This window comes from Macaca thibetana, chromosome 6, assembly GCF_024542745.1.
Source record: "Macaca thibetana thibetana isolate TM-01 chromosome 6, ASM2454274v1, whole genome shotgun sequence".
NCBI lineage: Eukaryota > Metazoa > Chordata > Mammalia > Primates > Cercopithecidae > Macaca > Macaca thibetana.
In genome coordinates, this window is record NC_065583.1 from 4,531,971 (window position 1) to 4,752,681 (window position 220,711).

General features: G+C 45.7%; 3 protein-coding genes across 14 annotated transcripts; 1 reads left to right on the forward strand and 2 right to left on the reverse strand.

Moving 5' to 3' along the window:
- Positions 1-15,766: 15,766 nt before the first annotated feature.
- On the reverse strand, positions 15,767-28,725 carry FGFR4 (fibroblast growth factor receptor 4). 3 transcript variants are annotated; one of them, XM_050793177.1, is made up of 18 exons: positions 28,597-28,725; positions 26,261-26,404; positions 25,319-25,582; positions 25,151-25,231; positions 24,873-25,039; positions 23,840-23,963; positions 23,144-23,334; positions 22,879-23,017; positions 22,340-22,533; positions 22,120-22,265; positions 21,895-22,016; positions 20,149-20,259; positions 19,866-20,056; positions 19,386-19,508; positions 19,208-19,278; positions 18,824-18,961; positions 16,601-16,706; positions 15,767-16,470 (listed from the first exon to the last, which is right to left on the reverse strand). In XM_050793177.1, the coding sequence occupies exons 2-18, from the start codon at positions 26,349-26,351 to the stop codon at positions 16,321-16,323; spliced, it is 2,409 nt and encodes an 802-aa protein (XP_050649134.1). In that variant the 5' UTR covers positions 26,352-26,404; positions 28,597-28,725; the 3' UTR covers positions 15,767-16,320. The 3 variants fall into 3 exon arrangements, with proteins under 3 accessions (XP_050649134.1, XP_050649136.1, XP_050649135.1); XM_050793179.1 differs by lacking the exon at positions 28,597-28,725 and having other exon boundaries at positions 22,170-22,265; positions 22,494-22,533; positions 26,261-28,329; XM_050793178.1 differs by lacking the exons at positions 15,767-16,470; positions 16,601-16,706; positions 26,261-26,404; positions 28,597-28,725 and adding an exon at positions 16,478-16,552 and having other exon boundaries at positions 25,319-26,204.
- A 24,182-nt stretch (positions 28,726-52,907) lies between these two features.
- On the reverse strand, positions 52,908-140,549 carry ZNF346 (zinc finger protein 346). The gene is made up of 8 exons (XM_050793260.1): positions 140,540-140,549; positions 99,622-99,839; positions 77,863-77,966; positions 77,222-77,314; positions 74,529-74,673; positions 67,734-67,967; positions 57,028-57,121; positions 52,908-54,360 (listed from the first exon to the last, which is right to left on the reverse strand). Exons 2-8 carry the CDS (start codon positions 99,794-99,796, stop codon positions 54,273-54,275), a joined length of 933 nt encoding a protein of 310 aa, XP_050649217.1. The 5' UTR covers positions 99,797-99,839; positions 140,540-140,549; the 3' UTR covers positions 52,908-54,272.
- Positions 99,884-218,318, forward strand: UIMC1 (ubiquitin interaction motif containing 1). Of its 10 annotated transcripts, none has more exons than XM_050793185.1 (17): positions 99,909-100,059; positions 133,866-133,995; positions 137,950-138,104; positions 145,057-145,141; positions 151,723-151,847; positions 152,865-152,970; positions 153,281-154,014; positions 162,830-162,891; positions 165,275-165,351; positions 169,753-169,856; positions 177,212-177,365; positions 186,823-186,918; positions 211,879-211,957; positions 214,378-214,549; positions 216,203-216,266; positions 217,331-217,367; positions 217,872-218,318. In XM_050793185.1, exons 3-17 carry the CDS (start codon positions 137,958-137,960, stop codon positions 218,080-218,082), a joined length of 2,253 nt encoding a protein of 750 aa, XP_050649142.1. In that variant the 5' UTR covers positions 99,909-100,059; positions 133,866-133,995; positions 137,950-137,957; the 3' UTR covers positions 218,083-218,318. The 10 variants fall into 10 exon arrangements, with proteins under 10 accessions (XP_050649137.1, XP_050649142.1, XP_050649141.1 ...); XM_050793183.1 differs by lacking the exon at positions 99,909-100,059 and adding an exon at positions 117,234-117,423; XM_050793180.1 differs by lacking the exon at positions 133,866-133,995 and having other exon boundaries at positions 99,884-100,059.
- The last annotated feature ends 2,393 nt before the right edge of the window (positions 218,319-220,711 follow it).

The window sequence follows — 220,711 nt, forward strand, 5'->3', positions numbered from 1 at the left end:
TGCTCTGTGCTTGGAACTCAGAGTGACTTAGCCCAGACCTGCCCCGAGCCATTCTCCCTACTTTATCCTCCCTTCTCGGTCCTCCTGGAGCTCCTTTTGTTTTCTCCCTGACTCAGGAGCGTGAAGCGCATTTCCCCGGCGAGCGTGTTCAGTTCCCGAGAGAGTATTCATGTAAAAAGCAACCATTTATGAGTGCCTGCTGTGTGCACGGTGCTGTGCGGCAGCCTTGTGGGGATTCATTCTACCTACTCTTCACAAACCTCACTGGGCCGATTACTACGATTGTCCCTGTTTTGCAGAAGAGTACAATGAGGCCGAGAAAGGTAAAGCTGTCCACCCAAAGTCATATAGTCACTGGATGTGACAGAGCCCTGCCTGTAACTGTTAGGCCGCCTAGTATGGTGGGGAGGGCAGACAGATCCAGGTTCAAATCCCCTCCCTACCCCTCTCAGCTTACTTCCCAACTGTGAGGCTAAGCTTCCTCCTCCATAGAATGGGAGGGCAGCTCCCACAGGCCAGAGGGGCTGGCTCAGTGAGGCAGGCATGTGGGTGCCTAACACAAGAGTATAAGAAGTATGCATGTGTGGCCGGGGTATCAGAGGAGGCAGCCAGAGCCGGTGTGGAGCACACCAGGGTACGCTAGGGTCTCCTCAGGGAGGTTGGGCAGAGGAATTAGGCTGGCACCTTGCAGGGCTGCCCCTGTGTAGCCCAGAAAGGCTGGAGACAGGACTGGGAGCCCCTGCTCTGGACCCAGCCAGCAGGAAGTGGGGGGCTCAAGGATCCCAGCCCCCATCATCTCTCTCCTATGCAGCCCCAACCTATTCCCCCCAAACCCACTTTTGCCTTGTCAGTGCCTTTTGCACTTGGCAGCCTTACGTGGGCCTTCCAAACACATATCTGACCATGTCTGCTGCCACTGAAAACCCTGACCTGCCACTGTTCACCAGGGACTCAGCCCATCACCCAGGACCATGGTACCTGTTGCCACAGCCCTGCCAACTCCGTCACCCTCTCAGGCCTTTGGCCCTCTTCCATCCCCTTGAAGCATCTTGGGCCTTTGCACATGCTGTTCCCATGGCTTGAGATGCTCCTCCTCCCTGCTTAATGTGGAGTTGCTGGCAGCTCTCTTCCAGGGAGGTGGGGGATTGGAGACCTGAAAGAGGAGGAGGAGTTTGGAAAACCGGAAGCGGGGAGACTGCTCTAGGAAGAGAGGGCAGGTGCAAAGGGTCCATGCACTGGGGAAAAGGCACTGAAACTAGTAAGAATAAGGTGCTGTGCCTGAGGCCAAGGCCAGATCCTGAAGGTCTCCTATGCATGTTAAGGAGCTCGGACCACCGCCTGAGGGTGGGGAAGGGTTTGAGCAGGGGCAATTATGGTTTTGTCCATCAGGGATTCCCCTGAGGAAGGTGGAGAGTGGCTTATCAGCATCGTTCTGAAAAACACAGCGCCTAGAGCCACAGGGTCCTTCAGGAATCACTTGATCACCACCAGCAGGGGAAGACTCTGGGCTAGACGGGGGCAGCCCTGCAAGGTCCCCAGCTCAGGCCTGCATCACGCACCAGGCTGAAGCGGAGTATGCACTTCCTGTGGCTGCCAGCAGGTGGCAACAACACCCCACCATGTCCCCTCCAACTCTTCCTTCTGTTTGGAGACCCCTCACAGGGCAGAGAGACCAGAGAGAAAAAAAGAGATGGAAGAGGAAAGGAGAGGACAAGACCAAGGGATGGTTGGGGAAGGGGCTTGGAAGAGTTGGGGTGAAAGGCACAAGGATGGTGAAATTGGGATGCTGCTGGCTTCCTGTTGTTTGTTTCACAGTCAAGCACAGTTTGTTGGTCTGACGACATTTTCATCATCACCTGCCCTGTCCACCCCACTGTGGTCCCTCCTCAAGCCCCTGAAACACACTGAGTCCACCTGTTCACTCAGCTCTCCGTCCTTTCCCATCTCCACGTTCTCCATCACCTCCTTCACTCTCTCGCCCCCATCAGCTAGTCCCCTTTTATTATTTATTTATTTATTTTATGGTTTTTTTTTTTCTTTTGAGATGGAGTTTTGCTCTCTCACCCAGGATGGAGTGTAGTGGTGCAATCTCAGCTCACTGCAACCTCTGCCTCCCAAGTTCAAGCAATTCTCTGCCTCAGCCTCCCAAGTAGCTGGGACTACAGGCACCCACCACCACACCCGGCTAATTTTTTGTATTTTTAGTAGAGATGGGGTTTCACCATTTTGTCCAGGCTGGTCTTTAACTCCTGACCTTGTGATCCACCCATCTCAGTCTCCCAAAGTGCTGGGATTACAGGTGTAAGCCACCGTGCCCGGCCCCCTTTTATTATTTTTATTTTTATTTTGTTTTTGAGACGGAATCTTGCTCTGTCACCCAAGCTGGAGTACAGTGGTATGATCTCGGCTCACTGCAACCTCCACCTCCTGGGCTCAAGCAATTCTCCTGCCTCAGCCTCCCTAGTAGCTGGAGTTACAGGCGCCCGCCACCACGCCTGGCTAATTTTTGTATTTTTAGTAGAAATAGGGTTTCATCATGTTAGCCAGAATGGTGTTGATCGCCTGACCTTGTGATCCGCCTGCCTTGGCCTCCCAAAGTGCTGGGATTACAGGCATGAGCCACTACGCCAGGCCACATTCTCCGTTCTTATCACCCTGCCCCCCGGACAGTCATGCTGTTTTGTGTGTGCGTTCTTGGAAAATGTGTGTTTTCTGTGTCATCATTTCATGCAAATGGCTTTGTGCTTTAGATTCCATTTCATTTTTTTTTTTTTTTTTTTTTTTTTGAGACGGAGTCTCGCTCTGTCGCCCAGGCTGGAGTGCAGTGGCCGGATCTCAGCTCACTGCAAGCTCCGCCTCCTGGGCTTATGCCATTCTCCTGCCTCAGCCTCCCGAGCAGCTGGGACTACAGGGGCCCGCCACCTCGCCCGGCTAGTTTTTTGTATTTTTTAGTAGAGACGGGGTTTCACCGTGTTAGCCAGGATGGTCTTGATCTCCTGACCTCGTGATCCGCCCGTCTCGGCCTCCCAAAGTGCTGGGATTACAGGCTTGAGCCACCGCCCCTGGCCTAGATCTCATTCCATTTCTTACTCTTGCCTCTCAGCACGAGATTTCTAAGTTCCCCGCATGTGACTCTGTGTCCATCAGTTCCTCCACACATTTTGCTGATTCACCTTCCAGTGAGGAACCCCAGGTTGCATCCAACCCCTCCTCCTGCCTTCCCCACATGGTCATGTGGGAGGGTGTGTGTGTGTGTGTGTGTGTGTGTGTGTGTGTGTGTGTGTGTAGGGGGCAGTTATATGTTCAGGGCAACATTTCCAGGTCATAGGGCATGTGTGTATATACTTAGCTGAATGCTCCTAGACTTTGCTGGGACACCTTCAGCCCCCAGTCCAGGAGAGCCTCTCATCTCCTTGCCAGCACCTGGAGTTCTCCAGCATTTTTTTTTTTTTTTTTTTTTGAGACGGAGTCTCGCTCTGTCGCCCAGGCTGGAGTGCGGTGACGCGATCTAGGCTCACTGCAAACTCCACCTCCTGGGTTCACGCCATTCTCCTGCCTCAGCCTCCCGAATAGCTGGGACTACAGGCGCCCGCCACCACACCCGGCTAGTTTTTTATATTTTTAGTAGAGACGGGGTTTCACCGTGTTAGCCAGGATGGTCTCAATCTCCTGACCTTGTGATCCACCCGCCTCGGCCTCCCAAAGTGCTGGGATTACAGGCGTGAGCCACTGCGCCCGGGCTTTTTTTTTTTTTTTTTTTTTTTTTTGAGACAGAGTCTTGCTCTGTCACCAGGCTGGAGTGCAGTGGTGTGATCTCAGCTCACTAAAAGCTCCGCCTCCTGGGTTCAAGCGATTCTCCTGCCTCAGCCTCCTGAGTATCTGGGACTACAGGTGCCCGCCACCATGCCTGGCTAATTTTTTGTATTTTTAGTAGAGACGGGGTTTCACCATGTTAGCCAGGATGGTCTTGATCTCCTGACCTCGTGATCTACCTGCCTCGGCCTCCCCAAGGTGCCGGGATGACAGGCGTGAGCTGCCGCGCCCAGCCCATTCTCTGGCTTTCTCACTTGCCGGTCTGGTGGGTAGGAAGTGAGAGCATACCTAAGATTATTCTTGAGTTTCCAGATCTCCTCCAGTGCTTCTTAGCCTCTGAGGGTCTCCTCCTCAGTCAGTTACCTGGTTGCACACTGTCCTCATTTGTGTTTTGAGGTATTCGTCTTGTTTTGGATTTGCAGGAGTTCCTTAGATGTTGGTCGCTTGTCTCCCACGCTGTCCCCCACACAGTGTTGGAGACTCCTGGTTTATAAGCACACATCCCCAGCCTGGAGGTCCCTCAAGGGCAGTAACAGTCCTGAGCCGTCCCTGCGTCCCAACCCTGACATCAGGGCTGGGTCCCCAGGTCAGAGGATGAGAAGGGGTTGCCGGACCCCCTACAGACACTCTGGGGCTCATGGTTGCAGTTCCCCGAGGAGGCAACATGGATATTTTGGGAGCATTGTCTGGGGTCCTGAGAGGTTTTTGGAGCCTCTCTGAGATCAGCTCACCAGCCTGGGATTTGAATTCTCAATTTGAGAAATTCATTCAACATGTCTTTTTTCCATGAACATCTATGGAGCACAGACTATTAGGCAGATGCCGCTGTAGACACTGGTGGCGCAGCCCTTGGCTTCTCAGAGCTCACCTTTTTGTGGCAGCCAGTAAAGAGTGAACAAATAAGATCATCGCAAAGAACAAACAAGGGGCTAAAATATGGAATAACAGAGACAGGACTTTAGCCAGGGTGATCGGGAGAGGCCAGTCTTAGGAGCTGACCTTTGTTTTGACAGTCAGAAGACCAGGTGAAGAGAGTGACCAGTGCAAAGGCCCTGGGTTGCTAGTGGGCTTGGGACGAGAGAAACACAGAAAGGTTGTGGGGCTGGAGGCTAGGCGGGGGAGGCGCACGTGAGGAGCTTGGGAGTGGCCCATTCCGGCTGCGTCAGGTGGTTCTCCATTCTGACCTGGGCTGCTGTGTGACCTGGGCAGGAGGATGATTTGGCCTGAATGTGACTGCCTAGGAGGGTACTGGGCTCTGGAGTTTGTGAACTGGCTCTGGGGTGGCTGAAGCTTTGGGCCAGGCAACTCTGGCAACAGCGTGTACCCAGAGGGAATACTTTTCTTCCTTAATGTTTTTTTCTTTTCATTTCTCTCTCTCTTTTTTTTTTTTTGAGACGGAGTCTCGCTCTGTCGCCCAGGCTGGAGTGCGGTGGCGCGATCTCGGCTCACTGCAAGCTCCGCCTCCCGGGTTCACTCCATTCTCCTGCCTCAGCCTCCAGAGTAGCTGGGACCACAGACGCCGCCACCACGCCCGGCTAATTTTTTGTATTTTTAGTAGAGACGGGGTTTCACCGTGTTAGCCGGGATGGTCTCGATTTCCTGGCCTTGTGGATCCACCCGCCTCGGCCTCCCAAAGTGCTGGGATTACAGGCGTGAGCCACTGTGTCCGGGCTTTTTTTTTTTTTTTTTTTTTTTTTTTTTGAGAGACAGAGTCTTGCTCTGTCACCAGGCTGGAGTGCAGTGGTGTGATCTCAGCTCACTAAAAGCTCCGCCTCCTGGGTTCAAGCGATTCTCCTGCCTCAGCCTCCTGAGTAGCTGAGATTATAGGCACGTGCCACCACACCCATGTAATTTTTGTATTTTTAGTATAGACGGGGTTTCACCATGTTGGCCAACATGGTCTCCATCTCCTGACCTCGTGATCTGCCCGCCTTGGCCTCCCAAAGTGCTGGGATTACAGGTGTAAGCCACTGCGCCTGGCCTCTTTTCATTTCTCTTTTTGGAAACATTTTTCCTCTTTGTGATAGGTAATACATGTACCAGGTACAAAAATCAAAGAAAACAAAGGCATACACAGTGTAAGGTCTTTTCCTCCCCTTACCCCAGCCACCTACTTCCCCTCCTGGGAAGGGAACCAACTCTTGTGCCTGCCTGCCATCCCCAAGCTGTTGCATTTCTGCAAACTCAGGTTCACAGTTCACACCAATGCAGGCACACGCCACACACTGCCCGTGCCTCGAATTTTCCACTCAGCAGTGTAAGGCAGAGACAGTTCCCCATGAGTGCACTTAGGAGTCCTGAGGGGCTCCAGGGCGGCCTGGAGGCTCCAGACCTGCAAGGAGCCCACAGCCCTATGCCTTAGGCCAGGTGGTGAGGTCAATAGGGCCATGTCAGGCTGCATCCCCGAGTACCAGCACGAGAACGTGCGGCTGGCACTGGGGGCCCTGGAAAGGGCTGGCGCTGTGGAATGTGAGCAGTGGCAGGGCCGGAGAGGATGTGGGGAAAGCTGGGTGAGTTCAGCTGTTGGCAATTTCACGCCGCCTCTTCAGCCACTTCTCAGGGACAGGCCCCAGCCGTGGGGCCCAGGTGCCGATGAAGGTCAAATTTCGATAGCAACAGAGTAAAAAGGAGATTTCCTGCAGAGGGGAGCCCTCTCCCCCAAGAGGGAGCTGCAGCTGCCCCACACTCATACTCCAGGATTAGGCCAAATCCTACAGCAGGTGGAGGGGTGGCGGGGGGCCGGTTAGGGTCCAGGGAGTGTGGGAAGGGGTGGGCAGTGTGGGGCAGAGTATACACACCTGACTGTGCCTGTACCTGGGAATGGGTCTCCTTCTTCTCTTCATTCAACAAACACTTTGGCCGGGTGCGGTGGCTCAAGCCTGTAATCCCAGCACTTTGGGAGGCCGAGACGGGCGGATCACGAGGTCAGGAGATCGAGACCATCCTGGCTACCACGGTGAAACCCCTCTCTACTAAAAAATACAAAAAAGTAGGCGGGTGAGGTGGCGGGCGCCTGTAGTCCCAGCTACTCGGGAGGCTGAGGCAGGAGAATGGCGTAAACCTGGGAGGCGGAGCTTGCAGGGAGCTGAGATCCGGCCACTGCACCCCAGCCTGGGCGGCAGAGCAAGACTCCATCTCAAAAAAAACAAAAAACAAAAAACAAAAAACAAAAAAACACTTTGCTGCACCCCATTTCTGCCAGACGTTGACCTGGGTGGGGATTTTGCAGGGAGGAGCAAGACTGGTAACAGCTGAACTGGATTGAGGGCCACAGAGCATGTGATGGGGGCCGTGCAAGGAGACTCTGGAAATGATGGCGGTTTCTGCTGGGGAGGGAGATAGTGGGAGCAGGGCGTGGGGGGGTTGCTTTCCATTGAAAACCTTTCTGTACCCTTCTAATTGTTTTTTAATTGTTGAAACCATATACGTGTATTGACTCTTTAAAACTATGGTTCTCGGCCGGGCGAGGTGGCTCATGCCTGTAATCCCAGCACTTTGGGAGGCTGAGGGGGGCGGATCACCTGAGGTCAGGAGTTCGAGACCAGCCTGGCCAACATGTTGAAACCCCATCACTACTAAAAATACAAAATTTGGCCAGGCACGGTGGCTCACGCCTGTAATCCCAGCACTTTGGGAGGCCGAGGCGGGTGGATCACGAGGTCAGGAGATTCAGACCATCCTGGCTAACATGGTGAAACCCCTGTCTCTACTAAAAATGCAAAAAATTAGCCATGCATGGTGGCAGGAGCCTGTAATCCCAGCTACTCGGGAGGCTGAGGCAAGAGAATCGCTTGAACCTGGGAGGCGGAGGTTGCAGTGGGCCAAGACTGGGCCACTGCACTCCAGCCTGGGCGACAGAGGGAGACTCTGTCTCAAAAAAAAAAAAAAAAAAAAAAAAATTAGCCAGACATGGTGGCACACACCTGTAATCCCAGCTACTTGGGTGGCTGAGGCAGGAGAATTGCTTGAAACCAGGAGGCGGAGGTTTCAGTGAGCTGAGATTACACCACTGCACTCCAGCCTAGGCAACAAGAGACTCTGTCTCAAAACAAAACAAAACTAAGGCTGAGGCAGGCAGATTACTTGAGGACAGGAGTTCTAGACCAGCCTGGCCAACATGGTGAAGCCCTGTCTCTACTAAAAATACAAAAATTATCTGGGCATGATAGTGCACGCCTGTAATCCCAGCTACTCAGGAGGCTGAGGCGAGAGAATCTGAGACTCTATCTCAAAAAACAAAACTAGGCCGGGCGCGTTGGCTCACACCTGTAATCCCAGCACTTTGGGAGGCTGAGGTGGGCGGATCACGAGGTCAGGAGATCGAGACCCTCCTGGCTAACACGGTGAAACCTCGTCTCTACTAAAAATAACAAAAAATTAGCCGGGCATGGTGGCGGGCGCCTGTAGTCCCAGCTGCTCAAGAGGCAGAGGCTGGAGAATGGCGTGAACCCGGGAGGCGGAGCTAGAAGTGAGCCGAGATTGAGCCACTGCACTCCAGCCTGGGCGACAGAGCGAAACTCGCGGCGAGACTCTGTCCCAAAAAACAAAACAAAACAAAACTAAACTAAACTATGGTTCTCAAAGCGTGACCCTGACTCCCTCCCCAGACCCCCTCCCCAGACCAGCAGCATCTGGGTAGCAATGCAAATTCCCAGGCTCCACCCCAGACCCACTAAATACAAAATTCCTGGGGGGAGGGTGTCCAGCATGCAAGCCCACTAGATAACTCTGACATACGCTACAGCTTTGGAGCTACTGATTTAAAAAATGCAACCAAGCCCGGCATGGTGGCTCACGCCTGTAATCTCAGCACTTTGGGAGATTGAGATGGGCAGATCACCTGAGATTGTGAGTTTGAGACCAGCCTCACCAATGTGAAGAAACGCTGTCTCTCAGGCATGGTGGTGCACGCCTGTAGTCCCAGCTACTCGGGAGGCTGGGCAGGAGAATCGCTTGAACCCAGGAGGTGGAGGTTGCAGTGAGCCGAGATCGCACCATTGCACTCCAGCCTGGGTGACAAGAGCGAAACTCTGTCTCCAAAAACACAAACACAAACACAAACAAAACACAACCAAAGCAGAGCTTGCATCGTGGTGCTCACAGTCTGGGGAAAGGAGACTGTTCAGAGCATCCCTCTGCTACAGACAGCCGCCAGAGCCTGGGAATGGGGCCAGGCCTGGAAGCCGGCCTGGAATGGAGGACCTGAGGAGGCTGCCCAAGAATTGAGGCTTGAGTGACATCTGAAGGGCAAGTGGGTCTCGGCCACGTGGGAGGTGGTAGGAAGAGTGTCCCCAGGAAGGAGTGGCCTGTGGGAGGGCCCTGAAGGGGCAGGCACTGAATGCCATGGGGCTGGAGGCAGGAGCACTGAGACAGGCACCTCTGTGCTTGGGTGTGGTGACTGTCCATCCACCCCTGTGTGCACATCTCAGTCACAGACATCCCCTGCTTCGTGAACACCCAGAGCCTCTCCTGATCCTCGCAGCTGCTGGGCTGACTAGGGTGTGGGAGTGGGCTCTGCAGTGGGACAGGCAGGGCGCCTGGCCCTGAGCACCGACTTTCTCACTTTCCCCCGTGTGACCCTGGGCCAGTCACTTCCACCTTCAGAGCCTCAGTGTCCACATCTGGAAAATGGGGCAAGAAAGCCTTTGTGGAAGGGCTGCCAGGAGAAGGAAATGAGATCATGGCACCCACACAGTAACCCACCCCTGGAAGCCATTCCCCCTGGAAGCCATTCCCCCTGGAAGCCATTCTTTCCTCACCTCTGTGCAGCGACAGCTGTTGTTTACAGAGCACTTAGAAACCACGCTCTGAGGTGGGTGTCATCATTCCTATGTGACTGGTTGGAAAAACGAGGCTCAGAGAGGGTAACTTTGGTCCTACAGGTTGAGCAACCCTAATTCAAAAATCTGAAACCTCAAATGGTCCAAAATCTGAAATTTTTTGAGCACTGACATGATGCCACAGTGGAAAATTCCACACCTGACATATTTGCTTTTTGTTTCTTTTATTTTTTGAGACAGTCTTGTTCTGTTGCCCAGGCTGGAGTGCAGTGGAGCAATCATAGCTCACTGCAGCCTCGAACTCCTAGGCTCAAGTGATCCTTCTGCCTCGGCCTCCCAAGTAGCTGAGACTACAAGTGTGCACCACCACACCCGGCTACTTTTTAATTTTTTGTGGAGATGGGGTTTTGCCACGTTGCCCAGGCTGGTCTCGAACTCCTGGGCTCAAGCAATCCTCCCGTCTCAGCCTCCCAAAGTGCTGGGATCATAGGCATGAGCTACGGCACCTGGCTTTTTTTTTTTTTTTTTTGAGACAAGGTCTCATTCTGTCACCCAGGCTGAGTGCAGTGGCACAATCTTGGCTCACTGCAACCTCCTGGCTCAAGCAATTTTCCTGCCTCAGCCTCCCAAGTAGCTGGAATTACAGGCAACTACCACCACGCTTGGCTAATTTTTGTTTTTGTTTTTGTTTTGTTTTGTTTTGTTTTTGAGATGCAGTCTCTGTCACCCAGGCTGGAGTGCAATGGTGTGATCTCTGCTCACTGCAGCCTCCACCTCCTGGGTTTAAGCAATTCTTCCACCTCAGCCTCCAAAGTAGCTGGGATTACAGGGACGTGCCACCATGGCCAGCTAATTTTTGTATTTTTAGTAGAGATGGGGTTTCTTTTTTTTTTTTTTTTTTTTTTTTTTTTTTTTTGAGACGGAGTCTCGCTGTGTCTCCCAGGCTGGAGTGCAGTGGCGTGATCTCGGCTCACTGCAAGCTCCGCCTCCCGGGTTCACGCCATTCTCATGCCTCAGCCTCCCAAGTAGCTGAGACTACAGGCACCCGCCACCACGCCCGGCTAATTTTTTGTATTTTTAGTAGAGACGGGGTTTCACCATGTTAGCTAGGATAGTCTTGATCTCCTGACCTTGTGATCCACCCGCCTCGGCCTCCCAAAGTGCTGGGATTACAGGCTTGAGCCACCGCGCCCGGCCGAGATGGGGTTTCACCATGTTGGCTGAGTTGGTCTCGAACTCCTGACCGCAGGTGATTCACCCGCCTCGGCCTACCAAAGTGCTGGGATTACAGGCGTGAGCCACTGTGCCTGGCTGGCCAATTTTTGTATTTTTTGTAGAGATGGGGTTTCACCATTTTGCTCAGGCTGGTCTCGAACCCCTGAGTTCAGGTGATTCATTCACCTGCTTTGGCCTCCCAAAGTGCTGGGATTACAGGTGTGAGCCGCCACGCCCAGCCCCCTACTTTGCTGATGGTTCAGTGTACACGACTTTGTTTCATGCTCAATATTATTTAAAATATTGTATAAAATTACCTTTAGGCTATGTATACAAGGTATATGTGAGACATAAATTTTGAATTTGAAACATTTTGTATGTGAAACATGAATTTTGTGCTTAGATATAGGTCCCGTTTCTAAGACATCTCATTGTGTATATGCAAATATTACAAACTCTGAAAAAATCTGAAATCTGAAACACTTCTGGTCCCAAGCATTTCAAATGGAGGCTACTCAGCCTGCAGCCCCTCCCCTCCACCGTGTGCCTCCCCCTCCCTCCCAGGTGCTGATTCCTCAGCCAGCAGCCTCCGTCCCGCGGCTAGGGCTTCCCAAGTCAGAGTCACTGTCTTGCTGCCACCAGCCTTATGCACACAGCCAGCAAAAGGCAGAGTCCGGAGGTGGGCTCAGTGCTTTTTCTTTTCTTTTTCTTTTTCTTTTTTTTTTTTGAGACAGAGTTTTGCTGTGTAGCCCAGGCTGGAGTGCAGTGGCTCGATCTCAGCTCACTGCAACCTCTGCCTCCCGGATTCAAGCCGTTCTCCTGCTTCAGCCTCTCAAGTAGCTGAGATTACAGGCGCCCGCCACCACACCCAGCTAATTTTTTGTATTTTTAGTAGAGATAGGGTTTCACCGTGTTGGGCAGGCTGGTCTTGAACTCTTGACCTTAGGTGATCCGCCTGGCTTGGCCTCCCAAAGTGCTGGGATTACAAGCATGAGCCACCTTGCCCGGCCTTCTTTTTTTGAGACGGTGTCTCACTTTGTTGCCCAGGCTGGAGTGCAGTGGTGCAATCTTGGGTCACTGCAACCTCCACCTCCCAGGTTCAAGCAATTCTCCTGCCTCAGCCACCCAAGTAGCTGGGACTACAGGTGCTTGCCACCACGCCCTGCTAATTTTTGTATTTTCAGTAGAGTCAGGGTTTCACCATGTCGGCCAGGCTGGTCTCGAACTCTTGACCTCAGGTGATCCGTCCTCCTCAGCCTCCCAAAGTGTTGAGATTTCAAGGGTAAGCCACCGTGCCTGGCCTCAGTGCTTTTTCTTTCTTTCTTTCTTTTTTTTTTTTTGAGATGGAGTCTCTCTCTGTCATTCAGGCTGGAGTGAAGTGGCCCGATCTCTGCTCACTGCAACCTCCGCCTCCTGGATTCAAGCAATTCTCCTGTGTCAGCCTCCCAAGTAGCTGGGATTACAGGTGTGTGTGCCACCATGCCTGGCTAATTTTTTTGTATTTTTTTTTTTTTTTTTGAGACGGAGTCTCGCTGTGTCGCCCGGGCTGGAGTGCAGTGGCCGGATCTCAGCTCACTGCAAGCTCCGCCTCCCGGGTTCCCGCCATTCTCCTGCCTCAGCCTCCCGAGTAGCTGGGACTACAGGCGCCCGCCATCTCGCCCGGCTAGTTTTTTGTATTTTTTAGTAGAGACGGGGTTTCACGGTGTTCGCCAGGATGGTCTCGATCTCCTGACCTCGTGATCCACCCATCTCGGCCTCCCAAAGTGCTGGGATTACAGGCTTGAGCCACCGCGCCCGGCCTTTTTTGCATTTTTTAGTAGAGACAGGGTTTCACCATGTTGGGCAGGCTCATCTTGTACGCTTGACCTTAGGTGATCCGCCCGGTTCGGCCTCCCAAAGTGCTGAGATTACAGGCATGAGCCACCTCGCCCCGCCTTCTTTTTTTTGAGACCGAATCTTGCTCTGTCGCCCAGGCTGGAGTGCAGTGGCATGATCTCTGCTCACTGCAAGCTCTGCCTCCCGGGTTCACGCCATTCTCCTGCCTCAGCCTCCTCAGTAGCTGGGACTACAGGCGCCCACCACCATGCCTGGCAAATTTTTGTGTTTTTAGTAGAGACGGGGTTTCACCATGTTAGACAGGCTAGTCTTGATCTCCTGACCTCGTGATCCGCCCGCCTCGGCCTCCCAAAGTGCTGGGATTACAGGTATGAGCCACCGTGCCCGGCCCGGCCTCAGTGCTTTTTCTATCAGACCCTGTCACTGGCTAGAACCCAGGTAGACGAGGGAGGCCAAGCCCCAGCTGCTGCCATGCTGCCTGGAGCAGGAAGGGGAGGGCAGAAAGCTGGAGCATCAGAGCTCGAATCGGGGAATTAGCAGTATCTGTCTCATTCTGACATGGGACATCAGGAATGTGGAATGGCCCCAGAAAGCGTATGCCTGCCAGGGACGCTGGCAGGGAGGGGGTGCAGGGTGGGCAGCTGAGCCCCTCCCAGTCCCCAGGACCCACCAGGCAGCAGCTGCTCCTGTCACTCTGAGTGACCTGGGTCTGGTCTCCAATGTGCATATGGCCTTCTGGGAACCTGGGGTTCAGCCTAGCCTGGAGCCCCATTCTTGTGACCCTGGGCATCAGTTTCTCCACCGTTAAATGGGAAGAACCATCTTGATTTGGCAAGGCTGTGGCGGGGGAGCGCATGGCTGCTTGAGCCTGGCACTGCAGCAGGCTCATGCTGGGAAATTGGAAAATGGGGCTGTTGTTCCACATCCCCTTAGAATAGTGTCCTCACACACGATTCTAACCTCCCAATCCTCTCCTTCCCAAGGTCAAGTCCAAGGGATCTGCTTCTCCTGTGATTGGCTGGACAGGTGGACACAGTCAGTGGACAGTGACCCCCAATGGGAGGCTATACATTGTAGAGTGAGGCTCAGTCAGAATGTCCGGGGTTTGGGAGCTTTGGGAGGCCAAGGTGGGAGGATTGCTTGAGGCCAGGAGTTTGAGACCAGCTTGGACAACATAGCAAAACCCCATCTCTACAAAAAATAAAAAATAATTATCCATGTGTGGTGGCATGCACCTGTAGTCCTATGCACTTGGCAGGCTGAGGTGGGAGGATTGCTTGAGCCCAGGAGTTTGAGGCAGCAGAGCCATGATCATGGCGTCACTGCACTCCAATCTGGTCAACAGATCAAGACCTTGTCTCAAAAAAAAAAGAAAGAAAGAAAGAAGGAAAGAAATAAAGAAGAGAGAGAGAGAAAGAGAGGAAGGAAGGAAGGAAGGAAGGAAAAGAGAAAGAGAGAAAGAGAAAGAAAAAGAAGAGAGAGCGAAAGAGAGAGAAAGAGAAAGAAAAAGAACAAACGAATGAAAGAACGAAAGAACAAAAGACAGAAAGAAAGGGAGGGAGGGAAGAAGGGAGGGAGGGAGGGAGGGAAGGAAGGAGGAAGGAAGGAAAAAGAAAGTCAGTCTGGGGGCTTTCAGGAGTTAGAGGGGGTCTTTGCGAGCAGTCCGCCTTTGGAAGCTGCCTCTGGAGCCACCTGCAGGGGAGGGAGCAAAAGTAGGGTACGCCCTCCCCCAAGCCTATGTGCATCTGCACTGTGCTTCGCTTCGTCCTAAACCCTAAGCCCCAGGAGGCAGGCGGGACAGGCGCACCCTACTCATGGGCAAGGACAGTGATCATCAGAGAGGTGGCAGTGCTGGCCTCAGGAGCCACGGCTGGACCCTGGAAGCACTTTAGGGAATAGGGTTCTTTTTTTTTTTTTTTTGAGACAGAGCCTTGCTCCTTAGCCCAGGCTGGCGCAATCTCGGTTCACTGCAACCCTCGCCTCCCGGATTCAAGTGATTCTCCTGCCTCAGCCTCCTGAGTAGCTGGGACTACAGTGCAGCCCACTACACCAGGCTAATTTTTGTATTTTTAGTAGAGACAGGGCTTCACCATGTTGTCCAGGCTGGTCTCGAATTCCTAACCTCAGGTGATGCGTCCTCCTCGGCCTTCCAAACTGCTGGGATTACAGGCGTGAGCCGCCGTGCCCGGCCTGGAACGAGGTTCTTGAGGGAAGTGGTCAGGTAACTCCCCGGAGCCTGCCCTGGAGGAGGCACCGCTCTGGGGGGAGGATGAGTTCTGTGTGGGAGACTGTCAGCCGGAGAGGCTATGTGGAGAGTTTTCAGCCACCACTCCCTGGGGGCAGATGGGGGCAATCCCAGTGGCCTCCATAAAGGCTGTCCTGGTTGGGCAGTTCTGTCCCAGCCTGAGGCCTGTAGGAAAAGGCAGGAGAGTGCCAAGCGCTGTGTCAGACACCATGCCTAGGCCCCCCATGGCCCACTCAGGGGCTGGGGAGTAGCAGTACATGCCAGGATGGGGCCAGGGAAGGCTCCAGGCTCAGAGCCCTGAGAAGCTGCTCCCTCTGAGGGGCTCTGGGTACAGGGCTGTGACGGGTCCCCAGTGGAAGACCAGGCAGGCAGGGACAGCTGCAGCCCAGGCGGGCGGCAACCAGCTGCTGCCTGGGAGATTGGCCAGGGTGGGGCGGGCATGGCCCCCACAAGCCCCCAGCCTGAGCAGGCAGAGCGTGGGAGCAGGCCGTGGCCTAAGGCTGGCTTTCAGATTTTCATGCTGTGTTAACGGTCAGCTTGGTTAATGCTGAGCAGATGGGGGAGGGGGCTGCCTGCTCCCCCGGGGACAGCTGCAGGGCACACACGCACACACACATGTGCAGAGGGCACAGGAGTCCCACTGTAGATGGTGCAATGCGGACTCAGCCCATTAACACTCATTCACACTGTCACAGACACAAGATGGTGCTGGTGGGACCGGCGGACCAAGACAGGCACACCCTGGCTCCCGGGGCAGGGGAGGTGGCAGAGCCCACGGCCCGGTCCAGCGCCCTCAGTCCGTGTCCTGCAGGCAGAACTCTCTCCTGGGGGGATCCCTCCATCCCACTCCCCTCCATGTTGCTCAGGGAAGACCTAGGCACACAGAGCTTTATTTCAAAAAAATAATTTATAGAACGCCATTTGCTCCTGTTTTTGGCGGGCTTCCAGCTTCTCTGGGCTCGGGGGCCGACGCTCCCATCAAGACGCTGGGGCAAGCAGCAGGGGGAGGTGTGGGGAAAGGGGGTTCAGAGGCCCTGAACCCCCTGCTGGTATTGGGAGGCAGGAGATTTAGCATAGCAGCTCTCCAGCCAGGCTCAGCCAAACCTGAGGTGGGGGCTGAGCGCCAAGGTCCAAGGGCCGAGCAGAACCCTGACGTTTGGCCCATCAGGACACAGGCACTGCAGCGCCAAGGGCAAGGGCACGGCCTTGAGATTTGAGTTGAGCTGTAAGTTGGGAACCCAAGGCCAGAGCAGGAAGCCTTTACGAACTCCAGGACCAAGAAGGGACCTACCCAAAGCAGAACCAGAGACCTGGGACAGCACTCTGGGCCAGGGACCCCGTGCTGCCAAGGTCAAGCACTGTGCCAGGCTGTGGCTGAGCCCCAAGGCCCAAGGCCACCAGTCTATGTGCCTGCACAGCCTTGAGCCTTACTCATGTCTGCACCCCAGACCCAAAGGGGAAGGAGCTGGATCCCAGTGGCAGGGGGTCGTGGCTGAAGACGGAGTCACTGGAGGAGCAGGTGCTGCTGGTGTCCCCACCAGCAGGGGAATAGGGTCCGAAGGTCAGGCGGAGGTCGAGGTACTGTGGGGAACAGAGCCGGTCAGCCTCTGCAGTGCCCAGGATGGGACGGGGCGCATGTCCACGCGGTCAGGCCAGACGAGGCCTGGAGGGGAGCAGGCAGAGGGAGGTGGTGGGTGGGAGGGGGCTGTACCTCCTCAGAGACGGCTAGTAAGACCTTGTCCAGCGCCTCCACCAGCTGCTTGAAGGTGGGCCTCTGGGAGGGTGCCGCATGCCAGCACTCACGCATCAGCCCGTACCTGGGAGAGGTGGGCCAGAAGGTCATAGGGAGCCTCAGGCCTTCAGGAGGAAGGGGAGGACCGGGGGTTCTCTGAGTGGGGAGTTTGATGAGGGATAGGCGGGGTCATCAGTGGAAGCCAGGCCAGGACGATCCACTAGGCTGAGGAGCAGGAAGAGGAAGAGGAGGAGGAGAAGGAGGAGAAAGAGGAGGAGGAGGAGAGGAGGAGGAGGAGGAAGAGGAGAGGAGAGGAGGAGGAGGAGGAGGAGGAGGAGAGGAAGAGGAGGAGGAGAGGAGGAGGAGAGGAGGAGGAGAGAAGGAGGAAGATGAGGAGAGGAAGAGGAGGAGGAAGAGGAGGAGGAGGAGAGAAGGAGGAAGATGAGGAGAGGAGGAGGAGGAGGAGAGGAGAGGGAGGAGGAGGAGGAGGAGGAGGAGAGGAGGAGGAGAAAAGGAGGAGGAGAGGAGGAGGAGGAGGAGGAGGAGGAGGAGGAGGAGGAGGGAGGAGGAGGAGGAGGAGGAGGAGATGAGGAGAGAGGAGGAGGAGAGGAGGAGGAGGAGGAGGAGAGAAGAGGAGGAGGGAGGAGGAGGAGGAGGAGGAGGAGGAGGAGGAGGGAGGAGGAGGAGGAGGAGGAGGAGGAGGAGGAGGAGGAGGAGGAGGAGGGAGGAGGAGGAGGAGGAGGAGGAGGAGGAGGAGAGAGAGGAGGAGGAGGAGGAGGAGAGAGGAGGAGGAGGAGGAGGAGAGGAGGAGGAGAGGAGGAGGAGAGGAGGAGGAGGAAGAGGAGGAGGAAGAGGAGGAGGAAGAGGAGGAGGAGGAGGAGGAGGAGGAGAGGAGGAGAAGAGGAGGAGGAGGAGGAGGAGGAGGAGGAAGAGGAGGAGGAGGAGAGGAGGAGAGGAGGAGAGGAGAGGAGGAGGAGGAAGAGGGAGGAGGAGGAGGAGGAGGAGGAGGAGGAGGAGAGGAGGAGAGGGAGGAGGAGGAGGAGAGGAGGAGGAGGAGGAGGAGGAGAGAGGAGAGGAGAGGAGGAGGAGAGGAGGAGGAGGAGGAGGAGGAGGAGGAGGAGAGAGAGAGAGGAGAGAGAGGAGGAGAGGAGGAGGAGAGGAGGAGGAGGAGAGAGAGGAGGAGGAGGAGGAGGAGAGAGGAGGAGGAGGAGAGGAGAGGAGGGAGGAGGAGGAGGAGGAGAGAGGAGGAGGAGGAGGAGAGAGAGGAGGAGGAGGAGGAGGAGGAGGAGGAGGAGGAGAGGAGGAGAGGAGAGGAGGAGGAGGAGAGGAGGAGGAGGAGGAGGAGGAGGAGGAGGAGGAGGAGGAGGAGGAGGGAGGAGGAGAAGAGGAGGAGGAGGAGGGGAGGAGGAGGGGAGGAGGAGGAAGAGGAGGAGAGAGGAGGAGGAGGAGAGGAGAGGAGGAGGAAGAGGAGGAGGAGAGGAGGAGGAGGAGGAGAGGAGGAGGAGAGGAGGAAGAGGAGAGGAGGAGGAGGAAGAGGAGAAGAGGAGGAGGGGAGGAGGAGGGGAGGAGGAGGAAGATGAGGAGAGAAGGAGGAGGAGAGGAGGAGGAGGAAGAGGAGGAGGAGAGGAGGAGGAGAAGGAGGAGGAGGAGGAGGGAGGAGGAGGAGGAGGAGGAGGAGGAGAGGAGGAGGAGGAGGAGGAGGAGGAGAGGAGGAGGAGGAGAAGAGGAGAGGAGGAGGAGGAGGAGGAGGAGGAGAGGAGGAGGAGATGAGGAGAGGAGGAGGAGAGGAGGAGAGGAAGAGGAGGAGGAAGAGGAGGAGGAGAGGAGGAGGAAGATGAGGAGAGGAGGAGGAGAGGAGGAGAGGAAGAGGAGGAGGAGGAGAGGAGGAGGAGGAGACGAGGAGGAGAGGAAGAGGGAGAGGAAGAGGGAGAGGAAGAGGAGGAGGAAGAGAAGGAGGAGAGGAGGAGGAAGATGAGAGGAGGAGGAGAGGAGGAGGAAGATGAGAGGAGGAGGAGAGGAGGAGGAGGAAGAGGAGAGGAGGAGAGGAAGATGAGGAGGAGGAGGAGGAGGAGAGGAGGAGGAGGAAGAGGAGGAGGAGTTGTTGTTAGTGTTGTCCTTCTGGCCGGCACAAACCCTGAGGCCAAGGTCAGGGCAGAGGAGGAGGACTGGAAAGTGGGGGTCGAGGGCAGGATGAGGCCTCACAGCTCTGGGGGGCAGTGTGGGGGTCGGTCCATCCGATGTCCCTCCCGCAGCAGTGAGAACAGCTCCTCCACCGGGATGCCAGGATACGGGGAGCCCCCGAGGGTGAAGATCTCCCACAGCAGGACCCCAAAAGACCACCTGGAGGCAGGGCCAGGGCTCAGTGTGGCCCAGCGCCCTCCCTAAGACCAGGGCTAGGACGGGGGACCCCACAGGCATGACCCACCCCAGCTGGTGGGGAGTGGGCTCCTCCTGGAGCGTGGTCCCACTCGGATCCCAGAACAAATCTGAGGGAGCCCTGGAGCGCAGGCCTCCTGGGGCCATGTGACTTTGGGCAGTGCCTTGCCCTTTTTGTGGGGTAGGACAGTGACCGCTGGCAGGACTCACACGTCACTCTGGTGTGTGTACACTCGGTCAAACAAGGCCTCGGGCGCCATCCACTTGACAGGCAGGCGGCCCTGGAGGGGAGGGAGGGCCTCAGTGCAGAGTCCCACGAGTTCCCATGCCTGCCACCCCAGGCCCAGCCCCCCTCCACTCCCATCCAGTTCTGCCCCGTCTCCCTCACGTTGCTGGTTTTCTTATAGTAGTCAATGTGGTGGATGCCACGGGCCAGCCCAAAGTCAGCTATCTTCATCACATTGTCCTCCGTCACCAGCACATTGCGGGCAGCCAGGTCCCGGTGGATACACTGCAGGGAGTGGGGGCTTGGGTGCATCAGGACACCTGACCTTGAGCTGAGCACACACCACCCCCCAGCAGGCCCAGGGGCAGGGGCCCTCCACCCACTTTACAGAGGAGGTGGTCAAGGTTTAGAAATGGGGAACGCCCTCTCCTGTGTCCCCTCTCCCCTCTCCCCTCTCCCCTCTCCCTTCTAGGGAAGTGTGAGGAACAAGTGGGGAAGGCAGGAAAGCATGAATGCCTGGGGACACTGGGGTGGGGTCATGAAAAAGAGCAGAAAGGAAGAAGTTGGGGACATTTAATGCCACAGGCCTGAGAGAGTGGAGCTGGAGAGGTCCAGAGGGGCCCAGAGCCCTACCGCCTGTACCTTCCGGGACTCCAGATACTGCATGCCTCGGGCCACCTGGTAGGCGCAGGAGACCAGGACTGGGAAGGAGAGTGGCCCCTCACTGCTCTGAGGACCGTCCGGGCTGAGGTCAGGGCCCGGGGGGCGCCGGGCCCGCAGGAACTCCCGAAGGTTTCCCTTGGCAGCGCACTCCACGATTACATACAGGGGCCCTACAGAGGGAGTGGAGGGAGCTCGGAGAGACTGCCACAGCTTTGGCTCTGTACCCTAACGGCCCATGCAGCCGGCCCCGCCTTGGCCCCACCTTCCTGGGTGCAGACACCCAGCAGGTTGATGATGTTCTTGTGTCGGCCAATCAGCTTCATCACCTCCATCTCCGAGACCAGGTCAGCCAGGTCCTTGTCAGAGGCGTTGTCTGTAAGGGCAGCAGATGGGGTGAAGAGGCTGCTCTCCAACTACATGAGGGAACAGGCAGAGGCAGGGGGAGGGCGAGGCAGAGGCAGGGGCAGGGCGAGGCAGAGGCAGGGGCAGGGCGAGGCAGAGGCAGGGGCAGGGCGAGGAGCACTGGACCAGGGCTACGTAGGTCTAGGGCTGAATCCTTGCTAGTCTGTGTGGCCTTGAAAAAGTCTCCTAGTGTCTCTGAACCTCAGGGTCGTCTTATGGGAAACAGAGCAGTGGGTCACACCCTACCTGTCACAGCAGTTGCAAGGATGCAACTATATCAAGGATCTGAGAGGCAGGCCTTCCAGTGGGCAGGTCCAGGAAACAGGAGAGAGGGGAAGAGCTCGGAGCAGGAAGGAAGCTGCCTCTGGAGGGGTTAGCGGTAGTCCCTACATGGGGTCAGAGCTTCTGGGAGCGGAAAGCAGGCTGGCACCCTGGGGTCTGTTTGACCAGGGCCTGGCGTCCAACTGGCCTGGGAATTCAGGGAGCCGGCGGCAGGCAGGGCGCAGCCAGGGAGCTTGGGAAGAAGGCTGCTCTGGCTTCTCTGGCTGGGCCCCTGGGGCTGACCTGTGGCCCTGGGCCAGTGATGTAACACTCCCCACCCACACACGGCAATGTCACAATGCACATTTCTCAATCCCTGCCTCCCAGGGAGCACCAGGTGGCCCCAGCTGTGTAGAGAGGAGGGGAGGAGCAGAAGAGCAGTTGAGGCCATTCTTGCAGGGGGCGCTGGGGAACTGCAACGAGAGGACCTGATGGGCGGGGTACGGGAGTGCCTGGCAAGAGCACCCTCGGGGCTGGGACTGGGTGCAAGCAGAAGGGCTGTCCTCCTAGAGCAGTGGACGCGGGATGGACCTAGGGAGGGTCCCAGGGAGGCTGAGGGTGTGTCTGGGGGGAACCACAGGGAAGGCGGGGGAGGGCCTGTGAGGCTGAGAAGAGGTGAAGTCAAGGCTGACACAGACTGACGCTGACAGAGGATATCAAGCCTGTCACACCAAATCCTTCTCATCATCGTCACCCCAATGGTGACGATTTGTTGAGGGCTGACTATGAGCCAGGCACTTTCCACAGTCCCTGGGCTGGGAGTAGGGACTGTTATTTACCCCATATGACACGAGGGAAAACTGAGGCTCAGAAGTCACTTGCCAGGGTCAGGAGCAGAGCTGAACTGCAGGTTTAAAGGTGGGATCCCACAGCCTCTCCCAGCTCCAGGGCTCACCCGGTAGCACTGTGATCCCCTTCTATTAGTCCCAATGCCATAGCACCTCCTCCAGGCTGCCACATTCACCTTTTACTTTTATTTCTTTTTTTTTTTTCAGATAGGGTTTCACTCTGTTGCCCAAGTTGGAATACAGTGGCGTGATCATGGCTCACTGCAACCTCCAACTCCTGGGTTCAAGGGATCCTCCTGCCTCAGCCTTCCTAGTAACTGGGACTAAAGGCACACACCACCACACCCAACTAATTTTCTTATTTTTTTTTGTAGAGATGAAGTCTCGCCATGTTGCCCAGGTTGGCCTCGAACTCCTGGATTCAAGTGATCCTCCCACCTCGGTCTCCCAAAGTGCTGGCATTACAGGTGTGAGCCACCACGCTGGGTCACACTCACCTTTGAGCATCTTGACAGCCACAGTACTGGCTTGGTCAGGCCGGGCAGGGTCCATGCCAAAGGCCTCTGCACGTACTACCTGTCCAAAGCAGCCCTCGCCCAGGGGCTTCCCAAGCACCAGCCTGGAGATGGAGAAAGTCCATGCCTCAGACCTCCGAGTCACTCCTGCTGAGGGCAGGCTGCAACCTGGCGCCTGTGTCCCTGCCCCCACACAGCTCAGCGCACCTGTCCCGGGGGAACTCCCACAGTGGGTCGAGAGGTAGGTCTAGACTCACGAGGCCGGCGAGCAAGGCGGGGCCGCTGGAGGAGAGACGCACGCCTCGCACCAGGGATGAGCTTGACTTGCCGGAAGAGCCTGACTCCAGGGAGAACTGCAAAGTGGGAGACTTGGTTCTGCCTGCTGGAGTCAGGCTGCCACATGCGAGGTGGGGGATGCGCCCAGTACCTGTCGGGCCAGAGGGAAGCGGGAGAGCTTCTGCACGGTGGCGGGTGGGCGGGGGTGCCGGCCGTGGAGCGCCTGCCCTCGATACAGCCCGGCCAGCAGCAGGAGCACAGCCAAGGCCAGGGAGCCCGACGCGTACAGGATGACGTCCGTATACCTGGCCTCGGGCGTTGCTGCGGTCCATGTGAGGTCCTCCTCTGCCCTCGCACATGAACATACACAGACAGACCAACTGGTCAGTGGTAAGACTGGCCTCCCCATGTGCCCTAACTCAGTCCCTCCCAGCTCCCAGCATATGTGGGGACACACACGGAGGAAGCTGTAGTTATGCCCAGTCCCATAGCTCAGCAGAGGGTCACATGGACAGCCACACGTGGACAGGCACAGAGGGGCTGCCATACAGCTCAAACTCACAAATCCACACACTGCCCCCGAGGGCAGACCCCACAAGCCAACAGAGACTGACCACCCAACAGACCACAGCCCCCACTGCTGGCCCAGAGGGGCATCTCGCAGCATATTCTGGCCCTGCAGGTGCTTACCTGGCAGCACCGTGAGCCAGGCAGACTGGTAGGAGAGGCCGATGGAATTGCCTGCAAGGCAGGTGTACTCGCCTGCGTCCTCGGCTGACACGTTCCGCAGGTACAGGACCTCCACCTCTGAGCTATTGATGTCTGCAGTCTGGGGAGGGGGACATACTCTGGGGTCACAGCAGGGCCTGGGGCCACACTGTGATCAACAGGGAAGCTGGGGAGCCCCCAATCCTGGGTGGGAGAAGAGTGGGGCCCAGGCTGGAGCACGGTGCACCTTCAGGACTTGCACATAGGGGAAGCCGTCGGCCCCGAAGCTGCTGCCGTTGATGACGATGTGCTTCAGCCACTGGATGTGGGGCTGGGCATCGCTGTACACCTTGCACAGCAGCTCCACGTCACTGCCCACCACGGCTGTGGTGTTGGCCGGGAGCCCAGCCTGCAGGATGGGCCGGTGCGGGGACCGCTCTGGGGACCAGGCAAGGTAGTCAACCCTCCTCACTGGCACCCATAGAAGCACCTGTTTGCCTCCCTCCAGCCTTCCTCAGGTTCAAGGGAAGGACTTTTCTGCAGCTTCTTGTCCGTCTCCTGCTTACCCTGTTTCAACCTTCCCTGGCTCCTCACTGCTTCGGGTCAAGGACGTTTCAGCCTAGCACTCAAAACCCTCCACCACCTGGCTCCCCATATAAAAGCCACATCTCCGAATACGCTGGCCTGCAAGTGCACGGCATTCGTTATACTCAGGCCTGCAGCTCAGGCTGCGCCCTTTGCCTGGCTGTCCTTCTTGTTTTTCCTCTTGGCAGAGCCCTGCTCCTCCAGCCCCACACTAACCCCTGTGCTTTCCCCTGACCGCCTGGTCACCGAGCTGCTTGACTCATCTGAGTCCATCCTGCCCGCCAGACTAGACCCCACCGGAGGGCACGACTGAGCCCAGGATGGGTCAGGCCTCCCCCGTTTCCGGCCCCGCACTCACCCAGCACATCCAGCAGGTAGTTATAGCGGATGCTGCCCACAGCGTTCTCCACCAGGCAAGTGTATGTGCCGCGGTCCGAGGGCACCACGCTCTCCATCACGAGACTCCAGTGCTGGTGGCGCAGCTGCAGGCAGAGGGAGTGTCCAGGACCACCAGACCATGTCCACCAAGGGGGCCAGAGGACCAGGGGGCTAGATCCTCATCCTGCCCACAGGACTCTTCTCAAGCTCTCTAGGCCCCGAGAACATCAGGGCCAGGCCAAGGACTATGGGACAAAGGAGAAGGCTCCCCAGAGTGCTTAAGCCTTGGGTTTGAGCCTTTTGAATTTTAGCTCTCCCTCTCCCTGGCTGTGCCACTCTGAGCCAGCCCTTGCCTTCTCTGAGACTCAGTTGCCTTATGACAGCATGGAGCCGACTCTGCAGGGTCTCATCAAGATGATGAGATGCTAAGGCTTACTGAGACCAACCAGTCCGTGATTCTTCTCACTTTACAAATGGAGTTGCTAAGGCTGTGAGGTTAAGTCACTTGCCAGAGGCCGGGCGCGGTGGCTCAAGCCTGTAATCCCAGCACTTTGGGAGGCCGAGACAGGCGGATCACGAGGTCAGAAGATCGAGACCATCCTGGCTAACACGGTGAAACCCCGTCTCTACTAAAAAATATACAAAAAAATAGCCGGGCGCGGTGGCGGGCGCCTGTAGTTCCAGCTACTCGGGAGGCTGAGACAGGAGAATGGCGTAAACCCGGGAGGCGGAGCTTGCAGTGAGCTGAGATCCGGCCACTGCACTCCAGCCGGGCCCCAGAGCGAGACTCCGTCTCAAAAAAAAAAAAAAAAAAAAAAAAAAAAAAAAAGTCACTTGCCAGAGAGTAGCAGAAGAGGAACCAGAGCTGCCCAGGTCCACAGTCCAGGGCTCCTTCTGGGACCCCGCAATTGCTTTCCTCATTCAATGGATGTATAGGTGTGCTTGTAGGCATGAGGGGACTGAGGAAGGAATGAGAATGAGGCAGCAGACGGTCTTGGAACCCAGAGACTCACCCGAATGCCTCCAATGCGGTTCTCCCCATGAAAGGCCTGTCCATCCTTAAGCCAGCGGATGGTGGGCGTGGGGTTGCCTGCAGCCGGACAGCGGAACTTGACGGTGTTCCCAGCCGGTACTGCATGCAGTTTCTTCTCCATGCGCTGGGGGTGTGTCCAGTAGGGTGCTGGAGGGGAGAGGAAGGCCCTTAGAATGACCGTGTGTTCCCACACAGACCTCTTCTTCTCAGTGATTAAATGAGCAGCGGGGACACAAGTCCTTGAAGACTTATACTCACCTTGCTGGGGGTGAATGTGCCCATTCGAGGAGTCCCTATGGGACTGGGGGTCCTCATCATCGTTGCTGGAGGTCAAGGAGTCTACATCAAGGACAGAGGGAGGCATCTGAGGTCCGGGAGGGGCAGGTCTCTCTCCCCAGGCATCCCTTAACTGCTAGAGTCTCTTACCATCTATAGTCAAGGTGAGATTTTGCAGGACGATCATGGAGGCTCGGGCCAGGCAGAGGTAGCGGCCAGCATCCTCAGGTAGGAAGCTGGCAATCTCTAGGCGGCCCCTCCAGCCCCGTACACGGCCAGCAGGTGCCAGGCGACTGCCCTCCTTGTACCAGTGGCCACCACGCTCAGCCCGCCCACAGCACAGCCGCACAGGCTGCCCAAGGGCTACTGTCAGCTCCTGCTCTTGCTGCTCCATGCTGGGAGCCAGGCAGGGCTCTGTGGGCAGAGGGCAGAGGTCAGCAGACCCCGCAGCCCCATCTGAGGCAGCCTCCTGCGTACAGAGAACACGCCACACATGCAGGGCACAAGCACCTCGCGACGCATGCTGGAGGAGCCACCGCTCCTTGACACCCGCACAGCCACATGCTGCGGATGCCACACCCAGGGCAAATGCCACACTCTTGGGGCATGTCACGCACACAGCATTTAGTGCACATGACACTGGCCAAGACACACACACACACACACACGGACACACACACACACGGCACATGCTATCGGTGCCATATACAGGGTCATGCTGCACTGGGGCATATCACCCTCATAATGCATACACCACACATGCTGCCTGGACCTCCTAGGTCACGCATCCAGTGCACAGAACACACACACACACGCGCGCGCACACACCCAGGCAAGGAGCTCACCACCAGCTCTGCGGCCCAGCTTAGGGCCCTGCACCCTGCGAGGCCAGTCCTCTCTCGCAGACACAGAGATACATGGATGCTTGCTGGAAGCCAGGCACTGACTGAGTCTCAGTGGTTGAGCCCTGCCCTGCTGCCACTTTCTCAGGGCCTGGGCAAGGATCCTTTCCAGCTTTGCTCAGCCCAGCAGCCCCCTCCTGGTGCCCACTCTTCCCACCCCTGCCACCCTCTCCCCCCTCAGAAGCCATACCCAGCTCCACTTCCTCCGAGGCCTCCAGGGACAAGACTGGAGGCCCAGGCACACTCAGCAGGACCCCCAAGAGGGCCGACAGCAGCCACATCTCCTTCCCGCAGCTCTCAGGGGCCCAGGCTGGACTTCCCACCAACTGCCTTCCTAGAATAGGGGGGGAAAAGAGCTCCTGCTCCACATGCACCTTTGCGGGGGCTTTCCCTTATTTTGCAGATGAGGAAACGGAGACAGGAAGTGGCCAGTAGATGTGTCCAAGTCCCTGGCCAGGCTGTGGCAGTGCAGACTGGAACCAGCTCTGCTGTAGCCAGAGCCTGACGCCTTCCTACAGTAGGTTGTGCAAGGGGTCTGGGCTGGGCTTCCTGCTCTCCTTGAGTCCTGCTGGGACCCTGGCACACGTTCACAGAAAGCAGTTTTGGGATTCTTTTCTTGGAGGGAAGCAGAGAACGGAGACTATCTTCTGCATGCTCTTGGCACACGTAATTTATTTTTTGCTGAATAAATGAATTGATTGCCGAAGAGCCAAAAAACAAAGTGAAAAATGATACAAGGCCAAACTTCAGCATCTGGATGTTATCTGATCCAATCCCCACTCCTTATAGCATTACTGACATTTCCAGAGCTGGGCGCCCACCACTGACAAGGCAGCTCCTTCCGTGGCAAGCAGGACCGCATCCCTGAATACCTCTGCTTGTCATGCACCAACTCCATCCGAGGTACACACGGTTTTGTAAAGAATACAGACCCTAATTATCCATCCACCAGAGCCAAGTTCAAATCCCGACTCTCATCAACTTGTAATTCCTTGTCTCTGTCTCTCTCTGGGTTACTATCCTCATAGGACTGTTTTGAGGATAAAAGAGACAACGTGCATCGGCACTGGGCACACAGAGTGTTGGAATGTTCTTCTCCCTGTGCCCGGCCCTAGAACTGTTCACCTGTTGCCCTGGGTCTGCCCTCAGCCAGTCACCTCTGGTTCGGGTGCTGTTACTGTCAGGCTGTGATGTACACACACCCCAGCTGGCTATCCTCTTCCAAATGCTACCAAGGACACCTCTGTTCCCCAAAACAGAACACTCAGAACCGAGTCTCAGCTGGGACAAAGGAATACTGTGATCACTGCAGTCCTAGGGGCCTATGGGTGGCACTGGTGTCTCTGGATCTACCCTGTGTGGGAAGCCTATCACACCTCCTTACCCTTGGTCACTGCCACTCCACTTCCAGTCCATCTGGCTTCCCCTGCCCTGACTCAGGGCAGGTCATGGCCGTCTCTTGCATGGGCCTTTGGAAACATCCTCTCCCTGGGCTCTTCAACCTTCATCTTCCAGCAGAGTTTTAAAAAACTACAAGTCTGCCATGTCATGCCCCCAGCTTGCAAGCCCTTAATGGTTACCTGTGCCCAGCAGGATTCAGCTCAGCATCCTAGGGCTCCCTCTCTTCCGCTGCCTATCTCTTTGGTCACACCGTCTGTCCCTTCAGGAGCGCTGAAGCCATTGGCTTTCAAAACTGGTCACATATGCTCTCTTGCCCATCCCTCTGTGCCCCCCATTCCTCTTCTCTACTTGACTCAGATACTGCTGTCTCTGAGGCCACTTCAACTCTCAAATCCAGTTGGATCCTCCTTGGTAAAACCCCCTACCAAGCTCGGCTTGGCAGGGAGGGCAGCTCTTTGAGTACACAGCTTGGGCTGGGATTGGCTGGGGAGGTCCGGGGATTTTATTCCTACCCCAGGCTGCCCTGATATCAGAGTCCGTGGAAAAGTCACCCGTGGCTGCTGACCGCTGACCGACCACCCCACACGTGGGAACAGAGGGCCTGCCTTAGGCATCAGACAGTCCTGGGTTCCCCTCCAGCCTCCCGCACTCGCGGTGGAGGCCCCCGGGCGCTAAGTGACTGAAACTTTCGGGGCCTCAGCTCCCTCATCTCTGCCGCCGGCGCGAAGACAGCCGCAGGGACAAGCTTATCCTCCCCCACCCTTGCCGGGCCAGCCTGGGGGGAGGTGCGAATCAATGGGTCCCGAGGGTAGCTGCACAGGGCCAGCCTGCCCCCGCCTCGGTGGGCAATGAGTAACCAGCTCCGCGGCCAGGGTGCTCTTTGGACGGAGCGGGACAAAAGGCCCTGTGTGCACTGCGGGTTACTGATTTACCGCCCCCTCCACCCCCTGCCGCCCGGCGGACGCCCAGGTCCCCTGCGCCGGGAGGGGCAGTCCCTGCAGCCCCGCCGCCGCTCGCCCCCTGGCGGCTGGGAGCGCAGCCCGGGCCCGCAAGGGTTCCGGCTCACCTCGAGCCTGCGTGACTCCGCGCCCTGCACAGGGTCCTGGTCGCCTGCCTCCTACTCACCTGGCTCCTCTGCCGCCTCACTCCCAGCTCCAGCCGGCCGCGACCCCTGCACCCGGCGGGGTCCGCAGACAGCCCAAGCGCTCCTCAGCCGGGAGCAAGGAATGTACCCGCGACGGCGGCGTGGCCGCGGGCGGCCCACCTCCTGGCCCGCCCCTCCTGCTCGGGCCCGCCCGCCTCCTGCCACGCCCCCTCGGGCCCACCCCTCCTGGCCCAGCTCGAGCCGGAGAGAGGTGTGGCCGGCGGGGGAGGTGGCCAAGAGCCCCGCCCACCTGGAGACCCGCCGCCGACCCAGTCAGCCCACTCCAGGGACCCCGCCCCAGCCTATACACACACCCCTACGCACACCCCCTATACACACCCCATTCAGGCTCCTCCTCTTTCGCCCCACCCAGGCTCCAGGCCAGGCTTCTAAGTTCTAGTCCACTACCCAGCTCTACTGCTTGCTTTTCACCCCTCAGGGAATGCCTGGCTCCCCTGTCTTCTGCGCAGTACCGTGCAGTGGATAGGAGAACCCCTTCCTTCGGCTCCCTCATTTGTTCTCTGCGCAACCTGGGGAGTGATACTTACAACACAAATCTGACTGTGTCAGCCACTCCCTTAAATTTTCCTATAGCTTCCCATAGCTCTTTATACATAGATTATTGCCATGACCCACGCCTCCTGGCTCCCTGCTACTCCTGGGCAGTTTCAGGTACCATTCCCTCTTCCTGGAATGCCCTTTGGTCTGGTTAATTTTATATTATTCTCAGCTCACTTCCTCCAGGAAGCCCTCCGGACTTGCAAGCTCCTCTTAGATGACTTCTCTGTTGTGAGGATGGAGAAAGAAACAGAGTGAAGTGGTTCAGAGCACAGACTACAGGGCTGGACGTCATAGGCCCAGCTCTCAGCACCATCACACAAGGCCTCGGTCTTCACTGTCTTTTCAGTGAAACAGGCAAATGATAGTCTCACCCTCAAGAGGTTGTTGCAAAAAGTAGACATGTGGCTGGGCGCGGTGGCTCAAGCCTGTAATCCCAGCACTTTGGGAGGCCAAGACGGGCGGATCACGAGGTCAGGAGATCAAGACCATCCTGGCTAACCCGGTGAAACCCCGTCTCTACTAAAAAATACAAAAAACTAGCCGGGCGAGGTGGCGGGCGCCTGTGGTCCCAGCTACTCGGGAGGCTGAGGCAGGAGAATGGCGTGAACCCGGGAGGCAGAGCTTGCAGTGAGCCGAGATCGGCCACTGCACTCCAGCCTGGGCGACAGAGCGAGACTCCATCTCAAAAAAACAAAAAGTAGACATGTTAGCAGTATATGTAAGCCTGGCATGCAGCGCTTGCTTTGTAATACTAGCTGTAATTTAATTATTTAGGACCTGTTATTTCTTCAGCACACTTACCAGAACTGTAACTGAACAGTTAATTATGTAAATAGCTGTGGAATGGCCGGGCACAATGACAGGTGCCTGTAGTTCTAGCTACTAGGAGAGTGAGGCAGGAGGATCGCTTGAATTCAGGAGTTTGAGGCCAGCCCTGGCAACACAGTTGCTCTGTCTCTATTTTTCAATAGAGGAACTGTGCCCGCAGACCTCACCATTAGAGTTCAAGTGTCTGGCATACAGTAGGTGCTCCCTGATAGCTCCGTGCTCACCTGGCTCATGTTTGCCTCACCTTTAAGCCCTTCTCTCCTAAGCATCTAGACTGTGGCCAAACTAGGAGGCCAGGCAGCCTCTGATCTCTGCCCATCCCTCATCTGAATCTCAAGCCCTCTGCTTCTCGTAAGGCACCTTGAGAGGAAAGGAAATGGGCTGGGTGCACCTGTGGTCCCAGCCACTCGGGAGGCTGAGGCCAGAAGATTGCCTGAGCCCAGGAAGTTGAGGCAGCAGTGAGCCATGATCACTCCACTGCACTGCAGCCTGGGCGACAGGCTACTGAGCGAGACTCTGTCTGAGGCTCAGGTCCTGGTTGTCCCCTCTAGCTAGTGTAGACCCTGCCTTAAGAAGAAGCTTCCTTTCTCATTGTTATGCAGACAAGTCTAGTTCTTTCCACTCTCACTCCCAAAGGGATAGTGGCATATCTTTGCATAACTCTAAGGCCCATTAAAGCGACTTAAAATTGTTTTTTTCTTTTTCTTCTTAAGCGAAAGAATGGTCTCCTCCCAAAGATAAATCAGAAAATAGTTGGGGCCAGCCATGGTGGCTCATGCCTATAATCCCAGCACTGTGGAAGGCTGAGTCGAGAGGATCGCTTGAACTCAGGAGTTTGAGGCCAGCCTGGGCAACATAGCGAGATCTCGTCTCCATTAAAATATATGTATTAGACCGGGCACAGCGGCTCACGCTTGTAATCTCAGCACTTTGGGAGGCCGAGGTGGCTGGATCACGAGGTCAGGAGTTCAAGACCAACCTGGCGAGATGGTGAAATCCCGTCTCTACTAAAAATACAAAAAAATTAGCCAGGCATGGTGGTGCGCGCCTGTAATCCCAGCTACTAGGGAGGCTGAGGCAGAGAATTGCTTGAACCCAGGAGGTGGAGGTTGCAGTGAGTCAAGATCGTGCCATTGCACTCCAGCCTGGGCGACAGAGTGAGACTCCGTCTCAAAAAATTAAAAAAAAAAAAAAAAAAAATATATATATATATATACACACACACACATATGTATAATGTTTTTTAAAAAATTGGTTTTTTGAAAAGAGTTTGTCCCGGTTCTCTTCTCTAGAGACCTGCCTTGCTGGGGCTCCCAGCATAGATGAGGCTCCTTGCTCTGGGAGCTGCCTGTCCAGAGGGGACCTTGCCAGACCTCCCGGACTGCAGGAGGGGTTCAGCTCCCTGCCTCGGGCCCTCTGCTGGCTCCCCTTGTGAATGTGGTTGTGGGCGGGGGGAGCAGGGTGAACCGCCAGCTGGAGCTGGACCCCATATGACTTTCATTCACCTTCCCGGGCATTTCCTGAGTTTACCGGAGCCAAAGGCAAACTAAAAGTTTTCATAGCTCAGGTCATGCAACCTCCTTGTCTCTTGAGATGTGCAAATCCCTCAGACCGGCAACCCTCTGATGTCCCTAGGATATGTTCCCCATATCCCTTGTCTGCCTCCTCTCACGCACTCATAATCTTTCACACTGACCCTCGGCAGAGGCTGACACTCCCTCACAAAGTCATTCACTCATTTGCTCATTCATTTGAATGATTATTTATTGAAGGTTCATTATGTGGCATCCACTGTTTTAAATCCTGGGGATAAAGCCCCGAATTGGACCTTTATTTGTTTATTTATTTATTTATTTTCTTTTTGAGACAGAGTCTTGCTCTGTTGCCCAGGCTGGAGTGCAGTGGTGAGATCTCAGCTCACTGCAACCTCTGCCTCCTGGGTTTCAGTGATTCTCCTGCCTCAGCCTCCTGAGTAGCTGGGATTACAAATGTGCGCTACTACACCTGGCTAATTTTTATATTTTTAGTAGAGACAGGTTTCACCATATTGGCCAGGCTAGTCTCAAACTCCTGACCTCAAGTGATCTGCCCATCTCAGTCTCCCCAAATGCTGGGATTACAGATGTGAGCCACCTCACCTGGCCTGGGCCCTACGTCTACCCTTCAAGGGGCTGCTGATATTGTGGTGGGGACAGACAGATAAGTAATCAGTTACAGCCTGGGAGATAAACTGAGTCAGTCAGGCAGAGCACCTAAGCCTTTCACACTGTCTCACTCTCTTGCTGACATGCAATCCTTCACCAGTCACATTTGCAGTCTCTTTCTCTTTTTTTTTTTTTTTTTTTTTGAGACGGAGTCTCGCTCTGCCGCCCAGGCTGGAGTGCAGTGGCCGGATCTCAGCTCACTGCAGGCTCCGCCTCCCGGGTTCACGCAATTCTCCTGCCTCAGCCTCCCCAGTAGCTGGGACTACAGGCGCCCGCCACCTCGCCCGGCTAGTTTTTTGTATTTTTTAGTAGAGACGGGGTTTCACCGTGTTAGCCAGGATGGTCTCGATCTCCTGACCTCGTGATCCGCCCGCCTCGGCCTCCCAAAGTGCTGGGATTACAGGCTTGAGCCACCGCGCCCGGCCTGCAGTCTCTTTCTCAAAGACATTCAGATACGACTGGGCGCAGTGGCTCACTCCTGTAATCCCAGCACTTTGGGAGGCCGAGGCGGGCAGCTCACTTGAGGTCAGGAGTTCGAGACCAGCCTGGCCAATATGGTAAAACCCCATCTCTACTAAAAATACAAAAATTGGCCAGGCCTGGTGGCCCATGCCTGTAATTCCAGCTCCTGGGGAGGCTGAGGCAGGAGAATCGCTTGAACCCGGGAGGCGGAGGTTGCAGTGAGCTGAGATTGCGCCACTGCACTCTAGCCTGGGAAACAGAGCAAGACTCCATCTCAAAAACAAAAAACAAAAACCAAAAACAACCATTCAGACACACATACACACACACACACACACACGCCTGCTTAGCAGAGGCAAGAGCCTGCCATCCTAAGATCCTGCTAACTTGCCTCTGCCTCAGTTTCTCCACCCAGAAAACAGTCATGCTCCATCTTCTTCTTCTGTTGCCCAGGCTGGAGTGCAGTGGCGTGATCTCGGCTCACTGCAACCTCTGCATCCCAGGCTCAAGCAATTCTTCTGCGTCTCCTGCCTCAGCCTCCCTAGTAGCCAGGACTACAGGCACCTGCCACCATACCCTGCTAATTTTTGTATTTTTGGTTGAGATGAGGTTTCATCATGTTGGCCAGGCTGGTCTCAATCTCCTGACCTCAGGTGATCCACCCGTCTTGGCCTCCCAAAGTGCTGGGATTACAGGCGTGAGCAACGGCTCCCGGCTACTCCAGCTTCTTTCTTCCTGGGAGTGTTGGGGGAAATGAACGCGTTCCTGTTCCTGAGTTCCTGACTCTTGAGCTCCCGTTACGTGCCAGGCACCATGCCTGTTGTACAGGCATTATATCCTTTAATTCTTCCACCAAGCCAAATGGCATAGGAATCCTTAGCTCTGACTTGTAGGTGAAGAAACAAGCTCAGGGAGATGGAATTACTTTTTTGAGGTCATCTAGCAAGTGAACTGCGGAACTTGAACCCCTGTGTTTGGGGGCAAAGATGGAGCGCTCGGGATAATTCTCCAGAATGGGATCATTGATGCTACCTCATCAAATGCTTTCTGCTTCCATCCTTAACTGTGGCCCGGGAAGGTGCAGATTCACCTGAAGGTGAGTGTGTGGTGGAGGGAGGTGTGGGGGCTGGGACTGGGCACTGCACTCCTTGACCTTTTAGCCAGCAGTCCTGAGAAGACATGCGGCCCCAGGCAGGGGTTTGCAGACTCTGTGCTTCTAGAATGCTGGGCTGGGCCAGGAGGGTCTCCTGAGGCCAGGTCCTACCCCCCACCTGCCTGGGGGCAGAGTCGTCGGGGGGTAGAGGGCAGACGTTGCCTGGTGCCAACGATGTTGCTCTTGGATGGCAGCCGGGCCCAGGGAACACTGGAGCTCTTGTGCAGAAGGGCTGCCACTAAAGCCGGCCCGGCCCCTGCCCAGGCCCCACCCCAGCCTGGGCCTGGCCCCAACTCTGGGCCCAGTCTTGTTCTTTTTTTTTTTTCCCCCCAAGATGGAGTCTTGCTCTGTCACCCAGGATGGAGTGCAGTGGTGCAGTCTTGGCTCACTGCAACTTCCGCCTGCCGAGTTCAAGCAATTCTCCTGCCTCAGCCTCCCAAGTAGCTGGACATGCATCACAATGCCTGGTTGATTTTTGTATTTTTTAGTAAAGACAAAAATCACCACCTTGGCCAGACTGGGCTCGAACTCCTGACCTCAGGTGATCTGCCCACTTTGGCTTCCCAAAGTGCTGGGATTACAGGCATGAGCCACTGTGCCCCACCCATTCTTGTTCTTTCTTCATTTTTTTTACATTATTATTATTTTTTGTGTGTGTGATTAAGTTTTGCTCCTGTTGCCCCAGCTGGAGTGCAGTGGCAAAATCTCAGCTCACTACAACCTCTGCCTCCTGGGTTCAAATGATTCTCCTGCCTCAGCCTCCCGAGTAGCTGGGATTATGGGCACGCACCACCACACCTCGATAATTTTTGTATTTTTAGTTGAGACAGGGTTTCATCATGTTGCCCAGGCTGGTCTCAAACTCCTGACCTCAGGTGATCCACCCACCTCGGTCTCCCAAAGTGCTGGGATTACAGCCGTGAGCCATCCCACCTGGCCTCTTTCTTCATTTATTCTCCTTCCTTCCTCCCTCCCTCCTCCTCTTCTTCCTCCCCCTCCCCCTCCTCTTCTTTCCTCTTCCTTACCTCTTCCTCTTTTTCCTCCTCATCTTCTTTGTCCTCTTCTTTTTTTTTTGAAACAGGTTTTATTTTGAGAACATTTTAAAATACAGAAAAAGTACACAGGGTCATACCATACCCGGCTGCTCAGAATTGACAATTGTTCATTACCATTTTTTTTTTTAAGTTGAAACAGGGTCTCACTATGTTGCCCAGGCTGGTCTCGAACTCCTGGGCTCAAGCAATCTGCCTGTCTTTTTTTTTTTTTTTTTTTTTTTTTTTTTGAGACGGAGTCTCGCTGTGTCGCCCAGGCTGGAGTGCAGTGGCCGGATCTCAGCTCACTGCAAGCTCTGCCTCCCGGGTTTTTACGCCATTCTCCTGCCTCAGCCTCCCGAGTAGCCGGGACTACAGGCGCCCGCCACCTCGCCCGGCTAGTTTTTTGTATTTTTTAGTAGAGACGGGGTTTCACCGTGTTAGCCAGGATGGTCTCGAACTCCTGACCTCGTGATCCGCCCGTCTCGGCCTCCCAAAGTGCTGGGATTACAGGCTTGAGCCACCGCGCCCGGCCAATCTGCCTGTCTTGACCTCCAAAAGTGCTGCGATTACAGGGGTGAGCCACCACACCTGGCCTATTTTACCATTCTTTTCCAACCCTTTTCTACCTTGGCTTCTCCACAGGCTCCAGGGAGGTCTGGCTTGGCTGGTCAAAACGGAGGTGACATTGACAACAGCGAATGATTAAAGGTTGGGTGTCAGAGTCAGACAGATCTGGGTTTTTTTTGGAGACAGAGTCTTACTCTGTCACTCAGGCTGGAATGTAGTGGCACGATCTAGGCTCACTGCAATCACCACCTCCTGGGTTCAAGCAATTCTCCTGCCTCAGTCACCTGAGTAGCTGGGATTACAGGCGCGTGCCACCACGCCCAGCTAATTTTTGTATTTTTAGTAGAGATGTCGTTTTGCCATGTTGGCCAGGCTTGAACTCCTGGCCACAAGAGATGCACCGGTCTCAGTCTCCCAAAGGGCTGGGATTGCAGGAGTGAGCCACCTTGCCCAGTGACAGATCTGGGTTTGAGTCCTGAAAACTCTTTGTGGTCACGGACAAATCGCTTAACCACAAGCCTCAGTTTCATTTTCTGTGAAATGGGAATAATACATCTTCCGTGAGGACTCAGTGTGATGATGCATGTCCAGCACAATGCCAATGCCTGGCACATACCCTTGCTCACTAAAGAGCAGCCAATATGAATATTTGCAGCTATGGGCCTGGGACCCACCCAAAAGCATGGGCAACACCCTCCTGTGACCGAGAGGGAGGGACTGAGAATGACCCCTCCTCAGCCCTCATTTCTCCTCATTTCCCACCCATCCTCAATTCTGGGCACATCTGTCTCCAGTTGATACTCTGAGGACAGCAGGGCTGTGAGTTGCAGGTTGCCCAGGGCATTTTTGTGGAGGCAGAGTTTACAGCGGACGGCAGCCTGGGAGAGCTCCGGGGAGGCTTCCAAACCAAGGTGGAGGGAGGGGAACGGGGGAGGAGCGATCTGCGTGAGGTTATCAGTTCTAACTACCCTGGGCTAGTCCTGGGGCTTCTGAGTCTCAGTAGCACCCCCGGTCCCCTTATTCACTGGTCCCAGATACTACAGACCTGTGGCCTGGCTTGCTGGGACAGGGGCTTTCAGGGTTTGCCAGACTCCGCTCTCTCTAGACTTGGGCCTACAAGCCTCACACCCACTGGGTGTTGGCATGCACATTTGTTTGGAGGAGGGCCGACAGCTGGGAAGTGGCAGAGGCTGGTCTGGAAGAGTGAGAGGGTTGGTGGTCTCCAGGGAAGCAGGAAATAAACTCGTACCCTTCTCTACTTTGCCTGGTGCCCTCCTGGACCATGTAGGGTTTTGTTGGGGTGTGAATAACAGAAAACCTAAGTGACCAGGGCTTAAATGAAACAGTGTATCCATCTCTCACTTAGCCCCCACGCCTAGAGGTGGGTGTAGGTTGGTCTGAAGTCAGGGCTGAGGACACATCTGTTCTCCAGGTTTTTCTCTCATGGTCGCAAGATGGTGGCCTCAGCTGCTGCCATCACATTTGTGGGGAGGCAGGAGGAAGGAAGAAGTTCCAGAGAGTTGAGTTTCCACACAGCAACTCCCAATTTCCTTTCCTTGGCCAGACTGTGACACGGCCACCCCTAGCTGCAAAGGAAGCCAGGAAGTATATTCATTTTGCTGGACACCTTGCTTCCCCTAACCCCTCACAAAACCAGGGGCTATCAAAAAGAAGTGGTGACTGGTTGCCAAAATGACTTTTTTTTTTTTTTTTTTTTGAGTCTCACTCTGTCGTCCAGGCTGGAGTGCAGTGGCACGATCTGGGCTCACTGCAGCCTCCGCCTCCCAGGTTCAAACACATCTGCTGCCTCAGCCTCCTGAGTAGCTGAGATTACAGGTGTGCACCACCATGGCTGGGTAATTTTTTGTATTTTCAGTAGAGACAAGAGTTTCACCATGTTGGCCAGACGGGTCTCAAACTCCTGACCTCAGGTGATACACCTGCCTCAGCCTCCCAAAGTACTGGGATTACAGGCGTGAGCCACTGTGCCTGGCCCCAAAATGACTTCTTTAAACTACGGATCTAACCAAGTCACTCCTCAGCTTTTATTTTTTTTTTTAAATCATTTATTTATTTATTTGAGACAGAGCCTCACACTGTCGCCCAGGCAGGAGTATAGTGGCGCAATCTAGGCTCACTGCAATCTGTTTCCTGGGCTCAAACGATTCTCCTGCCTCAGCTTTCCAAGTATCTGGGATTACAGGCGTGCACCACCACACCTGGTTAATTTTTCTATTTTCAGTAGAGATGGGTTTCACCATGTTGGCCAGGCTAGTCTCCAACTCCTGGTCTCAAGTGATCCACCTGCCTTGGCCTCCCCAAGTGCTACAGACTTTGGGATTGCAGGCATGAGCCACTATGCCCGGCCAGCTTATTTTTATTAGAGACGGGGTCTTGTTACATTGTCAGATGGGATTTCAACTGCTAGGCTCACAGGATCCTCCTGCCTCAGCCTCCCCCTTAGCTGGGGCTCCAGGCATGTGCCACTGTGCTGCTACTCCTCAGCTTTAACTACTCTCCCTGCACCACTCACTGGCACCCCCAGCTCCGCAGCCTGACATTCAGGGCCCTCTAGGACTGACCTCTGCTGCTCTCTTCTGTCCCAGCTCCAGTCTCCCCCAAGACACCTGCTCTGTTTTGCAGCTGCAGTGAGCTCCAGGTAGAGCTCCAGGTAGAACGTGCCTGACTGGTGACTGGCTCACACCGTGGCGTTGTTGCTCACACTGCCTTTGTTGCTGAGTGTTCTTCCTCTGTCCTGCCTATCTATCCTCCCTGCTTTCCAGCCATTGTACCAGATACCTGCCATTCAGCTTTCTGAACTCCTCTCAGGCATTCCCTTTTCTTTTCTTTTTTTTTTTTTTTGAGATGGAGTCTCGCTCTGTTGCCCAGGCTGGAGTGCAGTGGCACAATCTCGGCTCACTGCAACCTCCACCTCCTGGGTTCAAGCGATTCTCCAGCCTCAGCCTCCCAAGTAGCTGGGATTACAGGCGCTTATCACCACGCCCAGCTAATTTTTGTATTTTTAGTAGAGATGGAGTTTCACTATGTTGGCTAGGATGGTCTCAAACTCCTGACCTCAAATGATCCTCCCACCTCAGCCTCCCAAACTGCTGGGATAACAGGCATGAGCCACCACGCCCGGCTAAAGGATAATTAAAGCACAGTAAAGAAGACTTTATTCAGGACCACTGAGATAGTCACAGGGACCACTGCAATGGGATCTTGCAGAGGGGGAGAGAGATTGGGCTCCATTCTGAACACAGCATAGGCGAGTGGGAATTCTGAGCCAAGGAGCAGAGTGGGGAGCAGTGAATGGAAAATGACTAAGAGGAAACATTGGGCATAAGGGGATTCTGTCTAAACTGACCCAACAGGATTCTTGCTGAAGACAGGTCCATCAGCCATCACCTGGGGGATGGTGGAGGAGGAGGAACCTGATCAGATATCGAGGATGGGCGGCAGTTCTTGCTAAACTAGACTTAGCAGGTTCTTTGCTAAAACTGGATTTTACAGGGAAGTGCACAGATGGACCTAGGTGAAGGCTCAGAAGCCTGAGTAAAATTTGTTCAACCAAAGAATCTTGCCATTGGTAGAAGACCTACATTCCTCTCAACAAGAGCCTCTTGATAGGGTTGCTTGAGTGTTCCCACAACACGTTAGCTGGTTTCCCTCAGAGCTGGTGATCCAAGAGAGAAATACTGAAGCTGCAATGTCATGTATAACTTACCCTCGGAGGTCAGATTCTGGTCACTTCTGCCTTATTCTATTAGTTAAGAGTGAGTCACAGCCAGGCACAGTGGTTCACGCCTATAATCCCAGCACTTCAGTAGGCCGAGCGAGGAGGATTCCTTGAGCCTAGGAGTTTGAGACCAGCCTGGGCAACAGAGTGAGACCCTCATAAAAAATATTAGCCAGCCGGGCGTGGTGGCTCATGCCTGTAATCCCAGCACTTTGGGAGGCTGAGGCGGGTGGATTGCCCGAGGTCAGGAGTTCGAGATCAGCCTGGTCAACCTGGTGAAACCCTGTATCTACTAAAAATACAAAAATTAGCTGGGCGTAGTGGCGGGTGCCTGTAATTCCAGCTAATCGGGAGGCTGAGGCAGGAGAATCGTTTGAACCCGGGAGGCAGAGTTTGCAGTGAGTCGAGATTGCACCACTGCACTCTAGCCTGGGCGACAAGAACGAAACTCCATCTCAAAAAAAAAAAAAAAAAAAAAAATCAGCCAGGCATGGTGGGGCATGCCTGTAGTTCCAGCTACTTGGGAGGCTGAGGTGGGCGGACTGCTTGAGCCCAGGAGATCGAGGCTGCAGTGACCTATTATTGTGCCATGCACTCCAGCCTGGGGGACAGAGCAAGACCTTGAATCAATCAATCAATCAATCAATCAATCAATCAATCAGTAAGTACAGAGAGTTGCTACTTACAGCCCGTATTAGGGGATGCAGGGTAGAAATTAAACTTGACCTCTTGAAGGGAGGGGTATTATAAAATGTAGATGTATTTTATTTTTATTAAAAAAAATTTTTTAAGACAACGTCTTACTCTGTCACCCAAGCTGGAGTGCAGTGGCACAACCATAGCTCCCTACAGACTTGATTCCTGGGTTCAAGCAATCTTTTTGCCTCCCAGGTAGCTAGGACCACCTAGGGATGCATCACCATGCCCGACTAATTTTTTAAAGTTTTTAGTAGAGATGGAGGTTTCACAGTATTGCCTGCGCTGGTCTTAAACTCGTGGCCTCAAGCAGTTCTCCCATCTTGGTTACCCAAAGTGCTGGGATTACAGGTGTAAGCCATTGTACCTGGCCTTATTTTTATTTTTTAGAGACAGGGTCTCACTATGTGCCCAGGCTAGACTTGAACTCCTGGGCCTACGTGATCCTTCTGCTTCAGCCTCCTGAGTAGGGTGCACGTCACTGTGCCCGGCTTTTGTGGACATCTTTTACAACTGCTGTAAGACTTAAAACATCCTGTAGAGGAAATATTTATCATCTGAACCTTTAGTTTCTTTCTTTTTTTTTTTGAGACGGAGTTTCACTCTTGTGGCCTGGGCTGGAGTGCAGTGGAACGATCTCAGCTCACCGCGACCTCCGCCTCCTGGGTTCAAGCAATTCTCCTGCCTCAGTAGCTGGGATTACAGGCATGTGCCACCACATCCAGCCAATTTTGTATTTTTAGTAAAGACAAGGTTTCTCCATGTTGGTCAGGCTGGTCTCGAACTCCCGACCTCAGGTGATCGCCCGCCTCGGCCTCCCAAAGTGCTGGGATTATAGGCATGAGCCACCGCGCCCGGCCTAGTTTCTAGTTTTGAGGAGTACTCCCATGTGGCAGAGCTCACCTCTCATAGTAGAAGCTGAAAATGCTGTAACTACTACTGCAGTTTTTCTTCCAGCTAAAGCCCAGGTTCTGCCAGTTAATAGCATCCACTTCAGAGAGTCAGTGATGCCCAGGAGTGACTTGGGAGGCTTGAGAGGCTTGGGAGGCCTAGGAGAAATGTTCCCTGGTGGGGGCTGCAGTAACAAGAATGAGCTCCTGGGGCTGGGCGCGGTGGCTCACGCCTGTAATTCCAGCACTTTGGGAGGCTGAGGCGGGTGGATCACCTGAGGTCAGGAATTTGCGACCAGCCTGGCCAACAGGGTGAAACCCCATCTCTACTACAAATACAAAAATTAGCTGGGCATGGTGGCATGTGCTTGTAATCCCAGCTACTAGGGGGGCTGAGGCAGGAGAATCGCTTGAACCTGGGAGGTGGAGTTTGCAGTGAGCTGAGATTGTGCCATTGCACTCCAGCCTGGGCGACAGAGCAAGACTTTGTCTCAAAAAAAAAAAAAAAAAAAAAAAATGAACTTCTGGGGTACAGAGCAGTGGTACTGGGCACCCTTATGCATGTCTGGACTGACTGGGCTAAGGGCACAGGCAGGAGTTTTCAGGGCTTAGTGTTGGTGGGGACAACGGTATCCTTCTTACACTTACTCTGTGGTATGATACAGGCAGGATCCTGCTCATGTAGCCTGAGCTCACTTTTATATATTTTTTGCTTCTTAAAATCTTTAAAATGTTTTCTCCATGTATAAGGTTTTTTTTTTTTTTTTGAGACAAAGTCTCACTCTCACCCAGGCTGGAGTGCACTGGTGCAATCTCGGCTCACTGCAACTTCTGTCTCCTGGGTTCAAGTGATTCTTCTGCCTCAGCCTCCTGAGTAGCTGGAATTACAGGCGTGCACCACCACTCCCGCCTAATTTTTGTAGTTTTAGTCGAGACACAGTTTCGCCATATTGGCCAGGCTGATCTTGAACCTCTGACCTCAGGTGATCCACCCGCCTCAGCCTCCCAAAGTGCTAGAATTATAGGCATGAGCCACTGCGCCCACCTCCGTATTTAAGTTTTTTTGTTGTTGTTGTTGAGACAGAGTATCGCTCTGTCACCCAGGCTGGAGTGCAGTGGTGTGATCTTGGCTCACTGCAAGCTCTGCCTCCCCGGTTTATACCATTCTCCTGCCTCAGCCTCCCGAGTAGCTGGGACTACAGGCGCCTGCCACCATGCCCTGCTAGTTTTTTGTAATTTTTTTAGTAGAGACGGGGTTTCTCTGTGTTAGCCAGGATGGTCTCGATCTCCTGACCTCGTGATCCGCCCGTCTCGGCCTCCCAAAGTGCTGGGATTACAGGCTTGAGCCACGGTGCCCGGCCAAGTTTTTTTTTTAGATGGAGTCTCACTCTGTTGTCCAGGCTGGAGTGCAGTGGCACAATCGCAGCTCACTGCAACTTCTGCCTCCCAGGTTCAAGCGATTCTCCTGCCTCAGCCTCCCGAGTAGCTGGGATTATAGGTGTGCACCACCATGGCCAGCTAATTTTTGTATTTTCAGTAAAGACAGTGTTTCACCATGTTAGCCAGGCTGATCTCAACCTCCTGACCTCAGGCGATCCACCTCCTCAGCCTTCCAAAGTGCTGGTATTATAGGCATGAGCCACCGTGCCTGGCCCATCTATAAGTATTAATATAAGTATTAAGCATAAAAAAAAATCTGTAAGTATTAAGCCAACTTCTTTAATGCTTCTGGTAGTTCTATGTACTTAAACTAGCTGGCTTGTTTCCGTTGCTTACTGCTGAAAATCTTGGCTGATATGTTTTGAGGGCCCTGGTCTTGCAGTCTCTCTCCTTACCTTGTAGCACATTCTCCCTCCTTTGGGTTGACAAGCATCTTCCTCCTCAGAGCCTTGGCACATGCTGTTCCCTCTGCCTGGAACATTCCTTACCCCCACCTTCCCACCCACCACTCACTCACAGGCGGATCACTCAGTTTAAATGTCATGTCCTCAGGGAGACCTTCCCTGGCCCACCCGCAGTCCGGGCTTTGGCCTCCTGCTACACACTCTGGCTGCACTGCTGTTTTCCTTTGTAGCCCTTTGTTACAACTGCTACAGGTCATTTGTACACAGGAGTCCTCTAGGGAAAGTGTGTCTCAGTCCAGGGTCCTGGCATATAGTTGAGGCTGAGGAAAAATCAGTTATGTTTCCCTCACTCTCTAGGGAATCCCTTCTCTTTTTTTTTTTTTTTTTGAGACGGAGTCTTGCTCTGTCGCCCAGGCTGGAGTGCGGTGGCGCAATCTGTTTGCTGCAAGCTCCGCCTCCCAGGTTCATGCCATTCTTCCGCCTCAGCCTCCCGAGTAGCTGGGACTGCACGCGCCCACCACCTCACCTGGCTAATTTTTTTTGTATTTTTTAGTGGAGACGGAGTTTCACCATGTTAGCCAGGATGGTCTCGATCTCCTGACCTCGTGATCTGCCCACCTCGGCCTCCCAAAGTGCTGGGATTACAGGCATGAGCCACCGTGCCCGGCCGGGAATCCCTCCTCTGTCTGACCCTAACTGCCCTCTGCCCTGGAGCTGCTCAGCCCCTATCAATTTTTCTGACTCTCAGGGAACATTTTCGTTCGGTTGCAAGACACAGATACTCAAAAATCAAATCTGCTTACAAAAATAGTAAATGTACTGGCTCATGCACTTTTGTTTTTTTTTTTTTTTTTTTTTTTTTTTTTTTTTTTTTTGAGACGGAGTCTCGCTCTGTCGCCCGGGCTGGAGTGCAGTGGCGCGATCTCGGCTCACTGCAAGCTCCGCCTCCCGGGTTCACGCCATTCTCCTGCCTCAGCCTCCCGAGTAGCTGGGACTACAGGCGCCCGCCGCCTCGCCCGGCTAATTTTTTGCATTTTTAGTAGAGACGGGGTTTCACCGTGTTAGCCAGGATGGTCTCGATCTCCTGACCTCGTGATCCGCCCGCCTTGGCCTCCCAAAGTGCTGGGATTACAGGCGTGAGCCACCGCGCCCGGCCGCACTTTTGTTTTTAAAGAGATGAGGTCTTGTTGTGTTGCCCAGGCTGGATTTGAACTCCTGGGCCTAAGAAATCCTCCTGCCTCCATCTCCTGAGTAGCTAGGGCTCCAGGAGCATGACTCTAAGTCCTGGTATGAATCAGGCTTCAGAAACAGCTTGATCCTGGTTCCCAATAGTATGGGCAAAACTCAGTCTCTCTTCTGTCTTCTTCTCTATGGCAGGTGCTCCCTAAGAAGTGACAAAGAAGGCCACGAACAGCTCTGGGCTCAAGACATTCCCACTTGGCAGCTTCTCAATTGTTCTGGCAAAAGCCAGGAGAGTGGAGGTCTTCCCCACCTAGACTACATAAGCTGAGGGTGGGGTTCTTCAAAGAAAAGCTTCTTATAGGAAGAAGGCTAAACAGACACTAGGAAGCTTCCGATTATTATACCTAGTGATTCTGTGAGTGAAACTGTTCCCAAACTTAATTATTTAAAACAATGTATTATTTCTCACAATCCTGTGATTAGCTGGGCTCGGGTGGCAGTTCTGATTACGCTGTGGATTGGCTATGCTAGAGGGTCTGGGATGTCCTCCCTCACATGCATGGAGCTTGCTGTTGGCATCTGGTCTGTGGTCGCCACACGATCTAGCCCAAACTTCCTCTCACAGTGTCAGGAAGCTGCACAGGCACTTAAGTCCTAACGTTGGAAGTCGTACAGTCATGTCACTGAATTCTCTAATCAAAGTAACTCACAAGACTAGTTCAGATTCAAGAGACTGGGAAATGGACTCCCCCACCCATCTTGACGGAAGCAATGATAAAGTCACATTGCAAAAGGACACAGGCACAGGGAGGCAATGATCCATGAGAGGCCATGATTGAAAGAATCAACTATGCGCCACAACTCGCCTCTTCTAGTTCCTTTCACTAACCCTCCTCTCACCCCAGCAACCTGGCTACTTTGACCTTCATGACCACTAGAGGATCATCTCCCTCAATAAGTCTTTCTGGCCAGGTGTGGTGGCTCATGTCTGCAATCCCAGAACTCTGGTAGGCCGAGATGGGAAGATCGTTTGAGCTCTGGAGTTCAAGACCAGCCTGGGCAACACAGTGGGACCCTGTGTCTACAAAAAATAAGATAATTAGCTGGGTGTGGTTGTGTGCACCTGTAGTCCCATCTACTCGGGAGGCTGAGGTGGGAGGATCACTTGAGTCAGGGAGGTCGAGGCTGCAATGAGCTGTGTTTGCATCTGCATTCCAGCCTGTGTGACATAGTGAGACTCTGTTTCAAAAAACAAACAAAATAAATGTCTTTCCTGTGAAATCCCAGCAATGGTCCCGACCAGACCATACCCATTTTTATTCATTTATTCATTAACGTATTCAATCACCAAGCAGTTATTAAAACATAACCACAGTCCTATGCTAGGGACCAGTATCATAAGACCCAATTCCTGCCCTCAAGCAATTTCTAGACCCAGTTCCTGCCCTCAAGCAGCCTCTAGTCTAAAAGAAGAGACAGGGAATTAGATTGCCATAACACAGCATATTAAGGGCTATGCTAGAGGGGAACACAGGGCATCTGGGAGCACAAAGGGCAGCCAACTTGGCCTTGGGGGCCAGTGATCTCTGGATGAATGGAGGTCCCTAGGTTGACAAGGCGAGTTGGAGCAAGTATTAGGCAGAAATCTTGGTCACAAGTGATAGAAACTCAACTCCAGCTGACTTAAGGAAAAGTCAAAACTAGAAAGTCCTGGGGGATATTAGCTTCGGGCATAGCTGGATCCAGATAGTCATCAGAAATGAGTCTCCTCATCTGGAGTGCAGTGGCGCGATCTCAGCTCACTGCAACCTCTGCCTCTTGGGTTCAAGCGATACTCCTGCCTCAGCCTCCTGAGTAGCTGGAACTACAGACATACGCCACCATGCCTGACTAATTTTTGTATTTGTAGTAGAGACTGGGTTTCACCATGTTGGCCAGGCTGGTCTTGAACTCCTGGCTTCAAGTAATCTGCCTGCCTTGGCTTCCCAAATGCTGGGGTTACAGGTGGGAGCCACCGAGCTCGGCCTCCTCTGTGTTGGCTTAGTTCTGAAGCAGGCTGTCCTTACATGCTGGACACTAACAGCTGAAGACTATGACTGTGATTACTCAGGTGGGTCACAGGCTCACTCCTGGAATCAGTCCCTCGGAACCACAGGGTCTGAGAATGGAGCAGGTTTGTCACCCAGAGGAGAAAAGGAAAAGAAGGGCTGTGGCGCTGGCCTGACATCAGGTGTACTCCTAGACAGGTGACTAAGTTACAGCCCTCAAACAGAGAGGGCCTCTGAGGGAAATGTCCTGAGGGAACCAGAAATCGGCCTTGGGAATGAGCAGATGTGCTAAGATCAAATCTCTCTCCAAGGCTACTTCTTGGTTGTATAAGCTCTGCAAGACTTTGTCCCTGACTTTCCCCTGTGAAATAAAGTCTTCTCCAGTTGTCCTGAGGGTTCACTGAAATAGGAAATACAGGGGCTCTTGAAGTCACCATGTTCTCTTCCCATTAAATCAAACAGTAAAGTCCCAGGGCGGGTCTACCTTGCCAGAAAAAAGAAGCGGACTCCACCTAGTGGCTAATGGGGTCATTGTGCTGTGGAGTTGACCATTTACAGAACTGGAAGGTTTCTTCAGCGTTTTGATACTCCTAGACAGAGGAAGCAGCATATATGAACAGTAAGCTTGGGAGAGCCAGGCCAGGGACGGGTCTGCCCTGTCTCTGTAATAGGGCTTTTCAAAGGGCAGAAAGGGCCGGGCGCGGTGGCTCACGCCTGTAATCCCAGCACTTTGGGAGGCCGAGATGGGCGGATCACGAGGTCAGGAGATCGAGACCATCCTGGCTAACACGGTGAAACCCCGTCTCTACTAAAAATACAAAAATTAGCTGGGCGCGGTGGCGGGCGCCTGTAGTCCCAGCCACACGGGAGGCTGAGGCAGGAGAATGGCGTGAACCCGGGAGGCGGAGCTTGCAGTGAGTGGAGATTGCGCCACTGCACTCCAGCCTGGGCGACAGAGCGAGACTCCGTCTCAAAAAAAAAAAAAAAAAAAAAATCAAAGGGCAGAAAGGTGAGGTTAGGTGGATGGATGGTCAGAGGGAGAAAATGTTCTTCCTATTGTATTTTACACTAGTGACTGCTCATCAGAGCATCTGGTCTGGGGGTGGGGACAGCTCATGTGGCAGGGACTGCTGTAAGGGAAGGGCTTTCTTCTTTTTTTTTAAGAGGCTCCCACTATGTTGTCCAGGCTGGACTTGAACTCCTGGGCTCAAGTGATCCTCCTGCCTCCGCCTCCTGAGCAGCTGGGATTACAGGCACATGCATCACACCTGGCTTAGGGCTCTGGGAGGAAACTCTACCTGTTCATTGCTACTTCTTTAGGATTTGAACTGGGAACTATGATTTCTTCTAACTTCCACTTCACAAGACAGTATCAAGGCCTCGGGTCACATATATCTGGTGGCAGTGCTCAGACCAACACTTAGGGCCCCTGAATCCAAGGCCATTGTCCCTTATGCCATCCCTCATTGGCGGCTATATAGGTACATGTCTAGATGTGTCTGCACTGGTGGGTTGTTATATTCAAACAGCTGCTTTGCATCTAGCTCTGGGCTAAGAGCATGATTCCACTTCCTCTTGTTTCCATTTCATGCATGATTCCATTTCTTCCCCTCAGGTGTGACACCTGAGTAGTGTCACTGGCCAAAGAGCCCTGGGCCTGGGATAAGCAGGGGCTCCCCAGTAGTGGAGGGTGACTTTTCGCTGGACCCCAGTAAAGAATCACTTGTAGCCACTCTGCTAGTTTTCCCCCCGCCTCAGTCAGATCGAATTAGGATTCCGGCATTTCATAAATCACTGAATCGTATTACATGGGGCTATGCCAGATGCCATCTGCTTGTGGCCTTATCCCCACTCCAGGGGCACTCAGGGCTTACTTCAGGTCAACAACAGAAAGAGCAGCAGTTACCATTTATATAGCATTTATCATGTGTAAGGCACTATTAATTATTTCATATCTATCTATTCTTTTAATTCTCACCATAACCCTATGAGGTAGGTACTAATGTTCCACCCTGAGGCAGCTTTGTGATGGCAGAGCTGGGATCCGAACCTTAGCTGCTTGCTTCCCAGAACCTGAGTTTTCGCCACTACACTAGACTACCTCTCCAGAGCTGATGCCTCTCTGAGACCGTCCCTAGGCACTAGAGCCACGAGCAGAGGCTCCCTCTCATGCTTGCCTGCTGTATACACCAGAATGGCCAATATTAAAAAAACTGACAACACCAAGTGCTAACCAAGACGTGGAGCTGCTGGAGCTCCCACACACCGCCGGTGAGGATGTAAGTCAATAGAGCCACTTTGGAAAACGGTCTGGCAGTGTCTAGACAAGCTAAACGCATGCCTACTCTATGATCCCATGCCTAAGTCAATGAGTGAACATGTGTACCAAGCAACATGTACAAAATCCTTCATAGCAGTTTTATGATGCCCCCAAACCAGGAACAACCCAATTGTCCCTCAACAGGATGGCTGGGCCAGGCGTGGTGGCTCACGCTTGTAATCCCAGTACTTTGGGAGGCTGAGGCGGGTGGATCGCTTGAGCCCAGGAGTTTGAGACCAGCCTGGGCAACACAGTGAGACCCCATCTCTAAAAAATCATGAGGCCGGGCGCGGTGGCTCAAGCCTGTAATCCCAGCACTTTGGGAGGCCGAGACGGGTGGATCACGAGGTCAGGAGATCGAGACCATCCTGGGTAACACAGTGAAACCCCGTCTCTACTAAAAATACAAAAACTTAGCCGGGCGAGGTGGCAGGCGCCTGTAGTCCCAGCTACTCGGGAGGCTGAGGCAGGAGAATGGCGTGAACCCGGGAGGCGGAGCTTGCAGTGAGCTGAGATCCGGCCACTGCACTCCAGCCTGGGTGACAGAGCGAGACTCCGTCTCAAAAAAAAAATAAAATAAAATAAAAAAATAAAAAAATAAAAAAATAAAAAATCATGAAAAACTAGCAGGCATGGTGGCATGTGCCTGTAGTCCCAGCTACTTGGGGGGCTGAGGTGGGAGGATCACTTGAGCCCAGGAATTCAAGACCAGCCTGGGTAACAGAGTGAGACTCCACCTCTACAAAAAATAGAAAAAATTAGCTGGTGTGGTGGCATGTGCCTGTAGTCTCAGCTCCGTGGGAGGCTGAGGTGCAAGGATCACTTGAGCCCAGGAGGTTGAGGCTGCAGTGAGTCTTGATGGCACCACTGCATTCCAGCCTGGGTGACAGAGTGAGAACGTCTCAAAAACAAAAACAAAAAAGTAGGATGGCTAAATTGTGCTATATTCAAATAAAGGACCACTACACAGCATGAAAAAACTCAGCTTTTTTTTTTTTGAGACAGAGTCTTATTACGTCACCTAGGCTGGAGTGCAGTGGCGTGATCTCAGCTCACTTGCAACCTCTGCCTCTCGGGTTCAAGTGATTCTCCTGCCTCAGCCTCCGAGCAGCTGGGATTACAGGCATGCGCCACCACCATGACCGGCTAATTTTTTTATTTTTAGTAGAGACAGGATTTCACCATGTTGGCTAGGCTGGTCTCGAACTCCTGACCTCAAGTGATGTACCCACCTTGGCCTCCCAAAGTGCTGGGATTACAGGCATGAGCCACTGTGCCTGGCTGAAAAAAAAACTGAACTTCTGAGACATACAGTAACGTGGGTGAATTCCACAAACTAATATTGTGCAAAATGTATGATTCCATTTTTATAAAACTCAAGAGCAAGCAAAACTAATCTACAATGATAGAGGTCAAAATAGTGGTTACTTCGGGGGACACTGACTAGGAGGGGAAATAAGGGAATGTTTTGGGGACCTGGCAATGTTCTGTATCTTGATATGGAGGGTGACTGCCCCAATGTATACATATAAGTGAGGACTCATCAAATTGAAGCCTAAAATTGGTGCACATTACTGAATGTGTGGTGTACCTAAAAAAGTTCGGAAAAAAAAGGAAACAGTTAAACAATTTCTGGGTATGGTGCACAGTTATTTTTGCCCCCTCTTCCCCCTGCATCCATTCCCCCTCAATCTGGAAAGAGCCCCTACAACTTTCTTCTTTTGGGGCTGAGTCACTCCCTCTCTCAATATGTTTTAGGTGGAGGTGACTCAGCTTTAGGCACATGACCCAGGCCCCAAATCAGAGTGCCTTTTCTCCTAGCCACAGGGATTAATTCAGGGATGAGAACAGGACTAAAGCAGTTGAGGCAATCCCAGATATTTTGTTGGAACTAGTGGAGAAAGGTGTTCTTTTCACTGTTGTTACTAATGTATCAGGATAGAAGCCTGGGGCTGCTGGTGGCCACCTTGGCACCTCTTGGAGAGAGCTTGCCTGAGAGAGGGCACACAGAGGAAAGCAGAAGGACAGAAAATTCTTCCTGATGAGACCATCTCCGAGTATGGGTCCAGCTATCACTGTATGTGGATTTTTCATTAAGTGAATCAAAACATTCACTTTTGTAGCTAATCGTTTTGGTTTGGCTTTTTTTTTTGAGACAGAATCTCCCTCTGTCGCCCAGGCTGGAGTGCAGTGGCGTGACCTCGGCTCACTGCAAGCTCTGCCTCCTGGGTTCACGCCATTCTCCCACCTCAGCCTCCCAAGTAGCTGGGACTATAGGCACCCGCCACCACGCCCGGCTAATTTTTCTGCATTTTTAGTAGAGACGGGATTTCACTGGGTTAGCCAGGATGGTCTCGATCTCCTGACCTTGTGATCCGCCCGCCTTGGCCTCCCAAAGTGCTGGGATTACAGGCGTGAGCCACCGCGCCTGGCCTGATTTGGGTTTCCAACAGTTTAATAATTAGAATCTAATACATTGGGAATGGACAAAATTATGAGAAAAATGGAGAGACTTGGAATATAAACATTGAGTCTTGTCTCATCTGTTTCGTGGGTGCTGCCCCTTCCCTGAGTGACTGCTCACCCTGTGAGACCATGGCACTGTTAGGAGATGGGTGAGGCAGGCTGCAGGGGCCATGTGGGAGAGACTCTGGTCCTCACTTGTAAAGGGTTCCAGAGCAAGTCTAGAGAACTGGATTCTACTCTCCATTTTGTCACTTCTTAGAGGCAAGACCTTGGGCAAATCATGACACCTCTTTCAGCCTTGTTCCTTCTCTCCATGGTTTTTATTTATTTTATTTTTTATTTTTTGTAGAAATAGGATTTCACCATGTTAGCCAGAATGGTCTTGAACTCCTGGCTCAAGTGATCCACCCGCCTCGGCTTCCCAAAGTGCTGGGATTACAGGTGTGAGCCACCCTGCCTGGCCTCCTTCTCTATATGGAATATCAACTCTTAGCTCAAAGGTTGTTACGCAGATCAAATGCTAGTTTCCCAATCTCTCCAGCTTTTTCATACCCTTGGCTGAGTCAGTTCCTCATCCTGGGCTTTCTTATCATTGTCATCATGATCTTTGACCGTGTGTGAACCCCCAAGGGCAAGAAAGTGTTAATCTCTAGGTCCCCTTACCAACAGGGCTGGCCACACAGCCGGCAGGGACTACAAAGTGGTCTTGCAGGCCGGAGGCTCACGGTATGATAGCCCATTGACCCCCTGCCCTTCATTTCCTTGCTTGGTAGCTGGGGCTGAATCCGACATACTAGGTGGCTTAGAAGGACCCTGGGGAATTGCTGGAGCAGTCTGATCTTGGGAAGCTGAGAACCTCCCCTGGGGCTGTGTAGAGCCTTTCACAGCAGACGAGGAGCAGGGGCTGAGTGGTGCTGAATGGGAGCTGAGGCTGCCTGGGCCCCTTCCTCAAACCTGGCTGTCTACAGTAAAGGATGGACAAAGAGCTCCTGAGGCCATAACACCCCTTTCTTTTTTTAAATTTTAAAAATTATTCTTTTTAGAGACAGGGTCTTTCTTGCTCTGTTGTCCAGACTGGAGTACGGTGGCAAAATCATAGCTCACTGCTGCCTTGAACTCATGATTAAAGCAATCCTCCTGCCTCACCCTTCCAGGTAGCTAGGACTATAGGCATGCACCACCACACCCAGCTATCTTCTTTTAAAATTTATTATTTATTTATTTTTTTGGAGACAGGAGTCCTGCTCTGTCACCTAGGCTGGAGTGCAGTGGCACGATCTCGGCTCACTGCAACCCTCCGCCTCCCGTGTTCAAGCGATTCTCCTGCCTCAGCCTCCCGAGTAGCTGGGACTACAGATGCGTGCCACCATGCCCAGCTGATTTTTCCATTTTTTATAGAGACAGGGTTTTGCCATGTTGGCCAGGCTGGTCTCGAACTCCTGACCTCAGGTAATCCACCTGCCTTGGCCTCCCAAAGTGCCTGGATTACAGGCATGAGCCATGGCACCTGGCCTTAACATTTATTTTTATACTTTTTTTTTTTTTGGAGATAGAGTCTTGTTATGTTACCCTGGCTGGAGTGCAGTGGTTATTCACAGGCATGATCATAGCATACTACAGGCTGGAACTCCTGGGTTTGAATGGTCTTTCTGCCTTGGCCTCCTGAGCAGCTGGGACTATAGGTGCATGCCACCACAGCTGGCCATAACACTCCTCAGCTCATTTTTGAGTCATGGAAAATGCTCTTTCAAGAATCACCAGGCCTATGATAAGTCCCATGGAACAAACCTATCACTGTGTAAGAGCTGAGCAGGAAAAAACCATCTCTTCTCATACACCTCATTCATTCATTCATTCAATAAAACTTCATGATTGGACATCAGGAAGTAGAGACGAATAAGGCTGGGTCTCTGCCCTAAGTGATTGGCCTGGAAAGCCATACTGGACACAGTTTCCATACTGGCCTCCTTGTCTCCTTTCCTGCCCCTCCCTGCATTCCTTTACACAACAGCCAGAATTCTCTCAAACATAAAGCAGATCCCCAGCTTAAACCCTTTAAAGACCTTCACGAGGCCCTATGTGACAGGAGAAGCAGAACGTGGATGAGAAGATGAGGCTGTATTGAGTTCAGGGCAACTGAACTCAAGGGAGACTTTCACAGGGTGCTTGACTCTGTCCCAACTCCTAAAATGACTACTGGGGACTACTGAGGTCTGAATGGGGTGGGGGTGAGGGGTCAAGACAGACATACTAGATCCAGTGGCAATATGGCTCAAAACCCTAGGTCTGTTAAGTTGCAGTCTGGCTCATGGGGGAAATTCTTTATTTGGATGCTTCAGTGACCAAGAGACAGAGCATTAGACACACACATAAGCACACACATACACACAAACACACACACACACACACCCACACGATATGCAAAGCAAAGGCATTTCACAGGTGAAGGGATAGGGAGTGGGGGAAGGAGGCCACGAGAGCAGCTAGGGGCTTCTCTGACACAATGAGGAGAAGCCTCTGATGGTGACACTCCTTGGAATTCTTGCCTCAAAGCTACAAGGAAAACTCTATCCCTGTGGACTCAGTCCCAGGCCACAAAACAGTAAAGACAGAGAAATCTGGGTGTGGGGCCCGGGGGACACCTGCTCCTCACTGTAGAAACCTGCATCAGCTCTCTATTTCTTTCCCTGGGACCCAGAAATCGCCTGGTGGATGACGGGGAAGGCTAGCACCACAGCAACCTGGGCAAGGTGGTCTGCTGCACAAGGGGGAAGAGAGGGCGAGTAGGGCCGAGGGTAGCAATGAACCTCACAGCTGGCTGGCATGAGGCAGTTTGCCTTTAGGGGCAGAACCCTCAGGGAGACTTGCATGTGGGGCACTTTCCCATGTGACCTTGGGTCAGAGCACCTCTGATGGAGGAGGGGAAAGGTCCCATCCCCACTGGAGTGTCCTATAATCCCAGTGGACATGGAGGCCGCCCCCAGCCCCAGCTCGTTGCTAACTGCTGCAGATCCTTAGCACCATTCAGGAACCGTGGAGAGGGCAGCGCGGGGAGCAATGCTCCGCCAAGACTGTGTCACCGCTCCAGGAGGAGACTTCACAGTTGGCAGAAACCTGCGCAACTGGCCATATCTGGTCTAAGGCTCAGGAAAGCCTGCACCTTCTGGGGGAAGGCAGAGTGTTGTATTAGCTCCAAGCTTCCATGTTGCAGCCATTTCCTCTGTTTCCTGCCTCAGCCCAGGTTTGGCATGAAAGTTCCAGGTTTCACTGGAAATGTCTAGGGCCCAGGGAGATCTCTGTTCTTTAGTTGCAGGAACTGGCCCAAAACTGACCTTTAGAGGAAAGACAGGTGGCTGGGGCCTCAGCACCTATGGCCCAGAGGGGCTGGGGAAGGGGGAAAGCCACCCTCCAAACTGCCACCGGTGAGACCCCAGGTCTCTCAATACCCTTGCCTCCCCTGTCATGACCTACAGGACTCCTGCCAAAGGGGAGCAGCAGGAGTGAATTAGCCTGGACCAACCAGAGGCTGTCTGTGGCCCAATGCTGCCTCAGGCCTGTGTACTTTCCTGGTGAGAACAAGGAGTGAGAGGGAGCCAAGGGCTGAGCAGTCACGGGAAGCTGGCTCACGGCTGGCCCAACATGGGATGCTGGGCAGAATCACCTCTAGTCTTCCAAGGTGGTTGCATCTTTCTGAATGGGTTGCCTTTGCATTGGAATCTGGCCCAGGGATGATGCCACTGTTTTTGGTGACCTGTATTTGAGAAGGAACAAAGGAACAGGGTCAGTGTGTGGCAGCTGTATTGGCTTATTGCAATGATAGCACTGCCCTGTTAGGGCCTTGGAGTAATAGGCAGGGCACCTTTCCTTCACTGAGGTCCACTGTGGGCTGGCAGAATGCTGGATGCTTAGCTTCCATCATTCCATCCTCATGGCAATTCTAGCAAGGTGAGAAGCAGCATCCTCATTTTACATACAAGGAAAGTAAAGTTCAGAAAGTTTAAGTGGCTGGCCCATAGTATATTTTTTTTTTTTTTTCTGAGATGAAGTCTCGCTCTTGTCGCTCAGACAGGAGTGCAGTGGCGCGATCTCTGCTCACTACAACGTCTGCCTCCCAGGTTCAAGCGATTCTCCTTACTCAGCCTCCCAAGGAGCTGGGATTATAGGCGCCCGCAACCACGCCCGGCTGATACCTGTACTTTTAGTAGAGACAAGGTTTCTCCAGGTTGGCCAGGCTGGTCTCCAACTCCCTACCTCAGGTGATCCACCCGCCTCGGCCTCCCAAAGTGCTGGGATTACAGGCGTGAGCCACCGCACCCGGCCGCAAAGTATGTCTGTAAGTGGTAGGTTCAGGACTGTAGCCAATGCCTTTTCACTATACCAAACCACTGCCTACAGGGCCCTATACAAACTCATTCCATTTGGTAGTGGCAGAGTAAAATGAATGGGCTTCGAAGTCAAACAGGCTTGAATCCTAGGTCTAACTCCAAGTAACCAAGTGAACTTGGGCAAGTCAATTAACCTATCTGATAATTAGGCTTTCTTTGGTTGTAAAAGGCAGGGGTGGGGGGATATCCTAATTTCAGATCTTTTGTTGAGAATTTAATGAGACTGAAATCAGGTGTTCAACAAATTATAGCTTTATCCTTACAGAATTAGAGGCTTTTTAAAAATTTTGAGACAGGATCTCACTCAGGCACCCAGGCTGGAGTACAGTGGTGCCATCATAGCTCACTGCAACTCAAAGCTCACTCCACCTCCTGGGCTCAAGCTATTGTCTCATTTCAGCCTCTCAAGTCGTTGGGACTACAGGTGTGCATCGCCACACCTGGCTAACTTTATTTTTTGTAGTCGGGGTCTTACTACATTGTCCATATTGGGAGAATTAGAGACTTACTGACTTGCCCAAGGTCACAATGCTGGAAGGTTTAGCAAGAGAACAGTGAACAACACTAGCACTTTCAGGTATGGGTAGCCCCACGGCACGGCTCTGGTTGGCTTCAGGTTGTCTGTTGTAACTGCCATCATCCAAGCTGCAAGGGAGGTATGTATGCTGAAACACTGTGGGACTGAGTTGCTGGGGCTTGTCTCAAGTCTATACCTAAGAGTACCCCCAAAGTAAAAAACATATCCACAGGTAAAGAGGATGATCTGCTACAGTATGAGAGAGAAGACTCCAGGCAGAGTAGAGAGAACTAAGGACATTTTTTACACCAATACTCTGTGTTTCCACCACCTTTAAATCATTCAGCTCAATGAGCAAAGCAAAATCAATGACCAAAGTCAAACAAACATTTCAGCAGCTTGCCCGCCTGAAACTCAGTTTCCTTGTCTGTAAAACGGGAATTCTGCTACCCATCTCAGAAGGTTATGCTGGGGCCAGGTGCAGTGGCTCACACCTGTAATCCCAACACTTTGGGAGGCCGAGGCAGGCGGATCACTCCAGCTCAGGAGTTTGAGACCAGCCTGGCCAACGTGGTGAAACCCCATCTCTACTAAAAAAAAAAAAAAAGGTTATGTTGTGGCACACTGCTCATACCACACATTTCCCTTCAGAGAGGAAGGGACAGAACCACGTAGGCCCTCCAGACCAGGCCCTATCCTCTTTATATCAATGGTGCCATAACCTACTTCTGAGCCTGACGCCTTGGGAGGAGCATGCTGTGGGCCAGATAGGCTTCAATTTGAATCAAGACCGTGCTTCATTCACATCACCACTTTGAATGCTGGTTGTCTATATGTGTAAAATGGGAATAATTATCTTTCCTCTCAGGATTGGAAGGATTACCTGAGAAAATATGCTTGACATACGGCCTGCAACAGAAGAGGGGCTCAAGGAATGTTAGTCACTTCCAAGATTACCATGAACAGGTAACTCTCCGTTCACCTGGTTCCTTCAAAACCCTTATCACAATCTGTGATTATTGGTTGTTTACTTGCTTAGTCTGTTTCCTCCCACCAGGCTGTAAGGTCATGAGAGCAGAGGCTGGGTCTGTCTTGGCCACCATTCAGAAGATGCTCAATATATATTTGATTAATCAATGAGAGGGCCTGGTCATATTTGATAAAAACCTATAGAGGGAACTCCTGCCAGCAAAGGATAGGGTCTCCAGGCCAGTGGAAGAACACTTCCCCAGAGTGCTACAGACCAGGAAAGCCAGGTGTTCTTAGGGTTCCACCAAGAAAATCATGTATGCTTCTCTATTAAAACCTTCAGCCCAACAGCTCCAAAGACTGGGCAGAAGCCGGTAGAGAAATACATATAGAGGAGACACTTGTTCCTGTTAAATGATTTATCTTCTGTTCACTGAAAAAAGGCTGCCAGGATTCCACTTCGGCCCAGAACTACCTGGCTTTGTTCTGACGCAGAAGTCCTGGGCTCCTGCTATGGATCCTAGAATTTCAAAAAATGGTTACTTACTGGTTCTTGTGTTTGAAGCCGCTGACATGAGCTTGGTACTGTTCTATGGAGTTCAGCACTATCTTACATGTTTTGCAGGGGTAGCCCTTTCCAGCTGAAACACATCAAAATCAAGATCTTAGTTATCCAGTAAGAAGTAACCTAAAGACTGTTGCTTTTCAGAGTGTACAAATGCCCTTCTAAGGACTGACAGGTGAGGCGAGGTGAGGTTGCTGGCCCTGATGAGAACCCAGAGGCCACAGTGCTCAGGAGGCACAGACTGCGTGCCTGTGTGCTTCCTGGGGTTGGGAACATCCTCATTCCTGTGTCCCCCGTCCCAGCATAGAGCCCGGCCCAGACTAGCTGAGTGATAAAAGAATGACAGAACAAAGAAGTGACATTTGGTGTCTCTTCTAACTTAACTGTGCTAACTGGCCTCATTAAGGATGCCCTTCACTGAGAGATCTCTGGGAAGGTGCCACTCTCCGAGGGCTTGCAGTAACAGTAATTAATGAGAATGCTGGTTATGAAAATCAATCTGTCTTTCTACCCTGGGAATCACAGACTGTATCTCACTTTACCAGGGCTGCTCCCATGACAAAGTGGCTTTTCCCACATGGTCTGGTAGTGAGTGAGGAGCCAGGAGAGGGAATTGAACTGCTGGTTCTGCTTTCATGTGACCTTAGCTAGATTCCTTCCTTTCTGAGCTTTTTCTTTTTATTTTGAGCTCTGTGGCCAGGCTGGAGTGCAGTGGCACGATCTCGGCTCACTGCAACCTCTGCCTCTTCAAGGGATTCTCCTGCCTCAGCCTCCTGAGTAGCTGGGACTACAGGTGTGTGCCACCATGCCCAGCTAATTTTTGTATTTTTGGTAGAGACGGGGTTTTATCATGTCGGCCAGGATGGTCTCGCTCTCTTGACCTGGCAATCCACCTGCCTCGGCCTCCCAAAATGCTGGGATTACAGGTGTGAGCCACTGTGCCCGGCATGATCCTTAGCTTTTCTTAACCTCAAACCAATTATACCACAACTTATTTTTTTGAGACAGAGTCTCATTCTGTCGCCCAGGCTGGAGTGCAGTGGCACGATCTCGGCTCACTGCAAGCTCCGCCTCCCGGGTTCACGCCATTCTCCTGCCTCAGCCTCCTGAGTAGCTGGGACTACAGGCGCCCACCACCACGCCCGGCTAATTTTTTGTATTTTTTAGTAGAGACGGGGTTTCACCGTGTTAGCCAGGATGGTCTCGATCTCCTGACCTCATGATCCGCCTGCCTCGGCCTCCCAAAGTGCTGGGATTACAGGAGTGAGCCACTGCACCCGGCCCACCACTTATTTATTTAGAGACAGAGTTTTGCTCTTGTTCCCAGGCTGGAGTGCAATGGCGTTATCTCCACTCCCTGCAACCTCTGCCTCCAGGGTTCAAGCGATTCTCCTGCCTCAGCCTCCCAAGTAGCTGGGGCTACAGGTGTGTGCCACCATGCCTGGTTAATTTTTTGTATTTTTAGTAGAGACAGGGTTTCACCATGTTGGCCAGGCTGGTTTCAAACTCCTGACCACAGATGATCTGCTTGCCTTGGTCTCCTCCCAAAGTGCTGGGTTTGGGATTATAGGTGTTGAGCCACCGTGCCCAGCCCCACAACTTATTTTTGATTTTTTTGAGACAGAGTCTCATCCTATCGCCCTGGCTGGAGTGCAGTGGAGGCACCTCCGTCTCCTGGGTTCAAGCGATTCTCCTGCCTCAGCCTCCCGAGTAGCTGGGATTACAGGCGTGCACCACCATGCCCAGGTAATTTTTGTATTTTTAGTAGAGATGGGGTTTCACCATGTTGGCCAGGCTGGTCTTGAACTCCTGTCCTCGTGATCCACCCACCTCGACCTCCCGAAGTGCTGGGATTACAGGCGTGAGCCACCGCGCCCGGCCACACCTGGGTAATTTTTGTATTTTCTTTTTTTTGTAGAGATGGCGTTTTGCCATGTTGCCCAGGCTCCAAACCTCTTCACATTGGAACCAGGATGATCTGCCCATAAAACTCAAACTGGCAACGGCTTCCCAGGGCTCTTAGGGTAAAGGCCCACCTCCCTAACATGACCCACAAAGTCATGCGTGAACACCTGCTCATTTCCTCCACATCACTATGTCCCACACTATCCTACTTGCCCTCTGGGGGGCCTTTCTTGATCCCTGCTCCCCCATCTTATCTCCCCTCATTTTATTCCCACAGTCTTGCATTTGTCTTTTTTTCTAAAGTTTGTCACAGTTGTAACTATTTGCTCAATGCCTGTATTCTCTGCTAGACTGTAAGCTCCATAAGGACATAGACAATACCTGTCTTGTTTACTACATATATACCACCATACCTGGCACATATTAGGTAAAAGTCCAATAAATACTTATTGACTATCTATGAATTTAGTAAGACTTGAAAACTTGTCCTGTATAAAAAGCTGAAGAAACTGGGGGACCAGCATGGGGCTCAGAAACCAGCTCTACTGAGTGGGAGACAAGACCCTAATTAGGGAGAGTAAGTGATGGGGTGAAGCAGAGGATTTCAGTAACCTGGAGGGGACATTCAATGCTCTGGGGGCAAGAAGGATTTGCCTGAATGCTATGTAGGTTTTAGTTCTGGCCTTCTCTGGTAAATATGAGAGAAACGCAAGCCTGGAGTATAAAACCACTCTAAGCCTTATTTGATCTGCTTGGTAGATGATGCATTTGCCCAGGTGGGATTTGGATACCCTAGGTCATTTTACAGTAGATCCATACTTGCCATGAGACACTTGTCAGGGACCCTCAGGAACTAGTCTCTGGATCCAACACAGAACTACATTGGGTTTCAATGTGGGCTCAGGCTCTGCCACTCTTTAGTGTGGAACCTGTGGCAAATCACTTCATCTTTCTGGTTTTAATATCCTCATCTGTAAAATGGTGATAATCAAAGTTGTTCAACAGAGTTATCGTCAGGATTATATCAGGTAATGAAATGTGAGAGCACCGAGCCCAAGCCCTGGGCCATAGCTCCTATCAGTAAGTGTTAGATGACTTGACTAAATGAATGAACTAAATGAATGAGTGGCTTTGAACGAAGCCAGCAGGGAGAAGTCAAGCTGTTAACAAACCTAAATAGGCCGGGCTCATGCCTGTAATCCCAGCACTTTGGGAGGGCAAGGTGGGTGGATCACTTAAGGCCAGGAGTTCCAGACCAGCCTAGCCAACATGGTGGAACCATCTCTACAAAAACAAAAACACCTGAATTCTTTGCTAAGGTAGAATCCTTGTCAGTTGAAGTCATTGCCTGCATATTCTAGGTCAACAGCCTACCTCTGTAAGTAAGAAGGGGGATAGAGTGGGGCTCAGTGCCTCTGCTAGACATTCTATACTTGGAAAGCCTCCTGCCAAGTATGCTCAGAGCTGGAGGCAGGTGGAAGGAGTGTAAGGTTTGGAGCCACACAGAGCTAAAGACCCAAAGTGATATCAACACGGGGATTATTAATATCAAGGTCCTATCAGCTGTATGAGCTCAAACCATTCACTCTGGGTCTCAACCTCTTTGTGAAGTGGTCGAAATTATATCTGTTTATAGGAATGTGTGGAAATTAAAATTATAATGTATATATTCCTATCAAAAGGGGATCTAATACCCCTGCCTCTCTATTTTTTTTTTTAAATAAAAAAGTATCGATTTTCTTCAAATCCAAGTCCTCTTGAAAATCTATGATCTCAGGCTGGGCACGGTGACTCACACCTGTAATCCCAGCACTTTGGGAGGCCGAGGCGGCTACATCACCTGAGGTCAGGAGTCTGAGACCAGCATGGCTGACATGGTGAAACCCCGTCTCTACTAAAAATACAAAATTAGCCAGCTGTGGTGGCGCATGCCTGTAATCCCAGCTACTTGGGAGGCTGAGGCAGGAGAATTGCTTGAACCCAGGAGGCGGAGGCTGCGGTAAGCCGAGATCACGCCATTGCACTCCAGCCTGGGCAACAAGAGCAAAATTCTGTCTCAAAAAACACAACAACAACAACAAAAAACCTGATTTTTCTTTTTATTTTTTTGAGACAGGGTCTCACCCTGTCGCCCAGACTGCAGTGCAGCGGCACAATCTTGGCTCACCACAACCTCCGCCTCCCAGGCTCAAGCGATTCTCCTGCCTCAGCATCCTGAGAAGCTGGGATTACAGGTGCACGCCAACACGCCTGGTTAATGTTTTTGCATTTTTAGGAGACACAGGGTTTCGCCACGTTGACCAGGCTGGTGTTCAACTCCTGACCTCAAATGATCCACCCACCTCGGCCTCCCAAAGTGCTGGGATTACAGGTGTGAGCCACTGCGCCCGGCCAAGAACACGGGATTTTAAAGTTATGTTATTTGGCTTGATTGCCACCTGCATCTCTAATTGATAATATACAACTTAGTTTTAGAGTCTTTATTTGTTCTCCATAAGGACCAAAAAAAAGAGAAAAAACAAAACTTAAAGAGACACAGGTCGTTTTTTTTTTTTTTTTTTTGAGATAGAGTTTCATTCTTGTCACCCAGGGTGGAGTGCAATGGTGCGATCTCGGCTCACTGCAACCTCTGCCTCCCGGGTTCAAGTGATTCTCCTGCTAGGATTACAGGCACCCGCCACCACACCCGGCTCATTTTTTGTGTTTTTAGTGGAGACGGGGTTTCACCAGGTTGCCCAGGCTGGTCTCTAACTCCTGACCTCAGGTGATCCACCCGCCTCGGCCTCCCAAAGTGCTGAGATTACAGGCGTGAGCCACCACACCCAGCCACAGACAGAGGTCTTTCTATAATACGTTCCTCTATGTATTTAAGAACTTGAAATAACTAGCATAAAATGAATATTCCATTCAGTAATAATTTTTTATTTATTTTATTATACTTTAAGTTCTAGGGTACATGTGCAGGTTTGTTACATATGTATACATGTGCCATGTTGGTGTGCTGCACTCATTAACTTGTCATTTACATTAGGTATATCTCCTAATGCTATCCCTCCCCCCTCCCCCCACCCCACAACAGGTCCCAGTGTGTGATGTACCCTACCCTGTGTCCAAGTGTTTTCATTGTTCAATTCCCACCTATGAGTGAGAACATGCGGTGTCTGGTTTTCTGTCCTTGCGATAGTCTGCTCAGAATGATGGTTTCCAGCTTCATCCATGTCCCTACAAAGGACATGAACTCATCCTTTTTTATGGCTGCATAGTATTCCATGGTGTATATGTGCCACATTTTCTTAATCCAGTCTATCATTGATGGACATTTGGGTTGGTTCCAAGTCTTTGCTATTGTGAATAGTGCCGCAATAAACATACGTGTGCATGTGTCTTTATAGCAGCATGATTTATAATCCCTTGGGTATATGCCCGGTAATGGGATGGCTGGGTCAAATGGTATTTCTAGTTCTAGATCCTTGAGGAATCGCCACGCTGTCTTCCACAATGGTTGAACTAGTTTACAGTCCCACCAACAGTGTAATGTGTTCCTATTTCTCCACATCCTCTCCAGCACCTGTTTCCTGACTTTTTAGATTTTTTTTTTTTTTTTTTTGAGATGGAGTCTCGCTCTGTCGTCCAGGTTGGAATGCAGTGGTGTCATCTCAGCTCACTGCAACTGGGTTCAAGAGATTCTCCTGACTCAGACTCCTAAGTAGCTGGTATTACAAGCACATGTCACCACGCCCAGCTAATATATTTTTTTTTTTTTTTTTGAGACGGAGTCTGGCTTTTTTGCCCAGGCTGGAGTTCAGTGGCATGATCTCGGCTCACTGCAACCTCCTCCTCCTGGGTTCAAACGATTCGCATGCCTCAGCCTCCAGAGTAGCTGGGATTACTGGCGTATGCCACCATGCCTGGTTAATTTTTGTATTTTTAATAGAGATGGGGTTTCTCCATGTTGGTCAGACTGGTCTTGAGCTCCCAACCTCAGGTGATCTGCCTGCCTTGGCCTCCCAAAGTGCTGGGATTACAGGTGTGAGCCACCGCACCCGGCCAATTTTTGTATTTTTAGTAGAGACAGGGTTTTGCCATCTTGGCCAGGCTGGTCTCGAACTCCTGACCTCAAGTGATCCACCTACCTTGGCCTCCTAAAGTGTTGGAATTACAGCGTGAGCCACTGTGCCTGGCCCTAGTTTTCGATTTTAATCAGTAAGTTATTCCTGAGGCAGCGGGAGATACTTTGCTGGTTCAAATTAAAAAGGACTCAACAAGGCCAAATTTATGTTAAGAAAACCTTTGGAAAAGCCTAATATTTTTCTCCTACCAAGTCTTTCTAGACTGGACACCAGGATGTTGAAAACACTGACATTACCCCTTTATTACCAAAGATATGGAGTCAATTTCCAGTTTCCACACATTTATGAAGTAACTTTCTCAAATTCTCTTAGTGCCCACAGTTTCAGGGATAGCTATATGAAGTCTCAAAAAAATCGACATATTAGGGCTGCGTGTGGTGGGTTCGCGCCTGTAATTCCAGCACGTTGGGAGGTCCAGGCAGGTGAATCACCTGAGGTCAGGAGTTTGAGATCAGCCTGGCCAACATGATGAAACCCTGTCTCTACTAAAAATACAAAAATTAGCCTGGTGTGGTGGCAGGCGTCTATAATCCCAGCTAGTTAGGAGGCTGAGGCAGGAGAATCGCTTGAACCCAGGAGGTGGAGGTTGCAGTGAGCCGAGATAGAACCAGTGCACTCTAGCCTGGGTGACAGAGCGAGACTCTGTCTTAAAAAAAAAAAAACAAAACTACATACTTGTAAATGTAATATATAATAGTAATATGTAGCAAAATCTATATATTAGTAAAATTTCAATACAATTGTGTACTTTTCAGAAAAGTATCTTTACCATAAAGAAGCTACTATTTCTTAATTTATAGAACCAGTTTTTACTCAGAAATCTACCAGTTTTTACTCAGAAATCTAAGTTAATCAAATTAGTGATGTTCACTTGAGATCTTTCTGTTCTGGAGTAATAGATTATACTATGCAATTATTACAGTAGCCCCGCCACCACACCCCACTCACCATCCGCAGATTTGCTTTCTATGGTTTCAGTTATCTGTGGTCTACTGCAGTCCAAAAATATGAAATAAAAAATGCTGGCCAGGTAAGGTGGCTCATGCCTGTAATCCCAGCACTTTGCGAGGCCGAGCTGTGTGGATCACAAGGTCAGGAGTTCAAGACCAGCCTGGCTAACATGGTGAAACCCTATCTCTACTAAAAATAAAAAAAAATTAGCTGGGCGTGGTGGTAGGCACCTGTAATCCCAGCTACTTGGGAGGCTGAGGCAGGAGAATCGCTTGAAACTGGAAGGTGGAGGTTGCAGTGAGCCGAGATGGCACCACTATACTCCAGCCTGGGCAACAAGAGCAAAAGTACGTCTCAAAAAAGAAAAAAAAAAAAAAAAAGGCAGATCTGGCATGGTGGCTCATGTCTGTAATCCCAGCACTTTGGGAGGCCAAGGTGGGTAGATCACTTGAGCCCAGGAGTTCAAGACCAGCCTGGGCAACATGGCGAGACTCTGACTCTACAAAAAACAAAAAAGTAGCCAGGTGGGGTGGCGCACACCTGTGGTTAAGCAATTTGGGAGGCTGAGGTGGGAGGAATGCTTGAGTCTGGGAGCTCCTGACTGCAGTGAGCCATAATTGAGCACTGTGCTCCAGCCTGTGGGACAGAGAAGACCCTATCCAAAAAAAAAAGGAAAAATCCAGAAATGAACAATTCATAAGTTTTTTAAAGTGCTGGCTATTCTGAGTAGCGTGATGAAACCCCAAGCTATCCCATTGTACTCTGTTCAGAATGTGAATCATCTCTTTGTTCGCCACACTGTATATGCTATCTGCTCATTAGTGCCTTAGCCATGTTGGTTCTCAGAGAGAAAAACACAGTATATAGAAGGTTTGGTATTATCCACCATTTCAGGCATCTATGGGGGGTTTTGAAATGTATCCCCTATGGACTAGGCGTGGACTAGTATATTCTAAAAACGTGTATGTCACAAAATGTTAAAATATACATCGACTTTGAAATGTTTTAAGAATATAATTGGAATGTACAGTAAAAAGGCAACAAATATTTTCTCCCAATGAATTCACAGCAAACAAGAACACATGTAAGAAAAACTATCATCAAGATGGATATTTTTTTCCCTCTCTTAACCGTATAATATTCATGAAAACTGAATTTCTTCCAGGTCTTTTTAAATTACCCTTAATGTATAAGAAATGGTCCCTACATTCTAATTTTTCCCGTAAGTGTGAAGTTGGTGATTTTATAAAAAGACCCTGATGAGTTACAATATATTTAAAGTTACACGTTAAAAAATTAGGGCCAGGCGCAGTGGCTCACGCCTGTAATCCCAGCACTTTGGGAGGCCGAGGCGGGCAGATCACGAGGTCAGGAGATCGAGACCATCCTGGCTAACAGGATGAAACCCCGTCTCTACTAAAAATACAAAAAATTAGCCGGGTGTAGTGGCAGGCGTCTGTAGTCCCAGTTACTCGGGAGGCTGAGGCAGGAGAATGGCATGAACCCGGGAGGTGGAGCTTGCAGTGAGCCGAGATCACGCCACTGCACTCCAGCCTGGGCGACAGAGCAAGACTCCGTCTCAAAAAAAAAAAAAAAAAAAAAAAAAAAACTTAGGTAATCCCAGAACTTTGGGAGGCCAAAGTGGGCGCATCACCTGAAGTCAGAAGTTGGAAACCAGCCTGGCAAACATGGTGAAACCCTGTCTCTACTAAAAATACAAAATTTAGCTGGGCATGGTGGCATGTGCCTGTAGTCTCAGCTAGTTGGGAGGCTGAGGCAGGAGAATCGCTCGAACCCGAGAGGTGGAGGTTGCAATGAGCCGAGATCATACTACTGTACTCCAGCCTGGGTGACAGAGGGAGACTCAGTCTCAAAATAAGGAAGACCACCTTTCCAGTCAACTTTAAGGAATGTTCATTTTAAAACAGCATTAAAAGTACCAAAATACACAAATACTTTGGGCAAGACTTAAATGCATACTTGATAAAAGCAGGCTGCATGTAATGGCTCATGCCTGTAATCACAGCACTTTGGGCGGCCAAGGTAGGAGGATCACTAGAGTCCAAGAGTTCATGACCAGCTCAGGCAACAAACAGAGACCCTGTTTTTTTTTTTTTTTTTTTTGAGATGTAGTCTTGCTCTGTTGCTAGGCTGGAGTGCAGTAGCACGATCTTGGCTTACTGCAACCTCCACCTCCCGGGTTCAAGCGATTCTCCTGCCTCAGCCTCCCAAGTAGCTGGGACCATAGGTCCGTGCCACTACACTCAGCTAATTTTTGTATTTTTAGTAGAGATGGGGTTTCACCATATCAGCCAGGATGGTCTCGCTCTCTTGACCTCATGATCCACCCGCCTTAGCCTCCTGAAGTATTGCGATTATAGGCGTGAGCCACTGCACCCGGCAAGAGACCCTCTTAAAAAAAAAAAAAAAAAGGACGGACGCGGTGGCTTGAGACTCCCGTCTCAAAAACAAAAACAAAAACAAAAATAAAAACAGACGGATTTCTATATAAATCTGGCTTTCCAGAGTCTTTGGAAAACCTGAAAGAGGGACGGGCACAGTGGCTCATGCCTGTAATCCCAGCACTTTGGGAGGCTGAGGCGGGTGGATCACGAGGTCAGGAGATCGAGACTATCCTGGCTAACACGGTGAAACCCCTGTCTCTACTAAAAATACAAAAAAATTGGCCGGGCGCGGTGGCTCAAGCCTGTAATCCCAGCACTTTGGGAGGCCGAGACGGGCGGATCACGAGGTCAGGAGATCGAGACCATCCTGGCTAACACGGTAAAACCCCGTCTCTACTAAAAATACAAAAAACTAGCCGGGCGAGGTGGTGGGCGCCTGTAGTCCCAGCTACTCAGGAGGCTGAGGCAGGAGAATGGCGCAAACCCGGGAGGCGGAGCTTGCAGTGAGCTGAGATCCGGCCACTGCACTCCAGCCCGGGCTACAGAGCAAGACTCCGTCTCAAAAAAAAAAAAAAAAAAAAAAATTAGCTGGGCGAGGTGGCAGGCGCCTGTAGTCCCAGCAACTTGGGAGGCTGAGGGAGGAGAATGGCGTGAACCTGGGAGGCGGAGCTTGCAGTGGGCTGAGATCGTGTTACTGCACTCCAGCACTCCAGCCTGGGTGACAGAGCAAGACTCCGTCTCAAAAAAGAGAAAAAAAAAAAAAAAGGCCGGGCGCAGTGGCTCAAGCCTGTAATCCCAGCACTTTGGGAGGCCGAGACGGGCGGATCACGAGGTCAGGAGATCAAGACCATCCTGGCTAACATGGTGAAACCCCGTCTCTACTAAAAAATACAAAAAACTAGCCGGGCGAGGTGGCGGGCGCCTGGGTCGCAGCTACTCGGAAGGCTGAGGCAGGAGAATGGCCTAAACCCGGGAGGCGGAGCTTGCAGTGAGCTGAGATCCGGCCACTGTACTCCAGCCTGGGCGACAGAGCGAGACTCCGTCTCAAAAAAAAAAAAAGAAAAGAAAGAAAACCTGAAATATATGGTAACAGCTGAGTAGGAGTGGCATTCACTCTTCAGCTGACCATATCCCCTTCCTGGCTCTCATTTTAATTTCTCATCTGGCTTCTGTAGGTATCTGAGTTTGCAAACCCTACTTACAAGACCTAAGGAGGAAAAGCACAACGTCGGCTGGTCCAGGGAGCCCCAGTGGCTAAGCCCTGGTCCAGCTCTGGGTGTGAGCTAGGCCCCCTCACCTGGAAAGTCAGTGACAGCAGGGTCCGCCAGCCGCCCATAGCGTGCCATTAGTTTGAGCTTGGTCTCCTGTTTTCTGTGTTTCTTGCCCACATAATGTTGTTGAGCCATGACAGGGTCGTTGAAAGTCGCATGGCAGAGGCTGCAGAACTTGTCTGGGTCTATCATCTCTCTATTCTGGTGCAAGGCTAAGGTGGAGGCCACAAGGAAAGGATTTGTAAGGTGTTTCGACAGAGCTGCGGTGAGAGAGTTCAAACAGAAACAATGAAAAAACCCAGAAGGTGCCAGGCTTTTGAGTATGCTGAATAGAAAGGGCTGTGACACCAGTTAATCCCACTTGCAGATGTGGCACTGCCTGTGTGAATCACACACGTGAATGCATTCTCTAATTGGGAAACCTGCGAAGATTTGAGGGAGCCCAAAGACTGGCTATTTCATTCAGCAACTTTAACTACTGTAAGCCCACAAATCCTGATTTTTCTCATATTCTTAGGAGGCTCTGAACTTCTGCTATCAAGTTGTCAAATTACAATAGACTCGAGATGCATACTTGCACTCTTGCAGGGATACCTCAGCATTTCCCAGAACTTCACAGCAAGTGGGACACAAAGTTTGGGAGTTTTATTCTCATCCTTGAAGTAATACAGTTGCAGAGCTGGGAACCAATGCACAGATACAGAAATTGAGGCTTGAGTTCCTAGAGCTCATACAGGGTCATTTAGAAAAGGTAACCATACTAGGGATGCCTTTTAGGCTACATTGCATATTAACAGGCTGAGCAGAGAGAAAAGAGGACCATTAACATTTAGTTATGTGTTTTGCTCATGCCTGTAATTCCAGGGCTTTGGGAGGCCAAGGCGGGCGGATCACGAGGTCAAGAGATTGAGACCATCCTGGCCAACATGGTGAAACCCCATCTCTCCAAAAAATAAAAAAATTAGCTGGGCATGGTGGCATGTGCCTGTAATCCCAGCTACTCGGGAGGCTGAAGTAGGAGAATCACTTCAACCAGGGAGGCGGAGGTTGCAGCGAGCTGAGATCGTGCCATTGTACTCCAGCCTGGGTGACAAGAGTGAAACTCCGTCTCAAGAAAAAAAAAAAAAATTAGTCATGTGTATTGTATATGTATTTTCTCCTTTGGTCCTCAGAACAACCCCAATGAGGTAGGTATCACTTTGCCACATTATTCTGAAAAACTGAGGCTCAGACGAGTGAAGTGGCTTGCCCAAGGTGACCCAGCTAGTGAGTGAAGCCAGGTCTGTGACCCTAAAGCCTATGCTCTCTTTGCTACGCCAGGCTGCCAGAGTGTGGCAAGAAGACCTGAAGGCTATAGCTCTTACTTTCACCTTCAGAAAACATCCCTGATTCTGGCCAATGAATTCAGTTAATCAGAACCTGGTGTAGGCATACCTGTGAGCCTCTTGTGCATCAACATATGGCTAGATGTTGACTGCAGGCTGTGCTGCTGCCTCATAAAGTGGATGCCACAACTCACTAACAAGTCCATGTGGCTGAAATGGTGTCAACCTAGCAACTACTGCTTTAAAAATGTGGGGCCCAGAAGCCCCCACCAGTGGTGGAGGACGGATGGGGCTCAGCAGGACTGAGATGAGATGTCTCAGATGCTCTTCCATACCTTTATCACTTCAACTGGGGAAGTTTTGAGGATTTTGGGCAAGCCAGAAGAAATTTTCTGGCCTTTCCCACAATGGTTTTCCAGTAGAGATGGAATCTCAATTTCTCTGCTTGTTGATTTTGTTTCAGCAAGTCATTAAAAAAGTAATGTACATGTTGTAGAATATCTTATAATATGAGAAAATATTCTGTTTGTGGTGTTAGAGTGTAAAAAAATCAAGTTACAGGCCAGGCGCAATGGCTCGTGCCTGTAATCCCAGCACTTTGGGAGGCTGAGGCAGGCAGATGATCTGACTCAGGAGTTCTGAGACCAGCCTGGCTGATCTTGGCGCACTGCAACCACTGCCTCCGAGGTTCAAGCGATTCTCCTGCCTCAGCCTCCCAAGTGGCTGGGATTACAGGCATGCGCCACCATGCCCAGCTAATTTTGTATTTTTAGTAGAGACGGGGTTTCTCCATATTGGTCAGGCTGGTCTCAAAACTCCTGACCTCAGGTGATCCACCCGCCTCAGCCTCCCAAAGTGCTGGAATTACAGGCGTGAGCCACTGCACCCGGCCTACTATCTTCCAACTTTTCTGTAATGAATGTAGATTTTTAACATCAGAAAAGAGATATATAATGGTTGTAAGAGAGAACGGTCATTCTTTGAGATACTGAAGAGAAGCATCAGAGGTGAAAGCGTAAGTTAAGTTTAGAAGAACCATTTAATGTGCATCCAATAAAACGAGGGATATAGAGTCTGTTCCCAGAAAATAAACTGAAATATAATAAAGTGTTCTACAGAGATGTTCACTGTAGTGTTATTTGTAACACTAAAAAGTGGGGGGTGGGGAGATTAAATGTTCAGCATTAGAGGAATGTTAAATGTGGTATGATGCACTCACTAAAAATGCTTATAAAGAATTTTTTAATAACATGGGGAAATACAAATGTCATATTAAATAAAAAACGTATAGAAGGCAATTGTATGGCCAGGTGCAGTAGCTCACACCTGTAATCCTAGCACTTTGGGAGGCAGAGGCAGGTGAATCACCTGAGATCGGGAGTTAGAGATCTGGCTGGCCAACATGATGAAACCCCATCGCTACTAATACAAAAATTAGGCAGGGCATGGTGGCTCACGCCTGTAATCCCAGGACTTTGGGAGGCTGAGGCGGGTGGATTACCTGAGATCAGGAGTTTGAGACCAGCCTGACCAACATGGTGAAATTCCATCTCTACTAAAAATACAAAACTGGCCGGGCATGGTGGCTCACATCTGTAATCCCAGCATTTTGGGAGGCCGAGGTGGGTGGTTCACCTGAGGTCAGAAGTTCAAGACCAGCCTGCCCAATATAGGGAAACCCCGTCTCCATTAAAAATGCAAAAATTAGCCAGGCGTTGTGGTGGGCGCCTGTAGTCCCAGCTACTCAGGAGGCTGAGTCAAGAGAATTGCTTGAACCCAGAGGGTGGAGGCTGCAGTGAGTCAAGGTTGCACCACTGCACTCCAGCCTGGGCGACAGCAAGACTCTGTCTCAAAAAAAACACAAAAACAACATTAGCCGGGCATGGTGGTGAGCACCTGTAATCCCAGCTACTCGGGAGGCTGAGGCAGGAGAATCGCTTGAACCCGGGGGGCAGAGGTTGCAGTGAGCTGAGATCGCGCCACTTCACTCCAGCCTGGGTAGAAGAGGGAGACTCCATCTCAAAAAAAACACAAAAAACATAAAAGAAGGCAATTATACACACCATACGGTAAGATCACTGAGGCCAGGAGTTCAAGAGTAGCCTGAGCAACACAGTGAAACCCCGTCTCTACTAAAAATACAAACATTGGCCAGGCGTGGTGGCATGCGCCTGTAGTCCCAGCTACTTGGGAGGCTGAGGCAGAATCGCTTGAACCCAGGAGGCAGAGGTTGCACTAAGCCGAGATCGTGCCACTGCACTCCAGCCTGGGTGACAGAGTGAGACACCATCTCAAAATAAATAAATAAATAAATAAAAATAAATTAAAAAAAAAAATTAAAAACCCCACATGTGTAATCCATATGTGTATACTGGTTATTTTGAAACATCACCAACATATTAACAGTATTTCTCTCTTGGTGGTAGGATTTGGGTGACATTTTAGTTTCTTCTTTGTATCTTTTGCAATTGCTTGAAGTGGAATTATTCATAATGAGTATGCATTGTTTTTATAAAAACATTAAAGTTATTTAAAGTAGTCTATGTTTATATGCACATATACACGGAGCTAACCTAGATATACATAAAACAAATATACACACAGACATACACAGATACACATAACAATAAGATTATAGGAGAAACAGATTATAGGAGAAACCAAAATGTTAACAGTGTTTATCTGTGAATGGTAAAATTATGGGTAACTTTTCTTTCCATTTATCCATGTTTTCCTTATCTCTCACAACATGCTTATATTACTTTTACATTAAAAAGTGTTTAATCTCAGAAATATAGTTATAAAGTCGTGTAATAACATGGAAATGTGCGTAAGCTGTAAAATTAAATGAAAAGTAAGAGCAGGATATAAAGGGTACATGCATTACAATCACAACTATATAAAAACAAAGTATGTGGCAAAAGCTGAACATGAATATGGAAAATAATCTCTTGAGTATGAAATTTCAGGGACCAGGCATAATGCAGAGAATTTTCCCATTTGTGGAAAAATAAGTCTGTGACCTTATAAATTTTTTTTTCTTTTTTTCTTTTTTTTTTGAGACAGGGTCTTGCTCTGTCCCCCAGGCTGGTATATAATGGCGCGATCTCGACTCACTGCAACCTCTGGCTCCTGGGTTCAAGCGATTCTCCTGCCTCAGCCTCCCAAGAAGCTGGGACTACAGGTTCGTGCCACCACGCCCAGCTAATTTTTGTTATTTTTAGTAGAGATAGGGTTTCACCATGTTGACCACGCTGGTCTCGAACTCCTGACCTCAAGTGATCCGCCCACCTTGGCCTCCCAAAGTGCTAGGATTACAACAGGCATGAGCCACCACGCCCGGCCTATGTCCTGTGTTTTTAATACACATTATTGTATCCTCACAACCGATGAAGTAGATAGTATTATTATCATTGTATAGGTTAGGCAGTTCAGACACAAAAAACTCATATAAACAGTAACAGTGCCAGGCTTTTAAACCTGGGACTCTGTGACTTCAAAGTCCACATTCTGCTGTTTCATACCATGACGTGGGTGTGATCAAAAGGTGTAATTATGAGTGGCCAGGTGTGGTGGCTCATGCCTGTAATCCCAGCATTCTGGGAGGCCGAGATGGGAGGATCACTTAAGGCCAGGAGTTCAAGCCCAGCCTGAGCAATATAGTGAGAAGCCATCTCTATTTAAAAAAAAAAAAAAGGTTTTGGCCAGTGTGGTGGCTTACGCCTATAATCCTAACATTTTGGGAGGCCGAGGCGGGTGGATCACGAGGTCAGGAGATTGAGACCATCCTGGCTAACATGCTGAAACCCCGTTTCTACTAAAAAATACAAAAAAATTAGCCGGGCATAGTGGTGGGTGCCTATAGTCCCAGCTACCAGGAAGGCTGAGGCAGGAGAATGGCACGAACCTGGGCAATGAGCCGAGATCACGCCACTGCACTTCAACCTGGGCAACAGAGCGAGACTCTGTCTCAAAAAAAAAAAAAAAAAATTATGAGTGATTTTTCACACTACCTTCAAAGCCTTCCAAAACACTGTTGTCAGTAAACACATAAAGGATAATACTATTACTAATAGTGTAGTCTACTTCTTGGTCCAAAATAGAGAAGCAAAAATTATCAAGGAAACAATGAAATAAACATCAAAGAACTTTCACTCTTGACTAATTGCAATTAGCAGAGGTTAAAACCCCAGAAAGTCAGGAGTTAATGAGATGAAAGTGAGGGCTGGGCCGGGCGCGGTGGCTCAAGCCTGTAATCCCAGCACTTTGGGAGGCCGAGACGGGCGGATCACGAGGTCAGGAGATCGAGACCATCCTGGCTAACACGGTGAAACCCCGTCTCTAGGCCGGGCGCGGTGGCTCAAGCCTGTAATCCCAGCACTTTGGGAGGCCGAGGTGGGTGGATCACAAGGTCAGGAGATCGAGACTATCCTGGCTAACATGGTGAAACCCCGTCTCTACTAAAAATACAAAAAACTAGCCGGGCGTGGTGGCGGGCGCCTGTAGTCTCAGCTACTTGGGAGGCTGAGGCGGGAGAATGGCGTGAACCCGGGAGGCGGAGCTTGCAGTGAGCCGAGATCACGCCACTGCACTCCAGCCTGGGAGACACAGCGAGACTCCGTCTCAAAAAAAAAAAAAAAAAAAAAAAAAAAAAAAAAAAAAAAAAAAAAAAAAAAAAAAAAAAAGAAACCCCGTCTCTACTAAAAAATACAAAAAAAAAACTAGCCGGGCGAGGTGGCGGGCGCCTGTAGTCCCAGCTACTCGGGAGGCTGAGGCAGGAGAATGGCGTGAACCCGGGAGGCGGAGCTTGCAGTGAGCTGAGATCCGGCCACTGCACTCCAGCCTGGGCGGCAGAGCGAGACTCCGTCTCAAAAAAAAAAAAAAAAAAAAAAAAAGAAAGTGAGGGCTGAGCCTTAGTCATGACAAGATAAAGGGGGCTATTTCAGAAGTCACTGTACTGGGAATGAATTCATGGCAGTTACAGATTGCGGGGCAGTAGTAGCAGCACTGAAGTATTCAGCTTTGAAAGACAAGTCCCTGTCTTGAGGAGAACAGGCAGCTTTTGAGGATTAAAGTGAGTAGGCCATAACCTGAGCATGTGAAAAAGACAAGGATTTAGCTTTCAACTTGGAACATGCAGTAATAAGGGCAGGTGGATGCTGGGATGGAAAAATCTAAGTGAGAGAGGTAGGAGATAGAATGCTCTCATGGTATGCATGGCCTGGAGGACTTTGGCACTCCTGAGTTATAATTATTAGTCAGGACAAAAGCTCAGGCTATAGAGAAAAATCTATAACCAAAGAAAGGGAGGTTAGGTGAGCATAATTCTGAGATTGCATTTCAATGAAACTGGGTCTAGTTGGAGATTTTTAAGGGTTCTCAAAAGGAATTCAACCTCAAGTCTGTGGCCCCAGTGAGGATCTCTGTGAGTCCCTGGCAATGGTGCCCTGAGGACAGGAGGGGTCCCACTACAGCACTACTCAGGAAAACCAGTACCTTCCACCTTAGTGGATTGCTGCTTCAGCTTTAAGTTCTTTGCGTGGGTCTTCCCCAGGTAGTGCGACTGGGCCACGACAGGGGAGGAAAAGGTCATGTTACAGATGGGGCAGCACTGGTTCTTGTCTTTGCTTCTGCTGCTCTTCTGGTTGGAAGAAAGAACACAGGTCTGATCATACCACTGCCCCGCCAGAAAACCTTTAATGGTTCCCCACTGCCCATAATAGAATAGGCATTTACGGCCCCCCTCACACATTAACCCCAACCTACTTTCTAGATTCTTCTCCAGCTACTTCGTCCCAGGCTCTACTCACCATCCCCCACTTTATTCTCTGATGCTTCCTTGCTTTGCTTTGGCCATTCCTGCTGTCTAAAATGCTCTTCCTTCCTTTCCTGCTTGGCAGCGTGTCTGCTTAGCCTTGAAGACCCAATTTAAATAAAAGCTTTTCTTCTGGGGGACTTTCTCTCAAAAAAAAAAAAAAAATCATTCAGTAAACAACTATCAAGTCCCTTTGTCTGTGTATTCCAGGAAGAATAATTAACCCTGCTCCTCTTCTGTACTCCGAGAGTACATGAAATAGACCTCTGTCCTACCACTTGCCACCCTAAACTGACAGTGTGTCATAGCTTAGGAGACTTTTCTGTGAACTCAAGTGTAACACTGGAACAGGCACTATTTGACTCATTTTTGTTTCCTATCCTTCACACCCCGCTGGAGTCTGGCACACAGTAGATGCTCAGAGTTTGCTGAACAAGTGGACCATTAGGTTGTGGTTTTTTTTTTTTTTTTTGAGACAGGGTCTCACTCTATTGCCCAGACTAGAGTGCCATGGCACGATCTCGGCTCACTGGAACCTCCACCTCCAGGGCTCAAGCAATTCTCCCACCTCACCCCATCAAGTAGCTGGACTACAGGAACACACCACCACACCTGGCTAATTTTTGTATTTTTTGTAGAAATGGGGTTTTACCATGTTGCCTAGGGTGGTCTCAAACTCCTGAGTTCAAGCAATCTGCCCGCCTCAGCCACCTAAATTCCTAGGATTACAGGCATGAGCCACTGCACCCAGCCTCCCACTGCATTCTAGTTGCTGATTATGATTAGGCTAGAAAACCGCATATTTCAAGACTACATAAAGGGATCCCAACATCTCTCTCAGAAAGCCTGATCTCTGAATAGGGTGCAAAGATGTAAAATAAGTTGCCCAGGGTCATAGAGTTGATCTTGCCTTTCTGAATTATAAATTATAAGAAAAGGGCCAGGTGTAGTGGTTCAGACCTGTAATCCTGGTACTTTGGGAGCCTGAGGCAGGAAGATCGCTTGAGACCAGGAATTTGAGACCAGCTTGGGCAACAAAGCGAAACCCTGTCTCTATGAAAAAATTTTAAAAAACTCAGCCAAGTGTCTGGGCGCAGTGGCTCACACTTGTAATCCCAGCACTTTTGGAGGTTGAGGCAGGCAGATCACTTGAGGTCAGGGATTTGAGACCAGCCTGGCCAACCTGGTGAAACCCCATCTCTACTAAAAATACAAAAATTAGCTAGGCGTGGTGGCGCATGCCTGTAGTCCCAGCTACTTGGGAGGCTGAGACAGGAGAATCGCTTGAACCAAGGAGGTGGAGGTTGCAGTGAGCTGAGATCGTGCCACTGCGCTCCAGTTAGCCAGGCATGGTGGTGTGTGCCTGCAGTCCTAGCTACTTGGGAGGCTGAAATGGAAAGATCACTTGAGCTTGGGAGGCTGAGGCTGCAGTGAGCCACGATTGTACCACTGCACTCCAGCCTGGGTGACAGAGCCAGGTCCTGTCTCATAAAGAGACAGATAGAGAAATAGATAGAAAGGAGGGAATCCAGGGATAAATAAATAAATAATAAGAAGGGAAACCAGGGGATGAGTCCAGTGAATTTTGAGAAGAGATAAACAAGGACCTTCCTAACCTGTGGCTACTATAATAGGAGGTAGCAGTTTATAGAGTAAACTCTTATTTTTGAGCATCTACCGGGAATTGAAAATTTTACCTCACAATACCTTAAGAAGTAGGAATTATCTTTACTTTATGGGTGAAGTTCGCAGAGGTTAAGTGACTTGGCCAGGTCACCCGACCAGTAAGACACACAGCCAGCTTTGAGCCCTAGTCTGCTCAATTTCTTTTCCCATGATGAGATGGTGGTACTCCTGAGGGGTTGGGTGTTGCTTCAGCATAATGCTCATAATATTTCTGAGCCAAAAAGCACATGTGATCACCTCTAAATCAGAGCAGACATTTGGAAAGGAGTTACTTCTGCTTATTTATTCAAAACATTCAAGTGCTGAACTTAGTTCTTTTCCCTGGCTCTCGAGAAAGCAAGCAGCCTGGCTTCTTTCCACTTTCTCTTGTCTGGCTCCAATAAACCACTAGGTGGTAATATGTAATATCGGCTCCATTACTGAGTCCCTACTATGTGCCAGGCTCTGAATTGGGTGCTTTTTATAAACCTGCCCTCAATTTTAGTTTCGAAAAATCCTGAAAGGTAGTTGGTATTACCATCTTCATTTTTATACAGGAAGAAACCAAGGCTTTGTGAAGTAATAGACTTGCCCAAGTCACACAACAGGGCCAGGATTTGAAGCCAAGACAGTCTGACTTGCTCACCACACCAACCTGCTGGCTGGCGTCATCAGGAAGCAAGCGGGCTCAATATGGCAGTTGTATTACCTGATCTGAGTCTAGCTTCTTCGTTTCCCCCTTTAATGTCTCCATTCCATGGATTGCTAGGTATCTCTTCACTTTGTTGGCATGTTTTTTGCTCTGCAAAAACCCAGGGAAAAGATCAAAGATAGCCAAATGCTACTTCATACTTAAGGCACTCAAAAACACTTACTAGATTTTCATCTGATTCATCCTCACAAAAAGTTTTGAGGAGGAGGTGAGGGAAGTTTGAGTTCCTGCTCTGTGCAAGGCATTTTACAGCTATCAAATTTAATCTTCACAATCTATGAGAAAATTATGACCATTTCTATTTTATGGATGAGGAAACGATGTCTAGAAATGATGAAGTTTCTTGCTCAAGATGAGTAGCAGAGTTTTGATTCAAACTCAGATCTATTTAATACCAAAGCTCATACTTTATGCTATGCCAAGCTGCAAGGGAAGATACACATATAATGATCCTGATTTAGATAGGGGAGATGAGACTCAGGGAAATTAAGTCAATCTTCAAGTCACAAGCCAACATGCATGGAGGCAACATCTGGGTGGCTAAGCAGCAATTACACTTCACCATGCAAGCCAGGGAGAATTAGGGGTTTGGCATCAGGTCTGAAAAGAAACACAGCTCTAAAAGTATGACGGCATACCTGGTAATGTGCCAGCTTCTGGGACTCAGAAATAAGCAAGGCGCAGCAAACCTTACACTGGGTGTTGGTGAAGAGACATTGGTTCTTCTGGATCATGTGCTCCACTACAGAGGGGAAAACAAGAAATCACTGAGTTGACAAACACCACCTCAACAGCATTGTCTTTCAACTCTGCCTCAAACACAGGCACTGAATGATGGGATGCCATACTAGGACACTGGCAGACCTCAGCCAGCCTTTCCTACTGCTGCTGTGACTCATGCTGTGTTCTCACGCCACCTACACTATTACTTATTTTATAATTTTATGTATGCCAGCTTTCTTTACTTAGGAACTTCTTTTAAAAAGGAATCTTTAGATCATAAACTTAAGTAGATACCAATAAAAATAAATATGATAAAAATGAGGCTTGGAGCATTCCCCAGGAAGAAGAGAACAGCAACTGTGCTGAGAGGTTTTAAGATAAGGTAGTACCCAACTGAAACTTCTTCCCAGATAGAATCAGGAGGACTGAAAGACTCGAAAAGGGAATACTTTTCTCATTGTTCTCGATCTGACTTTGAAACATTTAAAATCACGTAACAGAGCAGGGCGTGGTGGCTCACGCCTGTAATCCTAGCACTTTGGGAGGCCGAGGTGGGCAGATCACCTGAGGTCAGGAATTTGAGACCAGCCTGGCCAACATGGTGAAACCCTGTCTCTACTAAAAATACAAAAATTAGCCAGGCGTGGTGGCAGGCGCCTATAATCCCAGCTACTCAGGAGGCTGAGGCAGGAGAATTGTCTGAACCCTGGAGGCAGAGGTTGTAGTGAGCTGAGGTCGTGCCACTAACTCCAACTTGGGTGACAGAGCTAGACTCCATCTCTAAATAAATAAATAAAATAAAATCATATAACATATTACATAAGTGCCACACTGTATGAAACATGGCCTGGAGAACAGTCTTACCTTTTTGAGGAGAGGTAAAATCTCTCTCCCAAGGCATGAGTTGCATTTTTTTTTTTTTTTTTTGAGATGGAGTCTTGCTCTGTCGCCCAGGCTGGAGTGCAGTGGCGCAATCTTGGCTCACCGCAAGCTCCGCCTCCCGGGTTCACGCCATTCTCCTGCCTCAGCCTCCTGTGTAGCTGGGACTACAGGTGCCCGCCACCGCACCCGGCTAATTTTTTGTATTTTTAGTAGAGACGGGGTTTCACTGTGTTAGCCAGGATGGTCTCGATCTCCTGACCTCGTGATCCTCCCATCTCGGCCTCCCAAAGTGCTGGGATTACAGGCGTGAGCCACCGTGCCCAGCCCCTTTTTTTTTTTTTTTGAGACGGGAGTCTCGCTCTGTCGCCCAAGCTGGAGTGCAGTGGAACATTCTCGGCCGACTGCAAGCTCCGCCTCCTGGGTTCATGCCATTCTCCTGCCTCAGTCTCCTGAGTAGCTGGGATTACAGGCGCCCGCCACCACGCCCGACTAATTTTTTTGTATTTTTAGTAGAGACAGGGTTTCACCGTGTTAGCCAGGATGGTCTCTATCTCCTGACCTTGTGATCCGCCCGCCTTGGCCTTCCAAAGTGCTGGGATTACAGGCGTGAGGCACTGCACCTGGCCAAAGCATGAGTTCTATCATGGCACTGGCAATGTGAGGCAGAGGCAAAGTCTAAAACTGGGAGAGGAGGGCAAGACCACATTTTTAATCTCCTGGTCTCAGCCAAAAAGTGGTCAAGACCAGGCACAGTGGCTCACGCCTGTAATCCCAGCATTTTGGGAGGCTGAGGTGGGAGGATGGATTGAGCCCAGGAGCTTGAGACCAGCCTGGGCAAGATGTGAGACTCTGTCTCTACATAGAAACAAACAAACCAACAAACCAAAAACTAGCTGGGGGTGGTGGCACATGCCTGTGGTCCCAGCTTCATGGGAGGTTGAGGCTGAGACAGAGACAGAAGGATTGCTTGAGCTCAGGAGGTCAAGGCTACGGCAAGCAATGTTAGTGCCACTGTACTCCAGCCTGGATAACAGAGCAAGCCCCTGTCTTAAAAAAAAAAAAAAGGTCGATGCCCTGGCAGAGGTTCCTGGTGGGGAGCTTTTAAGATGCCTCTCCCTAATCCACAAAATCTAAAGCTTATCTATGTCAGCCCTTTTAGGCAGAAGGGCTGTATTTCTGTCCCTAATGATCTCTTTTTGTATCTGCATTTTTCTCTTACAATGGTAAATTTTTGTCAAAGACCTTGCCTGCCTTAGCTATGCTCTGAAAAACCAAGAGAAGTGACTCTATAAACAGAATTGGCCCAGGGCTTTTAAAAGAGGGTCAGAGGCGGCCGGGCACGATGGCTAATGCCTGTAATCCCAGCACTTTGGGAGGCCAAGGTGGGTGGATCATCTGAGATTAGGAGCTCGAGGCCAGCCTGGCAAACATGGTAAAACCCTATCTCTACTAAAAATACAAAATTAGCCGGGTGTGGTGACGCATGCCTGTAATCCCTACTACTTGGGAGACTGAGGCAGGAGAATCACTTGAACCTTGGAGGTGGTGGCTGTAGTAAGCCGAGATTGTGCCATCGCACTCCAGCCTGGGCAACAGCAAAACTCGGACACACACACACACACACACACACACACACACACACACACACACACACAGAAGAAGAAAAAAAAAAAAAAAAAAAGAGGGTCAGAGGCTTCTCAGAATCAGAAACCCACATGGAGAAGGTAATACCCCGAGGTCAGAGTTCAGTCATCACTTCCTCACCTGGAGATTGTGGATTTTGTTTTGTTCAAGAGATGAGGTTTCAAGCATATTCACAATCAGACTCCTAAACCCACAGCAGGGGTAGGCAAGTACCTGCTAAATAAATGTACCTCTCTGCTGGAATGCACTCTCTGGCCTTAGAGAGCACATTCACATAGTCCACACACATACATTTATAGTACCTGCTTTGTGCCAACACTGCACTTAGTGCTGGGGGCCACACCAACAAATAAGACAGGGTATAAAGTAAAAAATAAGCAAGATAATGACAGAGAATTAGAAATGCCATGAAAACAAGCAGAGTACGTGGTAGAGAATGACGGGGCAGGAGAGTTAGTAAAGCCCATCACAGGGCCAGTTGTGGTAGCTCACACCTATAATCCCAGCAACTCGAGAGGCTGAGGCAAGAGGACTGCTTCAGGCCAGAAGTTTGAGACTGTCCTGGGCAACACAGGGAGAGTCACATCTCTACAAAAATAATAATTAAAAAAACCCCAAAACGTAGTTGGGTATGGTGGCACATGCCTGTAGTCCTAGCTACTCAGGAGGCTGAGGTGGGAGAATACCTTGAGCCTAGAAGTTTGATGCTGCAGTGAGCCGTGATTGTGCCACTGCACTCCAGCGTAGGCAATAGAGAGAGACCTCGACTCTGAAAATTAAAAAAAAAAAAAGAAAAAAAGATCATCATGAAGAAGTGTCAGCCACAAGGCTTACAGGAAAAGAGTGTTCCAGCCTGAAACAGTATTAAGTCTGTGAGGCAGGGATGAGTTTGGCATATTCCATGTTCAAAGAATGGAGAGAAGCCCAGTATGCCTGGAATATGGTGAATGAGAGAAGAATGGTAGGAAATTAAGTTGGAGAGATAGCATGAGGCCTAGAAGATCATGTTGAATTAATATAAAGCTCCATAAGCCACAGTATGAACTAAGGATTTTATTGTTAGTGTAATGAGAGGTGACAATATCTGGTTTGCCCTTGAAAAGATTACTCTGACAGTTGTTGTCAACAGAATGTATGGGGACAAGAATGGAAGCAGAAAGAACAAGGAAGAGGCTGCTGTAGTCTTCAGAGAATAGATGGAAGCTTGGACTAGGCAGATTGTCCGTGGAGACGGAGAAAAGTGAATGAATTTGGAATTATGTTCCGGCAGTAGGTTTGACATCTGATTTCTTAGACTGGATGTGGGGGTGGGAGTGAAGGAAGGAAAGGAGTCAAGGATAATTCCTAGGTTTTGAACTTGAACAAGTGAATAGATTAGAACTAGGGGAAGATAGCCTTGGAGGAAAAATTAAAGACTTTTTGTTATGTGAGTGTGAGTAGTCTATCAGATATATAGGTGGAGATGAGTTGGAGATTCAGATCTGTCAGTCACTTGAAGTTCAAGGGGGAGATCAGAGTTGGAGACATAAATGGGGAATCATTACTGTATCAATCATATTTAACGCTGTGGGGTTGGAAGAAAATGCCTAGCATTGATGAAGAAGGAAAGGTTCAGAGACTGAGCCTTGGGACCCTCCCAATTTTGAAGTTAGGCAGAGGAAGCGAAGTTGAATATAAAACAAGGTGAGTACAGGGTGGAACTTCTGGCCGAGGCAGAGCGAGGAAATCTCCTGCAGAAGCAACAATAAAACAGGACAAAACTGACAAAACCAACCACTTCAGCACTCTGGAAGTTAACCAAAGGGACTTAACAATCTGAGCAACTTTATGCTTGCAAAACTGCTGAACTTCAGGTAAGAATAGTAGGAATCAGTGGCTTTTTTTTTTTTCCCCCAAATGGGGGAAAAACGAACAAGCAAACAAACAAAAATTCAGGGTTGCCCAGGCTACACGCTGGACTGCAGTGGCATAATGTCAGCTCACTGTAGCCTCAACTTCACAGGCTCAGGTGAGGCTGCTCTCAGCCCCTCCTGCACTCGGTGTAGAAACTCTGGCAAGAAGGTGCTGGCCATGAAAACAAATAGCTTCCATACAGACGGGAGGAAATCACTTGATTTCCCTTGCATGTTTTCTATATTGTTGATGGAAGTGATGATCTCCAAGGCAGTAAGCAGGAAGAGTCAAAGGCTCCACTGGCCGGAGGTTTGGTCATGGTTGGGGCAAGTGTGTTCCTGGCTGAGACTGTGTGACAGCGCAGACCTGAGAGGGCCCAAGTTAGCCACATACTCATGGCCCACCCTGAGGCTGCATACACACATGTAAGAGATACAAAAGGACCTCGTGGGAAGGGTAGATCTCAAAATGACTTGAACTTTGAATATGCTTCCCTACCAACACACAGATCCAACAGTAGAAAATCAAGGCCTTATAGGTTCCAGGTGTTCAGAACAAGATCTTGTTGAATCACTAGTTAATCTGACCACTAAGCAACATAAACATACTAAAGTAAAAATTATACAAAGGAACCAAATTGGGAATGCTTGCTTTTAAAGTCTTTGGCCACTATGTAAGCAGTCTGACTGCTCTGAGGCCACCAAGCTATGAGGAAGCCCAGACTATTTCATGCATCAAGACCACATGGAGAGTTTCTAACACCACATGAAAAGAGAGAGATGTCTGGCCAGCCCCCGGAGGCTCCACTCCGCTGTTGTTTCAGCTCTAGCTCCCAGATGCTCCATTTCCCTGCTGTTTCAACTTGAGCCACCATCTGACTGCAACTGCATAAGAGACCCTAAATCAGAACTATCTAGCCAAGCCTTTCCCAAATTCCTGACCCACAAAAACTGAGAGGTGTATGAGGTTGGAGGAAGCTAAGGCCCACAGAGGGGGAAAAAAAAAAAAACTTAGATAAAATTGTCAATTAGGCTGGGCGCAGTGGCTCACGCCTGTAATACCAGCACTTTGGGAGGCAGAGACAGGCGGATCACGAGGTCAGGAGTTCAAGACCAGCCTGGCCAACATAGTGAAACCCTGTCTCTACTAAAAATACAAAAAAGTTTAGCTGGGCATGGTGGCAGGTGCCTGTAGTCCCAGCTACTTGGGAGGCTGAGGCAGGAGAATCGCTTTAACCCAGGAGGCGGAGGTTGCAGTGAGCCAAGATCATGCCACTGCACTCCAGCCTGGGTGACACAGTGAGATTCTGTCTCAAAAAAAAAAAAAAAAAAAAAAAAAAAAAAAAAGCCAATTAGCTGGGTGTGGTGGCAGGCACCTGTAATAATCCCAGTTACTCAGGAGGCTGAGACAGGAGAATCACTTGAACCCGGGAGGCGGAGGTTGCGGTCAGCCAAGATCGCACCATTGCACTCCAGCCCAGGCAACAGGAGCAAAACTCTGTCTCAAAAAAAAAATAATAATTGTCAAAATTCTGAGATGGCAGCCTGACTACACATCCTTTTTCCCATGATATCTGCACACAACTTTAATCCAACTACCAACTATCTCTCCAGAGTGCAAAAGATTTGACATGGAAAATGAGGTGCTTTTCATTTATTCACTGGAGAGGCAGGGCGTGGCGGCTCAGCCTGTAATCCCAACACTTGGGAAGGCCAAGGCAGGCAGATTGCTTGAGGCCAGGAGTTTGTGACTAGCCTTGCCAACATGGTGAAACCCCATATCTACCAAAAATACAAAAATTAGGCAGGCAGGGTGGTGTGTGTATGTAATCCCAGCTACTTGGGAGGCTGAGGCACAAAGAGCACTTGAACCCAGGAGGCGGAGGTTGCAGTGAGTAAAGATGGTGCCACTACACTTGAGCCTGGGCGACAGAGTGAGACTCCATCTCAAAAAAAAAAAAAAAAGAAAAAGAAAGAAAAAAGAAGAAAATCACTAGAGAGGTTGAAAGTATGGTACTAGGTTGGGCCTCCAGAAACATCTCCAGGAATAGTGCATATATGTTCCAATAGGTGACTTACAGTCTCTGAGGCTTCCTTCACAGCTCTGCTGGAAGCAAGATGCTTTGACTGTAACAACTTCTCTCTCAACCTATGAAGCCGGACAATGGATGCTGGAAAACTGATGTAGTTCCATGACCTTTTTTGACAGCAACAATAGCCAAGAGGAACAGAAGTATGGTCTTTACTGCATTCTACATCCTATGAGATGTTATGTATTCACAGGATTTAATTTATATCCACATGATAGCCAAGTAAAAGATGTATGGTGCAGAGGCTGAGAGATGCAATCTACAGTGTGAAGCACAGGACTACTTTTCACAGGGTCGATGAAGTAGGGACACAGAACTTCTGTGGGGCAGCAAGATAATTAATAAACTTAACACGTTTAAGGGTTGGGTGTGATGGTTCATGCCTATAATCCCAGCACTTTGGGAGGCTGAGATGGGAGGACCACTTGAGCCCAGGAGTTCAAGAACCAGCCTGAGCAATATAGTGGGACCCTATCTTCACAAAAAAACAAAAAAGATTAGCTGAGTGTAGTGGTGCACACCTGTAGTCCCAGCTACTTGGTAGGCTGAGGTGGGAGGATTGTCTGAACTTGAGCCCAGGAGGTCAAGGCTGCAGTGAAGTAAGCTGTGATCACACCACTGCACTCCAGCCTCCATCCTGGGTGACACAGCAAGACTCTGTCTCAAAAAAAAAAAAAAAAAGAAAGAAAGAAAGGAAATTAGGAAATTTAAGCCAGGTGTGGTGGCCTGCATGCACCCGTAGTCTCAGCTATTCAGGAGGCTGAGGTGGGAGGATCATTTGAGCCAGGAGTTTAAGACCAGCCTGGACAACATGATGAAACCCCATCTCTATAAAAAACTACAAAAAAATTGGCTGAGTGTGGTGGTGCACACTTGTTATCCCTGCTACTCAAGTGGCTGAGGTGGGAGGATCACCTGAGTTTGGGAGGTCGGGGCTACAGTGAGCCAGGATTGTACTGCTGTACTGCAGCCTTGGTGAGGGAGTGAGACCCTATCTCAAAAATGACTTGCTATTCCTTAGGCCTACATGCTCAATCTACAACTGAGCTCTATATACATTCATCAACTGGGCCGGGCACGGTGGCTCAAGCCTGTAATCCCAGAACTTTGGGAGGCCGAGGCGGGCGGATCATGAGGTCAGGAGACCGAGACCATCCTGGCTAATACGGTGAAATCCCATCTCTACTAAAAATACAAAAAATCACCTGGGCGTGGTGGTGGGTGCCTGTAGTCCCAGCTACTTGGGAGGCTGAGGCAGGAGAATGGCGTGAACCCAGGAGGCGGAGCTTGCAGTGAGCGGAGATCATGCCACTGCACCCCAGCCTGGGTGACAGAGTGACACTCCGTCTCAAAACAAAAACAAAAACAAAACAAAACAAAAACAAAACAAAACAAAAAAATTCATCAACTAACTGAAGGTGATCCTTAAGAAGATGAAACCTATTTACTACCCAGCTTATTAGGAGGCAAAGGGTTTTTAGGTACAGCTATTGTTAGAAAGCAGCAAATAAAAGATCCTAGGGCTAGGTCAGTGGCCCACGCCTGTAATCCTGACACTTTGGGAGGCTGAGGCTAGAGGACTGTTTGATGCCAGGAGTTTGAGACCAACACAGGCAGCAACATGAGACCACATCTTTACAAAAAAATTTCAAATTATCCAGGTGTGGTGGCACATGCCTGTAGTGCTGGTTACTAGGGAAACTGACATGGGGGGAAATCACTTGAGTCTAGCAGTTTGAGGCTGTGGTGAGCCATAATTGAGCGACTGCACTTCTGCTGGGTGACAGAGCAAGATCCCCCATCTCAAAAGCAAAAAACCCCTCAAACAATCATAAGAAATGGAGGTTGGGTATAATCTACCCATGGGTGAGAATGGTTAGACAATGTAGTTTTTTTGTTTTTTTTTTTTAGACAGAGTCTGGCTCTGTCACCCAGGCTGGAGTGCAGTGGTGCATCTTGGCTCACTGCAAGCTCCGCCTCCTGGGTTCACGTCATTCTCCTGCCTCAGCCTCTTGAGTAGCTGGGAATACAGGCACCCATCACCATGCTCGGCTAATTTTTTGTATTTTTAGTAGAGACGGGGTTTCACCGTGTTAGCCAGGATGGTCTGGATCTCCTGACCTCGTGACTAAAAATACAAACAATTAGCTGGGCGTGGTAGTGCATGCCTATAATCCCAGCTACTTGGGAGGCTGAGGCAGGAGAATTGCTTGAACCTGGAGGCAGAGGTTGCAGTGAGCTGAGATTGCGCCATTGCACTCCAGCCTGGGCAACAAGAGTGAAACTACGTCTCAAAAAAAAAAAAAAAAAGGAAAAGAAAAGAAAAAAGAAAAGGGCATGAAGAAAGCAAATATAAGGGTACTGATGATCTGTTACTAATAAAACAAACAAATGGAAACTCTGCAGTTCAAGTTAAAATAAATAAAATAAATTTGCTGAAGGAGTTCCACAGCAAGTTCAAAATGGCAGAAGAATCAGTGAACTTGAAGATACAGCCATAGAAATAGCTGATCTGAAGAATAAAGAGAAATAACATTGAAGAATAAAGAACAAAGCTTCAGAGATTATGGGAACACTTCAAGCATACTAACATGTGTAAGGAGAACCTCAGAAGAAGAGAGAAGAGAGACAAAGAGTAGAAAAAAATATTTGAAGAAAATGTCTGAAAACCTCCCATACTTGATGAAAAACATTAATCTACACATTCCAAAATCTCAAGGAACCCAAAGTAGGAAAAATATGAAGACAGCTACACCTAGACACATCTCAAACTGTTGAAAGGCAAAGACAGAAAATCTTGAAAGCAGTGAGAAACAGAGAAAAATGACTCATCATGTACAGTGAAATAATTCAATTAATGACAATTTCTTATTTGAAAACAATTAAGGCCAGAAGGTAGTGGAATGACATATTCAAAGTGGTGAAAAAGAATAAAAATGTCAGCTAAGAACTCTATATCCAGCCAAATGATCCTGCAAACATTACACTAAGTGGCTGGGCACAGTGGCTCATGTCCGTAATCCCAGCACTTTGGATACCAAGACAGCAGATCACCTGAGGTCGGGAGTTTGGAGACCAGCCTTGCCAACATGGAGAAACCCCATCTGTACCAAAAATACAAAATTAGCTGGGTGTGGTGGCACATGCCTCTAATCCCAGCTACTCGGGAGGCTAGGGCAGGAGAATGGTGTGAACCCGGGAGGCGGGGCTTGCAGTGAGCCGAGATAGCGCCACTGCACTCCAGCCTGGGAGACACAGCGAGACTCCGTCTCAAAACAAAACAAAACAAAACAAAACAAAAAAAAGAGAATCACTTGAACCCCACAGGCGGAGGGTGCAGTGAGCCCAGATCATGCCACTGCACTCCAGCCTGGGCAACAAGAGCAAAATGCCATCTCAAAAACAAAAACAAAAAATTTACACTAAGTGAAAGAAGCCAGTCACAAAAAGGCCACATATTTATATAATTCTATTTACATGAAGTGTCCAAAATAGTTGTTGCCAGGGATGACTGCTCCTAGGTACAGGGTTTCTTTATTGGGGTGATGAAAATGTTCTAAAATTAGACAGAGGTGAAGGTTGCAGAACTCTGTAAATACACTAAAACCCACAGAATTGTACATTTCAAACAGGTGAATTTTATGGAGTGTGAAATTTATGTCAATAAAGCTGTTATTTAAAAATAAAATAGCCAAGTGTGGTGGCTCACACCTGTAATACCAGCACTTTGGGAGGCCGAGGCGGGCGGATCATGAGGTCAGGAGATCGAGACCATCCTGGCTAATAAAGTGAAACCCTGTCTCTACTAAAAGTACAAAAAATTAGCCGGGCATGGTGGCGGGCGCCTGTAGTCGCAGCTACTTGGGAGGCTGAGGCAGGAGAATGGCATGAACTTGGGAGGTGGAGCTTGCAGTGAGCAGAGATCATGCCATGCACTCCAGCCTGGGTCACAGCAAGACTCTGTCTCAAAAATAAATAAAATAAAATACAACACAACTGTCACTCAAGAATGAGGACAACACATAGACATTTTCAGAAAAAGATTAAAGAATTCATTGCTAACTGGTCTGCTTTGTAAGAAATACTAAAGGAAGCCCTTCAGGCTGAAAGGAAGTGACACCAGATGGTAACTTGAGTCCAGAGGAGGAAATAAAGAACACCAGAAATGGTAAATATGTGGGTTGATATAAAATATTCTATATTTTTTCTCATTTATTCTCTTAACTTCTTTAGAGAACATAATACTATATAAAGCAATAATTATGACACTGAATCATTAGGTTTATAACATACATACATATAATATATATGACAAAAATAGGACAAAGAAGGGGGAATAGAGCTGTATTAGAGAAATATTTTTGTATTTTACCAGAATTAAGTTAGTATTAATTTAAAGTAGACTGTGATGAGTTAAGATGCATACTGTAATCCCTAGAACACCACCAGGAAACTTAAAAAAAACCAAGAGGAATTAAAATGGTACACTAAAAATACTTAACATAAAGGAATTTAATAAAGGAGGAACAGAAGGATAAAACAGAAAGGAAATCAACAGCACAATGGAAAATGTAATTTTCATATCAGTAAATAAAATAGGAATAGTCTAAACAGTACACTCAAAAGGCAGAGACTATAAGACTGGATAAAAAAGCAAGCTCCCACTATATGTTATCTATAAGAGATACAAAGAGGTTGAGATAAAAGAATAGAAAAAAATACACTATGCAAAAGTAACCACAGAAGAGCTAGAATGGCTCTATCACTGACAAATTGACTTTAGTATAAAAAATATTAGAGGCAAAAAAGAACATGACATAATGATAAAGGGTTGATACATCAAGAAAACACAAAAAAGGAAAAAAATTGATAATTTAAAAAATAGACAAACTAGTAACAATAATTGGAAATTTCAATATGTAAACTGAAAAAATCCTAAGCTCCCCAACCAACTAAACAGAATCCCTCTTGGCCAAGGCGACTCCAGAGAAACCTGAAAAATTGTGTTCCTGGCATGACAGGACAAGAGGTTAGACATGATGTCTCATTATTAAACTTCCTTTTGGAGTTTTTTTTTTTTTTTGAGACGGAATCTTGCTCTGTTGCCCAGGCTGGAGTACAGTGGCACGATCTCAGCTCACTGCAACCTCCACCTCCCAGGTTCAAGTGATTCTTCTTTCCTCAGCCTCCCGAGTAGCTGGGACTACAGGCATGTGCCACCATGCCTGGCTAATTTTTGTATTTTTAGTACAGATGAGGTTTCACCATATTGGTCAGGCTGGTCTCGAACTCCTGACCTTGTGATCCACCCACCTTGGCCTTCCAAAAGTGCTGGGATTACCGGTGTGACCCACCATTCCCGACCTTTTTTTTTTTTTTTTTTTTTTTTTTAAGATACAGGGTCCTGCTCTGTTGCCTAGGCTGGAATACAATGTCACGATCCTAGCTCACTATGGCCTCAAACTTGTGGGCTCAAGCCATCCTCTTGCCACAGCCTCTTGAATAGCTAAAACTACAGGTGTGTGCCACCATGCCTGGCTAATTTTTAAATTTTACGTTGACATGGGATCTTACTGTGTTGCCCAGGCTCCTTTTGGGGTTTAGACGCAACTGACCAGCATTAATGCTAAAATAGAGATCATAAGACTAACAAAATGGACTCTGTGGTAATAAGATACCAAATTACAAACAGGACCAAAGGCCATGCTAGACAAAGATTAAGTCACATACCCCTACGGGTCACTCTGACCTGGTATACTGGTTAACAGACTTCCTTATATTAAATTAAAACATTATGGCCAGGCACTGTGGCTCACGCCTGTAATCCCAGAACTTTGGGAGGCCTAGGCAGGCAGATCACCTGAGGTCAAGAGTTCGGGACCAGCCTGGCCAAGATGGTGAAACCCCATCTCTACTAAAAATACAAAAAATTAGCGGGTGTGGTGGCAGGTGCCTGTAATCCCAGATACTCGGAAGGCTGAGGCAGAAGAATTGGTTGAACCCGGGAAGCAGAGGCTATAGTGAGCCGAGACTGTGCCATTGCACTCCAGCCTGGGCAACAAGAGCGAAACTCTGAGTCAAAAAAAAAAAAACAAACCCAAAAAACAAAAAACCCAAAACAAAACACTCCTTTGTGCTGACTCCAAAATTTTAGACAAAGCTTTACTCCTTTAACCGCAAACTAAAGAATCTCTGAAGCCACCTATGACCTGTCAGCCCCTTGCTTCAAGATATCCTGCCTTTTTGGGCCAAATCAATGTATAATCGCCATGTATTGATTTATGACTTTGTCTGCAACTTCTACTTCCCTAAAATGTATAGAACAGAGTTGTGACCTAACTGCCTCAGGACCACTTACTCAAGGCTTCTTGGGTTTGTGTTTTTCCCCACCCATGGTCACTCATATTAGCTCACAATAAACCTCTTTAGAATGTTTTACAGTGTCATTTGAGCGCCATTTGGTTTTTCTATTAACAAATATCTTGCTTTCAATAACTCACAGAACTTGTTAGAAAATCAGTAAGGGTTTAGAATAATGTTATAATCAATTTGATCCAACTGGCACATAGAATACTCCACCAACTGTAGAATATAAATTGTTTTCTAATACACACTGAACATTCTCCAGGGTAGAACATATGCCAGTTTCACTTCACTCATTCATTCATTCATTCATTTATTTGAGAGGGAGTCTTGCTGTGTCATCCAGGCTGGAGTGCAGTGCACGATCTTGGCTCACTGCAACCTCTGCCTCCTGGGTTCAAGCAGTTCTCCTGCCTCAGCCTCCCGAGTAGCTGGGATTACAGGCATCACCATGCCTGGCTAATTTTTGTATTTTAGTAGAGATGGGGTTTCACCATATTGGCCAGGTTGGTCTTGAACTCCTGACCTCAAATGATCCACCTGCCTCGGCCTCCCAGTGCTGGGATTACAGGCGTGAGCCACCGCCCCCAGCCCAGTTTCACTACATTTAAAAGGACTGAACTCATCTGGAATTTAATCAGAAATCAATAATAGGAAGAAATCCGGGAAATCCTCAAATATTTGGAAACTGAATAACATGTATCAAAGGAGAAATTACAAGGGAAATTAGAAATTATTTTGAACTGATTTAAATGAAAATAAAACATTCAAAATTTGAGTTGCAACTAAAGCAGTGCTCGGGAGGGAAAAAAACTCAGTTTATCCTACTTCACTTTTACAATACAGAATGCAAGACCCAGCAAGCACGCCAATGTGTAAGATCCCAAGTCAAAGGTCAAACTGCATACTTGTCTCTCTCAAGTTGCCCTCTTGGCCCTCTTCCAAGTATACTTTACTTCTTTTCATTGCAGCCCTAAAACTTTTTAATAAACTTTCACTCCTGCTCTAAGAGTTGCCTTGGTCTCTCACTTTGCCTTATGCCCCTTTGGTCCAATTCTTTCTTCTGAGGAGGCAGAGACTGAGATTCAGGGCCACTAACACTCCTGCCTTGGCCTCTCAAAGTTTTGGAATTACAGGCAGGAGCCACTGTGTCAGAACAACCTAAAAGATATGTTAAAGGATACAAATAGATAAAGAGATACACAGGTCTGGAAGGGTCTAATGTGTAGGAGCTTCCATCCCAATGGAATTGGGGTGTGCCACACTTCCAGCACATGAATGTGTTCTTGTTCACCTTCCTGGAAGCCCCTAACCTCAGTCCTTTGGGTTTTTATGAAGGCTTCATTATGTAGCCATGGTTGATTAAATCATTGGCTATCGGTGATCAACTCGACCTTCAGCTTCTTTCTATCCCCTAGAGATGGGGGGCTGTAACTTCCAACCCTCTGAGCACATGGCTGGTTCCCATGGCAACCAGCCAACCAGAATGTGGTAAACTAGGGACTTCCCAAAAATCACCCTATTAACAAGTACCAAGGTGTAGCTGAAAGGGGTTTGTTATATGGCCGGGCGCAGTGGCTCACGACTGTAATCCCAGCACTTTGGGAGGCCGAGGTGGGCGGATCACGAGGTCAGGAGATCCAGACCATCCTGGCTAACACGGTGAAACCCCGTCTCTACTAAAAATACAAAAAATTAGCCAGGCGTGGTGGCGGGCGCCTGTAGTCCCAGCTACTCGGGAGGCTGAGGCAGGAGAATGGCATGAACCCGGGGGGCGGAGCTTGCAGTGAGCCGAGAGATTGTGTCACTGCACTCCAGCCTGGGCAACAGAGACTCCGTCTCAAAAAAAAAAAAAAAAAAAGAAAGGGGCTTGTTATAAATAACAAAAGTTTGCTTTTCACCTTTCTTGCTCTGGAGCAGTTCCAGAGGTGTTTCAGGAACCAAGGACAAAAGGCCAAATATTTTAAGAGAAGATACTCTTACTGCTTTAGTCACTGAAGAAATTATAAGGGTTATAGAAGCTGTGAGCCAAACTATGGAGGGAAACATATATATATATAAACATTTATATATATATAAAAATAATATATCTTATAACGTCACAAGTGCTTAAGAGAGAAACTTATAATTTTAAACATCTACATCAGAAAAGAATGGTCTCAAATCAGTAACATAAGATCTCACCTTAAAACTAGAAAAGATCAAGAAAATGACAAATTCTTAGCTAGACTAACCAAGAAAATAATCAGGGGCCTCACGCCTGTAATCCCAGTACTTTGGGAAGCAGAGGCGGACAGATCACTTTAGAGTTGAGGAGTTCAAGACCACCCTGGCCAACAGAGCGAAACCCTGTCTCTACTGAAAATACAAAAAAATTAGCCAGGGGGCACATGTACTCCTTAGACCAGGAGTGAAAGTTTATTAAAAATCCCAGCTACTCAGGAGGCTGAGGCAGGAGAATTGCTTGAACCTGGGAGGCAAAGGCTGCAGTGATTTTTACTGCACTCCAGCCTGGCAAGACCCTGTCTCAAAAGAAAAAAAAAAAAAAAAGACACAAGGAGAAACACAAAATTCTGTGTACACTTAAAACAAGTAAAGAAACTGAATTAATAATTAAATATCTTTCCACAAAGAAAAGCCCAAGCCAGCTGATTGCCATGGCCCATGTCTATAATCCCAACCCTTTGGGAGGCTAAGGCAGGAGGATCACTTGAGGCCAGGAGTTTCAGACAAGCCTGGGCAACAGAGCAAGACCCTCTATGAAAAAAACACAAAAATTAGCTGGTCATGGTGGTATGCCCTTGCAGTCCTAGCTTTGAGTTTGAGGGAGTTTGAGCCTGCAGTGAGCTATGATTGTGCCACTGTACTCTAGCCTGGGCATAGCCTGGGCAACAGAGACCCTGTCTCTAAATAAATAGAGAATCAAAAAAAAAAAAAAAAAAGGAAAGGAAGAAAAGCTTAGGCCCAGGTAGCTTCACTGGTGATAACTTTTTTTTTTTTTTTTTTGAGACAGAGTCTCAATTGTGCTGCCCAGGCTGGAGTGCAGGGGCACGATCTTGGCTCGCTGCAACCTCAGCCTCCTGGGTTCAAGTGATTCTTGTGCCTCAGCCACCTGAGTAGCTGGGATTACAAGTGAGTCACCACACCTAGCTAATTTTTGTATTTTTACAAAAATACACAGTTTACAAAAATTTATAGGTTTTCTCCATGTTGCCCAGGCAGGTCAGAAAATAACTTTTATCGGCTGGGCGCAGTGGCTCACCCCTATAATCCCAGCACTTTGGAAGGCCGAAGCAGATCACCTGAGGTCAGGAGTTTGAGACCAGCCTGACCAACATGGCAAAACTCCATCTCTACTAAAAATACAAAAATTAGCTGGGCGTGCTGGCAGGCGCCTGTAATCGCAGCTACCTGGAGGCTGAGGCACGAGAATCACTTGAACCTGGGAGGCAAAGGTAACAGTGGGCCAAGATCGCACTATTACACTCCAGTCTGGGCGGCAAAGTGAGACTCTGTCTCAAAAAAAAAAAAAAAAAAGAAAGAAAAAAGAAAACTTTTTTTTTTTTTTTTTTTGAGACAGAGTCTTGCTCTGCCGCTGGGGCTGGAGTGCAGTGGCCGGATCTCAGCTCACTGCAAGCTCTGCCTCCCGGGTTTACACCATTCTCCTGCCTCAGCCTCCCGAGTAGCTGGGACTACAGGCGCCCGCCACCTCGCCCGGCTAGTTTTTTGTATTTTTAGTAGAGACGGGGTTTCACTGTGTTAGCCAGGATGGTCTCGATCTCCTGACCTCGTGATCCGCCCGTCTCAGCCTCCCAAAGTGCTGGGATTACAGGCTTGAGCCACCGCGCCCGGCCAAAAAAAGAAAACTTTTATCTCCAAGTTCTGCCCAGTGCGGTGGCTCACGCCTGTAATCCCAGCACTCTGGGAAGCCGAAGCGGGTGGATCACAAGGTCAGGAGATCGAGACCATCCTGGCTAACAGGCGTGGCGGCAGGCGCCTGTAGTCCCAGCTAATCGGGAGGCTGAGGCAGGAGAATGCCATGAACCCGGGAGGCGGAGCTTGCACGAGCTGAGATGGCGCCACCGCACTCCAGCCTGGGCGACAGAGCAAGACTCCGTCTCAAAAAAAAAAAAGAATCTGGCCAGGCGCGGTGGCTCAAGCCTGTAATCCCAGCACTTTGGGAGGCTGAGACGGGTGGATCACGAGGTCAGGAGATCGAGACCATCCTGGCTAACACGGTGAAACCCCATCTCTACTAAAAAATACAAAAAACTAGCCGGGCGAGGTGGCGGGCGCCTGTAGTCCCAGCTACTCAGGAGGCTGAGGCAGGAGAATGGCGTAAACCCGGGAGGCGGAGCTTGCAGTGAGCTGAGATCCGGCCACTGCACCCCAGCCTGGGCGACAGAGCAAGACTCCGTCTCAAAAAAAAAAAAAAAAAAAAAAAAAAGAATCCAAGTTCTTTTAAATGATCAGGGCCCAATGAGATATTAAAATAAGATCGTAATCACTTCCTACTCCCCCTTTTTGAGCTATGACTCATCTATCAAAACTGCTTGCTATTGCCACAAGTGGGTAAGGATTAATCTAATAATGCCCTACCTGACGCTATATCCTACATCCTATAGCTTAACAATGTACAGCCAATCACTAACCAATGTTATTTCTGTAAATCAATGAGAATTCTTTTTTTTTTTTGAGACGGAGTCTCGCCCTGTAGCTGAGGCTGGAGTGCAGTGGCGCCACCTCGGCTCACTGCAAGCTCCGCCCCCCGGGTTCACGCCATTCTCCTGCCTCAGCCTCCTGAGTAGCTGGGACTACAGGCGCCCGCCACCGCGCCCGGCTAGCTTTTTGTATTTTTAGTAGAGACGGGGTTTCACTGTGTTAGCCAGGATGGTCTCGATCTCCTGACCTTGTGATCCGCCCGCCTCGGCCTCCCAAAGTGCTGGGATTACAGGCGTGAGCCACCGCGCCCGGCCGAGAATTCTTGATAAACGACTTTGTATGAGTCCCACTCCCTGTCCACATTTTTTGCCTTTAAAAATCAAGTAAACTCTTTAAATCATATTTTGTGTGTTAGCCTCTTCCTTGTAGATCAACACTTCTATAAAATACTGTAAAAAGAAATATTACCAACTGGGTGTGGTGGCTCACACCTGGAATCCCAACACTTTGGGAGGCCGAGGCTGGTGGATCACCTGAGGTCAGGAGTTCAAAACCAGCCTGGCCAACACGGTGAAACTCTGTCTCTACTGAAAATACAAAAAAATTAGCTGGGTATGGAAGCTCCCTCCTGTAATCACAGCTACTTAGGAGGCTGAGGCTCGAGAATCACTTGAATCTGGGACAGGGAGGCTGCAGTGAGCTGAGATCATGCCACCACACTCTAGCATGGGCGACAGAGTGGGATTCCGTCTGCACTCCAGCCTGGGTAACGGTGAGACTGCGTCTCAAAAAAAAAAAAAAAAAAAAAAAAAAAAAAAAAAAAAAAAATTAAGAAGATCTACAAGAGAAAATTTCCCAAATCTTGGGTTAAGATAAAGAGTTATTAGATATCGGCCGGGCGCGGTGGCTCACGCCTGTAATCCCAGCACTTTGGGAGGCCGAGACGGGCGGATCACGAGGTCAGGAGATCGAGACCATCCTGGCTAACACGGTGAAACCCCGTCTCTACTAAAAAATACAAAAAACTAGCCGGGCGAGGTGGCGGGCGCCTATAGTCCCAGCTACTCGGGAGGCTGAGGCAGGAGAATGGCGTGAACCCGGGAGGCGGAGCTTGCAGTGAGCTGAGATCCGGCCACTGCACTCCAGCCTGGGTGACAGAGCGAGACTCCGTCTCAAAAAAAAAAAAAAAAAAGCGTTATTAGATATGACACTACAAGCACAATACATAGGATAAAAAACTGATAAATTTAATTTCATCAAAACTTAAAACTTTTGTGCTTCAAAAGGCACTGTTTAGAAAATGAAAACACAAGTCAGTCGGGGGGAATCTTTGGAAACCATATCTATAATAAAAGACTTGTACCCAGAACACACAGACAACTCTTACAACTCAGTAGAAGACAAACAGCCCAATTACAAAATAGGCAAATGATATCAATAGATATTTCACCAAAGATCTACAAATGGGTAGTTAGCCCATGAAAAGGTGCTCAGTATTATCAGTCTTTAGGAAACCACAATGAGATATCACTACATGCCCACTAGAATGCCTATAATCAAAAAAGACAAGTGTTGTCAAGGTTATAGAAAAAGCAAAACCCTCATACATTGAAGGCAGAAATATAAAAGGTGAAGCCATTTTGGAAAAGTTTGGCAGTTCTTCAAAATGTTAGAGTTACGATATGACCCAGCAATTCCATTCTTAGGGATATACTCAAGAAATGAAACGTATGTTCACACAAAAACTTGGGCATGAATGTTCGCAGCAGCACTATTCACAAAAACTCCAAACTGGAAACAATCCAAATGTCTAGAAATAATGAACAGATTAATAGAATGTGTTATATTCATTCAATGGAATTCTATTTAGCAATAAAAATGAAGTACTAATACACACCATGACTTGGCTGACCTTCAAAAACATGCTGAGAGAAGCCAAACTCAAAAGACTACCCAAGACAGAAAACAGATCACTGGTTGCCTAGGGCAGGAGGTGGGAGTGGGGATTTAATATAAGTAAGCTCAAAGGAACTAATTGGGGTGATGGAAATGTTCTAAAACTGGACTGTGGTAATGGCTATACAACTGTACATTGGCTAACAATCATTGGCGATATGCTTACAACGGGCGACTTGTATGGTATATAAACTGTAACTCAATGAAGGTGCTAAGAGAAGAAAAAGAGTGAGTAGAACTTAATGTTGCAGGTGTCTACTTAGATTTCATATAAATGTGCGAGAAGTGAGGAGAACAGGGAAATGAAATGGGTCGTAACAGTGCCACTGTACACTCACATACACATAGCAGACAGTTCACTTTTTAGAGCACAGTGGTTTTCTGCTTCAAGATCTAGGGCAAAGGTCACCTTTTGTGCACCTCCAACTCTTAAAACATTCCTCAGCACTGAATCCTTTACATTACACTGGAACTGTTTTAGTGTCTGCTTCCTGGACTAGACTGCAAGCCTTTCCAGGGAAAGGGCAATATCTTTCTCTGATACTCCAGCTCTGAAGCTCAACCAATTCTGGGTCGAGAGCAGACATCTGTGAATGTTTGTCAAATTAATGAAAGGAAAATTGGGATAGAGCAAGGAAACTACCAAACAAGTTTGAAAGTAGGAGAGCCGGGTGTGGAGGCTCATGCCTGTGATCCCAGCACTTTGGGAGGTCAAGGAGGGCAGATCACTTGAGGTCAGGAGTTCGAGAACAGCCTGGCCAACATGGTCAAACCCCATCTCTACTAAAAATACAAAAATCAGCTGAGCATGATGGTGGTCGCCTGTAATCCCAGCTACTCCGGGGGCTGGGGCAGCATAGAACTGCTTGAACCTGGGAGGCAGAGGTTGTGGTGGGATTGTGCCACTGCACTCCAACCTGGGTGACAGAGGGAGACTCTCTCAAAAAAAAAAAAAAAAAGAAAAAGAAAAAGGAGAGAGGGTCCCAGAAATGGTATGTGTGTATATATTTATATATACACATATATGTAAATATACACACACATATACACATACACACACATACCATTTCTGGGGCCCTGCCTTTCTTTTTAATATATATATAAAAACTTAGGAGACAGGCTAGACTTGTTTTTAAATTGGAGAGTTATATACCAGGGTATAGGTCTGTGTATCACCCCTAATTTAAACATATCTTCCTTAGATATGGTCCAAATTTCAATTTTATCCAGGGCAGTCAGTTGACAAATAGCATATTAAACTTTCCATGACAAGTCTGCTCAGCAAGCAAACAAATCACTGGAGAAATCTGATTTCCCTCCAGATACCTGACAGGGTTAGCAGAGAAGCCCAGATAGAGTTCTTGGACACTTGGGTTAGCATTAAGCAGCTGGCTCTGTAAAGGACGGTGAAGGGAGTCACACAAGTAGGTCAGAACAGCTCTTTCCCATCCTTCTCTTTCTTTCATCCCATCTTACCCAGTCTCAGGTCAAGTGCGCAGCAAGCTGGCACACTTCGGCCCAGAAGTGACCCCTGACGTGGCTTTGCTTATACTGTTCTCAGCAACTTTGGGTCAAGTGTATAACACAAAGAAGCTGGAGTCAAAGCGAACCCAGACCAGTTTCTCAGGCTCCTTGTCCCCACCTTAGAATAAGGAACCCAGCAAGTAGAAGCCAGAGAGCTAAAAACGGGTAAGCCACGGCTCAGTCACCAAGACCAGGAGGAACCCGGGGGTAAGGAGAAGGCCTTCCAGAGCCCTCGGAAGTGTGAGGCCTGACAGAAGGGAGGCAAGAGGCTCTACGAGGAAATCTGGAGATTGGGACGATGAGGAGTCAAGGAGTGGCGAGGAGCACTCGGCCTGAATTACGGGGATGGCAAAGACTGTGGGTCTCCGACAAGCATAGGGATGACAATCTTCGAATTTGGGAAAAACTGCGCTGTGGTGACTGATGAAGGAGGAGGGGAAAAGCTCTGGGCCTGAGCGTGAGCGGCCGTGATCACCCTCAGCGCGCTGGGGGCCCGATTCTTGGGGTGCCCGCGCCTGAATGGGGAGCACAAGTCTGGGGGTCCCGGAGCGCAGCACGCAAGGAGGCGGGCCAGGGGGGTGTGACCGCAGGCGCTTCCGCAGCTCCCCGCGAGCCGCGCAGGCGGGTGAGGGGCTTCCTGCCTCCAAAGCCCCCGACTCACCTTCCTCCCTACCCACCGGCTGGGCACCGGACACGGCTTCCCACAGGCGGCGCGCCCTCTCGCGGTCAAAGCGCACCCCATCCGGCTCCTGGCCCTCTAGCTCCTCCGAGCTGTTGTAACGCCCGGCCCCTCCGCCGTCTGCGGCCTCCACTGTGGCCGGCGCGGGATACGCCATCTTCCCCGCAAACCCTCGCCGGTGGAGAGCCGCTCAGGCGCCTAAGTATCGCGAGATTGGGGGAGTGGTACTTGGTCCGGGCAACAAATCTCGCGAGGTTTGGGCGCTGCCGTGCGGTACCTGGCGCTTATTTTGCTTTGCTACCTCTGGTACCCCACAGCGTGTGGTGTGGATTCGGAAACCTGTCGCTGATTCCGCAGCAGTGACACCCCCTCCCGGAGAGGCTAGTGCGGTTTTGGCTCAGGACTCTCACCTTCCTCACGGTCAGCCCTTGATACTTTTCATTTCGTTCTCAAGGTTCCGTTATGTGGGAGTGTTTTCGCCATTTCATTTACAGGGAAACTGAGGCCCAGAACCTAGAAATGGTTAACTCAACAGTTCGCTGCTAGTAAGTAGTAGTACAGCTGAGGTTCCGTATTACTAATAATAGATTCTACTTGTTGAGTTCCAAGTGCCGGCTCCCAGCTCTGATTTTCCCTGAGACTCCGGACCTGTACACATCCAGTTGCCTCTTCCACAGTTCACTCGAATGGCTAATAGGCTTCTCCAATGTAGCTGTCAGACCCCAAATTTTATCTTCCAACCCCAGAGCTGCTCCTTCCCGTGTCTTTGGGAGCCATCATCTCTTGCCTAGGTTATTGTAGTAGCCACCTCATTGGTATTCACAGCACAGCAGTCCCAGGGATCCTCTTATGACAAGTCAGATCATGACACTTAGGTTCGCAAATCCTCCAACAGCTTCCCATCTCACTGTTAGTAAAAGCCAAAGTCCTTACTTTGACCAACAAGGCCCTGTACAATCTGACTTCACTTAACCTTCCTGATCCTGATGTATCACTCAGTCTCCAACTCCTTAATTCCTGTCCCGGTTACACAGGCCTCCTGGGGTGCATTTCTCCCATATATCTTCATGGCTCAGTCTCCCACTTCCTTCTCTGGCTACTGTATCTAAAATACCTTCTCTGGCTATCATCTAAAATGTTACTTTTCCACACATACTTCATGTCCTCCTTTCCTGCTTTATTTCATATATATTTTACTTTTTATCTTGTTTATTGTCTGTCTACCTACTAGAAGGCAAGCCCCAGGAAGGCAGGGATTTCTGTCTATTTTCTTTTCTTTTTCTTTTTTCTTTTTTTTTTTTGAGACGGAGTTTTGCTCTGTCGCCACGTTGGAGTGCAGTGATGCGATCTCGGCTCACTGCAACTTCCGCCTCCCGGGTTCAAGCAATTCTCCTGCTTCAGCCTCCCGTGTAGCTGGGATTACAGGTACATGCCACTGCATCCAGCTTATTTTTGTATTTTTGGTAAAGACAGGGTTTCACTATGTTAGCTAGGCTGATCTCGAACTCCTGACCTCGTAATCGTCCCACCTCAGCCTCCCGAAGTGCTGGGATTACAGGCACATGTCACCGCGCCCAGCCTTTTGTCTCTTTTCATTGTACCTGAATCTCCAGCACTTTGAAATAGAACCTGGACCCTCCTAGGTACATACAAAATATTTGTTTAATGAATGAAGTTTTTAATATTACTAGCTTATTTCAACCTTATTTGTTCAAATACGGAGAATTTACTATGAGCTAGATGATATTTTGAGCATGGAAATATAGTAGTGAACAAGACAGGGAAGCTCTAGTATTTTTTATTGTAGTGGAGGAGACTACAATAAAAAAGTTAACAGTAGGCCAGGCGCGGTGGCTCACGCCTGTAATCCCAGCACTTTGGGAGGCCAAGGCAGGCGGATCATGAGGTCAGGAGATCGAGACCATCCTGGCTAACACGGTGAAACCTTATCCTTACTAAAAATACAGAAAAATTAGCCAGGCGTGGTGGCAGGCGCCTGTAGTCCCAGCTACTCGGGAGGCTGAGGGAGGAAAATGGCATGAACCCGCGAGGTGGAGCTTGCAGTGAGCCGAGATCGCACCACTGCACTCCATCCTGGGCAACAGAGTGAGACTCTGTCTCAAAAAAAGAAAAAAAAAAAAGGTTAACAGTAATAAGTGCTAAGGAGAAGATAAAACAGGATTGCATCTCAGGTGAATGATGTGTTAGGAACATTAGTCAGGGTGGTGTCAGGGGAAGCCTCTGGGAAAATGACATTTGAGCTAAGACCTGATTAATGAGAAGGGGTAGCCATGCAAAAAGCTGGGCAAGAGTGTTCTAGCAGAGAGAACAGCAGGTGCAAAGGCCCTGAGGCAGGAGAGAGCTTGATGTGTTGGAGGAACAGGAAAAAGGAAAGCATGGCTGGAGCCCAGTGAACAAGGGGGAAAGTAGTATCAGACGAGGCCAAAGAGAGACAGATATGAATTATTTTTGCTTGAGATCATATAGCTCATTGGTGTAATTTAGTCATTTATACTACAAGTATTTCCTTATTCATTCTACAAATACTGAGCACCAGCTCTATATCAGGCCTCAGGTCTCAGAGCTTCCAATTTTCCAATACAGTACGTGACTGATGTTTGGCCAATGCTTTACAACTTTTTTGTTTTGTTTTGTTTTATAGATAGAGTCTCTGTTGCCCAGGCTGGAGTGCAGTGGCACGATCACAGTTCACTGCAACCTCCACCTCCTGGGTTCAAGCGATTCTCCTGCCTCAGCCTCCTGAGTAGCTGGGATTACAGGCATCCATCACCATACCCGGCTATTTTTTGTATTTTTAGTAGAGACGGGGTTTCACCTTGTTGGCCAGGCTGGTTGTGAACTCCTGGCCTCAGGTGATCCGCCTGCGTCGACCTCCTGAAGTGCTGGGAATACAGGCATGAGCTACCACACCCAGCCTGCAATTTTTTTTTTTTTTTTTGAGACAGGGTTTCACTAGTGCAGTGGTATGATCATAGCTCACTGTAACCTTGAACTCCCACCCTCAAGTATTCCTCAGCCTCCTGAGTAGCAAGGACTACAGGTGGACACCACCTTGCCCAGAATTAAAAATTTTTTTTTTTTTTTTTTGTAGAGACAGGGGTTTCCCTATATTGCCTAGGATGGTCTCAAACTCCTGAGCTCAAGTGATCCTCCTGCCTCAGCCTCCCAAAGTGCTGGGATTCCTGGTGTTAACCACACACTTAGCCCAGGGCAGTGCTTTACAGTTTGCAAAGCGCCTACATTATAGCATTTAATCCTCAGCGTGGTTTCTGTTAGGGATTTCTTCGTACGTGATGATAAAGAAACAGACTAGGAAAGGTAAAGGTTTTGTCAAGATCACACAGCTAGTTAGGTACAGAGCCCATGCTCGAACACTAGTCCTTAGATTGCAAATCTATGTCCTTTTGCCAACACCAGATGACCAGCCTAAAAGCCAGTGACTGCACATTACTTATTCTCTTTTTATTTATTTATTTGCTTTTAGAGACAGGGTTTCACTATGTTAGCCAGGGTGGTCACAAACTACTCATTTATCTTAAAGAAGAGTTCTGGTTACTCATACTTGCATAGCATAAGTTATTCAGGGATAATCCAAGGGATAGAGGGGATTTTTGTTGAAGTGGCAGAACCCACAAGGATATTTTTGAATACTATGTAACAAATCCTGGGAGTGGAGTATATAAGTTGCTTTGCATATTATTGGAAAACAACCCCTCCACCCCCACCACTCCCAATCCAATTACATGCTCAAAATAATGTCCATTTATTCTCCAATGAGTGCTGTCAGGGTTCATCCCCTGTGCCATAGAGGCAGAGTCCTGAGCTACCCTGCTGAGGGTCTGAACAGCCCTCATTGTCACCAGTTTTCTATTTTGTCTTTGTGTGAGTGCTTCTAAGAACGGCCCAGGCCTGGACTCCTTGCTGGGACCTGGCAGTGCAGGTGATGCCTTATATTTGTTGGGCTGGCTTTTTATTTCCTCCTTGTGGAAAATGAGAACTATTTTCCAACACATCCTACTGTGTATTGTTGCCATGGGAGATGAACAATCCCAGGGAAATGGCTTTGCTAAGGGACAGGAACTGGCTACAGTTCAGCATACATTTCAGTTGCTTAAATACTGACTCTGTGTGTGCATGTGCAAACTAAACTATAGGGCTTAAGATATAGTTCTTACTCTCAAAGAGATTAAACTATAGTTTTTCTTTCTTTTCTTTTCTTTTTTTTTTTTTGAGATAGAGTCTCACTCTTGTCACCCAGGCTGGAGTGCAATGGTGTGATCTCGGCTCACTGCAACCTCCGCTTCCCAGGATAAAAAAATTCTCCTGCCTCAGCCTCCCAAGTAGTTAGGACTACAGGCATGCACCACCACGCCAAGCTAATTTTTGTCTGTTTATTAGAGACGGGGTTTTACCGTGTTGGCCAGGCTGATCTCAAACTCCTGATCTCATGTGATCTGCCCACCTTGGCCTCCCAAAGTGCTGGGATTACCGGTGTGAGCCACCACGCCCGGCCTCAAACTCTAGTTTTTCTAACTCTAGTATGTCTAATCTAGTGATAGACATAAAAGTATCTACTGAGTATGTAATATCAGAGAGTATGTTTTAACTGCTATAACAGAGATAGAGATTAGGCTGGGCATGGTGGCTCATACCTGTAATCCCAGCACTTTGGAAGGCTGAGGTGGGAGGACTGCTTGACCCCAGGAGTTCAAGACCATGATGGGCAATGTGGCAAGACCCTATCTCTACAAAATTAAAAAAATTAGCTGGGTATGGTGGTGTGTGCCTTTGGTCCCAGCTACTCAGGAGGCTGAGGTGAGAGGATTGCTTGAGACTGCAGTGAGCTGTTGTACCACTACACTACTGCCTGGGTGACACAGCAAGATTCTGTCTCCGAAAAAAGAAAAAAAAAGGCCAGTGCGGTGGCTCATGCCTGTAATCATAGCACTTTGGGAGGCCAAGTGGGTGGATCACCTGAGGACAGGAGTTCAAATAGTGAAACCCGATCTCTACTAAAAAATAAAAAAATTAGCTAGGCATGGTGGCAGGAGCCTGTAATCCCAGCTACACAGGAGGCTGAGGCAGGAGAATTGCTTGAACCCAGGAGACGGAGGTTGCAGTGAACCGTGATCGCGCCACTGTACTCCAGCCTGGGCAAGAAGAGCAAGACTCCATCTCAAAAAAATAAAAAAAGAGAGATGACAGTCAAGGCTAGTTGGCTAGTGTGGATGGGGTGGGACAATGAATTCACCATGTGGGGATCAGAATGGTATCTGGGTTACCTCCTAATAGTCTTTTTATTTCTCATCTCTAAGAATATATCTCAAACTATTAGAGGTGGCCACAGATTAGCTTTTACTAACAGGATGTAAAGAAGTGTTGTTTGAATCAGAACCTGAGATTGGTCCAGAACAGAAGGGGCGCTCTTGAGGAGAACGGCGGAAATACCATGCCCAGCAGGGACCCGGGGCACATCTTTGCTGCAATCCTAGTCCACTTCTCAGGCTGGGTAATTTTATTTTATTTATTTTTTTGAGACAGAGTTTCACACTTCTCACCCAGGGTGGAGTGCAATGGCACCATCTCAGCTCACTGCAACCTCCGCCTGCTGGGTTCAAGTGATTCTTCTGCCTCAGCCTCCTGAGTAGCTGGAATTACAGGCACCTGCCACCACGCCTGGCTATTTTTTGTATTTTCAGTAGAGACGGGGTTTCCATGTTGGCCAGGGTGGTCTTGAACTCCTGACCTCAAGTGATCCACCTGCCTCAGCCTCCCAAAGTGCTGGGATTACAGGCATGAGCCACCGCGCCCGGCCTGCTGGATAATTTTCTTTTTTGAGACAGAGCCTCGCTCTGGCCAGGCTGGAGTGCAGTGGCGTGAGTGCAGTGGTGAGATCTTGGTTCACTGCAACCTCGGCTGAATGCGACCTCTGCCTCCCAGGTTCAAGCAATTCTCCTGCCTCAGCCTCCTGAGGAGGTGGGACTACAGGAGCGCGCCACCACACCCGGCCAATTTTTTTGTATTTTTAGTAGAGGGGGGTTTAGTAGAGGGGGGTTTCACCACGTTGGCCAGGATGGTCTCGATCTTTTGACCTCGTGATCCGCCCGCCTTGGCCTCCCAAAAGTGTTGGGGTTACAGGCGTGAACCACCATGCCCAGTCTTTCTTACCTGTAGTAATTGAATGGCTTCCTGTTGCTTACTGGATAAAGTTAAAATGTCACGTGGTATAAGAGACCCAGCATATTGTACTTCCTTTTCCGCCCACTTCCGATACTCTCTCAAGCACCAAGCCCCGCTGGATGAACTTTAGCACTGTGGTAGGTTCTCCAACTGGGGCATCCTTTCACACCACTTTGCCTTTATTCATTCTATTCCCATTGCCTTTATTTATTTATTTATTGAGATGGAGTTACGTTCTCTCACCCAGGCTGGAGTGAAGTGGTGTGATTTCGCCTCACTGCAACCTCCGCCCTCCTGGGTTCAAGCAATTCTCCTGCCTTAGCCTCCCAACATTACCTTTAATGTCCTTCTACCATCTCCTGTTGTCCATTTGACAAACTCATTCAACTTCCACCCCAAGTTTCAGCCACAGCATTACATATTGTGCAGAAAATAATTAACATAGTAGGTTTGAGACTACAGTAGCTCTTTGAAAGGTCTGCTCTCAAGTTTGGCTTTTGGTTGGCATCTGGGAACTTGGGATTTCAGAAGTGTTTCCAAATTCCACATAAAAGTGGTTCACTGCGGCTGGGCGCAGTGGCTCATGCCTGTAATCCCAGCACTTTGGGAGGCCTAGGTGGGTAGATCGCCTGAGATCAGGAGTTTGAGACCAGCCGCGCCAACATAGTGAAACCCTGTCTCTACTAAAAGTACAAAAAATCAGCCGGGCATGGTGTCGTCCGCCTGTAATCCCAGCTACCTGGGAGGCTGAGGCAGGAGAATCACTTGAACCCAGGAGGTGGAGGTTGCAGTGAGCTTAGATCGCACTCTAGCCTGGGCAACAAGAGCAAAACTCTGTCTCAAAAAAAAAACAAAAGTAGCTCAGTGAGTCTAAACTGTTTGTGCAAACAATATAGTTTATGCTGAACATCTGCTTTCCTTCTGGGAGTGTGAAATTTTGGTTTGCACCAGGCAGAGTGGTAAAGAAGGCAGCCTATGTAACTGACCCCTGATAAAACCCTGGATTCCTAGGCTCAGGCAAGCTTCCCTGGTAGATACCACTTCACAAGTGTTGTCACAATTAGATGCTGGAGGAATTAAGTGACTCCACTGGGAAGGTACTCTTGAAACTTGTGCCCAGTTTCCTTTGGACTTCATCCCAGGTGCTGATTTTGCTTTGTATCCTTTGGCTGTAATAAATTACAGTGTAAGTGCTGTAGTTTGAGAAGCATTGGTTGCTTTTTTTCCTCGTGGTTTTTAGCTTGTATCTCTATTGGCTGTGTTTCCTCTAACTGAAAGTTATATCTAAACACTTGGTGTATTTAAGTTAAACATTCTGGCTAGAATACATCTTTGGAGATGTTGCATGATTCGTGTTGTGTAGCATCTGAAGAACATAACAACATCATATCTGATTAATTCGCCAAGTGAAGCTAAATTGACCACTGGATTAGGGTAATGGTAGTTTAAACCTTCCATTACGTAAATAAGTTTCCTCCCTTATGATCAGAAAGTGTGTGTGTGTGTGTGTGTGTGTTTTGGATGGAGTCTCACTCTGTTGTCTAGGCTAGAGTGCTGTGGCATGATCTCAGCTCACTGCAACCTCTGCCTCCTGGGTTCAAGCGATTCTCCTGCCTCAGCCTTCCAAATAGTCTCAGCCTTCCAAGTAGCTGGGATTACAGACGTGCACCACCAAGCCTGGCTAATTTTTGTATTTTTAGTAGAGCCACGTTGGCCAGGCTGGTCTCAAACTCCTGACCTCAGCTGATCCACCCAGCCTCCCAAAGTGCTAGGATTATATGCATGAACCACTGTGCCTGGCCACCCCCCTCTTTTTTTTCTGATACAAGATCTCCCTCTGTCACCCAGGCTGGAGTGCAGTAGTGCAGCCTTAAACTCCATGGCTCAAGCAATCCTCCTGCCTGAGCCTCCGAAGTAGCTAGGACTATAGGCACATACTACCAAGCCTGGCTAGTTTTATTATTAATGTTTTGTAGAGATGGGGGTCTCACTATGTTGCCCAGGCTGGTCTGGAACTCCTGGCCATAAGTAATCCTCCTGCCTTACCGATTTTTAAGAGCCTGTTTAAACGTCTACTTTGAATGGGCACAAATGAGTTTTTACTTTTTTAAATATCATTATGGAATAATTGATTTTTTTCATTGATTCAGTGTGTTTTCTTTTTGTGTGCTTTTTGGGTTCTTTTTTTTAGATGGGGTCTAGCTCTGTCACTCAGGCTGGAGTGCAGTGGCACAATCACATCTCATTGCAACCTCCACCTCCTGGGTTCAAGTGATTCTCTTGCCTCAGTCTCCTGAGTAGTTGGGATCACAGGTGCCTGCCACCATGCCCGGCTAATTTTCGTTTTTTTTTTTTTTTTTTTTTTGAGACGGAGTCTCGCTCTGTTGCCCAGGCTGGAGTGCAGTGGCCGAATATCAGCTCACTGCAAGCTCCACCTCCCGGGTTTACGCCATTCTCCTGCCTCAGCCTCCCGAGTAGCTGGGACTATAGGCGCCTGCCACCTCACCCGGCTATTTTTTTGTATTTTTTAGTAGAGACGGGGTTTCATTGTGTTAGCCAGGATGGTCTCGATCTCCTGACCTCGTGATCCTCCCGTCTCAGCCTCCCAAAGTGCTGGGATTACAGGCTTGAGCCACCGCGCCCGGCCAATTTTCGTATTTTTAGTAGATACAATGTCTCCATGTTGGCCAGGCTGGTCACGAATTCCTGGCCTCAAGGGATCCACCCGGCCTCCCAAAGCGCTGGGATTACAGGCGTGAGACACTGCACCTGGCCCTGAAGTCAGGTTCGAAGTCAGTAAGACTCCATGACCCATTGAATGTGTGGCGAGAGGGGCTTTGTGGTGGTCTAGGAGGCTTATAGCTTGAGGAAAAGAGTGGATAGTAATGTAACTAAGAGAGACAAATAATGTGTTAAATATACAGATTTCGAGGGAGAGATAATAAATTTGGTTGTGAATGTTCTGAGTTTTAACTTTACGTGGGACATACAGGTGGAAAAGTCAAGTAGGCAATTGAGATTCGATGCTAGGAACCAGAACAGGAAAAACAGATTTGGACGTCAGTCACCAGGATGTAGAAAATCTCCCTAAACAGAGCACTGGGAATCCCAGACGTGCAGTGGTTGGCCTGAAATCACTGTGACCATCTAGCTTGAACCTTCAGTCATTTCCTGATGTTTTGAAAAATAGTGTGATCAGCTTCAGGAGGTTGGAGGACATGAGTGAAGTGACAGTTGTCTCTTTGCTGCTTTTGTCGCTTTTTTTTTTTTTTTTTTCTGAGATGGAGTCTCGTTCTGTCGCCCAGGCTGGAGTGCAGTGGCACGATCTCGGCTCACTGCAACCTCCACCTCCTGGGTTCATGCCATTCTCCTGCCTCAGCCTCCCGAGTAGCTGAGATTACAGGCGCACACCAGCACACCCAGCTAATTTTTTGTATTTTTAGTAGAGACGGGGTTTCACTATGTTGGCCAGACTGGTCTCGAACTCCTGACCTAATGATCTGTCTGCTTCGGCCTCCCAAAGTGCTGAGATTACAGGTGTGAGCCACCGAGCCTGGCTGCTTTTGTCTCTTGGGCTTTGGGTTGCCCTATTTAATGTAAAGTACCATGCAAAAAACCAAAAAAACCAAAAAAGATAGGATATTGATAAATTTAGAGAACAGGTGATGTGAAAGCTTAGTTCCAAAGAATGTTTTGTTTATTACACAAAATTGTTTTTACTTTTCTCTTTTGAGAAGGGTCTTACTCTATTGCCCAGACTGGAGTGCAGTAGGATGATCACAGCTCACTGTACCCTCGACCTCCCAGGCTCCAATGATCCTCCCACCTCAGCCTCACCAGTAGCTGGGACTACAGGCGGGCACCACTACACCCAGCTAATTTTTGTATTTTTCGTAGAGATGGGGTTTTGCCATGCTGCTTAGGCTTGTCTCGAACTCCTGGGCTCAAGAGATCTGCCCCACTTGGACTCCCAAAGTGCTGGGACTACAGGCATGAGCCACTGTGCCCAGCCTATTACACACAATTCTTGGACGTCCCTTATCTTGTGAGAGAGACCTATTTATTTATTTTTTATTTTTTACATTTATTTATTTATTTTTGTAGAGATGAGTCTCACTATGTTGCCCACACTGATCTTGAACTCCTGGGCTTAAGTGATCGTCCTGCCTCTGTCCCCAAAGTGCTGGGATTACAGGCATGAGCCGCAGTGCCCCGCCAAGGCAAGATCTATTTTTTTTTCTTTCGAGATGGAGTTTCACTCCTATTGCCCAGGCTGGAGTGCAATGGTGTGATCTTGGCTCACTGCGACCTCTGCCTCCCGGATTCAAGAGATTCTCCTGCCTCACAGCCTCCTGAGTAGCTGGGATTACAGGTGCCCGCCGCCACGCCCAGCTAATTTTTGTATTTTTAGTAGAGATAGGGTTTCACCATCTTGGCCAGACTGGTTTTACACTCCTGACCTCAGGTGATCCACCCGCCTCGGCCTCCCAAAGTGTTGGGATTACAGGTGTGAGCCACCGTACCTGGCTAAGAAGATCTATTTTTAAATTAAGAGTGTCAGTTACAAATGACTGAAACCTAACTTGAACTAGCTTAAGCAAAAAAAAAAATAAAACAAAAAAAAATAAATAAATAAAAATACTGGCTCATGTAACTCAACCACAGGAAGGGCAAGAGTAGTTGGAGTAATGGCTCCCCAAGATGTCCAAGTCCTAATCCCCAGAACCTGTGAATGTTACTTTGGCAGAGGGGACTCTGTAGATGTGATTAAGTTTAGGGTCTTGAGATGGGGAGATTATCTGTGTGGGCAGGATGTAATCACAGTCCTTATAAGAGGGATGCAGGAGGAGTCAGTCAGAAAGAGAAGAGGATGTAATGATGGAAGCAAAAATTGGATTATTGCACTTTGGAGATGGAGGAAGGGGCCACAAGACCAAGAATGAAGGTAGCCATCAGAAGATGAGTAAGGTAAGGAAATGGATTTTCCCCGGAGAGCCTCCAGAAAGTAGCAGCTCCGCCAACACCTTGACTTTCAGCCCAGCGAAACTGACTTCAAACTTCTAACATTCAGAACTGTAAGAATAAATCTGTGAGGCTGCACGTGTTGGCTCACACTTGTAATCCTAGCACTTTGGGAGGTTGAGGCGGCTAGATCACTTGAGCCCAGGAGTTCAAGACCAGCCTGGGCAACATGGCAAAATTCTGTCTACAAAAACAAAAATTAGCTGGATGTGGTGGCAAGTGCCTGTAATCCCAGCTACTAGGGAGGCTGGGGTGGAAGGATCACTTGAGCCTGGGAGTTTGAGACCGCAGTGAGCCATGACCGTGCCACTGCATTCCAGCCTGGGCAACAGAGACTCTGTCTCAAAAAAAAAAAAAAAAAAAAAAAGTGTTTTAAACCACTAAATTTGAGGAAATCTGTTGTAGCAGCCATAGAAAGCTAATATGAATACATTGCCTCCCTAGGCTTTGGCTTTCTTTTTATTAATTATATATTTTAATCAAATGAACAAAATACCTGTAAACTAAAAATTTTGAGCCCCCAACCGATGGAACGGACCTCCTCTTGGCCAAGGGGAACCCAAAGAAACCTTAAAGAAACCGAGTTCCAGCCGGGCGCAGTGACTCTCGCCTGTAATCCCAGCACTTTGGGAGGCCGAGGCGGGCGGATCACGAGGTCAGGAGATTGAGACCATCCTGGCTAACACAGTGAAACTCCGTCTCTACTAAAAATACGAAAAATTAGCCAGGCGTGGTGGTGGGTACCTGTAGTCCCAGCTACTGGGGAGACTGAGGCAGGAGAATGGCGTGAACCTGGGAAAAGGAGCTTGTAGTGAGCCGAGATTACACCACTGCACTCCAGCCTGGGCAACAGAGCGAGACTCCGTCTGAGTGGGGGAAAGAAACCAAGTTCCCAGCCATATAGGATGGGAGGTCAGACACGCCTCATTGTACCCCCTCCCTTTTGTTGTTTAGACACAACGGACCAGTATTAACATTTAAATAGAGATCAGAAGACTGAACAGACTCTGCGTGGCAATAAGATACCAAATTGTAGATAAGACTTAAGGCTATGCCAGGCAAGGGTTAAGTCATACACCTGAACAGCTTAGTTCTTCTCCAGTGTCTCTTCTTGGAGTTGTACATTATTTTATTTTATTTTAGAGACAGAGTCTTGCTCTATCACCCAGGCTAGACTGCAGTGGCGGGATCTCGGCTCACCCGCCTCTCGGGTTCAAGCAATTCTCCTGTCTCAGCTTCCTGAGTAGCTGAGATTACAGATTCCTGACACCATGCCCGGCTAATTTTTGTATTTTTAGTAGAGATGGGGGTTTCACCATGTTGGCCAGGCTAGTCTCGAACTCCTGACCTCAAGTGATCTACCCACCTCAGCTTCCCAAAGTGCTGGGAGTAGAGGCGTGAGCCACAGCACCCAGCTGTAAATGATTTTATTACCAGTTTTCATGTGAATCCACTGGGGAGTGGGCAAAATTTGCTTTTGTTTATTGGTCAGGAATTGCTTGATCCTGAAAATCTTGTGAAAAGACATGGCAAGGTTTGGAGTCAACCTCCATAGACTACGATGGCGGACAAAGGGAGAAAGAGCTCATGGTAGTTTTGATATGACTAATGATATTATGTATCTTTTCATGTAGTTATTGGACATTTGAATACATTATTTGGAGAGATGTCCATTTAAGACCTTTGTGGCCAGGCACAGGGGCTCTTGCCTGTAATCCCAGCACTTTCGGAGGTTGAGACAAGAGGATAGTTGCCTATGCTTTTTTCCCAGTTGTTTTTTTGTTATGGTAAAATACACATAACATAAAACTTACCGCTGTAACCATTTTAAGTGGCCAGTTCAACAGTATTAAATACATTCATAATGTCGTATAGCTATCACCACCATCCATCTCCAGAACTCTTCATCGTGTTGCCTGTGCTTTTGATGTCATATTCAAGATATTATTGCCAAATCTAAGGTCATGCAGATTTTCCCATATGTTTTCTTCTAAGAGTTTTTTTTTTTTTTTTTTTTTTAATTATTATTACTTTTTTAAAGACAGGGTCTCACTCTATTGCCTAGGCTGGAGTACAGTGGCTCAATCATAGCTCACTGCAGCCTGGAACTCCTAGGCTCAAGGGATCCTCCCATGTTAGCCTTCTTAGTAGCTGGGATTACAGGTGCACACCACTATACCCAGCTAAGTTTTAAATTTTTTTGTAGAGATGGAGTCTCACTACGTTGCCAGGCTGGAGTACAGTGGCTATTCACAGGCATGATTATAGTGTACTACATCCTTGAACTCCTGGGCTCAAGTAATCCTCTTACCTCAGTTCCTGAGTAGCTGGGACTACTGGTATGTATTACTGTGCCCAGCTTATAGTGTATTCATTTTAAATTACACAGTAGAATTACACAGTAGTGGTTCTTTTTTTTTCTTTTCTTCCCACCTCAGCCTCCCAAGTAGCTGGGACTACAGGTGCAAGCCACCAAGTCCAGCTAATTTTTGCATTTTTTGTAGAGATAGGGTTTTGCCATTTTGCCCAGAATGGTCTCGAACTCCTGAGCTCAAGTGATCTCCCCATGTTTGCCTCCCAAAGTGCAGGGATTACAGGCATAACCCACCACACTTGGTCCAGTAGTGGTTCTTAAAATAAAATTAGAACATTACAGATATATTAAGGTTCCTTTTGTCCACTCCCAATTTTGTACCTCTAGCTCCCTTTTCAAAAGTATCCTCTGGCCGGGCCTGGTTGCTCACTTTGGGAGGCCGAGGCAGGCAGATTACCTGAGGTCAGGAGTTTAAGACCAGCTTGGCCAACATGGTGAAACTAAAAATACAAAAAATTAGCCAGGTGCAGTGGTGCACGCCCGTAATCCCGGCTACTCAGGAGGCTGAGGCAGGAGAATCGCTTGAACCCGGGAGGCAGATCATGCCACTGCACTCCAGCCTGGGTGACAGAGTGAGATTTCGTCTCAAAAAAAAAAAAAGTATCCTCTATTATGTGTTTATTACATATCCCTGTATCTTCCTAGGCCTATGGAAATACTTTTAGATATATTTACTACCTTCAAAAACATATGGTATTATTTGCGTAAGAATATGTGTTTATGCAAATGGAATCATAATGAGCATATCATTCATTCTACTTTACTCTGTGCTAGGCATTGTTCTAACTTTGACGATACAGCAATACACCAAATAAAGTTTCTATTCTCATGGACATTACATTATCCTGCCACTTGTTTCTTAAAATTCATATAATGTATTGAGATCTATGCATGATGATACATGTAGATCTGTTTCATTTCTTTTTTCTGAGACAAGGTCTCGCTCTGTCACCCAGTTTAAAGTGCAGTGGTGCGATCATAGCTCACTGCAACCTGGAACTCCTGGGCTCAACAGGTCTTCCTGCCTTGGCCTCTCGCGTAGCTGGGATTATAGACACACACCACCACATGTGGCTAATTGTTTGTTCATTTATTTAATTTTTTTCTGGCCACACGGCATCTGTATAATTTTTTATTTTTTATTTTTATTTTTATTTTTTTTGAGACTTTGAGATGGAGTCTCGCTTTGTCGCCCAGGCTGGAGTGCAGTGGCACGATCTCGGCTCACTGCAAGCTCCGTCTCCCGGGTTCACGCCATTCTCCTGCCTCAGCATCCAAGTAGCTGGGACTACAGGCGCGCACCACCACGCCCAGCTAATTTTTTGTATTTTTAGTAGAGACGGGGTTTCACCGTGTTAGCCAGGATGGTCTCGATCTCCTGACCTCGTGATCCGCCCACCTCGGCCTCCCAAAGTGCTGGGATTACAGGCGTGAGCCACCGCGCCCGGCCTCATTTTTTATTTTTTAATTTAATTTTATTTTTTGAGACAGAGTCTCGCTCTGTTGCCCAGGCTGGAGTTCAAGCAATTCTCCTGCCTCAGCCTCTCAGGTAGCTGGGACTTACTGGCATGTGCCACCATGCCCGGCTGATTTTTGTATTTTTAGTAGAGACGGGGTTTCACCATGTTGACCAGGCTGGTCTCGAACTCCTGACCTCAGGTGATCCACCCGCTTCGGCCTCCCAAAGTGCTAGGATTACAGGTGTGAGTCACCATGCCAGACCTATTTTTATTTTTAATAGAGACAAAGTCTCAATGTGTTGCCAAGGCTGATCTTGAACTCCTGGGCTCAAGTGATCCACCCACCTCAGCCTCCCAAAGAAGTTTCATTTCTTTTCTTTTCTTTTTTCATTTAATTGTTGTATGTTATTCTATGAATATACTATACTATGTAATACATCATTCTCTTATGATGGACATTTAGTTTTATATCAGTTAGGATGTTTTCTACTTCAGGTAACAGAAAAACATGACTCATAATGGTGTAAATATTAAGGAAACTAATTATCTCACATCATAGAAAACCCAGAAGTTGAATGGTTGCCAGGTATATATGCTTAGGGTCCTAACTGTGCTATTTTCTGCTTTTTTGCTTTCCTCTCTTCTAAGCTCTGAAATAATTGTATGTTGTTATATAACAAATTACCCCAAAACTTAGTGGCTTAAAACATAGGCCAGGTGCAGTGGCTTATGCCTGTAATTCCAGCACTTTGGGAGACTGAGGCGGAAGGATCACTTGTGCCCAGGAGTTTGAGACCAGCCTGGGCACATAGTGAGACTCCATCTTCACAAAAAACAACAAAAAAATAGCTAGCCATGGTGGCATACACCTGTAGTCCCAGCTACTTGGGAAGCTGAGGTGGGAGGACAGCTTGAGCTCAGGAGTTTGAAGCTGCAGTGAGCTGTGATGACACCACAGAACTCCAGTATGGGCGATAGAGTGAGACCTTTTTTTAAAAAAAGAAAACAAAAAACAACAACCAAAAAACCATAAACATAGTTTTCATAGGTCATGAGTTGGGACACAGCTTAGACAGGTCTTTGGCTTAAGGTCTCTCCGAAGATGTGATCAAGCTGTTGCCCTGTGAGTCTTTCCATATGGCTATTTCTCACAGCACAGCATTTGGCCTGAGTGAGCAAATGAAGAACTTGAGATAGTACCCAAGAAGGAAGCCACAGAGTTTCTATAACCCAATCTTGGAAAAGACGTGCCATCATTTCTGCCTTATTCTATTGTTTAGAAGTGAGTTATTAAGCATAGCCCACACTCAAGAAGGGAGATTACACAAGAGTGTGGTTGCCAGCCCGTGGGATCATTAAGGGCCATCTTACAGGCTGCCTGTGATAGGCTGTCTGTCCTCAGGTTTGCAGAATGGCTGCCAACAACAATGCATTAATAGTCTTCCCTGAAGTAAGATGCCCTAAAGGGATCTTTTTGGCCCTGCACTGAAACCTTTTCTGATCTCCCCACTCCTCAATATTTAATCAACATTTATTGAGTATTTGCTTTAGGACAGGCCTATTGCTACTTGTGAGGATTACATGGATCATGTCTTCACAGAGCTCACAAGTCTTATTGAAGAGATACAGACTCATACAGCAAAGAATTGTAGTATATTGTGGGAGATCGAATGTCCCAGAAGCTGAGGAAGGATGCAGGAGAAAAGAACTGAGGTTAGAGGAAGCAGTGGAAGAAATGGTTCAGGAGGGTTTTGGAGGATCAGTTGGAGGTAGGTGGCATGGGGGAGATAGGGCAAAGGCATTCCAGAATGTAAATGTTACAGAAAAGTACTAAGAATAATGCACCTGTAGTTCCACGTTCGATTACCCCACCGTTAACATTTTCTTATGTTTATTTTTAGGTCTTTTTTTTTTTTTTGAGACAGAGTCTCACTCTGTCACCCAGGCTGGGATGCAGTGGCTTGATCTGGGCTCACTGCATCTTCCGCCTCCCGTATTCAAGCGATTCTCTTGCCTCAGCATAACCCAAGTAGATGTTATTACAGGCGTGCGCCACCACGCCTGGCTAATTTTTGTATTTTAGTACAGAAGGGGTTTCCCTATGTTGACCAGGCTTGTCTCGAACTCCCGACCTCAGGTGATCCGCCCGCCTCGGTCTCCCAAAACGCTGGGATTACAGGCGTGAGCCATCGCACTCGGCATTTCCACATTTTTCTAGATGTGAAATAGCTGGGTCATAAAATGGACATTTTAAATTTCACCACACGGAATTGTCCTCAAAAGTGGCCGTTCTATACATTTTACGCCACAGCTATCTCTGAGTTTGTTGTTACTCCTGGCTTTCCCTCAAACCGCAAGCAACTGAGATCGCGCCAGGCGTGAGCCGGGTCCCGGGCGGCCAGCGCCTCCCGCGCAGTTGGTACGTCCCGGGTGGCTCCCCCGCGGCGGGGGTTGGTTCAGTCTCCGCGCGCCGCGCCTGCGCCCGCCCCGAGAGCACGTCTCTGGCATCGGACGCGCGCGCCCCTCCCCCTCCCCTCCCCCCCGCGCTCCCAACGTGTGTCGGCTCGCGACCCCCGGTAACCTGGGGAAGGTCGGCGGAGCGGCCCGCGCCAGCGAGTGAGTACCTGCCGACTGTGCACAGCTCCGCCCACCCCTCCCTGCCTCCTTCTCTTCCTCAGCGGGTCCGCGGCCCACTCCTCTCCGGGAGGGGTGCCTTCCGACGCCGAGGTAGGCCTCTCCCGACGGCGGGGCGGCCCTTCCTGATGCCTGGGTGGGTCCTTCGCGACGCGGGGGTGGGCTCCGGACGCCGGGGCGGGCCTTGCCGAAGTCGGAGGTGGGTCCCTCCGGACGCCGAAGTGGGCTCGGGATGCGGGGTTGGGACCCTCCCGATTCCAGGACGGATTCCGGACGCCGGGACGGGCCATTCCTGGTGCTGGGTTGGGCTTCTCCCGATGCTCGGGCTGGGTCCCTCCCGACGCTCGGGTGGGCTCGGGACACGGTGAGTCCCTCCGGACGTTGAGGTGGGCTCGGGACGCGGGTTGGGTTTCTCCTGACGCCACGCAGGGCCCCTCGGAACGCCAGGTTGGGCTTTGCACCCTCGGTTGCCGGGCGGGTCCCTTTCACACCTGGGGGGCGGCCTGCATCCTCCGGGGCGTCGGGCGAGCGCCGAGCTCCCTCGGCCGTGGTCCGCGCCGCCTCACGCTTCGGGGCGCCCGGCCTGCGCTCCTTCCCGCGCTGGGTTACTATTTTGTTGTGTGATCCTCGTTTTCTCTAATTATTTGCCCCGAAAAAACCCCCAACGCTCTCTTTGGAGATCCTTATCGTCCTAGACGCTTTCGCCCCCGCAGGGCCGGCGCGTTTCCAGGTGCTCTCAGGCAGCTCCGCAGACTTCTCAGCGCCGCAGCAGGCGGGCTGGTGCCCTGCCGCTCCGTTAACCGGGCGCGCGTCCTGGGCAGTAGTGGAGCTGGATTTGAATCCCGGGAGCTGGACTCCAGTGTTCTTTCATTTGATCACTACATCGCACTGACATATAGAAAAGACACCCGGAGAAAGCGAAAAGTTTATGCTTCTGTCTTTATTGTTTTCCTATCGAGGGAGGAAGTGCCTTGTAGTCAAATGAAAGTCTGTTTTTGGAATCAGATAGATTGAGCTTCAGTTCTTAGCCCTTTACCAATTTATCAGCTGTTTGCATAAGTTTCCTCACGTGGAAAATCGTGATGTGAATATCTACTACGTAGAGTTGTTGTGAAACTAGATACTAAAGTCGTGTTCGGATTGTATTGTTATACACTTGTCCTAAACTGAGGCTGTATATAAACTGAAAAATGGAAAATAAAGTATCAGGGATGTATGCGTGTGTATGTATGCATTTACCTTTTTACAAAAATTACAGAAATAAGTTCATCGTATTTAGTTATTAAAGCGCTTGGCTGCCGGGCGTGGTGGCTCACTTCTATAATCCCAGCACTTTGAGGCTGAGGCAGAAAAATCACTTGAGTCCAGGAGCATCAAGACTGGCCTGGGTAACATAGGAGACTCTGTCTCTACAAAAAGTAAAAAAAATTATCAGAGTATGGTGGCGCCTGCCTGTAGTCCCAGCTACTCAGGTGGCTGAGGCAGGAGGCTCCCGTGAGCCCAGGAGGTGGAGGCTGCAGTGAGCTATGATCGTGACACTGCCCTTCAGCATGGGGAAGAGTGAGACCTTGTCTCTTAAAACCCTCAAAATAAAAAAAATTAGCTGGGTGTGGTGGCACGTGCCTGTGGTTCCCAGCTTCTCGGGAAACTGAGGTGGGAGGGTTGCTTGACCTTTGGAGGTCAAGGCTGATTGCCCTACTGCACTCCAGCCTGGGTGACAGAGCAGGACCTTGTCTCCAAATAAAGAAAGTGCTAGGTACCTATTTAGGGCTAAGAGTCAATCATTTATAAAGGATTGTTCTTAAGGTCCCTATGCCCCCAAGCTTTCAAAGCAATTTTGACAAGTTTGGTACCTGGACTGTCAAGATTTTAAATTACCTTGTCAGTAATTTTTCTTCAGATAGATCAAGACGATGGATGTGCTGAAAGAAAATGACAAATAATATCTGAAATTGAGAATTTTCAAGGACACTTCCCAAAATGTTACCTGTGAAATAAGTCTCATTACTGGGGCACCTGTCCTGCTTCTGCATCTTTCTGGAGACATTTTGTTCCTTAATGTCATGATTAAGAAGCTGCATCCAGACTTGATTCCTCCTTCATAGGCAGTCGGTGGTAATTCATTTTAGCTTCAGTTCAATAAGTGAAGATAGACCATTATTTTAGTGAGTTCTTCATCTTGAAGGGTAGTAACTTAAAAAATAGTAGTTGAACTGTATGCTGGCTGGCTTGTTTAAATGAACTCATCAGGGACCTCTCTTTACGTTTTTAGAATTACTGTGGAAAACAGTAATTTACTGTGGCTAAATCTCATGAAGCACTGGAAATTTTGGAATTTGTGTCTGTAGGGAGCCTTTACTTAATGCTTCTTATTTATCCTTCATCTGCTGTGATTCTTTTTTTTTTTTGAGATGGAGTCTCGCTCTGCCGCCCAGGCTGGAGTGCAGTGGCCGGATCTCAGCTCACTGTAAGCTCCGCCTCCCGGGTTCCCGCCATTCTCCTGCCTCAGCCTGCCGAGTAGCTGGGACTACAGGCGCCCGCCACCTCGCCTGGCTAGTTTTCTGTATTTTTTAGTAGAGACGGGGTTTCACCGTGTCGGCCAGGATGGTCTCGATCTCCTGACCTCGTGATCCGCCCGTCTCGGCCTCCCAAAGTGCTGGGATTACAGGCTTGAGCCACCGCGCCCGGCTGCTGTGATTCTTTGAATACCCACCTTGAGCCTGCAGTGGTTCTATGCTGGGTTTTTATTTATTTACATGCCTTTTAGAAATTACATATATTTTGCGGTGTAGCTTCCCTTGCTATCAAATTTGAGCATATTGATTTAAATATATGGTACATGTAATCCCAGCACTTTGGGAGGCTGAGATGGGCAATTACTTGCACCCAGGAGGTCAAGACCAGCTTGGGTAACATGGTGAAACCCAGCCTCTACAGAAAATACAAAAAATTAGCTGGGCTTGTTGGCACATGGCTCTGGTGGGAGAATTGCCTGATCCTGGGAAGTTGAGGCTGCGGTGAGCTATGATCATGCCATTGCACTCCATGACAGAGTGAGGCCTTGTCTCAAAAACAATACACATGCACACACATGGTACAGGAAACAATTAACTTTATGTTCCTTGTTCACTCAGCAAATATTTATAGGTGCATATCCTGTATCAAGCAGCAGTTTTAGTTAGAGGAGATACAAGTCATGGAAATTGGAGTCCAGTTTTCATGTCAGGAGACAAAAGTACAAGTACCTGCTGTGTTTGGTCAAGTTACTTTTCTGAACCTGTGTTTCCTCATAATGATATATTCGGGTTTCTTAGGATTGATTGAAATATTCACTCATCAAATATTTATTAGTACTATTATTTTTTTTTGAGACGGAGTCTCACTGTCCTGAGCTGGAGTGCAGTGGTGCGATTTCGGCTCACTGCAAGCTCTGCCTCCTGGGTTCACACCATTCTCCTGCCTCAGCCTCCCAAGTAGCTGGGACTACAGGTGCGTGCCACCAAGCCAGGCTGATTCTTTGTGTTTTTAGTAGAGATGGGGTTTCACCGTGTTAGCCAGGATGGTTTCGATCTCCTGACCTCATGATCCACCCACCTCAGCCTCCCAAAGTGCTGAGATTACAGGTGTGAGCCACCGCACCCAGCCGTGTTTATTATTTTTAAAAACTTTGTATTAAGGTATCATTTATATACAGTAGAGTGAACCAATCTTAATTGTACAGTTCAGTGTGTACACTCATGTAAGTACCACCAAGGTATGGAACATTTTCAGAAGGCTCTCTTGTGTCTTTCCCAGTCACTACTCTCCAGAGGTAACCAGAGGTTAATTGTTTTATTTTTTATTTTTATTTTTTTTGGGAAAGAGTCTCACTGTCACCAGTCTGGAGTCCAGTGGTGCAATCGTAGCTCACCACAACCTCAAACTCCTGGGCTCAAGATCCCTTCTCCTCAGCCTCCTGAGCAGCTAGGACTACAGGCGCACGCCACTATGCCTAGCTAATTTAAAAATTTTTTTGTGGGGTTGTTTTTTTTTTTTTTTTTTTGAGACAGTCTCACTGTTGCCCAGGCTGGAATGCAGTGGTGTGATCTCGGCTCACTGCAGCCTCTCCCTTCTGGGTTCAAGCCTTTCTCGTGTCTCAGCCTCCCAAGTAGCTGGGATTACAGGTATGTGCCACCATGTCTGGCTGATTTTGTTTTTTTGGGCGGAGTCTCGCCCAGGCTGGAGTGCAGTGGCGTAATCTCAGCTCACTGCAAGCTCCACCTCCTGGGTTGATGCCATTCTCCTGCCTTAGCCTCCCAAGTAGCTGGGACTACCTTGCCTCGCTAATTTTTTTGTTTTTTTTTTTTAGTAGAGATGGTTTTCACCATGTTAGCCAGGATGGTCTCGATCTCCTGACCATATGATCCGCCTGCCTCAGCCTCCCAAAGTGCTGGGATTACAGGCGTGAGCCACGGCACCCTGCCCTCACTTTATTCTTTGTCAAGATTGTTTAAGCTGTTCTGGGGCCCATGCATTTCCATATACATTTAGAATAAGCTTGTCTGTGTCTATAAAAAGTCTTAGTGGAATTTTTATAGGAATTTCATTAAACCTAAGATAATGTTCTGTGCTCCCAAAGGTTGAATTAAAAAAAAAAAACCTAGGATCAGTTTGGGGAGAATTGATACGTTTACTATGTTGAGACTTCCAACCCGTGGGATGGTGTGTCTCTAGTTTAGTTCTTTGATTTCTTTCACTAGTTATTCAAAAAATAAAACCCCATAAAACAACTTATGTGTAAATCTATCCACACACCTGCAGTGAACTCATTTTCCTCAAAGTTGCCAAGAACATACACTGGGGAAAAGACAATCTCTTCAATAGATAGTGCTTAGAAAACTGGATATCTACATGCAGAAGAATGAAACTAGGCCTCCATCTCTTGCCATATACAAAAATCAAATAAAAATGTATTAAATGTATTAAATCTGAGACCTCAAACTATGAAATTAGTGCAAGAAAACTTTGGGGAAACTCTCTAGGATATTGGTCTGGGCAAAAACTTCTTGAGTAATATCCCATAACCACAGGCAACCAAAGCAAAAATGGACAAATGGGATCACATGAAGTTAAAAAGCTTCTGCACAGCAAAGGAAACAATAAAGTGAAGAGATAACCCACAGAATAGGAGAAAATATTTGCAAACTACCCATCTGACAAAGGATTAATAACCAGAATATATAAGGAACTGAACTCTATAGGAAAAAAAATCTAATAATCCAATTTTAAAAATGGGCAAAAGAGGCCGGGCGCGGTGGCTCAAGCCTGTAATCCCAGCACTTTGGGAGGCCGAGACGGGTGGATCACGAGGTCAGGAGATCGAGACCATCCTGGATAACACGGTGAAACCCCGTCTCTACTAAGAAATACAAAAAACTAGCCGGGCGAGGTGGCGGGTGCCTGTAGTCCCAGCTACTCGGGAGGCTGAGGCCGGAGAATGGCGGGAACCCGGGAGGCAGAGCTTACAGTGAGCTGAGATCCGGCCACTGCACTCCAGCCTGGGCTACAGAGCGAGACTCCGTCTCAAAAAAAAAAAAAAAAAAAAAAAAAAAAAAAAAAAAAATGGGCAAAAGATTTGAATAGACATTACTTCAAAGAAGACATGCAGGCCAGGCACGGTAGCTCATGCCTGTAATCCCAGCACTTTGGGAGTCCGAGGCAGGTGGATCACCTGAGGTTGCGAGTTCGAGACTAGCCTGACCAACATGGAGAAACCCCATCTCTACTGAAAATATAAAATTAGCTGGGAGTGGTGGTGCCTGCCTGTAATCCCAGCTACTCAGGAGGCTGAGGCAGGAGAATCACTTGAACCTGGGAGGCAGAGGTTGCAGTGAGCCGCGATTGTGCCACTGCACTCCAGCCTGGGCAATAAGAATGAAACTCTGTCTCAAAAACAAACAAACAAAAAAACTTGCAAGTGGAAAACAGGCATATGAAAAGGCGCTCAACATCATTGGTCATCAGAGAAATGGAAGTCACAGCTACAGTGAAATATCTCACCCCAGTTCAAATGGCTTATATCCAAAAACAGGTAGTGGGAAATGCTGGCAAGGATGTGGGGTAGAGGGAACCCTTGTACACTGTTGGTGGGAATGTAAACTAGTACTACCACTATGGAGAACAGTTTGGAGGTTCCTCAAAAAACTAAAAGTAGACCGGGCACGGTGGCTCATGCCTGTAATCCCAGCACTTTGGGAGGCCGAGGTGGGCAGATGATGGGGTCAGGAGATGGAGACCATCCTGACTAACACAGTGAAACCCTGTCTCTACTAAAAATGTAAAAAATTAGCCAGGCATGGTGGTGGCCGCCTGTATCCCAGCTACTCGGCAGGCTGAGGCAGGAGAATGGCATGAACCTGGGAGGTGGAGCTTGCAGTGAGCCAAGATCACACCACTGCACTCCAGCCTGGGCTACAGAACGAGACTCCATCTCAAAAAACAAAACAAAACAAAAAAGTAAAAGTAGAGTTACTGTATGATCCAGCAGTCCCACTGCTGGGTATGTATCCAAAAGAAAGGAAATCACTGTATTGAAGAGGTATCTGCACTCCCAGGTTTGTTGTAGCACTATTTATAATAGCCAAGATATGGAATCAACTAAGTGTCCATCAGCAGATGAATAGATAAAGAAAATATGGTACTTATACATAATGGAGTACTATTCAGCCATAAAAATGAATGAGATCCTGTCATTTGTAACAACATGGATGAAACTAGAGGTCATGATGTTAAGTGAAATAAGCCAGGCACAGAAAGACAAACATTGCGTGTTCTCACTTATTTGTGGGATCTAAAAATCAAAACAGTTGAGCTAATGGAGATAAAGGGTAGAAGGATGGTCACTAGAGACTGGGAAGGGTAGTGGTGGATGATAGAGAGGTGGGGATGGTTAGTGGGTACCAGAAAAAAAAATGGAATCAATAAGACCCAGTATTTGATAGCACAATAGGATGACTATAGTCAATAATAATGTAATTGTACTTTTTTTTTTTATGAGACGGAGTCTCACGCTTTTGCCCAAGCTGGAGTGCAGTGGTGCTGTCTCCGCTCACTGCAAGCTCCGCTTCCCAGGTTCACGCCATTCTGCCTCAGCCTTCCACGTAGCTGAGACTACAGGCACCCGCCACCGCGCCCGGTTAATTTTTTTTGTATTTTTAGTAGAGACGGCGTTTCACCACGTTAACCAGGATGGTCTCAATCTCCCAACCTCGTGATCTGCGCACCTCGACCTCCCAAAGTGTTGGGATTACAGGTGTGAGCCACTGCACCCGACCTGTAATTGTACATTTTAAAATAAAAGAGTATAATTGGATTGTTTGTAACACAAAGGGTAAATGCTTCAGGGAATGGATACCCTATTTTTTATGATCTGATTATTACATATTGCATACCTGTATCAAAGCATCTCGTGTATCCCATAAATATATACACCTGTGTACCCACAAACATTAAATTTAATAAAATGTATAAGACATATATGCTAAAAACTAAAATACATCCTAGAAAACAAAAATGCTGCAAGTTTTTTTGAGGATTATTATTATTTTTTTTTCTGAGACAGGATCTCGCTCTGTCACCCAGTCTAGAGTGCAGTAGCACAATCACACTCACTGCAGCCTTGATCTCCCACGCACAAGTTATCCTCCCACTTCAGCCTCCTGAGTAGCTGAGAAAAGGTATGCAACCCCATGCCTGACTGATTTTTAATTATTTTTTGTAGAGATGGGGTCTGGCCAGGTTGCCCAGGCTAGTCTCAAACCCCCAGCTCAAATAGTCCTCCTGCCTTGGCCGCCCGAAGTGCTGGAATTACAGGCGTGAGACATTGCACCCAGCCTGAGCATTATTTTTAAATTATAAAATGAGTACAGACTTGTAGGAATTTTAAATAAAGGAGGAAAATATATATAAATTCACCACACTAAATTATTCTAAGGTTTATATAATTAAGTTTTTTGTTTGTTTGTTTTCTTTTTTTTTGAGATGGAGTTTCACTCTTGTTGCCCAGGCCAGAGTGCAATGGCATGATCTTGGCTCACCACAACCTCTGCCTCCTGGGTTCAAGTGATTCTCCTGCCTCAGCCTCCTGAGTAGCTGGGATTACAGACATGTACCACCATGTCTGGCTAATTTTGTATTTTTAGTAGAGATGTTGGTCAGGCTGGTCTTGAACTCTCGACCTTAGGTGATCTGCCTGCCTTGGCCTCCCAAAGTGCTAGGATTACAGGCGTGAGCCACCGTGCCTGACCTTTTTTTTTTTTTTTGAGACAGAGTCTTTTTCTGTTGCCCAGGCTGGAGTGCAGTGGTGCGATCTCAGCTCCTGAGTTTAAGCAATTCTCCTACCTCAGCCTCCTGAGTAACTGGGATTACAGGTGCGTGTCACCACGCCCAGCTAATTTTTGTATTTTTGGTAAAGACGGGGTTTCACTGTGTTGGTCAGACTGGTCTCAAATCCTTGTCCTCAAGCATTCTGCCCACTTCGGCCTCCCAAAGTGCTGGGATTACAAGTGTGAGCCACCGTGCCCAGCCCACAAGTTGTCGTTTCATCTGTTGATGATATTTGGGTTGTCTTTGGTGTTTGACATTATGGAAAGAGCTGTTGTGAACATATACAAGTTCTTGGGTGGTGATGTTTTCATTTCTACTGGGTAGTCAATAGTAGTGGAATTGAAGCAGAAGTTAAAAAGAGAAAAACAAGTTTTCCTGTACTTGGCTGACTCACTCCAAGGCCAGCAATAGTCTGGGCCTTGACAGAGCCTTGATAACACTATCTGAAAAGCCAGAGCCCAAAGGAATGAGCTTCAGAGACTCTCCCAACACACTGTGCTGCCCCCCGCCACCCTGGAGCAAAGATAAGAAAAGAAAAACACAAATTCCTTTCTCATAATTATTTCTACAAACACCTGTGTTTCACAAGTTTTGTAAGTTCCTGTTTTCCCTACAGTGCGGCTGCAAGATCACAAGCTATGCCTGGGTTGTGAGAGCTGTCACAATTTAATTAACTACCTTTGTTCTGCTTCTGTAAGCCTGCTTGCCTGCCCCATGAGTTTTGCGCTGTCATTTTCCCACCACACCATTCAAACTAGCCAACTCCCTTTCAGAGAAGTGTGTGTAAAAAGTCAAGCCCTGTCTTTGTTCTGGGCTCAGCCTTTAGATGTTAATCTGCTGGGCTAGTGGCCACCTAAATAAAATCCTCCTGTTCCACCCATTGGTCTCTCCAGTCTCCTGATTCCCGCAACAGAATGACTGGCTTACATGATAGTTATACTTTTTTTTTTTTTAAAGAAACTGCCAGTTTTCCAAAGTGGTTATGCCATTTTACATTCCCATTAGCAATATATGAGAGGTTCATTATACTCTGCATTCCTGCCCACTTTTGTATTGTCACTATTTTCGTGTTTTTTTTTTTTTTTGAGATGGAGTCTCGCTGTGTCTCCCAGGCTGGAGTGCAGTGGCGTGATCTCGGCTCACTGCAAGCTCCGCCTCCCGGGTTCACGCCATTCTCCCGCCTCAGCCTCCCAAGTAGCTGAGACTACAGGCGCCCGCCACCACGCCCGGCTAGTTTTTTGTATTTTTAGTAGAGACGGGGTTTCACCATGTTAGCCAGGATAGTCTCGATCTCCTGACCTCGTGATCCACCCGCCTCAGCCTCCCAAAGTGCTGGGATTACAGGCTTGAGCCACCGCGCCCGGCCCACTATTTTCAATTTTAGCCATTCTAATGGATATGCAGTGTTAAATCATTGTGAATTTAATTTGTAATTTCTTGATGACTAATGATATTGAACATCTGTTTGTTTTTCCTTATTGACCTTTAGTATATCTGCTTTTGTGAAGTTTGTTAATATCTCTTGTTTCTTTTAAAAATTAGTTTGTCTTTTTTTATTTTTTCTTTTGAGATAGGGTCTCTGTGTTGTTCGGGCTGGAGTGTAATTTTTGGAATCCACTTAGAGATGTAAAGTGACATAGCCAGCCTCCCAGTGTTTATCATGTTTATGCTGCATTACCCAGGTGTTTTTTACTATTTCATCCCTTTTACACTTTGATTTTTGTATGCTTTCTTTTTTTTGAGATTGAGTTTCACTCTTGTCACCCAGGCTGGACTACAGTGGTGTGATCTCGGCTCACTGCAACTTCCACTTCCTGGGTGCAAGCAGTTTCTCCTGCCTCAGCCTCCCAAGTAGCTGGGACTACAAGTGCCTGCCACCATGCTCGGCTAATTTTTGTATTTTTAGTAGAGATGGGGTTTCACCATGTTGACCAGGCTGGTGTCAAACTCCTGTCCCCCTGCCTCAGCCTCCCAATGTGCTGGGATTACAGGCATGAGCCACCATGCCTGGCAGATTTTTGTATGTTTTCCAGTATATAAAATACATACATTAGTATTCATATAGTTAAAAAATAAATATACATGTATTGTGGTTGTGCTTTAAAAATTATCAGTAGAGTTTTTTTTTTTTTTTTTTTTTTGAGACGGAGTCTCGCTTTGTGGCCCAGGCTGGAGTGCAGTGGCGGGATCTCGGCTCACTGCAAGCTCTGCCTCCTGGGTTCACGCCGTTCTCCTGCCTCAGCCTCCGAGTAGCTGGGACCACAGGCATGCACCACCACGCCCGGCTAATTTTTTGTATTTTTTAGTAGAGACGGGGTTTCACTGTGTTAGCCAGGATGGTCTCGATCTCCTGACTTTGTGATCCGCCCGCCTTGGCCTCCCAAAGTGCTGGCATTACAGGCGTGAGCCACCACACCCATCCTAGATATGTTTTTAAAAGGTAAGAAAATATTTGTGCCTGGACGTGGTGGCTCACACCTGTAATCCCAGCACTTTGGGAGACCAAGGTGGGAGGATCACTTGAGCCCAGGAATTCGAGACCAGTCTGGGCAATATAGTGAGACCTTGTCTCTACAAAAAATAAAAAGTAAATTAGCTGGGTGTGGTGGCACATGCCTGTGGTCCTAGCTACTTGGGAGGTTGAGATGGAAGAATTGCTTAAGTCCAGGAGGTTGAGATTGTGGTGAGTCGTGTTGGCCTCATAAAGTGCTGGGATTACAGGCATGAGCTACTGCACCTGGCCAATAATTTTTTTTTTTTTGAGATGGAATCTTGCTCTGTTGCCCAGGCGGGAGTGCAGTGGCACAATCTTGGCTCAACCTCTGTCTCCTGGGTTCAAGTGATTCTCATGCCTCAGCCTCCCCAGTAGCTGGGATTATAGGTGCATACCACCATGCCCAGCTGACTTTTGTATTTTTAGTAGAGATGGGGTTTTGCCATGTTGGCTAGGCTCGTCTCGAACTCCTGACCTCATGTGATCCACCTGCCTCAGCCTCCCAAAGTGCTGAGATTACAGGCGTGGGCCACCATGTCTGGCCCAAGAATTCTTTATATATTCTGGATATAAGTCTTTTGCAAGATAAATGTATTGCACGTATTTTCTTCCATTCTATGGCAGCTTTTTGTTTTCTTTTTTGATACGGGGTCTTACTCTGTTGCCTAGGCTGGAGTGCAGTAGCGTGACCACATCTCATTGCAGCTTTGACCTCCCTGGCTCAGGAGATCCTTCTACTTCAGCCTTCTGAGTAGTTGAAACTACAAGTGTGTGCCACCATAGCTAATTAAAAAAAATTTTTTTATAGAGACAAAGCATTGCTATTTTGCCCAGACTGTCATTCTGTGGCTTCTTAATGGTCTTTTTTTTTTTTTTTTTTAAAGAGCAGAAGTTTTAAGTTTCAGTGATGTCAAATTTATCAAATTAAAAATTTTCTTTATGTCCTAAGAAAGCTTTACTCAGGCTGGGCACGGTGACTCATGCCTGCAATCCCAGCACTTTGGGAGGCCGAGGTGGGTGGATCATGAGGTCAGGAGATCGAGACAATCCTGGCTAACATGGTGAAACCCTGTCTCTGCTAAAAAAAAATACAACAAAAATTAGCTGGGCGTGGTGGTGTGCGCCTGTAGTCCCAGCTAATCGGTAGGCTGAGGCAGGAGAATGGCATGAACCTGGGAGATGGAGCTTGTAGTGAGCTGAGATTGTGCCACTGCACTTCAGCCTGGGCGACAGAGTGAGACTCCGTCTCAAAAAAAAAAAAAAAAAAAAAAAAAAGCTTTATTTACTCAAAGTCACTTTTTTTTTTTTTTTTTTTTTTTTTTAAATTGAGACAGGGTCTCACTGTGTTGCTGAGGCTTATCTTGAATGCTTGAGTTCAAGTGATCCTTCTGCCTCGGCCCCTCAAAGTGCTGGGATTACAGGCATGCACCACTACTCCTGGCCAAATCTTGGTAGTTCTACACTCTTTTGGGTCTTTAGCTCCTTTGAGAATTCAATAAAAATTATAAAAATTTTTCCAAGGAAGATACAGAAAAAACCAATTTTACACACAATTTTAGTTAATCCCCTGAAGCCAATCTATAGATTCTTTAAGGGCTTTGGGATTGACAGGTTAAGAACTCCCGGCTGGCAGTTCTCTAAATATTAATCTAAGATCTATCTTTTCTTTTGAGATGAGATCTCACTCTGTTGCCCAGGCTAGAGTGCAGTGGCACCATCATGGCTCAGTGCAGCCTCCACTTCCCTAGGCTCAGGTGATCATTGCACCTCAGCCTCTTAAGAGTAGCTGGGACTATAGGCATGCATCACTATACCCGGCTAATTTTTAAAAGTTTTTGGAGAGATGGGGTCGTTCTTTTTTTTTTTTTTTTTGAGACAGAGTTTCACTCTTGTTGCCCAGGCTGGAATGCAGTGGCACCACCATGCCTGGCTAATTTTGTATTTTTAGTAGAGGTGGGATTTCTCCATGTTGGTCAGGCTGGTCTTGAACCGCTGACCTCAGGTGATTGAGAGGCGGTCTTTCTATGTTGCCCAGGCTGGTCAGATCTGTCTTCTCAATTTGCCAGGTTTCATATTCTTTCCCCTCAGTTGTCTTTGCTGTTTCTCCCCAAAGAGATTTGTTCTTTGGGTAGTGTTCATTATGATAGTAACAGACCTGAATCTAAAAAGGTAGAGTAAGGTGAATTTTTTTTTTTTTTTTTTTTGAGGCGGAGTCTCGCTCTGTCTCCCCGGCTGGAGTGCAGTGGCGCGATATTGGCTCACTGCAAGCTCCGCCTCCCGCGTTCACGCCATTCTCCTGCCTCAGCCTCCCGAGTAGCTGGGACTATAGGCACCCGCCACCTCGCCCGGCATTTTTTTGTATTTTTAGTAGAGACGGGGTTTCACCGTGTTAGCCAGGATGGTCTCGATCTCCTGACCTTGTGATCCGCCCGCCTCGGCCTCCCAAAGTGCTGCGATTACAGGCATGAGCCACCGCGCCCGGCTGGTGAATTGTTAAAACTGAGGACTTGATCAGTCATGATGGCTCATGCCTATAATCCTAGCATTTTGGGAGGCCAAGGCAGGAGGATCGTTTGAGGCCAGGAGTTCAAGACCAGCCTGGGCAACATAGCAAGACCCCCATCTCTTTAAAAAAAAATTAGCTGAGTGTGATAGTGTACTCTTGTAGTCCTACCTTCCTGGGAAGCTGGGGCAGAAGGATTGCTTGAACCTAAGAGTTAGAGGTTGCAGCAAGCTGTGATCATACACACTGCACTCAAGCCAAGGCAACAGAGCAAGACCCTATCTCAAAAAACAAAAACATAAATATAAAACCTGTTTTTATTAGAAATATGGCAACGTTTGTACAAAGTTGTATTTGTGTTTTTTCCATTTCTCTTATAGTTTGGAGTTTAGAAAATTCACTTCTTGCAAATTAATATAAAAATTAATTTTTTTTTAGGAAGTACAAATATGTCATCTTATTTGTGTTTTAATTTATGTAATGGTAACTTGATAGGTTTTTAGTCTTTTCCTGCTGCTGTAACAGAATATCTTCCACTGGGTAATTTATAAACAATGTAATTTTTTTGCTCACAGTTCTGAAGTCTGGTAAATCTAAGATCAAGGTGCTTGATGAGGGCTTGCTCTCTGCTTAAAAGATGGGACCTTCTTGCTGCATCCTCACATGGCAGAAGGGTAAAAGGGGCAAACAAGCTCTCTTAGGCCTCTCTTATAAGGGCACTAGTCCCTTTCATGAGTGCTGTGTCTTCATGACCTAGTCACTTCCCTAGGGCCCCATTTGTTTGTTTGTTTTTTTTGAAACGGAGTCTCGCTCTGTTGCCCAGGCTGGAGTGCAGTGGCGTGATCTCCACTCACTGCAAGGTCCACCTCCCGGGTTCACGCCATTCTTCTGCCCAACTAGCTGGGACTACAGGCGCCCGCCACCATGCCTGGCTAATATTTTTGTATTTTTAGTAGAGACGGGGTTTCACCGTGTTAGCCAGGATGGTCTCGATCTCCTGACCTTATGATCTGCCTGCCTCGGCCTCCCAAAGTGCTGGGATTACAGGCGTGAGCCACCGTGCCCGGCCCCAGGCCCCATTTCTTACCAACACATTGGGGATTAGATGTCAGCATATGAATTTTGGAAGGACACAAACATTTGGACCATAGTGGATAGCTCATATCCAGTTATCTAGTGAGATGTTACTGCTTTAGTATGAATTTATATGTACTTAAATAATAACTAGCTAGTTCTGCGTTGCATATGCAGTAAATATTCTGTTAACTATATTTAAATACAAAAGTTAAAAATGTATATTTATTTCTTTTTTTTTTTTTTGAGACAGGGTCTTGGTCTGTTGACTGGCTGGAGTGCAGTGGTGTGATCTCGCTTCACTGCAACCTCCATCCCCTGGGTTCAAGCAATCCTCCTGCCTCAGCCTCTCCAGTAGCTGGAACTGCAGGCATGCACCTCCATACCCAGCTAATTTTTGTATTTTTAATAGAGGTGGGGTTTCACCATGTTGTCCAGGCTGATCTCAAACTCTTGTCTTCAGATGATCCTCTCACCTTGGCCTCCCAAAGTACTGAGATTACATACTTGAGCCACTGCCCCTGGCTAATTTTTTGATTTTTGTAATTTCTTGTTCTTTAGTCATTAAAAATATGCATTAAGCACAGAAAAAGACGTTTGTGTGTCTAGTTTTATGAAGGGGAATGATTTTGTAAATTGTAAGCATCTGGGTATGTACGTTGTCACTATCCCTTAATTTAGAATTTTTTATCCCTTAAGTGTTTTTTTAGAAAAACCTTAATGCTCGTATTGTGCAGACTACTTCTGATAATAAGGTAAAACAGCTCCCTTAGGAGTAATTGAATGGTTTGAGAAGTTTGTAACAAAGTTAAGGTGGCTTTATTTAAATCTGTGATTGAGTCAGTGATTCTCTGCTCTGGCTGTAAAATAAAATCATCTGGGGCTCCCCTTTTTTAAAAATTGAGGTGAAATTCACCTAACAGGCCGGAGGTGCGGTGGCTCAGCCTGTAATCTCAGCACTTTGGGAGGCCAAGGCAGGTGGATCACGAGGTCAAGAGATCCGTACCATCTTGGCCAACATGGTGAAACCCCATGTCTACTAAAAATACAAAAATTAGTGGGGCGTGGTGGCGCATGCCTGTAGCCCCAGCTACTTGGGAGGCTGAGGCAGGAGAATTGCTTGAACCCGGGAGGTGGAGGCTTTGGTGAACTGAGATGGTGCCACTGCACTCCAGCCTGGCAACAGAGTGAGACTCTGTCTCAAAAAAAAAAAAAAAAAAAAAAAATCACCTAACAAAATCTACCATTTCAATCATTTTAAGTGTATAATTTAGTGGTTTTTAGTAAATTCACAGTGTTGTACAATTATCACCACTTTCTAATTCCAAAACATTTCTATCACCCCCAAAATAAACCTTATATCCGTTAAGCAGTCATTGTACATTTTCCCCAACTCCATCTTCTGGTAATCACTAATCTGCTTTCTGCCTATGGATTTGCTTATTCTAGATGTTTCATATAAATAGAATCACACAGTATGTGCCTTTTATGTCTGGCTTCTTTCGCTTGGCATGTTTTCTTTTTTTTTTTTTTGAGACAGAGTCTCGCTCTGTAGCCCAGGCTGGAGTGCAGTGGCCAGATCTCAGCTCACTGCAAGCTCTGCCTCCCGGGTTTACGCCATTCTCCTGCCTCAGCCTCCCGAGTAGCTGGGACTACAGGCACCCGCCACCTCGCCCGGCTAGTTTTTTTTTTTTTTTGTATTTCTTAGTAGAGACGGGGTTTCACTGTGTTAGCCAGGATGGTCTCGATCTCCTGACCTCATGATCCGCCCGTCTCAGCCTCCCAAAGTGCTGGGATTACAGGCTTGAGCCACCGCGCCCGGCCTCGCTTGGCATGTTTTCAAGGTTCATCCATGTTGTAGCATATATTAATACTTCATTCCTTTTGTTTCCCCATAGTGGCTACACCATTTTACATTCGTATCAATAATACGATGTACTAGAGTTCCAGTTTCTCCAGCATCCTCACCAACACTAGTTATTTTCCATTATTTTTAAAATAGCCAGCCATCAGAGTGGGTATAAAGTGGTATTTCATTGTGGTTTTGATTTGTGTTTCCCTCATGACTAATGATTTGAGTATTTTTTTATATTTTTTTAGACAGGGGCTTAGTCTGTCACCCAGGCTGGAGTACTGTGGCGTGGATCTTGGTTCACTGCAGCCTTGACACCCTGGGCTCAATTGATCCTCCATCCTCCCACCTAAGCCTCCCAACTAGCTGGGACTACAGGTACGCCACCACATCTGGCTAAATTTTGTATTTTTTTGTATAGGGTTTTGCCATGTTTTCTGGGCTCGTCTCAGACTCCCAGGCTCAAGTGATCCACCAGTCTCGGCCTCTCAGAGTGTTGGGATTACAGACTGGGATTATAGTCCACTGTGACTCAAGTGATCCACCAGTCTCGGCCTCTTAGAGTGTTGGGATTACAGCCCACTGTGCCGGGTTACTTTTGCATTTGATGTCTTTTTCTTTTTTTTTCGAAACAGGGCCTTGCTCTGTTGCCCAGGCTGGAGTGCAATGGTGTGATCATAGCTTACTGCAGCCTCAACCTTCTTTTTTTTTTTTTTTTTTTTGAGACGGAGTCTCACTGTGTCGCCCAGGTTGGAGTGCAGTGGCGCGATCTCGGCTCACTGCAAGCTCCACCTCCCGGGTTCACGCCATTCTCCTGCCTCAGCCTCCCGAGTAGCTGGGACTACAGGCGCCCGCCACGATGCCCGGCTAATTTTTTGTATTTTTCAGTAGAGATGGGGTTTCACCGTGTTAGCCAGGATGGTCTTGATTTCCTGAACTCGTGATCCGCCTGCCTCGGCCTCCGAAAGTGCTGGGATTACAGACGTAAGCCACCGCACCCGGCCTGCAGCCTCAACCTTCTGGGCTTAGGCGATCCCTCCTCCTTAGCCTGCCAAGTAGCTGGGACTGCAGGCATTAGCTGCTATGCCTGGCTAATTTTTATTTTTATTTTATTATTATTTTTTGAGACAGGGTCTCGCTCTGTCACCCAGGCTGGAGGGCAGTGGTGTGATCTTGGCTCACTGCAACCATGTTGGCCAGGCTGGTCTTGAGCTCCTCACCTCAGGTGATACACCCACCTCAGCCTCCTAAAGTGCTGGGATTATAGACATGAGCCACTGTGCCTGGCCAGAAATAACATTTTTTAAATTTCAGTTTTGATTGTTTAGGGCTAGCATATAGGAATGCAATTGATTTTTGTGTGTTGACTTGTTTCCTGCATTGATACAAGGCAAGATGAACCTTGATGAACTGTTGATTAGTTATAATAGTTTTTTTGTTGTTGTTGTTTTGAGATGGAGTTTCACTCTTGTTGCCCAGGCTGGAGTGCCTAATAGCACGATCTTGGGTCACTGCAACCTTCACCTCCCGGGTTTAAGCAATTCTTCTGCCTCAGCCTCCCAAGTAGCTGGGATTACAGGTACCTGCCACCACGCCTGGCTAATTTTTGTATTTTTTTTTTTTTTTTTGAGACAGAGTCTCACTCTGTTGCCCAGGCTGGAGTGCAGTGGCACCATCTTAGCTCACTGCAAGCTCCGCCTCCCATATTCATGCCGTTCTCCTGCCTCAGCCTCCTGAGTAGCTGGGACTACAGGTGCCTGCCACCACGCCCGGCTAATTTTTTATATTTTTAGTAGAGACGGGGTTTCACCGTATGGGCCAGGCTAGTCTCAAACTCCTGATCTCAAGTGATCCGCCTGCCTCAGCCTCCCGAAGTGCTGGGATTACAAGTGTGAGTCACTGCACCTGGCCTGTAATAGTTTTTTAATGTGTTTCTTAGTGTTTTTTTTTTTTTTTTGAACACAGGTCATGTCATCTGCAAATCATAATAGTTTTACTTCTTTCTAAGTTGAATATCTTTTATTTCTCTTTGCTTAATTGTTCTGCCTAGAACCCTAAGTATAATGTTCAATGATGAAAGCAGACATTGTTTTTTTTGAGACAACCTCGCCCTGTTGCCCAGGCTGCAGTGACTGGGACCACAGGCTTGCCACCATTGTTCAGCTAATTCTTTTATTTTTTGTAGAGACAGGGTCTTGCTATGTTGATGAGGCTGGTATCTTAACTTGTGGGCTCAAGCCATCCTCCCGCCTTGGCCTCCCAAAGTACTGGGATTATAGGGGTGAGCCACTGTGCCCAGCCTCTTTTTTTCTTTTTGAGACAGGGTCTTGCTCTGTTGCCCAGTTGCCTAGGCTGAAGTTCATTGGCATGATCATAGCTCATGGCAGTTTCAGACACACTCAAGCTGTCGTCCTGCCTCAGCCTCTTGAGTAGCTGGGACTGTAGGTGCTCAACACTGTGCCTTGCTAACTTTTTTTTTTTTTTTTGAGATGAAGTCTCACTCTGGCACCCAGGCTGGAGTGCAGTGGCACAATCTCAGCTCACTGCAACCTCCGCCTCCTGAGTTCAAGTGATTCTCCTGCCTGAGCCTCTGGAGTAGCTGGGATTACAGTCGCACGCCACCACACCCAGCTAATTTTTGTATTTTTAGTAGAGATGGGGTTTTACCATGTTGGCCAGGCTGGGCTTGAACTCCTGACCTCAGGTGATCAGCCCACCTCGGCCTTCCATCCTGTAGAGACAGGATGCCGTGTCTTGTCTCTACAAAAAAAAAAAAAAAAAAAAAAAAAACATTGCATAGGATGGTCTCAAATTCCTTGACCTCAAGTGATCCTCCTGCCTTGGCCTCCCAAAGTGTTGGGATTACAGGGGTGAGCCACTGTGCCCAGCTGAAAGGAAACTTTCTTGTCTTGCTCCTTGTTGAAAGGAGAAAGCATTTAGTCTTTTACCTTTAAATATGACGTTAGCTTATTAGTTACGGGATTTTTGTAGATGTTATCAGGTTGAGGCATTTGATATTTAAAAAATCTTAACCTAGGTAACATAGTGAGATCCTATCTTATAAGGAATAAAAAGTAAACTAACCAGATATGCTGGCACACCCTTGTGGCCCCAGCTGCACAGGAAGCTGAGGTGTGGGAGGGTTGCTTGAGCCAAGGAGGACGAGGCGATCGTGCGTTACGATCATGCACTCTAGCCTGGCCAACAGAGCGAGACCTCGTCTCAAAAAAGAAGAAAAACTTAAGTAAATTATAATATGTAGTCAAGGAAAGCAGTTATCTAAATTGATGTTTAAAGAACTAGGATACATTTCTATATTATTGATACTGAAATTTCACCATGGAGAATGAGATTTGTATATTTATATAGTTTTTTTGTTTGTTTGTTTTTGAGACAGAATTTCCCTCTTGTCGCCCAGGCTGGAATGCAGTGGCATGATCTCTGCTCACTGCAGCCTCTGCCTCCTGGGTTCAAGTGATTCTCCTGCCTCAGTCTCCTTAGTAGAGTAGCTGGAATTACAGGCACACGCTACCATGCCCGGCCAATTTTTGTATTTTTAGTAGAGACACGGTTTCCCCATGTTGGCCAGGCTGGTCTCTTAACTCCTCACGTCAAATGATCCACCCGCCTCAGCTTCCCAAAGTGCTGGGATTACAGGCGTGAGCCACCGTGCCTGGTCTGTGTTTCCCTCTATAGAAAAAAAACATTTTTTCCTATATTTTTCTAAAAAAAATTCCTCTATATTTTTAATAAGTAGTAGACTAGTTAAGAAATCCAAGTTTTACTTCTGTTAGATAGGGTTATCTTTTCCTTTTACAAGATTAAATTGAGGCTGGGCACGGTGGCTCACTCCTGTAACCCCAACACTTTGGGAGGCCAAGGTGGGCAGATCACCTGAGGTCAGGAGTTCAATACCAGCCTGACCAACATGGTGAAACCCCTTCTCTACAAAAATACAAAAATTAGGCTGGGTGTGGTGGCTCATGTCTGTAATCCCAGCACTATGGGAGGCTGAGGCGGTGGATCACCTGAGGTCAGGAGTTTGAGACCAGCCTGGCCAACATGGTGAAACCCTATCTGTACTAAAAATACAAAAATTAACCAGTGTGGTGGCACGTGCCTGTAGTCCAGCTACTCGGGAAGCTGAGGCAGGAGGATTGCTTGAATTGAGAGGCAGCGGTTGCAGTGAGCCAAGATCGTGCCACTGCACTCCACCCTGGGCAACAAAGCGATACCGTCACAAATAAAAGACTAAGTTGAATAGCTTCTAGAAAACTTTAAGTAAATTTTGATCTTTTTATTCTCGACAAAATTATTGTCCTTTTATTCTAGACAAGAGGATGCCACGGAGAAAGAAAAAAGTTAAAGAAGTCTCCGAATCTCGGAACCTGGAGAAGAAGGATGTGGAAACTACCAGTTCTTTTAGTGTGAAGAGGAAGCGTAGACTTGAGGATGCATTCATTGTGATATCTGATAGTGATGGAGAGGTAAGTAAAGTAGAGCTGAAAAGTAGAGCTGTAGCTCTCAAACTATGCTTCTTTAACCATGGGGAGTATGTTTCGTGACTGACGTCACCTTAATGCCAGCTCACCAAAACCATGAAATTTTTACTCAACTTTGTTTTACTTTGTAAATGGAGTTAAGAATTACTTAAGGAAGTAATCCTGTTGCTTAGTTGAGGATGGATCATAGTTCTTCAGTTTTGTGATATAGTAATCCAAAGTGGCATTTTGGAACTATTTGAATAATCTAAATCAATTGAAAATCTTAGTTTTGATATGTCTAGAAAGTGAGAGGAAAAACATGTGAATGTTTTTAAATCTTTTGATATGTTCTAGATATAATAGCACCTAGTCACCTATAGCTGTTTAAAAATAACTGAAATTAAAAATCAACTTCTCTGTTGCACTAGTCACATTTCAAGTGATTAAAGACACATAAGGCTAGTGTCAATTGTATTAGACAGCAGAGCTATACGACATTTTTAGCATTTTAGAAAGCTTTATTCTCCAGAATAAAGATTGTAACCTTTTTCCTTTATCCTGTATTTCCATTTGTTTATTGGAGTTTTCTACCTGCCTTCAGGTCTCATCTCAAAGGCAGTGAATTAACTCATTGTTTTTTCCTTCAGATTTTCTTATCTTTCTCTTGTACTTTTTTTTTTTTTTTTTTTTTTCTGGAGCCAGGTTCTCCCTCTGGTCATGTAGGCTGGAGTTTGGTGTTAGCTCAGCTCACTCCAGCTTCCTTCTCCTGGTCCCACCTCAGCCCCCATGTAGCTGGGACTACAGGTGCGAGCCATTACGCCTGGCTAATTTTTGTATTTTTTTTGTAGAGATGGGATTTCGCCATGTTGCCCAGGATGGTTTCGAACTCCCAGCCTCAAGCAATCCTGCCTCGGCCTCCTGAAGTGCTGGGTTTACAGGTGTGAGCCACTGCATCTGGCCAAAAAATGACATATTTTTGGTTAGCAAGATTGAGCATTTCTTTACATCTTTATTGGTTTTTAAAAAACGTTTCGTGGCTCAGTGTGGCAGCTCATGCCTATAATCCCAGCACTTTGGGAGGCTGAGGCGAGCGTATCACAAAGTCAGGAGATTGAGACCATCCTGGCTAACCTGGTCAAAGCCCGTCTCTACTAAAAATACCAAAAATTAGCCGGGTGTGGTGGAACGTGCCTGTAGTCCCAGCCACTCAGGAGGCTGAGGCAGGAGAATTGCTTGAATCCCGGAGGCGGAGGTTGCAGTGAGCTGAGATCGCACCACTGCACTCCAGCCTGGGTGACAGAGGGAGACTCTGTCTCAAAAACAAAACAAAACAAAACCACGTTCCTTATAGTTTAGTTTTTAATTAGGACTTTTGTCTATATAGTTCATCTTAAGTGCATAAAAGTATAGAGAAGAAAACAAGGGCTAGGTACATCCCTGGTGACTCATGCCTATAATCCCAGTGCTTCGGGAAGCTGAGACAGGAGGATTGCTTGAGGCCAGGCATTTGAGACCAGCCTGAGCAACACAGAAAGACCCTGTCTCTACAAAAAGTACAAAACTTAGCTGGGCATGGTGGCATGCGCCTGTAATCCCAGATACCTGGGAAGCTGAGGCAGGTGGGAGAATTGCTTGAGCCTAGGAGTTCAAGGAATTTGAGACTGCAGTGAGCTATGATTGTACCATTGCACTCCATCTGAAAAAGAAAGAAAACAAAACAGTTGTATTACTTGGATATCATCTTAATATTAACAAAAATAAAAATATTAAATACACAAATAGATACGGATATGTTTAAAAAGTTGTATACATAGATGTTTAAAAAAAAAACCAAGCCATAACAAAACAGTTTAGAAAGGTATGAAATGAAAATGTATACTACAGACATTTAACCATAAGAAATAATTTCTTTTTCATTTTTAAAATAATTTCTTGATGTCATCCGTGTGATCCGAAGGCAATAATTTCTTCTGTGTCCTTGGAAAAAATTTTTTACGTATACAGTATCAGTAGAGATTTTTACAGGAAACAAATCATACTGTAGAAACTGTTTTGCTTTTTTTCCACTTAATGTCTGTGTTAGGTCCTCCAGAGACATAGAACCAATAGGATGGGCAGATGGATGGATGGATGGATGGATGGATGGATGGATGGATGGACGGACGGAATTTATTAGGGGAATTGGCTCATGTAATTATGGAGAATGAAAACTCCCCACAATAGGCTGTTTGCAAGCTGGATACCCTGGGATGCCAGTAGTGTGGCTCAGTGCAAGTCTGAAGGCCTGAGAACAAGGGGTAAGGGGTGCTGAGTGTAAGGCCTGAAATCCAAGGCCTGGAGAGCCTGGAGTTCTGATGTCCAAGGGTAGGAGAAGAATAATGTGTCCCAGCTCCAGGAGAGAGATAAATTTGCCTTTCCTATGTTTTTATTCTATTTAGCCCCCCAGCCAGTTGAGTGGTGTTCACCCACATTGAGAGCAGATCTTCCCCACTTAGTCACTGAGACTCACACTCCAATCTCCTCTGCAAACACCCGCACAGACACACCAGAAAATAATACTTTACTAGTTCTCTGGGTATTTCTTACTCCAGTCAAACTGATACCTAAAATTAACCATTACAGTATTTCCTGGAGACCTTTCTATAGCAGCACATATGTATGTCATATGTCGTATATGTTATACATACAGAAATGTACATAAAATATAAATGCATAGTTTTAAAAATTAATGTGAACACTTGTAGTTACCACCTGAGAATCCCTCTTCTCTTAGTGTGTCCCTCCCCAAATACATTGTTTTCCAACTTACTTTTGTTTTTTTTTTGAGATGGAGTCCTGCTCTGTCGCCCAGGCTGGAGTGTAGTGGCACGATCTCAGCTCACTGCAACCTCCGCCTCCCAGGCTCAAGCAATTCTCCTTCCTCAGCCTCCTGAGTAGCTGGGATTACAGGCATGCGCCACCACGCCTCACTAATTTTTGTATTTTTAGTAGAGATGAGGTTTCACCATGTTGGCCAGGCTGGTCTCGAACTCCTGACCTCAGGTGATCCGTCCGCCTTGGCCTCCCGAAGTAGTGGGATTACAGGCGTGAGCCACCTCACCCAGCTCTTTTTTACCTTTCTGAAGGTAACCACTGTTTGTTTTATCTTCCCATATTTCTTCTTACAGTTTTACCACATTTGCATGTATCCCTAAACAGCATACATATATTTTGAAAAACTAAGTACTGGTGATTAGACATGTCTACCAGTATTTTCCAGTAATCTCTCAATTCCCCAGATATTTGAAATTTTCCCTTTATCATAAACTAAAATCTTGTTTATAAATGGGTGTGTCTCTGGATTTTTTTCTTCCATTAATCTGTCACATATTTTTATAATTGTTCAGTTGATTGTCTTGGGTATTTTAGGTAGGCATTTATCTCTGCTGATAACGACCATTTTTTTCTCTTTCTTTCTAGCACTTATACCTTTTTCTGTTTTGTTTTCATTGCTTTAGCTGTGGCTTCCAGAATAATGTTGATTGATACTAGCAATAGAGCACATCTTTTATTTCTGATGTTTTGCTATTTGTTTCATATTTCTGTTTTTATGTTAAGGAACTATCCTTTAATTGCTTATTTACTAGTAGTAGTTTTAGGAATTATGTTTAATCAAATACCCTTTATTTAGCAAGATGATGGAGTAGTTTTTCTCCTTTAATCAACTAATATTATATATTGGATTAATATTTTCTAATGTTGGAACATCTTTGCATTTCTGGAATAAATCATGCTTGGTCATGATGTGTTATGTTAATATAATATTGATTTTTTTTCTCAATATATTATTTAGGAGTTTTTCGTCTGTACTCCTAGTGCCATTGGCTTTATAAAGTTTTTGGGGGGGGCTATGGCCTTCATCAGATGTTAATATTAGGGTTATGGTATAAAAGAGAAGGAAAGCTTATTATTTTTTTCTATGTCCTACCACAATTTAAATAGTATAGGAATTATTTGTTTTACAGGGTTTCCTAAAAATCTCCCGTAAAACTGGGCTACCAACTGATTTTTTTTTTTTTTTTGAGATGGAGTCTCGCTCTGTCGCCCAGGCTGGAGTCTCCCTCTGTTGCCCAGGCTGGAGTGCAGTGGCGTGATCTCTGCTCATTGCAAACTCCACTTCCTGGGTTCACGCCATTCTCCTGCCTCAGCCTCCTGAGTAGCTGGGACTACCGGCGTCCATTACCACGCCCGGCTAATTTTTTTTTTAATTTTTAGTAGAGATGGGGTTTCACCATGTTAGCCAGGATGGTCTCGATCTCCTGACCTTGTGACCCGCCTGCCTCAGCCTCCCAAAGTGCTGGGATTACAGGCGTGAGCCACTGCGCCCGGCCTACTAACTGATTTTTAATACGTATTTCATATTCTTGTAGTGTCTTGGTATTGTTGTATATGGAAAAAAGTCTTTTTTTCTGCTTTAGAATAGAAAACAGTTGGAATCATCTTAGGAACACATTTGTTTGTTTTTTGTTTTGTTATTTATTTTTATTTTTTTAATATGTATTTTTTTGAGATGGAGTCTTGCTTTGTTGCCCAAGCTGGAGTGCAATGGCATGATAGTGGCTCACTGCAACCTCCGCCTCCTGGTTCAAGTGATTCTGCCTGCCTCAGCCTGCGGAGTAACTGGGATTAAAGGTGCCTGCCACCACACCTGTGTAATTTTTGTATTTTTAGTAGAGGAGGGGTTTTACCATGTTGGCCAGGCTGGTCTCGAACTCCTGACCTCAGATGATCTGCCCACCTTGGCCTTCTAAAGTGTTGGGATTACAGGCGTGAGCCACTGCACCTGGCCTTTGTTTTTTTTTTTTTTTTTTTTTTTTTTTTTTTTTGAGACAGAGTCTTGCTTTGTCATCCAGGCTGGAGTGCAGTGGCACAGTGATGTGATCTTGGCTCACTGCAGTCTCCATTAATAGTATGTACTTTATATGATTTTCATCATTTTTAAACTTAGTCAAACTTGTTTTATGGCCCAGAATATTCTGTGTGTACTACAGAAGAATGCACATTTTGGATAGTGATTTCTGTAAATATCAATCTGATAAAGTTTGATGATAGTGTTGTTCAAATCTACTTTATATTTATTGGTTTTCTGTCTGTTCTACAAATATTTTGAGGCTATTGAAGTCTTTGACCATAATTGTGAATTTGTCTTACTTCTCTTTTTTTTTTTTTTTTTTTTTGAGACAGTCTTACTCTGTTGCCTTAGGCTGTAGTGTAGTGGTACGATCTTGGCTCACTGCAACCTCTGCCTCCTGGGTTCAATTGATTCTCATGCCTCAGCCTCCTGAGTAGCTGGGATTCCAGGCATATGCCACCATGCCTGGCTAATTTTTGTATTTTTAGTAGAGATTGGGTTTCACCATATTAGCCAGGCTGGTCTCGAACTTCTGACCTCAGGTGATCCGCCCACCTGGGCCTCCCAAAGTGCTGGGATTACAGGTGTGAGCCACTGCACCTGGCCCACAGTTAATTTTAGAACATTTTCCACCCTCCATGGCCACTGCCCTCGCCAGCCTCACACCACACTATACTCTGCCAGTCTGCATGGCCCAGTAGCAGCGGCCTAGAACATTTTCATTACCCCCCAGAAAAAAACCCATTTTCATTAGCAGTTACTCTCCATTTTCCCCTAAACCCCTAGCCCTTGACAACCGCTAATCTACTTTCTATACGGATTTGCCCATTCTGGGCATGTCTTATAAATGGAATTATATGATATATGTGTGGCCTTTTGTCTGGCTGCTTTCAATTATGTATTTTCAAGGTGCATTCATTTTGTAGTGTGTATCAGCACCTAATTTCTTTTTTGTCCACAGTGGTGGCACTGTTTTATATTCCCACCAACAGTGTACTAGGGTTCCAGTTTTTCTAATCCTTGCCAATGCTTATTTTCTGATTTGAAACAAATTATTTTAATTATCCTAGTGGGTGTGAAGTGATACCTTATTGTGATTTTGATTTGTATTTCCCTGATGACTAATGATGTTGGGCATCTTTTCATGTACTTCTTGGACATTTCTATATCTTCATTTTCAGAGAAATTCTGTTCAAACGCCTTGCCCAGTTTTATTTTTATTTATTTATTTTTAGAGATGGGATGTTGCTTTGTCTCCCAGGCTGGAATACAGTGGTGCGATCTTAGCTTGCTGCAGCCTGGAAGTCCTGGGTTCAAGTGATCCATCTGCTCCAGCCTCCTGAATAGCTAGGATCATGCCTGGCTAATTAAAGAAAAAATAAATTTTTTTTTTTAATTTAAAAAGAATTTTTTTTGGGATGGGGTAAGGACAGGATCTCTCTACATTCCCCAGGATGGTTTTGAACTGGCCTCAAGCTATTCTCCCACTTCAAAGTGTTGGGATTACAGGCATGAGCCACTGTGCCTGGCCTTTTATTTCTTTCTCTTTTATTTTTTGTTTTCTTGATTATTTTGTTTGTGTTTCTTATTAAATTTTAGGGTGGGATGTAGGGTTGGTGTATTTGGTTCACTTTTGCTTCTATAGGGTTTTTCATTTACCCTCTTTTTCCTTTCCTTTACTATCCAGTGTCGAAAGAGTGATTTAAAATAAATGAATAAACACTGAGTTTAAACATTATTATTGTTTTTTTAAATCTTCAATCAAGCTACTCTGATCTCAGGTGATGCTTACTGGTATTTTAGAGATAGACTAGTTTTTGTGTGACTGTTTATATGACAGATAATAATGCCAATATATCACACGTTTTTGTTTTTGGTTTTTATTGGTTCTAGATCTTATGTTTTCCTTTTTGTACTGAAAAGGATTTTCTGATGTTTTATGTGCATATTTATAACAATCATCAATTCCTCAGAGGCCTCTCTTAGCCATAGAGGAGGTAGAAGAGAGAGAAATTACTACTTTTAGTGGCAGCCACACTGATCATATTTCTTGTTTTGCAACAGGAACCAAAGGAGGAAAATGGATTGCAGAAAATGAAGACAAAACCGTCGAATAGAGCAAAGTGTTTGGCCAAAAGAAAAATTGCACGTATGTTTTCATTTTTGTTTTTTTTTTTTTTTTTTTTTTTTTTTTTTTTTTTTTTTTTTTTTTTTTTTTTTTTTGAGACGGAGTCTCGCTGTGTCACCCAGGCTGGAGTGCAGTGGCCGGATCTCAGCTCACTGCAAGCTCCGCCTCCCGGGTTTTTACGCCATTCTCCTGCCTCAGCCTCCCGAGTAGCCGGGACTACAGGCGCCCGCCACCTCGCCCGGCTAGTTTTTTTTTTTTTTTGTATTTTTTAGTAGAGATGGGGTTTCACCGTGTTAGCCAGGATGGTCTCGAACTCCTGACCTCGTGATCCGCCCGTCTCGGCCTCCCAAAGTGCTGGGATTACAGGCTTGAGCCACTGCGCCCGGCCTTCATTTTTGTTGAGAATGGTTTGGGAATTGTAATAGTCATAGAACTGATACATTTTGGGCTAGTTGATTATCTTGCATTCTTAGCTCTCTGATAGATTCAAGAAAAGTTGTGAATTTATCAGTTTTTGTTGCTATTGTCGTAAGGATTGGAAGAATAACTTTTTTCAGTTTCCTGTATCTTAAGTGGAATCCAGAAGTGGTCATTCTGAATCTTAAAAAAATTTTTTAAAAATTTATTATTTTTTTAGAGACAGAATCTCACTGTCACCCAGGCTTAAGTGTAGGGGTATGGTATGATCATAGTTCACTGCAGCCTTGAACTCATTGGCTCAAGTGATTCTCCTGTCTCAGCTTCCCAAGTATGCCCCACAACGCCTGGCTAATTTTAATTTTTTTTTTTTACACAGGGTCCTGCTGTGTTGTCCAGGCTCATCTCAAACTCCTGGCCTCAAGCAGTCCTCCAGTTTGGGCCTCCCAGTGTTGGGATTACAGGCGCCAGCTACCAGTTAGCCCCCCATTCTGAATCTTACTGAGCAGCAAAATCTGTTTTTATGATTTCTTTTTTTTTTTTGAGATTGAGTCGTGCTCTGTCGCCCAGGCTGAGTGCACTGGTGTGATCTTGGCTCACTGCAAGCTCTGCCTCCCGGGTTCATACGATTCTTCCACCTCAGCCTCCTGAGTAGCTAGACCTATAGGCACACGTCACTACACCCTGCTAATGTTTGCCAGGCTAATCTCTAGCTCCTGACCTCAAGCGATCCACCCGCCTCAGCCTCCCAAAGTGCTGGGATTATAGGCATGAGCCACCACGCCTGGCCAGAACAGAAGTTTTAAACTTTGATGTGGTCCATTTTTTTCTCTTTTATGGTTTTTTTCTTTCTGTGTCCTAAGAAATCTTTGACTACACTAAGGTTATGAAGATTTCCACCTATTTTCTTTTGGAAATTTTGTAGTTTTAGCTTTAGCATTTAGATTTCTAATCCATTTTGAGTTTTTGTATATGGTGCAAGGTAAGAGTTAAGGTTCATTTTTTTTTCCGTATGGGTATCCAATCATTCTTGTACCATTTGTTGAAAAGACTGTCCTTTCCTTGTGTTGAAAATCAATGCATGGGTCTATTTCTGAATTTTCTGTTCTTTTCCATTTATTTATGTTTGTCATTATGCCATACCACACTGTCTTGATTACTGTAGCTTTATAATATCTTAAAATCAGGTAGTATAATTCTTCCAACTTTATTTTAAAAATTGTTTTAATCTGGGTCCTTTGCATTCCTGTATAAATTTAATTTTATTATTTATTTATTATTATTATTTTTTGAGACAGGGTCCCACTCTGCCACCCAGGCTAGAATATAGTGGTGTGGGTGCAGCACACTGTAGTCTCAACCTCCTAGGCTCAAGTGGTCCTCCAGCCTTAGCCTCCTGAGTAGCTGGGACTAACAGGCATACATCACCATACCCAGCTAACTTTTTTTTTTTTCTTTCTATTTGAGACAGGGTCTCCCTCTGTTGCCCAGGTTGGAATGCAGTAGCTCACTACAACCTCTGCCTCCTGGGCACAAGCGATCCTCCCACCTCAGCCTCCCAAGTAGCTAGGACCACAGGTGTATACCACCACACCCAGCTAGTTTTTTATTATTTGTCCAGACAAGATCTCACTATGTTGCCCAGGCTGGTCTTGAACTGCTGGGCTCAAGTGATTCTCCCACCTCTGCCTCCTGAGTAGCTGGGACTATAGGTGTGCATCACCACACCCAACTATTTTTAAAAATTTGTTTTCTTCTTTTCTTTCTTTCTTTTTTTTTTTTTTTTTTTTTTTTTTGAGTCAGGGTCTCGCTTTGTCACCTATGCTGGAATGCATTGGTGTGATCTTGGCTCACTGCAGCCTCGACCACCTGGACTTGAGCAATTATAGGCATGAGCCACTGCACTGGCCCTATTTTTCATTGTTATTCTCCTGAGGCGCCTTTTTAGACTATTTTTCCCTCTAACCATTGCCATCCCCATGATATTTTAATACCACAGATATGCTATGTGTTCTGTTTATGTACTGATTGTATGTCTGTATTTTATACATAAGATTTTTTTTTTTGACCTCCAAGAACCAATTTTTGTCCACTTGGGAATGGTACCACTCTTGTTGAGAATGCGTGATAGAAGTTGCCAGACTTGGCCTTGCACAGTGGCTCATGCCTGTGATCCCAGCACTTTGGGAGGCCGAGACGGGCGGATCACCTGAGGTCAGGAGTTTGAGACTAGGCTGGCCAACATGGTGAAACCTCATCTCTACTAAAAATACAAAAATTAGCCAGGCCTTGTGGCGGGCACCTATAATCCCAGCTACTCAGGAGGCTGAGGCAGGAGAATCACTTGTACCTGGGAGGCAGAGGTTGCAGTGAGCCGAGATCACGCCACTGCACTCCAGCCTGGGCGACAGAGAGAGACGCCCTGGCTGATTTTTTTGTATTTTTTTAGTTGAGTTGAGGTTTCACTGTGTTAGCCAGGATGGTCTCGATCTCCTGACCTTGTGATCCGCCCGCCTTGGCCTCCCAAAGTGCTGGCATGAGCCACTGCGCCCGGCCAGAATTAATTTTTTGTTTAATTTTTTCTGTGTTGTATGCCCATCTTTCATTTTATTGATTTCTTTCTGTTCTTTATGTTTTTTTTTCTTTCTCCTTACTTGGGTTAATTTTACTCTTTATATTCTAGCATTTTAAGGTGGGAAACTCGGATTACTGATTTTAAAATTTTGCCTTATATGAGCATGGAAAACTATAAATTTCACTATAAATGCGGCTTTTGTTGCATCCTACAGATTCTGATATGTTTTCATTTTCATTAAGGTCATTTCAAATTCAGTTGGGTGCATTTTTTATGTTTGGATTCAATTTTAGTGATCCCCTGTACTTGTTGATTTCGTATTACTAAAACATGTTTAAGATTTGTGTGATTCCATATGTCAAAGTTATACAAAAAAATATAGTCAAAGAAGTGTCATTTCCTCTCTTGTGCCCTTCACTCTGTTCTCAACCACTGATAGGTAATCGTTTGCATTAGTTTCTGGTTTATCTTTCTTTCTTTCTTTTTCTTCTTTTTTTTTTTTTTTTGTGAGACCAGAGAGTCTCTGTGTCACTCAGGCTAGAGTGCAGTAGTGTGATCTTGGCTTGCCTCCTGAGTTCAAGGGATTCTCCTGTCTCAGTCTCCAGAGTAGCTGGGACTATAAGCGCACGCCACCATGCCCGGCTAATTTTTGTGTTTTTGGTAGAGACAGGCTTTCGCCATGTTGTCCAGGCTGGTGTCGAACTCCTGACCTCTGGTGATCTGCGTGCTGCAATCTCCCAAAGTGCTGGGATTACAGGCGTGAGCCACCATGCGCAGCCTATTTCTGGTTTATCTTTCTTTTGTGACACTGTACAAATAAATAGGTGTGTGTGCATTTTCTTATTTCTCCTTCCTTATGTGAAAGGTAGCATATTATCCATAAATTCTTTTGTACTTTATTTTTTACTTAATAACATATCCTTGAAATCACTTTATTCCCAGTCCATAGATATATTCCTTGTTCTTTTTTATAACTGTATGTATGTGTACTACAGTTTATGGTTATTAAATAGATTCTAGTGTTTGGCAAATTTGAACATTGCTGCAATGATATACTCCTTTTAATTAGAAGTGTATCTTTAGGGTAAGTTGCTAGAAGTGAGATTGCTAGGTCAAAGGGTAACTTTATGTAGGTTGTTAGACATTACCAAATCCCCCCCATAAACAACATCCAAAATGGTGATATTCTTTTTTTTTTTTTTTTTGAGACGGAGTCTTGCTCTGTGCCCCAGGCTGGAGTGCAGTGGCGCGATCTCGGCTCACTGCAAGCTCCGCCTCCCCGGGTTCACGCCATTCTCCTGCCTCAGCCTCCCGAGTAGCTGGGACTACAGGCGCCCGCCACCTCGCCCGGCTAATTTTCTTGTCAAAATGGTGATATTCTAATTCTCTCATTTCTTTCTTTCTTTTTTTTTTTTTTTTTGAGACGGAGTCTCGCTCTGTCGCCCAGCCCAGGCTGGAGTGCAGTGGCGCGATCTCGGCTCACTGCAAGCTCCGCCTCACGGGTTCACGCCATTCTCCTGCCTCAGCCTCCCGAGTAGCTGGGACTACAGGCGCCCACAACCGCGCCCGGCTAATTTTTTGTAATTTTTAGTAGAGACGGGGTTTCACCGTAGTCTCGATCTCCTGACCTTGTGATCCGCCCGCCTCGGCCTCCCAAAGTGCTGGGATTACAGGCGTGAGCCACCGCGCCCGGCTCTCATTTCTTTTACGTTTTTTTAACTGTAATAATTCTATAAAGAGGAGCTTTTAATCTGCTTGGTTACCCAGTAGTATAGCTTGTGTAGACAAAGTAGGGTAAAAACAATTCTATTATTTTATTTATCAGTTTTCGTTTTTTTTTTTTTTTTTTTTTTTTTTTTTTGAGACAGAGTCTTGCTTTATCACGCAGGCTGGAGTGCAGGGACATGATCTTGGCTCACTGCAGGCTCCGCCTCCTGGGTTCAAGCCATTCTCCTCCCTCAGCCTCCCGAGTAGCTGGGACTACAGGTGCCTGCCACCACGCCCGGCTAATTTTTTGTGTTTTTAGTAGAGACGGGGTTTCACTATGTTAGCCAGGATGGTCTCAGTCTCATGACCTCATGATCCACCCACCTCGGCCTCCCAAAGTGCTGGGATTACAGGCATGAGCCACCACACCTTATCAGTTTTCATATAGTTGATTCACTAACATTCTTCAACAGTGACTGGTTAGTCAATGTCTTTTTAAAAAAATATTAGTATGAACTTACAGGGTTTTTTTTGTTTTGTTTTGTTTTTGAGATGGAGTCTTGCTTTTGTCACCTAGGGTGGAGTGCACGATTTTGGCTCACTGCAACCTCCGCCTCCCGGGTTCAAGTGATTCGCCTTCCTCAGCCTCCCAAGTAGCTGGGACTACAGGCACCCACCACCACGCCTGGCTAATTTTTGTATTTTTAGTAGAGATGGGGTTTCACCGTGTTGTCCATGATGATCTCGAACTCGCGACCTCACATGATCCTCCCACCTTGGCCTCCCACCGTCCTGGGATTACAGGCATGAGCCACCACATCTGGCCTGAACTTACAGATGTAATATAGATGTAACTACAGATGTAAATATATTTGATGTAGTTTAATGCATTGCATTCATTATCTTTTTTTTTTTTTTTTTTTTTTGAGACGGAGTCTCCCTCTGTTGCCCAGGCTAGAGTGCAGTGGCCGGATCTCAGCTCACTGCAAGCTCCGCCTCCCGGGTTTACGCCATTCTCCTGCCTCAGCCTCCCGAGTAGCTGGGACTGCAGGCGCCCACCACCTCGCCCAGCTAGTTTTTTGTATTTTTTTTAGTAGAGACGGGGTTTCACCGTGTTAGCCAGGATAGTCTCGATCTCCTGACCTCGTGATCCACCCGTCTCGGCCTCCCAAAGTGCTGGGATTACAGGCTTGAGCCACCGCGCCCGGCCCGCATTCATTATCTTTATTGATGCTCCAGTTTCATTTTTGGCCAGTGAGGAGTCTGTTTAATTGGCTCCTAAGTTCTTTCGATATGACTCTAGTAGTGTCTAATAGATTCCTTGCTTACATCTGTGACAAATATTCTAGCTCATCTTGTTCATTTCATGCTTTGGACTTGAGGCCACCCATTTCTTCAGTGTACCCCAGTTCCTTTTAAATGGAAAATGGTGTCTGGAGACCACATTCTTGTCACTAGGGATGTTCTTTTCTACTGGGTAAATCAGAGGATTCTGAGTACTAAAATTATTCTGGCTAAATGTTGAGCATAAAGCATTGTGGATTTAGTAAAAAGCTCTATAGAGTGGGCATTAATTCCTCTATTTATTCATTGAGCAAATATTTATTACGTACCCTATGCCCAGCACTTTTTTATGTGCTGGAGGTATAACAGTGAACAGTGTAGGTGAAAACTCAGCCTTCATGGGAGCTTACAGCCTAGTTAACCCAGGATTCTTGTTGTAACTGCTGCTAATTATCTTGACCAACACCTTACCTTTTGGGGTTTTCCTTCTTTACAAGATTATAAAATTGTACGGTCTTGTAATGTCTTCAGTTGAAAAGTTTAATAATTCTCTTTCTTGCCTCCATGCTTATTCAGTGTTTGTGGTGTCCCTCCCTCTCTTTTCCCTACCCTCTTATAGAGATGACAGAAGAAGAACAGTTTGCTCTGGCTCTCAAAATGAGTGAGCAGGAAGCTAGGGAAGTGAACAGCCAGGAGGAGGAAGAAGAGGAGCTCTTGAGGAAAGCCATTGCTGAAAGCCTGAATGTAAATATGCCATGTTGCAAAAGTTTGTGGATATTGATCAGCAGTATTTTAGACTTCTGTGGTGTCGTAGTTGCATTAGGAACTAGCTGTAGTCATTTATAGGGTTTTCACCTAATAGAAATTCCCATAGTAATTTTTTAAAGTCTGTGTTGAATTGTTGGTTAACCCAATTTGAAGTGTTTTGTTAATTCGATATGAAAGAGTTTTCTTCCACCCATGGATTTTTTAGTTCATGGTTGAAAAGAATTATCATAAGTTAACAGCTTCTGAAAAGACTTACTGAATACCAAGAACCCAAAAGGCAGCAAGATAAGATGCTAACTTCTGTTTTGTGGGAGAGCAAAGGGGATGAGAACCAGAGGTGGGTTATGGGAAGAAAGAATGGGCAGTTTTTAAAAAATAATCAAATAAAGTTAAATTGTCATTTGAATATGCACAACTGAATTTTTTTTTTTTTTTTGAGATGGAGTCTCACTCTGTTGCCCAGGCTGGAGTGCAGTCTCAGCTCACTGCAACCTCCGCCTTCTGGGTTCAAGCAATTCTCCTGCCTCAGCCTCCCAAGTAGCTGGGATTATAGGCGACCACCACCACACCCAGCTAATTTTTTGTATTCTCAATAGAGACGGGGTTTCACCATGTTGGCAAGGCTGGTCTGGAACTCCCGACCTCAGGTGATCCACCTGCCTCGGCCTCCCAAAGTGCTGGGATTACAAGCATTAGCCACCTCGCCCAGCCTGAAATGATTTTAAATGTGAAGGATACTTGCCAGTGGTAGGTCCTGAACCATCTTTTATGCTATTTGCCTCCCTATTTTAAAAAAGGGTTTAGTATAGCAATCTAGTACAACACTTTGCACATAGACATTCAGTATATGTTGTGAAATTAAATTGAGCCATCTACATTTTGGAGAAGAGAAATTCTTATGAACAGTGGCCTCCCATTTTGTCCTTCCTGTGACCCTTCATATATAGTTATTTTAATAATAAACCTGGTCTGGTATGGGATCACTTGTTTCAGAGTTGCCGGCCTTCTGATGCTTCTGCTACCAGATCTCGACCTCTGGCCACTGGACCATCTTCCCAGTCCCACCAAGAGAAAACCACAGACTCTGGGATCACTGAAGGCATGTCTCCCTGTTCTGACTCCTTCCATTCATCAAGTATAACTGTACCACAGGGATCTCATGCTGAGAGTAGATATACGGAAGTACCCCAGGTCCTTTTGGTGATAATAAATAAGTTAAATCAGGAAGTAGTTAAGATCATAAGAATATCCAGCATACTTTTATTTCCAAGGAAAAAACCAACATTTGGTTAAACCCAAAGAAGAGCCTTTCTTACCCATATTATGTAATTCTTGGTAAGTGATAGCTTACCAAGCCCTCTTAATAAAAAAGTTTGTCCTTAGCCCTACTTTTTCTCAAATACCTACAGGCATATGGCAGCTGGTACCTCCATCACTGTTTAAAGGCTCACATATCAGTCAGGGAAACGAGGCTGAGGAAAGAGAGGAGCCTTGGGACCACACTGAAAAAACTGAAGAGGAGCCGGTCTCTGGCAGCTCAGGAAGCTGGGACCAGTCGAGCCAGCCAGTGTTTGAGAATGTGAACGTTAAATCTTTTGACAGATGTACTGGCCACTTGGCTGAGCACACACAGTGTGGGAAGCCACAGGAAAGTACTGGGAGGGGTTCTTTTCTCAGAGCTGCCCAGGGTAGCGGGGACACATCTAGGCACTGTCTGCCTACCCTAGCAGATGCCAAAGGTCTCCAGGACATTGGGGGCACTGTGAACTACTTCTGGGGTATTCCATTCTGCCCTGATGGAGTAGACCCTAACCAGTATACCAAGGTCATTCTCTGCCAGTTGGAGGTTTATCAAAAGAGCCTGAAAATGGCTCAGAGGCAGCTCTTAAAAAAAAAAGATTTTGGGGAACCAGTGTTACCTAGACCTCCTTCTCTGATCCAGAATGAATGTGGCCAAGGAGAGCAGGCTAGTGAAAAAAATGAATGCATCTCAGAAGATATGGGAGATGAAGACAAAGAGGAGAGGCAGGAGTCTAGGGCATCTGACTGGCACTCAAAAACCAAGGATTTCCAGGAAAGCTCAATTAAAAGCTTGAAAGAGAAACTTTTGTTGGAGGAAGAACCAACAACCAGTCATGGTCAGGTAAGGGTCAGTGATGCTGTAATTAAGGATGATTTATTCACAGATTAAAACAAGGATTATTTTAGCTATCTGTTATTTTTGTGGTCTTCCCCTCCTTGATTATTAAAGTAATACATGTTCACTGTAGAAAATTAGGAAAGTACAGGAGAATATAAAGAAGAAAAAAACTACCATTTCTTTTTTTTTGAGTTGGAGTCTCGCTCTGTCGCCTAGGCGCGATCTTCGGCTCACTGCAACCTCCACCTCCCAGGTTCAAGCAATTGTCCTGCCTCTCAGCCTCCTGAGTAGCTGGGATTACAGGCACCTGCCATTATGCTGGCTCATTTTTGTATTTTTAGTAGAGATGGAGTTTTACCATGTTGGCTAGGCTGGTCTTGAACTCCTGACCTTGTGATCTGCACGCTTCAGCCTCCCAAAATGTTGGGATTACAGGCATGAGCCGCCACACCTGACCAGTCATCATTATTTCTATGCATACAAAAATACGTTAACAATTTTTTTGAACAAAATGAAGACTCTTCTGTATAAGTTTTGTTCCTCCCCCTACTTTATAGTTTATCTTAGATCAGTTCTTAATATATGACATATTCTACCATAGATACACCATAATTTATTTTTTGTTTAAATTTTGTTTTTTGAAGACAAGGTCTCGCTCTGTCACCCAGGCTAGAGTACACCAGTGCCATCTTGGGTCCTTGCAGCCTCCACCTCTGGGCTCAAGCGATCCCCCAACCTCAGCCCCTTGCAGTAGCTGGGACCACAGGTGCACGCTGCCAGGCTGAGCTAATTTTTATATTTTTTGTAGAGATGGGGTTTCACCTTGTTGCCCAGGCTGTTCTCGAACTCCTGTACTCAAGTCATCCACCCACCTCGGTCTCCTAAAGTGCTGGCAATATAGGCATGAGCCAACACGCCTGGTGTAAAAAAAATTTTTTTTTTTTTGAGATGGATGCATTTTATTGACCTTTTCGTAGAATTGTTGGTTTTTTTTTTTTTTTGAGACGGAGTCTCGCTCTGTTGCCCAGGCTGGAGTGCAGTGGCGCGATCTCTGCTCACTGTAAGCTCCGCCTCCCAGGTTCACGCCATTCTCCTGCCTCAGACTGCCGAGTAGCTGGGACTACAGGCGCCCGCCACCACGCCCGGCTAATTTTTTGTAGTTTTAGTAGAGATGGGGTTTCACCGTGTTAGCCAGGATGGTCTTGATCTCCTGACCTCGTGATCCGCCCGCCTTGGCCTCCCAAAGTGTTGGGATTACAGGCGTGAGTCACCGCGCCCAGCGTAAAAATTTTTATTATTTCTAAAAAGTTAAATTTTTGAATAGGTAACAATATTCACATGGCTCAGAATTCAAAAATACGTAAGTAAAAAGTCTTAACTTTTCTCACTATCACCCAGCCAGCCAGTTCCCCTCTCTGGACTCAATTTGTGTTACTAGTTCTAGCATATCCTTCCAAGATACTTTATCTGGTACAAGCAGAATACATATTCTTTTCCCTACCTTCTATTACACAAATGATTTACACATTATTTTCTACTTTTTTCATTTAATATCCTACTGAGATCATTACATAACAGTATATAAAGAATTTCTTCATCTTTTTTTTTTGGATGTGAAAAATACCATATATGGATTTGTCAGAGTTTACTATTACAAATAGTAAAATGTCCAGAAGACATTTCATCCACATGGAAGATATTTGTATTATATGATAATTTTCTGTAACTGTAATTGGTGGACCAAAAAATGTATTTGTAATTTCATTAGCTGTTGCCAAATTGCCCTCCATAGAGATCATGTACATTTACCTTCCCACTGGCAGTGTATGAATACTAGTTTGTGCATACCCACAGTAATGCAGTATTGTCAGACTTCGTGATCTTTGCCAGTCTTGAGAGATGAAAAATGGCGTCTCAGTATAGTCTTAATTTGCATATCTCTTACTATTTGTGAGCCTGAACTTTTTTCTCACATGTCTAAGACCCATTTGTATTTACTTTTTTGTCTGTTAGATCTTAATGATCATTTTTCTTTTTTGATAATCTGTTGATTTGTGGATACTTTTTATATTGTAGAGAAAGTAGTCCTTTGTGGTATGAAGTGTAAGGATAGTTTCCCAGTTATTTTTTCCCACTGCATAATGGTGTATATTTCTTCTTTTGCTTGTAGTGGTTTTGAATAATTTATTGAAACCAATCTTCTTTTTGGTATGTTTAGTTTGCTTTTTCTGACGTAGCTTGATTATATTGTATATGAAAGCTTATCTCTTATTTTTCCCTTTGAATATTATAAAAGCAATAATATAAACTCTTTATATATAAATTGTAATTTTAAAGAGTATTCTGTTTTATGACTATACTGTTTTTTCTTGCTATTTCTGTTACCAGACTTTGACTTTTGGTTTTTTTTTATTATTGTGTTATTCTGTCTTTCTTGTGTTATGATAAAGGTTCAAGAAATGGTAACTTTGAGGAGCTTCACAGAATAGAGAACATGGATTTGGAGTTGAGTTCTGATTTTTGTGTTTAAGTAATTTGTGTGTTTTTGAGCAAGTCACTTAACCTGTTTGAATCCCAGTTTTACATCTATAAAATGGGAATAACAATTCCTATCTTTCGACTGTTACTTTAATGATTGAAGTGAATTTGTGTAAAATGTCTACTACAATGCTTAGGAGTTTATAGGCACTGAACAACTGGTAATTGTCTCTAAGGGATCGAAGGTCATTCACTGGGGGATGCCTCTAGGAATCATTATTTCCTAGTAACCATCTTCATTCACATTCTGGAAAGATTGTTGTCTGGGAAGAGAAGGCATTTTTATTTTTTTAATTTTTTTTTTTTTCTGAAGGTATATCAGCGAAGAAGCCATTTTTAAGAAATAGTTCTTTTAGTGACTGGCTTCTTTTCCAAAGGAAAGTTACATGATGCTTATGATAAATGTTCAGTTTGTTCTTTCCAATTCAGAGATGCTGTTTCTTAAAATAATACATTAACTCCAAAGAGTGACACTTAATAATTTATTATAATTCAAGTTGTTAGCTTGAAAGATCCCAGGGGCCAGAGCTCTAGATCATAGACTTGTGTCAAGTTCTGTGTTGTGTCAAGTTTGAAGGTAGTGCCTTTGCAGTAGCCTGGAAGTAGTCAAAATCTAGTGGATGGTCTTAAATAGATTGAAGTTCTTTGACTCTTAACTTCATGACCAGGCCACCAAGTACTACAGGTAGTATTATCAGTTGGTACTATTTGCTACAGTAAACTGAAGTAAGCTAGCTTAATTAAAAAGAGGACTGGGCTAGGCATAATGGCTAATGCCTGTAATCCCAACACTTTGGGAAGCTGAGGCAGGAGAATTCATTTGAGTTTGGGAGTTTGAGACCAACCTAGGCAACATAGTGAGACCTCGTCTCTACTAAAATACATAAATTAAGGAAACGGGGTATCTCAGAAGTTTTGTTTTTTTTTTTTTTTTGAGATGGAGTCTCGCTCTGTCGCCCAGGCTGGAGTGCAGTGGTGCAGTCTTGGCTCACTGCAAACTTTGCCTCCCGGGTTCATGCCATTCTTCTGCCTCAGCCTCCCGAGTAGCTGGGACTACAAGTGCCTGCCACCACACCCGGCCAATTTTTTTGTTTTTTTGTTTTTTTGTTTTTTTTTTGAGACGGAGTCTCGCTCTGTCGCCCAGGCTGGAGTGCAGTGGTCAGATCTCAGCTCACTGCAAGCTCCGCCTCCCGGGTTCACGCCATTCTCCTGCCTCAGCCTCCCAAGTAGCTGGGTCTACAGGCGCCCGCCACCTCGCCCGGCTAGTTTTTTGTACTTTTTAGTAGAGACGGGGTTTCACCGTATTAACCAGGATGGTCTCGATCTCCTGACCTCGTGATCCGCCCGTCTCGGCCTCCCTAAGTGCTGGGATTACAGGCTTGAGCCACCGCGCCCGGCAGTTTTTTTGTATTTTTAGTAGAGACGGGGTTTCACCATGTTAGCCAGGATGATCTCGATCTCCTGACCTCCTGATCCGCCCACCTCGGCCTCCCAAAGTGCTGGGATTACAGGCGTGAGCCACTGCGTCTGGCCTCAGAAGTTTTAAAATAGAACTATAACCAGGCCCAAAGAAGGTACCGGGCATCTGTGAGTTTTCTATATCTCATGGTTATATTGTATCTGCTTCATTTTTCTCCCTGCAGACTTAGCATTCTTTGCTTTTGTTTTTCAGGTGCAGGTTGAAGACACTGATCTTATAGCTCTCAAAACTTATTACAGGTTACAGGAGACTTAATCTCTCCCAATTCCAATTTTAAATTTTCAGGAAAGGATTTATGGCCTATTTGGTATCAGTAGCCTAGTCAGCTGTGGCCTGAAGGAAGTTACTTGTCAAATTGGCTGTGAGCCCACTGCTAGTGGGATGGGAGGGGTGAGGGACAGTCCTCAGTGAAAGGAGACAAAGCAGACAACCTAGTAAGTGTATGGACATTAACTTTAATTTTAGAAATCACTTGGAGATGTTAAAAAATGCTGAAAAGTTTAAAGAGTATTACCTATTTTTTGTATGGTTCAGATCATATTATTTAACATTATGTAAACATTTTCTTATGTTAAATTATATATTTTACTTTTAATGGCTATATTATATTTCAGTTTATGAATTTACCATAATATTTTAAACATTTTTCTGTTGCTGGATATTTCAGTTTTGATATCTTTCTACATGAAACTTTTCTTTATTCCTGATCAGTGTACTTAGGCATAAGAGCCAGAAAAGTGATGGGTTAAAGAGTTACGAACATAAAGACTTGATATTTATTGCCAAATTGCTTGTCAGAAAGGCTATTAAAATTTGTATTCTCTCCATTTGGCAATGTATGAGAATATCTAGTTCACTGCAACCTTGCCAACAAGTAATTGTACCTTTAAAAAACAAACTTACTAATTTTATAGGCAAATAATGAAAGTCTTATGATTGTAATTTTACCTCTCGATCTTTTGCTTTCAGGAAATGTGGGTAGAAAGAATTCATTTGTTAAACATTCTCTATTGAACACAGCTTTGCTGGAGCTGCCTGTATTTGAGACTTCTTGGTTGATAGAGATAGCAGGAGAGTCTCAAAAATAGGGACTCAGAAAAACATTCACTTTGAGGCACATGACTTAGTCTATATTAAGGTTTATAAAGCTTTAGAATCAAGATGATAACTGGTTTTTGACATCACTGAGACAAGATAAAGTTGCTAATGAAGGCCTATAGATCACCCTGAGAGCATTATGGCAAGGAGTTGGAAGGGGTAGTATGTTGATGTGATTACTACTTTGCAGAATCTGATTCTTAATTTTTCAGTCAGGATAGTGGAATTTTTTTAATCAGAAATGACCAGATTGTGTGGAGTTGTAAAAACTGACTTTGATTTGCCAAACTTCACGCTGATGTATGTATACAAAATGACAATTTATTAATTTATTGTGGAATAGAGACATTTTCAGTGACCAGAATACTCAGATCTGTATCTACTGTCTTCTAGAATGACAGTATCTGGAGGGTTGAAATAATCAGAAAATGGAATTTTTAAGGGATGACTCAACTAGTCTGTGGAAAAACCTAATAAACTACCACTGTCACACAATAGAGGACATTTATGTGATGACCAGATGATGTCTCTATTCATTTTCACTTTTTTTTTTTTTTTAAAAGATGGAGTTTCACTCTGTCACCCAGGCTGCAGTGACATGATCTCGGCTCTCTGCAACCTCCACCTCCTGGGTTCAAGCGATTTCCTGCCTCAGCCTCCTGAGTAGCTGGGATCACAGGCATGCACCACCACGCCTGGCTATTTTTTGTATTTTTTGTAGAGACGGGGTTTCACCATGTTGACCAGTCTGGTCTTAAACTCCTGGCCTCTAGTCATCCGCCCACCTTGGCCTCCCAAAGTTCTCAGGTTACAGATGTGATCCACTCTGCCCAGCCCCAATTTCACTTTTAAGTATTAAAAATACCCTTTGATAATAATTCTTTGAATTTTTTTTTTTTTAAAGATTCAATGCAAACCATCCCTTCCTTATTAACGTATTTCTTCAGGAAGAAGATGTCTTGATTAGGCCACAGATTCCTTGAATTTTTATTTCTGCCATGCTTTCCTGTTCACCTTGATTACATTTGGGTAGTCTAAATTTTATTTGCTTATTTTGCTATCCTATGTTCATATTCTGGAAGAACCGCACTTTATGTTCATATTACTGCCATTGAGGTATAAATTTCTAAATTAAAATAATGTTTTGAAATGAAGACATTCTTGGGATTCTACATTGAAATGATTAGGAAGAGGATTATCTGATTAAGCAATATAATAGTAGTTTTGAGTGCATGGGTTTTAGAGTCAGGCAAGTCTCAGCTCTACGATTTTGACCAACTATATGATTTGGGGCAAATTGTTTAACTTCTCGAAGTTTCACTTATTTTTAAAATAATTTAATGGTTTTTGCTTCTTAAGTGGCTTGTGAAAATTAAAGGAGATAAGGAATGTAAAGTGATTAGCACAGGCCTGGCACTGAATAGAAGTACAATAATTTTGTTTGTTTGAGACAGAGTTTCGCTCGTCACCCAGGCTGGAGTGCAGTGGCGCGATCTCGGCTCACTGCAACCTCTACCTTCTGGGTTCAAGTGATTCTCCTGTCTCAGCCTCCCGAGTAGCTGGGATTAGAGGCGTGAGCCACCACGCCCGGCTAATTTTGTATTTGTAGTAGAGACGGGCTTTCTCCATGTTGGTCAGGCTGGTCTTGAACTCCTGACCTCAGGTGATCCGCCTGCCTCGGCCTCCCAAATGCTGGGATTACAGGCGTGAGCCACTGCACCTGGCCAAAGCACAATAATTTTTTAAAACAATTACACTGAGAAGATTTGAGATATGCTTTAGCCTAAGGCAGAGATGGAGGTGCCTTATAACTAACTTACTGGTGTCTTGATTGCATCTAAAGACCAAGGCTAGTCATTATAAAATTTTATTAAATGGACACTAGGTGTCAGCATTTCCTTCCTCCCTTCCTCCCTTCCTCCCTTCCTCCCTTCCTCCCTTCCTCCCTTCCTCCCTTCCTCCCTTCCTCCCTTCCTCCCTTCCCTTCCCTTCCCTTCCTTCCCTTCCTTCCCTTCCTTTCCTTCCTTTCCTTTCCTTCTCTTCTTTCCTTTCTTTCTTTTTTCTTTTTTTTTTTTTTTCTTTTCTTTTCTTTTCTTTCTTTCTTTCTTTCTTTCTTTCTTTCTTTCTTTCTTTCTTTCTTTCTTTCTTTCTTTCTCTTTCTTTCTGTCTTTCTGTCTTTCTGTCTTTCTGTCTTTGTCTTTCTTTCCTTTCTTTCCTTTCTTTCCTTTCTTTCCTGTCTGTCTGTCTGTCTTTCTTTCTTTCTTTCTTTCTTTCTTTCTTTCTTTCTCTTTCTTTTCAATAAAAACCTTGTCACCCCTGAGTTTTTCAAAGGAAGAGACAGGTTAAGTATTTATTGCTGTTGTATTTTAGTCCTTTGGTAGTTGGGTTAAGTCTTATTTTTCATAATGACTATATTCCATATTGTACAACTTTCCTTTTGACTGAAAACTCATCTATTCCTGATTTTTAAGTGTATTTCATCATTTACCTGAATGGTAGCGAGATTCATAGAGAGATAACCTAACTTGTTTAGGTTATTTATATCTTATTAGGAAACCTTGAAAACTTCAGCTGATAGCTTAATGTCTAGTGGAAGAAGCCTCACAGCCCAGGCACTTCCTCAGAAGTCTGCCTAAGGCAGCAGTAGCTGCTTTTTCGGTGATCTTCTGTGCATGTATGTTTAATGAGTTGGTATTTGCACCAACTCTACCATTAATCAATGAAAATAATTTTTGAATCAATGAGAATAATCTTTCCTTATATAGTCCCTATTCATTACATTTCTGAAAAGATAATCCTGTAGCCAGATATAAAAACCATAGTGGCAGATTTGTAGCAAAAAGAATCTTTTTTTTTTTTTTTTTTTTGAGACGGAGTCTCACTCTGTCGCCGGGCTGAAGTACAGTGGCCGGATCTCAGCTCACTGCAAGCTCCGCCTCCCGGGTTTACGTCATTCTCCTGCCTCAGCCTCCCGAGTAGCTGGGACTACAGGCGCCCGCCACCTCGCCCGGCTAGTTTTTTGTATTTTTTTTTTTTAGTAGAGATGGGGTTTCACTGTGTTAGCCAGGATGGTCTCGATCTCCTGGCCTCGTGATCCGCCCGTCTCGGCCTCCCAAAGTGCTGGGATTACAGGCTTGAGCCACCGCGCCCGGCCGCAAAAAGAATCTTTATAACCTTCCCTTTAGATGTCCTATGTTATGGCTTGGTTTTTCTCAAAGATCATGGATTGCAGTGTTTATCTCAACTCAGTATTTCCTTTGAAAATTGGACTTTTCTCTATATTTTTCTTTCCCCCTGCACAAAATTTTCGATTGTTTTTCTGAAATCATAATACATTTGACTTACCAATTAATATTGATATAGGTCTTGCATTTTATGAAGTGCATTGCATGCATTATCTTGTTTAATTTTCACGACACTCTGTGAGACAATTGTTAATACCCATTTTAAGATGAGGAAAGAGATTCAGATGTCACTTACCCAATCACAAAGTTAGTAAGTGATTTAGTTCTGATTTAAATACCAGTCTTCTGACTTTATAGGATGTGCCTGTTTTACTGAAATTTACTGGCTTATGGAAAATATTTTCTTCTTATTGTTAATTGTTGAGAGAGAACGTTGAACAATTAATTTTTTTAAAAAAGGAAGAGAAGCCAGTTCACCTGCGCCTGTATATTTAAGATACTATGTATTTCTTTGCAGTCTTCCCAAGGGGTTGTTGAAGAAACTTCTGAAGAGGGAAACTCTGTACCTGCTTCGCAAAGGTGAGAGATTATATGTTGCTATGAATTCTCTCCTCTGATGGTTGCCAGCATAAGGGAGATGAACCACGTGAGTGAGACTGTACATGGACAGCTTGCCAGAGAACTTGTAGCGCTTTTATAAATGAAGACTAGGAGAAATTTTATTAGTATCTCTAAGTTCTCAGATGTGCATTTCATAGAAGCCCAGAATATTAAGAGCTGGAAGAGATCCTAGAGGTTATCTTGTCCAGGCCAGCTATCTTGGCGTAAATCTTATTTACATTATTCCTGAAAAATGGTCACATCTTGCTATTCTTTTAACTAATTACACTAGTTTTTATGCTAATTTGAAGGCTCTAGACTGATTTCTTTATAGTCCTTCTATTCTTAGCCCCTTTCTCTCTTTTCCCCAACTCTGCTTATGCTTATTTTGTCTGTATATCTAAACCTTATATGTCTTTTAAATTTACTCTTGAGACTTATACATCCTCTTTGAAGTTTTCGTATTATTCAGGCCACACAGGACCTGCATCACTCTCACTGTCTGTTCTGTGCCACTTTTAATCTGTTTGTGCCTCCTATCTCCTGTAAAGGATTGTATTTGCATTACCTCCTCCGTTGTTCTTGCTGATTGATTGAGGGCTTACCTTCTAAGTCTTCTTACTTTAATAATAAATAGCAATTGATTAATTATAAACTGCACTATTAACTGGATCATGCTTCCAGTTACTTTCTTTTTTTTTTTTTTTTTTTTTTTTTGAGACGGAGTCTCGCTCTGTCACCCAGGCTGGAGTGCAGTGGCCGGATCTCAGCTCACTGCAAGCTCCGCCTCCCGGGTTCACGCCATTCTCCTGCCTCAGCCTCCGGAGTAGCTGGGACTACAGGCGCCCGCCACCTCGCCCGGCTAGTTTTTTTGTATTTTTTAGTAGAGACGGGGTTTCACCGGGTTAGCCAGGATGGTCTTGATCTCCTGACCTCGTGATCCGCCCACCTCGGCCTCCCAAAGTGCTGGGATTACAGGCTTGAGCCACCGCGCCCGGCACTTCCAGTTACTTTCTGCTTGCCCTTTTTATCTGGTAGTTGAGTTTGAAACTTTCTCAAGAGTTTAACTTTGAACTGCATGACTGTGTTCTCCCATATGAGAGTTGAAGCCCAATTGCCATTTGCTGTAGTCAAGGTGGCGGTCTTAGGCGTCTGGTTGATAGTACTTGGTATTCCTTCCTGGGCTAAAGAATATGGCTTTGGTTTGATTTTCCTGCTGTTAAGACAGTTTTGGAAGTGGTTTTAACAGAGTAGGCCTTCTACTCCCCGTAGGCCTCCCTGCTTTATTGTGGTGAGCCTTGTGCAGAGCAGATGTAGGTTTTAATAAATGATTATACACTTTGTCACCAGGAGAGAGTTGGAATCGCAGGCAATGTGGTTTGACTTCAAATTGATTAGCCCATTTTATAAATGTCAGAAAATTGTTTTGTGATGGACCCTTTGAATAGAGCACTAATGGTTACATGCAGAGTAAACTATGTCTGGCTTGGGTTTATAACAAATGCTATGAGATGTTTTATTTAGGGAGAAATCACTTGTGGTTTTTTATCAGGAGTTAGTTATTTATCATGAGTTCAGTTGTAGCTATTCTTTTTGTGGTTCTTGGTTGATGTGAGGATTTTTGTTTTTAAGCACTCTTGCATACTTGATCATACTAATGATAAAGCCCTGTGAAGCATGAGGGGGCTAGCTCAGATGCTCAGATCAGCCATGTGTTCCTATGTCAGGCAGAGATTGCACTCCATGAGCAGTCAGGGAAAACCAGAAGGTTGGATGAAGGAAGCCATTTATAATTAAGTTGTTGTTAGAAAAGAGATTCAATTTCTGTGGGCAGATTTTTGCTGTAGGGCAGTTTGGAATTATATTTTATTTTTGTTGCATGGAAAGCAACATCTTGAGATAAAGAGGAAATTTAACTGCAAAAGGAGGAGAAAGTTAGTGTGTTGTCAGAAGAATCTCTGTGTCTTCTCTTGTGAGTTCACAAATCTCTAGCCTTCAGAAGGCTGAGATGGAGTCTATAAAACACCTTTGACATCTTTACGTTGGAGTGGAGTTTTTGTCTTCTGTGATATTCACAGACAGTTCTTACCCTTCGACTTTCCTTTGTGAAAAACTCCAAAAGGGAATTTGTTTTCATTCAGTGATTTCACTGGAACTGAAGTTTCAGTAAGCGTATTTATTTTCCATATTTCTGGCCTATAGTTTTCAGTACTGATTCCTTGCTTTCCTGTTGTGCTTTTGTGGCATTAGGCAGCAAGTATCTGTGATTACCTGTGGCTTTGTGAATGACTCACCATTGCTTTTGGCTCTATGTTCTGATTTATTTTACTGGGAATTCATTTGGGATTTGGTTCTCTTTTAGTGTTGCTCCTTTGACCAGTAAGAGAAGCTTAGTCCTTGTGCCAGAGAGTTCTGCAGAAGAAATCACTGTTTGTCCTGGTAAGTACCCCACTGTGATTTTACTGAATTTCTGATACCTATCTACCTTCTCATGCCTATTAATTTTCCTCTGACTCTTCAAAACTCCTCTCTGGAGGTTTATATATAATTGATACGTGTATGTACATATCTCCACACTCGTATACATACATACATATAGGTGTTTTTAATGGCCATTGGCTTTTATTCTCAATCTTTTCTCTCCTTAAGGGTAATTTAGTTTTGAAATTAACGTGACTTTTTTGTCTCCTTGATTGTTGACAGGCCTCATCAGAGATGGCATCGAAGCATCAGGAATAGCACTTACTTAACTCTACATTCAGAGCCTTTTGTTGCTTAATTTGTTTAAATTATTTTAAATTAAATTGTTTTAAATTATTCTGTCACCCAGCTTGGAGTGCAGTGGTACAATCATAGTTCACTGCAGCCTTGAACTTCGGGGCTTAAGTAATTCTCCCTCCTTGGCCTCCCAAAGTGCTGGGATTACAGATGTGAGCCACTGTGCCTGGACTTCAGAGCTTTTTAGTAGTTAGTTTTTGTATTGCCATTTGTTGGGGTCTTACTGCACAGGAGGTCCAGAAATTGAGTTTTGTGTATGTTCTGTCATTATTTTTAATCTTAGACCTAAGATGCTTAACCTTGTTAAGTGCTTTAGTTTGCTTTTTGTTAATTGTAAAAATTAAAAGATATGTACGTTGTTTTAGGCAGAAGAGATGCTTATTCAAAGTTGTACATGGATAGATTTAGATATACAAAATAATGTAAAATGAACTAAGATACTTACCATCTAAGGGAATTCCTGAATCATTGTATAGTATGAAGCATTATTTTGTGATATGAACTACTACTTTGTAAGGAATTTGTTTTAGACTATATTTTCCGTTCTGCCTTTTCTGAAAAGATCATTAGCCTCATTCCTGTGAGATTGAGGGGCTTCCTACTGGTGTTTAACTTTGAACAGCAAGTATACAGATGTTGCGATAAGTCACGTCTGGTTTTCCTCAGGTCTCATGTAGCCTATAAGGATTGGAGATAATCATAGTTTTCTTATTTTGGTTTTCTTCAATGTTTATCCACACAGACTCAAACTTAGTTTGTATGTAATCTAGGAAAGACCCATAAATATTTTTAAACATCTGGCAGTCTATCATAAAGGTCTTTATTTATTTTAAGATTGAACTGTGTTGGCTTTTTTTTTCGAGACAGAGTCTTGCCCAGGCTGGAGTGCAGTGGCGCAATCATGACTCGCCGACTGTAACCTTGAACTCCTTGGCTCAAATGATCCTCCCTCCTCAGCCTCCTGAGTAGCTAGGACTACAGGCATGTGCCGCCACACCTAACTAATTTTTAAAATTATTATTATTATTATTTTTTAGTAGAGACGAGGTCTTGCTGTGTTTCTCAGGCTGGCCTTAAACTCCCGAGCTCAAGCAATCCTCCTGCTTTGGCTTTCTAAAGTGCTGGGGATTATAGGCATGAACCATTGTGCTTAACCTATGTTGGTTTTTATTGAAAGTGACTCCTTAATTCATTTGAAATGTATTTGGATTACTGCCTAACAATACCCACTAAGAGACTGCACTACCAAGTGCTCAGATTTTGGCAGGAGCACTCAAGAATGCTGTGCCACCTTTGTGAAAAGAAAGCTTTCCCCCCTCTCTGGGACTACTGACTTCCTAGAAGGAAATCACTCAGTCTGTTTAGGATGATGGTGTGTGACATCACCATGGGATCTTGTAGGAGGAACCTGCAAATGTATTGATCTTGAAAGGCCTAGTTAATGAGAGGGAAAGCAGGTCCTTCATACTGAGGTTAGATAGCTTTTATGATCATGACTTGCTGTCATTAGCCTGCTAATTAAGTCCAACTGTTTGCTGACATAAACCACGTCTAAATGAGATTGCAAAAGGTATTCATTACATTAATGTTCTTTTGCTGAGAAAGTATAACTACTTCACCATGAAGCAAAACTCTTGGGTTTCTTTTTAAATATGTAATTTAGAAGTTATATATATAAATTGTCTGAAAAAATTTGTTCCAAATGTGTGAAACACATATTTAGTGTAGTAGTCTGTTACCTGTTCCTATTTACTTTTGTTTCGTATTTCTGACAGTTCAGGAGTCTAATATTTAAGATTACAGTATTTTTTTAGTGTTACTTAGTTGAAGAAGCAAGATTATAGCCTTATGCCCACATTTTGCATACTTTTAGCATTGCTTATTTCTGAGAAGCTAATGCCCTCTTAGTTGGACATTTCAGCCATTCCCAGAAAGTATAATTGAAGACTTTTTATTATTGCAGTAATCTAAGCAGTGAATGGTTCTTATTTTTAAATATACTGAATGTCTTTTTGAAAATACCTTTAGGGAAAGTTGACAGAGAGGATTTTGAAGTTTATGTGCTGTAAGCCTTTTTCCAATAAGGTGGGGTGTGTGTGTGTGTGTGTGTGTGTGTGTGTGTGTGTGTGTCCAGTTTTCAAAAAAATTGGTGATGTATTAAAATACAGTTAATTCTGGAAATGTATTTAATCCTTTCTTAAAGATTCAGAAGATACATTAGAAGCTTGCAGATGCTCTATTTGCCTAACACTGGCCATTTACTGTATTTGTGAGGCACAAAAGTGCCAGTTAGAGGTACATCAGGTATAGTGTCAGATAACAGAGAACTTACTGGATTTGCATTCTGAGATAAATTTCTGGTTTTAGTTTGGGTTCCTGTAACAAAATATTCTAGACTGAGTGGGTTATAAGCAACATAAATTTATTTCTCACAGTTCTGGGGGCTGGAGAGTCCAAGATCAAGGAGTTGGCAGATTCAGTGTCTGGTGAGAGCCGTAGATAGCAGCTTCCTGCTGTGTCCTCACATGGTGGAAAGAGGGTGAGAGCTCTCTGGAGTCCCTTATAAAAGGGCATTAATCCCATTCTTTTGAGGGAAGGCCCTATGCTCATGACCTGATTACCTTCCAGAGGTCCCATTTCCTAATATTATCTATCACATTAGGGGTTGGGATTTCAACATATGAAGTTGAGGAGGTACACAAACATTCAGTCTGTAACTGTCTTTTCCAGATACATTGGTGGTTTTGAAAGATAATTACAATTTTTTTTTGTTGTTATATTAAGTGATATGTGTCTATAGCAGAAGTTGGCAAACTTTTTTTTTTTTTTTAAGACAGGGTCTCAGTCTGTAACTCAGGCTAGAGTGCAGTGGTGTGATCATAGCTCATTACAACCTTGAACTCCTGGCCTCAAGTGATCGTCCCACCTCATCTTCCCAAAGCATTGGGATTGCAGGCATGAACGATTATGTTCAGCCAAACTTTTTAAAAATAAAAGACTAGATAGGAAATATTTTAGGCCCTATGGGCCATAGAGTCTGTTGAGACTATTTGGTTCTGGCATTTTAGTGCAAAAACAGCCATAGACAGTATATAGATGAATGAGCATGGCTGTGTTCTAATAAAATCTTACTTACAAAAATAGGCAGCTGACAGGATTTGGCCCAAGAGCTGTATCTAGTTTTCTGGCCCCTGAACTAGACTACAAGGGACCCCATCTTACATTTTCATATTACTGGTGGCTAGTATAAAGCCTGGGACTTGATGTTCAATTAATATTTGTTGAATTAATAGATGCTGCTTAAAGAATATATTAAAGAAAGGCTCATCTTTGTCTGGAATGTATATTCTATTTCTGGTCTCAATTTCTGTTTTTGCTTATCATCTCTTTAACCTCAGCACTAACATTGGCAGGTTCTTGTTTTCTGTGAAATCAATATACTTTAAAACTAGAATTACAGTGGAAATAAGCCAATCGATCAATTGATCAACGAATAAACAAATTGTGATATATCTATACAATGGAATGCTACTCAGCAGTAAAAAGTATGAACTATCGATATTATGTGACAACATGGGTCCATCTCAGACACATTATACTAAGTGAAAGAAGCTGGATGCAAAAGACCTGTGATTCTATTTATATGACATTCTAGAAAAGACAAAATTATAGGAACATAAAGTCAGCTGGTCATTGTAAAGAGTTCATTGCAGTGACTGGAGTGGTAGGAGATTGACTGCAGAGGGGTACAGAGAACTTTTTGGGGTGTTGGAAATGTTTTATATCTTGATTATGGTAGAGGTTACATGGTATAAATGGTAGTATATAAAGGGTATACATTTGTCAAAACACATTAAACTGTATACTGAAAATTTATGAATTCTGTTATTTGTAAATTATGCCTCAGTAAAGCTTTAAGAAGAAACAAACTAGATCTATTAATATATTGCCACCACAGCATTATCATATCCTAAACTTTAGGGGAAAATAGGCACGTTTGTTTTTTTAACTACGAAAACGCAAAATGAAAATTAATGGGATTTTAACTTTTTTAAATTACAGAGACACAACTAAGTTCCTCTGAAACTTTTGACCTTGAAAGAGAAGTCTCTCCAGGTAGCAGAGAGATCTTGGATGGAGTCAGAATAATAATGACAGATAAGGAGGTGAATATTTTCCTCTCTATTTTTTCTCAGTGATTTCTTTCTGTTGGCAGTCCTCTCTCTGATGCAATGTTGACATTGGCTGAAAAGATTTAGATGGCAGGGGTTTTAGTTTTGGGGGCACTTATGTCAGGGAGATTTTTTTTTTTTTTAGACGGAGTCTCGCTCTGTTGCCCAGGCTGGAGTGAGTGAAGTGGCACAATCTCCGCTCACTGCAAGCTCTGCCTCCCAGGTTCATGCCATTCTCCTGCCTCAGCCTCCCGAGTAGCTGGGACTACAGGCGCCCACCAGTACGCCCGGCTAATTTTTTTGTATTTATAGTAGAGACGGGGTTTCACAGTGTTCGCCAGGATGGTCTCGATCTCCTGACCTCGTGATCTGCCTGCCTCAGCCTCCCAAAGTGCTGGGATTACAGGCGTGAGCCACCGGGCCCGGCCTGGGAGAGATTTTTATAGTTAAGATTAGTTCAGCATTGTTTCTAAAAATAACAGTAGTTACCATTTCTTGAGTACTTTTGTATGCATTATTATTTCTATTAGAGATGGGGAAACAGAGGCTTAGGATGTTTAATTTACTCTAAATCATGCTACTAATAATGATAGAAATAGAATTTGAACATGGGTTGGAGTCCAAAGTTCTAGGGCATTTTTTATTATGTACCAATAAGTAACAGAGACAAACAGTCTTGGAAAAAATTACTGTGTTTATATTATGATGTATACATAACTTTCAGCCCTAATTTGATCAGAAATGCAAAGTCAAGATAGCTGTCTGATCTATTTGCGTCATTATCTTTGCTCACTTTACATATCTGGCAGTAACCATAAAACTGATTGATACAAAAGTTCATACTTCTGATTGAGATTCTCGGTGTGTATATTTTTCTTTTTCTTTTCTTTTTATTTTTTCTCTTTTTTGGGATGGAGTTTCGCTCTGTCGCCCAGGCTAGAGAGCAGTGGCACAATCTCGGCTCACTGCAACCTCTGCCTCCCTGGTTCAAGTGGTTCTCCTGCCTGAGCCTCCCGAGTAGCTAGTATTATAGGTGCACGATGCCATGCTCAGCTAATTTTTGTATATTTAGTAGAGAGGGTTTTGCCACGTTGGCCAGGCTGGTATTGAACTCCTGACCTCAAGTGGTCTGCCCACCTCAGCCTCCCAAAGTGCTGGGATTACAGGCATGAGCCACCGTGCTTGGTCCTTGGTGTGTATTTTTAATGTTGAGTCTAACAAAACAGTTTAACTACCTGGAATTCCTTTAAAAATTTTAAAATCTTAAAAATCTGTTGCTGTCATGAGCCGCCTGAGAGCCAAATTCCTCAGTAGAAATAAAGATTTTGGTTACATTGGTGTATACTTTCTTATCCGGTGCACCTTAAGAAAGGTTCCTTTTTGGCTGGGCGCAGTGGCTTGTGCCTGTAATCCCAGCACTTTGGGAGGCTGAGGCAGGTGGATCACAACGTCAAGAGATTGAAACCATCCTGGCCAACATGGTGAAACCCTGTCTCTACTGAAAATACAAAAATTAGCTGGGCGTGGTGGTACGCACCTGTAGTCTCAGCTACTCTGGAGGCTGAGGCAGGAGAATGGCTTGAACCCGGGAGTTGGAGGTTGCAGTGAGCCGAGATCGTGCCACTGCACTCCAGCCTGGCGACAGAGCAAGACTCCATCTCAAAAAAAAAAAAAAAAAAAAAAGAAAGGTTCCTTTTTATACTTTGGGATTTTTGTTTGTTTGTTTGTTTTTTTCCTCCTTGAGACAAAGTCTTGCTCTTGTCTCCCAGGCTGGAGTACAGTGGTACGATCTCGGCTCACCGCAATCTCTGCCTCGTGGGTTTAAGTGATTCTCATGCCTCAGCCTCCCGAGTAGCTGGGAGGCTGGCCCACCAGCCTGGCCCACCACCATGCCCAGCTAATTTTTGTATTTTAGTAGAGATGGGGTTTTACCATGTTGGCCAGGCTGGTCTCAAACTCCTGACCTCAGGTGATCCACCTGCCTAGGCCTCGCAAAGTGCTGGGATTACAGGCATGAGCCACCGTGTCCAGCCTGGAATTTTTAAAAAATAATTTTTACAGTAGAAGTTAGATCCTTTCCCTGGTCTCTGCACTGCAGGCAACTGGGTAAAAATTCTGCCTTCATGAATCATGCACACTGCCTGGTTCTCTGGAACCTGATCTGTCACAATTGACAGACCAAGATTCCCTGGTGCCAGTGGTGGTAGGAAAGACGATGACACTCCCTGCTGCAGAATGACTGAGGACAGATCCTGCTCCATAATGTCAAAATGGCCTCTGGATGGTTTTCTCAGGAAGAAACAATCTTCTAAATGGGAATGAGGGAACAGAGTATTATTACCATAGTCATCCTAACATACAGAAGAAGCCCTTAGTTAAGGCCGATTTCATACCCGTCCATGACTGCAAACCAGACTATTCTTTGTTTGGGTCAAAGAGCATGAACCCTGTTTAGAATTTGTGGTGAACATGTCTGTGCTACTACACATCAAATAGATGGAATCATGTAGCCTTTCTCCCATTGAATGTCCTCTTTTTGGTATTGCTGTTTGCTGAAGTCTGTGGATGTCCCTAAATAGTCTTAGAAGTTTTCATTAAAATAAGTTAGAGATACTGCAGATTTTAAATCATGTACTAGTTACAAGTCACTTATTAGACAGAATGGAACACTTTATGTGCACAAAGATAGTATAGTATAAAGGGTGTGGACTCTTGCCATTGGGATCTATGTAGGTCATTTGTCCTAAAATTTCTTGTTTACTGGAAGGTAGTATGGTGTAGTACAAGTAGCTTGAGCATTGCAATTAGAAGACATGGCTTTAAATCCCAACTCCACCATGTTTTGAATGTTGTGCAAATTAATCGTTTTATTCATTCACTAGGCAGCTATTTATAGTTTGTATACTTTGTGCCAGTCATTGTTTTAGACTCTTGGGATACAAAGATAAATAAGAAAAACAGTCCCTGCACTGAGGGTTCTGGTAAGAGAGGAGACAGACATATACACAGATAATTATAATGTGGTCTGACAAAGGTAATGATAGATTCCTAGGGCATTAGGGAAGCACAGAAGAGAAATGCCTTCCTGAATTTCAGTTTTTCATATGTAAAATGGAGGCAGAATACCTATTTTATTAGGTTGCTTTGCAGGTGAAATTAGATAAAGAATGTAAAACATGTAGCAGAGATTTGTCACAAGTAGAAGGATCATGTGGAAAGTCATATTATTTTACTGCTTTGTAATATATTACTGTTTATATTAGTTTACTAATGACAGAGAATTGCTCAATAGTATTTGAGGTATTTGGAAATACCCATGGCACAACTGTGTGTAGTCCCTCTTGATTTCTGACAATAGTCAGCTTTCTTTGGAAATAGTGTTTTCTGAGTATCTTGCCTGAGAGTTTCCCTTTGTTGGAGTCTTAAATAGTCTCTTCTCAGAAGAGCTAACAGAAGTTATTCAGAGTCCTCCAGAGCTAGTTTAGTCAGTAAATTTTTAAGTAAACTATGTTAAGAGTTGTGTGGTAGGAAGGGGAAGATCCAGAACAAGGAGGTTTCTAAGCTACACATAATTGGGTAGGGGAGGGATGGAGAGTTTGGTGATTTGCAGGACATGCTTTTGTTTTCACTGGGTTCATTTCTTAGAGTGAGGTGTGTTTTTTTTTTTTTTTTTTTTTTGAAGTCTGAAGTTAAGGACCAACAACCTTTAAGATGTCAGTATTCAGTATCTAAGTACCTCTTTTAAAAAATAGTTGTATAATTTTTTTTTTTTTTTTTTGAGATGGAGCCTTGCTCTGTCGCCCAGGCTGGAGTGCAGTGGCCTGGTCTTGGCTCAGTGCAAGCTCCGCCTCCTGGGTTCACGCCGTTCTCCTGCCTCAGCCTCCAGAGTAGCTGGGACTACAGGCGCCCACCACCACACCCGGCTAATTTTTTGTATTTTTAGTAGAGACGGGGTTTCACCGTGTTAGCCAGGATGGTCTCCATCTCCTGACTTTGAGATCCACCTGCCTTGACCTCCCAAAGTGCTGGGATTACAGGTGCGAGCCACTGCGCCCGGCCGAAAAATAGTTCTATAATATTTTAAAAGAAGTAAAAGCAACTCTGCAAAGAAATCCCTGACTGCATGGTCCTAATAAAAGCTACTTTGCTTGCCTTTTTCCCCCTTGAGGTTCTTCCATAGTAGTTAATACTTAAATAGACTTTTTAAATGATGCTGGGAAATATACCTTATTTTAACATTAAAAAAAAAAAAACACCCTGCAGGTTAGGAAACCTTCAGGGTTGCCTAAGAACAGTGGTTGGAAGTGGTCTCATATTCGTAATAAGACAATAGACTACTCCCTCTTGAATACATTAATAGTTAAAGGTACATTCTCTGCATTATATAGAGCTGTGATGAATACAATGGAGTATAGTGCTCAATGTGAGCACCAGTGACACATTTGTGTCACATAACATTTCTGTGCTTAGTGAGCTTTAGAATGCCAAGTAACTGCTCATTCGCCACTGACTTTAAGTAATTCAAGACTACTTGCAAATTTTAGGGTATATTGATCCCCACTTACCCTCCTGCCATCCTTCTGCTCAAATAGCTTTGCTATTTTTCTTTTCTTTTCTTTTCTTTTTTTTTTTTTTTTGAGACTGGGTCTTCTTTGTTGCCCAGGATGGAGTGCAGTGGTAGGATCTCAACTCACTGCAATCTCCACCTCCTGGGTTCAAACGATTCTCCTGCCTCAGCCACCTGAATAGCTGGGACTACAGACATGCACCACCACCCCTGGCTAATTTTTGTATTTTCAGTAGAGATGGGATTTTGCCATGTTAGCCAGGCTGGTCTCGAACTCTTGACCTCAAGTGATCCGTTCGGCTTGGCCTCCCAAGGTGCTGGGATTACAAGCGTGAGCCACTGCGCTTATTTTTTCCTTCTTTTTTTCTTTTCTTTCTTTTTTTTTTTTGGAGACAGAGTTTTGCTCTGTCACCCAAGCTGCAGTGCAGTGGTGCGATCTCGGCTCACCGCAGCCTCTGCATCCCGGGTTTAAGCGATTCTCCTGCCTTAGCCTCCTGAATAGCTAGGATTACAGGTATGCACCACCACACCCAGCTAATTTTTGTATTTTCAGTAGAGATGGGGTTTCGCTGTGTTGGCCAGGGTGGTCTTGAACTCCTGGCCTCATGTGATCTGCCCACCTTGGCCTCCAAAGTGCTGGGATTACAGGTGTGAGCCACCGTGCCTGGCCAGCTTTGCAGTTTTTCAAGCTTTACAACTTTTCTTTTTAAGATTTATGAACAGAGGAACCTGGATTTGTGAGAAGCTTAGTGATTAAATCTGAAAAACATAGCACCTAGAACTTCCAGACCCACTTGACTTTCCCCACTTTCTAGAGAAGAAGAATAAATAGATCCTTGCAGAATCTGCTTCCAGAAACAAGGTGGAATGGAAGGGAGGTTTTTTGTTTCTGCCACAACATGATAGAATGGAATTACTGAAGGTTTTGATGCCCAGTGGGTCTAGGTTTGAGCCTGGATAATTCACTTACTAACTTGGTGACCAGCAGGTTACTTTGCTTTCCCAAGCCTCAGTTTCCCCTTCTGTAACAGCAGAGTTAGTGATACTTCTGTCCAGTGGCTTGTTGGGAGGGATGGATATGAAAAATGACTGGTGGAGCCTGCATAGTATAAGAACTCAACCACTGTTAGTTCCTTTCTCATCTTAGGTTTAACAAAAGGCAGGTGGTGTTGAAAACAGGAGATTTTCTGGCAGTTTGACTTGGTATTTAGATGGCCTGTTTTCCTCTCTGCTGGTTCACACTTGTAAGCATTAGATTTTAGAGATAGCCCCAACTCCTGACCCCAAAAGACCCAATTGACTCTAGTCCAGTTTTCTATGCATTGAAGTTTTGGTCGTGTTTTGTTCTTGTATCAGAAGATATTTTATTTGTTTTCCCCAGGTGTAATGACAGCCCGGGTGTCCCTTGCTTTAAATGTAAGCAGTAGCTATGCAGGACATTTTCACATTGATTGGATAGGACATGCTGTCCTTTGAAGCAAGTGTTAGGCAGTAGTGCTGCAGTGCTCACGCACACTGTTGAATTAATCACTGCAGAGTTCTTGGCTCTGATCAACCTGTGCAGGTAAAATAAAACTGCCTTTAAGAGACACCAGCAACTGTAAGAGAAATGATGACTACAAAACAGAGAGGAATAAGAGAGAGAGGTTTAAGAGTGACTTTGGCAGAATTGATTGTTTTAACTAATGACTTCTTTGGTGCTTCTTAAGTATATAGATCTTAGTTTCCTCTTTCTTTTTTTTTTTTGAGACGGAGTCTTGCGCTGTCGCCCAGGCTGGATGCAGTGGTGCAATCTCTGCTCACTGCAAGCTCCGCCTCCAGGTTCACACCATTCTCCTGCCTCAGCCTCCCGAGTAGCTGGGACTACAGGCGCCCGCCACCACGCCTGGCTAATTTTTTGTATTTTTAGTAGAGTTGGGGTTTCATCGCTTTAGCCAGGATGGTCTTGATCTTCTGACCTCATGATCCACCCGCCTCTGCCTCCCAAAGTGCTGGGATTACAGGCGTGAGCCAGTGCGCCGGCCTTAGTTTCCTCTTTCAATCCAGAAAGTCACAAATAAAACACAGGTCTTAGGTCTTAGGGGTCTAAGTACATACTTACGTTCTTAACTTAAATCCTAGTTATGCTGTTTTTGGCTTAGAGCTCTTTTGTTTGGTAACTCCTTATGTCTTAAAGTCACTTACAGTAATAACGGTCCTTTTGTGAAATTGAAAATGTGTCCTTAAGGTGCTGTTGATATGCAGAATGTGAAACCCAGCGGGCACAGCACACTGATGCAGTGAGGATTGTGCCTTACAATGTGGTAGAGATCAGTGCCCTCAAGTTTTTGAGCCAGATACTAGTCCTTCATCTGAATCTCAACTCTCCCGCTTACTTGTTCTGTGACTTTGCAAATTGCTTTACTGTTTTACACAAGTACTTTTCTCATGTGTAAAAAAAGAGTGTGCTAATAACTTTGTAAGATTAAATGAGTAATACATATAGTGTTTAATACATAGTTGACAGTATAAGTATACTTATATATATATAAACAATATATAAACTTACATATAAAAGAGTAATATGTATAGAGTGTTTAATACATAGTTGGCAGTATAAGGAACTGAATAAGTATTAACTCTATCAGTAGTATCTCTCAGTCTTTACTCTTTGATAAGTAAAATTTGATAAGCTGTTGTCTCTTTGAAAGTAAGTGAAATATGGGGTGGAGTCTCTTGCACTTCTTTGGGGGGAAAGATATGAACTAAAGCTGTTATAATTGCTGTTTGTCATGTTCTTCAGGTTGGTAACAAGGAAGATGCTAAGAAGGAAGTACCTATTTCTATCTTCTCATCCAGTAACCAGGTATCCTGCCCGCTATGTAACCAAAGCTTTCCACCCACAAAGATTGAACGACATGCCATGTACTGCAATGGTCTGATGGGAGAAGATACAGGTAAAGACCCACCGGGACAGCCAAACTCTTACTTTTTTGTGTAGTGGTTTTATAATCCTATACAGTACAATGCAGGGAAAAAACAGATAGCTATTCTTCAAAGTTAGAGTTGTTATGGTTTTGGGTTTTTTCTATCTAGTTATTTTTCTAGTACTTTTATGTTCATCATTACTTTTAGCAGGTATTTTGTCTTGTTACACATACCTCAGGAGAAGGGGAAGGGAAAAGTTTTTCATTTTTTAAGTTTTTGTTTGTTTGTTTGTTTTGTTTGTTTTTTTGAGACAGAGTCTCTCTCTCTGTCACCCACGCTGGATTGCAGTGGCACAATCTTGGCTTTCTGCAACCTCCACCTCCCAGGTAAATGATTCTCTTGCCTTAGCCTCCCAAGTAGCTGGGACTACAGGCTTGCGCCACCATGCCTGGCTAATTTTTTTTGTACTTTTTTTTTCCCATAGAGGCAGGATTTCACCATGTTGGCCAGGCTGCTGTTGAACTTGTGACCTCAAGTGATCCTCTTGCTTTGGCCTCCCAAAGTGCTGGGATTAGAGGTGTGAGCCACTGCACCTGGCCCATCTTTTAACATATTAACTTACATAGATAGGCTAAAAATCAGTGCATTGCAATGGACCTTGCATTTCAACTTATGTGTTCAAATATTGAGATTTCTGTGGAACTTGAGGAACTAAGTTCTAGAGTTGCCCATTTTTCATTCAAAATAAATCCCTTGTAGGTTTTTTTCCTCTTTTTGTAGTGTGTTTTAATAGAAATTCTACCTAAAGACAGCAGCTGAAAAATACCGCTAATTTACATTCATGTCCTACATATCTCTGCTGAGTTATCCAGGAGCTGTTGGTTTAATCTCGGTTTAATCTCTTTAAGAGTATACCAAAGGCCGGGTGCGGTGGTTCATGCCTGTAATCCCCAACACTTTGGGAGACTGAGGCGGGTAGGTCACCTGAGGTCAGAAGTTCAAGACCAGCCTGGCCAAAATGGTGAAACCCTGTCTCTACTAAAAATACAAAAAATTAGCCAAGCGTGGTGGCGGGCTCCTGTGATCCCAGCTACTCAGAAGGCTGAGGCAGGAGAATCATTTGAACCCCCGGAGGCAGAGGTTGCAATGAGCCGAGATTGCGCCATTGCACTCCAGCCTGGGCAACAAGAGTGATACTTTGTCTCAAAAAAAAGAAAAAAAAGGTCTGTACCAAAATCCCTAGTTTTCAGACAGCATTAAGACATTGATCAAGAAAATCTTGTTAATCATAGCCCTTGAAATACCACCTCTGATTTGGCCTTTCTGTTTATGATTTTAAACTCTAAATATAGTCACGTCAGCACAGCTCTCTGTGGTCTAACATGCTGAATGTAAACCTAGGTAACTGGAAGTGTTGTAGTGTTCTTCTCAATGCTACTTGATTCCTGTAACTTAGATGTATTTAAATGTGACATTGTATAATTGTGAAGTGTTTTTTAAATTAAGATTGCCAGAGAGGCAAGGCACATGTTATTTACTTTTCTTGAAATAATATACTTTGTAGTTATTAAATAAGGAAGTACATAAACACTTAATTTGTTGATTTTTCTGATTATAAAGTAGTACATGTTCATTGTAATAATAATGGCTTACATTTATTGAATACTTAAAATTAGGCACTATTTACGTAAATGGGACCATGCTATATATAGCTGTCTCTATATATTATTCTGCAACTTATCATTTTTATTTAGCAGTAAATTTAGCTCTTTCCATGTGCAGATAAATTTTTGACATAGTTGAGGTTTGACTGTATATAAAATTTTATATTCTGCTTTTTCTATTTATAGCATAAATATTTCATCATGTCACAAAATTATTTATAAAAATATTTTTAATGCCTACATAATATTTGGTAACTGGGATTGCTCTCATTTACTTAATTATACATATTTGAAATGCTTCAAGTTACTGTGTTATAATCACACTGTACTGAGCCTCTTAGCCTAAAGTTGTCACTGTATTTTGGGATTATTTCCCAAGGATGTGTTCCCATATAGGGTGGTAGTAAGAAAAAATAGGCCCTGGAAGGCCAGTCAATTTGAGCTTGAGTCCCACCTCCGTTACCGACTTACTAATGTGTGACCCTGTGCTAATTTCCAAGCTTCCATTTATGCATCTGTGAAATAATAATAATTACCTTGTTCAGATTTTGTGAGGTTAAATGAGATACTTTAAGGAAAGTACTTAACACAGTACCTAGCGCATAGTAAGTACATAAGAACTATTAGCTGTTGTTACTATTCCCAGTAGTGAAATTACTGTGTCAGAGATTTTTTTTAAGGGTCTCTATGCATAGCATTGTAGTCCCTAAAAACAGTGAAAGTTGAGGACCTGAATCTGGCCATCAACCACTTTTAGTGGGACAGCACTGAAGGATTGGAATCTAGATGCAGTTTTAATTTGAAAAAGCTCTTTAGTCTGATTTTTTTTTTTTTGCTGAGTATTCCAGTGACTAAAAGAATTCTGGGATTGAGCATTTCAAAGGAAAGAGACTATCTTGTCTGTCTTACTAAGCACTTACACAGCTGGTATTGGGTATCTGAGTCAATGACTTATTCAACACAACATCAGGGTCCAGAAATAAATGAGTTTGAGAAACTGAATGCCCTGTTGAGCTCTAGGAATAGATGATCTCCTTCAGGTCAGAATGATCTGGTAAGGAGTAGTATAGGATAGCTTGTACTGACATCTGCCATACTGAATTCCACTAGTTGGTGCTAAAATAGGAAGCTTTGGCATTCATAACTGTCAGATATCTTTTAATTACAAGATAATTGCTGTTAAGCCTGTTCTTCCTTACTGGAGTGTGGTGAGAGAACTCAAACTCACATCCCCAAATCCTTGTGGTTGAAATGGATTCAGGCTTGTTCCTGAATTTTCTCAAACCAATTTTCAGACTTATGCTACTAGAACCAGGCCATTTAGGTGGGCAAAGTAGACTGAGTCTTATCATCATCATGATCCATTCAGGGAGGACATTTCAGGTTCTCCTTGTTCTGTTGGGTCCAGGATCAGTGACCCTGTCTAATGCTGTTCAATTGGATTTACACTCTGGGTATTGCAGACTTTCAGACATGATAGATGTAAATGTGATTTTTGATACAATAAAAAGTCCCTATATTCTTGGCATCATATGTCTTTATAGCTTTGATGCAAATACCCCAGACCTCCATGTAAAGATGTCTGCTATATCCTGAATGACAGTCACACTTTCTTTTTCATAGGGAAATTTGTTATAAAACTAGTTTAGAAAACAAATCTAGAATATAGTCATGTGTTGCTCAGTGATAGGGATGTGTTCTAAGAAACGTGTCATTAAGTGATTTTGTTGTGCAAATATCGTAGAGTGAGTGTACTTACACAAACCTTGATGGTGTAGTCTACTACACACCTACGCTATAAGGTATAGCCTGTTATCTTGGGCTACAAACCTGTACAGTGTGTTACTGTACTGAACACTGGTCACTTGTAACACAATGGTATTTGTGTATCTAAACACATCTAAACACAGAAAAGGTATAGTAAAAATATGGTATTATAATTTTATGGCACCACCATCATATAGATGGTCCGCATTGTTGGCTGAAATGTCTTTTTGTGGCGCATGACTGTACTACATCCTTCTTTTCAATGCCGACGTGTCTACATAGAGCCAGAAGTTTGATTCTTTTTTATCACCTATTCATATTTACCTTTAATTCATCCAGATATTTGTTTTTTTTTGTTTTTTTTTTTGAGACGGAGTCTCGCTCTGTCGCCCAGGCTGGAGTGCAGTGGCCGGATCTCAGCTCACTGCAAGCTCCGCCTCCTGGGTTCACGCCATTCTCCTGCCTCAGCCTCCCGAGTAGCTGGGACTACAGGCGCCCGCCACCTCGCCCGGCTAGTTTTTTGTATTTTTTTTAGTAGAGACGGGGTTTCACCGTGTTAGCCAGGATGGTCTCGATCTCCTGACCTCGTGATCCGCCCGTCTCGGCCTCCCAAAGTGCTGGGATTACAGGCTTGAGCCACTGCGCCTGGCCTCATCCAGATATTTGGAACCTTTTTTTTTTTTTTTTTTTTTTGAGACAGGGTCTCACTCTGTCACCCAGGCTGGATTACAGTGGTGAGATTATAGCTCACTGCAACCTCTGCCTTCTGGGCTCCAGCAATTCTCCAACCTCAGCCTCATGAGTAGCTGCGACTCTGGGCACACACCATCCCACCTGGCTAGATTTTTTATATCTTCTTTTGTAGAGACGAAGTCTCACCATGTTGCCCAGGCTGGTCTTGAACTCCTGGGCTCAAACAGGCATCCCACCTTGGCCTCCTAAAGTGCTGGGATTACAGACGTGAGCCATCCTTGCCTGGCGTGACTTTTTTTTTTTAAGTGGTGCTAGGCCTTATGAAGCTTACTAAAGAAGTTTTAAGATTTCTGCCTTCAAGGAGCTTGCATTATCAATGGTGAAATAAGCATTTCCCCAATAAATTAATTACAAGAGGACACAAGTGAATAATTGTGTACCCAAGTAAATGTCCCTGACAATGGGAGAGAGGAGAGCTGCAGTGAACAAGGATGAGTTCCCAGAAAGGGTGGGCTTAGCCTTGGCTGTGCAGGCTGGTTAGGTCTGGATAAACCCATAGCAAGGTAGAGGGCCCTTTCCCCTCCTGTGGGTTTAGGTAAGAAGTGAGGGAAATGGCCACTAAAAAATAGCTTCGTCTTAATCTTCCTAAGAGAGCTCTCTGTTGATTTTTCAGGCCCTGCGAGAGGGAGTAGGGTGACCTCACTGGAACCATTCCACTCTCTGCATGTTCCTCTACTTTCCTGGGAACACAGCTTGGGGGTGTAGGTGGGTTGGGGAAGTAGAGGAATTATGCAGAGCACCTGCTAGTGTACTTGGTGTACAATAGGTACTCAGTACGTTTGATCTCTTTTCTTGGTTTCCCCACCAGCTTGTCTGCCCTGTCTTCCTTGCCAGAGACAGAAGTTAGTGATTGTGCTGGTTCTTCTTAGCTTTATATGACTGGATACAGAGGCCAGTCTCCCAACCTGGTTTTTAAATCTTTTGTAAAAGGAAGCTTTTTTTTTTTTTTTTTTTAATACTGTGGAAGGAAAGGAGTAATTTCCACCCCGTTTTTTTGAGACAGGGTCTTACTCTGTAGCCCAGGCTGGAGTACAGTGGTGGAATCATGGCTCACTGCAGCCTCGACCTCCCAGGCTCAAGTGATCCTTCTGCCTCAGCCTCCCAAGTAGCTGGGACCACAGGTGCATGCCACCACACCTGGCTAATTTTTTAGTTTTTGTAGAGATGGAGTCTTTTTATGCTGCTTAGGCTGGTCTTGAACTCCTAGGCTCAATTGATTCTCCTGCTTTGGCCTCCCAAAGTGCTGGGATTATAGGCCTAAGCCACCATGCCTGGCAAGTTACTTTTCTTGAAGACACAGAAGCCAGACTGGGAGACTATTAGCCCAATGCCTAAGGGGTGGAGTAAGAGAGGACTTAACCTTCCAGTATTAAGTATCTAGCTTTTCACTCCTTCCTGTCTTCCCCTGAAGGGGATCCTAGATATGCTTGGTTTGGCTGTGTAAAAGAAATAGCAATTAGAATCATTTACATAAAGTGTCTGCTATTTATGCCTACTTACCATGCAGCACAATAACAATTATGCATATCATTAATATATGTCTGACTAATTTTGCTGTAAGTTTTGATTGTAATACTACACACTAGTTAAGTTGGCTCAGTCTACTCAGTTTTTTGCTCAATGACGTTGTCTATTCAGAACTACGAAAAATTAGAGGGGATGCTTTTTTTATTTTTGAGACGGAGTCTCGCTCTGTCACCCAGGCTGGAGTGCAGTGGCACGATCTCGGCTTCTGCAAGCTCTGCCTTCCAGGTTCATGCCATTCTTCTGCCTCAGCCTCCCAAGTAGCTGGGACTACGCGCGCCTGCTACCACGCTCGGCTAATTTTTATATTTTTAGTAGAGACGGGGTTTCACCGTGTTAGCCAGGATGGTCTCGATCTGCTGACCTCATGATCCACCCACCTCGGCCTCCCACAGTGCTGGGATTCCAGGTGTGAGCCACCTCGCCGGACCAAGGGAGTGCTCTTTAAAGGTACTGTTTGAGGGGAGAAGATTGACTGAGTTGATCTAGACTAGAACAAATGCACATTGCCTTTGCATTTACTTTCTGGAAAATGTATCTAAGGCCAATTGTGTTAAACACCTAGGGAGAATAAAATCCCCCATTTACTCATTCAGTACATATTTATTATATACTTACTATATAACAGATACAGTGAGCAGAATATACAATTAACAGAATATAAGTCCCTGTTCTCATGGAGGTTATATTCTAGTAGTGGGAGGCAGACAAGAAAACAATAAATATACAATATTTCAAGTGGTGATAAGTACTTTAGAGAAAAAAATAAAGCAGAGGGAGAGGGGAATAGGCCATACTGAGGTCAGAAGTTAGCAATATAAAATAGGTGATCAGGGAAGGTCTCCTTGAGAAGAGAAGATGGCATTTGAACAGGGACCTAGAGTAAGTGAGGTAGTAAACTAAGAAGATTGTAAGGTGGGGAGAGTGCTACAGGTAGAAGGAACAATAAATGCAAAAACCCTGAGGTGTGAACAGGTTGAGTGTGGCTGGATTAGAGTAAGTGAGGGAGAGATAAACAGTGAAACCAGTGAGGTAATGGGGGAGGAGTGCAGATGGACAGATCACAGGGTTCTTAGGCCATAATAAGGACTTTGGCTTTTCCTTGAGCAAGGGAGGAACCACTGGAGGGACTTGAGCAAAGAAGTAATCAATATTTAAGCAAAGGATCACTCCACTCTGTCTGCTACTATGTGGACAGTAGATTATTGGGTTGTGGGACAAAGGTGGAAGCTGGGAAGATAGAGTCAACATTTTGTTTTTGGCACTTTGATAAAGTAGAAGAAATGCAGGTTTTGGAACTAGGCAGCTCAGCTGTAATATTTCCTAATTGGCTAATATTTGACAAGTTATCTCTTTCAGGACAGGTTCCTCTTTTGTAAAATTAGTATCAGGATTGCCATGAGAATCAGACAGTTAGTAAAGTACCAGGCGTTGTGACTAGCATGTAATAGGTATGCAATAAATGATGGCTGTATTATTATTGACTGTGCTTTCCTGTCTGTGTAATCTTTCTGAGGTCTGTGTTTCTGTATGATGACGGGACAAAGGATAAGCCACTAGTTGAGTAGAACTAAGAGAAAGAAGAAAGGCAAGACATAAGAGTCAAAGGGGTAAGAATAAGTTAGGGAGAAATAGATTATAGGAGAGTTAGGGAAGCTGAAGGCATTAACTATATACACTTTGACTCTAGATAGAGGATGTGGCTTAGAGTTAGGATACTGCTAGGAGTGGACTTTCTCTTCAGGGATATCGCCTGGAAAAATAATGGTAGATGGGTGAGTAGGTAGGAGGAGGTAGAAATTCTTATTATAGATATGCCTGAGAGTTAACAGAGAAGGACCAAGGCCTAAAATAGGCTTGACTTGGGTGACTAAGAGAAAATGTGTAAGACCTCAGTATCTCTAAGTAAAACTTATTTCTTAAATTAGACAAAGTTGGGACTTTTTCTGTTCTATATATGCCTATCTAAATGTAATTTGTACCCTGTCCAGTCTTCTCACTTATATTAACGTGGCCTTTGTGGTACCCAGGAATTAAGTATATTGCTATATTGCTACTGGTACCTAGCTACTGAGGTATTGACAATTGTGAAATAGCATAGGTTTTGTAGAAGTAATACGGATTTTGGGGACAGACTGACCTGTGGGGATATATACAAATCAAATATGGGCCCTGATCTCACTGACATTTCAGTTCAATTAGGTAGATAAGACATGCACATGCATAACTGTAATGCAAGGTCAGAACTACTAAGGGACATACAAATAAAAATACTGTGGTGTTTCAGAGGAAGTACAGTTAGAGATTGAGAGGGAAGGGTATTAATGTAAGAGAACAATAGGCTAAAATTACAAATAGAAAAATGTGAAGAGAGTGTATAGGAAAGAACAAGCACTTCAGTGTGGTTATAGTGTGGGCATTATGAAAGGAACGGTAGGCAGTTGGAGAATGACAAATGTAACTTGAATCTTGTGGGTTAACATTTATATGAATTATGTGGGTTAACATTATGGAACAGCATTTTTTTTCAACTCTAAAAAAATTATTGGTGTGTGTTACTAAATAATTGTGTGTTTACTCCTATTGTAGTATATAGGACTCTTTTGGATGCAGGTGTTGAAAATATGATTTCAGTAGTTGGAAATATGATTTCAGTAACCTTAAGCAAAAAAAAAAGTTAATCTGTATAATAATTGGCAAGTCTGTTTAGAGGTTAGGCTGAGCTGGATCTGGGAGCTCAGACAATCTCTCTCCATCTTGGAATCCAGTGGTCTCCATTCAACAGATGGCCTCTTCTTAAGGGACAAGCAAAATGGCTGCCAGTAGCCATAGCTTTTTTTTTTTTTTTTGAGGCCGAGTCTGGCTCTGTGGCCCAGGCTGGAGTGCAGTGGCTCGATCTCGGCTCACTGCAAGCTCCGCCTCCCGGTTTCACGCCATTCTCCTGCCTCAGCCTCCCGAGTAGCTGGGACCATAGGCGCCCACCACCGCGCCCGGCTAAATTTTTGTATTTTTTAGTAGAGACGGGGTTTCATCGTGTTAGCCAGGATGGTCTCGATCTCCTGACCTCGTGATCCGCCCGCCTCAGCCTCCCAAAGTGCTGGGATTACAGGCGTGAGCCACCGCGTCCGGCCGCCATAGCTTTTAATGGAAAGAAATAATTTTTCCCCCCTCAGACCATAGGTTAGTCTAGAGGAAGACTCTGATAGGCCTTTCTTGATTGAAGTGTCCACTTATGGTGTAGTCACTGTAACCAAGTAGATGGGTATGTATTACTTACAAGTCAGAACAAGTAAAAGAAAACTCTTTCACTAACTATGAGAAATTCTGTTAGTATCTTAGAAAATTCTGTCAGTCACAATAACAGAAAACATCATTAACAGTGAGTTTAACACGTGGGATTTCTTTCTCCTCACATCACAAGTCCAGAGTGAGGCAGTGGCTCGTTGATGTAATTGAGGATCAGGCTTTTGCCTTTGGCACTACAATCATAAACTTGTGGCTTGATTCACCGTTTCCGGATACCCATTGCATCTCTAGGCTTTGAATGTATGTTTGAGGCAGGAAGATGGAGAAAAAGGTAAAGGGACATGACTGCTGATTCTGACTCCTTTGATCTAACACTCATTCCTGCATTCTCATGGAATTTGAGCTTATTCTAAATTATGGTTGAATTAAGGCAGTTCTAAATTTAGTGTTTGTTCATACCTCTTAAGTGTTTATATATCTTGTATATAAAATTATGTTATCTCTAAAGTCATTGATCAATTGCTTTTTGTAGTGGTTCAGCTTAAGACTTTTTCATATCCTGCTGTTAGTGAAATATTGTGCTGGATGCTGAGGGTGAGGAGGAGCGGCCCAAAAGACCCAAAAGATGGTAAGGGATATATTACAGAGCTGAATCGAATCTCAAATTTGTACTCAGAGAGTTTACAGTCCAGCAAGGGAAACAGACTTGGGTATGACTATGTATAATACAACTCAGTCAAAGTGCTAAACTGTAAGCACTAACCACCCGCAAAGGAAGGTATTAAATTTGATTGGTGGAATAAGGGAGGGCTTCTTACTTAATTGTTCCCCTAATATTGAGCATGGCTTTTTTCTTAACCTATTTTTTTTTTTCTGTTAAAGATAAGCATCTAGGGCCAGTCATGGTTGCTCACACCTGTAATCCAAGCACATTAGGATGCTGAGGTGGGAGGATCAATTAAAGCCAGGAGTTCAAGACCAGCCTGAGCAACACAGGGAGACACTATCTCTACCAAAAATAAAAAATTAGCTTTGTGTGGTAGTACATTCCTGTAGTCCCAGCTACTTGGTAGGCTGAGGTGGGAAGATCGCTTGAGCCCAGGAGTTGGAGGCTGCAGTGAGCTGTGATTGCACCAGTCCACTCTAGCCTGAGTGACTGAGCAAGACCCTGTCTCAAAAAAGAAAAAAGAAAAAAAAATCTAAACTAGCAATGAGCCTTGTAATGTGGTACTTTAATCTGGATTACTAAAAGTGGAATTACTAGATTATATTTATAAAGCTACCAGTAATTTATGAGAGCATTCCTTTTGCCTCCAAATACTGAGGGATATTCTTTAAAAAAAAGTATGGCATAGTAATAGATAGTAACCAATGACATTTCTGTTTCTTTGGTTAGTAGTGAAGTTGACATTTTTTGTTTTTAAAAAAATCAGTTTATATTTATTTGAAGAATTATTCTCTGAAGTTTGCCTCTGTGTCTGTTGGGATCTCAGTATTGTTCTTATCAGTTTATACAAGTTCTTTATAAATGATTTACTTTTTGCCTCAGAGGTGCTTTCCAGGGTTTGTTTGACTCACCCATCAGTTCTCACAAAGTTTCCAGATTTATGCAGACTGGGCCAGCAGCCCCCTTCTTGCGTGAGCACTGCCAAAGCTTTTATTTCTTGAAATAGAAGCAGTGCTGATCCTGCAGAAAGATCTAATCGGTGTGAACAGAAGTGGCACTGATGTAGGGAAAAGGGTATTCAAATCCATGTAGAATTAAGAGGATGGGTGGGCAGCAAGTAGAAAGGAAAAAGAATTCATTGACTCCATGCTGTTCCATTCCTGTTTAAAAAAAAAAAGAAAAAATTCATTGCTATTGCTGACTGGATGAAGAAGCTAGAGATAGAAGGAAGAGGAGGTGGGGCGTGGTCACGGGGGGTCAGCAGGGGCTGGATGCCCAAAGTGTTATGTTTAAAGGAACTGGGATGTATCTCCAGAGCAACTGGGAATTTAAAAACATACCTCTTCCACTAAATATGAAAGTAATAGAAATGAAACCAACAAGTGAAATACATATATTTTTCTATATTCTTTCTGGTAGGTTGCAAGAACAAGCACTTTCCCTCCCAGTATTGGGATTCTGCTGATATGTATCTGGGATTCTGCTGATGTCTGTCTTTCTGTCTGTCTATCTATCTATATCTGTCTCCTGTATTTATATTTGTCCCCCCCCAGAATTACATCATAAGCATCATCTAACATGCTGTTCGAAATTATTTATATTCATGACATTGCGTATCGTTTTTAACTTTCACAAATAATACAAAATGTACTTAGTTGTTTTTCCTTGTTGTGGGAATATTTTTTGACAGAGGAAACCAAAGTGACAGGAGCAGCTTATAAAACAAAACGCAAAGACATTTAAGAAAGGATGTTTTGCGGCCGGGCGCGGTGGCTCACGCCTGTAATACCAGCACTTGGGGAGGCCGAGGCGGGCAGATCACAAGGTCAGGACATCGAGACCATGCTGGCTAATATGGTGAAACCCCGTCTCTACTAAAAATACAAAAAATTAGCTGGGCGTGGTGGCAGGCACCTGTGGTCCCAGCTGCTCGGAAGCCTGAGGCAGGAGAATGGCATAAACCCAGGAGGCGGAGCTTGCAGTGAGCCGAGATCGAGCCACTGCACTCCAGCCTGGGCAACAGAACGAGACTCCGTCTTAAAAAAAAAAAAAAAAAAAAAGAAAGAAAAGAAAGGATGTTTTGAAACAGAGCCTGGGCACTAGGTCTTATCTGCTATAAAGTAGATTCTTCTTTAATCGGCTTCACCCTAGAACTGTTCAGTGTTTTCTGTAGAGGACATTATCTTATTCGAATGCCCACAGTACTGACATATACATACTCCTAGCTACTGGATGAACTCGTAGACCAATATTTCCACCCCAGACTTATGTTACACTGCATGCATGTTACTCCTCTTGGATTAATAACGTAGGAGTGCCGGGCGCGGTGGCTCAAACCTGTAATCCCAGCACTTTGGGAGGCCGAGACGGGCGGATCACGAGGTCAGGAGATCGAGACCATCCTGGCTAACACATTGAAACCCCGTCTCTACTAAAAAAATACAAAAAATTAGCCGGGCGAGGTGGCGGGCGCCTGTAGTCCCAGTTACTCGGGAGGCTGAGGCAGGAGAATGGCGTAAACCCGGGAGGCGGAACTTGCAGTGAGCTGAGATCCGGCCACTGTACTCCAGCCCGGGCGACAGAGCGAGACTCCGTCTCGAAAAAAAAAAACAAAAAACGTAGGAGCTCCTCCCTGCAACCCCTGTGGTCTCAGTTGTCTACTTTTTTTTTTTTTTTCTTTGAGATGGATTCTCACTCTGTCGCCCAGGCTGGAGTGCAGTGGCACGGTCTCGGCTCACTGCAACCTCTGCCTCCTCGGTTTAAGCAGTTCTCTCCCTCAGCATCCCAAATAGCTGGGATTACAGGCACGTGCCACCATGCCTGTATTTTTAGCAGAGGTGGGGTTTTGCCATCTTGGCCAGGCTGGTCTTGAACTCCTGACCTCGTGATCCACCTGCCTCGGCCTACTGAAGTGCTGGGATTACAGGCATGAGCCACCGCACCCCGTCTTCAGTTGTCTTCTAACAACTTTGTTCAGCTTTGCTGTGGAACATTTCCTCATGTCAGCTCCACTAGGTTGCATTAATAAAGTAACTGTATGAGGTGACATATGAAATGGCAGCCTGACTGCAGTGTAGGTCTGCATGAATTCTCAGTGCTTTTACTCTTCCCATCTTGTTCCTCTCTTAACATTGACTTTGCCTTCACTTCAGTTATCCCATTCATTGTACCTTCATGCTAAGGAGCCCCCTGCCTCAGGATTTCTCTTAGCAGTTTTCTTCTGCCAGATGTGCTTATTCCTTCCTTGAAAAATAAAATAGTTCTTTTTAACACCTGAGTTCATACCCAAAGCATTATGTGTTAAAGGAATATTAACAGCAAAAACTATTTTAGAGAAGTTCTTCACTTCATGATCTAGTCACACTTTTAAAGTCAGGCATCTAGAGCATTTTGAGAAAGATAAAAGTTCAAGGAATTAATATTAGATCAGTGATCTCCATTAGAACGATCTTACAGCCACAGTCAGGACTATGAGTATGTATTAATATAAGTTTTTATTATCTCCATTTTACTGATGATGAAACTAAGAGAGCTTTAGTACTTGCATTGTCAGGCAGTAAGCAGCAGAGCCAGGGTCCAGAGCTAGCATTCTTCGTTACTGTGTTCTTTCTGCCTTCCATGTGTAGAGCTGGGACACACAAGGGAGTGTTCGAGAAGACCATGGAAACGTCAGTCAGTTTCAGGAGAGCAGAATGCTATATAGTCTTTTACCTCTGAGTGCAAACATGAATTCTCATCTCATCAGAACTGACCTTGTCAGCTTTTCAATTACCTAGAATAAATAGTTTGATGGATTAGACTCTTTGCTGGTGAACAGAGTCCATGTGACATAGTCACCTCTGTAAACCCTTGAGTGCCAAGTCAAAAAAAGATCAGATGAACCTTACTTCTTTCTGGTGGTAGCTGTGGAGATTGACCATGCACAGACTGATCTCTTACTGAGGAGTTTCTAACGGCCTTATATAAAGGAAATACTTGATAACAAGATACTATTTTCTGTTAAGTAAAAGGATTTAATTTGCCGAATCTTTATAAGCCATGCTTAACATTAAGCAACATTATGAACATTTATGAACACCTGCTATATACCAGTAACAGTGCTTTTTGTATATTGTTTTAATCCTCATAACAGTCTTTTGAAACAGGAATTGTTTCACTTATAAAAGAGGACACTGAACTTGACGGGGAAATAATTTCCCCAAGATCACATACCTAGAAAGTGGCAGGAGCTGGGATACACCAAGTTAAACTCAAAAGCTAGTATTCTGTGCTCTATAGAATCTTCCTTGAATGTTCAGATTTTTTTTTTTGAAAAAGTAAGTTTCAGAATACTAAATCCAATATGGTGGTCAGTATATTGTTTAAGAATTTGTGGTAAAACTGTGTGTTTGTATAAAAAGAAAGTAAAGTAATATAATTTTGAGAATAAAGGCCACCTCTGGGGTGGGGGATGGGGTGGAGGCAGAGAAATGAAATCCGAAACAAGCATACAGTTGGCTAATCAGTTTGGGCAATATTCTAGTTCTTAAGTTGGGTAATAGGTTCACATATATATTCTTTTGTACATATTACATTATAAAACCTTTTAAAGAATTGTATGTTTCTGTTATGCACCACTGTCATCCATTACATTTTCAGAAGAACCTTGGTAAACATTTGCTAGTGAAGTTCAGATAAATTCAGAGTCTTTTCTCCATATGAAACTTATTTACTATTATCTTTATTTAGGCTCTGATGACAGTATCCAGTGTGATTTGACTGCCATTGATGATTCTTTAGAAGGAGGACTCTTGGGGTTTTTTCCTAGATCCTTATCTTTGTTACGTGATTTTCATACCAGTTTCTTCAAAAGACAATGGCTAGTTTATCTTTGGTATTTGTCTTGCAAAAGGACTTTGTGTGTGTGTGTGTGTTTTACTTTTAATTACCAAAAATTTCAAACTTAAAAATGGAGAGGATAGTAGTACCCTGAACCCCCATGTTCTACCTAGTCATTCATCAACTTGTGGCCACTGTTGTTTCAGATGTGTTGTATCCTGGATTATTTCAGATTATATCCCAGATATCTTTTTTTTTTTTTTTTTTTTTTGAGACGGAGTCTCGCTCTGTTGCCCAGGCTGGAGTGCGGTGGCACGATCTCGGCTCACTGCAAGCTCCGCCTCCCAGGTTCATGCCATTGTCCTGCCTCAGCCTCCCCAGTAGCTGGAACTACAGGCTCCTGCCACCATGCCTGGCTAATTTTTGTATTTTTAGTAGAGACAGGGTTTCACCATGTTAGCCAGGATGGTCTCGATCTCCTGACCTCATGCTCCTCCCACCTCAGCCTCCCAAAGTGCTAGGATTGCAGGTGTGAGCCACCGCACCTGGCCAATTAATTATATATATATATATGTGTGTGTATATATATATTTTTTGATATGGAGTCTCTCTCTGTCGCCCAGGCTGGAGTGCAGTGGCGCGATCTTGGCTCACTGCAACCTCCATCTCCTGGGTTCAAGCGATTCTCCTGCCTCAGTCTCCCAAGTAGCTGGGACTACAGGCGCGCGCCACCACTCTCAGCTAACTTTTTTTGTATTTCCAGTAGAGAAGGGGTTTCACTGTATTGGCCAGGCTGATCTGGAACTCCTGACCTTGTAATCCACCCGCCTAGGCCTCCCAAAATGCTGGGATTATAGGCGTGAGCCACTGCGCCCAGCCAATTAACATTTTTTTTTTTTTTTTTTTGAGGCGGAATCTCGCTCTGTCTCCCAGGCTGGAATGCAGTGGCGCGATCTCTGCTCATTGCAAGCTCCGCCTCCTGGGTTCACACCATTCTCCTGCCTCAGCCTCCCAAGTAGCTGGGACTACAGGCACCCACCCACCATGCCTGGCTAATTTTTTGTATTTTCAGTAGAGACAGGGTTTCACCATGTTAGCCAGGATGGTCTCAATCTTCTGACCTTGTGATCTGCCCGCCTCAGCCTCCCAAAGTGCTGGGATTACAGACTTGAGCCACCGCACTCAGCCGATAATTTTTAATACCACCAAATATCTGGTTTGTTCAACTCTCCTTGAGTCCCATAATTGTTTTTTTGTTGTTTCTTTTTTCACAGTTTGTTGAAAACAGGATCCAAACAAATTTTACACATTGCAGAAAGCTTTTGTTGCTAATATCTCGGGCTCTTTTAATTTACAGAAGAGTCAAACCCCAAAAAGTTATTTTTAAAGTCTGAATCATTCATTAATTACGTATAAGCTTAATATTGTTAACAGTTACTGTGTCATAGTCCTTTAAATTCCCTCCACAGTATCTAATATGGTACTGTGCAGGTAGGCCCTGAGAAAATGTACTTTTAAAAGCAAAGTCTAGCTAACTTTCTCTGAAAGGAATAGATAGTAAATATTTTAGGCTTTGCAGGCCATATGGTCTCTGTTGCAACTACTCAAGTGTTTGTCACTGCTACTCAACTCTGCTGTTAAAGCACTAAAGCAGCCATAGACAATTTGTAAATGAATCAGGCGGCTGTGTTGCAATAAAAGTTTATTTATGCAAAAAGCTGGGCGGAGCGCATTAGCTCCAGCCTGTAATCCTAGCACTTTGGGACGCCGAGGTGGGCAGATCACATGAGGTCCAGAGTTCGAGACCAGCCTGGCCAACATGGTGAAACCTCATCTCTACTAAAAATCAGCCGGGCATGGTGGCACCCTGCCTGTAATCCCAGCTACTTGGGAGGCTGAGGCAGGAGAATCGCGTGAACCCAGGAGGCAGAGGTTGCTGTGAGCTGAGGACACCATTGCACTCCAGCCTGGGCAACAAGAGCGAAACTCCATCTCAAAGAAAAATGTTGGCTGGCCATCCCTGTCCTAGAGAACTGGTTTTTCGTGTGTTTTTTTTTTTTTTTTTTTTTTAAAGAGGCCACGCCCGGTTGAGAACTGGTTTTTCAAAATGTCCTCTAGTTAACTAGGGTTCTGTAAAGGTGTGGGAAGGGCAGAATGAATACTGGTAACACTCCACCTTTACCACCCACCTCATCCAGAGCTCTACATTTATGTATTTTACATACTGGGTTTCATGTGAAATTTTATTTGAAAATAGGATTCTCTCTCTTTTTTTTTTTTTTTAAAAAAAAATTGAAATTTGGCTGGGCATGGTGGCTCACCCCTGTAATCCCAGCACTTTGGGAGGTCGAGGTGGGTGAATCACTTCAGGTCAGGAGTTCGAGGCCAGCCTGGCCAACGTGGTGAAACACCATCTCTTCTAAAAATACAAAAATTAGCCAGGCATGGTGGCGCACACCTGTATCTCAGCTACTTCGGAGGCTGAGGCAGGAGAATCACTTCAACCCAGGAGGTGGAGGTTGCAGTGAGCTGAGATTGCATCACTGTATGCTAGCCTGGGCAACAGAGTGAGACTCCATCTCCAAAAAAAATAAAAATAAGAGACATAACCACCAAGCTGGGTATCGGGGAGATGGCCGAGACTGACCCCAAGACCGTGCAGAACCTCACCTCGGTGGTGCAGACACTCCTGCAGCAGATGCAAGATAAATTTCAGACCATGTCTGACCAGATCATTGGGAGAATTGACGATATGAGTAGTCGCATTGATGATCTGGAGAAGAACGTCGCAGACCTCATGACACAGGCTGGGGTGGAAGAACTGGAAGGTGAAAATAAGATACTTGCCACACAAAAGAGTTGAAGGATAATTTATGCTGGAATCTGGAACACCATGTTTCCAAGCCAAGGGAAGATCGAATGGCTTTTTACAGCTAACTAATATGTGTAGACAGGTTTTATATTATAAAGTATGCATTCTTATCACGTACTATATAGTTAGTTTGTAGAGTGATTTACCCCCCAGTTTCTTGAACATAGTGTCTTCACATCTTGGGCCTTGGTCAGTTGTGCTATTCATTATTAAACACTAAAACTTTGGCGGTTCCTGCATAACATTGTCAAATTTTTTAGTGTATTTCTGTGAAGTCATATTTTTTTTCTTGTCATTCCTTTTGTAGTAGTTGCTGTTTGGATAAAAGTTGCTGTGTTGAGCTGAGATCCGGCCACTGCACTCCAGCTCTGGGCGACAGAGCGAGACTCCGTCTCAAAAAAAAAAAAAAAAAAAGGTTGCTGTGTGATTTTTTTAATTAAACAAATAGTAAACCCTTCGGGAAAAAAAAATAAATAAATAAATTCATGAGTCTGTGACACACTACTGGTCTTTTTTTGTTTTTGTTTTTTTCTTTTTTAAAGAAATGGTGTCTTACATTGCCCAGGCTGTTCTTGAACTCCTGGGCTCGAGTGATTTTCCTGCTTTGGCCTCCCAGAGTGTTGGGATTATAGACATGAGCCACCATACCTGACTGCTACTGGTCTTTATAGTAACAGTGACTGCTGTTACTACTATTTTGTGCAAGGCACTATGCACTTACGCACTTAACTCTTATTTTACCTGATCTTTGCAGTAACCTTACAAGTTAGGCTTTGTCATCCTTAGGGAGAAGTAACTTGCTCAAAATCGTTAAGCTAGTAATTGGTAGTGTGGGAATTGAGACTTAGACCTGTTTATTTCAGGGCCTATTCTTTTTTCCTCTCTATTTTGAAAATTTTCAAATTTCAGAAGTATGAGATACAAAAATAGTGTACTTTCTGTATCCTTCCTATTTCTCTTCTTTTTCTTTCTCAGATGTATATTTTTACATATATGGACTTTTCCCTGACCATTTGAGAGTTAGTTGCATAAATCATGACACTTTACCTCTAAATACTTTAATTAGTATGCATCTCTTGTTGTTTTTGTTTTTTGAGACAGGGTCTTGCTTTGTCACCCAGGCTGAGGTGCACTGGCATGATCATAGCTCACTGTAACCTTGAACTCCTGGGCTCCAGCAGTCTTCCCACCTCAGCCTCCTTAGTAGCTAGGACTACAAGCACTCACCACCACACCCAGCTAAATTTAATTTTAATTTTGTAGTGATAGGGGTTTTGCTGTGTTGCCCAAGCTGATCTCAAACTCTTGACCTCAAAAGATCCTCGTATCTTGGCCTCCCCAAGTGCTGGAATTAAACCACTGAGCTCGATCAGTGTGTATCTCTTAAGAACAAGATCATTCTCCTACAAAATAATGTGTTACAACACCATTATTATACTCAAGAAATTTAATGTTAATGCCAATACTATTATCTAGTATACAATCCACATTCACATTTCCTCAGTTGTTCCAGTAGTATCCTTTGTATCTCTTTTTTGGGGTAAAGGATCCAATTAAGCATCATACATTGCATCTAGTCATATATCTTTATTCATCTTTAGAGGGTTTCCCCAGTCTTTTTCCCTCTGTTATTTTATTATGAAAATTTTGAATACACAACAAAGTTCTTACTCACAACAAAGAATCTTGCTACTTAGATTCCATTAATATCTTACTATGTTTTATTACAAATCTGTTTATCTCTCTAGCCATCCTTTAATCCACGTTATGTTTTCGATGCTTTGCAAAGTAAGTTGCAAATATTGGTTCATTTTCCCTGAAATACTTAAGCATGCAGGTCATGAACTAAGTTCCAATATTTGTGTGAAATGCACAAACATTAAGTGTAAATTTGCAGAGTTTGGGCATATGCATATACCTATCAAGACACGGAGTATTAATATCACCCTGGAAGAATCCCTCATATCTCTTCTTCTCCCCCCCCCCCAAAGGCAACCACTGTTTATTTCTGTAAAATTCTGCTTATATGATATTCTAGAATTTGATATTAGTAGAATCATACCAGTATACTTTTGTGTAATCTTTCACTCAGCATAACGTTTTTGAGATTGATCCATGTTACATTCCTTTTTATTACTGAGTAGTATTCTAGCGTGTGAATATACCAGTTTCTTCATACAGTTCTTCTCTTGGTGTATTTTTCACTATTACAAAGAAAGCTGCTGTGAACATTCTTGTACAGGTTGTATAGTGAGCATAAGATTTCACATCTTTTGAATAAATAGCTAGGAATGGAATTGCTAGGTTATAAAGAAACTGCCAAACCTTTTTCCAAAGTAGTTGTACTATTTTAATTCCCACTAGCAGTTTATGAGCATTCTAGTTATTTTACTTGTTTTACATCTTTGCCACCATTTGATACTGTTTTACCCCCTTAATTTTAGCCATTCTGGTAGTCATGTAATGATTCTAATTGCATTCCCTGATGGCTAATGATGTTGAGCACTTTTTTTTTCACATGATTGTTGTCTAATTTTGTATCTTCTGTAAAGTGTTCAAATGTTTTGTCCATTTTAAAATTGGATTATGTGACTTTTTATTATTGAGCTAGGAGTTCTTTGTATGTCCTGAATACCAGTTGTTTGTCAAATATGTGTTCTTTTTTTTATTTTATTTATTTTTTTTTTGAGACGGAGTCTCGCTCTGTCCCCCCGGCTGGAGTGCAGTGGCGCGATCTCGGCTCACTGCAAGCTCCGCCTCCCGGGATCCCGCCATTCTCCTGCCTCAGCCTCCTGAGTAGGTGGGACTACAGGCGCCCGCCATCGCGCCTGGCTAATTTTTTTGTATTTTTAGTAGAGACGGGGTTTCACTGTGTTAGCCAGGATGGTCTCGATCTCCTGACCTTGTGATCCGCCCGCCTCGGCCTCCCAAAGTGCTGTGATTACAGGCGTGAGCCACCACGCCCGGCGCAAATATGTGTTCTACAAATATTTTCTTCTAGTGTGTGCTTGCCTATTCATTTTCTCTTTCTCTTTCTTTCTTTCTTTCTTTCTTTCTTTCTTTCTTTCTTTCTTTCTTTCTTTCTTTCTTTCTTCTTTCTTTCTTTCTTTCTTTTTCTTTCTTCTTTCTTTCTTTCTTTCTTTCTTTCCTTTCTTTCTTTCTTTCTTTCTTTTTTTTTTGAGACAGAATCTCGCCCTGTCACCCAGGCTGGAGTGCAGTGGTGCGATCTCGGCTCATTGCAGCCTCCACCTCTCAGGTTCAAGCGATTCTCCTGCCTCAGCCTCCTGAGTAGCTGGGACTCCAGGTGTGTGCTACCATGCCCGACTAATTTTTGTGTTTTTAGTAGAGATGGGGTTTCACCATGTTGGCCAGGATGGTCTCGATCTCCTGACCTCGTGATCCACCCGCCTTGGCCTCCCAAAGTGCTGGGATTACAGGTGTGAGCCACTGCACCCAGCTGCCTGTTCATTTTCTTAATGGTGTCTTGCTGTGAAGAAGATTTAAGATGGTCTAATTTTCCATTTTTTCCTTTATGGTTATTATTTTCTATTTAGGTATATGGTACATCTTGAATTGATTTTTGTGTATGGTGTGAGTTAGGGGATGAGGTTTATTTATTCTTATTTATTCTATGTAGATATCTAGTTATTCTAGCTCAGTTCATTTAAAAGACTTATTTCTCTCAATGGGTTGCTTTGGTGCCTTTGAAAACCAACTTACTGTATAAGTGAGAGTTTATGTCTGGGTTCTCGTTTTTATTTAATTGATCTGTTTGTCTTTATGCCAGTACAAGTGTCTTGATTATAGTAGCTTCATAGTGAGTCTTAAAGTCAGGTAGCATGATTTCCCATTTGTTGTTTTTCAAGATTGTGGCAGATACTCTTTTTTTTTTTTTTTTGAGATGAAGTCTCACTCTTGTCCCCCAGGCTGGAGTGCAGTGGTGTGATCTTGGCTCACTGCAACCTCTGCCTCCCGGGTTCAAGTAATTCTCCTGCCTCAGCCTCTTGAGTAGCTGGGATTACAGGCGCCTGCCACCACGCCCGGCTAATTTTTGTATTTTTAGTAGAGATGGGGTTTCACCATGTTGGCCAGGCTGGTCTCGAATTCCTGAGCTCAGGTGATCTGCCCGCCTCAGCCTCTCAAAGTGCTGGGATTACAGGCATGAGCCACTGTGCCCGGCCAGATTGTGGTAGCTATTCTAGTCTTTCACAGTATCATATAAATTATTCAGCCAACATGTAAATATACTATGTAATTTCCAGTTTTATCTCTGATAGTGTGTATATATGTGTGTGTGTATATATATGTGTGTGTGTGTATGTGTGTGTGTGTGTATGTGTGTGTGTGTGTGTGTGTATACATATATATATTTTTTTTTTCTTGAGATAGAGTCTCGCCCTGTTGCCCAGGCTGGAGTGCAGTAGCGCAGTCTTGGCTCACTGCAACCTCTGTCTCCTGGGTTCAAGCTATTATCTTGCCTTAGCCTCCTGAGTAGCTGGGATTACAGGCACCCGCCACCATGGCCAGCTAATTTTCGTATTTTTAGCAGAGACAGAGTTTTACCAAGTTGGCCAGGCTGGTCTCAAACTGCTGACCTGAAGTGATCCGCCTGCCTTGGCCTCCTAAAGTACTGGGATTACAGGTATGAGCCACTGTGCCCGGCCTTCTTTTCTTCTTCTTTTTTTTTGCTTTTGATACAGAGTTTCACTGTGTTGCCCACGCTGGAGTGCAGTGGCACTGTCTCAGCTCACTGCAACCTCTGCCTCCCAAGTTCAAGGGATTCTTGTGCCTCAGCCTTCCAAGTAGCTGGGATTACAGGCACGTGCCATGATGCCCAGCTAATTATTTCTTGAAGTGTATTTTATCTGATAGAACAACTAGATATGGTTCTAGTCATTTCAGTCTTACTCCTACTGTTTGCCTGATGTGTCTTTTTCCATTCGTTTACCTTTAACTGATCTGTGTTTTTATTTTTAAAATGTGTCTCCTGTAGACAATATACCATTGGGTCATCCTTTTATCCATTCTGACAATTTCTTGTTGTTCTCTCAGGTACTAGACTTGATAATCTTATGCTAATAGACATAGCTTCCTAATTCAAACATCTTACATGATTATGTTGGTAGTTCCTAAATAGAAATCTTTATAACCCTAAAAAGATAAGCATTGCTGGGTCCATTTACAGATGAGCAAACAAAGGCTTAGAGGCTTCAAGCCTGTAATTACCTGGTCTGGGATAGGATTCAAAGGCAGTTAGACTCCAGAGACAGTACTGCAATGCCAAACTGCCTTTGCTGCAAAAAAGCCACAGAGGCCCTCTCCCTCCCTACTCAAATTGTAGCAATTTTCTTTCAAGCTTAGAGATAAGCTTATTCTCTTAAGAGGTACACTTTTACTGATCTACTTCCTACTAGTACTTGTCTATAATATTTATAGCTTAATCTTTAACAGCTGAAATTTTTGTTTACGCAATTTGATAATATATATGTAGAACTTAAAAGTAACTCATATCTTCTGACCCATGAATTAAAGTTTGAAAATCTACTCTAAAAACATCATCAGAATTTAGATGAAATTGTATAGACAAAGATGGTTTATTAAATCATTATTTATAACAATGAACAACTTAACCCAGTGTTCAAAAACAAGACGAAGTATTACATACATAAGGATTCAAAATAACGACTGAAAGACAATACAGTGTACTGAAATATTAACCATAATTTGGAGGAGACTAAAAGCAGAGAGACAGATGATAAAGCAGTGTTAGTAGAAGTGGACAGACTTGAGAATCTTTTGGCGAGAGAAGCAGACCTTGTGACTGGTCAAGATGAGAGAAGGCAATCTTTTTTTTTTTTTTTTTTTTTTTGAGACGGAGTCTCGCTCTGTCGCCCAGGCTGGAGTGCAGTGGCCGGATCTCAGCTCACTGCAAGCTCCGCCTCCCGGGTTCACGCCATTCTCCTGCCTCAGCCTCCCGAGTAGCTGGGACTACAGGCGCCCGCCACCTCGCCCGGCTAGTTTTTTGTATTTTTTAGTAGAGACGGGGTTTCACCGTGTTAGCCAGGATGGTCTCGATCTCCTGACCTCGTGATCCGCCCGTCTCGGCCTCCCAAAGTGCTGGGATTACAGGCTTGAGCCACCGCGCCCGGCCGAGAGAAGGCAATCTTAACTCAGGTTTCTGGCTAAGCCAATTGTAGGGTACTCAACTTAGAAAGCCCCTCTGAGTAATTCAGAAGATCACTGTGTTGTGTTTAACTATGTTATTTGTACTTCTTTACTGACAACCCAATTAGTATTTATTTAGCAGCAACTATAACCCAGATATTGTTCTGCAAGCTGAGGGTACAGTACTAAACACAGAAGTCAGCGTTCTATAAAGCTTACCTTTTTGTGAGAGAAACAGATAATAAATACAATTTAAGAAAAACGAGGCAAGAAGAGGGGATGGAGAAAGACTAGAACAGAGGAAAAAAGGGGGCTTGATTAAAGGGGAAGATCAAGGGAGACTTCTCGAGGTGATATTTGAATACAGTCATTCTAGGTCAGGGAATAAATATAAAGGCCCTAAAGCAAGCGTGTGTTTGGCATGTTTCTTAGAGCTGCAGGAAAGACACAATGACTGAATTAGATTGAGCGACGAGGAAAGGAGAGAAGAAATAAACAGTGGTCAGATCATGTGAGGTGAGGTTTTTGTACTTTATTCTAAATATGATGAAAAGCCATAGAGGGGTTCAGAATGAGGGAATAATGTAATCTAACTCTGGCTACAATGTGGAAAATAATCTATAGAGGGATAGGGACAAAAATGGAATTGAGGAGACTAAGTAGGGGTGGAGGAGAATGGCTGTTGCATTATTCCAGGGAAGATCTGATGTTTGCTTTGACCATAGAGGTAGCTGTGAGGTAAAGAAGTTGTCAGATTTGGAAACATTTTGAAGGTTGAGCCTACAGGATTTGTTGGAGTGTGAGAGAACCAGAAAGACTAAGGTGAAATCAAGGTTTTTCCCCAAGCAACTGGGTTAATGATGACTTCGTTGTTTGAGAGCAGGAACACTGGGGTAGGAGCAGATTTGGAGGAAGAAATTAAGAATTTGGTTTTGTACATAATTTTAAGATGCCCAGTGAATAACCAAATGAAGATGTTGAGCAGACAGTAGGCTATACAAGTCTAGAAATAACCTTATGGGAAATATTACTGCATATTTGTATGCTGATGGAATGATCTAAAAAAAGAGGGAAAAACTGATGTTTCAGGAGAGATGATGGCAGGAGGGGAATCCTTAATTAAGCAAAAGCATTCAGATTCAGGGTCAAATGGAAAAGTTAGCCTTAGATAGCCATGTGAGCAATTCATTCTGTGCAGTAGGAGGGAAGACAGAGGATATGGGTACAGATGCAGATAGACTAATACTTTTGGTGGTGGAAGAGTGTAGAATTTCTCTCAGGTACTACTACTTTTCTCATCAAAAAGTCTGAAAGGTTGGTTTAACATTAGAAAATCAGTTAATATACTATATCGTAGAACAAAGGACAAAAACCACACAATATCTAAATGGACACAGAAAAAGCATTTGATAGAATTCAGTACTCCTTCATGACAATAAAATACTCAGCAAACTAGGAATAGACAGGAACTTCCTCAGCCTGATAGAGGGCATCTATGAAAAACTCACAGCTAATATCATACTTAATGGTGAAAGACTGACAGCTTTCCCCAAAATCAGAAACAAGACAAGGGTGTTCATTCTTGCCACTTCCATTCAACATGGTAAAGGAGGTTCTAGCCAGGACAGTTAGGAAAGAAATGAAATAAAAGCCATTCAGGTTGGAAAGGAAGACGTTAACTCCTCTATCAGATGACATCTTTTATATAGAAAATCCTAGAGAATCCACTGAAATAAAACAAGCCTTTAGAACTAATAAACGAGTTCAGCAAGTTTGCAGGATACAAGGTCAGTATAGAAAATGAACTGTATTTTTGTACACTAGCAGTGAACAATCTGAAAATGGATTTAAGAAAAGAGTAATATTTAATATAGTATCAAAAATAATAAAATACTTAGGAATATGTTTGACAAAATAAAAAACTTCTCTGAGAATTATAAAACATTGTTGAAAGAAATGAAACAAGACCTAAATAAATGGAATGGTATTTCATGTTCATGGTTTAGAATACTTAATGTTGTTAAGATGGCAGTATTCACCAAGTTGATCTACAGATTTCAAATCCTTCTCAAAAGTCCAGCTAGGCTGGGCACTTTAGGAGGCTGAGGTGGGCAGATCACCTGAGGTCAGGAGTTTGAGAACAGCCTGACCAACGTGGAGAAACCCTCTCTCTGCTAAAAATAGAAAAAAAAATTAGCCAGGCATGGTGGCGCATGCCTGTTATCCCAGCTACTCAGGAGGCTGAGACAGGAGAATCCCAGCTACTCAGGAGGCTGAGACAGGAGAATCGCTTGAACCCAGGAGGCAGAGGTTGCAGTGAGCCAAGATCATGCCATTGCACTCCAGTCTGGGCAACAAGAGCGAAACTCCATCTCAAAAAAACAAACAAAAAAACCCCACAAAAATCCCAGTTAACTTTTTTGTATAAATTGATAAGTTGGTCCCAAAATTCATACCAAAATACAAGGGACACAGAATAGAACAGTCTTGAAAAAGAACGAAGTTAAGGGTTCATGCTTTCCAATTTTACAACTTACTAATTCAGACAGCGTGGTTCTGGCATAAAGGTAGGCATGACGATTCAGTGGAATTGAATTGAGGGTCCAGAAGTAAAACCATACATTTGTGGGCAATTGATTTTTGACAAGGATGTCAAGACAATTCAGTGGGGGAAAACAATCCAGTCTTCTTAATATGTAGTGCTGGGACAACTGAATATCCACATGCAAAACCATGGAGTCGGACCACTTGTTTATACTACATATGAAAATAGATCAAAGACCTAAATGTAAGTCATAAAGCTTATATAGGCAGCTACAGTGGTACACGCTGGTAAGTCCCATCTACTCAGGAGGCTGAGGTGGGAGGATCCTTTGAGTCCCACCTCGGCAACATAGTTGAGACCTTGTCTCAGCGAGTCAGGGGAACTGTCTTAGGGATAAAACCTCACAATCATAGGTTTAGCAATGGATTCCTAGATATAAACAACAAAAGAAAAAAGATAAATTGGACTTTATCAAAATTTAAAACTTCTGTGCATCAAAGGACACTATCAAGAAAGTGAAAAGACAACCTACAGAATAGGAGAAAATATTTGCAAATCGTATGTATGTTAAGGGTTTAGTATCCAGAGTATATAAAGAACTGTCTTTCTGTCGCCCAGGCTGCAGTAGTGCAATCTTGGCTTGCTGCTACCTCTGCCTCCCCAGCTCAGGCAGTCCTCCCACCTCAGCCTCCCAAGTACTTGCCATTGAATCATAGACTTTAAATGGGTGGATTATATGGTACATGAATTTATCTCAATAAAGTTATATTTAAATAAAAAAGAATGGTGATACAGGAATCAGAATGGATATTAGAGGTTTGAGAATAGCAGAGAAGATGTGAAATGTACCTGGGAGGATGGAAGAATGAACCGACTAGGAAAATATATCAGGATTGCTAGGCAGTAGTGAGGGACCACTTAAGATTTTGATCTTAAATAAAACGTGAGCCCAGTCAGCACTGTTGTATGTGTTTTTGTTCCTGTCACATTCAGCAGATAGGGACACATAATAAGTAGGAGGGCTGTATTTAACCAAAGTTGGACTTTGCAAGGAAGTACAGTAGAAAGAAGTTGAGGGAATATTCAAGGGGATTGTTAATATGATAACTAGGTAAACTAAGGTAAGAAGGAATGCGAGGATACGACGGAGTAACAGTGAAAAGATGATAGTGTAGGATTAGATGTCCTAGTGGGGCTGAAGGGTGATTGGTGTAAGAACATTAGAGAGGGTGAGTTGGGAAAGATAGGTGATGGTGATCAGAGAATGGACACCTGAAATTGAGCTCATCATTAATGATAGGCTCAGCTAGAATTCTTCATTGGAACTATAGAAGTCAGAAAATGAATTGATTGTTTGCTCACTTCTCCCAGTTATGACACATAACTGGTACCATTTTAGATGCAGGGGACAGAAACTGATTTATAACATTTGGTGGATACCTTAGGGCGTTAGGCTTACTCCTCTCTTGGAACCCCACTGGAGAAAGGCTGAGATGGTAGGAGCCATAGGAATTAATAAACAAGAGGTCAGGGAACTGAGAGGCTGGACTAGTGGATGGATCATATCTTGGGTTGAACTTACAAAAACTGCAGCATCATATGGTTCAGTCTAATATGTAGATATTGAAATCACCAAGAATAGTGGCAAATGGGGATGAGAATCCAGTTGAAGAGGTATGCCAGAGGAGACTTGGATTTCTTTTGGTGCTCAAGGTAAACACAGTTAAGGCATAATAGGATTGGTCCTGGTTATCTCTTGAAAAAACAGCACTATCCAATCGGAACTTGGGCAATGATAGAAATGTTCTATATCTGTGCTGTCAAATATGGTAGCCACATGTGGCTATTGAGCGTTTGAAATGTGGCTCATGGGATTGAGGAATTCAATTTTTTTATTATTTTTTGAGACAGAGTTTTGCTCTTGTTGTCCAGACTGGAGTGCAATGACGTGATCTCAGCTTTACTACTACCTCTGCCTTCCAGGTTCAAGCGATTCTCCTGCCTCAGCCTCCCAAGTAGCTGAGATTATAGGCATGCGCCACCATACCCAGCTAATTTTGTATTTTTACTAGAGACAGGGTTTCACCATATTGGTCGGGCTGGTCTCAAACTCCCGACCTCAGGTGATCCACCCACCTTGGCCTCCCAAAGTGCTGGGATTATAGGTGTGAGCCACCGCACCTGGCCCAATTTAAAATTGTATTTCATTCTAATTAAGATTTAAATTTAAGTAGCCACATGTCTCAGAGACTTGCAGATAATTTTTTTTTTTTTTTTTTTTTTGAGACAGAGTCTCATTCTGTCACCCAGGCTGGAGTGCATTGGTGCAATCTCAGCTCACTGCAACCTCCGTCTCCCAGGTTCAAGCAGTTATTCTGCCTCAACCTCCCGAGAAGCTGGGATTACAGGCACTCACCACCAAGCCCGGCTAAATTGTCTATTTTCAGTAGAGGCAGGGTTTTGTTGTGTTAGCCAGGCTGGTCTGGAACTCCTGACCTCAAGTGATCCGCCTGCCTTGACCTCCCAACGTGCTGGGATTACAGATATGAGCCACCTTACCCAGCCAATAATTTGTGCTAATAATAACCTTTAATTGAGACTGTTCATTGGTTGTAGGGAGGCAGGCAGCATGGCTGCCTCACTGTGTGCAGGTGGAGCTTGTCTTCCCTTCTTTTCCTTATATCCACTGAAGAAGTGCTAGGCTGAAAGAGGGGTGATCTTAGCAGGAACAGACACAACTCTGTGGCTTCCCATTATTTTCTGCTGAGGTGGTTTTGAGGTTGAGGGAGACAAACTGAGAAGACTTTAACCACTTGTCATTCTGTCAAAACTCCCTTCTTTGTATATATAATTTCCACTCTCCTCAGGGAACCGTTGTCTTTACAATTTATAGTACTAGGCCATATATTTTTTATTTTTAATTGCTTCTTTGAATTTTGGAAACAAATGTGTTGATGTTTATATGGTATTGATAATTGTTCTGCAATGCCTAGGCTATTTATTTGTCCATTTTGTTTGTAAAATTTAGTATGGAAATCACTTAAGACTAAGTTCTAACCCAAATTGTAGGCTAGCTAGTGGTCACTGGTTGCACGGATGGGTTTAAGTCTTTGGATAAGGCTAAGAAATAAATCTGGAAGAAGAATAATGAAAATTATATAAACAAATAGTAAGTGAGTAAAACTAATGTTTATTGAGTGCTTTCTGTGGGCTGGATACTCTTACAGTATCTGATATGATTGTTAGCAAAATTCTTCAGGTTAAGTGCAGTTATCTCATTCAACAGGTAAGGAAATTGTTACTCAGGTTACAGAACTTGCCTAAGACCACACAGCTAGTAGAGGCCCAACTTGGACACCTATTGTCCAACTCTAAAGCCAGTGAGTGCCCTTCATCACAAGGCAATACTGATTATTTGTATCTTAACAGTGCCAAGCCACAGTTCTAAGTACAACTCCTTAAAGCATTTCCCATGCAGTGGAATATAATCTGCTGAGGTAATGGTCTTATGTTTATTGTCGTCTTTCTCAGCTTTCAGTGATACCTGTTCTCTTCTACCTTTCCTTGATAGTCGTACTCAGACCCCTGAGTTGTTCTCTTTTGAAATCTGTGGCTGCTGTCATCAGCAGTTTGGTTTTTGGATATGTGTTTCATAATGAATTCTCTGCCTGTAGCTAGTTTAAATAGCTCTCTCAACCCTCATAAACCACAAGTGCTCCTTCAGAGCAACCTACATGCACTTCTGTGCTCTTTTGTAGGGGCAGTAGGTTTCAAAGGAAAAACAGCAGCAAGCCCCAGTCCAGTCCGTTGTGATCATAACATTTAATAGAATTACCGTATAGTCCTAACCATCTATCAATATCAAGTCTCTCCCTTCAAATTCTCTTCTACCTGCCCCCTCATTTACCACTTACCACCTTTTCTCTTCCCATTCTTTAGCTTCTAATTTTCCAGGAGAGGCAGCATGCTCTTGTAGAAGAACATATGCTTCTGTGGTCAGATTTGTATTGCATTCCTTGTGCTTTTTGTTTTTGTTTTGTTTTGCTTTTGTTTTGTGACCTTGATCAGGTTACTTAATATTTCATTTACAGCCAGGCACAGTGGCTCACGCCTGTAATCCCAGCACTTTGGGAGGCCGAGGTGGGTGGATCACGAGGTCAGGAGTTCAAGACCAGCCTGGCCAACATGGTGAAACCCCATCTCTACTAAAAATATAAAAATTAGCAAGGCGTGGTGGCAGGCGCCTGTAATCCCAGCTACTCAGGAGGTTGAGGCAGGAGAATCGCTTGAACCCGGGAGGCAGCGGTTGCAGTGAGCCAATATCATGCCACTGCACTCCAGCCTAGGCCACAGAGCAAGATATGGCTAAAAAATATATATATATATATTTACTATAAAATAGAAATAATGATATATTCTTTGTAGGGTTGTTGTAAAGATAGAGATTATGTTTATAAAGTCTCTGGCACAGAGTAGGTCCTCATAAAACAAGAACTCTTTTTTCCCCTAGAATCTATTGATACTAATTCAGCAAGTATTTATTAGCATTTAATCTGTCCTAGACTCTGCTGAGGATGCTGAAGAGGAAAAAAAAAAAACCAAAAAAACAAAAAAACAAAACAAAATAAAACCCAGAGTCTCTGAATTCAGAAAGTTGCATGGTATAGAAGGAAAACTGACATATAAATGAATAGGAACAGAAATGTACTAAATGCAATAGTGGTATATAGACAGTACTAGAATCAATTAATTCTTTTTCCAACCCTATCTGTGGAGTGGTTTCCAAGTATTTCTTTTGGAAAAATACATGCTAGTCAAGATGGGGGACAAGTAGAAAAAGAAAAATAAAAAATAGAACTCCTAAAGGATTCTGTAATCTTTGAGGTGCCAGCCTTTTAAGAATAGATTTCAGCAAGGTGCTTGATAAAATCTCTCATGAAGTCCTTGTGCGTAAGATAGAGAAGTATGGGCTGGTTGATGTAATAGGAGGTGGATTTGAGGCTGGTTCTGTCCTGGATGTTTTTCTCCTGCAGTACTTTAATTTTACTTATAAAATCTCTGCATTGGAAGGAACCTTAGATCATTTAATCTGTGCCTGACTCTATATAATCTGATTCCTCCCTTCTAATTTTTAATTTGATTTACAAAAAAGTATACAGTGAAAAGTATGCCTCCTTCCTCTTCCAGTCTTCAAGTATTCCTGTCATCCTCCCCAGAGGCAAACACTGTTATTAGTTGCTTGTGTGTGATCTTGTTTTATTATGCATATCTCTTTACACCTTGGGTTGTAGTTATTTGAGTGTGTATGCTGTCTCCATTAGTAAACTGCACTCTCCTTAAGAGCAAGGACAGTGCCTCATAATTTCCTGTATCTCCCCAAATTACCTGCACATTGAAGATTGTCAATAAATGTTTGCTTAATTATTTAAAGAAAAGTTGGACCAGGGAGAAGACAGACTTCTCTGGTAACATGTCACAGTTTTGTCCTTGGCCATATCCTTTACAACCATTTTTCCCTGGTGACTTGGATGAAGATGTAAAAAGTGTGATTGTCATATATGCAGATGACACGCAGCTGAGAAAGAGAGCTAATAACATCAGATGACAGAATCAAGACTGCAGATGATCTCAATAAATAGAAACGTTCAGCTGAAAAGAACAGGGACAAATACAAAATCCTATGTTTAAGGGGAGAAAAAAAATACCCAGCAACTTAGTTACCAAAGTACAGAATTAAGAGACTTGTCTTGGTAACATTGTATTGTATTGCATTGTATTGTATTGTATTGTATTGTATTGTATTGTATTGTATTGTATTGTATTGTATTGATTTTTTGAGACAGTCTAGCTCTTCACCTAGGCTGGAGTGCAGTGCCGCTGTCTCAGCTCACTGCAGCCTCAACCCTCCTGGCTCAGTTGATCCTCCCACCTCAGCCTCCTGAGTAGCTGGGACTACAGGCAAGCACCACCATGCTAGCTAACTTTTATATTTTTTTGTAGAGATGGGGGTTTCACCCTGTTGCCCAGGCTGTTCTCGAGCTCCTGGTCTCAAGTGATCGCCCGCCTCAGCCTCCTAAAGTGTTGGGATTACAGACATGAGCCACTGCGCCCAGTGATGATAACATTTTATTTGAAGATAATTTGGGAGGGTAGGGGATGGATCTTAATTTCCTTTAAGTTCAGTTTAAGCCAATAGTATGCCGGGATTGTCAATAAAGCAAACACAGCCTTGACTGAATCAGTAGAATATGAGTCCACATGGGGTTTCTGTTCTCTTTACTAGTTGGATTGTTTGTTGAATATTGGATTCTGTTTGGGGTGCTACACATATTAAGAAAAACTGACAAATTGGATTGTATATCTAAAAGAGGTTAATTAGGAAGGTAAAACGTAAGTATAGGAATCAGATCTAGATTCTGTCCTGGGTTTTACTATTTAGTAGTTGTGATAGTGTGGTGAAGTCAATTCCTCTTACCGGGGAAAAGGCCGGGCGCGGTGGCTAAAGCCTGTAATCCCAGCACTTTGGGAGGCCGAGACGGGTGGATCACGAGGTCAGGAGATCGAGACCATCCTGGCTAACACGGTGAAACCCCGTCTCTACTAAAAAATACAAAAAACTAGCCGGGCGCGGTGGCGGGCGCCTGTAGTCCCAGCTACTTGGGAGGCTGAGGCAGGAGAATGGCGTAAACCCGGGAGGCGGAGCTTGCAGTGAGCTGAGATCTGGCCACTGCACTCCAGCCTGGGGGACAGAGCGAGACTCCGTCTCAAAAAAAAAAAAAAAAAAAAAAACTGGGGAAAAGTAATAATACCAATCTGGAGGGGCATCGTAAGGATTAGAGCTAACCTAGGCATTCAGAGTTTCGGCAATCCAAATCTTAATAGAATAGCCATAGTAACTAGGTATAGTTCTTCCTTTGATGATGGTTCCATTTTAATAGGGACAGAAAACTGAGTAAATCCAAGATTTTGTTAAGTGTTCAAAGAGCTGACTTGTGGAAAGGCGGGTAAATGTATTTATATAGTCCCCAGTAAATGCAGATTGAGCCAGATTGCAACAGAATGGATTTCCCTAGGAGGAAGTGAATTTCCCTCAGTTAAAAGATACAGCCAAGTTGGCCGGGCGCGGTGACTAATGTCTGTAATCCCAGCACTTTGGGAGGCTGAGGCAGGTGGATCACCTGAGGTCAGGAGTTCGAGACCATCCTGGCTAACATTGTGAAACCCCGTCTCTAATAAAAATACAAAAAATTAGCTGGGTATGGTGGTGGGTGCCTGTAATCCCAGCTACTCAGGAGGCTGAGGCAGAAGAATCACTTGAACTCCGGAGGCGGAGGTTGCAGTGAGCTGAGATCACACCATTGCACTCCAGCCTAAGCAAGAAGAGTGAGATTCCGTCTCAAAAAAACAAAAAAAAGAAAAAGAAAAAAAAAAATACAGTCAAGACCGTATGATTACTTGTCAGGGATGTTTATAGAAGGCATTTTTGTATGAGTAGGAGGTTGATCTAGAAGGTTAGGCAAACGGTGGCCAGCCATGGGCCAAATCTAGCCAGATACCTGTTACTGTAGATAAAGTTTTATTGAAACATACCCATTTGTTCATGTATAGTCTGTGACTGCTTTCCTGCTAACAGTACAGAGTTGAGTAGTTGTGACAGAGACCATATGGCCTACCAAGCCTAAAATATTTACTCTCTGTCTCCACAGATAAAGTTTGCTGACCCCTGGACTAGATAAATGCTTCACAACCTAAGTTACTTGTAACCCTTCTAAATTATCTGTTGTGGGGATTCAGGTATTAGGAGGAAAGAAGGTAGAGTTTGACGTGAAATTGTTGTAGTTTTTCTTGTTATGCAAGGAATGAACTGGAAAACACTTGATTAAATAACCTCCAGGATCCTTTAAGAGACTGATTTTATAAACAGATGTCTTTTGGTGTGAGAGACAATATATTTGTGTGTCATTTGGGCTAAAAAGCCATTTATACCCACTAGAATTGGGAGGTGGTACTAGTGTAGTGAAGAAAGACTGGTTGTATTAACTGTTCTGAGCCACAGTTTTCTCATTGCAGAACTTTTCAGAGTTTTGTAAAGATTGGAGCTTATGTAGGCACTCAGATGTGGCTGTCATTACTATATTTCATAGAGTACCTCACTTGAGTATGTGTCATACCAGATAGAATTTTGCTTGGGAAAGTGTAAATCCCTCCCTTGAGTGCTGCAAGCTGGGATAGTACACAAAAACCTTTCTTGGTGTGGAGTAGATCTTTAGATCTCATGGCTTAGCATATAGCGGAATATCTTGTGGAGGACAGAATATTGTCAAAACATTTGTTTTGGTGCAAATGTTACAATTGCTATTCTCAATGCTAGAAAGAATGAGACTTCGCAAACGATGTATTTCTCCCAGTGGGATAAGGTTTTAAACTTTGCTTCTTCCTATACATTTTGTCTTTTATATTCAGAGTCTGCTGGCAGCTAATTATATATATGTTTTATTTTATTTTATTTTTTTATTAAAAGTATTGACTCGGAGACAAAAAGAGGCCAAGACCAAGAGTGACAGTGGGACAGCTGCTCAGACTTCTCTAGACATTGACAAGTAAGTAGGTGTGCTGCCTTCACGGAGCTCCTGTATAGCATGCCATCATTTGGACTGAAGAAAAAGATCAGTTGTTATCTTACTCATCTGACCCTGTATTTCTTTGGCCTGCCAATGGCTTCATTGCTTGGATGCCTGAATCGCTCTTTTTTTTTTTTTTTTTTTTTTTGAGATGGAATTTCGCTCTTCTTGCCCAGGCTGGAGTGCAATGGCATGATCTCAGCTCACCACAACCTCCGCCTCCTGGGTTCAAGCGATTCTCCTGCCTCAGCCTCCCAAGTAGCTGGGATTACAGGCATGCGCCACCACGCCTGACTAATTTTGTGTTTTTAGTAGACGCGGGGTTTCTCCATGTTGGTCAGGCTATCTCGAACTCCTGACCTCAGGTGATCTGCCCACCTCGGCCTCCCAAAGTGCTGGGATCACAAGTGTGAGCCCCCGCGCCCGGCCCTGAATTTCTTTTTCTTATTCCTAGTCTCTGTCAGTGTAGGTGGCCTTTGTATCCATTTTTAATACACTAAAAACAATCCTGCCACCCACTCCACTTCCACATTGCTCTTAGGTTTCTGTTTTCTTTAATTTGCATATTGCTATTTGGTGCTCTTTGGGAAGCATTGAGCATTTCACATGATAGTACAGAAGTTGAATTGCAAAAGGTTGGGCAATATAGAAGACTTTTTGGTTGTGTGTTGTAGCTTGACTGAGAAAGCTCATTCTGAGGAAGGGGTCAGGTGTAGGTGCTGCCATCTGAAAGTAAAGTCATTACCAACAGTAGATTAAAGCAGTTACTAAGCAGAAACTTTTATCTTTGAAACACAGATCTTAGCCCCTGAATTTCAGGGCTGTCTTCCCTAATTTAGTTGAGCAGAACTGATCCTTTGGAATCTTACTGTAATGTAGACATTCGTTTAGAAATTCCTCACATTGTATTGCAGTAATTTTTTTTTTTTTTTTAAAGAACATTTCTGTATTCCTGGTTAGTCTGAGTTTTTTGAGACAAATACTTGCCTTAATTCATGTTTATATCCCCAGCTTCTAATAAAATGTATCTGAGACAACAATAACAATAATAGCTGTTTGTTTAGTGCTAGTATTATGTGCCAATCATTGTGCTAGGTGCTTTGTTTGTTACTCTCACTGTGGTTGATTTAAGGTAGTTATTCTTTTGTTTTTTAAATAAGGAAACTAAAGAGAAATTATATGTAACTGGTTAAGATCACTGCAGCTAAAAGTGACAAAGTCTGTCTGACTCTAACACTCCTGCCTCTTATGCAGTACTTCTGTCTCTCATATAGTAGGGAATTAATAAATGTTTTTTGCATTAATTGATAAACCTTGAAAGGTATATTAGTCTAGCTTTTCTCACAAGGCAGCATTTTGCTTGCATTCTTCTGGATAATTAAGTATTTGAGAGACTTATTTCTCCTATTTTAAAGATCTTCAGAAAAAGTCTTCCTTACAGCTAATCCAAGTCTCCCTTGCTGTAGTTATTGAATAATAACCATCTGGCCATCATTATGGCCAGAAAGAGATGTCCAAGATAGCATGCTTTGGAAAATTTTTTTTAGTTTCTTAAAACTAAGGTGATCTTATGAGTCAGGCAGATCTAGTTTCTGACAGTTATTACCTATAAGACCATAGTTAGATTAGTTCCGTCCTAATGGAGCTGAATAATTAATTGAGAATTGTGATTAAAGAGCCTTGCACAGTTTCTCACCACAAAGAAAATACTTACTAAATATTCATTTTTTTCTTTTACCCCCAGTGATTCCATTTTTACTGATGCCCAGTAAACTTTACCTCAAGGACCTACTTTTCCTCTCTTTTCCCAAACTCTACTCTTCTAAAAAGATAAAGATAGCTATGCATACAGAATTACGCAAAAGCCTCTGGCAGAACCACATGGTTTTTAGTAACTTCTTAGTTGATGTTGCAGATTGTAGAATTAAGGAAGTCAGCATATAGACAGAGTTAATTTACTAATCAGACAAGTTCATCCACCCTGGTAAAAATGTCAACTTAATTTAATGCTTTTGGTGCTCCCTTTTCTGTGGAAATTTTAACTTCTCTTTGAAAAAACTATTACACTTAATTTTGGAAGAGTTTGACAGAATATTTTATGTCTGAAGAGCAATCAGCATTGTTTGAGATAGTTTGAAGAGCTGATTTCATTACCATCCCACTGCTGCAACAGCAGGGTACAGAGAAACAGCCAGGGAAAACTGCTAATCACTCAGTCCTTTTGATTGACGTTGGGTTAGTTTTATTGGTGATCCTGCTGAGTGAATCTGCATTGGTTGATATGTCTCCTCCACAGAATAACTTTGGGATGTAAAAACACAATTTGAGACATATCCAGGGGCCCAGAGGCAAAAGCGCATCTTAAAACTGTGTTTTCTTCCTTTTTTATTATTGGCTAGGAATGAGAAGTGTTATCTCTGTAAATCCCTGGTCCCATTTAGAGAGTATCAGTGTCATGTGGACTCCTGTCTCCAGCTTGCAAAGGCTGACCAAGGCGATGGGCCTGAAGGGAGTGGAAGAGCATGTTCAACTGTGGAGGGGAAGCGGCAGCAGAGGCTGCGGAACCCAAAGGTATGTGTAGAGTGTTTTGGGAAAGGCTACCTAACCCTCCTGGTTGTCAGTTGTAAGAGACCACAGTTCTGTTCTGGACTTTTCTTCTCCCTCCCCTCTTCCCTCTATTTATCTTGAAACAAGATTTGTGCTTTTTAAAATTATTTTTCCGGCCGGGCGCGGTGGCTCAAGCCTGTAATCCCAGCACTTTGGGAGGCCGAGACGGGTGGATCACGAGGTCAGGAGATCGAGACCATCCTGGCTAACACGGTGAAACCCCGTCTCTACTAAAAAATACAAAAAACTAGCCGGGCGAGGTGGCGGGCGCCTGTAGTCCCAGCTACTTGGGAGGCTGAGGCAGGAGAATGGCGTAAACCCGGGAGGCGGAGCTTGCAGTGAGCTGAGATCCGGCCACTGCACTCCAGCCCGGGCGACAGAGCGAGACTCCGTCTCAAAAAAAAAAAAAAAAAAAAAAATTATTTTTCCTTTTAATTTAAAAAGTAATACATGTTCATTGTAGAAAATACGGAAAGTTCAAAAAAATATAAATAATCAGGGGAAGTCATCACCCATAATTTAGCTACTCAAAGATGATAACTTTTAATGTATTGGCCTATTTTCTTCTGGTCTCTTTTTCTGTGCGTTATTAATGTAATTGACACTGTTCTCCCTCTCCCCCCTTCTCTCTCTCAATATATATACAATAAGCACACACACAACATACTATATATCTAGTACTATATGTATACTGTATTCTATATAATACTTGATATGTAGTTTTCTCACTTGCATTTATGAAAACTTAAGGTGTAGTGTAAACATTTTGGATTTTATTTTTAAAAATTACTATTAATGTTTATATCACATAGATGGTCATTTAAACATTCACCTATTATTGAACATTTTGGTTCTTTTGTATTATAAGATTGTATTTAAAACATTAATCAGTCTTTATACTGTTGATTATTTCCTTAGAATACATTTTCTGACATGGAACTATTAGGTCAGTGGATACACGAATTTTAAAGTCTCTCAAAACCTGCCAAATTGCTTTCCAGAAAGGATATCCAGTTTATAATCCCACTGCCAAGAATATATGTGAGATCAACTCTGTTGAACTCCTTAGGAAGCTGCCGGGTCTGGGCCCTGGTCACTGGGAAGGATGGATGTACTTTCTGGACCTTGTAATTAGAGATCAGGAAGAGCAAGTCTTGGCTTAGAGATGAAAAATAAAGCAGCAGCTCCATATTCTAGGGTTACTGACAAAGGAGTCACTGTACACACTAAAATGGGGAAGCCATTGTCTGTCATGCCAGAAGAAAGAGACCTCTCTCTCTGAATGGGGTGATTTTGAGGTGGAGATTTGGAGTTATGGTTTATAGGTAGGCACTTACTTATATAGCCAGTTTATTCTGGCATCACTGCCTGTAGACGCTACCTTAAAATTTATTTTCTGTTTTAAATCCATGATAATCTTGGCATAACGATGTATTCTCTTCATTATAGTTTGCTTTTTCACTTGTGTACCCTCATTTATTAGAATGCAGAAGACTTCCCTAGAGCTGTGGCCCCCACACCTTTTCTCTTCTATGAACACGTGTGATCTGGGCCGTGGAAGTTGTATTTTAGACTCTGCCGTGAAGTAACCCTTTCATCTCTTTTTCTCTGTTACAGGAAAAAGGCCACAGTGAAGGCCGACTCCTTAGTTTCTTGGAACAGTCTGAGCACAAGACTTCAGGTGAGGACCCCAGGACCAGTTTTCTGGGCTTCTGCCTAAGGCCTTTCAATGAAGATAGCCGTTGCCAGCCCCCTGACTATTTGCTGGGACTCTCTGGGTACACACGTGAACCAATCAGCCAGCCTTTGAGACTCCATCTAGGTCATCTCTCCTTAAGGAATATGGGGCAATATACTGTCTTATTCATCCTATGTTTCATTTCAGGCTTTATAAAGCCTTGAATCATGACTGCCTATTGAACTCAGAAAAAATACTATCAAAACACAGGGGAATATGACAAGCCCCAAGTATACCTAAAGGAACAGGCACAGAAAACTAGATATGCAGATGTTATTGCTTCCTCCTATTGTTTTGTGCATCATTCATATGTTACCTTTGGCTTAGTGTCCCAACCTGCAATCCTCAGGGTTTGTGCATAGTATTTAGGGAGCAGTAGAGTGGATTGGTTAAGACCATTGCAGGGAGTTAGTAGTACTAAACCTCATAGATTGCAAGAATTATATCTGGTAAAGCTCCAAACATACTCCCTGGCATAAGTAGGCTCTTGATAAATGTTAGCTGCTGTTATTACTGTTGTTATTAGTCGCTATTGTTAAAATTCACCAGATGTGGATGGAAGAGGAGCTTTTGCTTAAGCCTGGTGAGATGTGCTTACCATCTAGTTCTAATAGTTCATTCCCACCAAGCAAGTCTGTTGTGCCTTCTGATGACTATAAAAAGGCAGCCTCTCCCAGCCTCATATCCTGCTGTCTCTAGATCACCAGTTTGTGAATCTCTGCAGGTGGCAGATTTCCCTTGGCAACTTCCTTGTTCCTCAAGTCTAGAATTGAAGTCGATTTATTCAGAGGCTGTTCATTCAAAAGTGTTTCTCTGAGTGCCACAGCAGCTGAGTCTGTTGGACACTAATACTCACATTCCGTGGGTTTAGGGGATTGGGGATCTGTGCTACCTGGATAGGCCTGATGAGAAGCAGTGCCTAGAACACAGGAAGCAAAAGATCAGTGAGAAGTGGTGTGATTACCAACACTACTACCAACATTATTATTTTTTCTCTCGTATCACAGATGCAGACATCAAGTCTTCAGAAACAGGAGCCTTCAGGTGAATTGGATTGTGCGCTGAATTGTGGCTGTCAGATTTCTGAAAAGTGCAGGCCTTGTCCTGTGTTTTGTGTGTAGTGTGATACTCAAACTGTGGCAGTGGAAATCACTGTGGAACTATTATGACCTCTCTCTCAGTATGACTGTGCTCCCCGTTTATCTGAACTAAAGATTAGATAGCTCAGTTCATTCATTGTGTTAAAACAAGCAGAGTAAAAGTTATGTCTTATTCTTCTCTACCTCTCTATCCCTATCCAACCCTGGTTTTCTGACCTGGATTCTCAAGCAGTTTGGGAATTTGGATCTGAATTCTCATTCTCTCAATGCCAACTTTAAGTATATGATTTTGATTTACCCAGTGACCTCATCTGTGAAAACAGAGTGATGATATGTGGTAGGATTATTACAAAGATTATTTGTACTAATAATCCCCTGATACAGGGCATAGCATGTCCTTGATGCTTAGTAGGTGTATATTGAATCTGAATTTTTTCCTTCTCTCTAGGGTGCCCTCACCAGGGATGGAAGAGGCAGGCTGCAGCAGAGAGATGCAGAGTTCCTTCACACATCGTGATTTAAATGAATCTCCCATCAAGTCTTTTGTTTCCATTTCAGAAGCCACAGATTGCTTAGTGGACTTTAAAAAGCAAGTTACTGTCCAGCCGGGTCGTCGGACACGGACCAAAGTTGGCAGAGGAAGAAGGAGAAAATTCTGAATTTCTAGGGTCCAAAAGTTGACAAAGCCATTAGTAGGAGGGGTGGGCCATGTTCATTAAGCCATAGTGGTCCCTTGTTCATTGTTGAGTAAGTTTTAGCCCTGCAGTTTTCACCACCAGCACCCACTCCGCATTCTGGTTTTTATGTTTTTTATGACCTATGCAGACAACTGTGTATAGTATTCTGTTTTATAACAGTTTTTTTGAATTCACTTATAGTTAAAAATTTAAATATATTTATGTTTATATGAAATCTTATTTCAGTAGATGGAAATTTTAATTTTTTTCCCTTCATGTTGCAGGGTTTGGGGTGGGGATATTTTCATTGTAGAGATAGTTTATTAGACTCATAAATCACATGCTGAATGAATTCCATTACTGATCCTTGACATACCATGTATATATTCACTTAATGTGTACTGCACAGTTCTGAACACTGTGTGGTTATTCCGTTGACTGTTTCTGACATAATTCTGGGAGGTGCCAGGGGCATTGATTCCCACTATCTATTCTGCCATCCCTGCCATTCAATGACCTGTCCCTTCATCTTGTACTCACACAGTGGTATTCTCAGCCTGAGCATAGAACCTTTGAGGGATGTGTCCTGCCATTCTTCCCAGGAATGTGTAAGTGAACTCTGTTATTAGATGCCTATGCAATTATTTTTTCTAAATAGATTAACCATTGGGGATGCCAGGCATATTCATCTGTTCAAATCAAGATTGGTTCTCTTGATGTCAAAGGTTAGCAGCAACAGGACATGGCTTCTATTTTGGTAACATTACTAACATAGTGCACGTTCCTCACCATGTTGCCTAGGAGCTTCCAGTGCAGAACAGAGATGTGGTCTGTTCTCAGTGCGTGCCACACACAGACTCCAAACATGAGAGGATGTCAGTTGGCAGGAGCAGCTACCTGAAGGCGACGACCAAACAAGGATGTGAAGAATGCTAGCTTTGGCCAAAACTGATTTGAAGATGTAATGAAAAACTGGGGGAGGTGGCTGTTGACCAGGAAAGGATCTTGGGACAGGATAAACAGGCACATTGAAGACTCTTCTAACTTCTGATTTTGTCCAAAGTTTTCTTTTAACATGAAAATGAGGTATGTGTTAGACTGGGGAGTTTACACGTAGCTGGGATGGAAGACACAGCACAAACATTAAGGCCTTGTTCCTGCCTAGGTCCCTTTGTGCACAAGCTTTTGGGTTAGAAGAAGGCAAGATGGCAATCTCACTGTCTTTTCCTTCCATAGATAATGTCTTGCTGTTGGATGGCACTGACCTAGTGGCTAGCATCACATAAGAAATAGCTATTATTTTTTGAGCAACTACTATGGTCCAGGCAACGTATGTGGCCTTCATTTAATCCTCATAGCAACCCTATGGGGTAGGTGTTATCATCTCAATTTCCAGATGAGGAAACAAAGGCTTAGGGGAACAAATAAGCCACTTTTTGTCCATGGCAGTGAAACCACAGTGCCCCTACTCTTCATTCCTGAAGAAAATGCCATGTTTGGACTCCAGTATTGATTATTTTCCCGTTTTTCTTCCAGTGAAAAGTAGTTTATCAGTTATGTCCCATAAGCTTAACTCTCGCTTGTTTTCTCTCATTAAATGGCAATTTATTGGAGGTAGCACTCTATAAACAGGGGATAGTGTGTGTATCTGTTCGCCTGAAGATAAGAAAAGGAAAAGGGTACTTCTGGAAAGTGAATTATTTAGCTTAAAATTGAGCAGTCTCCCTAAAACATGAGTCAGCAGCAGGAGGGTATGGATCAGCCAGACCAGGAACCATAGGCTTAATTTTTAGCTAAATGGGGAGTCAAAGGAAGAACAGCTACCTGCTTCCCCCATCACCTCCCTACAACCGTCTTGTGTGCCCCCGGTTTATTCTCCCCATGCTGTGATCCTGTGAGAGGAGCATTAGTGAAAGAGTGAAGAGACAAAGTAGAAAATGTGTGAGATCAGCCTACATCTGCACCCTGCTTCTGATAAAAGTTAACCTCTCTGAGACCTGGCTTCCTTGTCCATCAAATGGGAAAAAATCATACTCATAGGGTTCTAAGGATTACCATAATGTGGATAAAAGCTTTGTTTTAGCACAATGTCGTCACATAGAAGAATGAGTTAGTGGCAGCAGTTATTAATGTGATGCTAGTCTATGTGTCACAAATGATGTTGCACTAAGGGGTGGAGGGATGGGGGCGGGGGTGCAGATGCAAGAGGAGATAGTTTTCAGAGGAGCGCGTACTCAGGAGGGACTACTTGGGCTTCATCAACCATCAGGCTTCCACAGAAAACTTGGGTCCTGGGCATCTAGAGCTTTCCTAGGGCCGCTGGATTTCTTTTACTTCTGAAAGATGAGAAACAGCTGTTCTGCTGATGCTGCCAACTCATGGAGAGCTGGGAAGCTCCATGAACTTCACAAGCTATTGCCATAAATTGGAAGAGAGGCCGGGCGCGGTGGCTCAAGCCTGTAATCCCAGCACTTTGGGAGGCCGAGACGGGCGGATCACAAGGTCAGGAGATCGAGACCATCCTGGCTGACACGGTGAAACACCGTCTCTACTAAAAAATACAGAAAACTAGCCGGGCGCGGTGGTGGGCGCCTGTAGTCCCAACTACTCG

Coding starts and splice junctions, on each gene's coding strand:
- ZNF346 (XM_050793260.1), bottom strand. CDS start 99,796: ATGGCGTATCCCGCGCCGGCCACAGTGGAGGCCGCAGACGGCGGAGGG. Junction 74,674..77,221: donor AGAAGCTAGACTCAGATCAG/GTAATACAACTG, acceptor TCTTCCAACCAG/AAGAGCAGCAGAAGCAAAGA. Junction 67,968..74,528: donor GCAATCCACTAAGGTGGAAG/GTACTGGTTTTC, acceptor CTCTCACCGCAG/CTCTGTCGAAACACCTTACA.
- UIMC1 (XM_050793180.1), top strand. CDS start 137,958: ATGCCACGGAGAAAGAAAAAAGTTAAAGAAGTCTCCGAATCTCGGAAC. Junction 165,352..169,752: donor AGAAATCACTGTTTGTCCTG/GTAAGTACCCCA, acceptor TTTAAATTACAG/AGACACAACTAAGTTCCTCT. Junction 216,267..217,330: donor GTCTGAGCACAAGACTTCAG/GTGAGGACCCCA, acceptor CTCGTATCACAG/ATGCAGACATCAAGTCTTCA.
- FGFR4 (XM_050793177.1), bottom strand. CDS start 26,351: ATGTGGCTGCTGTCGGCCCTCTTGGGGGTCCTGCTGAGTGTGCCTGGG. Junction 25,232..25,318: donor TCTCACCTTGACTATAGATG/GTAAGAGACTCT, acceptor TCCTTGATGTAG/ACTCCTTGACCTCCAGCAAC. Junction 20,057..20,148: donor GGGTGTCTGCACCCAGGAAG/GTGGGGCCAAGG, acceptor CTCCCTCTGTAG/GGCCCCTGTATGTAATCGTG.